This window comes from Lepus europaeus, chromosome 7, assembly GCF_033115175.1.
Source record: "Lepus europaeus isolate LE1 chromosome 7, mLepTim1.pri, whole genome shotgun sequence".
NCBI classification, from domain to species: Eukaryota; Metazoa; Chordata; class Mammalia; order Lagomorpha; family Leporidae; genus Lepus; species Lepus europaeus.
In genome coordinates this window covers 118,065,583-118,329,072 of record NC_084833.1, presented here as the reverse complement: position 1 = coordinate 118,329,072, position 263,490 = coordinate 118,065,583, and the positions used below count along the sequence as shown (strand labels likewise).

Genomic DNA, 263,490 nt, shown 5'->3' with positions numbered 1-263,490 from the left:
GTTGCCCCTCTTCCAGGCCAGCTCTCTGCTATGGCCCAGGAAGGCAGTGGAGGATGGCCCAGGTCCTTGGGCCCTGCACCTGCATGGGAGACCAGGAGAAGCACCTGGCTCCTGGCTTCAGATCAGCGCGATGCGCCGGCCACAGCGGCCATTGGAAGCGGCAAAAAGGAAGACCTTTCCCTCTGTCTCTCTCTCTCATTATCCACTCTGCCTGTCAAAATAAATAAATAAATAAATAAATGTGGGTTCCCATACCAGTTCTGCCTCCGGGGAGCACTGGAACCCCTCTCGGCTTCAGTTCCTTCTCTTATAAAGCGGGGTCGTCATCCCTCCATCAGGAAGTCCCTATCAGGATGCCGTGAAGTAATTTCTGCTAGGCTCCTACCACAGTTTTCTGTACAGGATGGACGGTCGGAAAGCGTGTGTGCCCTTCTGCTACTGTAATTTCTTTTTTAAAAGACTTATTTTATTGGGACTGGCACCGTGGCATAGAAGATTAAGCCTCTGCCTGCAGTGCTGGCTTCCCATATGGGCACCAGTTCAAGTCCTGGCTGCTCACTTCTGATCCAGCTCCCTGCTAATGTTCCTGGGAAAGCAGCAGAAGATGGCCCAAGTTCTTGGACACCTGTACCCATGTGAGAGACACAGAAGAAGCTCCAGGCTCCTGGATTCAGTCTGGCCTGGCCCTGGACATTGTGGCCATTTCGGGGAGTGAACCAGCAGATGGAAGATTATTTCTGTCCCTCCCTCCCTCCCTCCCTCCCTCCCTCCCTCCCTCCTTCCTTTCTTTTCTTTCTTTCTTTCTTTCTTTCTTTCTTTCTTTCTTTCTTTCTTCCTTTCTTTCTTCCTTTCTGTCTCTCTCTGTGTCTCTGCCTTTCAAATAAATAAACAAATAAAGCTTTATAAAAAGTTTTTTAAAATTAATTTGAAAGGCAGCATGAATAGAGAGATGAACAGAGAGAGAGAGAGATCTTCCATCCATTGGTTCACTCCCCCAAATGACCACAATGGCCAGGGCTGGACCAGGAGTCCAGTACCCCATCCAAATCTCTTACGTGGGTGGCAGGAGCTCAAGCACTTAGCCCACATCTGCTGCTTTGCTGGAGCATGCACTGTAGCCAAGAGGACAGAGGAAATATGCAAACACAAGGTCAGTAGGGAAACACACAAGCAAAATGACACCCGGCAGTGACAAGGGGCAGGAAGAGCTAAGCCCGGATGGAGGCAGATAGGATGTTTAGCGGCTCTCAGAGAGTGACACTGGACCTGAGTCCCCAGAGACACAAAGGTGGCAGCCATAGGAAGAAGCCCCAACCGAGCGGTGCCAAAGACTGAGGCAGGCAGAGTGTAGTGTGTTTGCAGGGCAGGCGGTGGGAGCGCCATGAGCTGCGGAGTGTGATGGAGTGGGGCTGCTAGGGGCCTTGAGGTTGTGAGGCAAGGGGAAGCTGAGAGGGGCCTGGGCAAGGCAGCATGGGATGTGGCTACAAGGCTTCAGCCTCGTGGTGGTGGCGGGGAATACAGCACAGGGTGAGGGTGAGCAGCAGCCACATCAACGGGCGGGCGATTCCTGGCACCCAACCAAGAAACCACACTGGCTTGGCCATGGCGGCTGCAGAGGGCATGCAGGGGACGGAGGGGTCCTGAATCTGCAGACATTTGTTAAAGATCATGGAAAAAATGGAAGTAAAAGGTGTATGTGTCAGCGCAAACAATGTTGAATCTTGTACATAGCTTTGTCATAATGTGCAGTTACCATGAATTTTTTGAAGATCTCGAGTGCATCTTGTAGAAAGAGCAGTCAGTGTGTTGATGCCCCGGGTGTGGGGGTGAAGAGAAAGGTAAGCATTCAGAATGCGTTGAGATTTCCCTTGAACTAGGAGTGGCGATGCCATTTCCAGAACCAGGGAGGGCCAAACTGAACAAAATCGACATGAAGTCAATTTTATTTTTCTTGGTGAATACCGAGTTGTCCACCAAGTAAGTGTCATCTCATATATTCCTCATAGCACTCCCCTTAGGTATTATTTCACAGACGAAGACACCAATGCTCATAGAGACCAAATGATTTTCTCCAGGTCAGGTCAGTGATTGCTATTTCTGAATTATTGCCAAAGATCACCTGCTGCCTCCATCTACAGCTATGTTGGCAATTCCCTCTCTGTTCAGTGTGAATGCACTCGGCAGGGGGAACTACACACTGCATCTTGTACTGCAGGCTACTTTAATTGCTCAGACTCTTTGCTGAAAGAAGGAGTCCAAGGGAGTCCTAGGGATTTGTTTTATCTTGGTTTTTATGAAAAATTTTACTGGGGCTTGCACTGTGGCATAGTGGGTAAAGCCTCTGTCTGCAGTGCCGGCATCCCATACGAGCGCCAATTTGAGTCCCGGCAGCTCCATTTCCAATCCAGCTCTCTGCTATGGCCTGGGAAAGCAGTAGAAGATGGCCCAAGTCCTTAGGCCCCTGCACTCGTGTGGGAGACCCAGAGGAAGTTCCTGGCTCCCGGCTTCGGATCAGCACAGCTCCAGCCCTTGTGGCCAACTGGGGAGTGAACCAGCAGATGGAAGACCTCTCTCTCTCTCTGCCTCTCCTTCTCTCTCTGTGTAACTCTGACTTTCAAATAAATAAATAAATCTTTTTAAAAAGTTTTATTTATTTATTTGAAAGGCTGAATGACAGAGAGAGAGACAGAGACCTTCGTTCTGCTGGTTCACACTTCAAATGCCCGTAACAGCTGGGTTTGGGTCAGGCCAAAGCCAGGAGTCAGACCTGTATCCAGGTCTCCCATGTGGGTGGCAGGGACCCAAGCACTGGGGCCATCGATTGTTGTCTTCTTAGGGGCATTACCAGGGAGCTGGATCCAAAATGGAGTAGCTGGGACTCAAACCAGCACTCCAGTAATGGGATGAGGGCATCCAAAGCTAGGATGCTCGTACCAGGCAAATTGTTTGAAATTACAACCTAAGGTGCCTGGTCCCAGAAGTGCTGGCCCTCCCCCGTGCCCTTTCCTCCTGCCCCTGCTGGGTGGAGTTGCACGTCCCGCCCCAGCCCCCTGGGCCGCAGGACCCACACCTGGCAAAGTGCTTTCAGAGAAGGCACAGTGGCAGGCGTCAGTCGCCAAGCCCCGTGCACAGGCTGCCACGGGGCCTGGAAGGCGGTGACACTGACGTTAGAGGAAATGCAGTTGGTCTGGCACAATCGCATCTTCCTGGTCTAATCTAATCTCAGCATTTTGTGGGCAATCTTTTCTCTCTGATCCTCAGCCTGCTCTCCCTTACCCGTTGTGTTCATTTGTCCCTAGCAGCCACATAAACAGAGTCTTTGCCATCAGGGGCTTTGTGTGTGTAAAGATGGTCCGTATGGACTCTCTTGAAAGCAGGCAGACCCCTAAGCCTTCTCGCTCCCAGAACTCCAGGGGGCAGAGCCTTCGTGAGCTAGGAGGACAGAGGCGAGCGAGGGAGAAGGCCGTCCAAGACCTGGCAAGCCACAGGCGCCATTGTCCGGGCTTCTGGCGTTTGCCCTCGGGTCTGGCAGGACAGCCAGCTGCCTGCTCAAAACCAGACCCTGGAGTTAAAATTATTCCACGGACGCCATCTCAACCTTTGATAGTCTCTGGCCCTGATCTCTTTCTTGGTCCAGGCTCCAGAGCCCTGCAGAGCAAGGGTGGACTGCCAACCCTGCCCCCGCCACGCCCCCATTTCCTGGGGCTTTCCCAGCACTGGGCATTGTCACCTTCATCCTGTCTGGTACTGTGAGACAGTATTCCTATTTCCTCTTTCAAGGAGACAGCACTCAGGTTCAGAGAAGTGAAGTAACTTACCCTGTTAGTGTCTGGAGAAGATGGGCTGACACGAGGTCTGCAGTTCTGGCCAGTCTTCCCCACCTTTTTAAAGATTTATTTATTTATTTGAAAGTCAGACTTACACAGAGAGAGGAGAGGCAGAGAGAGAGAGAGAGAGAGAGAGAGAGAGAGAGAGGCCTTCCATCCGCTGGTTCACTCCCCAGATGGCTGCAGTGGCTGGAGCTGCACCAATCTGAAGCCAGGAGCCAGGAACTTCCTCCCAGTCTCCCACACAGGTGCAGGGCCCAAGGACTTGGGCCATCTTCCACGGCTTTCCCGTGCCATAGCAGAGAGCTGGATAGGAAGTGGAGCAGCCGGGACTCGAACAGGCACCCATATGGGATGCTGGCACTGCAGGCCCCCAGGGTTCCCTACCTTGGAGGCACCTGCTGAACTTCAGCTTTGCTTTGCCAACTCCATTTATGGTCCATTTGCAGCCTCACTGCTGACCATAGCTAGGTCCTCACACCTTCCAGGTGACAGGGAGCCAGCGTTTTCATGAAGGATTGCCCAGGAGTCAATGTCTTCACAATCCCAAGAGGTCTTCCCGCTGTCCTCTCTTCTCTCATTGCCCCGGAGCAGCTCAGAGGAGCCTTAGCAAATGGGACAGGTCAGGACTCAGACGGTGTCGGAGAAAAACCCACCTTGGAAAACAAAGATGAGTGCAGATGTTTGGAATGCAGGACAAGGAAAGTGAATCGGGGAGCAGCAGATTGGGCAGGAGAGTATGGAATTTAGGGCCCGGAAGCTGGACAGATGTGTCAGAAGCAGAGGGAAAAGAAGGAAGAAAGGAAGGGGAGGGGAGAGGAGAGGAGAGGAGGTGAGGGGAGGGGAGGGGAGAGGAGAGGAGAGGAGAGGAGGTGAGGGGAAGGGAGGGGAGAGGAGAGGAGAGGAGAGGAGAGGAGAGGAGAGAGGAGAGGAGGTGAGGGGAAGGGAGGGGAGGGAGAAAGACAACTCAAATTCTGGACTGCAGGTTCCTTTTTGCTGCTTAGGTTCCCTAGCAACGTTTGGTGTTTTGTATTTATTTGTTTGTTTCCCACTTGAATTGATTACACCGGAAAAGTACCTCTGTAAAACCCCAAGGGCTTCTCAGTCATGCACCAGTGAGTGGCAGAGCCGGAATTCAAGCCAGAGCTCTGTGGGGAGCCTGCACGTGTTCCCCAGGTACAGGGGCCACCTCTCTTTCCCCTGGGGGAATGAGCGCTTGTAACACACGGAGGCTTTCCAGGAGTTTCTTACCCCAAACCCATCACGTGTATGCCCTGCTTTAATAGGTCTGCTCTGGCCCTGACGATGTGTCCTTGGTCAGACCACTGCGATTTGTGTTCATCCAGGTGAGCGTTGCTTCAAGACAGACGATCAATATAGAGACCCGCAGCCTGGTTCATTCTGGCCTGGGGAGCGGCCCTTGCTGAGAAAGCCGGCAAGGAGTGTCCAGTCCTGCCGTTGAAGTAGGGCCAACCTTGACCTGCACACAGGATGGGTTTCTGTGGTTCTCCTGGGGTCCCTGAATGTGGGTTCCATGATGGCAGCAGGACCTGCCCTGGGCCAGGCCTGCCTCCCGCCCCCATGTTTCTCTCTCCTGGGTGTGTGGGAGCTGAAGGGTGGGAGGGTGGCTGTGCTGCAGACTCCCCAACCTCCACCTGGGAAGAACTTCTACAAATCCCAGGAGAAGAGATGTCTCCCATGGGGCCGGTGCTGTGGCACAGGGACATAAGCCGCTACTTGATATCCCAGCATCCCATATCAGGGAGCTGGCTCCAGTCCCGGGTGCTCTGCTTCTGATCCAGCTTCCTGCTAATGTGCTTGGGAAAGCAGTGGGAGATGGCTCAAGTGCTTGGGTCCCTGCCACCCACGTGGGAGACCTGGGTGGAACTCCTGGCTCCTGGCTTCAGCCTGACCCTGCCCTGGCTGTTGGAGCGGCCAAGTTCAGCTGAGATCCCAACAAAGGAACGGGGACAAGAGATGAGGGTGGGAGACGACGCTGGTTGAGTCCCAGCAGTGTGGCAGGCCATTTGTGTGTGTATTTTGAACATACCTGTAGTGAGATATAATTCTCGTAACCTACAATCCCCCCATTTGTAGTACAGAAGCAGTGTTGTTACATTCCATGTATTGCACAGCCACAGCACGGTCAGTACTGGGACGTTATCCATCACCTCCAAACGAGCCTGAGACCCCCTAGTAGACATGCTTGTCCACTCCAACCCCACGCCCGGCAACCCCCAGCTCAGCTCAGTCTACAGAGTTGCCGGCGCTGTAACCGCTCACTGAAGTGGATGCACACCCTCCCGGGCCTCTTCCAAGGGCATAACCCTTGGACGTTGCATCCAGGTTGTGGCATTGCCAGAACTGCATGACTTCTGAGGCCCAACCATGCACCCATCCGTCACCGGCTATGTGTGGCCTTGCCTGTTGATGGGCAGGTGGCTGATTTCCGCTTGTTGGCTCTGGTGAATAATGCTGCCACAAGCGTTCAGGCACACGTGTTTGGGTGGAGACGTGGCGTTTTTCCTGTCGTCCCCTCAACAACCTCTGCACCGTAGGCCCTCATGTTTAATGCAAAGCTGCGGCCCAGAGGGTTTGAGTAAGTTTCCGAGATGGAAAAGCTTCCTTTGCTTTGGTTTGAATATGATTGAAGAGTAACTAAGAGGAAATAAAGTGGAATTTCATCTCACTTTTTCCAGGTCATTGTACATACCCGTGGGTAGAGAATCCTGCGTCATCAGGCCTGCTGGAGGCTCTGCTGGCCTCTCTTGGGAGGAGGGTCTTGGGAGGGGCCCGTGTTTGCCCTGCACTGCCCGGGATCTGAGGTTGGGGGGTGTCCCCGACAACACCATCCTGCTCACCATCCTTGTTCCGATGGCAAACACGAAAATTGGGCAAGAGCAGGTCAAGACAACTGCTGGAACAGCCCTGGAAGGAGGCAGAGGGGGCATCTCTGTGGCAGTGTCTTGGTTCTGAGATGGCTCCCTAGGGAGGGGACTGCCTGGCGACAGGGAGGAGGATTTGCCCTAGGGGGAGGAGCCCATCCAGTGTCCCAGGACAGCTGTACCGCACGGCAGGCAACCCACAGGGTCGCCATGGCTGGTGACTTTCCTTTGGCTCCAGGGCTTTCCCAGACAGCACCTGGATGTGGGAGGGTGATTGACGTGCCTCCCCATTAATGGAAGTGCGGTGGCTCGGCAGAACCCGGGCCAAGGGCAGGAACCACTGACCCTGAAAGACTTCCCGGGGGCACAGCTGCGCCATCAACAGGAGCACTGGCACTCCAGCGCATGTCCTGCCCATGGCTTGTCCTCAAATCTTACCCTTCTCATCACCTTTCTTTTTTTTAATTTATTGGAAAGGCAGAGTTCCAGAGAGGCAGAAGAAGAGGCAGAGGGAGAGAGGGAGAGAGGGGGAGAGAGAGGGAGAGAAGGAGAGAGGGCAGTCTTCCATCTGCTGGTTCACTCCCCAATTGGCCACAATGGCTGGAGCTGCACTGATCCAAAACCAGGAGCCAGGAGCTTCTTTCATGTTTCCCATGCGGGTTCAGGGGCCCAAGGACTTGGGTCATCTTCCACTGCTTTCCCAGGCCATAGCAGAGAGCTAGACTGGAAGTGGAGCAGCCAGGACTAGAACCGATGCCCATATGGGATGCCTGCACTGCAGGTGGCAGCTTTACCTGCTATGCCACAGTGCCGGCCCCTCATTAGCTTTCTGGGATGCATGGGGTCCATGCAGCTGGCACACCACAATGGGGAAGCCCAGCACTGAAGCCCTCACCTATGGTGCTGTGGCTGGAACCTTCCCTTGGATGTGTCGCCAGTACTCAAAGGAGGCCTAGAAGCTGGAGGTGGTGCTCCTGAAGGTGTCAGTGGCTCCATCGCTCTCTGTGTCCCAGTGCTGCTAAGTGCTTTCTGTCCCACTGTGAGATTGACAGGCACGTACTCATCTTCATGGGAGGGGCCAAGAGGCCGGGGGGTTATGGAGTACTCCATGTCAGCACCACAAATGACTAACTTCACATTTGCACTCTGCCATCCCGCTTCTTACATGGCTGGCCACTTACTGGGGCTGTGATAAAAAAACTTGAAATTGAAGTTAGAAGGTGGGACAAGAAGGCTTCCAGAACCCTGGAACTGGTGTCCTGAGTGTCTGATGTTGCTTCTATTGGAGCTGGGTTATGCCAACACCGCCTGTGGGTGGTGCCTCATGGAATACTGGTCCCCAAGTCCCTGTACTCAAGGTATTGGCTAAATTTTTCCTCTTTTTATAAATTGTCAAAGTTAGGAAATCTGTGTGTTTTCTTGTTTTTTTTTTTTTAAAGATTTATTTGTTTGAAAGGCAGAGTTACAGGAGGCCTGGGGGAGACATACACACACACACACACACAGAAAGAGAGAGAGAGACAAAGAGAGAGAGAGAGAGAGAGAGAGAGAGAGATCTTCCATCCCCTGGTTCACTCGCCAAATCAACAGCTAGGCCTTGCCCAGAGTGAAGCCAGCAGCTAGGATCTTCCTCTGACTCTCTGATGTGGGTGCAGGGGCCCAAACATGTGGGCCATCTTCCGCTGCTTTTGCATTGGTAGGGAACTGGATCGCAAGCGGAGCAGCCAAGACACAAGACACAAACCATGGGATGCCATTTTGGCTTGCAGGCAACAGCTTTGCCCACTACTCCACAGTGCTGGCCCTGAAATCTATGTTTTCTTTAAAACAAGGTGTGCGTTCTTGTTGTAGACACACAGAGCCGTACGTCCAGGTCTCTGGTCCACATGGCATTGATGGATGTCTGGGTTGGAAAGGCAGCTAACGTAACACCAACCCAAAGCACAGGGAATGAGAGGGGTCAGACTAATAACAGGGGCCGGCTCTGTGGCACAGCGGCTAAAGCCACCTCCTGCAGTGCTGGCGTCCCATATGGGCGTTGGTTCTAGTCCCAGGTGTTCCACTTCTGATCCAGCTCTGCTATGGCCTGGGAAAGCAATAGAAGATGGCACAAGTCCTTGGGCCTTTGCACCTGTGTGGGAGATCTGGAAGAAGCTCCTGGCTCCTGGCTTCAGATCAGCACAGCTCCCACTGTTGTGGCCATCTGGGGAGTGAACCAGCGGATGGGAGATCTCTCTCTCTCTCTCTCTCTCTCTCTCTGCCTCTCCTCTCTCTGTGTAAGTCTGACTTTCAAATAAATAAATAAATCTAAAAAAAAGAATAATAACAGGGTCCCTGCACACACAATCAATGCAACTTTTTATAAACATTTAAATACCTTCATCAAGCTCCAATGCCATCTGAGGTAGGTGGCTTAGTGTGTGAAATTTCAGAATAGTTTCATTACAAATGGGTCCAGTTTTCAGAACAACAACTCCCTCTCCCAACGTCCTCACGTTTACAAGACAAACAAGTGGGAGGATGATTATTTGATTTGCAAAGAGTATTCTTCCTGGTATAGCAGGTTAAGGCACTGCCTGCAACACCAATATCCCACACAGCTGCTCCACTTCTGATCCAGTTCCCTGCTAATGGCCTGGGAAAGCAGTGGAAAATGGCACAAATGCATGGGCCCCTGCACCACGTGAGAGACCCGGAAGAAGCTCCTGGCTTTGGCCTGGCCCAGACCCGGCCATTGTAGCCATTTAGGGAGTGAACCAGAAGATGGAAGATATCTCTCTGTCTCCCCCCCTCTCTCTATAACTCTGCCTTTCAAATAAATAAATGAAGCTTTTAAAAAGTACTTCCTCTCATTATAAAATAAACCACTATTTGATTCCTTTATATTCTAACAAGAATGTGATATGACTCACTACATAAAATTTTTGCTTACATACCATCTTTTGAGAACATACAATTGATTTCAATAGATTCTGTACTAGACATGTAGGATGGTATTTCCAGTGTCATGGAATTCCTTTCCATAGTAATGAGAGTAAAAAAGCCACGCGACTAGCACAGCCTTTAAATCACTGTGTTAATTTAATTTTCATTTTTAAAAAGATTTTATTTATTTATTTGAAAGTCAAAAATATATGGATAGAGAAGGGGGAGGAGAGAAGGAGACAGAAAGAAAGAGCTATCTTACATCTGCTGGTTTACTTCCCAAATGGCCACAATGGCCAGGGCTGGGCCAGGCCAAAGCCAAGAGCCAGGAGCTTCTTCTGGGCCTTGCACATGGGTGCAGAGGCCCAAGTACTTGGGCCATCTTCCACTGCTTTTCCCAGGCACATTAGCAGGGAGCTGGATTGGAAGTGGAGCAGCCAGGACTTGAACCAGTGCCTATATGGGATGCCAGCTGTGCAGGTGGCAGCTTTACCCACTATGCCCCAGCGCCAGTGCCCCAGAAGCTAGAATTTACCTGTTAGCACAGAGTATCTCAAGCAGGTCTGGACTGAGTGCCAGGTTGGGGTCTGAGCCTATGAATTAAAGTCAAGTCATACTTGAGAGCGTCAATTAATGTCCAGGGTGACTAGCTGAGAAGTCCTGGGCGGGGTGCAGTGGCCAGCCTCATGTGCAGCAGGTTAAGTGGCCAACTGCGACAGTGGCATCCTATATGGGAGTACCAGCTCAAGTTTTGGTTGCTCTGCCTTTAATCTAGCTCTCCGCTAACGCGCCTGGGAAGGCAGTGGAAGACGGTCCAAGTATCTGGGCCCCTGTCACTCATGTAGGAGACCCAGATGGAGTTCTTGGCTCCTGGCTTTGGCCTGGGCAACCCTGACTGTTGAAGGCATTTGGAGAGTGGAAGATCCCCCCCCCCACACACCCACCACTTTTATCTTACTCTACCTTTCGTATAAATAGACTAAATATATTTTTTAAATGTCCCTGAGGATTCTATGGGGCCGTGTTCTCTCCCTTCAGATAGTAACTGAGTTTGTTGTATTTCACTAGGTGCTTTCCGTACTGTGTCCTCACCCCAATCCTGGGTCCCGACAGAGACAATGTGGTAAAATCTGAGCCCAACCTCTGGAATCCCAAAGCCAGCAGGTCCTGCTCCCCACCACGAGGCTCACGCTTACATGAAGCTTTGAGAAGCTCCTGCACCTCTTCGGACAGAGGCATGTGGATTGATTTTCACCTTAACGTCTTAGTAAGCAAGCCATTGAACCCTGCAGGCTGCCAGAAGGTCCACTAAGTGATTAGCTATGAGAAACCACTCAGGCAAATCTTGTGCAACCCCATCATCTGCCCTGTCCAGAGCCTGCAGAGACAGAGTCCCCAGAGGGTGATGCGGGGCTGACACTGCCCACTCCACGTCTTCCCTTTGAAAAACAAGCACTTTGAGTCATTCCCAGTTTATTTCCTTGACAAATATTTATCAAGCCTCTGTTCTCTGCCCAGCTCTGGGGTAGGCAGGCTGGGGGCACAAGAGTGGAAGACAAAGTTGGGGTCACTGCCCCAGATCAGCTCATAAGTAAATATCTAAGCTAAATTACTGCTCATGTTGCAAATACAAAGCAAAGAACACAATGCATTGCTGTAAGGGGAGGGACCCTGCTCCCAATGGGGGTGGTCAGGAAACTCCTTTTTCTTTGAGAATCTGACATCTGAGTGTCTCACCGATGACGCTGGCGCCGGAGCTGAGCAGCCAGCTGGGAGGAGGAGAGAGCAGAGTGCCAGGTGTTCTCAGCTGGGGAACCAGTACAAGAGACAGGCTCAGAGAAGCAGAGGTTTCCACACCAGCACAAGCAGGGCTAGGCCTCCGGTGTGTGCCTTCTCTTTGCGTGCCCGGTCTGCCACTTAGGCGTGATCTCAGCTCTGCCTCCAAGGCCACCCAGCTGTGGGTGCACAGGGCGTGGCTCACATCCCCACTGGGCAGGGGTGCTCCTCCTCTCCCCACGCTAGCCATCGCCATCAAAACAATCTTCTGGATCTAACAGATGCAGTGACTGCACCCCGCAGAGATCTAGAGCCATCTCTCCACATGGAAGATATTCCCACGACTTGAGGCTGCTGTCCACGAATGGCCGAAGCCAGGGTCACCTGTCAGTTTCCACAGCAAGCACGGTGCTGGATAGCACCGTATCTGCAGCTGCTTCCACAGTTGCCGCTTAATTCCCTTAGCGTCACCACCCTCTCTGAACTCCCCTGGCATTCATTCAAGGCTTCTTGTGACATCAGGGCCTGTGGTCTTCTCCGACACACATGCTGGGATCCAATCCAGTGTGCCCTGCACCCTCTCCCTTGGACCCGCGTCCTCTTCCTTGTCTTCCTGTCCTGCTAGGCTCAGTGTCTAAAAAAGCTCTGATCCTTGCCAGCTCTTACGCTGCGATGTGCTTTCTTACACGATGCAAGGAATTGTATGAAAAAAAAAAAAAACTACCATTCCTGGTGCATAGTAAGTAGATGCTGAATAAATGTTTGCCTGCCCGCTACAGTGTGTACCAACTATTTTGACTTCACCCTAGGGCTTACAAGCAAGCCATCAAATATGAGATGTAGAGTGTGGACTGTGTGGAAGCTCTGCTCACTACTTCATGGTTTTTGTTTTGTAAATTTAAAACCATTCCAAAATAAAAGGCTTATTTAGAAAAGAAAAGAGAAGAGAAGAGAAGAGAGAGGAGAGAGGAGAGAGGAGAGAGGAGAGGAGAGGAGAGGAGAGGAGAGGAGAAGAGAAGAGAAGAGAAGAGAAGAGAAGAGAAGAGAAGAGAAGAGAAGAGAACAAGACGAGACGTCTCAGGCAGCCAGATCTAAATTCTTTGCTGTTTTGACATTCTACTTTGTGACCTTGGGGTAGTAGCTTACCTTTTCTGAGCCTCAGTTCCTTACTTTCTATCGTTATTAAGATATTTCATTATAATAATGCGTGTAAGAGATTTCACACTTGTGCCCGGCCAACGCCAGGCTTTCTGGGCCCTAGAACGTCGCTACTGCGGACCGGCACGGCCTCATTGTGCGCTAGGGGGCGCTGTTCACACAGAATGCGGCAGTGGGTCTCTCCTGGGGCTGGCTGCAGGGCAAGGAGGTCGTGGTGACCAACATAGACTTTTCCAGAGATTCTCCCAGCCCTGGTCTTTCACTGTGTTCATTTGCACTGTGTTTTTGCCTTGCTTTACCCTGTTAACTCTTGGCTCAATCCATTTGCACCCGAAAAAGCAATGCTTTTCTTTGGAAAAGTTCGATAACCCCTGGAATATGGAAGGGTTAGAGCAATCTCTGGATTGGGAGCTAAGTACGCCAGCTATGTGGCTGTGAGTTTCTTCTGTCTCCTCGAATTCTTGCTCCCCCGTCACCACTCCTCACAGCCCCTTGGGATGTGCTGTTCTCTCGCTCTCTGTTCAAAGCTCAGAGCCAGGTGGAGGTGAAGTGCCCTCTTTGGTTCTTTGCATGGCTGAGCATGCTGGCATGTCCAAAATGTCTTAAGAAACAGGTATGAAGAATGGCAGGTGACACTCTTGAAAACACACACCGCATTCAAAGCCTTGGCTTCTGACTTCAAATCGGATATTTGTAAGAGATTTGTAAGAGCTTGTGCACACCTTGCCTGGGTCTAGCGTTGCTACCTCCTAAGTTGGCTGTGCTAACAGAACATCACAGCTCCCAAAGCTTCCGATGAGGAGTCATGAAGTACAGGTCTTTGTGGTGAGCTGTACTTAGCTCAGGATGACCAATGATCCTGATAAACAAGGTAGCTAGACAGAATGTAGAGCCTGAACTTCGAAGCTTTAACTCCTATTGCTGGCTCTTCTTATTCGTTTATTTCCTTAACCCTCCCTCCAGGACACAGATGCACAGTGTATGTTTGTGTGAGCTCCACTTGAGATTTCTGAGGCTGTGAAGGCCGTTGGTGCTCACCAATAGTCTTGTAAAATGGCTTTCATCCCTCCCAGCTCCACTTGCTGTCTGCCATGCCACCAGGCAGCACCAGGATCGCCCCTCTACTGGAGCAAGTTGGCTTTTTGTAACTCAGGAGAACACACACTGTGGGAAGCCATGGGCAGTCTCACTGGGAGGGTGTTAGGGGGACCTGAATCAGATGTGGGCTTGTTTAGGGGCCATGGGGACCATCCAGGAAAGGACTACTTTGTCTGAATTAAGTGTTATTGGCAAGTAGAGGCAATTCTCTGTGTGAATAAGTTGTACCTTCTAGAAGGAGAGAGGGCTGGCATGAGGCTAAGGAAGTTACTGGTAAGGAAGCAGCAGTCACTCTTCCCAGCCGGGGTCAGGCCATTTGGCCATTTTGTGGTTTAGACCGTGCACTTGCTTTTGTCTGCATTCAGACAAGAGTTTGGCCTTGTTTTCATCTTGATCCATCCACGATCAGAGTGGTCCTGTCTGATGCTGTTGTGGTGCGAAATTGTATTCAGTAGAACAATGGCAAGGTCTCCCTGTGAGCACGAGGCCAGCTCCCAGATGCCACGGCTGCTTCTCTGTGGTCAGAGGACACACACGTAGGGCAGTGGCACCGAGCAGGCTTTGGGTAGTGCCTGTGGAGAGAGAACAGCATCCCGCTGGCTGCCACACCCCCGTTCAGCCTTGCCAAGGGTCACGCTCTCCCTCCATCCCATCTCCATCTCGGCAAGACAAGGCTCTGCCCTGACTTGACCCCAGTCCATTATAAAAAGCTGTTTGCATCTTGTGCATGTTCTGTCCCACATGAAGATGACAGACTGTGAAGCCAGCACAGTTCTAAGACATGCGGTGTTGTCACAACCTTTGTCACTTCCCCAGGAAGCAATGTCCTCCCGGGGAGCCCACTGAGCTTTGCTCATAGACCCAAAGAGGCCTGGGTCAGTGACAGATGCCTGGTGGAGGTGCCGCACTAGCTGAAGTAGGTGAATCAGAGACACCTATCACTACTAATTATGGCATCATTGTATGTCCCAGGAATTTTACATGTTCCACTGTGTCTAAATCATACCTCACCCTTTGGCTGTATGTTAATTGTAATCATTTCACTAAGTAGCTTTGCTTAGGTTACTTGGCCATGAAATAACAGCGGGGGTTCAAGTCCACGTCCATGCTTACCCAAGCCGGAACCCCTTGCACTCTGCCATGACACCTCTGGTTGTTACCTGCTCTGGGAGCATTCTGAGCCCGGGCCACCTACCTTCTCTGAGTGCCGCCATGCAGAATACTCCAAGTTATTCAGAGAAGTGCATGCTGGCCGGCTGTCCCCAGAGACGCCCACAGGACACGCGCTCCTCTGACATCACCAGCATGGTCAGACCTTCTGATTCCTAGACACCTGTTCCACGCTCTTTGCTCTAGAAGCAGCCAGGGGCTTGAGGAACCTGTGCTGTATCCCCATCCTGGCTACAAGCACACCGGGACATACACTCCCTGCAAGGAAACGTGGGACGTTCCTGCAAAACCAGCTCAGAAGAGGCTTAAATTCAGATGCCTTTTATGTGCCCATGAAGCCAGGAGAGCAATGTTTCCAGCAGCCTTGCCAAGTTCTATCTCAACAGAGCCCCTGCTGACCCACGTGGGCTGTCTGATAAAGCTAACGGCATCAAGATAAGCCGCTGGCATTATCAAGCGACAGGGAAATGCCTCCCTCCGTCCACTCCGATTTCTGGTCCTGGTAGGGGTATCCAGGAGCTGCCCCTCAGAGCTCTGTAGCTTTGCAAATCCAGCTGGGTTGTTAATAGCTGGGTTCGATAGCTTGAGCTGATTTTCATAAAAAACAGGAAGTGCAATTTTTTTTTTAGCTCTTTAGTAAAGGTAGACTGAGGAGTGCAAGTTTGACTCACAGCCTTAATCCTTTCAGGGTAGCAAACCTGCCGCACTGCAGTTATTAAATCATTTTCCAGGAAACAACTTGAACAGGGACTGTCACCTAGTTTGTTGTTCAGCATAGCACCTGGTACATAGTAGATGTTCAATAAACAGAATGTTCATTGAATTACATTAAGAAGGCAGAGACCGGGGCCAGCACCGTGGCTCACTTAGTTAATCCTCCGCCTGCGGTGCCGGCATCCCATATGGGCACCGGTTCTAGTCCCAGTTGCTCCTCTTCCAGTCCAGCTCTCTGCCGTGGCCCGGGAGTGCAGTGGAGGATGGTCCAAGTGCTTGGGCCCCTGCACCCGCATGGGAGACCAGGAAGAAACACCTGGCTTCGGATTGGCATGGCGCTGGCCGTGGCTGCCGTTTGGGGAGTGAATCAGCGGAGGGAGGAGCTTTCTCTCTGTCTCTCTCTCTCACTGTCTATGACTCTACCTGTCAAATAGAAAAAAAAATTAAAAATAAAAAAGAAGAAGGCAGAGACCATGCCCGCTGCAATGCCATTCAGTGAATTGCTGTTGGAAAGTCCTTAAGAAATCTTTGCTGATGCAATTGACTCTTGGCCTGAAACAAAATAGTAAATTTTCATGGAAACTTGAATTTTTTTTCTTCAGTACACTTGTCGGGGGACTGGAGAAAAATCATTTGGCTTCTGCTTTCAGGCCACATAGCTTATATTTCCTACCTCACACATAAAATCTTGATTCTCCACATTTCCTGAAGTTAACTGAGGCTACACAGGAGCTGAGAGAGGTCTCACGAAAAGGCAGAGCGTAGTCAGTGGTTTTATTTATGTCTAAAGAAATATTAGCTGCTCCAGTTCTAACGTGGGGACAATGAAAGCAAGGCCTGTTTGCTCCTCCGTCTGATACAGGGGCTGCTAAGCTCAGGAAGAGGCGGAGTGGTGAGCGCTTAAAGACTTCCCAAGTGCAGGGTGGGCGTTTAGCCTAATGGTTAAGATGCTGCTGTCCCACATCACGGTACTTAGGTTCAAGTCCCAGCTCTACTTCCTGTGCTGACTTCCTGCTCATGCAGACTGGAAAGCAATGCGTGGTAGCTCAAGTAATCGGGTTCCTATCACTCAACATGGGAGACCCACATGGGTCCCAGCGTCAGCCCCTCAGCCAGTGTGGACATTTGTGGAGTGGAGCAGGGGACGGGAGCTCTGTCTGTCTGTCCCTGCTAGCTTGCATGTGGATGCCTGCAAAAGAACAGCCTCTGGACTTAGTTAAGGCTCCTCCAATATCAGCAATGGGCACCAACTGTTGGTGGCCCATTTAAAATGAAGGTTTGATTGAAGTGGGTTGCGTCCAAACAAAGCATGCACTTTTACAGTGAAAGGAGATTCAAGAGGACAATAAGCTTATTTTTCATAATTTGAAGGAAAGAGACTACAGACAGATTTAGAATGATAATGGGGTGTCCCTGAAACACAGCTCGATGTGTGTTTTTCGTACCAGTCTCCCCTTTAAGTCTGCAACAAAAATATCTCCAAAGGCTACGGAGCATGTGGTGTGATTTGGCCCTTGCTTGTCTTTGCAGCCCAGTGTCTCTCCCAGGGTCCCTAACACTGCCTTATTTGTTTGCCTAGACCTTCTCTCTCTCTCTCTCTCTCTTTAAAGATTTTATTTTGTTTATTTGAGAAAGTTACAGAAAGAGATAGAGCCAGAGAGAGAGAGAGAGAGAGAGAGAGAGGTCTTCCATTCCATTGATTCACTCCCCAAATGACTAAGACTGCCAGAGCTGAGCCAATCTGAAGCCAGGAGCCAGGAGCTTCCTCCAGGTCTCCCATGTGGATGCAGGAGCCCAAGGACTTGGGCCATCTTCTACTGCTTTCCCAGGCCATAGCAGAGAGCTGGATTGGAAGTGGAGCAGCCAGGATTTGAACCATGGGATGCTGCACTGCAGGCTGGGGCTTTAACCCATTGCACCACAGCGCTGACCCCCAGACCTTCTCCTAACATGCAGTATGGCCGTTACTACACGTGCAGGCACGTCTCTTACACATTATCTCTACTAGAGGGGGAGCCACTGGCTGCTGAGGAGTGTGACCACAGACTCTTCACGGTTGTGTGTGCATTGATTAACATATTTATCATCATTCAAAAAACTTGTATAGCATTTCTACTGTGTGTGTTCCTAACTCGGCATCAGGTCTTGGCCTCCGTGTCTCTCAAACAGATGCTCTCTGACTGCTCCCACTGTTTCCTATCATGGCACATGTCACTCTGCATCTTAGCTTTTTATTTTTTAAGATTTTTTTTTTTTAGTTTGTTTATGGCTGGGCGGGGGTGCTCCTGTCTGCAGATTTACCTCCCAAATGCCTGCAATGATTGGGACTGGGCTGGACCAGAGCTGAGAACTGGGAACTCAATCCAGGTCTTCCACATGAGTGACTGGCACCCAATTACTTGAACTATCATCACTGTCTCCCAGAATCTACAGTGGCAGGAAACTGTAATTGGGAACTGGAGCCAGGCTTTGAACACAGGTACCCCAATGTGGAATGTGGTTTTCTTCACCAGCGTCTGAACAGTGAGGCCAAATGCCATATCTGTCCCTCTTCTTTCCTAATTGATTGGTTGCTGAAGAATGACAAGGACTGTGTTCCTTTGGTCACCCACTGCTGTCCAGGTGTTGAGCACAACAGCCAGCACACATGGTGGCATCAGTGCTATGACACATCAACAAATTAGTGTGCACATAATATATATGTTTCTGTGTGCATCGATGGGTATATTTATGTGTACATTATTGGATTTTCTGCAAATTGAAGTGTGTCTGGTGGATCCCCCGCTGATGGAATCTTGTGGAAGAGTTGTTCCTTTAGGCATCATACAGACCATGCTGTGTTGCAGATGCCAATCTCCTTAGCTCCTTGCTCCTTTAGATGGAGGGCTCCTTGAGAGCAGGAAGAGTTCTTCTGGCCTTTGGAATCCTACAGAACAAGAACTCAGTATGGGGAAAGTGTACCAAGGCTGTCTTCTACAAGCGGACTATTTACAGAACAGGAATGCCAGAGCACCAAAGAAGGAGCACCAATAATGTAATCCGCTTGCCTTGTCAGGCCGCTAAGAATGCCTTGGTAAATATTAGCTAATGTGCAGACTTTTGCTTGCTATTAAGATTTGCTGGTTTCAGTAGAAAGGAACCTACAAAGTGGTTGTTATACTCACATAACTCAGACACCAGGGACAATCCCTAATCACCCCAAGGCTCATAAAATACACATTGGCTCTTTCAGTGGCTAGATTAAGTGCCATTGTCTCAGTAGAGAAGGCTACGTGCGACAATACCCAGATCTGCCTTGTGAATGACAGGTTTGCTTAATGGATGAATTTATCCCATATCCTTGTATTTTCTAAGTAGAATTCTCACTCACTGAACAAATAAATCAGCAGCAAAGGTTAGCCCAGTACATGTAAAAAGTGCCTTCAGTTAATGCCAGATTTTCCTCAATAAATCCAACAAGAAAGGCATCTTTTCCATCTCAGTTTCTTACGTAACAATACTGTTGAATAGAGAGATTAATGTGGTATCTTGTTTCTTCCTGGTATGATCTTGCGTTCGTCTTACAAATATGTACTTGTCAACGTCTATATATCCACCTGTAATTTGTGAACCCTTTGAAAACTCAGTGTGTTGCAGAAAATAGATGGAGAGATTGATGATAACTAATTGTTTCTGCCCAAAAGTTATTTGGCATGACTTAGGAGAAACAGCAGGTGAGCTGTGGAGTGTAGCAAAGGAGAAGAGGGCCATGCTGGAACTCAGTCTGCACCTGCAGCTGGGGACCTCAGCTGCTGATTTGTCATGTCTTAGCATGACGGTATTCAAGCCATGTGAGGTCAGAAAAAAAAAAATATATATATATATATATACCCAGCTCTGGGCTTGGTCTGAGGACAACCAGTTGTCTTGGTTTAAAATCACACAACTCTGTTATCAGATCATTTTCCAACAAATAGAAATTAGTATCAGTCCATTGACTGAAGCCCAAAATAACTTAGGCTGGGTTGAAGGGAAATCAGCCTGCTTGCAGAGACCAACAGCCAACAGCACTTCCTTGCTTTTCCCAGCCATGGATGCTTCAGGCCAAGGTGTGTTTAAGCAGCTGGTAAGTGTGGACCGTCTGGGGACAGCATTATGGGCTGCTGGTTGTGTTATGAGGCCAAGCAGATGATGTTTTATTTTGCATGAAGTCATGGAAGCCCAAACTTCTCCAAGACATACTCAAGGGGTACTTTTTTCACTCCACAGAATGTCCTTTACTTTCAAACGTGCAGTGAGTTCCAGAGAGGCTGGAAGAAAAGAGTGATGGGGAAGAAAATCTCAGAAGTTGGTGCATTAGGAAGCCACCCCTGGAATCCTAAAATATGGCCAAGAGAATGTGGGTTCAGTTGATAACTGCTGGTTTTAGGGTTTATTATTTAAGGTGGAATCTACTCTATGAAGAGCTTTGATTACAATATGAGCTTCCATGCACCTGGGAAGTGTTAGCGGGTGCAGATCAGGTGAGAGGGTGAGTGTGCAAGCAAGGGGGAGAGACTGGGGAAGAAGAGGCATATTCCCTCCTCTGTGTGCCCCCCTTGGGATCATCCGCTCCTTTTCTCTGATGACCGGACATCAGTGAAGGTTGGGTGGGGTGAGGTTCAAGCCACCGGGGAGTGTGCATTGCTTTTTTGTTTTGTGTTTGCTGGTACTTTTTGAAAATACATTTAGATCCTGTCCTCAACATTTCAAGTCACCAGAACTGTGGTTTTCTTTTCACTTCTACTTGGTGTTGGCTTTTTGTGTTTTCATAAGGGTTAAGGCCACAAACAAGACAATGTGGAATATCACTTTTGTTTAAACTAAGTTGGTTTCGCTTCCTAGTTTTTATGAATAAACACATTCTTGAAGGGGGATTTTGAAATCTATTTTAAAACTAGATTTGCATTTAATGAAAAAATACCACAAAGGCATTGCTAACCATGGTGGGCACACCTTGATTTTCTTAGGTGTAGTCTAGTGTTTGTGAATCCCAGGTTTCACTTTTGTTGGCTTCTTTAGGGGAAAGTCCCTTCATTATTTTGGTGTAAAATGGAAGTTACAGCAATGTTGTCAGAAGAAACTATTGAGCAGACAGTACCGAAGAGCTTGATTCATTCATTTAAATCTTCCATTCGTGTTGATTGAATGAATAAGTACCCAAAGACTGTGTAACCAGCTGTGACAGAGGAATGACTAAAACATGGTTCTACTGGTATAGTGTAGCATTGCAATCAGTGTCCACCATTCATTTACTTCAGGAGCAGGGAAGGAAGTAAAAGTCTCTGATGGAGATCCTAATGTTAATCCTTTTGGGAATCTTGGAAAGCCATGTAGAGAGAGTAGGAATCAGCTCAAGAGTTCATTGAGAAAGTCTTAGAGATCATCTGGTAGGAATTAGGCTTTGTTCTAAATACTGTTGAGTAGTAAGAAGAAAAGAAGCCTTGCTAAGCACTGTACTAGTCTTAAAATCTATAGGGAACTTTGTATAGAGAGCTTGATAACCGAGTCACTGTGTGGCAGAAGTTTCCTTGGACAGGAGGGAGTTTGGGCTTCCAGTTGTCATTTGCCATTCAGTAGGTACAAGACTTTGGCTAACTCACTGAAATTTTCCAAGTCTCAGTTCCCTCATTTGATAAATAAGAGTATTGAATCAGATCAGGATTTCTATTGGCCCATGAATATAAATAGCAGTACACAGGATGATTTAGGAAGTATCCTACAGAGAGTTTCTTTTTTTGTCAGTTCTTTATTTTTATATATTACAAAACCGTAAGTAGTGCTTTCAGGCTGTGATTTCACAGAAATGATTGCTTAGCATAAGTTGAAGTTTATTGAAGAAAAAATGGAGGTGGTTTGAAGAATCATATCAAATAAATGAAAGTACAGGTCATAATTGGTTATCACCGGCATTTTTAAGGTTGTGTGTTGGCTGATTGGGGTCAGGAAAAGCTGAACATTGGGATGTCTTAGTTCCCTCCCATTTCTATTGCTCTGTAATCATCTGGTCTCTTGGTATTTAAGTCCTGTGGTCTTCAGTGGGAAGTTTCTATTGGAAAGAGCATGTGGTCCCCAGAGTAAACTTGTCTGTTTGCCCAAATGATCAGAAACCCAGATAGAGCTGAGTGATCTTTTTGTATATTGTCAGGTCTCTATATGAGTCACCTTGTTGACTGCTGCTATAAGCTCAATCTTTTCCCCTTTTGGTGTGTTTTCAGACCAGGGTGTTGACTGAAAGGATGCTCAAACACCTTCGGAAATGGTTTGTCATGCACCTTTTCCAGCAGTCTCGGCAAAGGGCAAGGCTGGTCTCCAAGGATGGACGGTGCAACATAGAGTTTGGCAATGTGGAGGCACAGTCAAGGCTCATATTCTTCGTGGACATCTGGACAACAGTGCTTGACCTCAAATGGAGATATAAAATGACAATTTTCATCACAGCCTTCTTGGGGAGTTGGTTCCTTTTTGGTCTTCTCTGGTACGTGGTGGCCTATGTGCACAAGGACCTCCCAGAATTCCATCCGTCTGTAAACCACACTCCCTGTGTGGAGAACATCAATGGCATGACCTCAGCATTTCTGTTTTCCCTGGAAACCCAAGTGACCATTGGATATGGATTCAGGTGTGTGACAGAAAAATGTGCCACGGCCATTTTTCTGCTTATCTCCCAGTCTATACTTGGGGTTATCATCAACTCTTTCATGTGTGGCGCCATCTTAGCCAAGATCTCCCGGCCCAAAAAACGTGCCAAGACCATTACATTCAGCAAGAACGCCGTGATCAGCAAGCGGGGTGGGAAGCTGTGCCTCTTAATCCGAGTAGCTAATCTGAGGAAGAGCCTGCTCATCAGCAGTCACATCTATGGGAAGCTTCTGAAGACCACAGTGACACCTGAAGGGGAGACCATCATTTTGGATCAGACCAATATCAACTTTGTAGTCGATGCCGGGAACGAGAATTTATTCTTCATCTCCCCACTGACAGTTTACCACATCATTGATCACAACAGCCCCTTCTTCCACATGGCTGCAGAAACCCTCCCCCAACAGGACTTTGAATTAGTGGTGTTTTTAGATGGCACGGTGGAATCCACCAGTGCTACCTGCCAGGTCCGGACATCCTATGTCCCAGAGGAGGTGCTTTGGGGATACCGTTTCCTTCCCATAGTGTCCAAGACCAAAGAGGGGAAATACCGAGTGGATTTCCATAACTTCAGCAAGACAGTGGAAGTGGAGACCCCTCACTGTGCCATGTGCCTTTATAATGAGAAAGACACGAGAGCTAGGATCAAGAGAGGTTATGACAATCCCAACTTTATCTTGTCAGAAGTCAATGAAACAGACGACACCAAAATGTAGCAGTGGCTTTTCAACCTGAGTAAAACTAGATCTTTAGAGTAGCTAGTGACTAGAAGTATTAGGAAGTAATCAACCATTTAGGGGTAAGAAAGTAGGATGAAAGTCTTCAAATTCTACCAGCACGATGACCCCTGGACCCTATAAATGTGATCCAACAAGACTCGTGGCTCCCAAGGCTGCTGGATTGGAACATGCAATGCATTTATATGAAACTGGCTTATGGAAGCCACGGACACTCACTTTGACCATGATTAGGATTGTTTGAGATCACGTAGTATTGGTGGGAATGGAAAAAAAATCATTAAAAGTTTCATGGACAGGTCAGATAAGATAGGTATTGAAGTTTCCTTGAAGTTCTGAACATTGGGTAGGATCAGGGAGTGCTATATTCTCCATTTGATTCTATTGACAAGAAAGACACCACTTTTATTTTAACCTTGACTTCTCTCAATGGGGAAATTGCCTCCTGCATTGGGGGAGATGAACTACCTGATCACAAGAAAAGACTGCTACACAAAGCACAACTTGAGACTCTAACCTTTCTGAGCCCTGGTCTTTGGAGGCTTTGTCTTGGTCTGTAACATGGGTGTTTCAGGAGGGGCAAGGCACAAGCCAGGGACTCTGCCCCTCCCCCTACCTGAGTTGGAGAGGAGCGCTCAGGAGCAGCACCTGCTTTATGATAGCCAGGTGCTGTGGCCCCTGCTGGGCTTTGGCCCAAATGATCTCATGTGGAACATTTAGACAGAGGTTACATCCGCATTCTAGAATGTTGATGAACACTTTCCTGCAAGCCAGAATGCTTGAGTTGAGAGTGGAGGCAATGCCTCTTCAATCTGTTACGGATGGTTCAGGAGTTACACGTCTGTTAAAAGAGCATTTCTTGCTCTTCCAAGATGGCAATGAGGACTTTGAAGGTGCAATGTCAGCCTGAGAAAAAAATATTTCTGAGAAAAAAAGTCCCTTGTGTTCTCTCCCCAATGTTTGTCCAGAAATGCAATTTCTGAAAGAGAAATGGGAAAGAGCAAGGACGTGGGTGTGGTCTCACACTCAGGACATCTCTGGGTCTTCTTTTCTCTGACAACCCATGCCACATCTTCCTAAGAGCCATCAATTTAATGTAAAGATTGCCCTTTGGGGAAGGTTTTACTGTGAATGTCTTGTTCAGTTCCCCCCTTGCCTTATTTTGTATGTATCCTGGGGAAAAAATGGTACTGAAAGCTGCTTGAGAATCAAAATGTTTTTAGTGGATCGATTAACATTAAATTTCTGAAACTGTGCATACCCTTTCCAAGAGCATCATTTATTGTGCATCAACAGCAACAGACAACTGGGCATAATCCTCTTGCTGAGGGAGGACTTTCTCCTGGATGGGGCAGGGGTGAGAAGGTGGACTGCCCAGGAGGAAATGACCTCAGCGGTGGACACGCCTCTTCCTGTACATCCCCATGAAATCTCTCCAGGGTGAGTCTGGGTATATCCAGTGGCAGCAACCAGCAGTTGTCTGTAGGGTTGAGTTTGTTTTCCTGGGCCTGAGAGTTGAGTTTGCACAGATGCACACACACTGGTAGTTCTGATCAAGACCAGTTGGAAGACTGATGGGTTTAGGGTTATACACTCTGTTAGCTGCTTTAACAATGGGCACAACTGGCTCCATGGGAGATTGCTCTGTAAGGGCTTTGGCACCATAATTTAATTTGCTGACAAAGCTAAAAGAAATCAGGTTCTTCAAACTTGAGGGATCTGGAATTCCCTGCTGGCCTACTGTCCTGAGGTCTGATGAGTACATAGCTCTTTTTGAACTGAGGGGAGATAGATGTATTGACTTAAGTCATTCATGTCACCCCACAATCCTTTTGGTCTGTTCTCTCTCTGTGCAACTCCTTTTGGTTGGCAGTATGCTTGCGGGTTGCTGGAAGTGGAATACTCATACGCAATTCATGCCCTTTGATTGTGAAGAGAGCAGTCACTGGAATCCTTCTGATTGGTATTTATTTCTGAGTTATTTAATGGAAGTTTACTTCCAAATATTCCTTTATTAGGATCAAGGCACTCTTGTACTTGGAGTCTCCCTTTTAAGCAAATTCTCACTGAACTTCTAGCAACCATTAACATGCATCAAGTGAAGCTTCTGGGAAATGGGGCTTGGGACAGGTAACTGGATATTCTATGGGGTGGCTGGACCACAAAAGTGGCCTTAGGATCCTAAGCCTTTGGTGAGGAGGGGATGCAAGAACAGGGCTCAGTGGTAAGAAAGTGGATATTAGAGCCCCAGAAAGCTAGCTTGCCTGTGGGTTAAGGTTGTTAAAGGCAGGCTCATCCCAAGGTGGGAACATTCTCCCAGCAGCACCTGACTATGTATGTAGGTACTGCTGTTGCTACAGGTAGACCATACTATCATGTTGACTGATTGAGCCATTTTCAAAGAAATTAGATATTTCCTATTCCCCTTTAGAAAAAAAAGATCACCTGATGATGGCTTATTATATTCATAATTTTCCCTGGTACTGATTCCTTTTGATTTCTTTCTGTTGCTATGCAGATTTTGACTTGGTTTAACTGTCCTGGACTTAGGTTGGCTTAAGCTCCAGTGGTAGAATTAAGATCTGGGAGATGGTCATTAATAGAAGGGGCTCACTGCCTTCAGATTATTGCTTCCTCAGGGGACACAGGGTAGAAGGGAGAGGACCTCTCTCAGTGGCCAGCTCCAAGGAGCGTGGTGATGAGAGGGGCCATGTCCATCGCTGAGCACTTTCCTTGGACATGTGTCATTGAATGGGAGCTGGGTCCTCAAGGGGCTCACATCCGGGGCCAGAACACAGGTTACAGAAACCTCTGGTGGCAAGAATGCAAATGAGGGCCCGCCCCAGTCCTGGGCCGTTGTTGTCTGCCATTACAGGAAGTGTGTGTCAATCAAAGCACGACCAGGGAGATAGAGCACTTTATTTTGGAAGCCAGAAGTTTGAGAACAATGACTGGAATTTCCTTTCTGTCCAGCAAGGGCTGTTTGTCACTGTGGAGATAAAAGTCCAGGGGTAGGGAATAAAGGTTATCGGGAACTGTGCGAGGCAGCAGAGCCGCGGGGGGCGCAGCGGGAGGAGGGGGTACAGAGGAAATCTATTTCAATGCCTGTCATTAAGTTTCCATTAAAAGAACATTCAGTTAGGAATTCAAAAATAATTTAATCTCCCCAACCAGATGCACCCAGCTGGACTCCTTGGAGCTGAGCCCTGCTGGGAGGGAGATTCAGCCACCACCGTGGGGTGGAGGCTGCTGGGTCCCCCTCCACCCAGCACGTCCTTGAGGGCGCTGATGTTCTAGAAGACTTGAGTATGGGTCAGGCAAGTGGGAAACCCCAAGACTTGTGCTGGAAAGAAGAAACTTAGTAGATGGGCTGCTTACTAGGTTTTTTGTATGTCCTGGGCTCTGTTGTAGGCCTTTTATATGTATGGCCTCATTTAACATTTTTAAAAAATATTTATTTATAATATTTATTTATTATACAGAGAGCAGAAGCAGAAAGAGAGAGAGAGAGAGAGAGAGGTCTTCCATCCACTGGTTCACTCCCCAGATGGCTGCAATGGCGGGAGCTGTGCCGATCCAAAGCCAGCAGCCAGGAGCTTCTTCTCGATCTCCCACGTGGGTGCAGAGGCACAAGGACTTGGGCCATCTTCTCCTGCTTTCCTAGGTCATAGCAGAGAGCTGGATCAGAAGTAGAGCAGTTGGAACTCGAACCAGCGCCCGTATGGGATGCCAGTACCGTAGGTGGCGGCTTTACCTGCTACACCACAGCACCAGCCTCGGACCTCATTTAAGTTTTCCCAGCAATGCTATGATGTCAGTGCTAGTGCTACACTTACTCTTCAGTTGAGGCAACGGAGCTGAGGGATGGTCCACAGTCTTTAGTAAATGGCAGGGTTGTGACTCAAACCCAGGTCAGTCAGCCTTGAGAGCCCCCGAATAAAATCACAGAAATCTACATCCAGTATGGGTCACCCTCTGAGAGAACCCCCGAGGCCATCAGACTCACCTGGAACCCATGGACGGCTGGCACACACTCTTGGCCCCGTCTCACACTTTGGGAGACATTGCTCATGGCTTAGCATGGGGCAGAACCCTTGGCCAGGGCTGACTAAGCATTGCTTGGGGTAGGCTTTTGGCACAGAGATTAAGACACTACTTGGGATGCCCACACTCAGTATCTGAGTTCCTGGGTTCAAGTCCTGGTTCCACATCTGAATCCAGCTTCCTGCTAATGCACACCCTGGGAGGTGGTGGGTGATGGCCAAGTACTTCTGTCCCTTCCGCCCATGTGGGAAACCTGAGTTGAGTCCCAGGCTCCTGGCTTTGGCTATTGCATTTGAGGACTGAACCAGTAGATGGGAGATCTCTCTCTGTCTCTCTAGTACCTCTGGACTTCTAGGCTCTGGAATGGGGCAGTGTATTCCCAGAGGCTCTGGATAATCTGCCTGGTGGGACTCTGGAAGTACCTTGGACTTCCTAGAGATACGCTTAGTGTGTTGATGTAAAACATCCTCCTAAGACACATGTTGTATATGAGGCTATATGTATCATATCACATACGAGGGTACTTTAAAAGTTAGTGGGAAATAGAATTAAAAGATAAGTTGTCAGCACTGTGGCACAGCAGGGTAAAGTCACTGCCTGCAGTGCCAGTATCACGTATAGGCACCTGTTTGAGTCCCAGTTGCTCCATTTCAGATCCAACTCCATGCTAATGGTCTGAGAAAAGCAGTGGAATATGGTTTGAGTCCTTGGGTCCCTCCCACCCACGTGGAAGATCTGGATGGAGTTCTGGCTCCTGGCTTTGGGCTGGCCTGGCCTTTGCTGTTGCAGCCATTTGGGAAGTGAACCAATGGATGGAACACCTCTCTGTCTCTCCCTTTCTCTCTGTAATTCTGCCTTTCAAATAAATACATACATAAATCTGTAGGAAATACATAGAGCCTAAAATTAAAAAAATTTTTTTGAAATATAGGTATGGTGGGAAGTCTTCAAAAGGTCCATGAAAAATGTGTATTATGTACTAAGTACATGTGTTAATCAAACATTGACAAGTTTTTAAGATGTATGCTATGGGAAAAACTATGCATGGGTTTCAAAATTCTTTTGCACCAAAATGAACTTCTTTTTCTCATTTTTAAAAGATTTATTTATTTATTTGAAAGGCAGAGTTACAGAGAGGCAGAGAGAGAGAGAGAGAGAGAGAGAGAATCTTCCACCTGCTGGTTCTATCCCCAAACGGTGGCAATGACTGGAGCTGCACCTATCCGAAGCCAGGAGCCAGGAACTTCTTCCAGGTCTCCCACATGGGTACAGGGACCCAAGGACTTGGGTCATCCTCCACTGTTCTCACAGGCCATAGCAGAGAGCCGGATCAAAAGTGGAGCTGCCGGAACTCGAACCAGAGCCCATATGGGATTCTGGCACTGCAGGCAGTGGTTTTACCCACTACACCACAGTGCTGGCCCCGAACTTATCTTTTAATTACATTTTTCCATGAACTTTTTGAGGTATCTTCACATGTGTGTGTATGTGCAGTATTCTCCCAGTAAACACACACTAAACACAGTCACTAATTGTATGCGGTTAAATAGTTTCATACATATATATGTATCATATGGACACACGTGTAGATGTAACTACAATAGTCTCACGCATATATATGTGTCCTATGGACACACGTGTAGATGTAACTACAACAGTCTCACGCATATATATGTGTCCTATGGACACACGTGTAGACGTAACTACAACAGTCTCACGCATATATATGTGTCCTATGGACACACGTGTAGACGTAACTACAACAGTCTCACGCATATATATGTGTCCTATGGACACACGTGTGGACGTAACTACAACAGTCTCACGCATATATATGTGTCCTATGGGCACACGTGTGGACGTAACTACAACAGTCTCACGCATATATATGTGTCCTATGGGCACACGTGTGGACGTAACTACAACAGTCTCACGCATATATATGTGTCCTATGGACACACGTGTAGACGTAACTACAACAGTCTCACGCATATATATGTGTCCTATGGACACACGTGTAGACGTAACTACAACAGTCTCACGCATATATATGTGTCCTATGGACACACGTGTAGACGTAACTACAACAGTCTCACGCATATATATGTGTCCTATGGACACACGTGTAGACGTAACTACAACAGTCTCACGCATATATATGTGTCCTATGGACACACGTGTAGATGTAACTACAATCATTACCTTACTGCACAGGAGCAGGATTCAGCACAGCGTTTGGACTGAGCAGGGGTGGAAAGCCCAGGAAAGTCTAACACAGGAGAAGGGCACTGAGCACTCGGGGGGCTGGAGCGCTGTGTGATCCAGGAAGAAGGCATGCCACCAAGTCCTTTTGTGTGGAATGGAGCCTGGATTTTAGCTGAGAGGTCAGGTAAGCGCACCACTACAGCGAACACGGAGAAGAGACCTGTGTCAGCATTGCTATGGCGGCAGCGCTTGTGCCCAGACCACAGGAAAACACACAAACAGTGCCGCAGGGGAGCTCACCACCGGATGTGCACGAAGAACCTACGAAGCCAGTCTTTGGAACAACGGCAGAGCTCATTCACATGGTCCCCCAGCATAGCACCAGGAGGCACGGCTCAAATCTGGCTCCTCACCAGGGATCCGAGGAAAGGCACGTGGAAGGCGCGTGATGTGTTTTCTAGCTCTCTGAGGAAGGGGCAGCTACCATTCCTGTTTTGAGAAATGAGGAAGCAGAGCCTGAGATCCCTCCCCCCGCCCCCAGAAAGCAGGGCCCGCGTTCTCTACTCACCCCTGCATTCTGAGCAGCCACACAATCGCTCACACAGGCAATCTGAATGAATGGATGAATGAATGAATGCCTGGCTGAAGGTCTGTCTGGTGTACAGTGGATTTGAACACAGGGATGCACCTGTCCATTGAACTGTGGACCAAGTGACATCACTCACAAGCTGAGGGGCCTGGACAAATGATCTTGCTGAGCCTCAGTTTCCCTATTGTGAAGGGGAGCACAGACGCACGGATCCCTCTGCGGGGGCAAAGAGCTGCGTTCCTGCAGCTGCCGGGGGCGCGGATCTGCACGGCAGGTCCTGCGGCGCTGTTACTTCCGGGGAGAAGGAAGCAGAGCACCCCTGGGGACTGTGATGGAGCAGAGGGGCCTAGGGGTGACCGCCCACTCCCCAGAGGCCCATCTGAGATGGGGTGGGCTACGAGTTGGGGAAACTGGAGCGGAATCCCGGTGCTTTGGACTTCATTTCAGCTCAACAATCGCTCAGTTTGGGCTGAGCATGAGCCAGGCACTGGGGCTGCAAAAATGAGAAAGCAGGGGTCCCGGCCAATGTGCTAAGGGATTCAGGGGCTTCAGCCAGCCTCATGGGCCAGAGCTACCCTGGATAGTGCTGATTGCACAGAAAGTCTTTTTGTTTTTACCTTATGCCACATACTCATGGCGGTTTCCAAAACATGATATTGACCTTAACATTAGCAATAATAAGACTACTTGTCTTTAATTGATTTTTTTTTCATTTTTTATTTGAAAAATAGAGAGAGACAGAGATATCCCATCTGCCGATTCTCTCCCCAAATGCCCACAATAGCCAGAGCTGGACCAGGCTAAAACCAGGAGCCTGGAACTCAATTCCGGTTTCCCGTGTGGGTGGCAGGGATCCAACTGCTTGGACCACCATCTGCTGCCTCACAGGGTGTGCATTAGTGGGCAGCTGGAATCCAGAGGGGAGCTGGGGCTCGAACCCAGGAACTCCAGTAAGGGCTGAGGGGTCCTAAGTGGTGCATTAGCCACTGTGCCAAATGCCTGCCTCACCACTGACTGCAGTTTTAAAATTGATTAGGCTTAAAAGAAAAACAGCATCGCTACAATCTATTTTGCTAGGGATGTAATTGAACAAACTGTTTTTTTTTTTAATTAATTAATTTATTTGAAAGGTAGAGTTGAGGGGGGAGAGAGGGAGAGGGAGAGGGAGAGGGGGAGGGGGAGAGAGAGAGGGAGAGGGGGAGAGAGAGAGAGAGAGAGAGAGGGGGAGAGAGAGAGAGAGAGAGAGACTCTTTTATCCGCTGGTTCACTCCTCAAATGGCTGCAACAACCAGGCCAGGTTGAAGCCAGCAGCCAGGAGCTCCATCCATCCAGGTCTCCCACATGGGGGCAGGGGCACAAGCCCTTGGGCCATCTTCTGCTGCTTTCCTGGGTACATTAGTAGGGAACTGGATTGGATATGGAGTGGCCAGGACTAGGACCAGCACCCACACTGGATGCCAGTGTCACAAGTGGCAGCTTAACCCTCTGTACCACAACGCCAGCCCCACACTCTTCTAAAAATCACTTGAGATAGTTCTTTCCCCTTCGTGGTCATTTGTTTCAGTTTATTTTCAGTTTTCATTTGTTTCAGTTTACTTCCGCTAGTTAGAACTTGCTTAGTGTCCTTTTTTTTTTTTTTAAAGTTGTCTTCTTGTATTATTCATGCAAATAACTTATGTAATTTCAAAATCACAGAAGAGGATTTAGAAAACTCACTTTCATCCCTGTGCCTTCCCCTTCTGGAAACATAGCCATGCTCATAATTTACCCTGTTGCTGTTTTTCTTTTCTTTTCTTTTTTAGTTAGACAGTGAGAGAGAGAGAGAGAGACAGAGAGAAAGGTCTTCCATCCATTGGTTCACCCTCCAAATGACTGCTATGGCCGGCACACTGCGCCTATCCGAAGCCAGGAGCCAGGTGCTTCTCCTGGTCTCCCATGCAGGTTCAGGGCCCAAGCACTTGGGCCATCCTCCACTGCACTCCTGGGCCACAGCAAAGAGCTGGACTGGAAGAGGAGCAACTGGGACAGAATCCGGCGCCCTGACCAGGACTAGAACCCGGTGTGCCGGCGCCGCATGCGGAGGATTAGCCAAGTGAGCCACGGTGCCGCCCCCTTTTGTGGTTTTTCAAAAACATAAGCAATGCCTGTGAACGAACCATTCCTGCTCCTGTGGAGTAGGCAGCATTCTAGAAGCACCGCTCTGCAGTATTTCTTCCTCCGCTTAACACTACACCCTGCAGATCATGATGCAGGGATAACTACTGAGAGTGGAGGTGACGCCTTGACAGTAGGGACTCCATTTTAGGGCACCCAAGACTCCATCTTGAGAAAGCACCGTGAGACTCTGGTCTGAAACTACGACCTAAAACTCAGACAATAACAGTCCACTGCATCCCACTCCGCAGAACATAGAAACTCCCTGGCATGGTCCTCAAGCTTAAAACAGATGGGCTGCATCTGGATTAATGCTAAGGTTGTAATTTGTCTATGTCCCACATAAGATTCGGGTCGATACCTGGACTAATGTCAAGATTATAATTGGTACTGGGATGATTCTAATTGGTATTAAGATTCTAACTGGTATTGTCAAGATTGTAATTGATACAGGTTTCAGGCCTTGATACAGGCCTTAGGTCAGCTTGATTTTAGCAACCACGTATTCCCCCTCCCCTCCTGCGGTTTTGCCTTTATAAACCCTGTTGCTTTGAGCTTCAGGGTGGACGTTCTTTAGGGCATAAATCCACCCTCGACTGCTGGCAGTAAAGGACTCCAAAATTTATCAGTGAGTGGCACTCCTCCCTGAGCGCTTGCTCAGGCAATGTCTCCTTTTTCCCCCCACACAGGTGGTTCTGCAGAAGTTGCTGGGATCTGCTCCCGAGGCCCCTGTCCGGCTGTCTTCAGCCTGGGCGATGGTGCCTGTGCCTGCTTTGCATTCCTGGGCGCCTGCAGGGAACCAAAAGCCCAGTGTGGGGAGATAACCTGCCCAGATTCTTCAAGGATCAGATGTCCCCAGAGTTCTGCTGCCGGCTAGAAAGCCAGAAAGGGGTCCTGAAGAGAAGCCTCCCACCCACCACACGGTTGGCGGTTGTGGCTGGGGAGAGGCAGCCTCCGTTCCCCGGGAATTCTGGGTAAACATCCTCTGCTTGGGGTTTGGGGTCACAGAGCCCAACACTGTGTGCAAAATGTCACACACAAGCACATTTAAAATAAGGAATTAGTGAAAGTGCTAAGTGCCACAAATGAAATAAGAAAAAGTGGTGAGGTAGCAGGATAATTATGGTTGATAGTTAAATGAATATTTCCATGTGGCTCCCATAGAAGATTTTAAAACCTCCCAACACTGGGGCGGGCATGGTGGCATAGTCAGTTAAGCTGCTACCTGCAGTGCCAGCATCCCCTGTGGGCGCCGGTTCGTGTCCCAGCTAGAAGCTCCTGGCTCCTGGCTTCGGATCGGCCCAGCTCCAGCCACTGAGGCCATTTGGGGAGTGAACCAGTGGATAGAAGACTTCTCTATCTCTCTCTCTCTCCCTCTCCCTGTAACTCTTTCAAATATATAAAATAAATATTTAAATAAAAAAGGAAAGCTCTCAGCACAAAGAAGTGATATACGTGTAGGGCTGAGGTGATGAATAGATCAATTACCCTGATCTGATCCTTATGCACTGTGTACAGGTACTGAAATGTTATCCTGTATGCCACCAATATGTCCAATTATTCCATGTCAGTTAAAAAGTAATTTTCCCACAAATATTTTATTTATTTATTTGAAAGAGTTACAGAGAGATGGAGGGAGATGGACAGGGAGAGATGTTCCACCTGCTGGTTCACTCCCCAGATGGCTGCAGTGGCCAAGGCTGGACCAGGCCGAAGCCAGGAGCCAGGAGCTTCTTCCAGGTCTCCCACATGGGTACAGGGGCCCAAGCACTTGGGCCGTCTTCCACTGCTTTCCCAGGCCATAAGCAGGGAGCTGGATGAGAAGTGAGGCAGCCGGGACTTGAACCGGCACCCATATGGGATGCTGGCATTTCAGGGGGTGGCTTCTACCTGCTATACCACAACACTGTCCACCCCCTAGATGATTTTTTTTTTAATTTAAAGCTTAAAACAGACATGCCAAGGGAGGAGCAAACAAGGGGGAGATTTCTTGGAGGAGATGGCAGCTGACCTGAAATTAGTGGGAGGTTAAGATCCAAAACAGGACAGAAAGGCAGAGCGGCAGGTGACCCAGTGAGTCCACGTCCAGGCTAAGCAAACAACAGCTGTGCAGGTCTGCTGGGTTCTGGAAAGAGACACGAAGGTTCCTGTGCCCTCAGGTGGGCTGGAGTTGGACGTTTGCTATCATTCGCACCTGAGCGGGAGTCCTGGCTCACTCAGTCAATTGTCGCAGGTTTTGAAGGGGCGACCACAGGGCTATGCAGGTATTTTAGGAGCACACCTCTGGCCTTGGCGAGCCAGATGGCTTGGAGAAGAGAAGCAGAGAAGCTTGGAAAGTGTGGCCGTTCGCATCTCTCAGGAGGGGAACCTGAGCAGATGACTGGCCCAGCTCGAGTCGCTAGGGGGTGGGGAGGCAGCAGCCAGAGGCACGGCTTCTGCCTCCCAGGTAGCTCAGCACTCTTTCCTGGGGTGCTTCTGCCCTTCCTGGGGACACCCATGAACTTCATGCATGGCCCACTGTTCCTGGAGGAAAGGCTACTTAGAAGGTGGCAGCCTAGACTTGAGGGCAGTTGAGTCTGAGGAATGGAAATGTGCCTGGAACTGTTTCCGGGGTGGGGGTGGGGGTGCAGAGGCCACGTGCGTGCACGTGCCCCCGAGGAAGCTGGGAGGCCCTCGCCGCCATCCGGGAGCGCAGCTGTCCGGACGGCCACCTGCCTTCCCCACATCACTGTCCACGGTCAGACGCAAGCCGGGCCTGTGGAGGACTTTGAAGATCACATCCTGATGACGGCACGGGAGAAATGAAGACAGGAAGGCAGGACAAGCAGTGTGGGGTGCAGGGACTGCGAGGACAGGTGGACGCGGGGCAAAACCTGGCTTTCCCGTTCCCTGGCTGCACCATCTCTAGTAAGTTCTTAGCGTTTCCAAATCTTCATTTCCGGCTGTGAACAGCGGTGCCACCGTGTGAAACAAGTCGATAGCACACCCAGCACCATGTCTTCCAATCACAGTAGTTCCAGGGGTGGGTGCTGTGGGGCAGTGGGTTAAGCCACCGCTTGTTAACTTTCAGTCCTAACTGCTCTGCTTCTTATCCAACTCCTGCTAATGCACCTGGGTGGTGGGTCCTAGTAACAGGGCCCCTGCCATCCCACGTGGGAGACCTGGCTCCTGGCTTCAGCCTGGCCCAGCCCCAGCTGTTGTGGGCATTTAGGAAGTGAACCAGCAGATGGAAGATACCTCTCTCTGCATTTCAAATAAAATGAGTTTTTTTTTCAATAGTAGTTTGAGAGACAATGATGAAGCTGAGGATTTCGGTGATGAAGGCAAAGAGGAGGCGGGATAGGTTCTGACCCATGTGGTGGATCCTTCTCTGTGCCTAAATTCTACTCTCAGCTTTGATCTGAACCTGGGATGAAACAGCTCGCCTTTCTACCATCAGGCTGCACTACAGATGCACAGACACACACACACACACAGACACCGAGCTCAGCGGGAAAGAGACCTTAGGCAAAGCCTGATGCAGCAGTCACTTGACAGTTAGAGAAGCTACAGTCCCCAGCAGCAGCAGTACCTTTCCCAGTGTGTCCTCATGGGCTTTGGCAAAGGCCTACTGCTGATCCACCCTGTGCTCTAGACACTGCACCTGCTGTCCAGGAGGGCAGAGACAGGCAATACTATTCAACTAACCAGAGGGGAAGGCAAAGGGAGGGAGTCTATCCAGGGCGGTCACCATAGGCAAGCCCATACTCTGTTGACGAGGTGTGCTTTTCGCCAGCAGGTGGCGCCATACACTTCCAGATCCCTGCAGCGAACCTGACCAACTTGAAGTTGTCCATCTCCCTTGGTTAAGAAGGATTAACCATACCCAGTAAGCCCTTTAACAGCCAGTATATTGCTTTGAATATTTAACAGACAGATGTGAAATATTTGGGTCCACTAATCATTGCTGGCTTGGTAAAATGATGGTGAAAGACTTTAAAAAACTGAATTATGTGTATAAATTTAATTGAAAATAGATCTTAGTAAAAAACAAGAATGGGAATACGAAAGGGGAGAGGAAGAAGGGTGGGAGTGTGGGTGGGAGGGAGGCAGGATAAGAATCACTATGTTCCTAAATTTGTTTACATAAAATGCATTAAGTTTGTATACCTTAAATAAAAGATGTCTAGGTTAAAATAAAGAAACTGAATTTTGATATAAATATAGAAGTCTGTAATTTGAGATTAGAGTAACTGAAGACAAAGTTGTTTCCATGTATTAGGGTTCTATGAGATTCCACATTAAAAAAAAAACACTTCCCTAAATGAAAACTAAAATACTATTTTTTTTTTAATTTATTTTTTATTTTTATTTGAGGGGCAAAGAGAGAGACAGACAGAGATCCACCATCTGCTGGTTTGTTCCTCAAATTCTCACAATGGCCAGGGCTGGGTCTGGGCCAAAGCTGGGGTGGGAACTGCACCCGGGCCTCCCACACAGTGGCAGGGACCCAACTACTTGAGCCATCATCTGTTGCTTCCCAACATGCACTAGCAGGGAGCTGGAGTCAGGAGTTAGAGGGGGGTATCCACCTGATATGGGATGCGAGGGTCTTAACTGAGATCTTCACCATTGGTCAACTGCCTCACCCCGAAGCAGTATTATTATCCCCATCTTATAGGCTAGAAGGCTGAGGCCCAGTACATGGATGGTTGGGGCAGAGCTGGAACATATCTATGTACTAAACACTTCTCAGAGTTTATTATGGGCTAGCACTGTAGTAAGTGCTTCACAAATATTTATTCATTCAATCCTCATAACAACTTGAAGAGGCAGAACCAGCCCTGATGCAAGCCCAGGGCAGAATCCATGGACTCTCCTCCCTACCAGGACACTCCTGGCTCCTAGAGACCCAAGTTCAAATCCTGACTTTTCCAGTTGCTCCCATACGAACTTGGCAAGTCCTTTAAGCTCCCTGAGTTGAGACCTTTTCTTTGTCAGATGAAAATGAGACCAGCCATGCACCGTTGTTGAGATGAATAACCAGGAAAACATACAAGAAAACACTGCTAATCACAAAGCAAGATTCTGTGCGAAGGGATTATGTCGACCACAGGCACGTAGTAGTTTAATTCACAGGGAGATGTACACAAGGATGTTTGCTCCAGGATTAGCTGTGGTGATGAAAACCCTGAGCGGACCACAAGAGGGAAATGAGCTGCTGCAGTGTGGACCAGCAGAGGATGAGACACTGAGCCACTTTGTGCAAAGCTCTGGGCCTGGAGCAAAGTCCTGGAGATGGGTAAGGAAGCAACATGTACCAGGATCCTCCATCCTCGCGGCAGCTGACGGCAATACAGCTGTCCAAGGGGGGACTCGGTGCAAGGGACCCTCCCCTAGTCTGGGGCACAAAACAGCTGCGGAAAAGACATCCTAGGGAGGGAACAGGAGGCCTGGGAAGAGGAAGCTGGGTCCACAGCCCAGGCTGTGAGAGCACCACACTGCAAACTCAGGTCCAAGCACGTGGAACAATTTCAGACGGGGCCTTGGAATGTCACATGGCAGCAGTGTGAACCAAAACTTATAAGGACTTTCTAACTCACACATTTTTTAAAAATTTGCTTGGGATATTTTTCAAAAGGTGCAATTTTGTTGCATCTGCATGTGTGTATCTCCATACATGAGGGGCTTTAGAAAATTCATGGCAAGTGTGTACTATGGAAAAAACTGTGCATGGATTTTAAAATATTTGGCAGCAAAATAAATGTACTGTTTAATTACATTTTCCATGGACTTTTTGAATTGTCTTTGCATGTAGACACACAGGAGGACCCAGAAGTAACCACAGAGGCATTCATTCATTCATCCATCCATCCATCCATCACCTGTGTTCTGAGCGCCTACTGCTCTGGGGATTGCTAAAGCCAGCAGGATACAGGTAGGAAAAAACAGACAAGGCCCCCACCTTCATGCATGGACCTCCTAGAGGGGCGAGACAGAAAAGAAGCCACCATGGGCAGGGGGCCTACAGGTAGGACCATTCCAAATGGTGATAGAGGCCACAAGGAAATGTCAAAAGGGTGACAAGGTAGAGAGGGATGGGGAGGCAAATGGGGGGCTCTGCACAGCGTGGCCCCTGACACCTGAGCAGCAGGAACGAGGTAGCTATGGGAGATTTGAAGAGAAGAGTGTTCCAGGCTGGTGACGCTCAGCCTTGGCACATGCTGTCCTGGGAGCTTCAGAAATTGAGGGTGCTTGCCAGCCCCCAGCTCCCCGGTTCTGGTTTCTCTGTGTGAAGGCTGGGGACTGGGATCTTGAGAATGACTTTGGTGAGCTCTCCTGGCCACTCATATCCAGCGAGCCTGGGAGCCAGTGGTGTTGGGGGCAGTTGCTGCCTGGAGTCAGTGACCACCCCAGCAGCTTTGGAGGGTGGCGGCGTTGTCATTTTCTAAAAGTTCTGTTTTACAGGTGTTCTGTCCTGGCCATCAATTGCTATGCCAGAACTTTTTTTTTTTTTTACAGGCAGAGTGGACAGTAGAGGGAGACAGAGAGAAAGGTCTTCCTTTTTGCCGTTGGTTCACCCTCCAATGGCCGCTGCAGTAGGCGCGCTGCGGCCAGCGCACCGCGCCGTTCCGATGGCAGGAGCCAGGTGCTTCTCCTGGTCTCCCATGGGGTGCAGGGCCCAAGGACTTGGGCCATCCTCCACTGCCTTCCCGGGCCATAGCAGAGAGCTGGCCCGGAAGAGGGGCAACCGGGACAGGATCGGTGCCCCGACCGGGACTAGAACCCGGTGTGCCGGCGCTGCAAGGCGGAGGATTAGCCTGTTAAGCCACGGAGCCGGCCTATGCCAGAACTTTTAACAACAGAGGATTTAGGGACAGCTCCCTGGGGCAGCCAGGGGTCTAGATTAAGAACTAGGCCCACGCTACATCTAGGAAATCTGAATTTCAGCCTCCTCTGAACTCAGAAATAGCGGTGCAGTGCTAGGCAGATCAGGTTTCCTCCCTGGGTCTAAAATGAGTGTGTGGAGGAGGAGCCCAGGGCAGCCTAGGTAATTAGCAACCGGACTCCATGCAAGGGATCGTCGCCAAATGACAGCCCTCTCTAAACCTGCAGAGTTAGGGGAGATCTTATCTCCTGTTTCTCAACCAATTTTCAGGTGAACTTAGTTTCTGTGGTTTTCTTAGGCAGGTGCTGAACAGAACACAGAAGGTGAATCCTAGGACCAGCGCTGCGTTGTAAAGTCACTGCCTGCTTCACCAGCACCCCATATGGGCACGGGCTTGTGTCCTGGCTGCTCCACTTCCGACCCAGCTCCCTGCTAATGCACCTGGGAAGGCAGCGGAAGATGGGCCAAGTGCTTGGGACCCTGCATCCACGTGGGAGACTGGATGAAACTCCTGGCTCCTGGCTTCGGCCTGGCCCAGCCCTGGCTATTGCAGCCACTTGGGGAGTGAACCAGCAAATGGAGGATCTCTCGCTCTCGCTCTCGCTCTCTTGCTCTCACTCTTGCTCTTGCTCTCCCTTTCTCTCTCTCTGTAAATAAATCTTAACAATGGTGACTCCCACCCGTCTCTTTGTTCCAATCCTCCCCACAGGACTCTGTTCTGCTTCTCACATCATCACAACACTGTCAGTGTTGCCAAGGCCCTGGCTCCCACCATCCAAGACCAGGTGCACGAATGCTGTGGATTTGGCCTCTGGGTTTGCCACCATTCTACCCATATCTCTCAGAAGCATTCTCTGGCCTCCTCTACTCTTCCCTCACAGTGACAAGCCCAGGACAGGCATTGCTGTCCCTCTGTTACTCAGATGCTAGGGATTGCAAGGGGAAGACAGACATGGAGATACTGCTCTGGTCTTGGTCAAAGCAGAGCCACCCATGGATGCCTTGGTCACGATGTCTGCAGAACAAGGGGACGGCGACTAACTAAGAAGCCGTGGGGTGCAGTGTAGCAGAGCATTAAGCCCCACTCCTTTCCTGCCTCTGTCCCTAAAGAGCTACGCCGCTCCATAGTCGTGGGTCTCTGAGGAGGGGCAGCAGGTGCATATGAGCTCGTGGGGAGCGTCTTTTTTCCCAGCTCTGCAGTCTGAGTTGTCACACTGGCAGCCTGACATGGCTCCTGGTGCTTTTGTACTCTGGCAATCAGCCAGTAATACCAATCCAGGCTGCTACATCGACCCCACCCAGTGTGCACCCACCAACTGAGGGTGTCTGTCGAGCCCAGTGGTGGCCAGGGCCATGGGAGAGTTTGAGGTGTTTTAGGGAACTCCAGAGGTCAGTGCCCAGCTCCACTAACAAGTGGTGATCATTTCTAGTTCTGAAAATATCTGCCTGCGGTTGCCACCACCCGATGTGTGCACAGATTGGTGACAGGGGGTGCAAGCAGCTGTGATCAGCTACAGAGCCCTCTCTTCCTTGCTAGTCTGGGCTCCTCTTTGCCGAGTGAGTGGCTGAGCCTGCTGACCCGTGGACACCCTGGGATGGGAGAGCCCTGTGATGAGGCTGTGGGAGGAGACCGAGGCAACGTGGCTAGGTTTTCCCTCTGTAACAGGCTTTCCAGGGGAAGGCTGGAGAGCCGACAGCATCAGGAGGCGCCTGCTGGCATCTTTCCCTGCCTTGGGTTGCCCCAGGCTGCTGGTAGATGGTCCGGGCTCTGCCTGCACAGACACCAGGTCAACACCATGAGCGTCTTCTGCAGCCACACAGGAGGATGCCTGGCTTGGGTGTGTGTGTGTGTGTGTGTGTGACCATGATGGCAGATGCACAGGGAAGCACCAGGTCTGCAGTGTGCGGGCTCCGTGACTGTGGCATCCCTTCTCCATCCACCCCCTGCACCCCCCCCCCCCCGCCTCTGCCAGCCTCCTCGCTCAGCTCTCCTGGGATCCAGATCAACAATGGCTCTCTCCATCTCTCTTCCTGCTGACCCCAGCTTCTCCTGTCTGCCTGCCAGCACCTCTCTGAATTAGGCCTCTCTGTTCCCTCTCTCTGTCTTGTACCTGTTGCAGCCTCCGGCTCCCGCCCTGGGCACTGGACAGGAGGCCCCTACCCAGGTCCCCTCCATGGTAGAAGAAGGGAGAGCCCTCCTTTCTCTGCACAGATTCCGGCCGCCTGCCCACCCAGCAGCTGCTATGGGGAAGTCAGCTTGAGAGACCAAGAGTGGACTTCTCAGAGCCCAATGGGAGGAGGCCCCTGGGGGCCTGGGCAGAAGGCAGGGAGCGCACTGCGGGGTGGAATGGGCACCCCAGCGAGGGTCCACGTTGCAGCTTCCTCCTCCATCGACTCTCACATCCCACCCCACGTTGCTACCCTCTGTTCAAGAAAACCGCATTATTCCTGCTAGGTCCTCCACTCCCCGCACTGGGGAGGAACCCACTATCCAGCTGGGCTCCCGTTCTCCGGATCAGACCGGGGCAAAGCGCGAGGCGCCCCCTGTCCCCGAGACCCCCACCGCCGCCGCCGCCGCCGCCAGCGCCCCAGGCTGCGCCCCCCTCCCCAGCCCCGAGCCCCCTAGTGCGTGCCGCGGGGCAGTGTCGGAGCCGGCTCCGGCCGTCTGCGCGCCGCGCTCCAAGGCAGCGGGGTGAATGGACGGCATCCAGCCAGGCCGGCAACTTGAAAATAAAAATAAAACAGAGGGAAAAGAAATAAATAATAAGGAGCGCGCCCGAAAGCCAAAGAAAATACAATTCCCAGCCCGGAGCAGGCTGCGAGCCTGCAGCCGGCCGCGGGCCGCGGGCCTTTGGCAGCGCCGCCAGCGGGGCCTTTGTGCCGCCCCCGCCGCCCCCCGCGCGTTTCTGTCCTAATTGAAGAAACACAATCCCGGGGTTGCGCCGCGCCGCGCCCCGGCCGCCGGGGCCCCCGAGGCCGCTGGCTGCCGCCGCCGCGGCCGCCCCCGCCCGCAACAGGGCCGGGCTTGTTCTTTGTGCGGGCAAATATTTATTTTGGTTCAAGTGGACCCCTTCCACAAAGCCCACCTGGTTGTAATCAATAACACCTATTTTCAGATAATCTGCCGCACTCTAGGCAGAGCGCACGGAACTCGCCCAAACAGAGACCTTTTCAAAGGCATGTTTCAATGGGCTGGATTCACAGAGGGCTGGGGGAGGGAGCCGGGTGGGGTCGGGGCTGGGGGGCCGCGACGAGGGCCTGGGTGGTCAGGCGCTGCCAGGTGGACCGCGCCTACGCCCCGGGTTGGGGGCGGGGCTGCTGTCTGGGGGAGGGGCCCGGAGCCTTGCCCCAGAGCAGACGAATTCAGGGCCTTTCTGGGGTGAGCCAGATGTTGCAGCCGAGGTCCACTTTGGAAACCCCAGAGCAGCGTCCGGTGGCCCTCTGAGAGCGTGTGCTGGCAGATCGGGGGTAGGGGGTTGGCAGTGCACCTGACCCTGAGACCCTGCCCTTTGCGGGACATCGCCCAGTGGCCATCTCCCAAGCTGCCCCTTACTTCCAGACTGAGCACCTGCGGTGGGAGGGCATTGAGGGAGAGGCTGGGAAGAGGCCGGGAAGGAAGCAGGATTCCTGGAGGAAGCATGGAGAGCAAAAAAGTGCTGGTAGCTGGAGCTCGGGATGCTGCCAGGGCCATCGCACACGTGGCGCTCTTCTGACAGTCGGGATGGCCCGGGCTGGCCAGCTAGGGTGCTGGCTATGCTCACAGCCCCATCCCCGGGCCCCAAACAGCCAGTCCGTAGATTTCGTATAAAGCCTGGGTTGCTCAGAGAGACTGACAGTAGTTAGTCTGACAAGGGTGACTCACTAGGTTGGAACAGCAGATCTTTTCTTGGATATTTTAACTGGGGAGTATGGAGAGACCGAGGCAAGTGGTAGTGGAACAAATGACCAACGGCAAGGTAGGAGGCGGGGGTCTCAGACATGAGAAGGTAGGAACACCTCCCTGGGACCCCACCCCACCCCAACCCAGGCTCAAAGAGGCTGCCTCTGTGAGCCGTCCTGGTCCTGTTCTCTCAGGTTTCCCAGCTCCCTCGTTGCCCTGGGTGTGGCAGTAAGTGCCCAGAATGCAGACAGCCTGAATGTGCACCTGCCCTTTACACCCCAAGAACCCTCCCCCCCTCCTCCTCATCCTTCTTCTTCTCTCAAAAGAGTTACGAAGAGAGAGGGAGAGACAGAGAGGTCTTCTATCAGTTGCTTCAACTCCCCAAGTGGCCGCGACAGCCAGGGCTGAGCCAGGCAGAAGCCAGGAGCCTGGAGCTTCTTCCGGGTCTCCCACGCAAAGAACTCACCTTCTAGGAAGTCTTTGTAGATAATGGAGGGGTGTTCTTTTTGAAAAAAGATTTATTTATTTATTTGAAAGGCTGAGTTACAGAGAGGCAGAGAGAGAGAGGGAGAGAAAGAGAGAGAGAGGTCGGTCTTCCATCTGCTGGTTCACTCCCCAGATGACCGCTGGAGCTGCGCCAAGCTGAAACCAGGAGCCAGGATTTTCTTCTGGGTCTCCTATGTGGGTGCAGGGGCCCAAGGACTTGCACATCTTCCAATGCTTTACCAGGCCATAGCAAAGAGCTGGATCAGAAGTGGAGCAGCCGGGACTCGAACCGGTACCCACATGGGATGCCGGCACTGCAGGCAGCAGCTTTACCTGCTATGCCACAGCACTGGCCCCAGGAGGGGTGTTCTGTAACCGTCTGTGGCCCATTGGATGAAGATAGGGCAGACCAATGATTGGTGTGCGGTATGCGCAGTGGTGGCTAAAACCTCGGCAGGTGAAACAGTTGCTGGCATTTCCTTTTATTCCCAGGAAGGGTCTCCACACTATTAGAAAAACAACTTCCCATCTCCTCAAGCTATTTAATTTGTCCTTGGAGATGGCGAGAAAGAGGGGACAGGACTGATTTACTTGCCTTTGTGTGGGTCAGGCCAGCTAGGGCTGGATTTATGTCACTGCTCTCCATCAAGAATGTGCCTTTTTCCCCTCTGATGAGATGCCTCCAGCATTGATGCTCAGCTCTGAGCTTGCTGAAAGATTAAATGTGGGCTCAGACAGCCCAGTGGGGGGCTGAGGGCCCAGGGAATATTGTGATAAGACAGGGGCCGAGAGACAGGAAGAAGGGTGGTGTGCTGGAATTTAGAATAATTGAATTTGCTGTGCAGCCAGCGGTTATATCTTGGGTCATCCACTGGATCTTCGGTCGTAAATCCACCAGGATGAAGAAATTCCACGGTTGGGCCAATCTTTCCATTTTTCTCAGAGGCGGGGATGATTGGGGAATAATGAGGGGATGGTCTTCACCCTGGGGAATACAGTAACTCCCAGCAGGCTACATGTTTGCATTGAGGTCCTTAAACTTACGTCTTGGAACCCCAGTGTCAGTCCCCCATCTTTTTGTCTTACATTTTTCTGCTGGGAAAATCAGTAAGTCCTCATGCATGACAGATGCTTTTCCATCTGCTCTGAGTACCCAAAATACTGGAGATAAAAGAGGGGCCATCCAGAGATGCTGGGAGTGACCAGGCAGGGGTCTGAATGCCAGTTTTCTCTTCATGGCCTTTGGGCCATTTCTAATGAACTTTCAACCGACTGAATAACTGTTCTCTTGAATGCTTGACATTTCTTGTAAAGTAAGATTTAACCTAAGTGCACATGTACACATGCTGTGCACGTGTGAGTGTTGTGGGGCTTTGGAGTTTTCTGGAAGCTCTACAGATGCTCAGGATATCCTTCCTGGACTTAGCCCGGCTTTCCCAGAGGGCAGGGCTTGCATTGTCTAGCAATGCAAATCTCCCAAGACAGCCAGGCAGCTTAGAGGATGACTGTGTCTTTGACAATGTAGTTCACTGGAGAGATGGAAATTCTTGCTTTTCTCTCCTTCTCACTGTTTCCACCCATGTACCCCCAAGCCTTCAGAACTTGGCTTTGAGCACAAATGACGATCCTAGGATTTGGTTGCTGGGTTGAAGGCATTTGAGGAATTGGGTCTGTTGGAGTTGTGTATCTTGGATTCCGATCAGGGGATCACTGAACTTTGTGATGGTTCAGTGTGAAAGGAACAGGCTGGGAGTCATCAGAAATACTCTTGTGAAGGCAGAGCTAAGATACAATCCAACTAACTCTGCCATTCAGAAATTAATGGCAGGAGCTGGCGTTGTGGTGCATCGGTTCAGCTGCTGCTGTGATGCTGGCATCCCAGATGAGTGCTGGTTCGAGTCCTGGCTGCTCCACTTCTAGTCCAGCTCCTGGCTATTGTACCTGGGAAAGCAGAAGAACATGGTCTAAGTACTTGGGTCCCTGACACCCACATGAGAAACCTGGATGGAGTTCCCAGTTGCTGGATTCAGCCTGGATCAGCTCCAGCCATTGCAGCCATTTGGGGAGTGAAAGAGCAGATGGAAGATCTCTCTCTCTCTCTCTCTCTCTCTCTCTCTCTCGTGTGTATGCCACTCCATCAATATAACTTCCTTTCAAATAAATAATTAAATAAATCTCTTAAAAATTAATGGCAAGCTTCTATTTGTCCTCAATGATTAAGTGCCTATGGCTAGTGTCCATACTTTAAAGTTCTCAGATGCATGTTGAAGCAGACTGGTTTCCTAGTGGGCATAGTTTCTGTTATGAGGTTTCTTTCTAAATGACAAGACTGAATTATGCAGAAAAATGGCTGGATAAGTAGATGTTGCTGAAAAAGACAGAGAAAGAGCAAAGGAAGTGAAGCTGTCAAGGAAAGTTGAGGTGTCTGGAAAGTGTTGCTAAAATATATGTGATGCCTGATGAAGCAGCTCTGAGAGCCAGGGGCTCTGCACAGTATAATAATCGGCAGGGAAGGAAATACTGCATCTTCTGGGGGAAATCAGCCAACACCAAACACGGACTTGGCAAAAATGGCCCCAGATGGTCACAGTGGCCGGTCGTGGCTTTCCCTGCATCTTCCATGAGTTTTATTTTCTCTGTGTATCTCTGGAGTTCACAGTGACTGAGCGGAGCAGGTCCCTCACACTGCCTCTTAGAGTTGCCGGCCATTCTATGGGCTTCGGACGCTTGGAATCCAGCAGGTGCAGTTGGACAAAAAGCAGACATAGGTTGAGGCCTTCTCTAAGCCAGGTACTGGCTTACTAAGAAGGAGTCAAACACTGTTCTTGCCCTTTGTTTTCTTACTGTCTGATGGTGGAGTTAGACCTTCCAATGGGTCTTGTGTTGCTGTCTTCACACTGTCCAACAGCCAAAGGTAATGAGGAAGCTGTGCTCTCTTCACCCCAGCCGCTATTAAAGCATTAACCTCATGACACCAAGCGTTTTTCCCGTCACCAGCCTCTCTAGTTAACTTCTACGCTCATCCCTTTCTGTCTTTTCTCTATTTCCCAGATTATGTATCTCAAAAAGAGTGTGTGTCTGTGTGTGTGTGCAGAAACAGGCAAAAATCACAAAGTAATGATTCTGTGGTCCCTCGCCCCCACACTGCCAACAAATACACACACAATGCGATGTGTGCGGTTGTTAATGAGCATTCCTGGATCTTCCTTCCTTCCTTCCTTTTCCTCATTTTCCCTGCTCTTCCTGAAGTATTTATTCCTTAAGCTTCAGGTGAAGCTGGGCAAGGCCAGTGCTAGGGTGCAGTGGTGTCAGAGCCTGGACAGGTATCTAGCAAATTCAACATCATTTATATAACAGATCTGAGCAGCCTGCATTTTGGTGTCCTCGGGGGGGGGGGGGGGGAGGGGGGTCCCAGAACCAATCACCTGCAGATACCCAGAGACAGCTGTATACATGTGAGATTGCCCAGCTTGGTTCACTGTCAGAGCCTGGGAGCAGCAATACCACCCCAACAATGGGCACACCTAGCACCCAGAGACTGGCGTCTAGATTTCATTTTCCAATAAAATGAACAAGGAATCCATGGAAAAACTGACATCAGGTCTGGGACAGGGACCCTAAACTAGGTTGTTAAGGGAGGAAGTAAGGAGTACTCAAAGATTGATGGACATGTCAAAGGAGACACAGCCCGCTTGGGGGGCCTCCCACTGTGACAGTGCAATCAATCAACATAGCTAATGACAAGAACATACTCTAACCTCTCAGGGAAAAGGGAAACCACGAACCTAGATATAAATGAATGAATGCATCGAAATCTGATGACAAATGGGATGTTTATATAATTTCAAAATAAATCGCAGAAAACTTAAGGAATCGCAATGAGGAATGGAGTAACTTCACCACCAGTCATCAGAATGAGATCCAGCAAAAGTGGGGTATGCTGAGACGAGGCCTCCCATTTGGCTGGGAGGAGGGGGTGAAACGTTGTCTGCTGTGCTATGCCTCTCAGAGAAGCCTAGGTTGAGGGACACTCTATCAAATAACTGTCCAGTCCTATTCCAAATCCTAAGTCCTGCAGGTTGAGGAGAGACTGGGGAAGTGCGGCAGACTGCCAGGACATGACAGCTCAAGGCAGTCTGTGGTTCTGCACATAAGACTTTGGCTACACAAGACCCCAGCAGGGGCAATTAGCATACAGGGAAAGGCACCTGGAAATTAGGTGCTGGTCAACCCACCCTGATTCTCTGATTCTCACCCTTGCACTGGATACTGCACAAGAAAATATTGTTTGGAGGAAACACACAGTCAAGAGTTTGGGAGCAGTGGAACATCAGGTTGGCCACTTTACCTCCAATGCATCCATAAGAAATATTCTTTGTGGGGATGACATTGTGGTGCAGTGGGTTGAGCCGCTGCCTGCGATGCCATCATCTTAAATGAGAGCTGAGTTCAAGTCATCAGCTCCACTTCTAATCCAGCGCTCTACTAATGCACCTGGGGAAGCAATGAACGATGGCCCAAGTCCTTGGGTCCCGACCACCCATATGGGAGACCGAGATGGAGTTCTAGCCAACTGGCTTCAGTCTGGCACAGTCCCGGCTAATGTGGTAGTTTGGGGAGTGAACCAGGAAGACTTCTAAGTCTCCCTCTCTTAGTGCTGCCTTTTAAATAAAGAATATTTTTTAAATGTCCTTTGTACCATTCCTACTTTTATGTAAGTTTGTGACTGTTTCAAGTGTTAACATATTTTTAATTTAAAAAATGTGTATTCACATTGTGCAGAATAGTGTGATTTAGCTCTACCTCACGGTAGACATCTGTCCAGGGTTTTGAGGGACAGAGTGGGGCTGTCCATGGACCAGGACAATGCCCTCTTGCATTTCTGCTGGCCTTTCCAACGTACAGAGCATTTTCCCAACTGCTGTTTGACGTAACGCCCCTGAGCATCTTCTGTGGTCGTTACTGTCCCCCTTGTTTCACAGACAGGGAGTGGAGCTCCGAGGCAGTAAGTGGGAATGCGGGCAGTGGAACTGTTGGGATCCTAACCGTGTCTTGCTCACCGTGGACCTGTTCTTTACGCAGTCACTCGTCATCTGCTTACCGACCGGTAGACGTCAGCCCCTCCCAGAGGGCTATCAGGAGGCTTTAGTTCTGCGGCAAATCTGGATCCAAACAGCCCCATCTCCCAACCTACCTACTGATTGAAAAATCCATCCCTCCGTGTCTGACAAAGTGCGTGTTTGGCATTCCTCTGTAGTCATCTCATTTCTTTGCAGCCTCCATGCGTGGCCACATGCTCTCCTGACTGTGGGTGTGCACACAGAGCCCGTGAGGGCCCAAGGCCCACTTGGGGCACCCAGAGGGGCCTAGCTGGGGAAGACACAAACACTCTCTGGAAAATCCAATTTGCTCTCAGTTTTCACTCATTTAGAACATGAGCCAACTGCCTTGCGGACCTCAAAATAAAATCTACACTGCACTGAGCCCTACAGAGGGCTCCCCAGCTACCAAAGACTTCACAAACGTTCTTGGAAAAAACTCGCCGAGACTAGCAGATAGCAGGGACTACAAACATGCGCTTGACAACGGGTTTTCCATACTGTCATCGAACACCTCCCAGAAACCTGCAGGAGATATTACTCAGCTGCCCAGCTAATAGGTGTGGACAAGTTATGCAGTAGGTGGGAAGGCCAGCATTTGAACCCAGGGCCCCTGACACTGTATCCGTGCTCATTTATCTATCCAAAACACCTCTCTTGTCCCACTAAGAAAACACATGAGTTAACTCAGTTAAAATCCAGCAGGTTAATCCAGCAATTGTAGGTAAGTTGAGTGGTCTCCCTGGAAACTTTTTGTTTCCCCCTAGAGCTTTTAAGCTAAGTGTAAATTGACTATGTGCTTAGGAATTTACCAGCTCAGACAGACTGAAACAATTAGACAGGAGGCCAAGTATGAGCGAGAGAGCGAGACAGACCCCAGGCATGGGAGCTGACATTCCTTCTAAAAGCTTCCCTGTGTATCCTTTCTCAATAGGCTGAAACCCCAGAGGTTTGCCTTGGCTAAACCACTTCCTCTCAGAAGTGTCTGCCCCCCCCGAGGGAGCCTGGGATTTGTAGTCTTGAAATCCGATGGCCTTTCATAATCTTTCACCAGACTCCTGGCGGAAGGCATGCAGTGTCAATTTCAGTAGCTTTCTACATGATGAAATACCCAGTGTGCTTTTTTTTCCTTTTTTTTTTTTTTTCCAAATTCTTCCTGGCTGAAAGTAAAGCTGTGTATATTCACCAGAATCAGCTGCCCGTCCAGTTGTCTCTTGTCCACCTCTCCCTGGCCCCGTGGCTACTAAACACCTTTGCACACAGCTGGCTGTCTCTGGAGGGTCTTCTGGATCCAAGCCCAGTGTTGCTATGAATGCTGGGGGAGCTTCCAAGAGACAGAGCCCCAGCCAGGTGTGGGAGCAGAGCTGGGCAGCGGGGAGCCAGGCTCGAGGCTGCTTCCACCCAGCATGTTCTCCCTAGGGTGCTTTCTCCGCTGGTTTTGAGGCAGCATGTTTACATGATGGTTGCTAATGAGTGGGTCTGCGAGGGAGTGGGGTGGGAAACCAGTCCACAGCTGTCTCACAGTGGATTGCATCTTGTTCTGTTTAGTTATTTCCCCACCGATAAATGCCATGCCTTGGCTTGGGCGGATGCCCCCTGTCCCCCTTTCCACCCTGGCGTTCTAGAAACTCCTGATCTCATGGGTCTAAACTGGTGATGGCCCATGTGAGAACGCACTCTTTTGTGTTACCCAAGCACTCAGTGAATAGCCACATTTACACTTCAATGGCAGCTGATACTGTTGGTTATGTAAAACACTGACCATTCTAAGTGTTCTCCAATTTTTTTTTAAAGATATTTTTATTTATTTTGGAAGTAGAGTTACAGACAGTGAGAGGGGGAGACAGAGAGAAAGGTCTTCCATTCTGTTGGTTCACTCCCTAAATGGCCATAATGGCCGGAGCTGCTTCAGATCACCAAAGCCAGGAGCCAGGAGCTTCTTCCAGGTCTCCCACGTGGGTGCAGGGGCCCAAGGACTTGGGCCATCTTCTACTGTTTTCCCAGGCCATAGCAGGGAGCTGGATTGGAAGAGGAGCAGCCAGGACAAGAACTGGCACCCATATGGGATGCCGGCGCTGCAGAGAGAGGATTAACCTACTGCACCATGGCGCCGGCCCCAGTATTCCTTAAATTTATAGCTATTGTTGGCCATGAAAACTGTTTCCAGACAGTAAATCTTGAAAATTCCTTTGCTTCCTTCTTGGGAAACCAACAAAATTTTCACACACACACACACACACCTCCCCTAAAGACTGAACTTTGGTTCATCTACTGAAGTCTAACCCACAGTGTGAAGGTATTGGGGTGCAGGGGCTTTGGGAGGTGACTAGGTCCTGAGAGTAGGGCCTTCATGAATGGGATTATAGTCCTTCTCTAAGAGGCCCCAGAGGGGCAGGTGCTATGGCGTAGCAGGTAAAGCCACCGCTTGCATTGCCAGCATCCCATATGGGCGCCAGTTCTAGTCCCAGCAGCTCCACTTGTGATCCAGCTCTCTGCTGTGGCCTGAAAAAGCAGTGGAAGATGGCCCGGGTCCTTGGACCCCTGCACCCACATGGGAGACCTGGAAGAAGCTCCTGGCTCCTGGCATCAGATGGGCACAGCGCCGGCTGTTGCAGCCTATTGGGAAGTGAACCAGCGGATGGAAGACCTCTCTCTCTCTCTCTCTGCCTCTCCTTCTCTCTCTGTGTAACTCTGACTTTGAAATAAATAAATACATCTCTAAAAAAAAGAGGCCCCAGAGAGCAGCCCTGCCCTTTCCAACCTGGGAGGACAGTGAGAAGCTGCCATCTATGAACAAGGAAGCAGGTCCTCACCAAATCTGCTGTTGCCTCCATCATAGACTCCCAACTTCTACAGCCGTGAGCAATCCATCTCTGGTGTTGATAAGCCACCCAATCTATCAGAGTTTGTTAGAGCAGCCTGAATGGGCCAAGGTGACCTCCTATTCAAAAGCGCTGTTCGGAGCTGGCTCTGTGGCACAGCAGCTCAGGCTGTCACCATATGGGCGCCGGACTGAGTCCCAGCTGCTCTGCTAATGAGCCTGGGAAAGCAGAGGAGGATGGCCCAAATGTTTGGGTCCCTGCACTCCTGTGGGAGATCCTGAAGAAGCTCCTGGCTCCTGGCTTCAGCCTGGCTCAGCCCCAGCCATTGTGGCCATTTGGGGAGTGAACCAGCAGATGGAAGATGTCTCTCTCTCTTTGTCTTTCCTCTCTCTCTCGGTAACTCTGCCTTTCAAATAAATACATAAAAATCTAAACACAAAAAAAGTGCTGTTGGCCTGTGTCCTAACCTGCAGGGAGAAGTCAAGACTTCCATGAGAACTGTTCACAGCCTTGCTGTACCCCTCTGCTGGGCTTGGATGCACTGTCTGTTAGACCCTGTAAGCTTCAAGATGCAGGACAGCATGGGTGAGTGGGGAAAATACTGGACTGTCAGCCAGAAGGGAGTCTAGACCGGACACAGGAGGCAGACCCCGTGCATTCTCTGTGACTCGTCACTGGGTGTCTTGGAGCTGGCTAACACACTTTAAATGTGACGTTACAGCGGGCTAAACACCAGTCCTCCCTCCAAAGTGTATGAGGGGAACATGGTGTCCCCGATCCTGTCTGGGCATGGACCAGCTTCTGAAAAGTGGAATAAATCACTGTGACACACATTCTGGGGACAAGATGTGGGTCAAGTTCCTAAACGTTACAGAGGTGATGCACCGAAGCCAGGGTTTGAATAGGGCAAGCAAAGGAAACCTGGTAAAGTGGTGAGCTCCTAATAACGTGAGCATCCCATTCCCACAGCAGGTGGAAATACATGCCTTCCTCCCCCCTAAGGCTGTTTTGCAGATTTCAAGGTGGATTGAAAATTGCCTGGAATAGAGATTTGCAGAAGAATCCCAGCTAGATTTTGTTCTTTTTTTAAAGATTTATTTATTTATTTGAAAGGCAGAGTTACAGAGAGGCAGAAAGAGAGAGAGAGAGAGAGGGGGGGGGGGTCTTCCATCTGCTGGCTCACTCCCCAGATGGCAACAGCCCGAGCCATGCTGATCTGCAGCCATGAGCCAGGAGCTTCTTCCAGGTCTCCCACATGGGTGCAGGGGCCCAAGGACTCGGGCCATCTTCCACTGCTGTCCCAGGCCATAGCAGAGAGCTGAATCAGAAGTGGAGCAGCCAGGACTAGAACCGATGCCCACATGGGATGCCAGCACTGCAGGCGGTGGTTTTACCTGCTATGTCACAGCGCCGGCCCTCAGACTATTCTGAAACACACCTGTATCCCATATCAGAGTGCTTGGTTCAAGTCTCAGTTCCTCCATTTCCAATCCAGCTTCCTTCTAATGCACACCTGGGGAGGCTGCTGGGGATGGTGCAATTACTTGGCTCCCTGCTATTGACATGGGAGACCTGGAATGAGATCTAGGCTTGTGGCTTTGGTCTGGCCCAGACCTGGATGTTGCAGGCATTTAGGAAGTAAAACAACAGGTGAATATCTCTCTTTGTCTCTCTGTTTCTCTGCCTTTCAAATAAGGATGAAAATAAGTAGCTATAAATTAAAATAAAATCATCAACAACAATGAAAAGCCACAGTGATTCTGCCCCTTCTGTTGTACCGCAGTGTGTGCATTTGAAAGATTCGTGATGATCCAAGAGGCAAATAGAAAACTTTCCTTGGGAAAACCCATTGACCTAACCAGGAGATCAGTAAGAAAATGGAGTCCTTGGTTCTGATAGAAGAAGGCACAATTTATTTAGTGAATTATTTTACAACATAGTCTTCATTGACAGTTGTCAGCTTAACACTTAATATAGTTTAAAAAAAGTCATTGATTACCTGCAAAATTATATATATTTTAATGTCTAAAAATATATTGCATATATAGAGCAGGAAGATCCCTCGTCTCCACAAGGGAAAGTTTGGTTGTTCTTTTCAGAGTTGTGATTATTGCAGTATTGTTATTTACAAACATCTCCAAAGCATTAATGATTGAAATAATTGCCTTCCATTGCTTGTACATGCTTGTTAAATAACCAGTGCTTCTTTTCCTAGGGAGTCAGTGACTTGAACGCCCTGTTTTCTTTTCAGCAATAGTCACATTATGCTTTTTTTAAAAAAAAAAAACAAAACCAGCTATAAAAACGTACAAACAGCCCAAATGTACAGATTGACAAAAGATGTACAAATTACATTTAAAAAAATAACAACGACTGATTTGATAGTAAAATTGCATTTGTGACCGAGGTCAACTCGTTTATTTATTCTTTTTAATTTTTTAATTATTTACTTTTAATACTGTGAGATATAGGAAAATAACTCTGCATAATTTATACAGTAAGTTGCCTTCTGATTGGTTGACCCTGGTCGTATGGTCTGACAAACGCACAGCGCTTGCGAATCTGTTTGAGTTTAGAAATCCCTATGACTTTTCCAAGTTCTGGGACCCACTGTCATCATAAAAAAAATAGTTATTTCTCTTTCAGAAATGTCTGGATTTGCATTAAAATTTCTTAGTTCATATCTTGACTATTTCTAGAGAGAGTGGTCAGCCGAGTGCATGTTGCCCACCGAGGGGAATTTTGCAATGCCCATGGCTTCTTAAATACACACACAAACACACACACGCACAGGTGTTCTTTCTTTTCAAATTCCAGTTGGGTGAAAACTTCACTGGCCTAACAACCAATGTTCCAGTTACCATCCACTGAATTAGGTCCCCCTAAAATAAGACGATCAGCTTCTTACCTCTGTTTTCATAAGTCTCAAACCAGAACGTACTGGCTAAGTTCCCGACTCCTTGTTTGTACTGAATCTTACAATGACGAGACCCGTGTGCTGATAAGAAACTGCTTTGGTCATAAAAATAGAAAGAAAACTGACAGCTGCTTTCTCAGAACCATGCTCTTAACCATTCCAGTGGTCAAATAGTCAACTCCTACGATGAGAGGCAACTGAGAATGCAAACTGGCATACTGGCCCATGGAATGACTCATTTCTTTGTTGTTCAGGTAGAGGAAGCAAAAGTTACCAACATCAAAAAAGAATTGTTTTTAAAGAACAAATACAAAGGTTCTATCCAACAAGAAAGAACATCCAGTTTTGTTTTCCCTTCAAGGTCACGCATGTCCTTTGAAGTCCAAAGCATCCAGGAAGTGTGAGGGTGTGGGGACTGCGGCTGGAGGACCACGGGGCACTCAGCTGCTAGTAGTAGGTGCCTAGGTGTGAGGGCACGTGGGTGTTGGGATGGCGGGGCACATTGGGGCTGGGGTAGAGTCCCCCCGTGGGGGAGGTCCAGTATTGTGACGCGGCTCCGAAGAAGCTGGAGGAAGTGACGGGCATGGAGGTTGGGTGGGGAGGGACAAAGTTCACCTTCTGTTGGTGGGCGTGGTAGGAAGGCATGTAGGAGATGTCAGAAGGGTACTTGTACATGGACGACTCGGTCGGGTGCGGCTGCAGAGCCTGGGCGATGCCGTGGAAGTCAAATTTGTAGGCATACCTCTTGCCGTGCACTTTGGTCATAATGTTCTTATCGTAGTAGTATCGGAGGGCCCGGCTCAGCTTGTCGTAATTCATGTTGGGCTTGCTTTTCCGCTCCCCCCAGCGCCTGGCCACCTCATCGGGGTCCGTCATTTTGAACTCCCCGTTGGTCCCCTCCCAGGTGATGCAGCTGGCATTGGCGCTGTCGGAGAGGAGCTCCAAGAGGAACTGCCACAGCTGGATCTGCCCGCTCCCTGCAGGTGGTGGGGCAGACGGGAAGAAAGCGAAGTCAGAGCTCTGAGACACCCTTTGCTTCCTCTTACATGCAGAATCGACTTAACCCCTTCTCATCATTTATTTAAAACTGAGATGTAACGGTAGGACATATCTATGGAGTACAGAACAACCATATTAGAATAACTGGCTTATCCATCAGCTTGAACATGTATGGTTTCCTTGTGGTGAGAACATTTGAAACCCTTTCTTCTAGCTATCTTGAAATATACAATCAGTTTTTGAACATAATGCTTGCCACGGAGATGAGCACCCTAAGCAAGGTCAGACCTTAAGATGATTTGCTCCAAGCCCTGATCCAGGGAACGTGGGTGCTGGCTCTGGCTGTGTGATCTTGGGTAAGCCACCCCCCCACATCTCTTTGGCAAGACTTTGGACTCTCACCTTCTAGAAAGACCTAAATCACTGTCCAATCTTCGGTTAGCAATGGAGCCCTCTAATGTCAGCATTAGAGTCAGGGCCAAGAAAAGACGTCAGAGCCACAGGAAGGAGGTGCCTCATGGCTTCAGGTGGACAGGACCTGGATTGTTCCCTAGCAGAGTTCTGATGCTTGGCTGTCAGCTCTAAGTTCTACAGAGAGCTTGGGCAAGGAGAGGAAGGAGAGGAGAAGGTGGTGGGTGGCTTCTTTCCCCTTGGGTACAAGCACTTAAGAACCTGCAGGGCAACAGTGGCAGTACCCCCTTCCTGGGGGCAGGAAGCTATGTGGGCTTCCTGGCAGCCAAGGGCCTATTGGCTCACAGTCTCAGCGGTCATGAATTAGAAGAAATCATCTGAAAGTTGCTCTGATAACAGACTCTTCAAAGACATAGCCAAACTTATTTTATCTGAACTCTGCAACGCCTTCTCAAATCAGCAGTTTTCCACTGGCCTCATGGGGAAGAGGTAGCCCACGGATTGTTTCCTTCCTTTTTCCCTCCATCTTTCCCTCCTGAAACTTCTACCATGCCACTGGTTACTAAGCTAAACCTCAGTGCAAATGTGCAGCACTCCTGTGTTTGCATTCCAGAAGCTTCTCCAGCTAACGGACACTGCCCACATGATAACCGGCCCTGACCTCTCCTTTGTACACTACACAAACAGGTGTCAACTACTTCAAGGAAAGAAAGAAGCGTTACTCGCCAGTCAGGTGTGTGGACTTAGAGCGGAAGCCTCACAGAGCTATAGAACATTCCAGAAGCAAACGCTTTACACTTACCAGGGTTGGCTAGACGGCTGCTGGTTGGGCCCAGGATCTGATAGGGATCTAAGGAAGCAAAAAAGGAAATTTGCTTTGCTGTTATCAAAACTCTAACAACAGCATCAACAATAACAAAACCTCAAGGGTTTATGCTTTTATTTCAGGAAACTCCACAGCTTTTATTTGCAGAGCTCAAAGATCTTTGCAGTTATGGTCTTCATCTCAATAATTACAGAAACAGAAACTGTTTTCATAGTTCAAGTCTACAATTTGTATATGTTGCAGTCATTATCTAAAACAAAATGATAAAAATGCTTGGAAAGGAACCACTAATGACTGGCACAGCCAGGGGCTGGCGTTGTGGCACAGTGTGTTAATCTGCAGCCTGCGATGTCAGCATTCCACATCAGAGCGCGGGTTCAAGTCCCAGCTGCTCTACTTCCGGTCCAGCTCTCTGCTAATGTGCCTGGAAAAGCAGCAGACGATTACCCACGGGTCTGAGTCCCTAACCCCCACGTGGGAGACCCAGATGGAGTTCCAAGCTCCTGGCTTCACCTGGCCCAGCTCCGGCTATTGTCTCCATTTGGGGAGTGAACCAGCAGATGGAAGACCTCTCTGTCTCTGTCTGTGTCACTCTGCCTTACAAATAAACTAAAAATAAATCTTTAAAAACTAGTTGCTCCGTCAATAAGCTGAAGAACAGCTTATTGAATGGGTTTGAAGACAGTCTCATGATTACAGGTCTTTAATAGCTCTACATAATACTAACATTACAAATCTCTGTTTTTCTGATGTAGCACAAAAACACATGCCTGGAAACCAAGCAGCCTGGGTCGCAGTCCCAGCCATGTTATAAACTAAATAATCGTTGGGCGATCTCGGTATCAGCTTTCTCATCTGTGGAATGAGTGGGTTGAGCTACTGGATTCCTCAGTTCCTTTCTAGGGCAACGCTCTGTGATTTTGAGCTTGGAAATGTCAACATCAACCAGAATTTGTAGTATAGCTGTAAAATCACTATTCTTAAGAAGTCAGTTTGCTTAAAATTTATATGATTATTTAGCCATAAAAAATGTCTTGGCAATATTGGTTTAGGTGAGGTCTGTCTCTTTTTGATGGAGAAAATCATGGTAGAGAGCTGGATCGCAATATGGCCAACGTTTTGTACAATTTAACTTTTTACAATTATGACTTTTTTTAAAAAAAGTCAATATAATTTTTGGGTTTCTACTTGGAGCCATGAATGAACTTGAAGAGTCCTTAAGGCCATTTATTTCATCCTTACTTTTCATACAATAGTTAAAATATTCTTGGCAGGTGACACCTGATTTTGTGGCTGTTGGGGCTTCTAGAAAGCACTCCACACCTGACTCGTGTCTCTCCATCAGCAAGCGTTTTCCTCACCTTCCTGTGTGGCTGCCCTTGGTGGATACAGAGAACAATGCCCCAGCCCAAAGCAGACGGCTTGTTCAGAGCTTAATCTCAACTGCAACACATACAGAAGACAGAGCCAAGATGGAGCTTGGCTTCCAGCACAACAGCCGTCTTCAGATTCATGGAAGGGAGACTTGCCCAGGGGGCCAACCAGGAAGCTGCAGTACATATTGCAGGGAGGGGAGCTTTGGCTCAGAGGGTGGAATTGAGCCCAGCTAGGCAGTAAAAAGCCTGATCATTTTATTTTTATTTACTTATTTGTGAGGCTGACAGAGAGAGAGAGAGACAGACAGACAGACAGAGAGACTGAATGCCAGGCAGAGAGCTCGCTCCTATCTGCTGGTTTATGCCCCCAAATACCCACAACAGCTGGGGCTTGCAAAGGCTGAAGCTGGGAGCGGGAAACACAATCCAGGTCTCCCGTGTGGTTGGGAGGAACCCAATTACTGGAGCCATCATCTGCTGCCTCCCAGGGTCTGCATGAGCAGGGAGCTGGAACGAGCAGTGGAACTGGGACTCAAAACCAGACACTCAGAGATGGGACGCAGGCACTGTAACTCTAGACCCAACGCCCACCCTGTGGACTCCCAGGCAATCAAGTAGAGAAGAGGTGAGCACAGGACTGAGCTGTTATAGAGGGTGTTATAGACATAGAGGTCGTGCAGTTCCACTCTAACACTAAGAGTTTCCAGGTCCATGGCTTACAAAGCTCTTCTGTCTTAACTGTTAAGTAGATGCATCATAGGATGCAGGTTGTTCCTAAAGCAAGAAACATTGAAGATTAAAAGGTTGGCAGGAACCTCATAAACCAGCCGTGTGGCTTCTGGCAAATCACTTTATCTCTCGGGCCTCAGCTTCTCTCTCACAAAGTAAGGCATTGGGACATTTAAACTTTAAATTTCCTTCACCCCTGATATTTAGTGCCTGCACCTGATTTTAGTTCCTATCCATTCATTCACAGATGAGTGGATATCCATTTAGTTCCTATCCATTCATTCACAGTCTATATTACAGAGATGAACATAGACTCCCTTTAAAATAAAAAAAAGATGGGTCCGACGTCATGGCCTATCAGGTTAAGCCACTGCTTGCGATGCCAGCAACCCACATCAGAGAGTGCTGGTTCAAGTTCCTGCTGCCCTCCTGCTGATCCAGCTTCCTACTAATGCACTTGGGAAGGCAGCAGATGGTGGCCTGAGTACTTGGATCCCTGATACCCATGTGGGAGACCAGGATAGAGTTCCTGGCTCCTGGCTTCGGCCTGGCCCGGTTCCGGCTGTTGTGGCTATTTGGGGAGTGAACCAGCAAATGGAAGATATCTCTCTCTCTCTCTCTCTCTCTCTCTCTCTCTCTCTCTCTCTCTTTCTCTCTCTCCTCCCCCTCCTTCATCACTCTGCCTTTCAAATAAATAACTAAAGTAAGTCTTTAAGGAAAGAAAAAAAGAGATGATGTATGCAACACAGTGTTTAAAATCTCCATTAGTTCACTATGCAGAATCAACAGGTGCACGAGAAGCAAAGGAGAGATGACACCTCCTGGCCAGGTACCTGGTTGGGGCCGTTGCTCGGCGTTCTTACTCATTGTCTGCGCTCCTCCGAGGGGAGGACCTGTGATGGGAGGAAGCGGAGCACAGTCAGTATCTGGGCAGAGAAACAGCTGTCAAACGCCCTCCAGAGGGACGACAGATGCGCTCTCATCCATTCTCACATCCACTTCCCGCTGACTCGTTTATTCCTTTTATTTCATAAACACTTTTGTAGAATCTGCTGTGTGCTAGCTCTCTGCTGGAGATTCAGCAATGAACAGGAAGGTTCTTGGTAGAACTGACACTTTTATGGAGAGACAATGATAAACAGATTTCTAAAAAGTAAACCAACATGCAGCACGTCTGCTGGATCTCATTTTTAGACAGGACATTTGCAGAGCTTCTTAATGAGACGGTGACATCTGAGCAAAGACCACCTGCTTCCCGTGTTTCTGGTTTTTGAGTTCCCCGCCCCGCATCCCATACGTTTTCCATCCCTGTCACTACTTTGGCACTTTAGAAGTGTGTGCTGTTTCTCACATGAGGCTTAATCTCAACTCTCCCCATTGCCCATCAGACACTCCCCCACTCAAAACCTGTGTGGGTGACTCCTGGGTGTCTCAGGAAGTGAGAGCCAGTGCGGGCATTTGGCACAGTGGTAAAAGCACCGCTTGAGACACCCACAGCCCATGTTGGAGGGCCTGGCTTCAGTTCCTGGCCCTGCTCCCAAGTCCAGCTTCCCGCTAATGTGCACTCTGGAGGCAGCCTCAATGGCTCAAGGAGCTGCGTCTGTGCCACCCACATGGGAGACCCAGACTGAGTTCCCAGCTCCCAGCTTCAGGATGGCCCAGGCCCCACCACTGCAGGTGCCTGGGGAGGGAATGAAGAGATGGGAGCTCTTTGTTTCTCAAATTATAAAAAAGGGGTGGGGCAATGCTGTGGTGCAGTGGGTTAAAGCCCCATCCTAACAGCGCCAGCATCCCATATGGACACCGGTTTGAGTCCCAGCTGCTACACTTCCAATCCAGCTCTCCACTATGGCCTGGGAAACCAGTGGAAGATGGCCCAAGTGCTTGGGCCCCTGCACCTGCAGGGGAGACCCAGAAGAAGCTCCTGGCTCCTGGCTTTGGATCGGTGCAGCTCTGGACGTTGATGCCATCTGGGGAGTGAACCAGAAGATGGAAGACCTCTCTCTCTCTCACTTTCTCTCTCTCTCTGTGACTCTGACTCTCTGTGACTCTGCCTTCAAAAAAGTAAATAAATCTTTTTTTAAAAAAAGACTTAAGGATTATCTTCATAGCATCATTCACACCCCCTGTCTTGCCTTTCTCGACACATTTTTTGCCACACATGCTAGATGCCAGGGACCTGTGATCCTCACTGACTGCCAGCCATGAGTGTCTTCCCTGGCCCCACCTCTAGTAGGGTGCCTGCCCTCCCCATCTTACCTGGCCCAAATCCTGCCTATCTTCCCAGAGCTAACTCCAATGGTAGCTGTGCACAGCTGCCCAACCTTGATGACAAGAGGTGTGTGTGTGTGCAGGTTTCTGTCCCTTGCCTAAGGGAATAGCCCGTGTCTGAATCATCTTTGTGAGTCTCTTAGTGCCAAGTGTTGTGTGTGGAGTAAACAAATATTACGCACAATTGAAAACGGTCCAGGTTAATGCTTGGATGTTAATTTGTAATCCCAACCTCATTCTTGAAAGTGTTCTCTTTCTACTCATTCATGTGCTTGGCCTTTCGCTTCCCAGAGGCAGCAAGACTGATACATTCTGGTTCAGGAAGATCATGAATCGCCCTCTTTCCTTCTCTCTCCATGGAAGATACTGAGTAGATTTCTGTGGGTGGGCACCTTCCCACCTGGTTGGCTCTGGCTCCTACCACCCCCCTCCCACCAGGTTCTCTTCCTCCACCTCATTCTCTCAGGAAATGGACACAGCGATACTGGCATGACCAGGCCTTGGCCACTGAAGGAGCAAAGTCACGAGTCATTACCCTGACTTACAGAACGGAACCCAAACCCAGTGACCTGTCATTCATACGGAACTTCGTCCCAAGAAACCCTCCAACTTGAAACATTCCAACCGCAAGCGGGGTGAAAGCAGACCCAGGGGTCTAAAAGAAAACCCCCTACCCTCTTGTAAGGTGTAGGGATTCAGGACAAGTCCTCAACAGCAATGAATTTTGATGTCTACTTAAAAGGCCTGGAAGCAGATGCCCACTCCTATCTTCCTCTTCCTCCTGGCCCTGATGTCCACCCTGCCCTCAGGAAAAATGGTCCCGCCCCAACACGGGGCATGAAGTTCACTTACTTTTGTTGAGGCCAGAATTCATGTTATTGCCCCATCCTCCTCTCCTGACCGAGTCGTACGAAGGATCTGACGGAAAACGACAAATAGGGGTGCGTTAGCCTCACACACGTCACAAGAAAGCTGCCTGAAGACGATCTCTTGGTGATTGGGAGACATTAAGTGTATTCGTTATTGCTTTTGTAAGTGTCCCTAAATTGCCAAAATACATGCTTCCCCTGGGAGCTGGGGGTGGGGCGGTGGGAGGAGCAGAGCAATCTGATTGTGAGAAGACGTCAGTCTTTTCTGGAGCCGGAGCAACAGGAAGAACCTCGGATCTGAATCAGGGGCTTGGTTTGACTTCTGGCACTGATGCTGTTAGGTGCGACACCTTGGATGAATCCTAAAAATCTACACAATTTATTCACATTATGGGGCTGTGGAGTGATCAAATGAGAAAACCCATGTGCAGTACCTTATGAACAATAAAAATTAGCGCAAGCTTATAAAGGAAAACACGTTATCTGTGTGGGAAACTCCTCCAAGCAGTTCAGAGGAACCAGGAGATGTGTGAATGAAATGTCTGTGGGAGAGGATCTCGAAGCTCGGGCCTCTGATGTCCCTGGGCAGCTGTCCGCAGGCCCTCTCCCCTCCCTCCTGACTCTGCGCCGTATCAGCACTCCACGCTGTGGAGATGGGCTCACACCCCAGGCTGTGTCAGGTTGCCCAGGACTTCCTATGGATGGGCCTGACAGCCACGGAGAAGGGAACAGAGCCAGAGGTGGAGCTGGGCAGGATCGGGCAGTGCATGGGGGAAGAGCTGGAAGAGACCAAGCCTTGCTTCTTGGCTGTCTTGGAGAATACACCACAGAACCCGAACGCCCGCAATCCCAACCGCTCTCTTGAAAGAGTCCACACGCATCCATAGCTATGCTGGGCAACTCTTTAACCAACTGGCTAGGAACGTCCTTTCTCCTGCTGTGAGTCCCATGGAGACCCAGAGCAGGAATAGCAGAAGGGCTTCAGGATACAGAATTATGACTTTCAAAGTCTTTCCGTGAACAACAAAGAAACCATAAAAACCATCCTGACAAATGGAGCGCAAACCTCATCAAACAGTCTCTGATGGGCTGAAACACAAACCATCCCCTTCGCCCCCTTCTGAGCCTCACAAACAAATTAGAAGAAGCCTGGGAAGAAGGTGGATTCAGCCCACAGCCTCACTGTTTCTGGCTCACAAGAACCAAAAGACAGGGACTGTTTTCTTGTGGAAAAATCCACGTGCAGATGCACATTCCTCATGGCTCTGGAAAAGCCAGTTCAGTTTTAAAATTACAGTCTTTAGCCTTGGCATGAGAAGCAAAACAGAATGGGGATGGGGGGATGGAGATGGGGAGGCAGGGCCGGGGAGGGGACAAGAGGGAGAAGACAGAGTTGTCTGCTTTTATTTTTCCTTGACTTTTTTTTTTTTCCTTTCACAATTCCTTCTGCGAATAGATTCTGCTGCTTGCTTAACAACGAACCAAGCAAAAATGGAAGACCAACTTGTTTACAAGCTTGCAAGGAGGTAGCAGGCACCCAGGGGCACTTTCTGAGCGGTGTGGTGGAGAAGGTGTGCCGAGTGTGTGCCAGGCTGGACAAGCACCTGGAATCGGTGAGAGGGTTTTCCCTGGACAGGAGCAGGCTGCATTTAGACCTCCAGTCATTTATCTGGGACAAATATCGGCATTGTATTGTGTACTTTGGTCTCCAAAGAGTTCCTGGTAAATGCATATTTTATGAAAAAAAAAAAAAACGCATTGGCTTCAAGTCTTTTTTTGTTCACGCAGATAAGCTCGCCTTTTCATTCCCTTTCTCCAGGGACTTTGGGAAGTGGATGTGAAGTGCTATGAAATAAGCATCTCATCGCTGCATGTGAACGCAGGAAGATCACCGAGATAGTGAGGAAATCAGGGTCACGTGCCAAAGGCCCTGTAGAAGCCAGTAGACAGGCTTTGTGGCCTTGGTGACGCAAACGGGTGGGGGGGGTGGTGTGAGGGAGGTTTGGGGCATGCAGCGGCACCAGGTGACAAGGCCAGGGGGAGAATGAGCTCACAGGGTATGTGGGACACATCAGAGCGCCTGAGTGACAGAGGCCATCCTAGCTGAAACAGAACAGAAAGTGGAATGAAAACCCACAAACTCAAGTGAAAGAAAAGAAAAAGTGGCCGGCGCCGTGGCTCAACAGGCTAATCTTCCACCTTGCGGCACCGGCACCCCGGGTTCTAGTCCCAGTCGGGGCGCCGGATTCTGTCCCGGTTGCTCCTCTTCCAGCCAGCTCTCTGCTATGGCCCGGGAGTGCAGTGGAGGATGGGCCCAAGTGCTTGGGCCCTGCACCCGCATGGGAGACCAGGAGAAGCACCTGGCTCCTGGCTTTGGATCGGCACGGTGCGCCAGCCGCAGTGCACAGGCTACAGCGGCCATTGGAGGGTGAACCAACGGCAAAGGAAGACCTTTCTCTGTCTCTCTCTCTCACTGTCCACTCTGCCTGTCAAAAAAATAAATAAAAAATAAAAATAAATTTTAAAAATGTAAAAAAAGAAAAAAGTTACTAAATTCCAGGAATCAACGTGTGCCACCTGAAGCCTACCTTGACTTCTGGCTTTCTGTGCTGATGAATCTCTGTCTCCAATCCATCGTTCCACTCCACCATTAGTCTACTGAGGGCTTCAGTCCTGCCTGAAAGCTGTGTTCGAACCATTCCGAAGAATCATTGATTCTAAAACCCACAGGACAGCTCTGGCTTTAGTGACCGGTGACTTCATAACAGTTCCTCCTAGCCTCTGGTTGTAGCTCCAGGGACACAGCATGCTTGCAAAAGTTACAGAACGCAGGAGCGAATTCCCTCTGCCTACAGAGGCTGGGTGATCCCTGGCTTTCCTGGAACTGTGAGTGAGCCATCATGGTTTGAGCGTTGTAGCCCCACGTTTGCCGCAGCGCCTTGGGGGCCTGCACAGGGATGTGGAGCTCTATCCGGGAATAGTCCAAGGCCTATGTCAGGGCAAGCCTTTGGCTGAGACAGCTGACTTGAGAAGTCCCAATCAACCTAACAGTCCTGCTGTCAGTGAAAAGGAAGTGACAGAATCAGGGAGGCCACCCAGCAACCAGTCCGAACTGTGTGCTCACTGTGAAGTTAATAGAGCAATAAACAGCCCACGGGCCATGCCGTAAGCGGGCGTCCTCGGCTGGCAGGGGGAGCAGTGGATGCTGTCAGAGCGGCAGCGACCACAAACACTCCTCTCATGTGCCTTCTAATTCCCATCGACGCGCATGGAAAATCCTACCCCTGGCACCGGAATCCACACACGACAGCCTGGGCCCATTCTCTATGGAGCTGCACAAGCACACTCTGTAGGCGCTGGGGTTGCCTATGTCAGAGCCCAGTGAAAACCAAGTGTGAAGACGGAGCAGGCCAAGGCCAAGAGCTAATGTCTGGCATTCACCTTAGAGGGCAGCCTGGCAGATGAGCGGAGGCACCCACGTCGACACCCAGCATGGTGCCTGGCACAGAACTGGCTTCTACATGTGTCAGCAGTGAGTGTAAGAATTGGCATCAAAAAACACGGAGACCCAGAAGCAAGCTGGCCAGCCCACCACACACCCATTCACCCCCCCCACCCCCTCCTCCTCACTCTGCTCTACTTCTTGCCTAACTTAATCAATAGTTCTTTCATGGGTGCTGCTTATTGTTAGGGTCCCTGCACCTGAACATCAGATTTACAAGGCCAGGGATCTAGATCACACTCTCCCATCTGTCTAAGCCCCAAGACGAGTGTCCAAATATCCAACCAATATTTGTGGAACAAGTGACTAAGCCAGATCAGTGTTCTCTTTCTTGCTAAGTGTACACAGTGCCGCCCATTGTCCAGTCTATCACCAGTTGAGCAGGATCTGGGGCTCCTACCCTGGCTTCTCCCCCACTGAACCAAGCCTCCAGTTGAGTTGAGCCCGGGGTGATGGGCACATGACCACATCCATAGCCACCCTGAGTGCTCTGGACAACAAACCACCCATGTGGGGATGTCAAAAAGGGTTTGGAAAATGGAATTAAAAGATATGTTTATTTTGCTGCAAAAAGGTTTGAAATCCATGCACAGATTTTCCATAGCACTCATATTTTCAGGAACTTTTTAACAATCCCTCCTGTGCATGGATTTCACATTTTCTTTTTCCTTTTTCTTTTTTGCACCAAAATAAGCTTATCCGTTTCCACAAACTTTTCTAAAGTACCCTTGTATTTCCCAGACAGAAACTGAAAGCTTATCCCCACAGGGAAGCCAAGGACTGGATACCACTCCCTGGAGTGGCCTGTGTCTTTTTGTAATTTTAACCAGATCATTGTTGCAATGGGTGTTCGTTTATTTTCCTACTAAAAGTCACGCAAGTAAGAATTTAGCAGCATGGTCAAGTCCAGTCCCAAACACACAAACAGAAATATGTCTACAACCAACATGGAGAAGCTGGACTGGGAGCTAACCTAGGGCTCACCTTCAGGCAAAACAGTATCCCTCCAGGAGCCTCATGCTGGCTGGGTCAGCCTCTCAGCCTGGCAGAAAAAGACAAGCTCCAGGCAGTAGCCAAGGGCACTACGTACAACAGGGTGCATCCATTTTGGGGGCCAATTCATAAGTCGACTGTCCCAGAACTCCCCCGGGGTGGCAGATGGCTCTGTCTACAGGACTCACAGCCTGACTGTGACAAACTCACTTTTCACTTGAGCAGAGTGACACCCCACCCCACCCCACCCCCGCGCCACCTCGGCTTTCCAGAACACCAGGTGACAAAGTCTCTCTATGATTCCTTTTCAGAAGAGTCACCAAAGGGTTTTCCCTGGAGTTTCTGGCTGCAGGAAGTCCAGAGCCCAGCTTTTGCCAAAGCAAAGAGACTTGAGCCTCGTTGTGGACACCCGTGACATTGCCAGCTATTGTGGATAACTCGGCCTCATGTATCTGATGGCCCCAACAGTGTCTCCGTTATGCAATATTCAGTGTGGCTGAATTTGACCCTAACCCGCCTCTTGGATTCTAGGAGAGCGGCCCGGGGTAAGGAAATGGGAACATGGAGAAGTTTTTCTGAAAAGTCTCTGTTGGAAGGGGCAAGCTTTCCCTGGACACGACCCTGGCCTTGCAGGGTCATGTCACCCCATGACCAGTGCTCACCCAGTTCGTGACGCTTCAGGCTGGTCCTGGAAATAGGGCCAGGGGCTCAGGGAAGACCTCTCTGTCGCTCTGCTGCCTCCTGGTAGCTGTGTGAGGCACACAGCAGCCAACATGCAGCTCTCCATTTTGCCTTGACCTCACCCAGAGGCCAATGCATCAGTGACATTGCACACAGAAGCCTCTCTCTTCGTCCCCTACCACATTCGGCCTCCCTTGCAATGACTTAGTGGAAAAAGATGAATTTTCCCTGAAACCTCTCCTTGCATTTCTGGTGACTACTGAGAAGGCTGGCAGAGCGCACCCTGTTTATCCTCGGGAAGCCCTGCTTCTGAACACGGAGCTCTCGCTCCAGCGTGGGCGAGGCTGGCCCTGCTCAGAGCAGAGCGACTGCCCTAGTCGTCAGCTTCAGACCTCTTTCTGGAAAGAGTGAGGATGCCAAGGGAGAGATGCTCAAATAAACGGGAGCCCTCTGACCTCACGCCCTTGACCTCCAAGAAAAAGTCAGGTTCCATCAGGCAGCCAAGGGGAGAACGCAACGGACTGCGGTGGCCTTTGTTTGGGGGCTGTCGGACAGGCTACAGCTCAAACCACACTGGCTTAAGAAACACTCTGAAATCCTCGTGTCCTGCTTTTCAGCGGCTTCCTCCCTGAAGGGGAGCAGGCTTTGCTGGCCTTCAGCCATGCTTGGCTGCTTCCTTCTGGGCTCTGCTTCATGCTGTGCCCTCTCCTGAGTGCACCTGCTGTGCCTCCTGAGCCTTCCAACCCACAACCCAGCCCAGCTCCCCATCATTCACCATGTCTATGCAATCCCTGCCCTGGCCCTGCCCGGGGCTGCGTGAGCCTTGATCCCCTCTTGCCTGGAATCCCAAAGAGAAATTTGGGACCTGAAGCAAGTGAAGTTTATGTGGGGTTTGGGATGTCTTTGATGGGTCTTGGTGGTTGCATATGACCCGGTACTTGGGATCACATAGCCCTGGATTCTAATTCTAGCTCTGCCCTTTACATTTGGTCACATTCCTTAGTCTTTCTGAACCTCATGGTTCTGCTGCTCTAAACAAAAGCATTAATGGGGCTGGTGCTGCAGCCACCATCTGCAATCCCGGCATCCCATGTGGCTGCCCCACATGGGATGTTCCACTTCCGATCCAGCTCCATGCTAATGTGCCTGAGAAAGTGATGGAAGATGGCCCATAAATTAGTTCACATACATACATCCAACTGATTTTTGACAAAAGTGTCTGGACCATACGTGGAGTAAGAATAATCTCTTCAATAAATTGGTGCTGGTAAAACTGGATGTATATATGTGGAAGAATGAAATTGGGTTCATACCTCTCACAATATACAAAACTCAATGCAAATGAGTCAAAGATCTAAATTTAAGGCCTGAGACTCTGAAGTTGCTGGAAGAAAATGTAGAGGAAACCTTGCACAACACTGGTGTAGGTGACAACTTCTCGGACAAGACCCCCAAAGCACAGGTAACAAAAGCAAGACTATACAAATGAGATGTCGAACTCAGAAGCTTCAGCACAGCAAAGGAAATGATCAATAGAGTGAAAAGACAGCCTACAGAATGGAAAAAATATTTGTGAGCTACCCATCTGATAAAAGACTAATATCCAGGATATGTCAGCAACTTCAACTCAGTAGCAAAAAAAAAAAAAAATCAATCCAATTAAGAAATGGGCAAAGGGCCTCAATAGACAGTTCTCAAAATAAGAAAATAAAAATGTCCAGCAAATAAATGGGAAAACACTCAACATCACTAGCCATTGGGAAATGCAAGTCAAATCACAATACCATACACCTCACCCCTGTCGGAATATCTAATCCAAAGGATGGAGAGCAACAAATGCTGGCGGGGATGTGAACAAAGGGGAACACTTATACACTGTTGTTGGGAATGTAAATTAGTGCAGCTACTATGGCAAATGGTGTGGAGGTCTTTTTTTTTTTTTTTTTGACAGACAGAGTTAGACAGTGAGAGAGAGAGAGAGACAGAATCTGGCGCCCCAACCAGGACTAGAACCCGGGGTGCCGGCGCTGCAAGCGGAGGATTAGCCTAGTGAGCTGCGTTGCCGGCCGATTTCTTTAAAAACTAGAAATAGAGTCGCCATATGATCCAGCAATCCTGCTACTGGGTATATACACAAAAGACATGGACATGTTGTACCAAAGAGATACCTGCACCACCGAGCTCATAGCAGCACTGGTCACAATTGCCAAAATATAGAACCAACAAAGGTGTCCTCCATCAGATGAATGGTTAAAGAAAATGTGGTATATATACAGTGGATATCATTCAGCAGTTTGCACATGCTACCGGAGGACATCAGGTTGAGTGAAATAAGCCAGCTCAGAAAGACAGACAGTGCATCTTCTCCCTTACATGTGAGGGCTCAAATTAGAAAGAAAAAGAAATGTCTGTGTCTATCAGTATCACTGCAAATATAGTTTTTCAAAATTTTGTTTTTTATACCTTTGTGAAACCAGTGGTTAGGAAGATTATGTAACAATAGTTTTAATGATCTGTGGTTACTTTAAACTTTACTGTATGTGGGTGAAATGGTCGTTTTTCTATTCAATTATTGTTTACAGCCACTGTCTATATTAATACTAAAGAAGGGACTTTTTGCTTCTTTCTTGTTAGATTTCTTATTCAGTGAAGTAGTAGGCCTTTTTACTGGAAATTTAAAATATGTTATATCTTAAAAACTAAAAACACACACAGAAATAAATGGAGGAGGAGGAGGAAGGGAAGAAGAAAGGGAATATAACTACGTCCTTAGAATTGTATCTGCAAATCACATTGAATCTGTTAAAAACTAATTAAAAATTAAAGTTAAAAAATCAGAAAACACACACACGCAAGCGTGTGCACACACACATACATCCTGGATCACATTTCCTGTGCTCAGGGACCTTGTCCTGGACTCCAAACACAACCTGCCCTGCTGTGTGGAGCATAATGGAGGCACTGTGTAAGATATTATATGCGCAAGAGGGAAAGAAGCCATGGGAGCAAAACACTTGAAAGAAACGGATGGTTTTTTAAAATATGAAAGGCACGGAGCGTTAAGTGGCACCTTCGCCCGGCACGGCCCTGCCACAGTCACGCGAGCCTCGCTGACTTCTTTCCTCGTTCTCCTGCGGGCTCCGAGTCCAAATGACGCAGATGTCTAAAGGACCTATTTATTTTGATAAGGCCTCAAAGTGGGATTTCTGAGCCAGCCGTATGTGGAAAAGCAATTCATACTGACTAGATTAATTGGGTATTTGCCAAAGCCCCCCTCCACGTTGGCCCTCATAGATGCAACTAAATTGCATACTTCTTGGGTTAAATCTGCCTCAGGTTTAAAAGGATTCCAGGTAGGAAAAAGAAAACATAACAATCCACTTAGGTAACCAGACTTGAGGATAAATGAGAGGCAGTCTTTGCTCAACCCCCTCCACCCTGTGGAGAGCCCTGGTCTGACCCTCTGGTGCTGAAATGTTCACAGGAGGTAGCCACCCCTCTCTTGTCCATGCTGTGTATGCCTAACAATTCAGTATTTGCAACCTTTGCTTGCAAAGTTCTGCAGGCCTCAGCTCTCTGGTGCATTGTCCCCTGTGTGCTACCCTTGACTTCTCATCTTCTAGTGTAACTCACTGTGCAGATACTTCCCGTGCTGGAAAATAGTCTTTTAGAAGAAAAAGACTGTATCTTCATCTCCTTTGTTTCTCCTCCAGAACTAGTTCTTGACCTCGTCCCGGCCGACACCAGCTTGTCTGACGTTGTCTTCCCACAATGTCATTCTTTCAACAAAGTTTTATTGAATGTCTACTGTTGTGCAAGACACGTTGAGAATACGGTGATGACCAGATAAACACCTTTTCTCTGTGGGGCGTACTTTCAAAACCATAGTAAACCACATTGTATGCTGCGTGGTGATGAATGCTAAGGAGGAAAGGAAACCAGGGGAGGCAAGTGGGCAGTGCTGGGCTGGGACGGCCCCACTGAAAACACAAAATTTGTGCATATACTTTTTCGGTCTACCAGTATGAAAACAGAGCTCAGTGTAGCTCCATAGTGTTCTCTTGAGAAGTGACTGAAACACCCAACATTGTTCTCAAAGCCTGTAGGGAAAGTCAATTCCTTTTGATAAGTTCTTCATGTAGAGCGAACTGCTTTATCTTGGAGTACAGAACAAATAGCTAAAACAAACAAACAAACAAACAAAAACCCTGATTAGCATCTCTTTAATGCTAAGCTAAGGAATAGTGAAAGGTAAGACAGAACCCCAGTCCATCACAGTCAGTCTTGGATGAGTGTTGTGGTGCAGTGGGCTAAGCTCCCACTTGGGATGCCTGCATCTCGTATTGGAGTGCCTGGGATACAGTCTCACCTTTGCTTGCTATCCAGCTTCCTGCCAGTGTGTACCTTAGGAGGCAGTAGATGACGGCTCAAGTGTTGGCACCCACATGGGAGACCCAATAGGATTCTAGGCTCCTGGCCCCAGCCTGACCTAGTACCAGCTGTTGCAAACATTTTGAAGAGGGGAACCAGCAGATAACATCTCTCTCTCTCTCTCTCTCTCTCTCTCCTTTTCAAATAAATAATTAAATAAATAAACTGTTAAAAAGAAAAACAGAGAATCAACCCGTCTTTGCCTATTTAGAATCAGGGGGTTGTCCAGTCTACAATCTTAGACTCACACTGATTTAGGATTGACATTCCAATCACAAAATTCAAAATCGCCACATTCACTATGACTCGCATGTCGCCCTGTGGCTGAAGCGGCCCTGTAGGAAAGGACGAGTCTTGAGTCAGAGACGGAGAGAAGTGGACATGCGAGCTCATCCCGAAGGAAAATGTGTCTGCGGCGGCACAGCAGGTGAGCATAAAGTACTTCAACCCCTGAGCTCTACATCCACACAGTGGTTAAGAGAAAAAGAACCGCCAGCCTCTGGGAGGCAGAATGTGGTCTCACTTGTACCACAGAGACTCCTTTTCAGACCGGAAAGGACCCCCAGCATTATCTAAACCAGACATGCAAATCAGCACACACTTGGAGGCCGAAAGCCTCGGTGACAGCATCAGGTGGCCATGTAAGGATCTTACAGACACTGGAACCATGACTCACAGCCTCAAAACTGCCTTCCCCTAAACTCTTCTAGGACTCCGAGCAGGGCTGATCATTATTTTGCAGGCAGGCCAAAGACTTTTTAAGACCAAAGATTTTTTCAAAATTATACCCAGAGTACTGTTCATGTCTTTGGAACAGTGTTTCATACATCTTATTAAGCATAGGACTGCGGTGTTATTAGAGCTCTTAAAGATCTCCATGGAAAGAGATTCCATAGTTTCTCTTTAGTCTATTCCACACAGAGAAGCAGCTCATTGCGAAGGAAAAAACTCTGTATCGGAGGCCAGAACGCCTTGGTTTCCCTCCCGTCTCTGCCAGGGGTGAGTGGTGTGAACTTAGGCAAGTGACTTAATGTCTCTGCATCTGAATTTGTAAAAGGCTGACATTGGAGAGAAAATAATTATTCCTAAATTTAAGAGTCTGGAAAACTAAACAGTGCATTAAATCCTCACTGGGATCGTTAGAGAATAAATGAGATCGTGTGTGTGAAAATGTTTTCTATACACCAAAGTATCCCACAGAACCATAGCTGCAAATCTCTCAGAAGTTTAATTCATGAGAAATAAGAACTTAGTCATTCTTGTGTCAACCAAAGCTAATTTCTTCTGGTTCTTTCTTCAGTGGAGCAGAAGGACTGAATAAATAATGATTTTCTATAATGACCTATTTATTATTTATTTGGAAGGCAGAGTCACAGAGAGAGAGAAAGAGAGAACTCTTCCATATCCTGGTTCATTCCCCAAGTAGATACAATGGCTCATGGCTGTAGCATGCCAAAGCCAGGAGCCCAAAGATTCTTCCAAGTCTCCCATGTGGGTGCAGGGGCCTAAACACATGGGCCATCTTCCTTGGCTCTCTCAGGCACATTAATAGGGAGCTGGGTCAGAAGTGGAACAGCCAGGACTCAAACCAGCAGCCAGTATGGATGCTGGTGTTGCAAGTGGTGGCTTAACCCACTACACCACAATGCAAGGCCCCCTGAATAAATAATTAAGTAGGTTGACAAAAACTAAATTTTCCTTCCTGGTGAATCCATCAGCTGTCAAAGGAAGGAAAAATATTCGGGGCAGGAAAGACTTGAGTCAGGCTTTAAGAGCGTGCTGGATTTTAACAGATAAAAGAATTGTCCTGCTTAATTTCATCCTTTTCTCTTTGGAAGAGGCATGTTCAAATTCTTGATCCTTGATGTGGGAGCCCACAGATCCCCGAAACCAGAGCAGAGAGAGCCACTCACAGGCTGGTGAGTGCTGTTGGCCCCAGCATCACTTCCTCAAAGACCCTTTCCTCCCACAAGGGTTGTTTCATGAACAATAAGCTCTTAATTGTCTCAGGGGCTTCTCTGCACAAGGGAATGGTTACATCCATAGAAAAAGCTTGGGAAAAGTTTTCGTGTTAAAATAATGCATGATGCTACTGATACCTGGCCTTCCCAGGAGGGTGCCCCATATCCCTACATCTACATCAGGCAGGAAGACAGCCTTCTTTGTCTCCCTGTCCCAGTGGAGACATAGACAGACAGAGAGACAGGAGGACAGAACTTGGTGGATGAGCATTAGACTAAACAAATTTCCTTTAAATATTGTAAAGCATGTACAGTCCCCCAAATAATCCCCTATCAAGGAATTTGCAAATCAATGTATTAGGCAAAACAAATGCATTTGGAGTACCCTGGGTTGAGAAGGCCACCTGTGGGTCATCCTGAGCACTCATGGACCCATTCTTGTCCTCTCTACACCAGCCACGAGGGTCCCTTTTCGTTTCTGGATTAGACCACAAGCCATAATGAGCCACCCCGAGGCCACTTTCATTTTGAATCTTAACTCTGCTCCCTGGAGTGGGGTGAATGCCCAAGTCAGAGTGAAACCTGGCAGACCTGCAACAGTAACAACACAGAATCTGGAGATGAATTCGAAAGGTGAGGCTGAGTGGCCACTGAGAAGTCAGCTCAAGCACACTGGAGTCTGCTCATGGCGAGCTCCCAGGGACGCCTCCCTAGCAGTGCAGCGGCACAATCGAGAGAGGCTGAGCCCAAGGGAAGGGTGCTCGGGGCGGCCAAGCGGTCCGCAACTACATGCCCGCAGCCTCGTGCTTCTTCCTTCCCCTTCGAGATTACTCAGCTTCATTTTCCTTTATTAAAACGCGGGGGGGCTCACGTATTCCTTGTCCCCACCACGAACGTACAGAGCGGGTGGGTGACCACGTGTCCCTTTCTCGGGGGAGCATCTAAGAGCAACCCTGAGATGCGTGAGCCACAGACGTGCCGAGCAAGGGCAGGGCAGCCAGCATCGGAGTACGTGAGCAGCCAGGAACGGCACCCTGGGGCCCTCCTGGCTCCAGGAAGAGAAAGGACCAGCTGAGTGGTGGCCCCGAAAGGAAGCTGGTGCCAAGTGAGGGAATTGCATTTCCCCACCCCTCCGCCACCTCCAGAGTGTTGGGTCTCAGTAGAGCGGAGTGGGAGGGGAGGAGCCTGTTAGAACCAGTGGGAGGAGCTCTATCTGAGCACATGGAGGCCCAGCTCCCTCCTGTTCCTTCCCTTGCAGGGGCACAGGCAGACTTCAGAGGTGGGAGCAGTGGCTGGACCACCCTGGAAGGTGTCTTGAAGATGCTTCTCTGGTAGTTCTGACATCCCTGCCTTTTTTTTTAAAAAAAAATTTCTTTCTTTCTTTCTTTATTTGAGAGGAGAGAGAGACATACACAGAGATAAACAGAGCTCCTGTCTCTAGGTTCATTCTGCAAATACCTAGAGCAGCCAGGGCTGGACCAGATAGAGGTCAGGAGCCCAGAACTCAGTGTCCCACGTGGGTGGCAGAGACTCAAGTGCTGACTCCTCACCTGCTGCCTCTCAGGGTGGGCATTAGCAGGAAGCTGGAACCTGCAGCAGAGCTGAGACCTGCACCAGGCACTGCACTATGGGATGTGGGGGTCCCAACCCAGAACGTTAAGCACCAGACCAAACACTTTGCCACTCGCCATCCTCTCTCTCTCCTGCTGGAGAACCACACGGCTGTGAGCGTGAGTCAAAACGTTCATGGAAAATGGAATTAAAAGATAGGTTTATTTTGTTGCAAAAGAATTGGAGACTCGTGCCTCGTTTGTTACACCACTCATTTTCCCCTGTGTGCTGCTCCCAGGGCCAGTGGCTGCTTCCCTGGAATCTGGGGGAAACTTCACAGCTCGATTTATTGGCCCACCATCCAACCCCTGTCCTCATATTTAAATTTAAATTTATTGCAACCCTTATTGACGGTGCTGCTTCCTTAGACACTTCCTTTTCTAAATCTCTTCTATTTTTCCCTTCATCCTTTTGAATGCAGTATTAAACCCAAGAGGAAACATTGTGTAATATATGTCCATCACAAAGCATGACAGCGAGAACAATGCAGAGAAACCACCCAGTCTTCCCCTTGAAATGGCATCATGCTGAACACACCTTGAGTCAGGCTCTTGGTGTTTGGGACATTGTGGGAACCAGTGAATCTACCTCCGTGGTCCCAACCACCAGATGATGTCAGCGACCTAGAGGCAATGGGCGTTTGGAGGGAGCGATGGATGCGGCGGGAAAGGTCATTTTTGGAGCCGTGTCACTGCCTGGCTGGGAAGAAGCTGCAGGAAGCCACTGTCCTGCCTCCTGCCAGCTTTGAGATTTGGGCTTACCTGATCTGTGCCTGGATTCTCAGAGCGAAGGAGAATGACACAAGTACTGCTGAAGTGAATAGCAAAGTTCTTGGCACAGAGTAGGTGCTCGGTACGGCTTACTTGTCACAACGGTGCATAAGATAGGTGAGGAAAGGAGGTGGAAGGGAATAGGAGGGCCACGTCCCAGGATTCCCTGTCGGGGCTCGGCTCTGCCTCGGCCTCTGCGGATGGTATGGAGGGTCCACACGGGTAGGCTATGAAACCCAGCTTGCAGTAAGCAGGTCAGTGGCTGGAGGAGATTTAATGCCACCGTGGGATTGCAATCCGCTCTCTGGGACTCCCTGTATTCCTCAGGGCTAGGGATAATCAGAGCTGCAGAGGAATCTCCGGGGGCCGCAGGGAGTGCACATTTAAGGCAAGGCAGAGGGGAGAGGCCACACCATGCCAGGGCCTGCGGTGGATGAAGCCCAGTTCCCTGCTCTCAACATGAGCGCTGGATTTACACTGAATACTTGGGAGTGGTTTAAGGCATGTGGCTTGTGATTTTCATGCAGGCACCCACCCAGAAGTCTCCACCTCTGGGTCACCATGAGTCCTGCAAGGTAAAAGGCTGTTGTGCTAGTATATGTGGAATGCTAACTCGGAGAAACAGTGGGTGCAGCACACCCAGGGTGTTGGAGACCTTCGCACCCAGGCCTTGAATGGTGAACACGGTTTCCTAGAACAGGGAGCTGCAGGGGTGGGTGGTGAGATATGGGAGGGAGGGTCCACCAGGCAAAGGGAGAATTGCAGATTGAGTTGGAAGAGAGACCAGACAGGAAACCATTCACATCTGAAGGACAGAGCCTTTGGTCAGAACCCAAACAGGCAAAGCTGTCATACATCTGAACTATAAAGTTCTCAAGATGGTTCTAGAACAAGTGCCTCTAGCCATCCCTCTGTAGCCTTCAAATAGGAGCCCATTGGAAGGCTGGGTGTGTCCCTCACAGTCCTCACAACGCGGCATCCAAATCAATAGGGCCCACCCAGTGTGGCCCCGCTCCCAGGCATAGCAGCATGCCCTTGAACCATACGTGGTCATTCACAGTGGCACCTGCTCCCCCACACAACCGCCCCTCCACAGGAGGCTGCCGGCACATGCCTTGCTTGGATGTTTACAAGCATCTGGGTTCCCTCCATGCTGAAATGCGCGGTGCTGCATTTCTTTAAAACCATCAGTCAGTCAATCAACAATCAACACAGAAGCTAAGGAGAATGATGGATCGTTGGGAGGTATTTTTATTCATGTACCTTTTCAGGGAATTCTCAAAGGAATACAGCATGTACACACAACACCTCAACCCTCCTCTGAGGCGTCTAATGAAGCAGAGGCATTCTATTAGAGTCATTTGCCTCATTATCCTGCAACACATTTGCACTTGTCTTAGGAAACAGGCTAACTGTTTCCAATAATTTAGAGAAAGTGTGTCTTCGTAGCTGTGTAACCCACACGTGTGCAGTAACAGCGCATGCAACATACCCGCAGAAAGAAATAACAGTTCTTTTACTTAGAGAAAGGAAGGATAATGGTTACTTAGAAAGTGTCCCAGACAAGCTGTCAAATTGAATTCAGAGAGCTGGAGTTTGACTCCGGGACAGGGCTGGCTGGCTAAATTCCCTGGGGGCTGGGGTTTCCTGCCTGCTACAGCTTAGAGACAAGGATTCTTTGTTTCCAGCTCCCTCACTCTTCTCTCTCTCTCTCTCTCTCCCTCCCTGCCCCCCCCATTCCCTCTCTCTTTTTCTGTCTCTCTGTCTCTCCTAATCTCTCTTTGGTGGAAAAAAATGCAACTCTCCAAAGAGGGTCAGATAGAAAGCAGAGAAAACATTAACTCTGGAATTTCAAAGAAAAACAATTAAAAAAAAATAAAATGGAGAGTGTAAGCTACCGTCTATTCTATAGCCATAAATCTTGCTTTTGGACCTCAGAAACAGCACGCACACCCAGATGCACGCATCCGGCAATCCTCCTCGTTTTTGCTAAAAATGGACCAGGGGTATTTCATCATGGAGGGAAAACACATAACGACACACACTCTTCTTAACAGGCTCTCCTGGGGGCCTCAATCCCCTCACATTTTAAGTGCATGTTCGTTGACACAGACAGAGCCCGTGGAGCCTCACAACCTGCTCCATAAGAGATGTTATTTACTCCCTATAAATAACAGAGATTACCTCACTGTATTACCGGCCTTTTCCTTTGGGTACACGTGTTCCAGACCAGCCCCCACAGCAGCTACCCCATATGAGGTGAGGCACAGCCTGAGCTCCAGACTCACCCGCCCTCGCACACATGCACACACACATACACACACATACACACACATACACACTCACACGTATACACACACACGCACATACACACACATATATACATACGTGCACACACATGCATACACATACGTGCACATACACACATGCACACACATACACACTCACACGCATACACACATATACATACATGCACACACACATGCATACATATGCGCACATACACACACACACATATACACACTCACACACATACACACACGTGCACATACACACACATACACACATATACATACGTGCACGCACACATGCATACACATATGTGCACATACACACATATATACACACTCACATGCATGCACACATATACATACATGTACTTGCACACATAAACACACACACATATGCACACAGGATGCTCCCAAAAGCCCACCCTCCCAAAGTGCTGCAAAGTCTGGCTCTCGTTCACTGCACAGTACAGAGGGTGCACAGCTAGGACCCAAGAGTCACTGTTCTCCTGCAGCTCTGCCACCAATACACAGCTTCTGGGGCATCCCTTATGCTATGGAAAATTTCAAAGATATGTAGAAGTTGAGAGAAAAGGCTACTGGAGCCCCAGAGGGCCTATTATCCTATGCTAACAACTCGGCAGTCTTAGCTCAGTCCACCCACACCCACCCTGCTCACCCAGCCCTGGTGCTTTTTCAGCAATCCCTCGCTCCTGGCTCTGCCTGCCGAGTGTCCTGCCACACACTGAAGTGTCCCACCCGAGGCTCTGCCCCTCCCACCCACATCACACACGGAAGCCATGGCTGCTCCCACGGGGGCTCGCCTGGTCCCACCCCAACACTGGACCTGGAAACTGCCCCCAGATCTGCACACTGGTTTCCTTGGTATCCACACCCTCCCCACTTCTCAATGTCCACTGCTGGCTCTGTCTTTCCAGAGGCCTCTGTCTCTCACTCTGACCCCTAAAATAAAATCATGAACAACTTGGGGAGGTATCACCCACACCCTACTACTCAGACTTCCTCACCTGTCTGCCTGTCTGACTGGGGACCCCTGGAGGTCCCAGCCTGGAGCTCTGCACAGAGTAGCTTCTTAACAAATAAAGGGGTGATGGCATGGAGGAGTGAATGAATTCAGGGCATGAATCAGAATTTAGACTGCAGTACGGTGTGTCTGCAACGTTCGGCAATATGTAAGTGCCTCCGAATAGGGGCCAGCGCTCTGGTGTCGTAGGCTAAGCGTCCACCTTCAGCACCAGCATCCCATATGGGCCCCGTTCATGTCCCGGCTGCTCCTCCTCTGATCCAGCTCTCTGCTATGGCCTGGGACAGCAGTGGAAGATGGCCCAAGTGCTTGGGCCCCTGTACCCGCATGGGAGACCCGGAGGAAGCTCCTGGCTCCTGGCTTTGGATCAGCACAGCTCCGGCTGTTGCAGCCATTTGAGGAAAGAAGCAGCAGATGGAAGACCTCTCTCTCTATCTTTTTCTCTCTCTGTCTGTGACTCTGCCTCTCAAATAAATAAATAAATCTTAAAAAAAATGTAGTTATGTCCAGTGACGATGCTAACTACTACTATAATTCAGTTGTAATACAGTAGGACATTTTACTGTTCTCATTATTATTACTATTACTAAACTTTCATTCAGCACTTGGTGTCTCATTTATGTTGTACTGATTTGTGAGTATTACACCATTCCTGAAGGGACACTATAATTATTCTGCTTTTATGAGGGGATTTCAGAAAGTTTGCGGAAAAATGGAATTAAAAGATGAGTTTATTTAGGTGCAACATTCTTTTGCAATCCATGAGTAGGAGGTCTTCAAAACGTCCCTGGGAAATGCATACTATGAGAAAACAACTGTGCGTGAAGTTCAAAGTTTTTTTGCACCAAGATAAATTCATCTTTTAATTCCATTTTATGTGAGCTTTCTGAAATACCCGCCTGCAAGAGGAAGACACAAGTGCCTTATCCAGGGTCACAGTCTGAGCCCAGAGCCCCAGTTCTATCAATCAGCTCTAATCAATAATAATTCAATTTCTATCAATAAGTTCACTCATTAAGTTCTAATGCTTAAAGACAAGGTCAAGGTCTGCTTGGGAAAACAGAGTACTTACTAAAGCACGGTCCAGACATTGTCAGATGCTTGCATTAATTGGCTTGTGCTTATGATGTGGGAAGAAGCCTGGGGCAGGGCCAGGATGGAGAAGGAAGAGAGAGACTTGGATTTGAGTCCTGCTCTGTTCCAAGCCCTGGCTGACCTCAAATGAACCCTGTAACCTCTCTGTGCCTGGTTTCTGAGCATGGAGATGACGAGGATACCGGCATTACCATCTCGTGGTGATGCCAGGAGATGCAAAGGAGATCATGGGTGGGAAAACGCTTGGCAGATAACACAGGCCTGCAGGAAAGGGTTGTTCCTGTGTGCACTGCCGCGGGAGCCGGACCCTGGTCAGCAGGGGCTCCGGTGCCTGTGAAAGACACAGAGAGGTGGCCTCTCTCCCTCGCCTTCCCACACTGAGCCAGAAAGCAGACAGACTTTTTATCCATTAGCCAAGCGGCTGCTGGAGATGGGATTCCACAGGCAGACACGAGCTGCGCTGGGGCTGGGGCTGGGGCTTAGGGTTTTCCCATTCAGCAGCAGGCCCTAGGAGGCTCCCGGCTGGGGCTAGAAGCTCAGTGCTCCATGGGCCCTGGGCGGCTTTATGAGTTCCAGGAGTTAATAAACAAGGAGCTCAATATCCTCTGTCTTTTGAACAGTCAGAGGTATTTAAACAGATTCAGCATGAGCAGCTAAGGAAATGAGGGCTCAGGCATGCAAAACAGCTCTGAAGGAGAGATCTGCTGATTCTTGCAGACTCCCAGTCCCACGGAGCACCTCGGGAAGGCCCCAGGGCAGGATCTGCCCAGGAAAACAAAGCGAAGCTCTGACCTGTGACCAGGGCAGCCGGAGCTTCTGCAGCCCAGGGTGTGGAGAGGAGGGGTGGAGATCCAGTAGTGTGGCTCCTTGAAACAGCCACTTCACTTCTAGAACCCCACTGTAGGGTCCATGTACTAATACCGTACTCGCTTTGTAGAGGACTGGATGAAGACAGACACAACAAGAGTTTCTGGAGCCAGCATTGTGTGCAGCAGGGTAAACCATCACCCCATATCTTAGCACCAGTTCGAGTCCTGGCTGCTCCACTTCTGACCCAGCTCTTGCTAATGGGCCTGGGAAAGCAAAGATGATGACCCAAGTGCCTGGGTCTCTGCCATCCGCATAGTTGACCTGGAGGAAGTCCCAGGCTCCTGCCTTCCGTCTGGCCTAGCCTCAGCCATTGTAGCCGTTAGGGGAATGAAACCAGTGAATGGAAGGCTTCTCTCTGTCTCTCCCTCTACCTCTCTGTTGCCTTTCAAATAAACATAAATCTTAACAAAAAAGAGAGGCAATGCTGAGATGTCAAGTTGTCAAAATCAATAGAACAAGACCAATGACACTGATGAAATGAACTAATTGCCATCATACGGTCCCATCGCTCACCTATACCCTCATCAATTTACCCACAGCTCTTTCTCTCCCTTGTCTAGGATGATAAAAGGGCGGGCAAGGTCAAGCTCAAGTGCTCAGCATGTGACAAAGCAAACCTGGACCAGCTTTTGCTGCACCTCTTTTCTGTCTTTGTGGTTTGTGCTGGGAAGTAGGGCTTCTCCAGGCCGGCTGCAGCCTGGAGAGGGTGAGGAACAAGTTCAGCTGGGGCGGGGGGGGGGGGGGTGTTCACCTGGAGATGCTGAATTCATTGATCACATTTGGGCCTGGGCATTTGTATTTCCTAATTGATACGTTTGCATTTTTGTTTTAGTAAAATATACACAGAATGGACCATTTTAGCCATTTTAAGTGTACATCTCTGTGGCCTCAAGTGCATTCACACTGCTGTACAACCAGCACCACTAGCCACTTCTAGAAATTTCTCAAATTCCTGTACTGGAAATCTGGCCCCATTAAACAGTAACCCCCCACTCTGCTTCCCCAAGGCCCTGGTACCCAGCATCCTGCTTTCTGTCTCCCTGAATTTGACTAGTGACCGACCTTGTACAAGTGGAGTCACACATTGTCCTGGGCCATCAGTGTTTCCCCAGCCCTTCCGGTGATTCCCTGTGCAGTCAGTACTAGGGAGCAGTGCCAAGCACAGGTTGTGCACGAGGTCATCTTTGTGCAAAGAGAACAGTTAGGGATACTGATGGAATGACAATGGGAAAAGTGCAAGGACAGAGAAAAAGAATGCAAAAAATTCCAATTTCTGGCCAAGTCACATTTAGGCTATGTATTGTTTTTGTGAAAAAGCAGCCAGGAAGGAAAGGCTGTATTCTTCAGGAAGACAGTCCACAAGGGAGGTATTTTAAAAATATATCTGAGAGGAAAAAAGGTGCGGGGAGAGTGAGAGAGAGAGAGCAAGAGAGAGAAAGAGAGAGTGAGAGAGCACGCAGCTAGCTCTCATCTGCTGATTCACTCCCAAATGTGAATAACTGGTAGGATGGGGCCAGGCTGAAGCTGGAACTCAATCCAGGCTCTTACATGGGTTGCGAGGACCCAACTACCCAAGCCATCACCTGCTGCCTCCCAGGGTCTGCATCAGCAGGAACCTGCAGCCAGGAGCCAGAGCTGGGACTCAAATACCAGGCACTCTGCTGTGGAGTGCAGTGTTTTAAGGGTGTCTGAACTGCTCTGTCAAATGTCTGCTCCTGAACTGGGGATTCTGAATCTGTAATGTGAGTCTGGGTTCTTGCTCTACTGCTGAATAGCTGTGCGCCCTTCCATGGGTGCACACTCACTACTACAGAACCTCCGTCTCTGCACAACGGAGATACAATGCCTGCCTCACAAAGACGCTGCAAGGCACAAAAGCAAAGCGCGTGGCAGTGTCCAATGTACTCACAAATGACAGTTGTGGCTGCAGCCTCCACTTTGTTTTTTCAGTGCACCAACTTTGATAATGAAAGCAAGCGAGAGAGCATTACTCCGGTTGGGTCCAATCCACATCCATAGAACACGTAAAGAGCTTGGTGATTGTTGTAAATTAATTTTTAAAACCCAGCCTTACTTCCCTTAGAGGTTGCAACCATTTTCAAGAGAAGCTGGAAGAGTAATTATACCATTTTAGAGTAAAAAGGCATTCTAATTTGATAAGTGCTTCGAAGACACATTAATAGACATCCTCACTTCAACGTCTCTCCTTTGTGCCTGATGCCAGCACCTGCCCTCGCTGGGACACACATACACACACACACATATGCGCACACACACAGCTCTAGTGCTCTCGATGAACCCTGGGTTTGTTTGGGGCTGTGTGTGCATCTCATTCAAAGAAGACGGAGCCAAGGCTGCAGGATGTCTTCTTTTTCTTTTGCCATTTAATATTTAAAAAAATAAAGATAGCTATTAGAGCACAGCAGATGAGAGAGAGGCGGGGAGGGCAGAGGGGAGGGAGAGAGAAGCCGGTTAGCTTTGTCTTGCTAATGTGCTTTGTTGTGTTGCACACTGGGTCCCTGGGTCATTCAGACAGATTCAGACCACCTCATAAGGAGGGAGATGACAGAGGAGCAAGACAGCTCAAGTGGAGAGCTTTATTGGGGACAAAAGGTGCACCTGCAAAGCGCAGATTTAATCAGCTCTAAGGCCAGGGCCGATGCTGAGAGATAAGTGCCCGGCACCACCTGAATGAGGCCCTGGCCACGTGCGTTTGCCTGGATACTACAGTTAATTCATTTCAGAGAGCGGTTGCTACCCACCAAGAGCGAGCTGCTCTGGCAATCAGCCCGAGTAAGCCAGCGGTGTTACAAATGTGCTGCTCAAACACAGTAGAGCCCAAGGAAGGAAACAGAATCGCAGGTAGAGGAGGGCGCTCAGTGCTGAGACCCTCGTTGACGAAGGAGTTGTTTAACAACACACTGCCACTTAACTAAGCTGGTTTCTAAACTAAAACTTGTATTTTAAGTCCAGTATCAGAGAAAATCCCCATTGGCTCTGCCTCAGAGATTCACTGGCTCATTCTGATGTTGTTTATGGCCCCTCCATTCTTTCTTCCCTCCCTTCCCCTCCAGTGGTTCCTCTCTCTCTCTCTCTCTCTCAATTTCTCTCTCAATTTCTCTCTCTCTCCCTTCCTCCCTTCCAAGAAGTAGATCCCTAACTGTAAATGAAATGAAAATCAATTTGCTGGGGCTGGTGCTGTGGCTCACTTTGTTAATCCTCCGCCTGCGGCACTGGCATCCCATATGGTCGCTGGGTTGCTCCTCTTCCAGTCCAGCTCTCTGATGTGGCCCGGGAGGGCAGTGGAGGATGGCCCAAGTCCTTGGGCTCCTGCACTAGCTGGGAGACCAGGAAGAAGTGCCTGGCTCCTGGCTTTGGATTGGCGCAGCGTTGGCCATAGCGGCCATTAGGGGAGTGAACCAATGGAAGGAAGACCTTTCTCTCTCTCTCTCTCACTGTCTATAACTCTACCTGTCAAATAAAAAAAAGTCAATTTGCGGGGCTAGTGTTGTACAGAAGGTTAAAGCCTTAGCCTGAAGCACTGGCATCCCATATGGGCGCCGGTTCTAGTCCCACCTGCTCCACTTCTGATCCAGGTCTCTGCTATGGCCTGGGAAAGCAGTAGAAGATGGCCCAAGTCCTTGGGCCCCTGCACCCAAGTGGGAGACCCAAAAGAAGCTCCTGGCTCCTGGCTTCGGATCAGCCCAGCTCCGGCCGTTGCGGCCATCTGGGGAGTGAACCAGCGGATGAAAGACCTCTCTCTCTGTCTCTACCTCTCTCTGTAACTCTGTATTTCAAATAAATAAAATAAACCTTAAAAAAAAAGTTACCACCTGATAAGAGGATGAACTCTGATGATCTATTACACAGTAAGGCGGCAATAGTCAATCATAATGTGACGTGTATTTCAAAATACTAGGCAGAGGGGATTCTGAGTGACTGTACTACACAGAAATGAAAGTTTAAACACATAGATATGCTAATTGCACCGCACACATATGCATTGAAATGCCACACTTTACCCATAAATGTGTACAATTAGTATACCCTTTAAAAAGTCATTACTAAAATACGAAAAGCAAATCAAAGCAGAGGGATGCCTGTGGTGCCCTCACGCTGGGTTCCTGGCGCATCTCCCTAGACACCAAGAGCTGCAGAGCAGAACCGGACTCTGGCAGGAAACCCAGGCTCACGGGACGAGGTGATTTCCCAAAGTAAGCAAACGACGCCCTGACCTCCGGTCTCACGTGTTTGTCACTGAAACACATTTTCTCTCTTTTAGACAGCGTGCAGTCTGTTCAGATAAATCATCAAGTAAAATGTGATGCCGACTGTAGGATGGATCAACAGACCTTCGAAGTTTTCACAGCAAAATCCAAGAAATCTGATTTGGGAAGGACAAACAATAGCAGAAACAGAACTGGCCCAGGGAAGGGCAGGAGAGAAAGAGGCAAACGAAAAGCAGAAATGTTTACAATCAGGCTTGTTATGCTGTATATTTCCCCACTAGAGGTTCTGGTGATTATCAAGCTGGAAGTTGTTAGCAGGAAACACAAAGAAACTCCTAGGCACCCAAAGGGGTAACCTTGGGCAAGACACATGGGAATCGTTGGGTCTCTGTCTCTTCTGTACTCCAGGAGGAACTGAACCTGTCTGTCTCTTCCCTTACAGTGTGCTGTGCTACACGATATACAACCTGTACGCAAAACTGCAGCTTTCATTCCACACAAGGACAGGTGTCAGTTAAAGGAAACACAGGGAGGGAGAAAGGGGTGAGGAGGGACGCGTGCCCCCTCGGTTCTTCCAATGCCAACAGCAGTCCCCGCCTCTGCTGGATTTTTCTTTTACCACAGAAAGACATTTTTCACTCCCTCTCTGGTTTGTAATTATTCGTTCACATGTTTTTTTTTTTTTTTTCTCCTTTAGCCTAGGAACTATGCATTATTAACTCACTTAAATGCCTAAAACCCAACACAGTATCCGGACTGATCTCCACGGTATTATTTTATAAAGAAAGATGCTGAGCAATGGCATTGTGGTCTCTGTTAAGACCCTCATTGATGGGGCTGGCACTGTGGTGTAGCAGGTAAAGCCACTGCCTGCAATGCTGGCATCCCATATGGTCACCGGTCTAGTCCCGGCTGCTCTACTTTCGATCCAGCTGTCTGCTATGGCCTGGGAAAGCAGTAGAAGATGGCCCAAGTCCTTGGACCCCTGCACCCGTGTGGGAGACCCAGAGGAAGCTACTGGCTCCTGACTTTGGATTGGCACAGCTCTGGCTGTTGCTGACAACTGGGGAGTGAACCAGCGGATAGAAGACCTCTCTCTCTCTCTCTCTCTCTCTCTCTCTCTCTCTCTCTCTGCCTCTCCTTCTCTCTGTGTAATTCCGATTTTCAAATAAATAAATCTTAAAAAAAAAGACTCTCGGTCAGCGCCGTGGCTTAACAGGCTAATCCTCCGTCTTGAGGCGCCGGCACACCGGGTTCTAGTCCCGGTTGGGGCGCCGAATTCTATCTTGGTGGCCCCTCTTCCAGTCCAGCTCTCTGCTGTAGCCCGGGAAGGCAGTGGAGGATGGCCCAAGTTCTTGGGCCCTGCACCCGCATGGGAGACCAGGAGAAGCACCTGGCTCCTGGCTTCGGATCAGCACGAAACGCCGGCTGCAGCGGCCATTGGAGGGTGAACCAACGACAAAAAGGAAGACCTTTCTCTCTGTCTCTCTCTCTCACTATCCACTCTGCCTGTCAAAGAAAAAAAAAAAAGACTTAAAAAAAAAAAAAAAGACTCTCACCAACAACAACCCTTGCCTGGTTTTCCTTCTTTCTCAACCAAACCAACTTGTAAAATGATCACTTACTCATGAATCCACTCGATAACATCTGTTGGGAAAGAAAGCTCAAGAGATGGACGTGAGAAAACCCCTGGCATGCTCCTTCACTGTCTCCAGCACAGAACAGTCCAGAATTTCAGCCTCGAAAGGAAACAGCATCCAATCCAGTTCAAGAACAACCCATTTTCATTCGTGGAGCAACAACTTCAGGTTCTATCTTTGTGATATTACTATGAGACATTTTAAAACCTTCTTGTGTTTTTGCAACTTGCGGCACAGGTGGGAAACACTTTGCGTTCCTGGCTCATGTGCTAGGGAAAAAGTGAGTGGAAGAAGGAAGTTGCTGCACAGACCTGAGGTTTTGCACCCTGAACCTAACTGCGGTGTCATGGCTTGTTACTGGAGAAAACAATAATCCCGGGGGGAAGAAGCTCACCTTCCTTGACACTCAGCCGGGAGGACTGGTCTGTGTGGGAGGTCGTATTGTAGGCCAGCAGTGAACCTGGAAGGCAAAGCAAAAACAGGTTATAAGCCAGGCATTTGGCCTGATGGTTAAGACGCCAGTTAAGATACCTGCATCCCGGAGTGCGTGGTTCTAGAGCGGGATGCCCTAGGGTAGGATGCCCGGCGCTGTCTCCTGGTTCCAGCTTCCTGCTAACGCTCACTGCCCTGGGGGCAGCTGTGACGGCTCACGTGATCGGGTTCCTCCCATCTAAGTGGGAGACCCAGGTTGAATTCTCAGCTCCTGGCTTCAGCTCTGGTCCTAATCTAGCTGTTGAAGACATCTGGGGAGTGAACCAGCAGATGGGAGTTTCTCTCTCTCTCTCCCCCCTCCAAATAATAATAAAAAAAAACCACTTTAAAATATATGCCAAAAAGCCCCAAACAGATTATAAGCCCAAACCTGCTGAGATCAACAGCAGACGAGAGCAGAGGAAGGGAGCGGAAGAGATAGGAGTGGGAAGAGGGACAGAGGATTCCTGGAGAATAAGGAATCAGCTGGCGTGATCTATCGCTGGGAGCCAGGCATGCCGGACTACCACAGCTGCCTGGAATTAGAGTAATTACGTTCCACAGGCAGCTTGCCTGTGTGTGTGTGTGTGTGTGTCAAGAGCACACCCTTCTGAGCACCGTGCCGCAGTTCTGAAGTGCACACAGGACTGGCAGGCAGTCATCTGAGCCTATCCTTCTCCCACTTACTCACCGGGTGACGGGGCAAATGACTTTGCACGTCCAGGCGGGGCTTTCTTCATCAGAAAAATGAAAGGGGCGAGCCAGAGCCGAGGTTGCCAGACTGCTTCTCTCAAGGCCAGATAGTAAATAGTTTAGGTTTTATCTCCCGGATACAGGGACAGTTGTGCAGTCTGCTTAGTTTTTGTTTCATTTTGCCTGTGGCTCAGATTTGGTCTGCAATGACATCCTTTGGGTTTGTGCACGTGCAGGTCCTCCGACAGGGTATTTGTTACTAGGGTGTTTGGAGTTGGGAGGGAACTGTGCAAACAGGAGTGTTTGTATCCCCCTTGCCTATGCCCAAGAGGGTAGAGCTGAACATCAGGAATAAAGTACTACCGTGAGCATATCTGCAAGGGGATTCGGTCCAGGAAGCCACACGGATACCAAAAGCCACAGATCCTGGAGTTCCTGACGGAGAATGACAGATCTGCACAGAGCCTGTGTGCATCCCGCCCTGTACTTGAAATCATCTCTAGGGGTCGGCTCTGTGGCACAGCAGGTGAAGTCACCACCTGCAACAGCAGCATCCCATACGGGCGCCCGTTCGTGTCCCAGCTGCTCCGCTTCCCATCCAGCTCCCTTCTAAAGGTCCGGGAAAAGCACTGGAGGATGGCCCAAGTGTCTGAGCTCCTTGCCACCCACATGGGATACCTGGATGAAGCTCCTGGCTTCTGGCTTTGGCCTAGCCCAGTGCTGGCCGTTGCGGCCATCTGGGGAGTGAACCAGTGGAGGGAAGATCAATCTCTCTCTCTCTCTCTTTCTCTGTCGCTCCCTGTCTCTGTGTAACTCTGCCTTTCAAAATAAATCAATAAATCTCTAAAACAAAACAAAACCAAAGGAAATCATCTCTGGATTACTTACTAGACCCCAGACAACCTAAGCGTTCTGTAAACAGTTGTCACGCTCCATTGTTTAGAGAATAATGTCACGGATAAACAAGGCTGCACGTGTTCAGTACCGACGCGGTGTTCTGTCCTATGTTAAATCTGAGATCGGCTGACTCTCTGGATGTGAAATGCAGATGTGGAGAGCCGGCTACATAATCTCTAATCTTTTAACATTAAATGTTCAGTGCCTACCTATGCGGGGCCAGGCGTAAGTCAAAGGCATTTGAAGGGCTGGTGTTTTTGTTGTTGTTGCATGCAAAACACATTTTCCCCTCTTTTAAAACAGGGTTTGTTCCTTTGCTTCACGTTAAGTCAAGAGCTTTATTTGGTAATAGGCATTTTTGCCATTCTCCTGGGGAAATCGTCAAGGGCCACCGGACTCAGGCTGGGGTCCGCTTTGACCAAGGATGCCATGAGCTCCCACACATGTGTTCAGGCAGGGATGCATTTTCTCAACAACCCTGCTTCCCGCGGCCAAGGGCGCTGACGGGGTGCCAGGCTGGGGACGGGCTGTCAGACGCTCCTATTTTTAGTCTGCAGTCATGACAGGGACACAGCAGTGGAGCTGCGGCCTCACCCAGCTGTGGGCGTTGGGTTGTGCTTCTCACAGGGAATGTGTGCCTGAGCAGGCCAGACCGTGCGGGCAGGGTTTTATAAGAAACCTCCAGCCGCCTAGACCATCGGACTTCTGGCTCAGGCAGCAGTACCAGAGGAAAACCGGGGGGGGGGGGGGGTGAGGGGGGCTCCTGGCTGCCAAGTACGGCTGTGTGGGTACCATTTTAGAAATGAGACAGTCACGCGAATGCAGGGTCCAAGAACAAGCTATGTTTGGTTCTTCCATTCTCAAGAATATCAACGACAAAGTGAGGCTGGGACAACTTCCTTTTTTAATATGAGAGTTTAAAAAGAGACCTGCCTTTTACTGCCGACTGGCTTTGGGACCTCCATCCAATTATCTCCTCTGAGCCACAGGTAAAATGGGCCAATACGTGGTAGCTGTAAGCATGGATTAAAACACGGTACGTTGGAGTGGGTGTCTGACACATGATTAAGACATCGCTTGGGACACTGTCACCCCACACCAGAGTGCCTGGGTTCAAGTCCAGGTTCTGCTTCGGGTTCTAGCTTCCTGCTACTGCACATGCTGGGAAGCAGCAGTAACAGCTCAAGAACGTGGGTTCTTGCCACCCACATGAGAGACCCGGATGGAGTTCCCACTTCCTGGCTTTAGCCTGGCCCAGTGCCGGCTGTTGTGGGTATCTGGCAAGTCAACAAATGGATGGGAGATGTCTCTCTGTGTGTCTGTTTTCTCTTTCAAATTAAAAAAAAAAAATTCTAGCAACAACATTTGTTGTCTTTATGTCCATTTCCCACAGACACCAGAGTTATATACAAGAAAATCCTTTATGCAGGGGCTAGCTGGGCACCAACTTCCTCCTTTAGAATTGGAGTTATGGGGCTGGCGCTGTGGTGCAGTGGGTTAACGCCCTAGCCTGAAGCGCTGGCATCCCATATGGGCACCAGTTTGAGACCCGGCTGCTCCACTTCCAATCCAGCTCTCTGCTGTGGCCTGGAAAAGCAGTGGAAGATGGCCCAAGTCCTTAGGCCCCTGCAGCACCCACATGGGAGACCCAGAAAAAGCTCCTGGCTCCTGGCTTCGGATCGGCATAGCTCTGGCCATTGCGGCCATCTGGGGAATGAACCATCGGATGGAAGACCTCTCTCTCTCTCTCTCTCTCTCTCTCTCTCTTTCTCTCTCTCTGCCTCTCCTTCTCTCTCTGTGTAACTCTGACTTTCAAATAAATAAATAAGTCTTTTTTTAAAAAAAGAATTGGAGTTACAAGTGAGTCCTGCTACAATAGGAAATAATTCTCCATGACTGTATTCCAAGAGAATACAGCCAAATCTCAAGAGTAAGATCCTCCGTGCCTGACACTCCGCCTAGGGCTGCAATCTCACTGCAGGGACAAATAAAGGAAAACGCTGGGCTCGGAGGTGCACAGGGCCCGAGTTCTTAGTGCAGAGTTAGCCGAGAGCACGCAGCGTAGATAAAGCACATTCATTCTACTTTCTTCCACGGGCACACGTGACTTCCACAGGAAACTCCCAGAAAGCCAAGAGAAGGGGTCGCTGGACCTCTGCAAAGCCTGCATGAAATGTGTATTTCATGGTAACCTTGGAGAAGGATTTTGCCCTGCAGACTGTTGCTGGTTCAAGTTTCACTCCTAGAAGGAGAGGCCGCCTCCCCCACGCAGGGGCTGGCAGGGGGCTGCTGGCCTCTCTCCCAAGGGACCCACATTCCCTTCTTTTTTCGGGATCTTTTTTTAACCAGGGCCTCGGGCTGTCGAGGGTGGCACAGCACTCACTTTTTTTTTTTTTTTTTTATGGGAACTTGTTCTGGTGCAGAAGGGTCCTCCCCTGAGCCTGGCCTTTGCATTTCTTTCTCCTGCTCTGAGGTTCTTTCTGGGCTAAGCCTGAGCGGCTCTGAGCTGCCAGACTTTCCTGCAGAGTGAACAGGCCAGGATGGGGAGGGGGCACGCCTGACTTCTCCTCTTGCCTCTCACTGAGTCCTGGCAGGAGCCATGCAGAGCCAGGATCGCATCGTGCCCCTTCCACGGATGACATCAGCATTCAGCAAGGTCAAGTCCTTTGTCCAGCAAGGTGCAGGAGGCAGGACCCACTTCTGTCCCCAGCCCAGCAGCTGGGTGTACTTCAATGAAAAAATATGGTTCCTGGGACATGTGTTCTGGTGGAGCAGGTTAGGCCTCTGCCTATGACATAGGCATCCCATATGGGCACTGGTTTGAGTCTCAGCTGCTTCATTTTTTTCTTTTTAAATTAATTTATTTATTTGAAAGTTAGAGTTACACAGAGAGAGGAGAGGTAGAGAGAGAGGTCTTCCATCTGTTGGTTCACTCGCAAAGTGGCCTTAACGGCTGGAGCTGAGCTGATCCGAAGCCAGGAGCCAGGAGCTTCTTCCGGGTCTCCCATGTGGGTGCAGGGGCCCAAGCACTTGGGCCATCTTCCACTGCTTTCCTAGGCCATAGCAGAGAGCTGGGTTGGAAGTGGAGCAGACAGGACTAGAACCGGCGTCCATATGGCATGCCGGCACTGCAGGCGGCAGCTTTACCCGCTTCACCACAGCACTGGCCCTGAGCCCTTCACTTCTGGTATAGCTCCCTGCTGATGCACCTAGCAAAGCAGAAGAGGTTGGGAGACCTGGATGGAGTTTCAGGTTCCTGGCTTTGGCCTGGCCAACCCCTGGTGTTTGCAGCCACTTGTGAAGTGAGGCAGAGATGGAAGATCTCTCTCTCTCTCTCCCCCTCTTCCTCACCCCCCTCTCTGTAACTCAGCCTTTCAAATAAATAAATAAATCTTAAAAAACAAAATATTTCCTGGCTTATTTGTTTGTTTACATACATACTAGGGTACTTCAAAAAGTTCATGGAAAATAAAATTCAAAAGATAGGTTTAGGGGCCTGTGCTGTGGCCTAGGAGGTTAAGCCTCTGCCTGTAGTACCAGCATCCCATATGGGCACCAGTTCAAGTCCTAGATGCTCTACTTCCGATCCAGCTCCCTGCCAATGTGCCTGGGAAAAGCAGTGGAAGATGGCCCAAGTCCTTGGGCCCCTGTACCCAGGTTAGAGACCCGGAAGAAGTTCCTGGCTCCTGGCTTTGGCTTGGCTCAGCCCTGGCCATTATGGCTATTTGGAGAGTGAACCAGCAAATGGAAGACTTCACTCTCTCTCTCCCCCCTGTTTTCTCTCTGTATCTCTGCTTTTCAAATAAATAAATCTTTGAGAGAGACAGACAGACAGACAGAGAGGTTTATTTTTGTGTAAAATATTTTTGAAATCCATGTTTTTTTAAAAATAACACGCATTTTCCAGGAACTTTTTGAAGGAGCCTGGTAGTTCGGGTATAGGCGTATATGCAGGCATAATTGTATTTCTATTTATTTGTTGCACTCTTTGCTCTAAAAAGCTTGAAGCGACTTCCGCCGAGAACGGAAAGGCCTTCCGGAAGTCACAGCACAAGCAAAGCAGGCTATCCTGCTTGTCAGTCCGTCTGTCGCCAGACCCTCGATTCGGGGTCTGAATGAAGGTGGAAGCAGGCAGAGGGAGGCCAGGCAGGTGTGGGCTAGGGGGCTGCTCAGGGCTTTCTGCAGCTCCGCGTGCCCCCTACCCCTGCTGCTTTGCGTCTGGGACACCTGGAGCAGGCGCCCAGGGCCCCCGTGCCAAGGCCTTTGTCTCAGCCTCACTGTTACCATGGAACTGGCCGGTGCCCGCTCACGGCAGCCTGTCCAAGGCGGTCTCCCTTTCTCTGCGCTGGCTCTATCTCTGCACTCTTTCAACAACAGGCCTGGCCGGCTTCGGAGCCCAGGGCAATCGGGCCCTTTGTTCTGTTGGAATCCTGGACTCCTTTCCCAGTCAGCCCCGGGCCTGGAAGGGATAAGACTTCACCCCAGCTTAATTGCCAGACCCGTCACCTTTGCCCGGCCAGCTGAGGCTGCAGGTGGGAAGAGCGCAACACGCAAAATGTGTTTTCCATTAAGTTTAAATTAAAAATGGGAATCAAGATAGATACCTTTTCGGTGGGCTCCCTGTCACGCAATATATTTCACTCTCTTGAGCTGCCACTGTTTGAACACACAGTTCCTCAGTATTTTTACCCAGGTCAGACCCCATAGACCTACAAACCCAACTCATTTATAAAATGAAACATGGCTCTTCCTCCCTCTGCCTCTGGCCCCCACCCCCGGAGTCCTAGGTTCCCAGATGTCCCCAACTCCCCCCAGTGGCCCCGAGTCTGAACTGCCAGGTGAGGACCTCTGGGGTCTGTCCCAGTCTCCCCTCCCCCAGACACACAGGGTATGCCCATTGGGCCCCCACTCTGGGGAGCTGCCGGGGACAGAGGACAAGGTCAGTCGGGGGATAGATTTGACTTACTCTGCCTCATTCCAGGAGCCACAGGAAAGTTTTTGGAGAGCACTTATCTCTCAGTGCAAATAAAAGCAGACGAGTGGCCTGGATTCCCACATGGGACCTGGAGAAGTGAGGCCAACTCAGAAGGGGAGATGTGTGGGATCTTTCGCTGCTGTCTGGGTTCAGACGACTCCTGCCACGGTGGGCACGTCTACAGCCCAGGCTGGGCCTGGCTGCAGGCTCAGGGTGGCTGAAGTGCCAGGTCTCAGTTGCCTTGCCTTTATTATTTTTTAAATAAAGTAATTTATGTATCTGAAAGGCAGAGAGAAGGAAGAGAGAGAGACAGAAACAGAGATAGGGCATGGGTAAAGCCGCTGCCTACGGTGCTGGCATATCATATGGGTGCCGGTTTGAGTCCCAGCTGCTCCACTTCCAATCTAGCTCTCTGTTATGGTCTGGGAATGCAGTAGAAGATGGCCCAGGTCTTTGAGACCTGGAAGAAGCTCCTGGCTCCTAGCTTCAGATTAGTACAACTCCGGCTGTTTTGGCCATCTGGGGAGTGAACCAGCGGATGGAAGACTGCTCTCTCTCTCTCTCTCTCTGTCTTTGCCTCTCTCTCTCTCTTTCTCTCTGCCTCTCTGCAACTCTGCCTTCCAAACAAATACATATTTTTTAAAAAAAGAAAAGAAACAGAGACAGAGATACCCCATCCCATGCCTGGTTCACTCCCCCATTGCCCACAACAGCCAGGGCATGGCCAGATGGCAGCCAGGAGACAGGAGCTCAGTCTGAGCTTCCCATGTAGGTGACAGGGACCCAAGCGTCTGAGCCATCGCTGCTGCCTGCCGGGAGCACACCAGCAGGAAGCTGGAATCAGGAGTGGAGCTGGGACTTCAATCCAGGTCCTCTGATACAGGACGCGGATGTCCCAAGTGGCACATCAACTGCTGTGCCACACGTCCTCCCTGGCTTTATTGTTTCATTACAAAAAATATCTGAGAAGCAGAGACAGACAAAAAGAACCCCTACTTGCAGGTTCATCCCCCCAAACAGGCAAGACTGTGCCAGACTGAAGCAGGGGCTGGGAACTCAACACAGATCTCCTACTTGGGTGGCAGGGATGCAAATACTTGAGCTATCACCTGCTATCCCCCAGGGTCTGCATTACTAAGAAGCTGCAATTGGGAGCTGGAGCCAGGACTTGAACCCCAGTACTCTGTGAAGGGACCCTACCATCTTAACTGTGAGTTTAAACACCCATCCTTGCTTTAGCTTTAAAATGGGGCTTATAAATAGTTGTCCATGTGGTTGCCACATGGGGGCATCCTATCTATGCAAAGTGAGTGACATCCGGGCAGATGCCTGCCCAAGCCCTGTGCTCTCCAGGAAGCCGGACAGCCCCATGTTCTGTGGGCAGCTTTTCTAGAGCCAGCCCACTGGATCCTGGAATTTCAGGTGTGGATGACGTCACACAGCTGCTGTCTGGGCAGCTAACGTACCAGGTAGGAAGAGCAAGCCCCTCCGGCCAGGCCAGGCAGGCTCCAGCCTGCCAGACCCTCTGGCAGAGTACACGGGGGTTGAAGATATGGCTATTTCTTCTCTGCTTTGGAAAATATATCTTTAAGCTTAAAAATTGGCATTTAAAATTTAAAAGCATAGCTCCCTCTTAGACAACCAGAACATATGATCAAATTCCAGTTGTGAAAGTGTAAATCTGATACCAGAACTTCTAATCCTACAAAACGTCTCATTTTCTACTAAGGTGCAGGAAGACTAGATCCGAGAAGGGCCCCTTCTCACTTAACCAGTCCATGGGAGGCTGGCACTGTGGCTTAGACAGTTAAGCCTCCATCTGCAGCACTGGCACCCAGTTCGAGTCCCAGCTGTTCAACTTCCAATCCAGCTCCCTGCCTATGCACCTGGGAAAGCAGCAGAGGGTTTCCCAAGTGCTTGGGCCCCTGCACCTATGTGGAAGATCTGGAAGACGCTCCTGGCTCCTGGTTTTGGCCTGGCCCAGCCTCAACTGCTGCAGCCATTTATGGAGTAAACCAGCAGATGGCAGATCTCTGTCTGTCTGTCTGTCTCTCTCTCTCTCTGCATCTCTGCCTTTCAAATAAATAAATATTTTTAAAAACACAACAACAACAACAACAACAACAACAAAAAACCCTTGTGATAGGATTAGTGCCATTATAAGAGATGGGAGAGGGCTTGTTCCCTCTCTTTACAACAACAGCAGAATCCATGGGCTCTCGGACCTGTTTCTCCTCTACTGAATTTGCCCACAAATCCCTCCATCTGTGTTGAAAACCTCAGCTATTTTCCTTCACCGCTTGTCAAAGTGGGAGCCCCACTCCCTCTCTCCCCAACTAAAGGGCATAATAAAAAAACACAAGCTCCCCTTCTTCTTGACTGGACTCCGTCACCTCCAACCCCTGTCCCCAAACACTGACCTCCTTCTTAAACAGAAAACATCCACTGGAAGTCAGTCTGGAAAATCAACAAAGGATCTGAAAGATGAGTTGGTCTGCACAGGGCAGTCCTCAGCCATCCTGGGAGCCAAGAGTCACTGGCCCATGCCCTCCTGCAGGCATCCTAGCAACCAACCATCACCCAGCACCAGCGGGACCCAGAGGCTGGGACTGCAAGGTCAAGGCCCATGAAAAAGAAGCAGGAATCAAAGCATTTTTTCCTGACAGTGGATCATTTTAAGTCTAGGTTCTTCAAAAGACGATCCCCATATTATGTTGGGGCACTTCGCTTTTTCAGACTTCGTTCAACTATTTTAACTTTTGTTCGTACACAGTCTGTAGAGCAATGCACAGCCCACTCAGCATTGTGAGTCTTTGCACGCAACGTGGTACCATGAGCACATCTCACAGTTTTTCACAGGACTCGTTTGTGTGCTGAACAGTGGTCCCATCTTGAAATCTCCTGCTGCTCACCCACCATGCCTCTAGTTCTGGGACTGCGTCCTACATTTGCAAATGTCCTCTGTGCATGTGCTGGAGATCTGCTGGCTAATAAGCCTCCTTCCAGAATCTTCATATTCTGTTGGCTTTGGGGGCATGTTCCTTAGTAGCCACAGATGTTCTCAGGAAAAAAAAAAAAAAAAAAAGAAGAAGAAGCCATCCACCTTTTTTCTTGCCAGGCTACCTCTCTCAAGTATCAGACTCTCCATCCCCTTTCTCTTTCACCTGCACACTGCTTTGCCCCCTGCTCTGCCCCCTGCTCTCTGTGTTCTTCCAATAGAAGAAATGTCAGGTACGTGATTTGACATGAGCCACAGGGCAGGGGCCACAAAAACCCTCTCCCATGGGAGGGACCAGCGACCCTGCCCAAGACCGCCCACTCTACAGTTTCACTTGTGGTTAATGCAGGTGTCCATCACAACGCCAGTCTTGAGCATCATGGCCACATCACCAGCCAATGCCCCTCATACCTTCGGGGTAAAAAGGTTCCAAACCAGGAACACAGGTTACCATGATTTCCCCTCCGCTGGCCTGCTCCTCCCTTGGAAGGTACTTCAGCCAACTTTTGCTTTAGTATCCTCACTTTCATCTCTCTAAACTACGATTTCTTTCTCCATTGGTGACAAGGAACTGAGACAAGCCAGATGCCGCCGGGGACAAACCATCTCCTAAGGTTACCACTGACCGCCTTCTCACTCTGCTGGGCCTTTTGAGCGCCAGGTCTTTGTCTCACCTCAGGGTCTGTGGCTTGGCTTCTTGGTAACAGGAAGTCCTAGCAGGGGCTTGGGTTGTTGATGGGGCAGTCAGAAAGCAGGGCCTGCGGTCACATGGCCTGCACGGGCTTTCCCCACGTGCAGTTAGAATGCACTTGAACATCCCCCCAGCAAGGCCCTCTTCCTTGGAACCCCCAGTTCCTGGGCCCTCTGCGCATGTACAGCATCTCTCCACACGGCTGCTGTCACCTCTCGTCCCACCAAGGAAGCAACAGAGTGAGGGCCCATCAGTCTTCTCCTGCAGCGGACTCCAGAGAAGCAGATGAGGAAGAATGGTCCCTGCTTCACTGTGCTGGCCTCTCCTTCCCCTGCCCAGCCTCTGCCCACTCACTTCCACCCCTCCTCTGTCTGGCTTATTGCAGAATCCTGTTCAAAGAGCCTATTCTGTTTACTCTACAAGTAGTAAAGGGCCTAGAGATATAGATCATTAGAAAATGTGAATTATTCAAGCTCAGAAAACCTGGCTGGAAAATTGTCTATGTTTTTGGACTTCTTGTTTCTGGGCCAACCTCATGTTACAGCACCACTCAGACATGGGGTCACTACCCTGGTGCTAGCACTGCACCATCCACTGGCTCCCATAGGTTAGCCAACACCTCTAAGATGTGACCCGAGAGCCTGGGGGAGCATCCAGCCCCATTCCAGACCATGGACACACTACTGCAGGAACACTGGATTATGACGATGGTGAGTTAAACATCCACAGAGCAATGGAGAACTAAGGAGGAGCCAGGAATAGCACTGGGCCTCAGAGGAGCTGTCCAAGAGCTCAGCTTTGAAGGGGGCTTAACATTACGACACATTTTTCTGAAGCGGAACTCCAGCGAGACTCCCAACAGCCTGGGCATGTGCAGCCAGCACATCACCCGCAGGCTGCCCAGTTGATCTTTGGACATAGCTGCCGGTCAGCAAGGCCCTGGGTTGAGTGAGCCCACGTCTTGTGCTCCCAGACCCTAGTACCTTCTCTCCAGGCCACAGACCTAGCCTTCAATCCTTGGGTATAGCACATGTGCCACCCGGCCTGCACCTCTTTGAGCTAAGCCGGAGGTCCTCAAGAATCCCCATCCTGTGCTCTGTGACATTTCTTAGTTTTTCTTTCTCTCTTTTAAGGATTAGCTAATTTATTTATTTATTTAATTTTTTTTTTTTTTTTGGACAGACAGAGTGGACAGTGAGAGAGAGACAGAGAGAAAGGTCTTCCTTTTGCCATTGGTTCACCCTCCAATGGCCGGCGTGGTAGGCGCGCTGCGGCCGGTGCACTGCGCTGATCTGATGGCAGGAGCCAGGTGCTTCTCCTGGTCTCCCATGGGGTACAGGGCCCAAGGACTTGGGCCATCCTCCACTGCACTCCCTGGCCACAGTAGAGAGCTGGCCTGGAAGAGGGGCAACCGGGACAGGATCGGTGCCCCGACCAGGACTAGAACCCGGTGTGCCGGCGCCGCAAGGCGGAGGATTAGCCTAGTGAGCCGCGGCGCTGGCCTAGCTAATTTATTTTGAAAGGCAGAAATAGAAAGAGAGAGATCCTCCATCTGCTGGTTCACTCTCCAAATGGCTGCTGCAACAACCAGATCTGGGCCAGGCTGAATCCAGGAGCCAGGAACTCCATCCTGGTTTCCCACATGGTGGCAGGGGCCCAAGCATTGGGCCACCACCTGCTGCCTTCACAGGAGCACTAGCAGGAAGCTGGGTGGGAAGCAGAGCAGAGGGGACTTGAGCTATCACTCCAATACGGGATGCAGGCACTGTAAGTTTCAGCTTAACTTGCTGTGCCATAATGCCAGCCCCTTTGTGACCTTGCATATCAAATGAAATTCACACCACATTGATGAGTTCTTGGTGCTAGGAACTCAGCCTTATATTAGATAAACCCTTAAGCACTCTCTCTTAAGCACTTCCTCTCTAAACATCTTTCCATTCTCCTGGCTGAACCAGGAGAAATCTACCAACACCTGTAGCATTGGTGACTCCCTATTAAGTGAAGTGTGCAGGTAGTGCAGGGTTATGGGGTGCCCAGGTGATGCAAGGATAAGACGAAGTTAATCTGAGGGTACTTCAGAAAGCTCAGGGGGAAGTGATGTGAAAAGATGTTTATTTTGGTGCAAGAATTTTTGAAATCTGTGTATACAAGGGATCTTGGAAAGGTTCATAGAAAATCCGGACAGGCAATGGGTGCGGCAACTAAGGCGCTGCTGGAGATGCCCTCGTCCCTTATCAGGCACTTGGGTTTGGTTCCCCAGCTCTGCTCCTGACTCCAGTTTCCTGGTAACACCCACCCAGGGAGGCACACGTGATGGCTCAAGTTCTTGGGTCCCTGCCACCCAGGAGGGAAACCTGAATTGAGTCCTGTCCTGGGTTCCTATCGTTGGTCCAGCCCAGCCCTGACTGTTATAGATATATGGGCAAGAGCAAGCAGATGGAAGACCTCTCTCTCTCTCTCTCTCTCTCTCTCTCTCTCTCTCTTTCTCTCTCCATCCTCCATGTCTGCCTTTCAAATTAATAATATTTTTTAAAAAAATATTCATGGAAAACCATATGATGAAAAAACTGCACAAGTTTCAAAAATTTGTCGCATCTAAATAAACTTACCTTTTCATTTTATTTTCCACTAATTTTTTGTAAATTTCCAAAACCTTAAATCCCAAGGCCCGGAACTCAGAGATTCCTGCAGGAACTTCACACCATTGCTTAGGAAAATACCAGCCAGGGCATCTCTATGGAGTTACAGGTGGAAGAAGCTTCTAGAAAGGAGTTCTCAAGGGAAGAGCGTAACTGGCCTCTGGCAGAACCGCCAGATCACAGAGCCCCACCTTTCCTCCATTCCTCTTTTACCATCCTTGGCCCTTGAGGTTAGGGCCGGCTGGCTGCCTGGGAGCCCAGCCCCTGCCGCCCGCCCTGGCCCTGGGCTACACTTACTTTCCCTGAGGTAACTGAGGTGTGACAACAACACTTCTGTGTTATAGAGGGAGGTGGCGCGGAGGAAGTCCTCCTTGTTCATTTTGCACAGTTCCTTGCCGTCCATGTTCTGGAAGAAGGACGTGTCGATCTCCATCAAGCCATACTCCTTTATCGCCCACTCCAGCCACTGCCGCACGTGCTCCTGTGTCCACAGCGTGGGGTCTGCAGGGGAGACGATGGTTAGCAGGGGTGGCCTGGGAGCCGCTCTCCTCTGTCCCTGGGCCTCTGTCTCGCTGCCCCTCCCCTCTGTCCTGCCATCTCTCCACCTCTCTCCTCTGCTTCTGTCTCCTCTCTCTCATCATCTCCCTCTCCCCCACTCTCCTATCTCTCCTCTCTGTTTCTCCCATTCCCTCTCTCCCCTTCCTCATTCTACCTCAGTCTCTACCTCCTCTGCCTCTCTCTCATCATCTCCCTCTTTCCTTCTCTCCTTTCTCCCACTCTCCTCTCTCTCCCCTCTTTCTCCCATTTTCTCTCTCCCCTTCCTCATTCTATCTCAGTCTCTCCCTTCTCTGCTTTCTCTCTCTCTCTTTGTCCTCCCCTCTCTCTGTTCTCTTTGCCTCCCTCCAGCTCTTCTCTCTCTCTCTCTCTCTCTCTCTCTCTCTCTCTCTCTCTCAGCTGGTTCCCTTCTAGATGTCCCCACAGAGCAGTCCATTGGGCTCCATGGGGACATCAACGTGAAAACACACAGCTCCACGGCCCCCAAAGACCACTGCCTCTGGAAAAGGAACTCTTTGCATTTTAAGAATATGACTGATCCTAGGATAGAACCCGACCCCTCTGATGGCTGTAGAAATGGACACATCACACTCCTACTGCCATTCCACCTGTGCAGCCAGGAGACCCACCAGGGCTCACTTTTGGTGTAAACCCAGTCTGGGTGTTCTCCCCCTTGCTGGCACCTGTGTCACAGTCTCTACCAGATCACCTCCTCCCCTCAGCCTTCAAACACCCAAAGGTGAGAAGTGGTGTGAGAGAGAGAACCTTTTGGCCCTGGAGTGAAATGTGAGTAATAGAAAGGCTGAGCCTCTCCCAGCCCCCGGCTACCTGATCCCTCCTCGGCTAGGGGAGATGTGTGTGTGTTGGGGCGGGGGTGCTGTGTGCTCTCCGAGTCCATGATGGGTTCCTGCAGGTGGCCCAGGAGGGACACACTCAGGTCTTCACTGGACAGCTGAATTCTACTGTGCCTCTCATTCTAGACAAACTCCGATCCCTGTGAGTCGGGGAAGGCACAGACTAACAATGGGTTCCCGGGTAGAAGTTCAAGGTCTCACTCAGCCTCCAGCTTCCACTGGGCCTATTTTACGTAGCAGGTTGATTTTGCAGGAATGTCTGCTACCTTTCAACCAACTCATGCTTGTATCCTACAGAGTTTCTTGGTGAAAATGAGAACCAGGTTTGAAGCCTAAGAGTGGACGTGGGGAGGATGTGGTCTCGCTCACACCAGCAGCTGCAAAACACATCCCCCAGCACTTTCACCCTGAGCTCCTGCCGACCTTCCTTGTGTACCCCAGGTTCTCCCATTCACCTAGGGTTTCACAGGTGAGAACCTGGGTGGCAGGGGCTGGGGCTACTCTGCCAGGTGCCCAGCACCAGGTCATCCATGCATGTGGGTGGTTGCTGAAATGGTGCTCGAGGAGGAGGGGCTATTTGGGGTCCCAAGTCCCAGGCTGCTGCCTAGGGTCAGCAATAGTGCAGTGCCCTTGGGCAGCGACAGCTCATGCTGTCAGGGCTTGCTTTGTGCCAGCTGCTCCTTACATCTCATCTTTACTTATCAAGGAAATCCTGCAAAAGGGGTCTTATCGTTTCCATGTTACAGAAGGAAAGTGGAGTCTTGGAAGGTTCAGTTCCTTGCCCCCCAAATCCCACTGCTGGTGAGCATCTGGGCAGTCTTCCAAGAATTCACTTCGAGAGGCAGGGCCCCCTTCTACCGTCTCGCCCCTGCCTCAACTTACCTGTGCGACTCCCCAAACCAGAGCCCCTCTAACGTGATCGTGCAAGTATGTACACGGGCCTCTGTCTCAGATAAATTCCCGGCTTTGTGTGACTCTTTGACTCTCCAGAAGCAGTCAGGCATGGGCCATGGTAAATGGCAATAATTTTGCAACATTTTACAATTCTGGAGAAAAACATCCCGGGGGGACTCAGATTATGCAGCATATTATTTCATGCTTCCCTTCTCTTAATTCCTCACTTTTAGCCTCAAATTCAATTTTACACCGTATATTTTATTTATTTTATTATTTCCTCCCTTGCTTCAGGCTTTATCACAATATTATTTCTCTCCCTCTACTGCACAATGAGTTATAAATCTTCCACTCCGGATCATGCTAAACTCTTCCAAATGTATTTCCTGGATGATTTAGCCCTAGTTTCTTCCCATCCGAACGTGGAGCTGGTGATTAACCAGGGCCCTCGTTTATACTTGTCTTAAAATCCCGTCATAAATTCAATCGGTTGTTCCACTAATGTTTTATTGCTTTGATTTGTGGACAGGCTCATTTGAGCCTTTCCCTCGTGTCCAGGAGGCTGACCCGGGGAAGCCAAAATGTTGGAGGAGAACAAGCCGAGATCTAGCCAGCGGTAAGATCCTGAAGTAAATCTATAGCTTGTGGATTTATTATGCATAGTGCTTTGAAGACTGTTTATGTGAATTTATGCTATTTTCATTATCGTGGTTATAGCTAACTTGGCCCACTGAGGCCTGACATGTTGTTAGCCCTTTTGAAAGCATTTCAACACTCATTAAGGGTTGGAGGGTCAACCAAGCAATCTGGCCACTTCTGCCCTCTCCCCAAAATGACTACCAGAATGAGATGTGCCAACAGTTGCTTCAGGGCCATCTCAGAGTCCCTGACACGTTGGTCCCCCAAGGCTTCCTCCTATGCTGGTAGCCATGTGGCTGGAGCAGAAGAAGAGTTTGTTGATACCATTGGAGCAAAGGCCTGGTGAGGCTCAGTTTTGGCTGGGAGAGGGAGACAGAGAGGTTCCCACCTGGTTTGTTTTATGGTGGGTTCATTGTCTGCTTTCTTTGGGTGAGGAGGGAGAAGGTGCACTGGGGTTAACCTTTGCCAGCTGGTCCCTAAGGGAGCTGGGTATTGCGATATAGACAATGCAGTATTCATGGTGCCTGGCATTGGGAAAGACCTCCATCAGTGGGCACTCTTCTTCCTCTTCCTTTGTTAGCAACTCGGAAAGGCTTCCTCTTGGGTAAAGAAGCCCCAACCCCCACACAAGCTCTCCTCTCCTGCCTCACTCGTCCCCTCACCTTCCATCTCCTGCCACACTGATTTTGGCCCAAAACACCACCATGGATGCAGCCATAGTCCCAGGAGATGGTGAGATGGAGCTTCCCACAGAAAATAAACACAAAGGGTCTGGGAAGGGGGCCCATGGCACAGTCACACCTTTGGGCCAACTCACAAATTCCTTGTCATTGCCACTTGCACTTTTACAAGTGAAAGGGTTTTGCTCTGGGTTAAGTGGCTTTGGTCAAGATCATTTAAAAACTTTTTGGTAAAGTTTTAATCTCTGCCCTGGCACTGCCTTTGCTTACAAGGTGGATACTCTCGCTCCTTCACCCTGGCACTGGCTCCACACATGGCCATTTTCAAATCCCCTCCTGTGCCTGGGCAGCTGAGCTTGCTAGTGCCGGCCCAGGCAGAGAGCCCGGCTGATGGACTGGGGGAATTGAACAACGATTGTATTTTCTCTAACCAAGAGCGCCAATACCTAGGAAAAAGAGGCTATTTTTACATAATGACATAACTCGTGGCACACATGGGAAGGCACTCCGTTGGTTAAATATAGCTGTTCCTATTTTAAAACTGAAAAGCTGGCTGTAATTTTGGAAAGGTGGAACCCAGCCGGTGCCAGGAAGTCCGTGCCTAAAGGAAAGGACAGACCTCGGTGGCCGCCCTCCTCCTGAAAGGCCACGTCGGAGAGTCCACGGGACTCCTTGGGAGCCGTGGCCTCCCTCCCTCTGCAGGCTCCCTCCTAAGGCACCATGCCGCTGAGGTAGAGTCTGAGGCGTGGTCTGTTTGAGGTGGGACTTTGGGAATTGGCAATTCAGGGTGCCCCTTGTGTGTGTGTGTGTGTGTGTGTGTTGGGGGGGGGGTCAGTCTTGGAGGGCGGCTAGGGAGAAGGCAGGATCTGTAGAATTTTGAGTTTTCCATTTCCATAGAGGATAGGGAGGTGGGACCAGGCAAAGGTTTCCTGCATGCCCATGGCGGAAGCCCGCGCTGCCCTGTGGGCCTGCAGGGAGCTCCCGGCAGCCTGGTCCCAGAGGTACCTGCGGGGACGATGACTCTTCTCTCGTTGGTGGTCATGTTGGGAGGAGGGGGCCCATTCTTCTCGTCCATGTAGTTGTTGTAGCTCATGGGGTTGGCCTCGCCTCCGCCCACCAGCTTGCCGCACTTGCTGATGCTGCAGTCCACCGGCGACTCCCTAGAGCCAGAGGAGACAGAGCCCAGGAAGTCATCGCTGATGGGACAGCCGGCCCCTGCCTCAGAGCCGGGGCCCCAGTGGCTCAGACACGTGCCCAGCTGATTCCCAGTCCCAGGCGGCGTAACGACCCTGTCTCCAGCACTCTGCAGAGTGCCTGACACGGGAGGTGAGTGACAGATGTGTTTTCAGCAAGTTGTTTCTATTGCACTGTAGCACACTTCTTATATACGCTGTTGCATTTGAACTTCCCAGGCACCTTCCAAGATAGGCATGGCAAGGCTTCCATCTCCTTTTCACCAAGAAGGAAACCGAAGCGGGTAGTGCCTAGCCTGGGTATGCACAGCTAGTGATGGTGCAAGCAGGACTTAGGGCTTTCCTGTCACAGCCCACATGCAAAAGAGACCTGGAACCCAGGAACATGCATGTGGTACAGACATCGTGGCCCGTGGCCGTGTCAGCTCTGGCTACCAAGCTCACAGGGAAACCCATACGGAAATTCACAAAAGAGAAAGCGAATCATCCAACTCAGCCTTGTGTCACGCAGCTCAATTAGCACCTGGTGTTTTGCCACAGAGGGGACAGAGCACCTGTCTGGAGACCTGCGATGACACCCACCTGTGGCCACCTGGCACCCTAGAGGGGGTGGGGGTGGGGAACACATCTTCCTGTCCTAGCCCTGCTCCTACTCAGCCCCGCCAGCAACAGCAGCAGCGGGACCGAAGGAGAGGACAGGCAGGCCCAGCAGAGGCTGCCGCCGCAGTCAGCCAGAGCAGGAAGCGTCGGTTCTGGCAGCCTGGGAGACAGCCAGTTCCCTCAAGAGCTCCAAACCCGGCCTTCATACCCGGGTCAGATAAGGTTCAGATTACAGCCTCCCAAACCCAGGCCGCAGAGCCTCTCCAGACGTTCCTGGCCGCTGCCCTCTGTCACTCTGCCGTGGGCACGAAGGACCACCAGGAGGCTCCAGGCAGCAGGGCCGTGCCCAAGAGGGACCCACCCAGCCCCACAGGCGGGGACGAGTTGGGAGGAGGGAGACCAGCCCAGGGCTTCTAGACTCTGGCGGGGTGGGGGGCGGCCTGAGCACACTCAATAAAGAAAATTAAATGAATTTGTTTCTTAATCTGAAAGGAAAAAAATATTGAAGATCACTTATCATAGCTGGGAGATAAATGCTCCACTGAGATATTAGAAGTCAGACGGTAATTTTTTCCTGATGTCTTACAGAGGAGAACATGGGCTGAAAATGAAAATAAGATGTATAACTTACACATGTTAGAATTTAAGGTTTTACTATTCGCCTACTGTTTTTCCAGGCAGAGAACCAAGAACCAGCCGTCAGAGTCCCAGATTGTTGAAGGTTTAATGTCCCCATGGCAGGCGGAGGGGAGGCAGTAGCACATCAGGGCTTTTCACCAGCGCCGGGCCCTTTGGCTTCTGCCGTTGAAGGACTTGGCCTGAGATGAAGCGGCTCCAGGCAGACTGCGGGCCTGCGTCTGAGCAGAGCTTTGGCCTGGCTGCCCTGGGTCCCCTCACCCAGCCTATGACTGACTGCATGGGTGCACATAGCCATACACAGGCACACACACACGCACCACCACATACAGACACACACACACAACACACATACACTGCCACAGACACTCATGTGCACATACACACTTCACCACAGACCCACATACATACACACGTCACCATACACAGACACGTGCACACATACTCCACCACCTACACACACAGAGAGAACACATACACACTGTCACAGACACTCATGTGCACATACACACTTCACCACAGACACACACACATACACACGTCACCACATACACATACACCATCACACACACACAAAACACACACTGCCACAGACATGCATGCATACATACACTTCACCACACACACACACACACACTCTGACACAGACACACATGCATACATACTTTACCATACACACACATGGGCACACACACACACTCCACCACATAGACACAACACACACACTCTACTACATAGACACACCATCATACACACATAGAACACACCATCACAGACACACATGTATACACACTTCACCACACATAGACGTGCACATACTCTACTATATACAGACACACACACACCATCGCACTCACAACACACACACTGCCACAGACACACATGCATACATACTTCAACATACACACACATGCCCACACACACTCCCCACCACAGACACACATGCATACATACTTCACCATACACACACATATGTGCACACACACACTCCACCACATAGACACAACACACACACTCTACTACATAGACACACCATCATACACACACAGAACACACCACCATAGACACACATGTATACACACTTCACCACACACACACACTCTACTACATACACACACACCCCATCACACACATAACACACTCTGCCAGACACACATGCATACATACTTCACCATAGATACACACATGCACACACACTCCACCACACACACACACACACACACACTCTGCCACAGACACACATGCAAACACACTTCACCACACACAGACACATGCACACACGCACTCCACCACATACCAACACAAATACCCTATCACATACACATACAATTCACACTCTGCCAGACACACATGCATACACAAACATTTCACCATACACAGACACACACATGCACACACACACACTCCACCATACACAAATGCACACACTGACACTCCATCATGCATAGACACACACTTTACTGCATACAGACATTCAACAGATATTCCACCCCAGACATGCATGTACACACACACTCCACCATACAGACACACATATGCACATGTACTCTAACACATATAGGCACACACACAACACATACTCTTCCACATACAGACATGCATGCCCACACATACACTCTGCTACATGCACACACACTCCACCAGATACACATGTGCACACACATTTCACCATGTTCATAGATACAATGATCACATGCACTCCACTCCACTAAACACAATGTATATATATATATATATATATACATATACTCTGCTACATACACACCCATGTACACATATGCACACACACTCCACCACACATATAATGCATGTATAAATACACACATGCACTCCATCATACACAGATGATTCACACCCGCACAAACCCATCACACCCAATACACATACACATAATCACACACATTCATACACTACCACATATATATGTAGATACACACACATGCACTCACACTCCACCACATAGACACATATGCATACATGTGTATGTACATACACTCATAAAAACAAAACACTCACACTGTATCACATACACACAATGTACATATTCACACAGTTCACCACATGCATATACATATACCCACACATCCACATAGACACACGATACTACACCACCTACATACCCATAGGCACACACACACGTGCATGCTCGCACATGCACACACGCTCACACCGCCACCACAACAGTCTGGCTATCTTTCCCGGCACCCTTGTCAATTGTAAAACACCCCAAGTGCAGCAGAAGTTTGGAGGATTAAGTTGGCTGGCAGCCAAGAGAACAAGGTTTCTTTGGTTGGGGACAAGAGTGGGAGAGGATGCAAGTGAACATGGCACATACACATGTCCCCTGGAGGATGCCCAGGGCGAGAAGTCCCTGGGAACAGCTGGGATGGGTGGGGGAGGTGCGCACCCCGTGGGCTTCTTATGAACCTCGGGGAGACCACTTTTGAAAAATCATTTTCCACATCAGCCAGGTGCCTGGGGATTTCTGAGTTTACAACTGACCTGCCACTGGCGCCATGGCTCAATAGACTAATCCTCCACCTGCAGCACTGGCACTCCAGGTTCTAGTCCCGGTCGGGGCACTGGATTCTGTCCCGGTTGCTCCTCTTCCTGTCCAGCTCTCTGCTATGGCCCGGGAGTGCAGTGGAGGATGGCCCAAGTGCTTGGGGCCTGCACCCGCAAGGGAGACCAGGAGAAACACCTGGCTCCTGGCTACGGACCAGCACGGCGCGCCAGCCACAGCAGCCATTGGGGGGTGAACCAACGGAAAAAGGAAGACCTTTCTCTCTGTCTCTCTCACTGTCCACTCTACCTGTCAAAAAAAAAAAAAAACACAAAACTGACCTGCCATGCAAAGACGACAGAACCTCAAGAACCACGGAAATGAAGTGACCCTTCATGGTTTATGGCCGTGTGAGGTAGGCACAGGTGACAGGATTGGTCCCTGACTCCAGGAGGGAAGAATAAACTTGAAAAAACCCAAAGCCCTGGTAAAACCTGCCTAACTGGGAGATGGGCCGATAAGCGCTGTCTGGGAAGTGGGTGCAGAATGGGAGCAGGCTTTCCTGCCGTGGTGGCCGCTGGAACTGCTCAGTAGGTGGAAGTTCTTTGTCCGTGAATCTGAAGAAGTTCACTGACTTTTCTCTACCTTCTCTGTTCCTGCACACACACCTGCTTCCCCAGCTAGGCAGTTGAGCTGTGTGGCTCAGCTTGCCCCCCAGTTCTCTGGAGCAAGGCCCTGTCCTGGATCCCAGGCCTCTGTGCTAGAACCTGCAAAGGGGCACCCTTAGAAAGAAGCCCTGCCCCCACTCCCTGGACCCCCTCACTCGCCTGGGACCAACCCTCCTCCATCTGCTCAGGGAGACAAAGGAGGAAGCCATACCTCTCCGCGGCTCACCTGCCAGCCTGCCCTCTATTCTCCGAGCTCTGGGGCGCTGTGCCTCCACCAGCCGGCATGAGCCTTGCACACGCGGCCATTGGGCGGCATGCTACTGCTGAGGGTGGGTACAGGTGAAGCCCAGCACACAGGCTGCTCTTTAATGAGGCAGCTGGCGCCTGTGAAGAGGGCTCAATGAAAACAAGAGGGAGGGAGGGAGGGAGGCCAGCTCACAGGGGAGAGGTTTGCCATTCAGCTGCCCGCGACTCTGCTGCTCATTTGTATTGAGACCTGCACTTACAGCTAGCATGGGGTTGGGGCCCACAGGCAGCTGACAGCACTGGGACAGGTGACAAGAAGGCCTGGGGCTGCCACAATGGAGCAGGGAGGAAGTGGCAGCTCCAAGAGTTATGAACTCAGAGCAGCTCCATCTCCAGGCACCGGAACAACACCGCCCCAGCAAGGCTGACCAGGGCCCTGCAGGTCCTGTCCTTTCCTGTCACCATTGGATGTAAGCTCTTTGTGCCTCTGATTCTATTTGTGTATGTTTAATCAAAATTGCTTTGAAAGGACTGCTAGGGTTTAAATAAAAGGAGATTTCAGACTTCTTCCCAAAGATTACGCTTTTACACTAAGCATATTTTTTTTTGAACAGGCAGAGTTAGACAGTGAGAGAGAGAGACAGAGAGAAAGGTCTTCCTTTTTCCGTTGGTTCACCCCCCAAAATGGCCGCCACAGCCGGTGTGCTGTGCCTATCTGAAGCCAGGAACCAGGTGCTACCTCCTGGTCTCCCATGTGGGTGCAGGGCCCAAGCACCTGGTCCATCCTCCACTGCACTCCCGGGCCACAGCAGAGAGCTGGACTGGAAGAGGAGCAACCAGGACTAGTACCCGGCACCCCAGTCGGGACTAGAACTCAGGGTGCCGGCACCGCAGGTGGAGGATTAGCCTAGTGAGCTGCAGCGCCAGTCCAGCAAATATTTTCTACCTTCCCATTCAACTCAGAGCAACTGAATTCATGGTGGATCATCAGATCTGCCAGCCTGCAGCCCCAGCATACTGTCAAGGGATCCTGGTATGCACACAGCAAATGTGATGACTCCAGGGCCACCCAAGACACAATTGCATGACGACAACCCGTCAATGTGTGTCTTCTATGTTGCACGCACATTTTACATGAATTAAGCTGTGTGCATTACCTTTAGGATTTCTGCAAGTCACATGCATAGATGTGATGAAATAATTTTAAAGCAAATTCAAGAGGAAAAAAAATCTTCACATAATAAAGCCATCACAGTAAACCTAGAGTTACTTTCATGTCCACACACAGTTAGATGCTGATAACTTTTCCAGATTCCTCAGTAGGACTTCCCACTCAAGCTACGTGTGGCATGTCTTTGATTATAAGGCTCAGAACACAGCAATTTTGGAAGGTGTGTTGCAGTCAGAGAGGCACAAGCGACAGAGTAAGTGAGGCTGGCCTTGCTGAGCGCGGAATGGGAGACCCTCGGTGTCCAGTGCATGCAGCTGCATTTGGCCAGTCTAGGGAATGCCAGTGCAGGCTAACCCTGAACTCAGGGCCCGAACCCCAGCCACACAGTGAGTCCTTGCATCTCCCTGCCTTAAACTCATGTTCTTTCCTTCGTGGGATATTTTCCCCAATTCCCGTGGTTAGATAGGATGCAGCCAAGAGGTCTTTGCAGACCACAACTTGGATTAAATTGCTGACGTCTACATCCAACACAGGACCAAGGGCCAATGCCACTTCAAAGGCAACCCAGCCTAGCAGACTCAAGCATGGCAGGAAGGTGTCAAGGAAAGAGCACAAGCCTCTCTCAATGCCAACAGCCCATACCCTCTCTGAGTCCCTCAGGCCCCAAGCCCTCTGCTTGACCCTTTGCCCTGGGCCCAGAGGGCATGATAAAAAGCAAGGAGACACCGTACCTTCAGGCACACTGAATACCCTCTGCCCACCAGACACAGCTGCTGTGGGGTCTCCAGGAAGCAAAGAGGGAGTCTCTCAGGGACCCCTGTGAATGGATGAGCCATTGGGACATCCAGAGCACTCCCGCCCAGTGCTGTCCCACTGAAGCAGAATGGGCACTACACAGGCCATGCCATGCTTTCTAGCAGCCACATTTTTACAAAAAAAATGTGAAATGAATTTTAATATTTAAAATGCATTAACTCAATATAGTCCAGAGATGATAATTTCAAGATAATAATCAAAGACATATGTTATAGTTTTTTCTCCATACTAAGTCTTCTAAATCCAGTGCTTATATTATGTTTTAAATTTTTACTTTTTATCTATTTAACTGAGAGACAGAGAGACAAGGAGAGATTGGGAGAGAGGAAGGGAGGGAGGGAGATAAAGAGAGAGAGACAGAGACAAAGAGATAGAGAGAGTCCCTATCCACCAGTTCACTCCCCAAATGCCCACGTGGGCTATTAGGGTCTGGCCAAAACCAGGAGCCAGGAACTCAATCCAGGCCTCCCATGTGGGTGGTGGGGACCCAATCGCTCAAATGCTCACTGCTGCCTCCCAGGGTCTGCACTAGCAGGGAGTTGTAGTGAGGAACAGGAGTTAGGTGTCAAACCCAGACATTTTGATATGGGATGCAGTGTCTTAACCACCAGACTGAACGCCTGCATTCCCTTTCCTATTTTCCATGTAGAGTACATATCAGGTTGGCCTGGCTCGCATTTCCAGTGTTCAGCAGCCACTCAGGGCTAATGGCTCCAGCATGGGACAGCACAGGTCTAGTCCAAAGCCAAGAGAGCCAAGTTGTGGGCTCCACTTTGGTTTTCACATCTGAGAGTAGGAACCATTACAATAACCTCGCCTATCTTCTGTGGTGTGATGACTTAGCCACGCCACCTCACATATAAGTTACAAAGCACCATTATCAACAATACCCAGCAGAGCCAAGAACCGTGTTCAGGACGAGATGGCCTCGGATCCATTTCATCACATCATTTATTTTTGCATCATCAAAAACAGGATCTGACACGGTTCCACCTTAAGCAAGGACATGTTTCTAAAAGCCCTTGCTCCTCGCTCTATACCCATCCAGCGTACACGTGAGCACTTGGAGGATACTTATGAAGTGAGGGTGAAGGCTGTGCTCTGAGAGCCCCCGAGATCATCTTTGCTTCTTCTATAGTAGATAAAACGCATTGGCCCTTCTAAACCTCCTTTTTCTAAGGTCTGGGTCAAGACAGGCAAGTCAAAAGCAAAGGCTTCTTTGTGCGACCAAAGCCAGGTAAATATCCCGTCTGCTCATGGAGAAAATCGTACACCCTCCTTAAGCTGGCTCTGGTGAGACCCTCGTTGGCAACGGGCTCTGAAAGTTGATTTCTATGGGAGACCCTCTTTGCCTAGAGTGATGCCCTGGGAGCAGGTGGAGCAGAGGAGCAGTGAGCTCACAGATACAGCCTCACTCAGCATCCACACAGGCTGAGTCAGCGGACCTGCATTTCTGTGCTGCTTATTCATTCGTGACAGGCGGAGCATCCCTAATCGGAAAGTCTGAAATCACAAAGGCTCCAAAAGCCAGAACTTCTAAAGCACCACGACGCCACAAGTGGCCCGTTCCACACTTGACCTGGTAGGACGGGGTGCAGCCCAAATACTGGGCCAAGTGCACCAAATATTCTATAATGTTATCTTCAGACTATGTATATAAGGCACACATGCAACATAAATGAAATTCGTGTTTACAAGCTTGGGTTCCATCCCCAAGATATTTCATTAAGTATGTGTGAATTTCCCAATACCTGGGAAAAAAAATTCCCAAACTGAGACACTTCTGGTACCCCACTTTGGAGAAGGAATACTCCATGTGTACTTGCAAACCCCCCCCCCCCCGAATCTGGTTAGCCAGGCTTGCGTGCAGTTATTTAACAGCTATTTACGGACCACCTATCCAGTGCTGGCCACTGCCCACATGTTAATGATGGAGGAGACGAGAACAAGAAGAGCAATGGAAGCAGGGTGAGGAGTGACAGCAGGTGCCTCTGTAGACCCCATGATCAAGGAGGGCCTCTGAGAAGGTGACACACAGGCAGAGACCTGAACTCCTGGGGGTGACATCTGCATGGCTGGAAGGAGTAGGGTTGTTCCAGAAAGCAGCAGCCTGAGCAGGCATGTGCCTGGGGACCTGGGAGCTGCTGGAGTCTTATGTGGAGGGGGTTAGTGAGACGGAGAGCAAGAAGAGAGGCTGTGGGAAGCTGTGGGGCCACGCTAAGGACCTTGGCTTTGTCATTAACCACGAGAGGGTTTTGAGCAAGGGTTCCCTATCTTGAAAAGATGACTCTGGCTGTTTACTGTCTGTGCAACAAACCTCAGGAAGGCAAAGAGGAGGAGGGGTTGGGGGAGGTGACTGCAGCAGTCCCTGAGGGCTGCCCTTGGCTGGGATGCAGTGATGGGATTGAGGTTGCACAGAACAAAGACTCTGCAGTGGCAGAGCCTGGGTTTGCAGCAGGTGTCAGGAACTCCTGGTGGGCACAACAGCCCTTCGTGGGCAGACCAGTTTGGAAGGCACTGCTGAGCAGCCCTCTTGCTCTCTAGGCGTTGGCAGCTCTGGGACCATGGTGCACAGGCATGACATACAGGCAGACAGGGGCCTAACCCTAATGAATGACACGCAGGGCCTGGAATCAGGAAGTTGATGTTCTGGCACTAGCTTTGCCTCCTCCGAATCCTTAGAGAAAGCATTTACCCCACCAAAGCCCAACTTGCCTTTCTATGAAGAATCACTACGTCTACCTCCTAGGATGGAGGTGGGGAGAGTGAGATGATGTGGAGAAAGGTTGCACAAAGCATGCCCTGCAACTGTGAGGAACTACAGCATCGGCCTGATGATGAGAAACCCATCTGAGGGGCCCTGGCTTGGAAACGCTAAGCCTTGCTAAGTCTGGGAAGGTGGCTGCGATCCCAGTGGCTGGTTCTGCTTAGAGGGCCTGAAATGTGGTAGGGCTGGAAGTTCCCACGGGCAGGTCTGAGAGCGGCTGCTTGGGGCCCTCGCCCTCCCAGCCCCTCCTCTCCCCTCTCTCTAGACCTGGGTCCTCCCTGACTTACCCGCTTGCCCAGCTAAAACTGCTTAGAGAAGATGCCCAAAGCTAAATGCCACCCCTGCAACGATGACCTGAGCATCATTTCCCAAGGCCCCACAGTCATGTTTATCTGGTGTCCCGCTGATGGCCCAAGGAATCGCGAAGGGAACGCACGTTCCACTCCCCAAAGCTTTCCTCTTCCCAGCTTCCAGCGGCTGCCAACGGCACCGACCTTCTGCAAAACACCCAAGCTTCTGTCACCTTTGATTCTCTCTTCTCGTCTACACCTCCTGTCAATATTTGTTCACCTAAGCGCTGTTGGCAATCTCTCTCCATGTGACACGTCCTATAGAGCTAACTTCTACAGTTTCCATCAGCGTGGTTTAGAACTTCATTATTTCTTGTCTGGGATATTGCACTCCCTTCTAAGTTTATCTTCCTGACTCTGCCACCCACTGAGCGCACCGTTGCCAGCCCACTAGCCGTCAATCACAGCTCTGAGGGGGTTCGGTGTCACGTCCCGCGTCCCGCAGTCGGTCTCTGCCTGTGAGATGAATGGTGCATTCTCTTAGCTTGCTATTCAGGGCCTTCTCTTCCTGTTCATTTCTATCTCCCTGTGCCTTACGAAGGAAGGCCCTGCAGATTACCTGAGAATCCATGGGAATTATCGAGTCAGACATGAAGCTTAGGCTTTCTGCTGTGCAAACCTGCAAACCTCCTGAGGAGCACTGTCACTATCAAGGGCTGTCCGAGTCCTAGAGGCTCTGCCAGCCCGTGTCCCTGCAGCAGCTGAGTGAAGGAGCCTGGGAAAGAGGTGAATATTCCAGCCCTGCTTCAGAGAGGGGGCAGCGGCAGGCCCTGAAATGCAGGTTGCCTGCCTATGCGCTGGGCTCTCCCTTGCCCCTGAGCTGTCGCCTTTCCTGCCCTCTCCTCTCCCCATGTCTGCTCCAGATCCTTCCTCCTCCATGCACACTTCCCAGGTACATGCAGTGTCTCTGTGCTGGGACAGGGACCCTTCTCTGTGCCCACCTCTCTCCCCAGATTTTCACTTCTACTGTAACCGGGTCACCTCCGCCCTACTGAGACTGCTCCAGAGGTTACGTGTCTTTAGAAGGACCGAGAAGAGTGTCTTACACCCGCTTGAGGGCTGCAGGGGCCCAGAGAACAGGGCTCCCCGCCCTGTTCCTCCGCCAGCCTCCAGTTCTGTAGCCCTCGCTTGCTTCAACTCCCTAAGGACTGATGCAGCTCCCTGGCCCGGCACCAGACTCCCATCTGCTGAGGTGCCAGCAGCCACTGGGTGTAGATCTGCCTGACTTGGACCCCTGGAGAGCAGGCAAGCCCGAGCTGTCTGTCCCCTAGCCCCACAGGAGCCTGGCGGGCTTACCTGGACCCGTTCATGTGGTCATACTCCCGCTTGACGCTGACCCTCACCGGCTGGTTGATCCACTCCTGCTGCGGCGGGAGGGGGTTGATTTTGTGGGGCTGCCCGTAGTCAGGACTCCCCGAGGCAGTCATGTCGGCCTTGGGGAGATGGGCTGCTGCTCCGTACGCTGAGTCGAAGAGGGACTGGTCGTCGCTCACCACCGACAGAGCCTCCTGCAGAGCCCGAGAAGAGACAGAGAGCCCATGTCACTCTTCACCCAGGCAAGTGGCACTCTTGCTTTGAGTTGGCAGGGTGGCCCAGGGCTGCCCCGGGACAGCTTGCCCGGAAGTCCCAACTGTACCAATGGTTGACTGACTCACACTCCTGGGGCAGGTTTAACCTTATGCAAACTTGGTGGGGTCTTTGTAGGTCTCCCTAGGGGAAGAGGGACTTTGGGCAGTGGAGCAAGGATAGGGGACCCATGGAAGTGGTTTGTTTATTTGTTGGATCTGTGGGCTGGGATCTTCAGAAAGGAACTGGGTATGGGAAAGCCTCAAGAATTGTGGGTTAGTGAGGTGGGTTGCAGGAGTGTTGGGGTGGGGCTTGATGAACTTTTTAAAACAAACATTTATTTACTTATCTATTTGAAAAGCAAAGTGCGTGTGTGTGGGGGGGGGGGGGACAGAAAGAGAGCGAGAGAGAGAGAGAGAGAAATCTTCCATTTGCTGGCACACTCCCCCAGATGGCCACAATAGCCAGGGCTGGATCAGGCCAAAGCCAAGAACTTCATCCTCATCTTCCACATCAGTGGTAGAGGCCCAAGCACTTGGGTCATCATCTACTGTCTTCCTAGATGCATAACCAGGGAAGCTGTATTGGAAGTGGAGTAGCTGGGACTTGAGCGAGCACTCTGATTTGGGATGTGGGCATCACAAGATGCACTCAACCTACTGCAGCACCAAGCCAGCCACTGAACGCTAAACTCTTCAGACCTAAGCAGAAACGCCCGTTCTTGGCTGTGTGGAGCTGCCAAGCACGGAGAGGAAATGAGGAGGGGCATTTATTTCATAGGTGAGGCCAGAGAGAGCCGCCTAGAGAGGGTAAGTGTGTCGCTGACGGTCACACAGGCAAGGGTGGGGCTCAGCGCTGTGGCCAGGTCAATTTCGGTTTCCTTATCTGTAAACAGGAATAAGAAAAACATTTTCACAGTTGATGATAGATTAAACGAGAAGATCTACAGCAGGTGCCTGGCTTAGAGGAAGTGCTTGGCACTTTGCCAGTGAGCTCTCCACGATGTGCCAGTGCAGCTCACAGACCTTAATTCTGATGGCTCCACCTGCCAAAGCAGAGACTCGAGTGTGTGTGTGTTGGGTGTTTGGTTGTCAGGAAAAGCCCCCTGGGAGAGGCTCTGGGGTCCTCTCCCAGGTGCCAGCCCATTGCCCGACTCAGGTGTGACTCCTAGAGACCACAGGCTGAGAAAGGAAGTGTTGTGCTTTCCAGAAATCTTCCACCAATCAAGGCACCATGGTAAGAGTCTCCCCTTATCCCAAAACACATTAAATTACAGCAGTTCAAGGTCACGGGCTGCAGTGCAGGGTTCATCGTGGTCACATAATTACACCAAGTTAAGTTTACCAATTTCAGAAAAGAGGGTAGTGATCTGTATTCCCTACAATTATAACACACATATTTGTGAAGAAGAGGTGGCATGACATAAGAAAAGGCCCTGCACCTGCATGGGAGACCAGGAGAAGCACCTGGCTCCTGGCTTCGGCTCAGAGCAGTGCGCCAGCCGCAGCCCGCCGGCCACAGTGGCCATTGGAGGGTGAACCAACAGAAAAAAGAAGACCTTTCTCTCTGTCTCTCTCTCTCACTGTCCACTCTGCCTGTCCAAAAAAAAAAAAAAAAGCAAAAAAAAAAAAAAAAAGGTGCTTAGAACCATTTCCAGTTCATAGCAACACTCAATGAGTATCAGCTACGATGACCACCGATGTTCAGGCTAAGATCTCCCAGGCTGTCTGTTACATGCCAGCCCCTCCAAATTTATAGGATGAAGTCCTCACCCCTGGCACCTCAGAACATGACCTGTTTGGAGTTAGGGCTTTTAAAGACATGAGCAGATTGAAATCTGGCCACGAGGGTGGGCCCTAATCCAGTCTGACTGGTGTTGTAACAGAAGCTGGGATACACACGGAGACATCAGGGTTGTGTGTCCAGCAGGGCAGCCATGCGGAGACTCAGGGAGGGATGGTTATCAGCAAGCTAGGGACAGAGGCCTCCAGGAAGCAAGTGCTGCCTGACCCCTAACCTGGACATCCAGATTCCAAGCCATGAGCACACAGCTGTCTGTTGCTGTTGCCCTGGCCTGGGGGGTGCGCCGCTGCGGAAGGAAGACACTGCCTTTGCCTAACACAATAATAAGTGAACAGCATTGCTCAAACCTGGGATGTGTCTACCTTCCTTGTGCAATTCACATTCCTGGCTTGAATGTCTCCTCCCATACAGAAACTTGCTTGCACAAGTGTGATCTGTTCCACCAGCTAGCTCTCAGCCCCTCTCCACGGCCACCCTCCACCCTACAGGACAGCCGTGCTTCAAGGAGAATGGCTTTTCTGTGGCTGCTTGTGGCTGGGCTCAGGGGAGAAGGACTGGATCATACTCCAGGAATTCGGCTCTGGCACGCATCCAAAGCTGAGCTGCCCACACGGCATTAAAAGGCTCACTTCCCTGAGCTAAGTCCATAGCCCTTGATTCACACCTTTAAATCTTCTGGGATCTTTCTTCATTTTCCACCTGTTGCCTTTGTGTAATGCTCAAAGAAAAGCCATGCTTCTCGGAGCCATTCATCTTTTGGTTATCTTGTCCACTCTACATGTTGGTTAGGGCTGAGCCCTGGCTCAGTATCTCAAACAAATTTCAAACTGCTAACTCGGACACAAAATGTTATGGATCCAAGTGGCAGAGGGTGATGCTGTGACCTTGCAGAAGGCTGATCCTCAGTCCCTTAGATTCTTTGGGCTCCACATTAGGGGAAGAGGATACTTTAAGACCTGGGACCCACAAGTGTCCTTTGGAGGTAAAGTTGAAGACTTGTTCTGCTACAAGAAGAGATTACAGGCCAAGTATTGTGGTGCAGAGGGTTCAGGCACCACTTGAAGATGCCTGTATGCCATAACAGTGCAGGCTCAAGTACTGGCTCCTTTGCGTCCAAGGCAGCTTCCTGCTAAAGTGCCTGGGAAGGCAACAGATATGACTCAAGTGTCTGGACCCCTGCTACCCACATTTTAGAATCATATAGGGTTCCTGGCTCTTGGCTTCTGGCTCAATCCTGTCTATTGCGTGCATATGGAGAATGAACCAGTGTATAGAAAAACTCTCTCTCTCTCTCTCTCTTCTCTCTCTCTGTCTCTTTCTCTCTCTCTCCCTCCCTCCCTCCGTCCCTCCCTGACTTTCAAATACATTCCAAAAAAAAGGAAATCATTTTAAAACGAAGAGGTTACATTTAAGGAGTCAGGCATCCACTCTGCTGTGGAGAATGGCTACGTTCTGGTTAATTATACACGAGTCTTGTAGTTTTCAGTAAAGTAATTTCTTCTACCTCCTCCTTCCAGGTTAGAGGAGAGAAGATGATGGAATAGCAGAGAGGCAGCACTGGCATAGGAATACTCTGCTGTAGGGCAAAGGTCTCGCCATCCTTATCCAAAAGAGGACTGGCCAGAAAGCAGGATTGGCAAATCCAAGGGCAAAATCAAGATCCACAGCAAAGAGGTGGCAATGAAAAACAGATAGGACGAAGCTGGGATTCTGGAGGCGGATCTTGGCGATCTTGCAATGGATGACAACAATGAGGGAAAATGCATTATAGGACAGGGTTTACGTGTTGCATGGATATCAGACTGGTTTGAGCTGATTTTGGAATAGAAGCTTCCTTTAGAATACAGCTGCCAATCAAAGGGAACTTCATCAAGCGGGATGCTTCAGGAAGAGAGCACGGGATTCACTCTGGAACATCTCACACTTCCGTCCAGCCAATGGCCCTGGACCCAGTCACGTGTGCCCCCTGCTTGTATCCGTATCAGACTCTTTCCTCCTTGGCTACAAGCTTCCATGTTCCTCCTTTTTCATTCCACCTTGCAAGCTCCCTGCTCAGACCTTGAAAGTTGTGAATCCACCACAACCCTGCTCAAGAACCTCCAAGAGCCTGCTAGGGATACACTGTAGCAAATCCACTCGAAGCCACCTCTCCTGCAAGAGTTCCACTTCACTCAGCCAGTTTGCCTTCTGCTCCATGACTTCCCCTTACTAGGACGTCTGCCCAGTCTCATTAGTTTCACTGCTGCACAAAACACGGCCCATTCACATAACCTGCTCTGTGTTCCATGTTGTTGGTCCTTTTTTTGTGAGTATCCTTGCTTTGCCCTTTCACATGGATGCACAATCTTTGTCATTTTGTAAGGTATGGAAGAACTTCTTACCCATGAGATTCTCCCTGCTTAATGACTGCTTGGGTACACACACATACACACACACACACTTTCTGTTGGTAATCATTGATAGACAAATGGCATTTTATTTCCTATTACCGTGTAGAGAAAAGGATTTTGGAAGATGAGAGAAAAGGGTTCTCTGGTTGGACTGAATGGGGGAACTCTACATGGGCAGGAGGAGGAAAGTGAGGATGATTAAGTGGGAATAAAAGATTTGGGGAGATGAGGTCCCAAATAAGCTGATATGAGACCCAAAATGAGAGTTGATTCCCGCTGCCTTTGCAAAGAAATAGCACACCTCCTGCCACTCAAAGGCAAGACCAGGCCCTTGGCAAGCACACTGTGGGTTTTAGGATGAGAAGTGGCAGTGAGGAGCCTTCTCCAAACAGCTGTGTGGGTAGCAGGCATCAACCAGGAAGAGAGGAGTAGAGCAGGAGAAGGCCAGTGAAAGGGCGGGCACTGGCTGATGGTGGCTGACCACCATGTCCCTGCTGCAGACCTGCTGAGGTCACTGGGGGGTAATCTGATGTGGCTACAGGCCCATGGCCCTGCTGTCATCAGGTGAGGAGCTATCGGGATGGCAGACGTTTTAATTACCCACTCTCAGCTACACATTGTTACACATATATAGCTATTCCTATTTTAGGTGTCTTATAAAGCTCTTAGGCTCTTTTAAAATTCAACTTTCCAACTCTTAGTGTACTTAAAGCTCTTTATAGAAATGAACACATTGCTGGCGTTCCACAACATTCCACCAGTGAGTTGTTGACGAGTGTTTAACTGTGGGATGATAGACTGGATACAGAAAGGACCCAGCATAAAAATCCACCAGCTGATCTCCTTCTGTTTCTCATAACCTTGCTTCTCCTGTTGACTAGACATTGGTGAGTTCATTCGGGGAAGACAAGTTACTCTTGGAAAGACTCAATGAATGGAGCTGCTTTAGATCATGCTCCATAAAGATAACTTCCAAGAGAGAAGGACGGAAGGCTTGGACTCCCTAGCCCAGGGCTCAGCTCTGGGATCTCTCCTTTCCCTAACTATGTCACTATGAAAGGAACCCCAGAACTGGCTATGTAAAGTGTAAAAATTTTTCATTAATCTATTTGAAAGGAAAAGGGAGAGAGAAAGTGTGTGTGTGTGTGTGTGTGTGTGTGTGAGAGAGAGAGAGAGAGAGAGAGACAGAAACAGAGATTGTCCATCCACTGTTTTACTCCTCAAATGCCCACAATAGGTGGGGCTGGGCCAAGATGAAACCAGGAGCCAGGAACTCATTCCAGGTCTCCCATGTGGATGGTAGGGACCTAAATACCCAAGCCATCACCTACTGCATCCCATGGTGCACATCAGCAGGAAGCTGGAATTGGGATTGGAGCCAGGACAAAACCAAGGCACTCTGATATAGGATGTGGGCATCCCACGTAGTGTCCAAGCCACAGTGCAAAACATCTGCCCTGCTAACTGGGTTCTTAAAATCACCTTTTCTTTGCTGAATACAGGGAAACACAGGTCTGGAGGTCAGAATGTCCTGGTCTCTTAGTCACTGAGCACTAGACCCCGGGGGTGGTGTGTACTCCCTTGCTCCAAGGAGGGAAGTGTCCTATCACATTAGTACCCCGAGTTGTTTCTTTATCCTAGAGTTCCAGCAAGGGGACCCACTTAGGGTGTCAGCTCAAGTTCTGAGACAAAGCACATGGCCAATATTTGACCATGGAAATGCTTCCTTCCTGCACCCCCTGCTGGTCCAGGGACTCAGGGGAGGTGTACCACAGGGGATGCCTGTGTCCTGGTGGGAACTCTCCTTTCTACTCAATGTGGGAAAGTGCCTATATCACATCACTTCTCATATACTCTGTACTATCATTACCGAAAACAGAAGTAGAAGACAATTAATAAGGCACGTATAAATGCAAAACATAACTTTACATGCCTAACTTATTCATCCTATTGCAACTTATGAAGGCTGATATTAATACACCTATTATTCATGAGAACATGATGATAAGTAAAAGAATTTGCTGAGTTACACACTGAAGAAATGTGATCTGCTGCCAGGGATGTAACTATTCTACTCTCATTCATCAGTACCTTCTTGTGAATTTTCTATCCTATCATTAAGACTATAAGCTCTTTGAGGGTAAGTCTGTGATTCTGAGAGTACAATCTTAGTCAGAGATATCTGAACTCTAACCCAAGCTCCATCAGTTGCTCATTAGGTACCAAGTGCAATTTATGTATATCTAGAACTTCATTTCCTCGTCTGTAAATGAGGACAGTAACAGCACTTAACCTGGCAGATCTTGAATAAAGATAAAAGCAAGACAATAAAAGTAAGACATCTAAATCAGTACCTAAAGTTCTAGAACATGAAACACTTTAAATGTAGGACAATGCCAAGCAATGGTCTAGAAGCCATTGGGCTAGAGATGCGTAGGGAGGGAGTTCAGCCCTAGAGATATCTCCTGCCCCTGCACTGGGTTAAAACAGTTTCTTGGAGAAAGGAATTTGCCTCTCTCTTCTGGAGCTGGGCCACCCAGCTTCTGCTCTTGGGCGTCAGACTCCAGGTTCTCCTGTCCCCGGGTTCTGGGGCTTGCAACAGTGTGTCTCTACATTCTCAAGCCTTGGGCTTTGACCTGATGCTACGTCACTGACTTCCCTGGCTCTCAAGCCTTCGTGCTTGGAATGAGCAGTCTTGGTTCAGCCTATCTCTGCTTCCAAAATTGCATGAGCCATCCCCTTTCAGGGATCTCTTACCTGTCTGTCTGTTTGCCCATCTATCTGTCTACTCATCTACCTAACTATCTCCTTTAGGTTCTGTTTCTCTGGAAAATCCTGGCTCACGAGGGCCAGTCAGAACTTTTCCTCCCAAGAATGTGAAATCAGGTCTAAAGTAAATTAATCATTTTCTATTGGTTGCTTGACTCAAGATGAATGAGCTCAGGAGCCATGGGTGGGTCTTCCTCCTCCACACGGATAGAGAGGTCCGCAAGTCTGGTCTACAGAAGGGGAGAGGCAGGAAGCAGACATGCATAGAGGAGAGACATCTCACAGCCTTGATGGGTCCAATGAGATCTCTGCCTTCTTCCCAGAGCCTGTCCTGCCCCTGGCTCCTTGAATAGGAAACTCTATCGTGTGGCTCCAGGAAAGCCCCTGGATGCTCCCTCACAACTCCCCCTTTGTTCTTAAGCTGTCTCCAGCTTGACTGAGCTCCCACACTACCCCTCCTAGATGCCAAGTGTGTCCTACAAGACTGATGCAATGTCGCATGCTTGGACAAACCCTCCCTAACTCCTTCAAGCAAAGTGAATCATTTCCTGCCCAGGATTCCTCTACTACCACAGTCACCCCATGTGACCACATCACACAACCACAGTCACCCTGTAGCACTACTTCCACTGCATACCACACTACCAGCCATGTTGCCATCACTGCCCCTGAGACCATGAGCATTGCTTGTTCTCTCCTTTATTACACTTGAGCCTTCAGATCACACGACAATGTCCCATTCAAGCCTCTTCTAATGCCTACATTATCACCTGGTAACTACTAGGTGCTAAATTTCTGAATGAATGAGTCTGTGAGACAATGAATGAGTGAATGAATGGGGAGATCACTTGACCTTTCCTCAGGGACTGTTATTCAACAGTTGCAGCTTGGAATTTTTTTCAACTGCTATGAGAATCAGAATGCAAGGCTACAAGAAAGGGTGTCCCTTATCTTGTCACCAGCACCCAGCACAGTGACTAGTGTATCAGACAACAGAGTTCATTGGAGGAATGAATTAGTAGGTATTTGAGGAAAGAGAAGCAGGAGGTGTTTGGACTGCAAAGAACTAAATCCTACCTTCCTGTAACTCCTTGCCCACAGATGGTAGTTTTCTGAACACCATCCATAACTTTTAAGCTACTTATTTGCATTCCAATTTTAAGAAAATGTAGGGAAGGAAATTAAGTGGTTATTCAGAAAGTGTCGAGGGCCCTCGCGGTGTCTTCCTCCTGCGCCATCAGTGCGCCCTGAGCAAGGCGGACAGTTCCCAGCGCTGCTTCTGTTTGTCCTCGCTCTCTCTGTGGTCGTTTTGGGAAAGACTTTGTTTTTCTGACGGCACTTTGTCTTTGCCGTGGCATTGTTCAGGAAGGGGCCTCTCTGTCCCTCTGGGTCCCTTTCTGTCACCCTGTGCTTCCTTCTGGGTCAGTCTGGGTCCTGCCATTCCCTTTCCCTCCCTCACATCAACCATTCTGAACAGGAACCCCTGGAGAAGGCTTTAGCTTGGCTCTGGCCGAGGCAGAAGGAAGAGTAAGGTATGATTCTACTAATTTCTGTAACTGATGCTTATTGAATTCTCACTATGTCTCACATATTCAGGAGCCACTGGAAATATAGACTTGGATTCTTGGATTCCACGGTTAAAAAATTTAAAAACAATCTGTTAACTAAAATTCAAAGTTAGCAGGCTTGGAGATAATAGATTCTGAAATGTGAATTCCTTGGGCTCCTAGGGGCTGGCGCCTTTATCGCTAATCTGTTTTTCCATTCTTCCTTTCAAACCTTGATCACTGTTCCCTTGCAGGCTCTGCCTTCTCCATCTCTCTGGTTTCTGAATCCAGACCTCTAGATAAGGCTCTGTTAACAGTCATACAAAGGAGAGGGTAGGTATCTGTTGCCAAGGTAATGAAAATAGTAAGTGATTAACAACTGCTTTTATAGGGTACTTACATAGGCATTGGGCACAATGGCTGCGTAGGATGCCCTGCTCTGCACCCGATTCCAGCAACCTGCTAGTATACATCTTGGGGGGCAGCAGGTGATAGTTAAAGTAGTTGGGTCCCTACCACCCACACTCAAGGTCTGGATGGAGGTCTGGGCTCCTGGCTTTGAACTGGGCCAGCCCCAGATACAGTGAGCATTTGGGGAGTGAACCAGCAGATGGGAGATTATCTCTATATATCTCTGTATATATTTCTATCTTCCTCTCTCTCCATCTCTATCTCTGTCAAAAAAAAAAAAGTTTGTGGAAATTGAATTAGACGATGTTTATTTTGGTGCAAGATTTTTTGAAGTCCACACATATGAGGAATTTTCAAAAACTTCATGGAAATATCTATTATCAAAAAGAAACCTAGACATTGACTTAAAAATGTTTTGCACCAAAGTAAACTTGCCTTTTAATTATTCCACGAACTTTTTGAGATACTCCCACACCCCATATCGCTATGCATCTACCACACACTCAGTATCAGAAGAGTGCCACATGTCTGTGTGTGAGCTCACTAATAACAAAGCTTCACTTACTTTAGACTCTGTGACTTCTGTGTAGTACCCAGCCCTTCTTTGTACACCCATCCCCAGGCGAGAACACATTTGTGTCCCTTAGGTTTACTCCAATGTGACTGTCAGCGCGCCTGTCGGTTGGGTGAGGGGATGTGGTCACAGCATTGCCACATTGCGGCCTGGCTGATGTGAGTGATGAACAAGCCACTGCGTCTCCAAACAGCCTTGCTAGAGCAGACGGGTGCCCTGAGGAGCTCCCCATTCTATTGAGGAAGTCGTGAAAGAAACTTCCTGCATTGTCCTCTGTGTCCCTGTGTGACAGGAGTCCCAGTGAGGATTCAAGGGGGTCCCGGGCCCTGTCGCGGAGGGGAGACCCTAGGACTGTGTCAGCCTTCACACTGGAGCCGTGTTTCTATTTCCAACACAGGGATGACTCAGGGCAGGGGCCTGCGCAGCACTCCCTTCCCCTTGTGTTCTGCCCTGAATCACTTAAGGACGGTGTTCTCTCTGTGGCTGATGAGCTGCGCTGGAGGTGGCGGGAGAAAGGAATGCCAAAGGCAACCAGACCGAGTTCCCTGCTGCTGCCCCTGCTCAAGGGGTCCACGGAGCTGCTCCCAGAAGAGGGCTCTGGAAAGCTAATCTCTGGCATATCCGTTACCCAGGGTCACCACAGGGCGCACACAAGCTTTGGCTTTTGGTTACATTCTTTGCATAATGACACCAAGTCCCTTCACTCGCCTGCCTGCCAGGGAGCACACAGAATGCAGACAAGGTTCCTGGGAGCTAAGCCCTCTCTCTTTCTCTCTCTCTCTCTCCCTCTCCCTCTCTCTCTCTCTCTCTCTCTTCTCTGCTCTGGGGACCAAGCAGGCTGTGCACAGGGCGGGATTCTCCCGGGATCACTCCAGGTCATATCTGAAGTATCAAGCTGAAGCCAGGTCCAGCTTTTACTTCTCCCACCCTGAGTTACCGGCCATGTGCCCATTTCTTGCTCATCGCTTCCATCCCCAGGGGGCAAGGGGAGAAAGGAGAGAGAGGGTAAATTTGATGGAAAAGTGGATAAGGAAGAAGATGGGAAACACCAGTCAGTACTAACTGAAAGTCCCTTTGTATAGGGCACAGCTGTGTTTCACAACATTTCTAATCTATTTCTCTCCCCATTAAAAGGCAAGAGTTTATTTCCCTCCTTCCTGAACCCAGATGGAAAATTTACAGTGTCCTCAACCAATGCAAAGTGGCAGCACTGGCCTTGAATGGCTTCCAAGCCTGGGTGATACAAGGCATCACACCTTTCACCTGCTTCTGGTTCTCCCCTGGGCCTCTAGCACGTGGAAATCAGCACCATGTTGTGAGGACCCTGGACAGGCCCAAGCACAGAAACTTGATACACTGGCCAGCATCAGCCAGGGGTGCTGTGTGATGGGCCGTGGCACTCACTGCCTGACAGTGATCAAAACTGGGAACGTCCTGCAGCTGGAGGCTGGCGCACAGCACAACCACACCGTGGGCCCTGCAAGGGTGGCCACAGCAGATGCCCCAGCAGTTCTGCACCCTGAGGGCCTGCCTGAGCCCACAGCTATACAGTCCACACCCTACAGCTGGGCAAGCCCCCAGTCTTGGGCCTATTGTGACTGCATGAGGAAGCTAGTGGTGAACTTGTCCCTTGTCTCTGTGACTCACTCAGCAGGTGTCCAAAGGGAGTGGGGTCCACATAAACCAGCTCCTGAGGCTGGCGCTGTGGCGTAGTGGGTAAAGCCGCCATCTGAAGCGCCAGCATTCCATATGGATGCCGGTTCAAGTCTCAGCAGCTCCTCTTCTGATTCAGCTCTCTGCTGTGGCCTGGGAAGGCAGTGGAGGATGGCCCAAGTCCTTGGGCCCCTGCACCCACATGGGAGACCCGGAAAAAACTTTTTGGTTTCTGGCTTTGCATCGTAGCAACTCCAGCCATTGCAGCCAATGGGAGTGAACCATCACATGGACGACCTCTCTCTCTCTCTCTCTGCCTCTTCTTCTCTCTCTCTGTAACTCTTTCAAATAAATAAATAAGTCTTTAAAAAAAAAAAAAAAACCCTGCTCCCATCTGGGGGCCTGGCTGCGGGCTGGGCTCACTTCTCAGGAGCCCAAAGCTGGACCAGGCCAGGGGTGGCAGGGAGGTGGCCTGGGGCCAGCCATTGGAAGCCCTAGCCCCTCTCTGCACTTGCAAATTAAATGGTTTTCATAGACCGTGTGTGCAGGCATTGATCTAGATTTCAGGTTCTATGGGTGACAGATCTCATTTCTGGAAATGGTTTGTTATATTTCTTACATGAAAAGGTAAATAACTATCAAGTTGGATTTTTAGACTTGTTATCTCCTTTCTAGCAATTTTTAATAATACGAGGGATCTTTAAACCAGTAGTTTCTTCTTAAAGCAAAAATTTAAAAATAACTTCCAGGGGCCAGCACTGAGGCATAGTGGGTAAAGCTGCCACCTGTGATACTGGCATCCCATATGGGCTCCGGTTCGAGTCCTGGATGCTCCACTTCCAATCCAGCTCCCTGCTAATGGCCTGGAAAAAAGTGGTGGAAGATGGCCCAAGTACTTGGGCCCATGCCACCCATGTGGGAGACCCTGGCTTCAGCCTGGCTCAGCCCTGGCTGTTGTAGTCACCTGGGGAATGAACCAGTGGATGGAAGATTCTCTCTCTCTCTCTCTCTCCTCCTCTCTCAGTAACTCTTTCAAATAAACAAATAATTTTAAAAAATAAAATAAAAACAAACCTTCACACTTGCGAGTGATGAACTGTCAGATGGAGGTTGACAGAGCTCAAGAGCACACTATCTGGTTTATGCCATCAGGCTTCTCATCAGCCAGAGTAACTGGAACATCGCCTATCACTGTAGCCGCAACAAGAGAACCCACTCTGAAGTATACGGAGGGGCTGTGTGCCTGTCCCCCACTGTGGTTATTCACACCAGCTGGAAGCGATCGGCGCCTGGCCTCACTAGATAAGGAAACTGAGGCACGAAGCATTGCCCTTCTAGATTCTTACAGGGAGAGGGATTCAGTCTCAGCCTTAAGGCCTCCATCCTCTGGTAACCACGTTCTGGAATTACCCCCCAACAACAACAAACAGGAGAACAAGTAGAGTAGATATTACTTGATGATAAGAAGTTTCTATAGAACTTTCACAATCATTGCCTCACTGGTGAGTCACTGCGCTGGTTTCCTGATGGCAAACCTGGCTCTCCTCCTCTGTGCCATTTCCAATTGGCCATCTCTAACCCCAGGCCGTGCTGCCCAGCCAAAGTGGCCACACAGCCACAGGGTCATTGCACTGAGTTGCATTCCCTCTCTCAAGGGCCCTCTCCCTCTTAACGATGGTTTGAATGTGTCTCACACAGTTCCCTGGGGATGTAGTCCCCAATGCAACAGCTCCATTCAGGGCTCTGGCTTCCTGAATGGATGGACGTCATTGTTCAGGGAATTAACTGGCTTGTAATAAAAGCAAGTTTGCTTCCCTCTTGCGTGCTGTCTCTGCCTCTTGTGCACCAGCTCTCCTGCCTTACCACCTTCTACCATGGGGTGATGCAACCAGGAGGCCCTCACCAGATGCAGCCCCTTGGTCTCTGACTTTCCCCCCTGTAGAACCATGAGCCTAATCCATTTCTATGCATTATAAATGCGACAGCCTGTGGTAGTCTGTTGTGGCACACAAAATGGTCTTAGATACCCTGCTCATCCCTTAAATCTGCACTTACTGAGGAGGGGCCTTCTGCTGTGCATGGCTCAGAGGAGCTCCTGCAAGACGGAGCCGGAATCCTCTGCTGGTGAAAGCACTTCATTTCGGGGGTGTAATAAGTTATTGGGCGGAGCTTAAGCGAGTTCAGCAGGGATGATCTCAGAGTTCTCTAAGGACCTGCCGGGTAACCAAGTCTAGAACCCAGGACTTCTCTTACTTGCCAGCCTCCCGTGGCATACCGCCCCGGGTCTCCCGTGGGCACGCACCTTCGCCTGTTGACTTTGAGTTTCCACAGTCACTTTTGACCATAACCACATTTAAAGGGCATCTCTCAAGATCAAAGTGAGATTGTCCTCCCACAGAGAATGATCTCAGTGCTGAAAAGAATAAAGTGCTGAATATGGAAACTCACAGGAAGGGGGAAAGGAGGTTCGTCGGAGCCCCACGCAGAGGATTTTACGGTGTGTTTTACTTTCTGTTTCCTTGCAATGGGTCTGCTCGCTCTGCAGGCTGCTTTTTCTCAATGACAGTGGGAACAGCCAGAGGTAAGCTGTTCTCTGGTTATGCACGGTTCATCCCATGAGGCCACCTGGGGGCCGAGCTCCTGTCTGATAACAGAGGTGGACCCGTGTGGCCAGGACAGGTGGGAGGGTGGGCTCGCTGTGGCTACAAAGCTCAGATGCATTCTCCTGTCCATCCTGGTGGGGGGGAAAATTTCAGCAATCCCAGGGGTGATGACAAACCAGGGGCTGCCAAACATCAGAACCAAACCCGGACGCCCTGGGGAGAACAAGGCAGGGAGGGCCACAGTGCAGGGTGGCCACCAGGGCAGGCCAGCAGAAGGGCTCCCCTGGATATTTTGTCTTGTGTGCTGACTCTGCCCAATGGCACCAAAGTGGCTACATCAGCCATCTGCCTGTTGTGGTCTGGGTGTTTGTTCCCCAAAGTCATAAATTCAGAGTATTTGGAAGTGGGGCCATGGGGAGGTAACAGGATTTCAATGAGGTCATACGGGTGGGGCCCCAACAATTGCATTCGTGGCTTTATAGGAAGGGGAAAAGACACCCAAGTTAGCAAGCTTGGTCTGCCTACTCACATGCTGCGCCGTCCTGCCCTGGGCTCTGCAGAGAATGGCCACCAGCAAGAAAAGCCTCACTAGATGTGGAACAGATGCTGGTACGGTGCTGCTGGACTTCAGAACTCTGACCTAGTAAAGCCCTCTTCTCGGCAAGAGAGCCAGACAGATGGACTGAGATGCTGCCCACAGCTGGCTGTGTTGCTGCTGCTCTGAGCACCCTCCTCACCCCCTCTTCTCTCCTGGGACAATGAAAGGATCAGGGATGGGCACGGGGGCCCTCCAAGACCCTGTTCCAAGACAAGGGGTTGGTACCCTGGGGCTCGTACAATACAGGTTGTTATAGTTGTTATAGACTTGCACTGCCCCTGGCACAGACAACGGTTTTCAGATGCCAGGGATGGGGCTGCAGGAGGCCGGGGGGCAGATCTGGCCTCAGCTGGGAGCGATCCCTTTCCTGACCAGGAACCCTGGCTATATTGGCTGCAGGTGGAGGGAAAAGGCCAAGGGTGAAGGAAGCAAACCACTCCGATGCTCTCCTGCCTGCACAGGTTAATGCTTTGAAATCCACCTTAACCAAAGGCCCTGGCTACCTGCTGGGTCAAGTCAGAGCTTGGCTGGCTGTGTGATGTGGGGCAAGCTACCCAGCCTATTGGTTCCAGGACACTTTCACTGCCTTCCACGGAAGCTTTCCTTGATGAATGGCCAGACTTCCTCAACCCCAGAGAGAGCTAAACACATGGGGAAAGTGTCCTCTGTGAGGAGTGCCCTCAGTGCTCCTCTTCAGGGACAAAGAACAGCCTGGAAGCCAGGACACAGCTCCCAACCTTTCCTGTAGCTTAGAGAGGGCTGTAGGGCTTCCCCCTGAAACCTGGTCTTTTTTGGCAGCTGGGCCAACAGGCTCTCAAGCTAGGCCTGCACGGACAAGAGAGGTCTCTGAGAGACAAGAGAAGGGTGGGAGTGAGGCCCTTTAGATGTGGGCTCCCCCGAGGGCAACAGACACTTGTGCCCAAGGGTGGAGAGTCAGAAAGCACAGAGGAGAGAAGGAAGTGACAAGGGCAAGTGCCCTCATGTGTGGGTCACCCAGGAACACTCCAATCCTTTTTCCGAAGGACCTATTTGACACCCTAGGCACCCTGAAAAGGGGAGCCGCATCCATCTTATGTTGTTCCTGGCACCTAGCAAGGGTATGATATGATACTTCAGTGGATGAAAACCACAGAGCATGATGGAAAAGGCAGAGGCCCTTCCTCCCCTGGCAACACCTCCCACCACCATCCAGATGTCCCATGCCATCTCTGTGCTTTGGGGCAATTTCAGCAAAGCCTTGCCCCTCGGGCTGATCCAAAGCCACCTGCAGAGACCATGTCTTGTTCCAATTTGAACAGGCAGCCAGAAACTGCTCCCCACAATAGCCACTTGAGGTCCTGTTTCTTGAACCGCGCTCTCATCTGACAAGGTCCATGTGTGATAGTTTCCATGGTAACTGGGGCCCTGAGAGTCACGGGATGCCCACAAGGAAACAAGCTTGGGGTGGTGGGAGGGGGAACCTTTGGTCCCACCTGTCCAGCCACACGGGAGGACCCCCTAGACTCACAGAGCAGCCATTTGGTGGGGCTGCCACCTGCTAGGGACAACACCCCTTCAGCACAGCACAATTTTGGTCTGTGTCCTTATGGGGCAGAGGGGGAAGAGGGAGGCCTGGAATCCGGTTCCCAGCTCCCGTGGCTGCTTCCTTTTGGTGATGCACGGCCGCGGAGCCCACTTGGTGACCTCATGTCCACCGAGTTGGGAGGCTGTGCAGCCTCGAGTCCTGTGGGTACTGTATTTCCAAGGCACACATCTGGATGGCCGTTCTACCCAGGGTGTGTTTAGCTGTTTTGTGGCCCTGGGGCATATGGTTACCATCTTGTTGTAGTGGCTGGAGCCCTGGAAGGAGGTGGCGACTGAGGAGGTCCGTTTCGGGGCTGGCTGAAAAGGCCTGGGTCCTGTCCCTGCCTAACCCCTCTGTTCTGTTCTGGTCTTGCTTCCTCCTGCCCTCTGTTCATTCTCTCTGCTGTCCTCTTCCCTTGTTCCTGCCTCCTGTTCCAGTGCTTCTCCTGCCGAACGCTATTGTATCAGACCTGCCATCCCTCCTCTCACCGCTTTCTGACCAGCACTCCCGACCTGTTCATGCATATTTAATATCTCACACGTGTCTTGGTTGCTCTATGGGTGTCTGAGTGCTGATGAGAAATTCAACTTCCCTCCCCCTTTCCACAGTCAGCCTGCCCCACACAGGACTGCCTTCGCCATCCCCTCTGCCTCATCAAATCTCCTTCCATCATCACACTGGTGCACACCTCCAGTTCGGCCACCTCTTCCAGGAAGTCTCCCTGCCCACTCCAGCCCACCACAGTAACTCTGCTGTAAGCTGTCAAATGCTCAGCCTTCACCTCCCATTTGCCATTTTATCTCAGATCGCTTTGTCACAGGGGCTCTTATTTCTATTTAACTCTTGCCTTACATCACCTCCACCTAGATCGTAAATCACTCAGGACAGATTCTCTCCAGCTTTTCTGTACACTTATTATCCGAGTCCCTTGATCCCTCCCCCCCCCCCCATCTGTAAAACAGGCATAATGACAGAACTTATTCCAGGGGCTGAAATGGGGGTTGAGTGAGTTGACACTCGTAGGGAGGTCTCCACTGGGAGACATTGAAAAAGCTGTCGTCTTGGAGGCACTGCTCAAGGAACCAGAATGTAGGGATCTGAATTCAGCATCTACCACCTGCTGGTCGGGAGAACTTAGGCAAGTTCTTTCATCTCTGTATGCCTCTATTTCCTTTTTGGTAAAATGAGGGCATTCACACATTCCAAGCCTATCACATAGTAAGCACTCCCTAAAAGTCATCTCATTACAGCTCACAAGTTCTAATGTAGGAAGAGCACTCCATCCCTCTGGGCTTATTTCTTTACTTATCACATAAAAGGACTGAACTGGACAGTCTGCAAGATCCCTTCCAGGGCTACAACCCTAAGATTTAGTAGCGGAGTGACGCTGCAAGCCCGTTTGTCTGGAAGAGTCCCATAGTATGACTGTTGTTCCAGAAAATGCTTGTTGGTGCCTCTTTTCGCTTTCAAAATTATCCCAGTTTGGATGATGCATTACGTGGCTACTGTATGAGTAAACTCGTGGTATCTCTGTGTGCACTGGCTTCATGGGCTACTGCTTGTCATCCTTTCTGTCTTTCAGAGAAGAGCTAAGGGGAACTGAGGACAGCCTGCTCCAACTCGAGAGGCCAAGTGTCCACCCCTCACGGGCCTCCGACTCCATCTCCGGTGCACAGCTGGTCTCTCCATTGGCAGCCACACTCAGAGCAGTCACCCACTGGGTTGGCCTTCATCCTTGTTGGGCTTGAGTGCCAAACCTAGGCAGTCTGGCACGGAGGCCTCCTGTCTCTCGACATCCATCCAGAGGAGAGGCAGATATTTTGTGAACAAGTCCTGCCATAGCCCTCCAATGAAAACACCTCGGTGGGATTACATGGAGATATTTTCTTTGTCAATCTCAATAAAGCTGTTTGAGCAGAAAACCCAGCTGAAACCCACTGACAGTTCCTAGGGGCTTAGAGCTGGTTTCATTAGTTACTCTACAAAGGGGACTCAGTGTTCTGCTCTTGGAAGCTTCTGGGGGTACTGGCCTTGCCCAGTGGGAGCCATGCCTGTACGTCTCAAGGCCATGTGTGTCGTGGTGGCAGAGAGGCTCAACCCATGACATTCCAAAAGCTTATGGGAAATAGGAAAGTAACCTACCAGATGGAGATGCCCCAACCCTCAGCAAAAAGTTCCCTTGCCCTCTTCTCTTGCTCAGTTTCGTTTATTTTGGGCTCTGTTGTCAAAGGCTGCCAAGTTCTTAAACTGATATTTCTGCCTGGTTTTCGGTATGATTCAGAAAGCCCCTTGGCATTATAGAGTTGGTGATCTTCATGAGAAGGTCAATGTCAATGATACCAACCTTCCGGGCCCTTCTCCTCCCAGGAAACTGGGAGCAAAGTGCCTGTCAGGAATCTGTGCTCTCCTTGCTTCTTCTAATCCTGAACCAAGAAAAGTGTTTGGTTTAACATCAGCCAAAATGGCTCGCAAAATTGTATTGACTGTTCCTGAAAAGATCAACAAACGCATACTCTTCAGTGTCCATCTTATAATAAAAACAGAACTAGGAGGCAGAAAATGCTACCTTTTACACAGAAAGAAGCTGAACTCTTTAATTGGTCCTTGAGACCAGCACTGGCCAGTGGAAATTTCTGTATTGATTGAACTGTGTCATGCACAAGGCAGTAACATGTGCAGCTGTTGAGCATTTGAAATGTGGCTGGTATGAGCAGTGACCTAATTCCTAATTTAATTTAGTTTTAATTTAATTTATTTATTTGTTACTTTATTTTGAGTTTATTTAACTGTAAGTTACTCTAAACAGCCAATGTTATGAGCAGCTACCATATTGGACAGCACAGGCTCTAGACCCGACCCTTGTGCTTGGTGAACAGACTACATCCCATACAAAACACCCAAAACTCAAGCTGGCGTCCTGACTCAGCAGGTTAAGCCTCCCCCTGCAATACACGGCATCCCATGCAGGCACCACTTCGAATCCTGGTTGTTCCACTTCTGATCCAGCTCCCTGCTAATGCGCCTGGGAAAGCAGTGGAAAATGACCCCCCTGCCCTGATGTGGGAGACCCAGGTGGAGTTCTAGGCTCCTGGCTTCAGCCTGCCCCAGTCCTCTCCATTGCAGCCATTTGGGGAGTGACCCAGAGGATGGAAAGCCTCTCTCTCTCTCTCTCTCTCTCTATCTCTATCTCTCTATCTTTCTGTAACTCTGCCATTCAAAAAATTAAATAAATAAATAAATCTTAAAAAATTGCAAAAGTCACTCTGGATATTTCTTTAATGCAGCCCGTCTGCATTAAATTTGATGCAACTTTCTTGTTTCACACACACAAAAATATTCACCCACTGATGCATTCAACCATTCCACAAATATTTATTGAATATCTGCTGTGTGCTGAGCATGGTGATTAAAGTTAAGGATATGTCAGTGGAAAAGGGGCACCACAGAGCTTTGAGGGCATTTTTTTTAAAGGAGGCATGACCTTGCTGAGGTTGTGGTAATCAGCGGTGTGCCTCTTTTTTTTTTTTTTTTTTTACAGGCAGAGTTAATGAGAAGAGAGGCAGAGAGAAAGGTCTTCCTTCTGTTGGTTCACCCCGCAAATGGCTGCTATGGCCAGCGCTGTGCCGATCTGAAGCCAGGAGCTGGGTACTTCTTCCTGGTCTCCCATGCGGGTGCAGGGCCCAAGCACTTGGGCCATCCTCCACTGCCCTCCCAGGCCACAGCAGAGAGCTGGACTGGAAGAGGAGCAACCGGGACAGAACCGGCACTCCAACCGGGACTAGAACCCAGAGTGCCGGTGCCACAGGTGGAGGATTAGCCTAGTGAGCCGCGGCGCCAGCCTTGAGGGCATTTTTAAACTACAGTTTGTCTTCCATGTCTGTGAGTTCTCCACCTGCGGGTTTCACCAACCTTGGATTGAAAATATTCATAAAAGAAAGCATTACATCTGTACTGGACGTGTACAGGTGTTTTTCCTTGTCTCAATTCCCTCTGCAACTACTTACAGGGCATTTACATGGCATTCGGTATCAATAGTCACCTAGAGGTGAGTTACAGGATAAGGGAGGAGGCATACAAGTTGCATGCCCATTCTGCACCCTTTTATGTAAGGCACTTGAGCATCCACAGATTTGCTTTCTGTGGGGGACCCTGGATATTGAGCAAGGCACAAATGCACTGTGAAATCAGGAGAACTGTAGCCACTTTCCCACCACTGATCTAGCTATGTCTCTGTAGTAAACTAAATATGTGACAGCCAGGTATGTAGATGTTCTTAGGGATAAGCCACCCCAGCCAAGTAAGTAGCTGGGTAGACGCAGGCTTTGCTCACAGCTCAGAAGGTGACGATGGGAAAGGGAGAAAGAGCCTGCACTCCACATGGTGGGAATTATGGATCATATGGGCATTAAATTAAATATGAGCGAGCTCTTCAGAAGCATTCTGGAAAGTATAAGGCATTTATCAATCAGAGCAGGACACTGTTAATGATGCCAGGAGCTCTTGAAACAGACTGAAGCAAGGGCTTGTTGAGTCATCGTAACCAGCACCCCAACCAATGTGGTGTCCCAGAACGCAACCCCATGGCAGACCCGTGGCCCCATACAGAGACGGCAGGACGTGAAGTCAAGAGAGATGGCGTAGTCCACTGCCGAGAGGGGATTTCAGAGGAGGGAGAAGCAGTGAGCTGAGCAGGAATGTGGCTGATGGCTGGGCGTTAACACTTCACTGACTAAGGGACTTTCCTGGTCACAAATAGCTCACAGTGGCCTCAGGTGAACACTGGGTCCCGACCCTTACAGAGCGGGAGCAAGGAGGGGACTGTGATGGTTTCAAGGCAGCCTCCCAAAGCTCATGTGTTGGAAACTTGACCCCAGAATTCATGCTCATGATATCTGGAGGAAGACCTGTGGGAGGTCGTTAGGATTAGATGAGGTTATGAGGGTGGGGCCCCCACAATGGCGTTCGTGGCTGTGTAAGAAGAAGAGAGACCAGAGCTGGCACTCTCGCTGCGTCTTGCCATGGGACACCCTCTGCCGTGCCATGACACAGCACAAACACCCGCATCAGGTGCCAGTGCCATGCCCTTGGATGTGCCAGCCCCGAGACTCAAGTATTCAGTTATAGCAACAGAACACAGACCCAGACAGGGACTGGGACCCACCTCTGCCCAAAGCACATTCCTAAGGCACCATCTCCAAGGACAGAAATGCTGTGGCTTTCACTCCAGGGCCCCACACGAGTACTTGGATCTGTAGGAAGAGCAGTGGGACTCTTCTAGTAAGGAGAGCCTGCTCTGAGGTTGCTGGTGACTCCTTCCCTCAAGAGTCCTGAGTCTAAGGGGGGCACAGTGACTGCAGACTTGGGGCCCTCGGTCCCCTAACGCATCACTGGTGCTGTCTACACCCTCAGGAGAGCAGCCACCTGGACCCACACAGCCTGAGGACTCTGCATGCCAACTCTGCCTGTAGCCCTTTCCTTTTTCCTTTGGGTTAACAACAACATTTGCACGAAAAAGGACCTCTGATCTCCGCCTTGTTCCCCTCCTCTCTCTCTAGCCAGGTCCCTCCTTCCCAGGCCACGGCCCCAAACATCAGCTAAGCAACCCCTTAGCACCCCAACTCTAAGAAGTAGCTGCTCACTGTTAGGACACGTCAGTCTGCCCCCAGCCCTCTGAAGGAAGAGCTGACCACATAATACCGGCCCAAGCCAAGTCCCAGCTGTCATTGCCAGACCTAATCGAGAAAGATTGGATCTCAAACATTTACTCTTCTAACCCAAACGGGCAATGGCACTTTAGTCCTGGAAGGGCTTTTCTTTCCCACTCAGCAGATTAACTCTCCTATTTGCTTTAAATTTAGGATAATGTTAAAATATTTACAGAAATCCACCTGAGGCAAGCAGGGGAAGAAGAAGGGGATCAAAGGTATATTAGAACCACAGTCAGGCCAGCCTAGGAGAGACGAGGTTGACTGCATTGATGGGCTCTTGCTCTTTGATCCCATGATGGGCTCTTGCTCTTTGATCCCATGTAGTTTGTTCTGTGACGTCTCTAATTTCATTTCAGAGCCCACAGCCTCTGTAAGTGCCAAAGGGAGGCAAGCGGAGTCAGGAAAGGTGCTCTCTTTAGACATTATTACTTGTTGTGACAATGGATTGGCTCTTTCAGGCCTACATTGGTCCCTTGAGAGCTTTGGGGAGTGCACCATTCAGTTTGGAGACAGATTGTTGTTGCTCAGAGTGCACACACACACACATACACACATACATGCCCCAGTACGGTCAACTTGGCGATATTAGAAAACAAAGCGTTAGAGATTCAGCAGAAACCACACTGCAGATTTTGAGTTTTGATCTTCTCCTGAGCTATGGATACGTGCTTCAACCTCTCTCGCTATGCTGGAAAGGCCGCGGTAGCAAGTGCAGCTCCCGTGCCATCTGCGCCACGCTGGGATATGAGGCTCGTTAGTTGGAGATATGCATCTCCAACTCATTGTGTTTTCAACTTGCGATGGGTTTATCGGGAGGTGAGCCCACTGCAAGCGGAGGGTCATCTATATCCAGAGCTGGCTTCTCCACAAAGCCCATTATGGGCCAGAGAGTTTCTGGGACGACTGCTCTGTGCACTGATGAGGCACAGACCAGGGCAGAAGTTGGTGACAAGGAGGCATCTATTTCCTTCTAATATTAGGGCAACTGAAGCAAGGCACATGTGTCCTAAACACGTGGGGACGAGAGGCCCAGCCGGAGGGCCTGGCCAGGCCTGATGCAGCTCAGACGTGGCCCTTTGCTCCTGCAGCAAGAGGAAAATCCTGTCAAAATGGCTTAACGATCTTCTAATATTTCCATGCAATTAAGGCCACATCTGTCTCCCAGGCCCCGCACTCCTTTGCTAGTGCACAGACATGAACCAAACAGTCTGTCTTGCCGATCTGGAAGGTAACAAAGGGCTCCATTCATAACTGGAGGCACTTTCACCATTTTTTTTTTCAAAGTAAAATAGAGTTTTCACTTTGAGAATAACCTGTGTGGCAAGCGAGCGAAGGATTTTTTCCCCCCTAATAAATCAAATTCAACAGCCTAATAAAATGCTGGCTTCCCTCCCCCACCCCCTCCCCTCCCTTCCCCCCAGCCCCCTCTGCCAACAATTGTAGAGAGTGGAGAGCAATAGGCCAACCCAAAGGAGGTGGAGGCAGGGTAAGGTGAGTTGGGAGTAGAAGACAGGAATTAAAATGCCTTTCAAAGGCTCCATGGGCCCTTCGGGCAGATTAAGGAGTGGTATGGGTGGGTGGAGAGCTGGGGAGAGAGGGGTGGTAGTCAGTCCGCCTTGCCCTCCCCGTCTTCACCCACTTTCTCAGTCTTTCTAGGCTTGTTTCAAAATATTCCTGTTCTCCTTCTCTCCTGATCCCACAGCTCACTCCTAAATAGTCAGAAAAACCTCCTGCTTCCTTCTGCTGTGTGCAGAGGAACGATAGACCCGAGTTCCTAAGCAGTAGCAAGGGCTCTTGGGTCACACCTGCAGCTGAAGCCCAGCCCGGGTGCTTGCCTCTCCCAGCAGCAAGGCAAAGAGGTCTCCCCAGGCTTTGAAGCCTCCAGAGAGTGAATGTGCAGGAGATAAGTGCTGATAACCATCAGGTTTGGTGCTTATCCGCAGCAAACACAGTCTGTTGAGGTTCTCTCTGCACTCACGGGCAATCAGGCTCTCATCAGAAAACAGAAGGGAAAAATGCAAAACCAAGCAGTATTCGCTGCTGCGTTTTCTTCTTCTTTTTTGTTTTGTTTCAGTTTACATGCCCAACATGGCCCCGCAATACAGGGGGCCCCAGAGCAAGAGGCCCGGGGCTCATGTTTGTTTCACTTTTTTGTTCTGCCATCATTGGAGGAAACTGTTCAGTTCGCAAGGCCGAGCCAGACCTTGATAGTCCCAATCTGCATACTGTAGCTTCTTCTCCACAGTCATTGCCTGACGTGGCCCTCCTGAGCACTCTATAAGGGAGGACCAGGTGGTGGAAAGGAAAGAAACAGTGCCTGAGCGAGGATGTGTGGTTTGTCCACTGTCACACAGCTTGAAGTGGGACGCCAGGGGCAAAAAGCAGACCCTTCTAATGACAAAGCTGGGTTCTGCTCACTCTGTCTGACATAGAGGCTCAGTAGCCAAAAGCTAACCAGAAATGAGAATGGCCTTGAATTCGGGCATCGCACCTGGAAGCATCTGGAAAGCTTGGACAGCAGTGGGTGAGGTTAGGGGGAGGGGGCGCTCTGAGCTAGGCAGCACTTGGGCTGCCAGGGAAAGGGGGTGCTTCGGCTGTTCTGTTTTCATTGTCCATTGGCTCTTTCTTATTTGTTAGCCGAGGATTATCAGCAAGAAGCAGGTACGGAAGGCGTAAGATGGAATGGAAGAAGCACTGGGCACAGTGTAGGCTGTGCGGTCTCTTCTCCACCCCCTGAGCAGCGATGGGGTCTTGAGCGAGGATTCCTTCTCTGAGTTTCAGTTTTCCCCTTTGCAAAATGAGGAAGAGGGTTCCTGAGGCACGAGGGTAGGGGGAAGATGAGGGTAGCAGGGACAGTGTTTGCTCCCTGCGGGCACATTCGCCAAATGGTCTGAGGCTACATCAAAAAGTTCACTGGCAATGGGATTCAAAGATTACTTTATTTGTGCGCAAAAACTTCTGAAACTCATGCCTAGAAGAATCTTCCAAAAGTTCATGGAAAACACATATAATGAAAAAAGTGCACGGGCTTCAAATGAAAGAAAATAATAATGGTTTCCGTAGTCCAGATAAAGGTATAGCTTTTAAAAATTTTCAGTTAATTAATTTTTTAATTTATTTGAGTAGGAGGGAGGAAGCAAGGGAGGTAGGAAGAGTGCTCTCATCCACTGGTTCACTCCACAAATGCCCAGTACAGCCCAGGCTGATCCAGGCTGAAGCCAGGAGCAGGGAACTCCATCCAGGTCTCCTGTGTTGGGGCAGGAACTCAGTTGCCTAAGCCTTCACCACTGCCTCCTGGCATGCACCTTCGCCGGAAGCTAAAATCGAGTATCCCAGAGACTCTGATACAGGATGTGGGTGGGTATCCACACAGGCACCACTAGGCCAAGCACCTGCCCCGGATTCCAGTTTCCACTTTTCACCATAATAAACTTATCTTTTAATTCAATTTACTTCATGAACTTCTGGAAGAGCCTGGTACTGCAATACTGACAATATTCAGTGAGGCATTGCCGTGACTCGCTGGTAGAACTTAGACCCGCTCACCCTTCCCAGCCCCAAAGCCCAACCATGCGAGGTGGGGTCTTTGCTGGCCCTTTACATCCATAAAGATATGACGCTGCTTCCACCCAAGTTCAATTAAGCAGTCCTGCTCCCGACTGCTAACCCTCAATGTTACATATCTATTAAGCCCCAAGTGCGCATCTCCAGTTGAGTAGGAAACAAACCTGCCACAAAACTTCGCAAGTAATGTCCTAGCAAAAGGAACTAGAGCTCAGCCTGAAGTTTCCAGAGGGCAAAGGTGATTTATCATTCAGATGATATCTTAGGAACCTCAGCACACTCTCCACGAGCTGTTTCCAGGGTTGGAGACTGTGGGATGCAGTGAGGCCAGGGAGCTTTTACGTGATGGCTCTTTGAGGAAGGTATTCACTGGTGGTTTCATTGCAAATCAATTTTAAAAGCTGGGGGAGAAGGAACATCTTGTTCACGGATGAGTTCATGGCTTGCACACAGGGCTGTACTAGATTCTCATGAAAGCTTCATTCAAATTCTAGAACTCGCTGACCTTGAAGACAGCATTATGCCACCAAGACCTTGAACTCTATACAGAAGAGGCAGCCTAAACCAAGGGGAGCTGTGCCCCCTGCATGCTGTCATACAAGTGTCGGTCACGGAAACCTAACTTTGTGCTTCACCTTTTGTGTTTCCAGCTCCCACTGAAGTGGCTCTGACGGTACTGCTAGTGGGGGTGCTCAGCGAGTGAACCCATTTCACAGATGAGGGGTTGGAGCCGAGCTGGCACACAGGCCTCTCTGCTCCTTTCCTTGTTCTCTCACTGACAGCCCACGCTCTCAGCTCCAGGTAGCCAGCTGATGCAACAGATCAGTGTGAAAGTGGCCTTCAGACACCCCTGCCCGCTTAAGAGTTACATGTCCTGCAGAAATAAGCCTCTGCACTCTGTGACATATTCAGACACATCCTTTAGAAAGTGGGGAGTGAGGCTTGGCATTGCCATTTGGTTGGTAGTGTTGTCCCTTCGGGATGCAGACTGGGGCTGTCCTGGGGTATGGAGTCAGCCTGTACCTCCAGGGACAGGGGGTCCTTCTCCTTGTTCATGGTACCCTACACACCTGTGCACGCACAGATACCCACAAATTACAATGCCTTTTGAAAACGACTAAATATTACTCTATAAATACCTAACTTATGCAAATACTGTTATAGTAGAAAGAACGCACAAAGACAAAGCAGCAACTAGCTATTTTTTTCTAGAATTTAAAAAACAGTTTTCAATTGATCACATTTATAGGATTTGCTGAACATTTATTAGCCTTGGGGAACCACTAAACAACATTACTCTCAGCTCTAGTCTTCTGTTTTGAGAGGTGTTAGCCAGAGTGGACATTTTTATCCCTACCTGAGCCTGTTTCAGGGTGTGTCTGAAATGGGTGTGTCGCAAGAAATCTCTCTGAGTTCCTACATTCTCAAACCAAAGTTGCTCAAGTGACAAACTGACTCAGGACATCAAGCCACCAACTAGAACTTCAAGTATGACAAGCCTGCTGCAGGTATATCTCTTATTTGTGGCCTCAAAGGTTTCAGAAGCTGGGGTGCTCAATCTGTCACCAGAAGTGATAGCTTCAACGCATTGAGACTCTTTCATTGAATGCTTCCTAAGTGTAAGATTCTGGAGTCAAGGATTACTAACAGTTCTTCTTTTTGGTATGATTCCTGATGACCCTGCAAATATGAGGATTCAATGAATGTGCACCGCTCACCAGAATGAGAAACAAAGCATAATATACTTACATTGCATGGGGTGGGGGATGGGCACCTGGGGGACCGGTTGCAGGTTCAGCTCTAGTAGCTTGCATTTCCTGTGTTGTGGGGTTGGCTAAAGAGTTGAAACAGGAAAGTCTCAAAGCTGGCCCCACGGGTGGCCTCACTGGTGACGCCCAAGCAAACCTTTGCCCAAGGAAGATTGGTTTGGCCTCTGGGTACCACGTGGAGGTTGAACATTAGGAAACACAGGCTCCACAGCATCCTAGTCCCAGCTGCTTGTTTCCATTGTCCTCTGTCCTGCTCTTTCAAAGTCCCCTTCAAATTGAATTAACTAGCCTCTCACACCAGCCTCTGAGGCTCTTGAAGGACCATTTGAAAAGCCTCTTATTATTCTTTACACTGGTTTCTGTTCGTGGCCATCACAGGGACATCCAAAGATGAGCAAAGACTCTCAAAGGCCCGGGAAGTTCGTAGGAACTTCAGAACTGATTTTGCAAATTCAGACCCCGGGCTCATTTGGCTGCCTAGGAAGGTGACAATCACACAGGTATGATCCAGCTACCACGAGTCTGCTCATCTTCTCTAGCGACCGCAAAATTCTAATAACCCTGGCAAGTGTTTCTACATCGATCTGATCTCCTAAGGAGTGTCGGCAACCACACAGCCACAAAGTTCTCCTAAACTGGGGGGCGACTCCTTTGACATTTCAACCAAATGCTGTCATAGAGAGATGCTTCCAATCCCTCAGTTGTTGAATACAAATGAAAACCGCTGTTCCTCCATGCTATTATAGAGGAATTTAAAGAGACAGGAAGGGGCCACAACAAAGTCCTGGGCTCTGAGCAGTCAGATTTCTGCCTTTCTCTCTCTCTCTCTCTCTCTCTCTCTCTCTCTCTCTGCAATGGAAATGACAGAGAACATATTTTTTTAGATTTATTTCCTCCCATACTGCTAAGACAGCCATGATAACACGTGAAATTTCTAGGCTGTTTGACAGTTTAAGACATTGACCTTACCTAGGGACCCCTCACATCCATAATCCTATTTCATCACCCTAACAAACTAGAGATATAGGTGAGATTAGTCCCCTCCTCCACTTTCCTGATGAAGAATAAACGGTTTGGAAAGGCTAAGGACCTACCCCACGGCCCTGGTAGGCAGGATGGTGTGAGTCCAGCTCTTTGGACTCCTTTCCATGGGGCCATACTTTCTCTGGTGCATTCTTGGCGTGCAAACACATTTATTTTTCCATAGTGATGTAATTTTTCTGTCCCTTTTGATCTTTGGTTAGATGGTAGGCGGTTTTAAGGTGAGATCTTTATCTGTCCGTTACTTACCGTTTCAACTTGCAGTGGGCTCTTTACGGGTCTAGGGACTTCTGCTGATGGCTAGCATGCACTGGATGTGGGCCTGCTGGCTTTGACATTTTCAAATGGCACACTTCCTTCAATGACAGCATGCCCAAGCAACATGGGCCTCACTGCCGTTTTCTCAAAACCAGGAAACGAAACTGGCCACCAAGAGCAAGTGACCGCCAGGCAGGGCATTGGTGCAAACCAAGCAAAACACACCGCGGCAAGGCAGCCTGGGTCACAAGGGTGAACACGTTCCATCTGCACTTATCCTTGAAGAAATAGAGCACGACCCGTCCTCTCACCCTGCTTTCAGTCACAATACCCCTCCACTCCTAAACAGTCAACGGTGTAGCCGTGCACACATTCCTACACAAACCTTGGCCTTGCTCCTGTCTTTCAGCGTCATCTTGGCCTCAGCACGTACAAGGGCAGCCTTCTCTAAATAACCGGGCCAGATGTTCAGAGGAAGACAGACAGGGCTGTCTAATGTGCAGGAGACCACTTTTTTTCTCACGTCTCCCTTTCTATATCTTCTCCCTCCCCCACCTCTCTCTAGCTCAAGTCTCTCTTTGAACCAAGTCGATGGTTGTCAGAGCTTTTGCTGTGTGTCGCTGCACAAGTATTTTGTGCCTGTGGCTGTGGAGTTTTTTGAGCTCTGGGGAGCCTGCTGGCCCAGGTACCGTAATCTGAACCTTGCATCTCAGCAGCAAACCTGTGGCTGTCAAGTGCTGTCACTTCCCTCCGCACTGTGCAGATTTCTAGAGGAGAGAGAGGGGTGGGGCACTCCTTTGCATACGAATGCAACAAGATGTGTCTTTCTGGGTGTCTTAGTCCACTTGAGAGGAAGGGAGTTGGCCAAAGAGACATGGCTGATTAGACACAGACAGAAGGGCACATGAGAAAAAAAAAAAAAAGGCTCTTCTGGATCCTGTGTTTATGCATTCAGGAATCTTCAGGGCAGAGCATTTTACACCACACACGGTGCTCCTGCCAACCAAGTCCAAATGATAAATGCGGTCTTTGGAGCTCAATGCAGGACACGACACCCATCAGATTCTAGCCCAGGATCCGATTTGCTGTCCGTGACTCACTTTCAATTATTATTATTATTTTCTTAATCTATTCTGGTTCAACTGCTTGACAGTGGTCACTCAGCATAAAGCAGGCCAGAAGGAACCAAAGAAAGCCAAGAAAGCTTGATGGATGGAAATATAAAGAGCTTCTCAGGTGCTCCTTGGAACCCTAGTCCTACTAGATCTTCTCCAACTTCATTCCTGGGCTTGCTGCATAAAAAGCACTTGAAGTGCTGATTAAAAGTAAAAAAATCTTGGAATGGGCATTTAGCCTAGCGGTTCAGATACCTGTATCCCACACTGGAGTGCCTGCTTCAATGCCCTGCTCCAGTTCTTGAATGAGCTTCCCAGTAACGCACACCCTGGAAGGCAGCAGTGACGACTCAAGCCCTCACATCCCTGCCACCCACGTGGGAGACCTGGATTGAGTTCCCTGATTCTGGCTTCTGCCCAGCCCAGTCCTGCTTGTTATGGGCATTTGAGGAATGAGGCTGGTGAATAGGAGCGCGCTCTCTCTCTCTCTGCCTCTCAAATAAGTAAATAATTAAAAAGAGTGAAGATTCCCGTGACCATTCCAGATGGAGTGAATTAGAATCTCTGGAGCGGGAGTGATGAGTCAGCATTCTTTACCCTCCCCCGAGTCAGCCTTGTGCAGATGCAAGTTTCAGAACCACTGGTTGAGCTGCTCCGTGAAAAATCTGTTTCACCATTGCATTTGCTTGGAAAATGCTACAGACCGTACCACCCTGCCATGTCCCTTGGAGCTTCAGGATACCCCTGGGTATGTTCACAGCTCTGATAAATCCAGAGGCAAAGAACCTGTGTAAATTTCCCGTGCTCATTCGAACACAGAATCCTGCTTTTCTTAATGCACCTTTGAACACCCCTCAGACACATCTGGAAGCAATGAAAGCCTTTGATAGAACCATTACTGCCAGGCATCCCAGCGCTCTACCTTCCTCAGGCTGACTTCTCTTCTCTGCCTGCCACCAACCTCCCAAACTCTTGTGAGAAGGATGTGTGGCTCCCTGGACAAAGCAAAGGCTTCATAAGCCCAGGACAGAGTTCCCTTTCTCTCTCTCTTTTTTTTCATCTTCGGTTGTGAGCTGCTTCTCAGATCATAACTTGCTTTGGTTATGTGTTGGAGGCAATGAAGCATGGTCCCTCCTCCCATTTCCATCACTGGCGTGTGAAAGTCCAATGTCCAGAGGGGCTTTCCTTGAATCCTCCAGCCTCGAGTTCGTTCTCTGAGCACCCTTCATTTGCTTAGTACATATCACACTTAGAATGAATGAGGTGTCCATTTGTGCACAAGTGATGAGTGGCTCTCTCCCATTAGGCTAAACTCTATGGAAGCAGGGTCTTCGTATTTTTGTTCACCTGTGTACCCAGGGATTTACACAATGCCTGGTGGACAGGAGCTCTCCGTAATGACTTGTCCCATGAACAGATGGCAAAGCTTTTATTTAGGAGTGAGCACTGTGGCACAGTGGTGAACACGCCTCTTGGGATGCCCGCATTCCACATCCACGTGCCTTGTTCAAGTACCAGCTACTCTGCTTCCTGTCCAGTTTTTCACTAATGTGCATCCTGGGAGGCAGCAAGTACTTGGGTCCCTGCCACCCACATAGGAGACCCGGTTGGAGTTTCAAGCTTCTGGCTTTGTCCCAACACAGCCTTGGCTGTTATGGAATTTGAGGAATGTACCAGCAGTTAGAAGATCTCTCTCTCTCTCTCTCTCTTTTGAGTAAAAATACATAAATACATAATATTTTTATTAATCACATCAAAAAAGAATTTGAGAGTTGAAATGATTTGGATTCACAATTTGGTTCTGTCTGCACACCAGAATTTGTTGAAAACTTTGGGGGAAAAATGCATGGTTAGAAGAAGGTAGAAGGAAGAGAAGAAGGGTAAGTGAGTTCAGGAAGAATCTGGCAATCACTGGCTGAGTGGATGCGGGAATGAGAGGACAGGTGAATTTTATTCTAGTCCTTCCTACTGACTTGGACGAGGCTGTACATATTCTGGTGCCCTAACTGCACTGTTCAGTAGAGTGGGAGTCCCCTTTACCACCTGTCTCTTTTACTGCAACAGTACACTGTGAGCTGTCCACCTAAGCATTTTGAAATCCTAAAATGAGCAATGATGCTGAAGTTCAAGTCACAACTACCACCGCCAGCGCCACGGGTCTCCAGCACGTGGCTGTGAGCTTTGGATTTTGTCAAATGATGTTTTCACACAATGGCACTTAGAAAATGATTAGTTATTTATTTATTTTTACAGACATGGCCCCTTTAACAAAAAAAAAGGCGGGGGGGGGAGACTGCTCAGTTTGTTAACCACCTTTCACACAAGGCCTTGTGTCTTGTGGTGCAAAAGTGACACACAAAGACCGTTAGACATGCATGCTGGATCACGGGTGCCTTTCGCACCATCTATCTGCAGCCCAGCAACCTGTACCCAGAGAAGGTGAACACACTCGGTGACCCCACAGTCAGTCCTCCAGGGTTCCTTCTCTCTGGGCAGTGTCAGGGTGAGTCCTACCCAGGCCATAAGCAGTACAGGAAACTGAAGGCACGGCCAATGTACATGTCACCATGTGGCTTATGGTCACAGCTTCACCCTACCTTCAAGCCTGCACAAGCTGCAAGAGCAACAGGAAACAGCCGAGGGTATATATATAGCCACATTGTGTTTATCCAAAGATGCTGTTTCGCACGGATTACCATGAACTTTTTCATAGGGAGAGGGCATGTGCATTCCCTCAGAGCCTCCCGGGGTGCTGCTCACCCTAATCACTCCACCTGAGGAGGAAAAGGGACTTTATGTCTTTTGGGGTCTCTTCATTTTCCAGGTGAACAGACCAGGGCAGCTTCTTTTCCAAAGGATTTCCGGATTCCTTCCACAAAGGCTCAGAAAGGATGGAAAATGGCAATGGAAAATCGCAGGATTTCCATGAGCCTCTAAACACAGCCCATCTGGGAAAGTCATTCATTCCATAGATTGAGTTTCCTCTGAAACTCATTAATTAGGCTTTGCTTCCCCAGATACATTCCCTCGGCAAATGAGTACATACCTCCCTTCATGGTGAATCCATCACATGGCCTTGGGCTAGCTCTCCCCAGACCGCCCCGGAGGCAGAAGCAACAGAAAAGTTGCAGGAGGCAGGATTTGAAGGGTCCCACATCGTAGACCCCTCTGTTCTTCAACAGGAAAGGAAAACAGGTCTACTGAAGAATAGAGCCCTTCTGCATTGCTTTGGAAGCAATTTTCTTAGCGTGCCAGCTCATTTATCAGCATTCTAGAAGAGAATGCATATTCTCGATGTTGGGCCATGGCCATAGCGGGGCTGGTTTGCTCTTTACCCAACTCCTTTTGCTGCTGAATAAGCATAAAAATGAATACTATGAATAGTGGGATTATGGAAATACTGGCCCCGCAACAGTGGACGTAAGTGGGCTTGGATCTACACAAGCAGCTGGAAAACTAGGAATCTCTTGGAGATTCATTAAAATGGGAGAAATGAAGTTTTGAGGATTAAATAAGCGAACATAAGTAACGTTTTTAGTGCGCTATCCACATAACAAACGCACAACACACAGTATTCATAACTGAGGCAGGAACACAGAAATCGGGATGGGACTTTAGAGCAGAAATAATCCTGTTCATACAGACTCTGACTTCAAGATTTTTCCTTCTCTCTGTCCTGAAATTTCTCATGATAACTCAAGTTGGCTGGCTCATGCCACACGGGTAAACCCTGAATTCTGCCATTTGAAAGCGTACCAGGTCAGGCATTGGGCTAACACAGCTCCTCTAGAGCAGTCTCTAACACAGGGACATTTCTGTGGTGCCCCAAATTCTTGTTTCTTCCTATTCCAAAAAGACTTTAAAGCTGTGGACTGCATTAAGGTTAACAGGTGTGCCTTTAGCACAAACATCCTGCAGAACACCCATGGAAGCTTTCCCTCCTCATTATCCCAGGAGCCAAGCCCCAGCACACGTTCTTCCAAGGCCAGTCCCCAGGAATCTGGCTCAAGAAGCACAGGTGATGCTTTCCATTGGTCCGAGAAGGCCAAAGGGAGTAGCAGCAGACAGCAGACACACGTTGTGCTGAGCCTTGTGTGCACCTTGGAGCCTGCCTGCTGGACCTGCACATCCCATGGGAAGCCCTGTGGACCACACAGCCCTCATCCCTGAGCCTTCTCTTCTCCCTGCCCCATAACTGCACTGAGTCCCAAACCATTGTTCAGTCTCATTACTGAAAGCCGAGCACACAGTGGCGGGGCTGAAGCCTGCAGTGTGTGTGCCCGAGATCAAGGCTTTTATCTGATCTTCGACAACTCGCAGAGGAAATCCTGTTCCAACACCCAGAGCCGAAGGGAGCTGCCGGCACTTCTTCCCTCCCACCTGCGAGATAAATCAGGACACCTGAAATGCAAACTTGGGCTCACTGTTTATAAACCTAATAAGCTCACTTCCGGTGCCGCTATTCATCCCTCCCTCTACCATTCCCCTTCGAGCATGGCAACCTCACGGCAGAGACCGGCTGCAAGTCCTCCGTGTTCTCCCTGCAGATGAGACTCAAGCCGTGGTTGAGCCTTTCGGCTTCACAAGGGGAGCTTGGCGAGCTCTGTGTGAGCTGGGCCAGGCACAGGCAGCTGTGTCGTCACTGTGTGAACCCAAAGTGCTTCTCAGCTCTCTTAAAGGAAATTCGGGCAGAAAGGTGTTTTCTGTGGCGGCTGGAGTGAGGACCGCGGGGAGTCGCAGGCGCCTCTCATTTCTCCCACCCCACACCCTCGCTCCGAGCTAATGGAATGTGCTTAGCATCAGAAAGTTCACCGTGTCCCCTGGCAAGATGGGCAATGCAGGTCTACCAGATATTCCTATGAAGTTGGTGATGCCCTCTAGGGGAGATGGAGAGCAGACACAAGACAGTCCCTGCACCTGAAGGAAGGGATCCTAATACCTTGGACTCTGTTCCTCGCATCACTTCCTTTACCGCAAAACAGGAGCAGATCCGCTTCAGCAGCTGGTCCACAAATATGTCCAGGACTGTGCTGGGCGCCCGTGGGAACAGTCAAAAAGCAAAGGCATAGACCTCGCCCAGGGCCACAGAGTCAGCGTGTCAGCGTGCCTGCTCACGGGAGTGCTCCCAGCAGCCACAGCAAGGGAAAGAGATGTGGCTCTGACGTGGCACCACGGAGAACCTGGACTGCTGGACCAGCAGCCTCCCCTGTGCAGCAAGGGGACACACAGACCACGGCCAACATCTTTTTGTGTCTAATATTGCACGGCTCTGGGACAGCCTTCCCCTCGCCTCCGGCCCCCAGCCAGATAATTCTGTAAGGGTGAACTCAGACCTACCCTGCTGCTACCCTGAAGGGAACTGGAAGTGCACCACCTGGGTCCCTCGTGTGTGCGAGGCACGGTCCGGATGCAGCCCAGTCGCGGCCGCTCGGCTGGCACGGGTGAGTGGGCTGGCGGGGAGGGTGACCCTCCGTGCCACTGGGGACACACATCCCACTCCTCTTGGAACAGCTACTCTGTGGAAGGCCCACAGGACGTGGCCACTTCGTTGTGCTCTGTTCTGTTGGCACTTGGAAGGAAAATGGAGTTGCTCGTCTATACGGAACTGGCCTGAGAGGAAGTGGAGCCTGGGAGGGGAGCGGAGCCAGTGCAGGAGAGCAGGGAGCAGGAATGCCTGGTCTCCCCTCCTCTTCACCTCCTCATGTCTGGCTAAACACTGAGGCAAGTGGAGCCAGGCCAGGCGCAGGGGAGGGGGCACATTCTGCATGGAGATGGGCAGCAGTCGGCCTGAGGCTGGGGTGGCGGGATACCGGGCAGTGGGAGCTAAGTGCTGGCTGGGTGCTCAGAGACGGCACCTGGGTAGCTGGACAGCACCAGGGAGATTTGTTCCATGGGAACAGGTGAGCATTACCTAAACCCAGAGCTGACTGTTCAACCTCTATCCACTGATGCGGCTGGAGGTACCCATCTCTCCACCAAACAGGATTAAGATTTGCCTATGAGTCTCAGGCTACAGCAGGCGAGCTTTGGAAGCTGAGGCAGCCACTCCGCTCACCACCACTACTACCGACCCTGAACTTGAGCTCTATCCAGGTCTTGGCTTTCTTCATCCCACAGACAGGCTGCAACTGGGCGGCGTGCAGGCATCCCACCCACTCAGTCTCCCTCTTGAGGATGTAAGGTGGTTTTCTAGGGCTGCTTTTCTAATCCCCGAGCTGTAAAACACCTAATACCCGCTACTATGGATTTAGGAGCCACCGCTGGCCAGGTCCGGAACTAGGTACTTTGCGTAAGTTATCTCATCTGATTTCATTCTCACCATAGCCTTAGGAAATAATTTCCTCATTTTACAGCTCCGGAAGGTGAGACTTGGGAGCTTATAGGTGGCAGAACTAAGACCGCAAGTCAGATCTGGGTCCAAAATATGGTCCTTCTAAAATCTCTGTTCTTTGCACTGCTTCGTACGCCTATTGCTAACACGTAACGCACCTCTTCCTCCTTGGAATACACCCCAGTGGTATCAACTCTAGGGGGGACTTTCAAGCGTGGCCCTGCTCCTAAGGACACCCTGCGATCTGCATAACCCTTCCCAGAGGCAAACCGCCCTCCCCCACAGAACACACTTCCTCTTCCCCCTCTGCCCCAGCCATTGTCCCTCCCCTCCTTCAACCTCTGCTAGGCGCTCACTTCCTCCTTGAAGCTTTCTCTCATTAACCCCACCCACTTGTGATCACTTCACCAACTTCTTCTCCCCAACTGCTACTGCTGAAAGTCACACTGGAGGCCTTGTGCCCTGGGGGCCCAGCGGGAGTCCATCTGCATGTGTTGTCTTCATCAGACGGTATCTACGTGCCACGTGTCCCTAGGGGCACTAGGCACAGTGGCCTCTTGGAGCTGGCCTCCCTTGTTCTTGTTGCTGGGCCTGCCACTCTATCCAGAAAAGGGCCGTCTCCTAACCCTTGGGCCAAATGACTCATGGAGCCAGCGTGCTCCAGACAAAGCTTGCTTTGGTGCAGAGCTCGGTGGGAGGACATGGAAACAGCCCCTGCCGGGCAGTGTCCCTCCTGTCTACCTCCACATCTGATGACACCTCTGAGGGCTTCCTTCATCCAGTCATGGGCTGGACAAGGACCTAATTTTCTCTAAGGGGCTTCACTTAGGTTCACCCCTCCCGCGCCCCCTATTCCCTACTCCTTTAGATTGAGCTGGAGGGTGAAGCCGGCAATGGAGGTTGGGGCTGCATTTGGGGAGGCCTGTTTTCTGGGCATTCAGAGGAGTTCTGAAGATGTGAAGACATAGGTAAGTATGGGCACTTGATAGGCCAAAGACATGGCAGGCACAGGGGTTGGGAGAGGACCACATGTGTTAGCCATGCTCCAACAGCTTCTGAGTAGCTTAGCATGGAGACCAGGCCTTGGGTCTGTTGCAAGAAGCGATGTGACAGTCACAGCCGGTCTGCTTTGCAGGTGGAAAGCTGCTGGTTGCACGGAGCCCTTCCTGGCCAGTTAGGACTCTGCCCTCCTCCTGGTCCCGACTCCTTCCTTGTCCCTGTGCCCTACTAGTCCATACCCGGGACACTGGAGTCCCTCTCCACTGTAGAGGCCCAGCTGTGTTCACACACGGGCTGCCCCTGTCATCCGGAACGTTAGCAGGATCTCCTGCACGACAGCCACTTTTAGACTGGCACACGGTTTTCACAAGATGGGGTTTTGTGGTTTGGGTTTTTTTCCTTCATAAGTTTGCAGCTGCTAGTTTTGAAACCACCAGCCCTGAGGCAACTCAGAGAGAGAGAGAGAGAGAGAGAGAGAGAATATAAAAGAAAGCAATGACAAGATGCCTTTCCGACCCTCATTTGTCACATCCAGAGGCTCGGAGACAGCCTCTCCTTGCCGTGCCTGGGCTGCAGGATTTGGTTGGGGAAATGACTCCTAGACACACTGAAGGCTCTGTGGGCCTTTGCATCAGGGTGGCTGTGATGGAGTCAGGCTGACATGGCTGCACACCTGCTGCCTGAGGGTGACAGGTGAGTCGTGAGGGGCCAAGACTTTCGGTTCTGGTCTGAAGTGGACTTGTAGCTCCCCATGTCCCGCTTGAATGCGTGTGTGTGTGTGTGCGCACGTATATGCTTGCGTGAATATCCACCAATGTGTGTACAAGGAGACTTCCAATCCTTCATGGAAAAGGGGATTAAAAGATGTTTATTTTGTGCAAAACAAATGTGAAATCCACACATGGTAGGGGTCTTCGGGAAGTTCATGCAAAACGCACAACATGAAAATAAAGATGCGGATTTCAAAATCCCTTTGCACCAAAGTAAACTTTTCTTCATTCTATTTTTCCACGGACTTTTTGAAGTCCGCTTGTATGCCGAAGACAGAGGAAAAGGGAGGAGAGGAGACCCACAGGAAGATCCTGATTGCATTTCTGAGGGTTAGGTAGGAACCACTTCCAGGCCCATCTAGTGCCCTCCACCCCTGCACAGAGGCAGCCATGGGTGTTTTGCTGAATACAGTCTGCAGGCAAGAACAGGAGCCAGAAATAAACTGAATCCAGAAAAGTCTGCTCACATTCAAGCCTTCCCTTCCCCCTCCCACAGCCCCTGGCATTGGCGGTGGTTAATTACAGTTTTTATCTAACCCAGGAGAACACTCGGAGTGGCGAGTGGCGGCCCTGTCCCAGTCTGAGGCAGAGCGTGGAGGACCGACAGGAGGAAGAACTGGCAAGCCCATACCCGCTGGCTTTTGTGTGTCATCTACTTGCTGATATTCTGACTTGGACCCCAGGTTCTCTGGGAGCCTAATAAGAGCACTTTTGCAATTACTAAGGAACAGACATGAGAAATGACTGGGCCTCCAACCCAAGTCTGCTTTTTCCTGGGAGGGCTGGGACAAATCTGGGCTGTTGGGAATTTCTGCTCCATAAACTTTGCACCTCCCTCAGAACCAGAAGGCCACTCTGCTCTGGTATCAAAGTCATCTGTGCTCATGTTTCTCCTCACCCTTTCCCTCTGAAACTCCACTCATCCCCAAATTTACTGGAAGTCCCTCAAAGGCCTGAGATAGGTTTTTCTTTGCTTGAAACATGAAACTACCCAACAGATTGAGCGCTCTGCCTGTAGGGGGCGCTCTACAAGAGCCTGTTTAATGGAATTAAATGGCATGTTGGTTGCCATACTGTCTTGCAAAAACACGCACTGATTTTCACGTCATCCACAACAGGAAATTCAAAATCTACAGCCTGGTACAAAGGTTCTTGGGGGTCAGGCTCTAACCTGTTTTCCCACCTCCGTGCCGGATGTGACACACTCCCGACGCTCTTAGTGGCCCCATTCACTCTTTCCCATGTTCGTATTTCTGTCCAGTTCCCTCCCAGGAATATACCCTGTCTGGTAAATTTCAAGTCATTGCAGAAATCAATCCCACTGTTGGCTCATCTGCAAGCCCACCTCTGACTCCCTCGGTCCGTTCCAGTACAGTCTATTGTCCGCTCAGTTGGCCTCTTGTGAAGCTTTGCACACACTCTTGTGAAAGCACTCACTGTTTCTAATGTGCGTATTGATTTATGCCTGTTTTCTGAAGGGGTCTTCCCAGTTCATCAAGGACAAGGTTCACATCTCATGCCTAATTGCACTCTCGATGCCACGTACTGGATAGGTGCTCAGTAAGTGCTTGGTGATTCAGTTAATGAGAGAATGAAAGGGTCCATTGACTTATTCCTGGAATCTTGAGCGGGTTCTTCCTAACCTCTGCTCCTTTTTTCCCTCTCTTTCCCACACATGGCTACCTCCTGGGGAGTTCTGCACACATATGGCACCAGGAATGCATTTTTTTAAAGTTTCTTTTCTCAAATGTCTTTATCCTTTACATAAGGCCTGTGGGATCACCCATAGCCATTCCTGCTACCCATGTTCTTGCCATCTAATGCCTGCAAAGATACTGATTCATACCTGGAGATACAGACACCTCTGAAGCTGAGCCTTCCTGGATTGTAAGGTACCTTCTTCATGTAGCCTTCTCACATGAACCCAAGCCCACAAGCGTCTTCCTTTTTCTCTGAATGTCTTCAGCTAATTACACTGCCTGAGCCCCTACCTGCCCCTGTGTTCTCTTTCATCCCTCCAGTACTATCCTGAAGAAGAACACAGTGGTCATGATATTATGGAGCTAACGTTTTGTGCCTCTCCCCATTATACAAGTCCTAACCCGCAGTGTGACAGTATTAGCAAGTGGGATCTTTGGTAGATCATTTGGCAATGGAGCTGGAACCCCCATAAATGGGATTAATGCCCTTATAAAAGGGACCCTAAAGAGCTGGCTTCTCCTTTTTCTTCTACATGAGACACGGTGAGAAATTGGCTGTCCACAGGCCAAAAGACAGACCTCACCAGAACCCAGCCATGCTGCTTCAGCCTCCAAAATTGCAAGAAATAAACTTTCATTGCTTATGAGCCACTGGACCTGTGGTGTTTTGGCAGAGCAGCTCAGATGGACTAAGACATGGGTATTTCCCCCTCCTGAGTCTCTGTAGATTCTCCCAGTCTACATTTCCCAGTGCTTAATATGAGATCAGAACGCAAAATGCCTTAGGTGTGCCTTCATTGCTTTTCTTTTCTTTTTCTTGTAATTTTTTTTCCAGGCAGAGTTAGACAGTGAGAGAGAGACAGAGAGAAAGGTCTTCCATCCATTGGTTCACTCCCCTAATGGCTGTCACGGCCAGCGCTGCGCCAACCCGAAGCCAGGAGCCGGGTACTTCTTCCCGGTCTCCCATGCAGGTGCAGGGACCCAAGCACTTGGGCCGTCCTCCACTGCCCTCCCGGGCCACAGCAGAGAGCTGGACTGGAAGAGGAGCAACTGGGACTAGTACCCGGCGCCCCAACCGGGACTAGAACCCTGGGTGCCAGCGCCACAGGCGGAGGATTAGCCTAGTGAGCCACGGCGCCGGCACCTTCATTGCTTTTCTACACTGACATCCTCCCCTCACGCCCAGGCTATCCCAACAGAACTTCACCACATCTGACCACTCCTGGTCTAGCAATGTTCATTAGTGGTGTCTCACTGACTGTAATCCCTGTTATGGAATAAATGTCTGATCACTGACGACTTTTCGACCACATAGTTGCACATTCCCGTGGAAGCTATACATATCCCTTGGTTCGAATATTGTTAAAACAGTTAACATCTCCCCTGGAGCCAGAGCAGGCACATCCCTGCAGCGCCGGCTGGCACTGTGGCAACAGACAGTGAGTAAGTGAATGGGCAACGTGGGAACTGACTCTGGCTAAGTAGGTCAGAGGGTTTTGTGGTGTCACAATCACTGATCGATGTCACCAGGCAGCTCTGCTCCTTGTCTGCTCCTCTTCCTCCTGCCTTCCTCCCCTCTCAGGATCTGACCTCTCCCAGAAGCGCCCTTTGACCTAGTCAGCTTCGCTTCAGCCTTCTCTCCATCACCCCTGACCACACCTTGCCAACATTTGCCAGGTTTCCCACATTCCCAGGACGGTGCTAGGTTAAGCTCACACAGCAAGTGTAGTGCTGTCCTGTGCCATGCGTAACACAGCCAAGTCCCACTGAGGGTAACTTCCCCCCTTGGCATCAGCACCCTGCAGGTGCAAAGGACTGAACTCAGGCAGATAGAGACTGGCAATGGAGACTGCTGGGGGTGGTGATGCTTTCGCGGCATCCCATCACAGCGTCAGTATCCGGCATGCCAACATCTGAGGACACCCGTGGAGTGGGTGACTCCAGGAGGAGGGAGCCTTCGGCCCTAGAGCCGCTTTGCGGAGTGACCTTGTCCTTGAGCAGGTAAAGGAGGGGGCTCAGATCTCCCAAATGAACACCTGACCGGAATCTGGCTTGGAATTCAGAGCTTGGAAAGTGACCCGAGTGCCTTCATTCCCAGACCCAATCTTCACGGGAGCCTGGAGCTGGCAAGTTTCAGATTCGTTTGCGTCAACATGTTGTTTGGTTCATGCAGCTGAGCATCTAAGCCCATTTTCTTAGAAACAGGAAATCCCAGTGTGCCAAAAGTAAACAGATCCCAGCCCCCAAAGGTTTGAGTTCAGTTAGGAACTCCCCGACCACAAGGGTCTGTGGGGCCATGTGCTTAAGCCAGGCATTCTCTCCTGCCCATAATTGATCCTGGATAAAGAGACGGTCTCCCTGCTGCTCGGCGGCTGCACTGTGAGCCCAACCTGGGCCCAAGGCTGGTGTGGGGTAGGCTACGGTGAGGCCACAGTGGCAAACATAAAGAAAAAGAGTACCAAGGGCCTTTGGAACTTGGCAGGTGTTTCCTGAGCTGTGCCCATCCCAGACTCTTGAATTCTTGTTGCTTCTCTTGCTCGTCTTTCTATCTTCCAGGCGAGCAGGACCTTGTCTGTCTCACCCTCCATTCCAACCCTCCTTTCTAGCACAGAGCCCAGCACAGCAGGTACCAAGAACCCATGCGTGGAATAGGGGATTGAATCCACAGCTCTGTGAGTGAAGGCGGTGGACGAAGCGTGCGGAATGAAGAGCTTGACTGTTCTGCTTGCTGCAGGCCCCGTGCAGGGGTGAGCCCCGGGGAGCCGCTGGTCTCAAGGGGCTCCCAGGCCTGTCAGCCCGGCTGGGCAAGGACACAGGCTCTACAGAAGCTGCCAGGAGGCTCCAGTGTCTCAAGGTCAATTGCATGAGCTCAGGTGAGTGGGGGCTGGAGGCAGAGAATCCATGGCTGTGCGGGACTCGCCTTGGGGGAGGGCACGGGCAGCGGGTGGTGGCCAGAGAAGGCTTCGGCTGCACTGAGGTCCAGCTCCCTCAGAACCTGCCCTTCCCACCTCCGCCACACACAGAGAAGGCGGAGAGGGCCTGGCCTCTCTCTGACAACAGCTGCCTGGAGCCGGCCAGGGCAGAGCAGCGACTGCGGAGCCCCCAGGGGCAGCCAAGTCGGGGCAGCTCTTTTCCTAGGAGCTGCCTTCCACGCACATGCACAGCCAATAGCCTGTGCAAAAAGTGGCTTCCTAGTAGCAGGAAATTCAGACGTGGGTGTCTTGCTATCGGATCGGATCCCGGGCTGGCCTGTGAGCCCGTGTCAGACAGGCTTCCATCTGGGCTACATTAAGAGGCACGGGGACGGGGATGAAGGCCAGCCCTGCCTCCCCCAGAGTTCTGGTTTTATGACTCGAAGGGGACTTTGTGACTTCTTTAACATTGCCTTTTCAGTATTTCATGTGGGCTCCTTTCTAAAGCCTATGCCGAGTATTTTATTAAAATTAAAAAAAAAAAAAAGACATCAGCTCTGTTGCAAAATGCCATCCCCGATCCAGGGGTTTGGGGATAACCTAGACGACACACACTGCTCACATGCCTGGAAGTCATCACCCAGTACCCCATAAAGATGGGCAATTTTTAAATGTCTAATAATACAAAAAAAATGAAATTATTTTTTAAAAGCTCAGAACTCAGCTTACGGATTTAACAGTTTACTGTACAAGCATTAGAAGTTGGAAGACATGAAGTAGAATAATACTGGATGATACAGGAGAAAAGGAGGTTACAAAATACCACCATCCTGTGTATAGTAAAAGAAGGGTGCACACACGTCTCTGTATTCGCGTTCCAGAGACTGGAAGGAAAGCCATCAACACCCTCACAGGTTGTTTTCTGCCTTGTGAGCCGCTGGGAGCTTTTACATTTTTCTTCTATACTTTATTTTCCAAATTGTATGCAAAATATATTAAATAAGGATGAGTTATTACTTTGGAAATCATTATTTTTAAAGAAAACTTTTAAAAATAAACAATACATGCTAGGAGCTAAAAAACAAAGAAGTGAGCCCTAAAACAGAACTGGTACAGGGTAGGCTGACCAAGGGCACTGCTCTCAGCAGCCCGGGGTGGGCATTTCCTGGACATGGCTCTCTCTGTCCCCGACTCTGTCTTTCTCTCTCTCTTTCCCCCGCCCCTTCTCAGTCTGCACAAGCTCTAATTCACGTCACTGATGAACTGTGCAAGGCTCTGTCAGAGCACCTTGCTTCGCGTCGGCGCTTGCAGCCCCAGCAATACTCCCTAGAAACATGAGCAGGCGTAATGAGTGTAATTCGGCTTCTAGAATTTACTGTGTGTCTCCCTTGTCCCTCAGGACCGCGGTCCCCCAGAGCTCACCCTTTCTGAGTGTATTCACTGTCTTTGTGTAAAGAACCATCTGACAGCTAATTAGGTAGATTTCAGGGACTTCCAAATGCTACATCAAGAGGAAGCTGCCTAAGACGGGCAGGGAACTTATTCAAATGATACATAAATAATATACATACGCACACATGTGCAGCTATGTTTGCACATAGGTAAAAGGAACGTCAAAATGTTCACGGAAAATGGAATTAAAAGATGGTTATTTTGATGTAAAATATTTTTGAAACCTGTGCATACTTTTTCCATTAAATTGGGAAGGTTTCTCTTATCCATGGACTTAAAAGAATGGCACCAATATGAACTCCTTTCTAAAAACTATTATTCACAATAAGTGTACATGTTTGTGGGCTACTGTGACATTTCAGTACATGCATATAACGTATGCTGATCAGAACAGGATAATCAACATTTCCCCTTTTCTGACATTATTTGAAGTGGGCAAGGGACTTCAATAAAGTTCTTTTCATTCCATTTTCCATGAGTTTTTTGAAGTCCCCCTGAAGAATTCACCCCAGGCACACGTCCGAGGGAGAGGAAGCAGACACACAGAGATCATCTGGCCTCACAACACCACCACCCAGTACACTTTCTTCATCAACTGATGAGGAAACTGACAGTCTTAACTCCCGGGTAAGCCACGCAGCCAGGAGTGGCAGGGCTAGAGTGAGAGCCATCCTGCCTATCTCTTTCCCCTTCTCCCACCCAGGCTGCCGTCCAGGCTGGCTGGTGTGGCCGCAGTGAGTCCCAGAGCTCCGGTGATGACTGGGTTCGACTTGGCTTCGAGAATCGCCGTGACAAAACTTGTGGAAATGTTCACAACAGCTCTGTACTTCCAGGTTCTGAGATCAGAAACGGAAGTTTCAAAATACCGAAAGTTCGTTTATGTTGAACATACTGCTTAGGCTAAAAGCAGGAAGTCCAAGAAAGCCTGATCTCATGAGATTTTTCAGCCCAATTTGGATCCACATCTGCACTTCTGGATTTTCCACTGAGTCCAACCTCAGCTGTTCTGCTGGGGCTCACCGAGCCTCCACCTCCAGCCTGGGTTACAGAGAAATAATGTAGCCTGTAGCTGTTCACTAAGGCTTGCCCAGGGACTGGCCAGTTGCAAGGCAGTGACCAAGAATAGGCAGCGGAGAGGAACAATTGAAAGTTGAAAAATATGGAAGTTTCTTTCCGTGAAGTCAAAAACAAAACAAAACAAAAAAATGAATACAAACTCTAAACAATAAGTCATCCGAATAATGGCCTCTGTTCTTGTCTCCAGGTGCAGGAACCACACGGAAAGGGATCTAGCCACCTACTCCTTCCTGCCACCCGCCTGCCCTCCGCACTGGTCAGTCCTGGGCCAGCAGCAGGGAGGGGCAGAGAGTGGCCTCCCCCTACCAGTGCACTCTGGGCTGCCAGCTCTGGGGGATCAGAGGCTGGGGAGAGCCGAAGTCCCACAGTGGAAGGGACTTCTCAAAGCAAGTGACTCCTGTTGTAGATGAGGGGACAGAGGCTGGGAGAAGCTGAGGGATTTTTGCCCAGCCACACATCTCTGGAAGGCAGAAGTTGAGGTGATAACACAAATCCACACGAGATGTGGCCTCTCTCGTCAGACAAGATAGCTGCCCACCCCCCTCTGTGCCTTCAGAGGAGTTAAATGACAGTGGGTAAAGTCAGAGTTGGTTGCTGTATTTTTACATGTTCTAGTTAATGGTCTAGTCAGGATAGGATTGGGGTCCATTTGCATTGCAGCAGTAGAGTTTTCTGTGGATGCCAGCTCATGGCTCTCAGAAACAACCCCCATACCCGTCACCCCCAGTGCCAAGGTCCCCACCAGGAACATCTGGAAGACTTCTGGACAACAAGTGTCCACAGCCCATTGTGGTCGGGCTGCTTTACTCATTCCTTTGAAGTGCAATTTCACATCAGCCACACCCAGCTGAAACAGCCAGCCGGGGAGAGGTGACAGACCCATCCCAGGGCCAGCCCCTTCTCAGGAGCTCAGACACGCATGGGTTACTGCATTGCCTTGCACAGCTTGTCCTCTGCAGCCCCACACTGCCCTTTGGGGTATACCCCGGGGGCCCAAATGCCTTACAAGCAGCATCTCTGAGTTCTGGAAGAGTTTCAGGAGGGCCAATGCTCTGGTGTAGCTGGTAAAGCCTCTGCCTGCAGTGCCAGCATCCCATATGGGCGCTGGTTCCAGTCCCCGCTGCTCCACTTCCAATCCTGCTCTCTGCTATGCCCTGGGAAAGCAGTAGAAGATGGCCCAAGTCCTTGGGCCCCTGCACCTGCATGGGAGACCTGGAAGAAGCTCCTGGCTCCTGGCTTCGGATCAGCCCAGCTCTGGCCATTGTGGCCATTTGGGGAGTGAACCAGCAGATGGAAGACCTCTCTCTCTCTCTCTCTCTCTCTCTTCTTCTGCAACTCTGCCTTTCAAATAGAGAAATAAATCTTCTTAAAGGGCAGAGTTTCAGAAAGTGCAAAATGTCCTTAAGTTTTTCAGTACACTATCACTACTGCTACTACTAATTATTATTATTATCATCATCATTATTATTATCATTTCTGACCATTAGCAATCATTCAATGCATTCTACCTTATAGCAAAACGGGCATGACCTGCTATCCCGTCAAGCAGGCCCTTCTGGGAGTGCCCTCCCTCCTCAGGCTGGTCCGGGAAGGCTTCCTCAGCCCTGTCGCGGGTCGCAGGTGTACCTTCTTTGCCGGGCACTCTAGCTTGGGGTGTGTGTGAAGCAGGGGTGAAGAGGGTAATCTTCCCCAGCGCTCAGAGCCCGAGTGGAGGAAACGGGGCCTTTCATGTGGCGGATCGGGCATCTCCGCAGAGCAGTTTGTTCCCCCGGAAGCCAAGCCGATGGGCAGAGGCTGAAGCCGCCGCTGCTTCCTCCCCACCTTGGAAAATTACACAGAGCAACGCCGGGTTCGCTGGCTGCCAGGCAGATGCCCTGCTGCCTACCCGAGGCAGTCCGGCCTCCTTAGAATGAAAAACAACAGTGTGCCCACGGCCGCAGCGAGCACTTACCCTTCCCTCTTCCTCCTCCCAGCCCTGGAAAAAGTACAGGATCTGTAAACAAGTCATTAGATCCCAGATCCTGCCCAATTTAGACTCTTTGTCTCAGTTTTCTCCCGAGTAAATTCGTGGTCACACCCACCCAAACCCAGCAGAGCCCACAAGGAATGCAAGGCTCTGTGGCCAGGCTAACCACAGCTGACCCCGGGGTGCCCAGGGCTCCGCGCCCACAGGGGGCTGCAGCCCCAGAGCCGCCAGTGCTGGGCAGTGCCAACAGCGGCCATCTCCAGCCGTCTCTGGTTCAATTCCCCCCAGCAGCTTTTCGTTTTGGAAATGCCTCCCCAAACTCTCCAAAGTCAGAAATCCACGTCTTTGAAGTCTGGCAAGAAAACCCCAAGATCAGCTTCTCTTTTATTCCTGTACTTCCCGAACAGGCAGGCTTCTAGCAAACGGGGGAAGCTGGAGAGAATGGAAGTCAATGCCAAATACTAACCAGACAGAAGAATAACTGCTTTTCCCCACGGCCCCCGCCCCCCGGCTCTGGCAGTATGGGCTGGGGAAGCGGGCCCCTGTCTTGCTGCTGGAGATCTGTTTATGTTGCACTCCATAAAGGGAAACCAGGCCTTCTTCTGACATTTTGGCGTGGAGGGGGTGGGGAGAGGAGGTCCAGAATTTAAACTCAAAACCAGATCAACTTCTCTAAATCTCCTGGTGCTTTGGCTTTCGCTCCTAAATGGGCCACATTGTATGAATCAGGCTCTCTGCTCTCCCACCCCAGTGCCTCTGTTTCCAACAGTCTGGCTCCTCACCCGGACCAGCGCCATAAACTGCAATGACCCCTTATTGACTTCCCACTAGGCAAAGGCTCCCCAGACAAAACCAGGGGCAGACACACTCCTAGGCAGCCTGGCGGGGAGCCCCCCCAACTCAGTTCCCCCCACTGAGCCACCAGCCAGTGCCGCCCCTCCATCCTACAAGCAGGAAAATCCGTGCCTCTGCTCCAGGCCTAGCTCTCCTGAGTGGCCGGTGGCTTCCTTTCAACAATAAAACAGGGAATCGCCTTTGTCCTGGAAATGTTGCCCTTGTCATGGATGTTGTCCTTATCAGCAGGGCACAGGAGAGCCCCCCCCAACACCTCCCACCGCGTGCTCAGGACTCAGGGTGGCGGGGAACATTGCAAAATGTTTCCTTCATTTTTTCCCTCTGCCTTGAACTCAAAGTCTGACCTTTCTGGGTGGAATTCGGTCAGGTCATCTCTCAGATCCCCCAGTGGGGAAATAAAGGTGGCACCGGCAACATCTATTGTTTCCACTGCAAGAAGGTAGAAATGTTTTCTCCCCACATCGTCCAACTAAGTGAAGTGGAATAGGGGGGAGGGGAGGTAACAACAACAACAAAAAAAACATGGTTTAGCATCATGTTATTAAAACATAGCCCAGGTCCTGGCAGGCCCTCGGCATTTGCATAGAGAGTTCTTACCCAGTGTCATCGGCTCTCAACTTCCTCAGCCCTGCCTTACATAGGGCTTTTAACATGACTCTTTGTCTATTTGGATGGCTTCGAAAATAGGTATGTTTTACTCTCTAGACAACAGAAGAGCAACACTCTTAGGAAAAGGGATGGAGGTCTGCAGGAACTCCAGAGGGCTGAAGGAACTGTGCACACAGACTTCTGATCATGTTAACTCTCCTGCCTTTGGAGGCGAATTTACTAAACTGCGTGTCCTTAGTCAGCTAGTAACCCCGAGCTCTTAGGCTGAAAGGCTCAAAATATTTCACACACATCGTGAGCAAAGTGTTTGCTACCAGACGGACCCTGCTAGCTGCCTGGCTTTTGGTAAGACACTTGAGTTTGGCCTGCCTCTGTCCCTCTCACCTGGGTATGATGATGGCTGTATTCTGTGGGGTTGTGGCAGGAAGGAACTACAATGCACAGGGCTGGCCAGGCTCAGCAGTAACCACTCAATAGACATCTTCATCTTCTTCCTCCTTCTCATGAGTATTACAGATCCCTCTTGCCAAAATTGTTTTAAAAACATGGATGAGGTAGTGGCAAGAATTTGGCGTAGCCATAAAGATAGCACTTGAGCTGCCTGGGTTTGAGCGTCCATCAGAGTAGAGTGCTTGGGTTTGAGTCCCAGCTCCGCTCCTGATTCCAGCTTCCTACTAATGTGCACCCTGGGAGACAGCAGGTGATGGCTCAAGAAGTTGGGTCCCTGTCACCCACATGGAAGACCCGGATTGAGTTCCTGGCTCCTGCTTGTGGCCTGGTACAACCCTGACCCTTGGCAGATGGGAGTAAACCAGCAGTTGGGAGATTCGACTGTCTATCTCTGCTTCTGAAATAAATAAGTACATACAATTTTAAAAATAACATGAGGTAGATGGCACAGTGATTCCAGAAAGGATCTTAAAAGCTGATCCAAGTTCTAACCCCTCTCTAGAGTCTTATATCAGGGAGTTTCCTCTGAAATTCAAAAAAAAAAAAAAAAGATATAGATAGGATGTCTGTTCAGTAGGCTCTTTTTTTTTTTTAATCTTGCAAAATGCTTTTTACCACCATCTTTATTACAACATCACTTTGAGGTAAAATTATCATTGGCAGAATCTCCCTGATCTGCAGTAGAGGAAACTGAATCATGGGAGATCCAGGCCCTGGCTGGGGGTCAGAGGGCGTTCACATCAAAGGCAGCACCAACACCTTTCTAGAGCTCTCGCTGTCAAGAGCTGCACCACGTTGCCCAAGGAGGGTGATACCAAGCTGAAACCAACTGACTTCATAGGCTGGGGTACTTGAAGGTGGAAGTCAGCCTTCCAGAAACTTCTTGCCCTTAAAACTTTTGGTTGCATTGCATGTTAAAGGCATATGGACTGAGACATGTACACTCTATCTACTCACTGATAGTGCCTTCAAAGGTAATTCTTCTCTTATAGTAGTCTTCATCACCTTCGGTTAGCCTTTACTGAAAGTGAGAGCAGCCAAGAAAATGGCTATGCCCACACAGATAATGCCTGGAGGGACTATGGTTGAATGACTAAGCCCGTGAGATCTTACTTTAGCAGGACCAGGGAGCAGCCATGTATGAAAGCAGCCATTTCATGCACTGGTTCAGTCACTCATGCATTCATTTATCCAAAGACTTGTTGACGGCCTCTTCTCTTCCACACTTGACTCCTGCTTACCACTCGGGGAAGCCTTTGACCTCTGAGACTAGGTTAGGCCCCTGTGTTATACCCTCCTGAGGCACCTCATACTTCCCCTTCCGCAGAACTTCTGCACCTGGCAGCAGTGGGCTGAATACCTGTTTTCTCCACTTGACCATAATGTCCGTCAGAGCAGAGAGCACACCTGTCTTTTTTCTTTTTTGCTAGTGTATCTCAACACCAGACACCTAGAAGCTGCTCTGTCAATACACACGTGTGTGTCAGACACGGGGACTCAGAGCCAGACTGGCAGGGTCTCTGTGCAGACCTCAGGGAGCTTGCAGCAACATTAGAAACCAACACTTCAAGGCTGCAGCGAGCGAGGCAGCGGGAGCAATGCAATGACCTCATTTGCTGACTCGCATTCTACCCCGCTCTTCACCTGACCCCAGATGCAACCTGAAAAGAACAAAGGGGCCGCATTTCAAACTGAACAGATATTTTTCTGAAGATGCGTGAGCCACCTAACTGCCAAACTAATGAATATGTTGTCAGCATAAGACTATTCAAGCCTCTGATTGGGCTTTTGCTGGGGGCTGTGGGTGGCTCTGTATTTTATCCTTTGTGGTGAGCAGGTATAAGTGAGAGGCAGGGCCACAGTGGTTTATCACTCCTGAAACTGTGATGCAGAGGGAACTTTGCCTCATTTCCTCTAAGAAGTCTGTGCATATTGGTTTTAAACGATTCAACTCACAAGTTCACACCTTATGTTCAGAGATAGATACAGGATGGACCTTCACATGGTGTGGAGACTTCCGAAGCCAAAGCTACCAACCAGGAGTAAGGACTCAGGTACATATTTCTTATCAGAATTCTAAACCCAGCACGTCATCTATTTCTATTATCCACACGGCACGGATGAAAGAGATACACTGCTTTTTGTCTTGCGATACCAAGAATACGGGTCTTCAAAACTCTGAAAGTACCACAGAACAGTCCAAACCTAGGGAACACACACTAGAGGGAATTTGTGCTTCAAAGGCCATCATGCTGGCGGGTAATTTGCTAAATCAAGCTGCTTTGTTCACGTATATACTTCAGGAGAAATTTTCTTACAAAGAGTTATGGGATCTGGGAACTAGGAGAAGCAAGCCATCTGTTAATGTACAGAGCTCTATGCACTAGGAAATCATATTTTCTCGGTGGCATAAAGTATTAGAGCTGAAAATGACCTTAAAAATAATTTAGCACACGTCAGTGTTTTACAAATGAGGAGACTGAACGCACCATGTTGTGTAGGGGTTTTCTCTGGCCAAGGTCGTTTTTCAGTGAAAAGGCATATAGAAAAGCCTATACCTTACTGTGACCAACATTCATCACGATTTGTGAATATCCCTTTGATAAATCCCAAATGCTTCATTTTATAGAGGGAAATAAAGTATTCTATTCTTAAAGGTCAGCATAGAGTTGGTGATGAAGCCAGGAGACTAGCTGTGAACCTCCGCTCCGGCCCCTGGCCAGGTGGGGAGTCACTTGGTGAGGCTGAGCATTTACTTCTCACTTTGCTTTGCTTTAAAGTTACTCCCAAGAGTACATGTATGTGCTCATCTCCATGTGCACTACGCATTGCTGACTCGGATAAAAATAATCCATATCAATGATACCCTTCTGACTGCATTCAGATTTTAAGTTGATGTTTTTGATGTGAGTTATACAGATCTGATTGCCCAATATGGCTACTAGCCACATGAGGCTATTTAAACTTAGATTAATTAAAACTATATTACATTTTAAATTTACTTCCATTTTGTCATACACATATTTAAGGTCCCTTGAATAGTTAGACCACAGCGACTACTCTATTGGACAGTGTAGAATAGGACATTTGTATCTTTCCAGTAGGTTCTGTAGGTCATCCTTGATAAAGATAATTTTCTCTATCTTCCTCTGATACAGTTAAGAATGTTGAGAACTGATGAAGTTTCCCAAATGTCTCCCCCTAAAAAAGCATGCAAGAGCTGTGTCTTTTGTGAATCTTCTTATTCATGAATTCCTTTAGAAGAAGCATGTTTGAGACTTCTGCAGCCCAAGAAAATATTATTACTCCCTGCTATACAAATAAAATTGAAAATCATAAGTTTAGTTACATGAAAAGATTATACAGTGTTTCATCAGCCATTTGCAGACCTGTTAATGCCTGGTCAAGACATATGCCACAAATGAGGTAGCAAAACAATGAATTTTTCGAGGATGAACATAGATACCTCTATCAAAGGACTTTCCTGCAAGGTGAGCCACTATGTGAGGTGGTCTTTATAATTTGAAATATAAATTTAAGATGTTCTGTAACATGCTTGCCTTCATTCTGTAGTTTTCACGTGGGAAAACAGACTACTCCTTCCCTGATTATCTAGGTTTTGTGGAGGATTAGTTTTCATGGAGAAAGAAGCATCAGGGCTAACCTTGGCCAGATCCTGGTCCCTGAGAACTGTGGGTAGGCATCTGAGTACCACCATGTCCAGTTCCTCGGACTTTGAAATCACAACTCTGTTGACCAGGAATAAAACGCTGACACATGATTCAACACTTGCAGGAAAATGATTCCAGGAGACGTTCTTCATCCTCAGTGCCTACATGAGCACTTAAAAGGCAAATGTCCAACTTCATTTTCCTGTCCTTTCTTCCTGATCCAACTACTTCAGTGTGGGTAGATTATGGGCAAACATCCTCTTTCACTGCACTTCTACTCACGTAATCCTATTTGGCTGCTTAGCGTATCATTGAAGGTGGAGATACAGCCTTTCTTAAAGTCTTGATGTCTTGATGTAGGAGGAGACTCAAACAGAGCTTGTCTTGCCTGGACTCATTAAGCGGGAGAGAAGTCACCATTATTCCTGAATTCAGCGCCAACAGAGCACCATCTTCAAGGCCAGTTTCCTCTTCTGTTCTGTTGTCCCTTCATTGACAAGTAAATCTGCTGCTAAGGTCTGCACTTAAGAACAGATCATCACAACGCAAACAAATTCGTGTCCCTTGATCAGGCAGCTCCGTTCTCCTATCCCTCCTCATTTGGAAAACTCTCCTTTCTGGGAGAGGATGGCCAAGCAGGGAGTGTAGAAGGACTGAAATTTTAGCTGTCAACTGAACTGATCAGTTTCTGGCCTGGACTGTATTCCCTTAACCCACTGCCTCAAGGACATTGGGCAAATGGTAGAACAGGTGGATAAGGGTGGCAACTAATGAGCATCTGGGAAGCCAAATAGGCATTTTCTTTTATTTTTAAAAAATGTTTATTTGAGAGACAGAGCAACAGATAGGGAGAGACAGAGAGAGATCCTCTATTCACTGGTTCACTCCCCAACTGACCACAACAGCTAGGACTGGGCTAGGCTGAAACCAGAAGCCAGGAACTCCATCTTGGTCTCCTACGTGGGTGGCAAGGTTCCAAGTACTTGATCCAACCTCCACTGCCTTCCAAAGCACATTAGCAGGAAGCTGGATCCAAAGCTGAGCAGCTGGGACTCAAACCAGTGCCCTGATATGGGATACCACTGTATCAGGGGGTGGCTTAACCCACTGTACCACATTGCCAGCCCCTAGATAGGCATTTTAAATTATTCACAAGGGAAATTGCAAATGATAATGCATTTCATAGTCTAGGATGCTCTTGACTACTTTGAAGGCAGAGACAAATCTAAAGGAAGATACAGAGCTCAGGAACATAGGTTGGACAGGAGAATTTATTTCTCTGGTGTTTTATGTTTGACACAACTCTCTTTATCAGCAACACAAGCCTGGAATTCCTGAGGCCGCACTCATATCCTGCCATCGGTTTTTACGTAAAACCTCCACCGATTGGGATGGGAGTTTCAGGACTAGAACAATGGCCGGATATGAGGGAGGGAAAGCAGGAGTAGGGGATGTTTGATCTGTACTGGTGCATTTGTAGGGACAGTGCCTGTATGGACAAAGGCATATGAGTAAGTAGCCAATGGATGAATTTAACCAATTTAATCAAATGCACGCAAGCCTTTGGAATTATGAAGGCCAGAAAAAATGTAACCCGATGGGTTCAATTGAAGCAACATTTGTTGTCTGCTAATTTCAAGCACTATGCTGAATGAAAAAGAATAACTAAGATAATAATAATTAGCATTTGTATAACTTGCCAAGTACAAAGCACTTTTACTTACACTCTCCTTTTGACTCTTATGAGTAAGGCAGGTAGAAAACTTAAAATACGCATTGTGTTGATCACTACCATTCTTACTTTGCAGATAGGTGAGGAGATTAGAAAAGCTGATATCTGGCCTAGGATCACACAGCTATAAAATGGGATTGAGTTTGGCTTTTCAAACTTCAAATTACTTGTGACCTTCATGGACTCATTCTGCCAGCATCACATTAATCTGGCAAAACACTCCAGCATCTCACAGCCAACCTTACTAAGATTTTGTATCAGCTTTCTTAGACAAGAAGCATCCTATGGGACACAGCATTCTCATACTCCACGGTCTGCACTCACAGTTAGTTACATGCTGTAGCTTGATTGACTGTATATGGCTAAGCAGCCCCTGACGAAAGAGAGAGAGAATGAGAGAGAGAGAGAAAGGGTAGGTGTTCCCCCTTTAGTAAAAAGCCCAAACAAGCCTCAGATTCTGATATGCTCTGTAGGTTACAATTGGCAAGAACAACCATATAAAAATCCACCCAATCTTCAATTTGTAGCAATTAATGACAGCTTTTCTTTAAGAAACTCAAAGCCACTAGTTATTCCAGATTTTACCAATTCATGGAAGAAGAAGGTTGCACTACTAATCTTAATCCTCTTGGGTAGATGGAGAAGCTGAGGTTAAGAAAGGGAGAGTAATCTCCCAATGTCACCCAGCCAGCCCGAGGCAAAACCAGGTGCAGAACTCCAGGTCCCCAGACCCAGAGCCAACTTGCGCACCTTAGAGGGACCGGTACATAGGATGTGGCACTCCCCCCAGGGAGCTGGTACCACTGTGTGCCCAGATAGGTCTGCCATGAATATCTTTCAAGGGTGATGAGCAAGAAGTATAGACTGGGGCTTGCTGTAATTACAGTCAGTGAATCTTCTCTGGTTAGAAGGGACTGGAAGCAGAAATTGCAAGCCACCTGTTCCACTTCAGATGAGGCTGACCACTTAATTGACTGCTTGTCGGTGCAGGCTGTCTGCACTAAGAGGCACACTCCTCTCCCCTTTCTAGAGGATCTGAGTTCAGACTCCCATTCACTAGTAAAGGGCATACCAAGGCACCCCTACTTCAGTGACCCTGCTATTTTCCTACAATAGTTTTACCTTCACTGAGGCGTCTGTCTTTGTCCTTGTAAGTGTGCTGGTGTTGCGCCCACTGATAAAACATTCTCTCCTGGTTCCAATTATTTTTAAAAATTAAGCATGCAAATGTCTGAACAACATTTATTAAACTTCTAGGACATTTAGGAGGAAAGAAAAGATGACCCAACAAGAATCCAAATCATCAAAGAGCTCTTACAAAACCAGTATTTTGAGTCTTTAATTGGAAGTGAATCAGAAACAGGCGTGTGAAATTTCCCATAAAATACACACAGGGTTTAAAAAGTTTTAAAAAGGATTCTTTGGGCAGAGAAAAGTCTGGGTCATATCCAGTCCACACTGATGGGAAGAAATGATTAATGTCATGAGCTTCAGACCCAGCCCGCTGCTGAACTGTGGCTTGTCCACGAAATCTTCTGGAGGTAACCCCCAGCACAGCAGAGGGGAAGAGCCTGGTGATCCTCCACCATACTCCAGACCCAGGAAGTGCAGGTGGAGATCCACGGATCTCCAGAAGGAACAGCTTAGAAACCCAGAGCAGCAAATCCATGTAGCTAGGTGCCCTGGAGAAACTGTCCTCATGTCCTGAAACGACACTTCTAGAAAAGTCAACTTTCTTTCTCCTTTCTGGAGAAGTAAAGAGAGCACAGGTCCCCCAGCCCCTGACCTCCAGCGAAGTTCCTGTTTTTCCCTAAAGAACCTAGTTGAGCAACATTGCTTGTACCCTTTAATCCTATGTGCTCTTTAATGCAGAAGGCCAAGGTCAGATCAGCAGAGTTCTCTACAGTGGGGAGTTGCATGAGCTGATGCAAGGGTCTCTGCTCTGGGGTTCCTGAATGGTCACTGACCTGGTACAGAGCTGGTGGCAGAGCACAGTGCCAGGAAAAGAGAATCCTCCCACTTCGACATCTTGGTGCACTCGAGCACTTTCCATTTGACATGGCCAAAGCAGGTGAAGGGACCCCGGCACACCAGTCATACTCAGAACCTCCCTCATCTACTCTCCTCGAGGCTTATACTTTCCAAATCATTTTTCTCATTGAGAACACCCGCTGAATGCATTTTCATCTGGACATGGTACCATGGAGAATGGAGTTAGGAGAAACTAGTGTGAATTAACCATGGCAAAGTAACCCTCCCAGAGGCACCTCTCATCCGGGGGATCTACATTTCAGTTTTATTTTTTTCCCATTCCAATTCAGTGAGGTGTATAAAGAGAAGACCCTACATTAGTTACCTGCCCAGTTCCCTAGGAGTATTCTGATGATGGTGAGGAAATAGAACCGGTTAACAAAGAGAAGCATGAGTTCTCTCGGGTTCAATGAGCCCTGATATCTCTGCTCCAGAAAACTCGCCTACTGTGGAATGTGATGTTTGGGAGCATGAACCCCCAACTGCTGCTCCCAGTGTCTCCTGCCTCATTATCATCTTTAGAAGGACTGCATCCTGAAACTTCTCTTCTTCTGGGCGATGGCCAGCAAGTGTTGGGGGTAGGTAGTGTGTGTGTGACAGCTGCTTTGGGATATATGACCAAGATACCAACAGTTCTCTTAATAGTGCTCCCTTCTTAGGCTGAGTTATACCTAAAGGCCTTACTGTGTAAGGTGCAGAGCAGACAGTTGTGGTAAGGAATGATATGGCATACTCCAAGCAAAATTTCCTAATTTCTTCTTCAACCAACTTTGACGGCCCTATAGATACACTCTGAAGCGTTGTGCCTGTGTGTATGTTTCTAGAGTTAAAATGCCAAACATAGAGAGGCTGAAATCTCTAATAAGAGGGTTTCCTTGCAGACCAGTCATGTTGAATTAGGGTAACAAATGATTTAATCCTGGAGCGATGCTTCATACAACTCTAGACAGTGAATGTAATGGGGCTGTACATGCATAGTTAATGGGGAGAGTGGGTTAGTTTTCCCTCTTTGAATGAAATGAAACTATAACTAGGATGGGTTCAAGCAGCTCGTTCACCATGTGGGGTGGCACGTGGTGTTCGGCGGGATGTGCACAGAATGCCGAAAAGAAAGGCAAAGGCAGGCTCTTGGCTGTCGGCATGGAGCATGGAAATTCTAAAATAATACGTTCTTCAGTGCTAAATTATGTTTGCTCCCAAGGATCCTTGGAGCTATGGTGTTCTTTGTTCTGCCAAAGGAAAAAGGAAATATATCAGGAAGCTGGGCCAGTCCACAGGAAGTCTCACTTGGGCTGATAAAAGGAACTGATGTGAGGTGGCTTTGGATGCAGTTATAAGTCAATCAGCCTTGAAATAACAAGAAATGCTATTCAGGAGAAACTGGAGCCTGAAGTCAGCCTTGCTCAGTGATTTCCTTTAACCTTGCAAAACATTCCCTTCTTTGTGTTTCTTATAACCTCCCAAATCTGTTATTTTTTAAAAAATTGTACATCACTGAACTAAAGAGAATGAAAAAAGAGAACACGAGAGACTAAGAGAGAGGGAAAAGGTAGGAGGGTAGAGGGGGAAGCATTGTTCTAGAATATACTATTCTCTATTGAGCTACAAAACACCTCAGCAATCACCTCTCCAGCTCATACTGAACCTGTTGCTTTCACCATCTCTCGCTTGCTCACCAGTCCACCTGCTAACAAAGCCAGGCAGGTTCCCCCACCTGGGACATACGGAACTTAGGCCTTCCTGAGTAAAGAGTGGACAACTGAGAAATTAATGAATCTGCCCAGTGTAGAGTGTAGATGGGGTGGGGGGAGTCCCTTGGACAAAAAGACGAAACAACCACGTATATGGTCCACTATATGGTCTCCAGTAGAGGGCTTAGGTTTGGAACTGAAACTGCATGGAAGCTCATCGGTCCACCTGGCTGAGTCCTGTGAACTCCGAGATAATCAAAATTAGGTTCAAATCATTGTCTTTGCACTTTCTACCTGTGCATAGGACCCTGGCTAAGTTACCCAACCTCTCCAAAATGGAAATGACACTACGTTACAGGGTTGTAATGAGGGTCAAGTGTATGTCTTAAAGATTGGAATAGGTATTGGCATCTGGGGTGGGATAACTGATTCGTTCTTTTGCTTCTTATGATTCTGAATGCTCTTCCTCATTTTCATCCCTCCTTAATGGAGTGAAACTTCTTTCTTTTAGATGAGTGCTGGGAAAAGAAAGGCCTATGCCAGGACCATTTGGGTCCATGTGAAATGCTGGGTGACACAGTTTCAAACTGAGGTGGGGTCTCTGGGGGTAGGCTATGTATGCCCATAGCACAGCACCACCTCCTGCTTTAAAAAGAAAAGGAGCCTTCCAGAAAACTCATTAAGAGGCTCAAAATTCCTCTTGGACATCAAATAAGTCCTCCAAATTTTGTTTTTTTAAAAGTTAAGTGTAAATGAATCAAAACCAGACAAATTCAATTTCCCTTCAATTAAACAGGATTTTTTTTTTTTTTTTTAAGTCAGGGGAAAGGCGCTTGGGGCCAAATGTGTTTTGGGTTTTAAAAGAGACCAAATTTTGGAAAAGAACCCAAGACCCCAGAGCAGAGAGAGTCAGGCCTTATTCTTAGTTTGCATTAACGCAAAGGGGAGAGCAGAGCTCCAGGGTCACTCAACAATAAACTCACAGCTCACAGAAACTCACAAAACATCCCCTAAGAGCCTCCTATGGCCCTGGCCTTGATGGTCACTCCACGGTGAAACCTGGCCCTGAGATTGTGCGAGAAGAGCCATGTGGAACCAGATAAAATACCTAGGAGACCTTTAGATCGTCACACAGCAAGTAAGATGCAGTCGTATAAACATGAGAATTGAAAGAGAACTTTGAAGTTGTGCTGCAGTTCATACATGAGAAAAACCCTTGCCCTGAGAACTTTCACGTGAATGGTAAGGAAGTGAGGAGCTTCCCAAGAGCCAGATCACAGGCAGTGTGCAACAGAGCAGGAGTGAAATCCAGGCCTGTGGAATAGGTTGGACTGTTTCTCCCTGCACTACTACAAAGTGGGATCCCAAAGTCCCTGGCTCAGGAATAGAATGCTTTTCACAAGTCTGTTTCTAATGATCCCTCTTTATTTCTTACATCAGTTTTTTTCAACCATAAAAGTAATATACTAATGATGTTTACAAACATACTACACAAATGCGTAGCCTGAAAAGTAAAAGTTGATTTCCCTGGGTCCAGAGGCAGCCACTGTCAATAGGTTCCCATATGCCCTTCTAGAAATTCTCTATATATAAACAATCATACATATGTGTGTTTTTAATTTTTTTACATAAATGAGATTATGCATTTTGGCTTTTATCCATGTAATAATATACCATAGAGAACTTTCTAAATCAGTATATGACAATTTATTTTATTTCATTTAATAGTTGTATTCACATATTTTCTTATGTGAATCTCTTCTAACTAATTTGTCTAGTCCCCTGTGGATGTATATTTAGATTATTACCATTTTTTCCATTACAAACAATGCTACAAACATTTTGTACATACATATGTCTTTAGTACATTATCTGTAAGATATATCTGTAAAATTAGAATTGCTATCCAACTGTACAAATACTTAACTCCTCAAATAGATGTTACCCTCTAGAAAGATTGTACCAAGTTACATTCCTACCAAGAGGGTACGACAGTGACATTTCCCCTGCCTCTTTCTGCAGTGGGCACGGCTGTGCTGTTTTAATCTTTATTGTCCTCCATGGTCACAGACGTTGGAATTCCTTTATTTTCATTGGGATATCTTAATCAAAATATTTTAGATTCTTTTCATATGTCCATTCTATTTCTTTTTCTAGCATCTTCTATTCATAGCACCTTTGCCTCTTTTCTGTTGAGCCATTCTTTTTTCACTGATTTAAAAGTAGTCTTTGTACAATAAAACATTTTCCCTTTGTCTTATGTATGAGAAGTATTCTTTCTCAGTTTCTCACTATCTTTCTGCTTTACTTATGGTATTTTTCCCTACGATAATTTATAAATAGAAGAACCAACACTGGGAAAAGGAGAAAAATACAAAGGGGTCTCCTTGGCCAAAGTCCTGGCTTTCCAAAAATATCCGTATAACAGACTAACATCACCAGGGGTGACGAGGAGATGGAGACTAGAAAGGAGTTGTCATTTTCAGGAAAACATACCAAGCCATCCCTATAATAAGAAGTCACAAAGAGAGATTCTCCCAGTAGGTAGTGCCTCTTTTGGAAACTCTAATAGCCAAAGCTTAAAAGTCAGCAAGCTAAGAAGCCTCCACTCTCTTAAAAACCTGGAAGAAACAGTACAGACATTTGTTATTAGTCACCTATGTGGATGCTCTGTTGGGTGCTCTTCCTGGTGACAGGTGGACAAATAAAGGGATGAGTATGAATTAAATGGTAAATGTCAAAAGGAAAACTGACTCGGCAGACTTAAACGTTTCAACCTGAATGGATACTTGTCCATAGATTCTCACAGCATTAATGGCCACTCAGAAGCTTAGTAAGAATGATAGACTTCACACTTCTGCTACACAGATGGTACTGCAACCTAGTTCACTCTCGGAGTTCTTCCTAGGCAAAATCAATGAATACACACATATGTAAGCCCCAAAATTCTGCGACTAGAATGTTAGATCCCCGTAGACATGCAAATCCCACATATGTCTAGAATGCAGGGTGAAAGCTTCCAGGGCACCTGTAATTGTGTGTGTGCACTGAGATAGGACACAAGGTCTTTGATTACTTTAGACACACAGCACTGGCTGGACCAATGAGCCCTGATCTTGAGAAAGCATCTCAGTGTTCAACTTTGCCTTCCCTTCCAGGTGCTTTGAGAAAATGGCATACATTGAGATTTTCATCACTAACGAAAGGGCAGGTGCACTGTTTCCCTGAAGATGAGCACTCTTAAGTACTTCAGTGTTTTGGTTCATTTCTGGAGCTATGGGCAATTTTGAAGCTGCCAAAAAGTGGACTGGAAGTATTTGGAGGTGCATCTGAACACGCTGTCTCTGCTCTTTCTTGAGCCTATGGATTGCTTGGGTGAAAAATCAGCAAGTCATCGGCCCAGTCGACCCGTGACAGAATGTCAGACCCGTCTGAATTTCTATAGAAATCTGATTTGAGTTTCAGGGAAACAACCTTTTCCTTTGCTGACTCATTCTCAAAGAACTGGTGGGGTAGCCCAGCATGGACAGACCCAGTGAAGAGACAGCACAGGGTGGGATCCCCGGAACATTGACCAACAGGGCACAAGTGAAGGGGTGAAAAGAAGAATTGTGTTTTTATGAGGTCCAGTGAAATAGGGGATCTCCTCCCTCCTCGCTGTCATATTTAATAAGCCAGTTGTCTGGTCCTGACTGCTGCAAACTTCTTGTGTGGCCTCTGAAACGTGGTGTAGTCACTCCCATCTCCATGTCCTAGAGACTTCAACGCAGGAAGGACTCAGCCCCTAGGAGATTTGGACAGCTCTGTAGATCATCCCTCTATTCCAAATGTTGGGTCCCTCCTTTCTATATATTTTACAAGACCCAAACTCTTAGTGATGGTTTTTATGGCCCGTCATCATTTAATTCCACTCAGTCTTTCCATTCTCACCCTTGAGCTCACATTCACCCCCCCCCCCCCCACCACCACCAAGTATCCCACTCCTGACGTTTGGTCCTGTGCAACTGCTACCTGTCCTTCAAGGCCAAGTTTCAGATGAGCTATGCCAAGAGGCAGGTGGCTGGGGCCGGCACTGTGACATAACGGGTAAAGCTGCTGCCTGCAGTGCCAGCATCCCATATGGGCGCCGGTTCGAGTCCTGGCTGTTCCACTTCCAATCAAGCTCTCTGCTATGGCCTGGGAAAGCAGTAGAATATGGAAGATGACTCAGGTCCTTGGGCCCCTGCACCCACGTGGGAGACCCAGAAGAAGCTCCTGACTCCTGGTTTCAGATTGGCGCAGCTCCTCCAACTGGGGCGTGAACCATTGGATGCAAGATCTCTCTCTCTCTCTCTCTCTCTCTCTCTCTCTCTGCCTCTATTTCTCTCTCTATGTAACTCTGTCTTTCAAATAAATAAATAAATCTTTTTTTAAAAAAAAAGATGCAGGTGGCTAGCATATATAGAAAAAGCAGGTATTCTGGAATCAGAAATGCCAGGCTTGAAATTTGGCTTTGTCACCTCTTAGCTCTAATCTTGGACAAGGTGCCTGACCTTTGATTTCTTTTTTGTCATAGAAGCTGGAGATGTGATGGCATTGCTTCTCAGAGGACTGTTGCGAGGAGGATATGCAAACATATATGTCAGAGTGCTTGGCAAACAGCAGAGGGGCTAATAAATATGACTATCAGGTCTTTGTCTGTCTTTCCAGTTCAAAGTGCCCTCTGCTTTCTCGGGGCTATTGTTAACACCTACTGCGTGCTGCTGGCACAGAGACATGGCTTATCCTTGGCTGGCTCTGCCAGGCAGCAGCCCTTCTGGCATGGGTGGTGGTCCATCTTCACAGAACTTAGAGGCCTAATTCAGCTCCTACGTAACAGTTGTGGGATTACACTAATGTAGCCAGTCAGTTTGTGATGCCCATGAGGCTGAGGTTCTAGATCCTCCGTAAGGCCACCTCGCTTGCACAGTAGAGCATCACTCCACTAGTTACATAATTCTGCCAACTTATGAGGCAGTAGCCCTACGAGTGACAGTGTAGGGACAGATACCCCTATCCTCTGCCTCTGGAGCAACATCTCAAAATGCATAGGCACTCTACCAGCTCAGCAGCAGAACTGCAATACCAAGAAGGACATCACCTAGTAACACCATCCACTGACGAACTAACACATGAATGGGACGAACACTACCGATACGAACTCACTCGTGCAACAGAAAATGAAACAAGGTGTAGTCTGTTGCAGAGGAAAAGACACCTGCCTAGCTCCAAGATTACTAAAAACGCTATTATGGTTGGTTGAAGGTTTTGAGGGTGTGTGTATGTGTGCACGTGTGTGTGCGTACACACGTGTTTGTGTCTCTGTGTGTGTATACACATTTTTGTCCTTTGGCTTATTCAATTTGTTACAAAACAATAAACAAAAGGTAGATTGTTTTAACTGCAGGGCAAAGAAAGTCACGCTATTCAAAACAAAACAAAAACATTATTCTATATCTACACTATGCAGCAAGTTGTCAAAAATGAAAGAAAATAGTACATTTTCCATTTAACTCAAAATAATTGATCTCTAATCTGAAAACCTCTGTATCAAGCTTCAGTGGAATGAGATTTTTTTTTTCCCAGAGAAAACTAGGAGTTTGCCAATGACTGAAATACTGACTTACAATTTGGGGGAATTTTCTGGAGTTTGAGGTAAGATAGAGATCTCAGTCTACTAGAAACCTTGCCTGGTGGCTCATCACCATAAAATTGTTTCCTCACTCCCTCCTCTCTTCCTCCATTCTTTCCTTTTTCTGCTCCCCGCCCGCCTCTCTGTCTTTTCTTGCTGACAGCAGCTAAACATTGCGGCATTAGACCAGTGCTAGATTTCTAGTAAAATAGGCTTAGCATAAATAAACAATGTCCAATGTTAACTAGGTAACCCCAGACAAAGAGAGACATCAAAATCCTAAATTACCTGTTATGCAGTTGTTATTAAAGACCAAATTACTAAAGTGGGTGTTTGGGATGGCTGCACCTCCTATTGGAGTGCCTGGGTTCAAGTTGCAGTTCGGCTTCTAATTCCAGCTTCGTGCTAATGCCCCTTCTGGGAAGAGAACGGTGATGGCCCAAGTGGTTGAGTCCCTGCAACTCACATGGGAGACTCGGACCGAGTTCCTAACTGCTGGCTTTGGCCTGCCCAGCCTTGCAGGTTATGGGCATTTGGGTGATGAACCAATAGATGGAAAATCTCTCTCTCTCTCACTAATGAGGATGATGATGATGATGATGATAATAATAAATAATAATAATAATAAGCACAACTAAAAAAAATTTTCAAAGACCTACTTACTGCACAATCTGGAAAATGAACCCACAAGATATATTCTAATACATCTAATACATTAAATAAAATACATTTATTTAAATAGTCAAATATTCAATTATTAAAATAGTTGAAATAAGAACTCAGTCCACCTGCCCATAACCTTTGGAGGGAATTGGTCATTTAATAAAATAATACACTTTTGGTTGCTTCTCAATAATGGTGACTTTCTTCACTTTGTCTACAGGAAAAGGATTCATTTTGGCAAACAGTTGTGTAAAAATCCTACCTGAAAACTGGGATTTTGTGTTTTCTTTAAGTAAGGAAATAATTCAAGATGATGCTAATATATCATTCACTAAATAACAGAAGAGTCTTTAGTTCAAAGTGCCAGATGCTTCATGATTTTTCTTTTAAAGACTTCTCTTTCTGTCTCTGTCTTTCTCTCACACACATACACATGCACACTGCTTCCAGGAGTCTACGATTCATAACGACATAACAAAAGCAAGTGACATGTTCTGGGAATAATGGAAAGAACAAGAGGCCTATGGGTTCAGAACCCTGAACTGTCATCCTGACTCAGAAAGCAATCAGCGTTGTAATCTCGGACAATTCATTTAACCCCTGGGCGCACCCTCTAAGTGAGAATGTCAAGCTACGAGCTCGAAGGCTCTAAAACGGCAAGCCTACTGTCAGTTCGAATTTGAGCAGGAGCCGAAGGGAGCATTCTTTTGTAGGAACTGTTCGCACACAAACCAGGGACCCGATCAACTGACTGGTAGAGCCCGCCTTGCCCGGATCCTCCTGAGTGTGGGCCATGTGAAGAGGCTGAAGGCAGTCTGAGGACAGCAGCACAGTCTCTGGTCTCCTGTGCCTCTTCCCCAGGTCTCGGTCACAGCTTCCCTGCCCTGGCCGTCACTGTCTCCCAGGCCTGCATGCTCCTTCATACTCCACTGGCTCCCAGAGCCGCAGTCACCCCAGCCTTTCTTCCCCTTTTGCACTGCCATCATTTGTTGGTTGTGTCATGTTTTACTTTTCCAACGTAAAGGATAAGAGTGGCTGGTAGCTTGGCTCAACTGTGACCACGAGGCGCTTTCCTTGACCATCCTGACTGGCCCAGCCGCATCGCTCTCCACCCTCCTCTGCTTTGCTGCTCTTCACGTATCAGCACTGGGTGTAGACGACATTCTCCTTTGCTGAATGTGTCTGCCACCTCCACTACAGTGATGTGCCCTGTTCTATCCTCAATACACAAGGCAAAGCTTTGGAATACACCAGGCAGGGTACTTCAAAAACTTCATGGGAAATGGCATTAAAACATAAGTTTATTTTGATACAAAAATGTGAAACCCATGTATAGTTTTTCATTAAATGCATTTCCAAGTACTGTTGAAAGACCTCTCCTGTGCATGGATTTCAACATGTTTTGCACTCTAATAAACTTACCTTTTAATTCTATTTTTCATGAACTTTTTTTGAAGGACACTTATAATAGACACCTCATAAATACCTTTTGGAACTAATAGACTATGTGTTATGATAAATCCAGACCTGTGATCCAATTTTCTGACCGATCAGTCCTCACAAGCCTTATCCCAAAGGAGTTCAACTAATGAGTATCTGGCTGAGTAGCAGACTCTATTCAGTCCTTACTGGGACTTGTAGCAAGGAAGTGCCTTGGCCTCCTTTTAAACGTGAAGAAATTGAGGCTCAAGGCTCTAAAGCACCAGCAAGTAAACAGCAGAGCTGAGAATGAACCCATGTCTTCTGACTCCAGGTTTGCTGTTCAGTTCCCATTTCCCAATCTCATTCCCCACATCTGCATGATGATTCACTGATGATTCTCCATTAAGGCACCACAGGCTGTGGACCAAGCTTCCATACAGCACATTGATTGGGTTCGATGGAAGCAGGTCTAGCACTGAGATGTGTTTTTTGAAACCAGGTCATTTCTTAAAGCAGCAAGCAGTACCACGTGTTTTTCAACACTGATAGTATCACTGTGGGGAGCAGGGGTGGGGCACACTGTTGTTCAATATTGCAGCTATCTTGTATGTGGCAAAAGAAGAGCAGCATGGCTCCTGCAAAAGGGAGAGGGTGCTCAGAGCCTCCCCAGGGGACATTCTTGGAAGAGAGAAGAGGACACAGCTCGGGAGGACTTATTATACCAAAGACAACAAGTAAGGGTTTCATTATCACATGGAGTTGCTCAAATGATGCACCGAAATAAAGGGCCTCTGTGAAGAAACCCAGACTTCTGAGATCCTGCACCAGATACCTTCTGAGCACTAAGACCGGCAGGCATTTTTAAATACAGAAATGCCTGTATTTGAGGAAGAAATATGCAGGTGCATCAAATCTCATGCTAGAATCATTCAAAACTGATTTTGTCTTAGGGTGTTCAAACCGGAAGTGCACACTCTGGATTTGTGTCTACACGTTAAACCTGACCTCTAGTCTCCAGGCCTCTACCAGTATAGCACCGCATTTTGTGCCCACGTAGGCGAGAGCACTTGATCATGATATGTTAGGCATACGTAAGACTGGAAATACACAACTGTAGAGGTAACTTAGTCCCACCGTTGTGTTTACAGAGATTAGGAAGCTTAGACATGCACACTGGACTGTGCGTTTTCTACAAGGACAGCAGAAGTCAGCTGGCCACACTCCTGATCCACTCTCTTCTCCAAGCACAGTACTTAAACCATTGTGGGAATGGGATCTGGAAACCCCAAGATCCGAAGGTCACACATGAACAGGAAACTGTGGCTTCCACACAATTTAAATACCCAAGGATAAGCTAGAGACTGATGCCTTCTGAACTTCGGGGTGTGCAAAGCCACTGCTCTGGGAGCACCTCTGTGTCGCCACGGAACTCAGGTGACAGACTAGAGTGCTCATGGGAAGGTCTGGGAGAGGCTCCCAGGCTCCCACCACCCACACGAGAAAGGCGGACCTTTGCTCTCCTCCTTGGCATGAAGAGCAGTTGGTCTGAGGCTTCCTCGCCGCTTGCCCTGCCAATCCCTGTGTGCATCTGAAGAGTTAGCACATCCTGGGTACACAGACCACAGCTTCCTCCCTCTCTGCTCAGGGCCTATGCATAGAGGTCTGAGCAGTGTGGAGCTATTGCTTCACTTCTCCTTAGGGTGTCCACATCAAGATCCTGGAACTCTCTTACCACCCTCCCCCATCAGAAGGGGCAAGGGGGTAGGGGGGTAAGTGCCAAGGATCCTGAATGGAGCCAGGGCCAGCTTTCTGGAGCGGAACCTGTCGCTTTGAAGCCTGGGGATCCAGCGCCACCTGCGTGCACACACCACCAGGAAGCAGAGAAACAGGCAGAGGTGGCCCAGGGACCCCTCCTTGCAGGTCTACAGAGGCATCCTCTCTCACCCACTCCCTTTAAGATTGAGGAACCCCGGCTCTTACTCCCCGTTACAATCAGTCATCTATCTCATCTCCAGATTTTCAAGTCGCTTTGGTTGGTGCCTTCCACCCAAGTCAGCATATTTCAAACTTTCAGACACACACACACACACACACCTTAGAAAATAAAAACCACCACCCCACCCAGTCGATAAAAATCTCTCGAATCCTCTGAGCCCGTCATCTACCTCAACCTCCTCTCACTCAGCTCTGAATGGGGAGTTAGCTCGTTTGGGTTCCGGGGAATGGCGCGCCCTGCCAGTCCCCACCTCACCAGCCTAATAGTTTTTCCAGACAAGCCCTTGCTTGGCGAGGCGCGGCGGCCTCCCGGTTAACTCGGGTCCCATTCATTCCCCCAGGTCCTCTAAGGCCAGTCCTATTAGGGGGTGTCCCTCCTCTCTGCTCCTCGCTCCCACTTCCCCCTTTCAGAGGGAGCAGCAGTCACCCTTCCCAAGCGCGACTCGGAACCCACAGCCTCCCCGGCCCTCCCGGCTGCACTTTGCAAACGCAGCCTCCGGCGTGGCGGCGGGGCTGGGAGGACAGGCGAGGCAGCCCGAGCGGCTCCGAAGGGCTCGGGCCCCTCTCTGAAACGCGGAGGGCCGGGGCGCCCCGGAGCTGCGCGGATCGAGGCTGGGAAGCAGATTCTAAGCCGGAGAAACAACGAGGCCGGCCGATTAGCACCGAGGAGCCGGCCACAGAAGGACCGAGAGGGAAGGGAAACCAGGCTGCGCTGATACGTAAACAGGGGCTTCCATCTGGACGAGCCCGCTCAAACAGACCCCGGACGCACTCCCTCGCACCCCTGTCCTCGCGCAGCCAATCCGCGTACCCGCGCCAGGGCCCACCGGGCAGGGACCCCAGCTCGGTCCTGCAGCCCCCGCCCCCACCGCGTTCGGCCTCTGGCGAGACAGAGCCGGCCGCCAGGCGAGTGCCCAGCGCCGAGGCCGGGGCGCCCTGGTGGCCCGGTGGGAGCGGTGGCCCCGGACCCAGGGCTCCAGCCCCAGACTCCGATACGCGCCCCACCGGATTTCACGCCGCCCCCCTGCCACAGCCCAGGCGGCAGCACGGTGGGAGGGGGTCGGGTTCCACCTCGGGGGCAGGGGGTGCGAGGAAGATCGCCCTCGCTGGGGAGCCCGGCCGGTCTCCCCGAGAGTCCGACCCGCCACCCCTACTAGCGCCGAACGAGACGGCGCGAAGCCGGGGGCACGGAAGGAAGGGAAAGCCGCCACGTCTTCCGGGACCCCGGCACCCCGCGCCCCGCGCCCCCGCCGCCCCGCCGCCCAGTGCCCCGCCGCTTACCTTAATAGTCCCGTCCATTTGGCCAAGTCTGCAGCCGAGCCCCCCAATATTCCACACATTGACCCGGTTACAGCCTGACCTCGCAGCCCCTTCGGATTAGCCCGGCGCGGCCTCCCTGGCGCCCTGGGCCCTCCCCGAGTGCCCCCTGCGAGCGCCCTGCCCTCGCTCCCCTGTGCACGTTTGTTGTTGTAGCGGAGCGAAAAAGAGACAGTTAACCGGATGAAACTTTTTTTCAGCTAATTTTGGGAAGTGACTTCACTTTGCGAATCGGGGAGGAAGTCCTATCTCTCTCTCTCTCTCTCTCTCTCTCTCTCTCTCTCTCTCTCTCCTCGCACTCTCTTCTCTTCTCTGCTCGCCTTCGTCTTCCCACCCCCACACCCCCTCTTCCTCCCCTCGCCGCCCGGTCCTGCTTTTCGCATCACACACTATATAAATATAGCGGAGATGCCCAACACTTTCACACACTGCGCACACAGGATACTTGCTCCTGAGAGATAAGAGCTGGCCGGGAACAATGACGGGGTCCACGCCCCGCGCCCGCGCGCTGATTCCTGCCGTCTGCAACCCCCCGCCCCATCACCTTCCCCCCCAAATCCAAGGCCAAATGCCTTTTGGCCTCTTTCCTTTCCCGGGGCCGTTGGCCGAAGGTGGCTCTCTTGACTCATTCACTTTCCGTTTCTTCCCACAGATACGTTCATTAATGCTTTTTCCAGCCGGAGGCAAACTTTGGGGAAGGTTGGGGGTGGGGGGGTGGGGGGAGTCGGCAGAGGGTTTACCCGGACTGGGGATAACCTGGCGCCTGCTGCCTGGGAAGAGCCGGACGCAGACCGAGGCAAAACAACCGCTGGAAAGTGCACCCAGTGGAACTTTTTCCACTCGGGCCCTCGTCTGCGGAGATGCAGCGGATTCGCCGAGAAGCTCAACCACTCTTCGGCGCGGATTCGGGGTTGCCCCGCGCCGTCGGGGGCGCGGCTCCACTCGCAGCGCATTGTGAGCGGAGGGGCACCCTCCGGGCGCCGCCGCGCCTCGGTGCTGGGCTCCCGGCGCCCGCCGAGAGAGCGGACGCACGGCACCCTCTGTCGCCTATCGGCAGCTTTTGGGGGTGGGAGGGTCAAACCCCTCGCGCTTACCCGGACTTGACGGCCCAAGCCCTGACTCCCGGGTCACAGCGTCCTTCCGATTCCACCCCGGCCCCCCAAGGAGCTGACGCTACGGCTGGCCAGCCGGTCCCCGTAGCGCACCCCGCCACGGCGCGGCACCGACCCAGACTGCACGCTCCGCTCTGGCATCCACACCCGGCCGCGAGATCGGCCTCCCCTCGGCCCTGCAGTCGGTCCGGCCCACCCGGAGCCTCCCTGTCCCGCCGCTGTGCCGCCGCGCGCCTCAACTCGGGCAGCCTCAGGGGTCCTGGCGCTCTCGGCCTGACACCGATCTCCCCGATCTCCACGACAGGTTACCTTGTCCACGCTCTCCAGACCACGCTTTGGACTTTCCCACTTTTATTTAAGAGTCCGCACGGGAAAAAAAGGAAAAAAAAATTCCAGAGGAGATCCGAATGAATTGGAAAGAAAAAAAAAAAAATTCAACAGGGTGTCCACGGCGGCGAAAAAGGTGACTTATTAATTCTTTATTTCTTCAGGAGCAATTGAGCCCAGAGAGCTCGCTCGCCTCCCTCCATCCCTCCCTCCTCCCCCTCTCGAAATTAGTCTCATCAATTCAGCTCCAATTTGGGGTTTGACTATAGACACGGGTCTGAACGTGACTAGACCTGGAGTAGCGGGTGCAGCCTGCCAGCAATTGAGACTCAATGTGGGAGTGGGGGGTGGTGGATGGTGGGATGGGGGCTGGCCGACTCCCCCCCTCTCCTGTCTGCTTCTCAATCCAGGGGTCTGCTACGGGGCTCCCCTGGGACCGCCACATCTGGTTACCGCTAGCGGGGTCAGTCCTCCCCCCCCCCCCCCTTTGCCTGGGGCCACCAGTTCTGGAGCTCAATTAAAAGAAATCAGGCTTAACCCTTTCTTCCCCGCAGCCGGCCTCCCGCCCTCCTGCTCTTCCCTTCAGCATTTCCACATGCTTTCCAGAGAGGAAAGAGGTTAAAGGGAAAGGAAGAATGAATTACATCCTTTCAAACCCCAAATTGTTTCCTTTTCAGCCCAGACTCCACCGACCTTCAAACGACAACTGGGTGTTCAGGAGGGTGTGGGGAGACCTGGCACCCTTAGCCACATTGCTCCTCTTTCACAGTCAACAAGGACAACAGCTCCAGCAGAAAGAGGCCCCCTTCCTGGTGCTAGGCAGTCACAGAGGCGCATTACAGGCCCCCCAACAAGTGGGAGCTACCCCCTCCCCCCCACACACACACACCCTCCTAGCTCTTTAGAAAGCACCTCTGTGGCAAACGCGATTGCTAGGTTGCTTTTTCTAACTCCTGTTGGCCCCACAAATGACCGATCGGTAGTCACGCCGACAGCCCTGGACATGCCCCCCACCCCCAACTCCTCTTGGCACTCTATGCCTCTCCCACTGGAGGTGCTCTGGTATGAAACTGGATTGAAATGAGACTTGCTCTGCTGTGCTAGCTGTTGGAACTCTATAGCACTTTCTGTTTCAGCGTGTAAAACCAAAGCCAGGGCAATTTCACAATGGGGAGGGTGACGACATAGACACCATTGCTTAAATCTTTGTGACTCTCAGCTGACACTGCCATGGAGCGGTCCTGCCTCTGCACAGGGGTCTCCACCCAGAAAGAAACCAGAAGCCACCCCCGTACACACCCCCAACATCAAGCTCTGTGCTTCCCTCAATTTGACTGTCAGACTCTCTCTGCCCGGTGCTGACATGCTGGTGGGCAAGTGTGCCCCATCTAATGTAACTTGGGTTTGGTGTTCAACTTCGCTGCTGCTGCTTTTTGAAATCCTGAACCGGGGAACAGCCCTAAGCAAACACAACAGTCAACAAGCCGGTCCTGTTTCATGTGGTTACCACCGGACAGCTGGAAAGATGGTTTGATCCTGGCAGCTCACAATGTTTTCAGGAGCAGCCAAAGAGAATATTTCGAATGTTTGCATTGAGACAAATTGATACAGAGCCTGCGGTGAGGCCCTCTGCAAAGGAAGCTGTCTTGTCCTGGAGGAGGGGGGGGGGGCTTTCCTTTTCCTCCTCGCGCCCTTCTTTCCTCTCCCCTGCATCCCTTTCTCTCTCTCCATGCTGCCCCTCCCTGGTCTCCAGGCCTAGCCCGAGCCCACACATTGGCACACACCCTCTTTCCTGGCTCACCCTTCTCTTTCCCAGACTGGGCAGGGCTGGTGCCCAGGAGCTGCTAAGGGTACCATCGGGCCCCATTCCATCCGCCCAGCTCTGGCTTTCAACTCAGGGGAAATACAGCCAAGGAAGCTCTGGCTGAACATTTAAAACAAAAACTACCAACTCCTTTTAAAAAAAAAAATACTCCTACAACAAAACAGTACATGGCACATTTCTAAAGCGCGCACGCGGGGCGGATATTCAGGGAAGAATTGGATTTGGAGCACTTTCATTGGAAAGCAGCGAGCTGTCTTGCCTCGCACCGTTCGCACTTGACAGTATTTTCAAAGATGCGGAAGTGCTGCTTCCCCCGGGAGGGGAGCGGCGGGGCGAAACGTGTCTTGGCTCGCTCAATGTCAGCCCTTTTGACCGGGTCAAGACTTTGCAGGCGCGGCTTTCCCGGGCTGCTTTGGTCCTTGCCCGGGTTGGGGGTGGGAGGGCGCGACAGCGGGAGCCGGGTCCCTGGGGTGTCTCGGGACCCCGGGGCGCTTCGGTCACTTGAAACTCCGAGGGATGCCAGGCCTGGCACAGCGTCTCGGGCGGATCCCTCCCGCTCCGGCCCCCTCTCCCTCGTCGGCCCAGCACGGCTGCCCAGGGTATCCGAGCTGGCGGCGAGGGGGGAGAGGGGGAGGGGAGAGGAGGGCGGGGAGGGCGGGAGGAGCGGGGGCGGGCGAACGAGCGGCAAAACTCCAGACTGCACAACTGCAGCTTCAAGTGTCTGGCCTCTCGCTCGAGGCCATAATTAATTTGAGATTTATTTTTATTGGAGAACCCGAGTCTCGTCTGACCTTAGCCAAACAAGGCAGCTCGGGCCGCCCCTGGATGCGCTTGAATGCCGGGGAGTATTTCTGCAGGAAGGCTCTGCAGGCGCGCCTGCTTTGAATTTGTTTCTCAGACTTCATCCACTCACAGATTGAAGGAAGATTTAGAGCCTCTGCTCGCCCTGCGCGCTCCCCACGCTCCTTCTTGCCTTAGCGCCCAGCGGGTTCAGAACGCTACGTGGGAGGCCTCGGCGGCGGGAGGGCCCCGCGAGGGGGAGGGTCTCCGCGCCCCCAGCCTCAGGCGCTCTCGGGCCGGGCCCCCAGACCACGCGGCGTCGATGGGGAAACCCCAAGGGAGCCCGAGGCTGACCAGAGAGCGCAGGCTGACAAGAGGCGGAGACCGGCCAGGTGTCCGGACCCTCACCGGGTGGCGGCGCCGAGAAAGGGACGTTGGGGGAGGCGGGGGCGTCCAGCTTCTTCAGCCTCCGTCAGCTCCCTCCTCCCAGCCGTCCCAGACAATCTGCATGCCAAGTACAGACCTGGGTCCTTGAAAAATGGCTTCAGGACCGGCTGGCGAGATACTGGCTCTGGGCCCGGTCGCTGTGCGAGCTCCGGGTTTAGCAGGCACCTTTCTTCCGGGGGCGGACGTCTGCCCTAGGATGCAGCATGGGCCGAATCCGCAGGATGGTAGGTGGGCGAGCGAGCGCGATTCGGAGTCTGGGGAGACGCCCACAAAGGGAAATGGGAGGACCCTACCAGCTACGCTTGGGGCAGACGAGGAGCTTCCAGGGATGCGCCCGCGAGCGCCGCACACCTTGCCTCTTGGCACACGGCACCGACCGGTCGGCATTACCCCGCTTGGGTTCCCTCGCCTCTCAGTTCCCATGCGGAATGTAGCGTTTGAACTTCCTGGTTGGGGATCAGACTCCCCAGGTTTCATGCTAGCTCTGCACTCAACCCCCCCGCTGCGGCTCCCTCTGCACCGTCGCAAGATGTGTCCGACGCACGGCTGCAGGGAGGCGTGTCTAGAACTTGCCGTGTTGGTCAGCAGAACTTGGGCCTCATTAGTCGCCTCCTGACTCTGCCCCTTACTAGCTCTGTCACTTGACCTGTCAATGCCTCTTTCTCGTCTTCCACAAGCACTGCCTTCTAGAATCTTCATTTGTATTAAGGACTCCGGCCACCACCCTGGCCAGGATTAGGGCTGCCTGTTAATGGCATAGCTTCCTTTCCCACCTCATCCTCTCCCTGGGCTCCCCCACAACCCCTGAGTTCTCTGTGGGCCCGATTCAGACCCCGAGGCTGTGGAATGGGCACCCTTGATTCCTCAGAGCCCGCTGTGTTTGTCAACAACCCCAGAGCTGCATGCCCGACAGGGAATGGCTGAGGCTTGGCAGTCAGTGTGTGCCCCTCTGGCAAATGGTCGGCGGAACAGACCCAAGATTGTCCCTGCCATGCAGACCTTTTGCCTCATCAATGCACCCCTTTGTGCAACAATACAAACTTTGTGGCTGCTGAAAAATCCATTTTTTCCCCCTTGAAAGAGCTCCTGCGGCGAGGGCTGCTCTGGCAGCCTCCTGCACCCCAGGCTGGTCCCTTCTGCTCTCCGGGACTGGTTTGTTTTCTCCCTGACCCTTGGCCTGCCTCCAGCTCCTGGGCTCCCACTTGCCACTCCCAGGTTCCTCATCCTAGACCTGAGCTCTGGGTCTCTGGAGTGAGTGCCCTCTGGGGTCTATGTGAGTAGGAGGCACCCAAGCTCGCCGCCCAGGGGCCAATGACAGTCCTTAGGGCAGAGCTGGGAAGTGGGAGCTGTGGTGGCAGCGGGAGGGGTTGTAGCTTCTCCAGCATCTCAGGAGAACGGGACAGCGAACCCGACCCCGTGCGTGTTGTCCTTTCTGCGCGGGCTCTGGAACCTCCCCGGGAGCCAGGGGTGACTTCGTCCACCCACTGATTACTGATGCATTGATTCACCCGTTTCTATGCATTCATTCATTCCTTCACTCACTGAATCGTCGTCCATTAAACATCTCTCCGGGGCCAAGCCAGCAGGATGCGGCCTCCCCAGCCCTGAAGTGCCAACCACAGACTCCTTCAGAACTCAGGGAGGGGTTGGGAAGGTCCGTCCGCGCGCCAGGTTACTCTTCAGAGCGATCTGAGTAGGGTTGCACGCAGAGTTGGCGCTCACGGAAAAAGCCCCCAGCATGCGCACCCCATCCAGGTGAGATGGAGAGACCCAGGCGCCGCCTTGGCATTCCTCGGACCCCTAGGGCGCAAGGGGCGGGGTCCTGGTGGAGGCGGGGCTCCAGGGCCGAGCCACAACCCCGGGATTGGCAGGCTGTCGGGGTTTCTTTGCAGCACCGCCGCGAGCACTTCCTCCTCCCTGGGCGGCTCGGGCAGCGCGGCGCAGGGACCTCGCCGCCGTCTCCACCCCGGGCAGAGTCGCCCGGTGCGCACTCCCTGCCCTGCCCCGCCCCGCCCAGCCCCGCCCCGCCAGCGGATTTTCATTAAACGTGTAACCCAGATGTCCCAGCCTCGGTTTGTTTACATTCTTGGGAACTGTTGTGGAAAAGAAAAAAAAAAAAAACTCTCCGGTGTGGGGTCAAATACAGCAATCCGCTTTTTCGGGGGGCGGGCGGGACGTGGAACGCGAGCTTGGGGGCTGAGGCAGTGAGTGTCCAGACCGTGGGAGGAGCGCGTGGAGCCCGCGCCTCTCTCACAACCGCACGCGCATTGGTGCACACGCGCACACCCTGAGCGCTGGGGACCCCGCTGTGCGCCAGCCGCGCGGAGCGCTGCGCCCGTGGCTACCCTTCGCCGGCGCGCGTCTGGGCCCTCCTCGCACAGCCTTGCCCAAAGTCGCCCACTTCCAGTCTCCGCCACAGAAAGGGCCAGAAAGATACTCCTCAAACCACGACCTTTCCGCGGCTGAACCGCCAGCCTCCCGCCCGGAGCGCGGCGCGCTTCCTCCTCTCCCCCCTCTCCCGGGGAACGGGGGGCGGGGGTAGGGGTCACAGGCCCTGGGTGCGAGTGAGAGGGGCTGGAGGTCATTACCTGTTGAAAGACGCTGTCAGGTCTTACCTTGACGTAAGACGACGTGTCGGGGACCGTCTGAAACATCCTGAGTTGGTGAGGAAGGGTCGGGAAGGCCCGCGAACCAGCCTGGATGGGAGAAACCTCGGTCACTCGGTGGTGAAGACGCGGGAGAAGGCTGCGGACGTTGGGGAGCTACGATGCCCCCACACCCACCCCCGGTCGGGCGAAGAAAGGTCCGACTGGTGAGGTCCCGAGCGCCCTCCCCCTCCTCGGCCGCCTCTGCCCGAACTTCGGGCTGGGCGCTGGTGAGGACTGAGCTCCGGCTCACATCCTTGGTCTCCTCCCGCAGTCGGTCTCGTTACCCTCGCCTGCTCGCCATCGGAGACGCCCACCTTTCCCGTGATCTGGGGAGTCTCGCACCTGCAGACGCCCAGTGCTGGTCCCCGGCCCGGTGGCGGAAGAGCGGGGGTGGACCGCTGGGGGGGCCCCAGCCCTCAGACCCTTGGGGACTTGACCCCACCCACATCCCCACCACAACTCGGCCGGCGCCCAGAGGCGCACTCTCCGGTTAGGGTGAGAGACTCAGCACTCCGGAGGTCTTAGAGCCCCCACCCTTCGAAGGAAAACGGATTTGGAGGCTCGGACGCCCGAAAATATATACCCGGTCCTCAGTTTTTAGTGGCAGGGGTAGGTGGTGTCGTAGGTCTGAATCCTGCCAGGTGCCTTTGCCTGAACGCGTCTCTGCCCTGCCTTAGCCAAGCCCAGGGTCTCTGTTCCTTCTTTTCCTTCTTTGAAACCATCTTTACCGGCAGCGCGCAGCTTCTCCTGCAGCCAATGTGTTTCTGATAAAGCACTTTTCTCCTCACTAACAGATTCCAGCTTTTTTGGCTCCTGAAGCCGCAACACACAGAAGTTCAGGGACGAGGTAGGTTTCTCCCGCTCAGAGATTTCCCCTTGCAGCTCTTTCTCTCCGGAGTCCTCCCCACCAACACCAGTGTCTTTGAAATTTGGAGAGCAATTTGCAAGAAATGCAAGAGGCAGGAAAGAAAGAGGAGAAAAAAAAAATAACGGAGAGAAGAGAAGGAGAGGAAGAAGCCCCCCATGCGTTTCCCAGATCCTAACCAGAGCGGGCAGCCGGGCAGCAGGGCGGAAGGAGGCGCCGGACCCTGCTGAAGGCAGACAAACGGACACTCACCTTGGACACCCTTTCCTGCTAAGCCGGGCACCTCCAGGATGATCTGTAGTTCTTGGTGCGGATCGTTGTGCCCAGAGCTCCGGGAGTCTTGGTGGTGTGGGGGACTAAGCCTGCTAGCCACCTGGAGCCAAAGTTTGCCTTTCTCTCCCTCTTGGGCTTGCAAACCAGCGGCCTCAGCTCCGGCACATCCTGGGGTGGGGGTGGGGGGGCTGCTGCAGGCGTGGAGCTGGTGTGTGCGCCACAGCCTCCCACCAGCCCTCTCTGGCCCACTCCCTCTTCCTCTCTCTTTTCCCTTCTTGTAATTTGATTTCCGTTTTCTTATCAATATTTCAACTGCTGTCTGATGAATTGTTCTAATGGGACAGCCACCCATCTGCCCACAGCTGCTTTTCCAGATACCTCCCCGTGTTACTGGGAAACGCCAAGGCCCCCCAGAAACCGCACGCACATATCACACAGACACGCAGCTCTGTGGAGCCCGCAGGAGGCTGCAGACCCTGGCCTGGGGGAAGCTGCTGCTTAGCCTTTGAAAGTTCCAAGTCATTGCTGAATGGAGTCCCCGTTTGCTTTGTAAGCCCTTTGGTTTTCCAACTGAACACTTCCTCCTTTGCCTCACTTGATCCCCAAGAATATTCCTCCTTGGAATCCACCATTTTTCTAGGCAGCTCTGCAAGAGCAAAGTGGATTGCAAATGTCACAGAAATAGCCTCATTATGGTGCCCTAATAACAGTTTTTAAATATCCACACAAACCTTTGAAAACATTGCTAAGGAGCTGTCACTGGAGCCTCAAATTTGAGTTTGCTGGAAATTTGGAATTTCTTCATTTCAAATGGACTTTTCTCATTTCTTCAATGCTGGCCTTGGATGAGGCTCTGAGTCCAGCTCATATTTGCCCTTTGCACAGCCCAATCCCAGGGCCATTCTCCATCCTGCAGACCTGCTCAGCTTGGCTCAGGAGCTCTGTGCCCGTGCCCTGGGGCAGGCCAGGCCAGTGGCGTTCACACCTTGCATTCTCCGCTCTACGTCTCCTCTAACGGGAACAGCTCAGCAAGGCCCCCAGCAGGAACACCCTGCAGGGACCCAGCAGTAGGACTTGGAAGGTTGCCTCTTAGGTAACAGGTAGCAGTAGACCTGGGAATGCCTCCATTTATTTGTAAAACCAAACGGGGACAGCTTCCAGGCCAAGGTTTCTCAAGCTTTCCATTCGTGGGTACCCAGAGCCCGGACTGTTTTGATTCTGGATTCTTAGAGAAAGTGTGTTTAGTAACTTCTCCCATCCCCTCCCCCCTTCCCCATCGGGCTGTAGAAATTTCTGACGAAAAGGCAATTGCCAGGATTCCATTTCAGGAGAAAGCGCACTTATCACCCACATCTCCCCACGTGGGGGGTACCAGGGCTGGCGGGCGGCAGGGTTATTCACTATTTCCTTCTCAACAATATCCCGATTTTTCTCTCCCGTCCCTCCCCCAAAGCTGCACATATTGAAACATTTTGCTGCTTAATAAGAGCAGCCGGGAGAGCTGTGGGGTGAAAGGCCAGCCCGGGACCGTGACTGGGGCTGCCTGGGCTCGGCGCTGACGGCCAGGCTGCCCCCGCCCTGCACATTCCTGACCACTGCTTAGGAAAACAAGCCAGGCCTTGCGGAGGGGAGGGGGCTGAAGGATGGAGACACCGCCCTGGAGTGTCTGCTTTGGGGTTCTCGGGGAGGCTGTTTTTCCTCCCGAAGGAGCAGTTCTGAGGATTCCCAAGCACCGCTAATAAAACAGCAGGTGTTCCCATGGCAGATACCAGGTCCCCCGCACAATGTTGAGGTCACGCATTTTAGAAACAGCTTCTCTAGGAAAGTTGGAGATTGGGAAATAAGGATTTCTGTTGTATCAGAGGAACAGAGAGCTAAAATTGTCTCACATCTTCCATCTCTTTCCTTCCTTCCTTCCTCCTTTCCTGCTTTATTCTCTTCCTCCCCTCCTTCCTTCCCTCCCTCCCTCCCTCTCTCTCTTCCCTCCCTCCCTCCCTCCCTCCCTCCCTCCCTCCCTCCCTTCCTTCCTCCTATCTTCCTTGGTTTTTTGAGTGATGTTTCTAAGAGATCACCTGGGTAGCTCCCTCTAGACTGTTTAGACTGTTTTAGACTGTTTAGACTGTTTAGACCTTTTAGACTGTTCTTTAGTTTTTTTTTTTTCTTTTTCCAAGAATTGTTATTACATTGCTATTTGCCATTGTATCTGTTTGGTGTGTTTTCCTCTCTCCATCCATCCCTTTGTAAACGCTTTGAAGGTAGAAGTTGAGTTCATTCTGTTCACATATATATATATTATATATATATATTACATATATATATTGACAGGCAGAGTTAGACAGTGAGAAGAGAGACAGAGAGAAAGGTCTTCCTTTTTCCGTTGGCTCACCCCCCAAATGGCCGCTACGGCCCACGCAATGCCGATCCAAAGCCAGGAGCCAGGTGCTTCCTCCTGGTCTCCCATGCAGGTGCAGGAGCCACTGGGACAGAATCCGTTGCCCCAACCGGGACTAGAACCCAGGGTGCCGGCACCACAGGCGGAGGATAAGCCTAGTGAGCCACGACGCTGGCCACAGATAGATATATATTGGTATACGCATACATAAATGTATCTAGCTGTGAACAACTTACATAAATCACAATGTGATATATATATATATACATGCACACACATATATCACTGAAATACAATCATGTATATATATTCAATGTTTATTTACTTATTTTTTTAAAGATTTACTTGTTTATTTGAAAGGCAGAGTTACAGAGAGGCAGAGGCAGAGAGAAACAGAAAAAGGGGTCTTCCATCTGCTTATTCATTCCCCAAATGGCCACAACAGCCAGAGCTGGGCTGATACAAAGCCAGGAGCCAGGAGCTTCTTCTGGGTCTCCCACATGGATGCAGGGACCCAAGGACTTGGGCCATCTCTACTGCTTTCCCAGGCCATAGCAGGGAACTGGATCAGAAGTGGAGCAGCCAGGACTTGAAGCAGAGCCCTTATGGGATGCTGGCACTGCAGGAGGCGGCTTTACCTGCTAAGCCACATGGCCCACCCCTATGTTGAATGTTTAAACCTCACATCTTAATTAACTGCTTCAGCAAAAAGCACTTTCCTGGGTGTACAAAACAAAATCCCTAACCTTAAGTTTGCAGTCAAGTTGGGGAGACAGAGACATGTGAACAGTCCTAAGATATGAAGCCCAGTGAAGGCAATAAAGGAAGAACTGGAGGAATTGAAATAAGAATCGTGGGTGGGACCTCCTGCTCGGATTCAGGGCTTAGAGAAGTTCCCACTGGTAAAGCTGGTGCGACCTCAGTGCCCATGCACGCTGATGCTGATGCAGACATGGGCTAAGTATTTGATGCTGTCCCACCTTTCCGCCTATTGGCTAAAGAAGAGAATACAGAACAAGGTCTTTCCATTGTTATTAAGAAAAAACTAGTGGGGAAGCTTCCCTTGAGTGTCCTGATGTACACTCTGCTTTGCACGGAGGCTCACATGAAGTCAGTGTCTGTGTATTTGCATCACTTGTGCATCAGGGGTTTAGCTAGAGAAACTGAGGGTCCCTCTCCCCAAGCTCTCTGGATGTGATCCACTGACAGAGGCACCCAAAGTCCCAGGCTCTGCAGTAAGCTCTTCGTGTGTGTGTGTGTGTGTGTGTCCTATTTCCGACTCTTCCTGGGATTTTAGGAGTCAGAATTGGTACTCAATCTAAGGGTGATAGGCAAGTAATAAAAGAAAAGCAGATGAGGGGCTGGCGTTGTGGTGTATCGCCTGTAATGCTGGCATCCCATATGGGCACCAGTTTGTGTCCCAGCTGTTCCACTTCTGATCCAACTCCCTGTTAAATGACCTGGGAAAGCAGCAGAGGATGGTCCGAGTGCTTGGGTCCCTGCACTCACATGGAAGACCTGGATGAAGCTCCTGACTCCTTCACCTTGGCCCAGCCCAGGCTGCTGTTGCCATATGGAGAGTGAACCAGTGGATGGAGGATCTCTCTCTTTGTCTCTCTCCCTCCCGCTGTGACTCTGACTTTTAAATACATACATACATGCATACATACATCTTAAAAGAAAAGAAAGAAAAGCAGATGAACTGAAAGTGAAAGAAGGAACAATATGGAGTCCTTTCCACATAGGGTTTCAGAGATGGACATTGACCTGGAGCCTGCTTGTGTGTTGCATGTGTGTACATGTATGTGGCTGGGGAGAGTTGTGGTATGGCCCCTGGGGAAGTGCCCAGAGCCCTAACCACCAACGTCTGATTCTCCAGGGGGATGTGGCCAAATCTTATCTCCTGGGGACTTCAATTTGCCAGAGGAAAAATTGCTGAAATGGTAAGCAGCTGCCGTAAGCTGGAGAGAGAGAGAGAGAGAGAGAGAGAGAGAGAGAGAGAGAGAGAGAGAAAGAGAGAGATTCCTGAAAACCAGCACATCCCTGCAGCCTTTCCAAAGGGAGAATGGTGGGGGTTGCTCCCCAGCAATGCTACCTCCCTTGCCTGGACCAAGCCTCTATCCTGGGCCCTACAGTTACAACCCAGTTCCCCTGGTAGTGAGTGACCCTGGTGTGCAAATTAGGAAGGCAGGAGATTGGAAGTAAGGGGTCTCCTGGACCCTCTGACTCTGAGCAAGACAAATAGGACTCTGCACCCTTGTTTGGCAATAGATGCTTATAGGACACCTGCCAACTTGGACATGCTCTGCTTCTATGAGGTAACTTAGCCTGGAAGGGAAGTGAGGGGAAGGCAACTTAATGTTCTAAGGTTAGGAACTTGGGTTCCAATCTTGATCTTGCTCCGGATGACTGTTGTGATGGAGGGAATAGTGTTACCTTAAAGCCCCTGCATTGAAGCCTAAACCTCCAGCGCTTCAGAATGTAACAGTATCTGGAGACAAGGCCTTTCAGAAGGAAACAAAGCAAAACGAGGCTCTAGCCCAACAGGGCTGTGTCCTTACAGGAAGGGGAGCCCAGGCAAAGATCCTGTGAGCTAAGTAGGGAGGCTTCAAGACAAACCAGACCCGGGGACACCTTGATCTGGGATTCCAACTGCCCAAACTGTGATCAAATAAAAGTCAATGGTTCAAGTTCCCAGTCGGCGGCATTTTCTATGGCAACCCTAGCAAACTAATACAACCGGGGACATAGTCATCAGGAGCATGACTATGATATGATTTCTGCAAGCAAGTAAAAGAGAACTGACAATGTGGACTTACTTAGCCTTTCTAGAACTTTCAGGGATGATCAATCTCTGTTTCTTATGTGTCCACAGTGCTTTTGGTTGTTGTTTGCTTGACCATCTGTGGCTTTTGTGCATGTTTCTGTCCTTGGACTTCTTTGTGCCCCCAATAAAATGTAGAGCCTGATGAATGTCAGCCCCTCCTGTGGATTCTTCTATTCTGTTTGATTTTCATGATGGGGAAGGAAGGAAGTCACTTCCTGCTCTTCGAATAAGCAATTTCAGATTGTAAAGGGTGGCCAACAAGGAGTCCCGTTCCTTATCTCTCATTATCTGTGTCCTCTTGTAGCCCTTGACAGGCTGCAAACCTAGATTGAGCTCTTGGACATTTCAAGGAGAGAGAAGGGGCGGGAAATGTGGTGAGGGAGATAAGTGCAGGAAATAGAGGCAGTGACTAGGACGGGACTCGTGGAAAGAACAATCAGATGGGGGTCTCTGGATTCCAGGGTGGGCATGACTTGGTCAGACCTTTGATTTCCACCATGTGTCAACACACACACACACACACTCACTCAGTATGCAGGAGGATCTTAGGGTGGGTACTTAGCGGTGCAAAATAAGGAGTTGCTGGAATGAGATCTGCCCATCCAAACAGGTGCCACCGAAAGGTCTCCCTTCAGGCTAATAGATTTATCTTGTACCCCTGCCTATAAGTCAGACAAATATCCAGTGTCCTAGTGTTGGGGATGAGTAGTGTCCTAATGTTGGGGTTGTATTTTTCAGGGCATCAGGAGATACTGTCTAATGATGCTCCTGTTTAAAAACTATGGGGTCAGGACCTGCTTTGTGGTGCAGTGGGTTAAGCTGTTGCTTGGGATGCCAGCATCCTGTACTGGAGTGCTGGAGTCCTGGTGCTCTGCTTCTGATTCAGCTTCCTGCTAATGCATCCTGGAAGGCAGCAGATAAAGTGCAAAATTGCCTGAGCCCATGTCAGCCATGTGGGAGACTGAGAGAGACTTCTGGCTCCTGGCTTTGGCTTGGTTCAGCCCTGGTTTTTACAACCATTTGGGGAGGGAACCAGCATATGCAAGATCTCTCTCTCTCTCTCTCTCTCTCTCTCTCTCAAGCCCTGCCTTCCAGGTGAATAAGAGTGATTTTATTTTTTTTTTTGAGCATAGTCTTTCATTCATTCATTCATTTGTGTGTGGGGGAAGGGTAGTAAAAAGGACCAGTAATGTCTCTTTGCTCACTCTGAGAGGGTCAAGAACTCTCATCTCTGGTCTATTGATCTGGCCTTACTCAACCCTGAGAAGGAGGAAAGAGAACAAAATTAAAAGAAAGCATCAGGACTCCTTATAGAAAAAAATTACCATCATGGTTTCAGGGGAAATGAATTAGTGACTTTAAATTTCTGCTTATTTATCTGAAAGGCAGGGAGACAGACAGACAGACACACACACACACACACAGAGAGATAGAGAGATAGAGAGATAGAGAGAGAGATCTTCCACTCACTGGTTTATTTTCCTAAAGCTGACAATAGTCAGGACTGGGCCAGGCTGAAGCCAGGAGCCCAGAACTCAATCCAATTCTCCCCCATGGGTGGCAGGGACCCAAATTTCTTGAACCCTCATTTGCTGACTCCCAGAGGATGCATTATTAGCATGAAGTTAGAATTGGGAGCAGAGTGGCAGCTGAAATTCAGGTGCACTTCATTATGGGATGTGGGTGTCTCAAGCAGTGACCTAACTACTGTGGCAAATGCCTACACCAATCAGTGCCGTAAAGCAAGCGTGGGGAGCATCTTCCTGCCAAGGGCCATTTGGATATTTACCCCATCATTCGTGGCCATACAAAATTATCAATTTAAACATTAGGCTCTACGGATTTACTGAATTTCAAGTCCCACCTGCAGTTGACTTGGTAGGGCTGGATCAAATGATTTCATGGCCCTTATATGGTCCATGGGCCAGTCGATCCCTACTCCTACTTTAAAGGATTCAAAGCATGATTGCATAGAGTGAGACAACTAATTGCTCATTGTAAGATGATTATATTAGTTGCGAAAAATGCTGCAGGGATACACGGCATCATTACTGTAGCCACTGAAGATAATAGCAATGTTGTCTGAAGCAAAGATGTTGTTGTATTTTTTGCCTGGTTCCTTCCACCCTGACCCTACTTTTTTTTTTTTTTTTTAAGAAAAACCCTAGACATGTCAAACTGAGCTGATGCTGCTTATACTGGCTATGTGTTTTTTAATGGAGCTGGTAGAAGTGGGGTGAGGTCTGGGTAGCTATTTGAATGAGAAGAAGGTATGTGTGGGATCTGTACTGCTAATGTTTAAGGATGTACTTTGGAGAACTGAGATGTGTTTGGCCAAGTGCTTCCAACCCTAGAGGGAAAAGATGCCAAGTAAATACTTGTCTGATCAAATACCAGTCCACATGTGTCATTGTTATTATTATTTGGCGACCCTAACTTTGACAGGCAGGGGACAGTAGGGTCCCAGAGAGAGTCTGGGACTGCGCATCACTTCAAGGCATTTCACAGCTGAACACAACACAATGTGCTCCACTTAACACAATAAACACTGAGACTGGCAGCCTTGAGAATCCCTCTGAGGGACCCTGGCTTCTCTAGATAAGAGATCAAACGCGGAGGGTGTGTTTGCATTTTCTTGGTGTGTGTTTTTAAATCAGACTTTGTGAACTAAGGTGTCTCTTGAATTTTTTTTTTATATAAATCCTGTTTTCAGTTTCTGAAAGATCAGGCCTGTGATGACGCACAGACACATGGAGTGTCTGACTCTGAGATTCTTGTTGCATCTCAGTGATCGGGAATGCAGAGAGGGAAGGGGGAATCGGACTTCACTCCCTGCACAGCCTGCAGGCTGCTCCTTTGCATGATGAATTTCTAGATTTATTATGTATGTATGTATTTGAAAGGCAGAGTGACAGGGAGAGAGAAGGACATACCTCTCCCCCTACACACATACACACACTCAGATCTTCTGTCCTCTGGCTCACTCCCCAAATGCCCACAACAGCCTGGACTGGACTGGGCCAAAGCCAGAAGCCAAGAGGCCAGAACCCTACCCTTATCTCCTACATGGGTGTTGGAAGCTCAGGCACTTGGGGCATTCTCTGACGCCTTCCCAGGAACATTAACAAGAAGTTGGAGGGCAAGTGGAGCAGCTGGGACTCTAACTGGCACCTGCTATGGGATTCCAGCATTGTAAGTCACAGATTAAGTGGCTGTGCCATGACACTGGCCCCGTGGGCAATGATTTTTTATTTTATTTGACAGGTAGAGTTACAGACAGTGAGAGAAAGAGACAGAGAGAAAGGCCTTCCTTTCGTTGGTTCATCCCTCAAATGGCCGCTACAGCTGGCGCTGTGCCGATCTGAAGCCAGGAGCCAGGTGCTTCCTCCTGGTCTCCCATGCAAGTGCAGAGGCCGAAGCACTTGGGCCATCCTCCACTGCCCTCCCGGACCACAGCAGAGAGCTGGACTGGAAGAGGAGCAGCCGGGACTAGAACCTGGTGCCCATATGGGATGCCAGTGCTGCAGGTGGAGGATTAACCAAGTGAGCCACGGCACCGGCCCCAGCAATGATTTTTTTAAAGGATTTTATTTTGCAGTAATTAGCTAGAGGAGAGGTAGGCATCATGGTGCTCTGAGTTAAGCCGCTGCTTGGGTGCCTGATCCCATATTGGAGTGCTTTATTCAAGTCTTGGTTACTCCATGCTTCTGATACAGCTTCCTGCTAATGCACTTGAAAAGGCAGTGAATGACTGCACATGTTCTTGGAATGCCGCCACCCACATGGGAGACCTGGATGAAGCCCCTGGCTCCTGGCTTTGGCCTGGCCCAGCCCTGGCTGTTGAGGCCATTTGGGGAGTGAACCAGTGGATGGAAGATGCTTCTCACTTTCTGTTTCCTTCTCTCAGTCATTATACCTTTCAAATAGATAAGAAGAATTTTTTTTAACTGACTATCAGTGATTGGATGGAATAGGGTGGACCTTAAAGAACTAGTGTCCTTCAATAATGTCACGTTTCTCTCATTTTTTTTTTTTTTTTGACAGATAGAGATATACAGTGAGAGAGAGAGACAGAGAGAAAGGTCTTCCTTCCGTTGGTTCAGCCTCCAAATGGCCGCTATGGCCGGTGCGCTGCGCCGATCCGAAGCCAGGAGCCAGGCGCTTCTTCCTGGTCTCTCACGTGGGTGCAGGCGCCCAAGCACTTGGGCCATCCTCCAGTGCCCTCCTGGGCCACAGCAGAAAGCTGGACTGGAAGAGAAGCAGCTGGGACTAGCACCCGGCACCCATATGGGATGCCAGCGCCACAGGCGGAAGATTAGCCAAGTGAGCCACGGTTCTGGCCCCGAAGTTTCTCTCATTTCTTGTCACTGTCCCCCACCAAGCTCTAGCCAGAGAGTGTGTGGCTTGTGTGGCTACAATAGTACACCTGGTTTAATTCCATTTATTTTAAACATTATTTATATTTACATGAGAGAGAGAGAGAGAGAGCACTCTAATTTCAGGCATGGAAAGCCAAGACACTGTGGCAAACATATCCTACATGAAGGATCTCTGCGAGTGAGATCCCAGTGGAAAGAAGGGGCCATCAAAGAAGGAGATACCTTTCTCTGAAGGGAGGAGAGAACTTCCACTTTGCTTATGGCCCTGTCTAAATACTGATGGAGTTTGTGGACTCAAAAGGCTTCCATAGCCTTGGTGGCTCATGACAAGAGCCTCAGGTGATTAGTGACATCATAAATAAGAGTGTTAATTGTTAAATCAACAACAGGAGTCACTGTGCACCTGCTCTCCATGTAGGACCTCTGTCCTTAATGAGTTGCACTATAAGAATTAATGGTGGCCGGCGCCGTGGCTTAACAGGCTAATCCTCTGCCTTGCAGCACCGGCACACTGGGTTCTAGTCCCAGTTAGGGAGCCGGATTCTATCCCGGTTGCCCCTCTTCCAGGCCAGCTCTCTGCTATGGCCCGGGAAGGCAGTGGAGGATGACCCAGGTGCTTGGGCCCTGCACCCGCATGGGAGACCAGGAGAAGCACCTGGCTCCTGGCTTCGGATCAGCGAGATGCACCGGCTGCAGCGGCCATTGGAGGGGGAACCAACGGCAAAAAGGAAGACCTTTCTCTCTGTCTCTCTCACTATCCACTCTGTCTATCAAAAAAAAAAAAAAAAGAATTAATGGTAAAACTTGTCTTCAAACAATACTTTATAATTTGTGTGTCTGTGTGGGTGCAAACTGTTGAAATCTTTACTTAGTATAGAGTTGGTCTTCTGTATATAAGGATAACTAAAAATAAATCTTAATAAAGAGTGGGATGGGAGAGGGAATGGGAGGTAGGACGGGAGAGGGAATGGAGCTCCAAATGCCTGCAACAGCTAGAGGCTAGTCTGAGGCCGAAGCCAGGAGCCAAGAACTCCATCCAGGGCCCCTACATGGTGGCAGGAACTGAACTATTTGTGCCATCTACCTGTTATCCCCCATGGTCTGCATTCGCAGAAGCTGGAATCAAGACCTCGAACTGGACATTGAATCCCAAAACTCCGATATGGGAATTGGACATTTTAACTGATGTCTTAGCTACTAGGCAAAATGCTCACCCCACATGCCTGATTTTAAACTGAGCTCATTCCACTTGTCCTTTACCAACCCAGCCAACCATCCCTGGTGGTTCCTGTCATTGGAGTGCCGTATCCTCTTCCTTCTATGAAGCATTTTATCTAAGTAGCCCTGGCAGTGAAACATCAGAGCAAGGTAGGAGTGTTCCAGCTAGAGGCTTGCTCAGGCAACAGAGACAAGAGTCAGGTAGGTACCATGACTTTAACGACCAGTTTGGGGAACCAGATGTCCCAATCTCTGTTCCACATCCTCCCTCCCCAGCCCCAGGTGACTCCAATGTGCAGTCAAGGTGGAGATCAAGGCTGCATTCATTGGCTAAGGACAGCACACTCCCAGGTGAAGTCGTTTGAGTTTCTTCAAGAGGCCTGGAAAAGGTGGATGGTGATCACATTTTTCAGTTGAGCAATCCTTTCTTTTTGGAACCAAACTGAAATTTGGCCTGTGTCTCTAGAAGAGAAGCTGGTCCTGGCTGTGGGGCCCAGAACCCAGCGCGATGATAAGCACTTGCAATCTTGTGCACTTATCTCCTCCTGTATCTGGTGTTCTTGCATTTATAAAGTAAATCGGGAAATCTCACCACAACAGGCTTTCCTGTGAGGAGGCTGGCATTTCCTGCCTGCCCCAGTGGGGCAGGAATGGAGTAACACAGTGCTGGTGCTTAAGCCCTCTCATTTCAGCTCCCTTGTGGCAGCTGGGGTAGGCGGAATGGAACCCGCCAAGTTCAGTGATGGTGTGAGTTAGAGTTAAGGAGCTGATTATACTTATAGAGCATGTCAACATGTAAAATAAAAACAAAACAAACCACATGGTAACTTGTTTGAACATACACACACACACAGAGACATGCACTGTACATATATACTCCATTAGCATATCTGTGCTACATGGGTATGCGGCTAACATGAAGGGGTGCAACTGATTCACTTCTAGAAAACTATTAACTTGGTTATACTACTATTGTGATATTAATGCACTGGGGAAACTAACATACATTCAATGGTTCTGCATTTGAAAAGTTTTGTAAATAAGAAACGCTTGTATGAGGGAAAGTGCCCCCTTCCACCTCCCACATTTGTCCTTGGGGTAAATATTATTTAATCTTTTATACACACACTCTTGAAAAGGTCCCCCATGCCTTTATAAGAGCTCACATAGTACTTCTGCCCAAGAGAGATATGTACATGTTTGGAGAAAATCTGACTTTGTTCAACTCTTCCGGAATTGATGGGATATATTTTTGTAGCAATTAAAATCATAGGTAACTGGAAAGCACCCAAGAGAAACTTCTGCTCAACTTTCAGATGAAGAAACAGAATCTCAAATAGCAATTACTTTTTTCATGGCAAAATTTAAATGTGTCTAGAGACCTGAATATTATCGCCATCTTTAACTTGGTGAAAACCGGGTCTCCAGTGAGAAACCTGAGTGTCAGCACCACTGATAATCTGTTGCATCTCGAAGGGGGAGTCACAGGGCTGGACTCAGAACCCTCTCCAGTGGCTCACATTCTAATTTTTGTGTTTTCCGGTTGGATTTTGCTGAGAATATCCTACAAAATGGATGAACTTTTCGTCTTCTTTCCCTGGGGGTGGGGTGGCCACCTCAGAGCCAGTTTTCCTAACTCTCTTCTCTTTCTGTGTTCCAGACATCCAGTCCAGGACCTCACATTGTCTTTAATTGTCACAGTCCTTAGTCAAGATCTAGGACAGGTCCTCAACCCTTTCTCTTCCGTGATGTCGCCTTCTTTGAAGAGCCTTGGTGAGGGAGTACGTGGAACGTCTCACACAGCTGACAGACCGTCCTGTAGGGTATGGGGGCTTTCCTGAAGGTTTCTCATGACTGGAATGAGGTGCAGAAGTGATGTGGCTTTTGCAACACTTGTGCCAGACTGTGGTCTGTCTTATTGCTGGGGATGTTGACCTTGATGGTTGGGTCAAAGTGGTACCAGCCAGGATTCTCCAATGTAAAGTTACTATTTTCTCCTCTTTACAGGAGATACTTTCCAATCAACAAGTATTTTGGGGGCAGATACTTTGAGGCTATACCAATATCCCATTTCTTCTTTGCTCAGATTATCCTGACCTTGACCTCTGGAAGCTCTTTCAGGTTGATGCCTACACACTTTTAGTGTGTTCCTATCCTTTTTGGAGAGCTTTCCTAGCATCTCTTTATCACCACACGGTGCTCTGGGGTCTTCTTATATGATGGGACTACAATAAGTCCCCAGAAAAATTGAATTAAAGGGGGCCAGTGCTATAGCGCCGTTTGAATCCCAGTGTCTCCTTTTCCAATCCAGCTCTCTGATTTGGCCTGGGAAAGCAGTAGAAGATGGCCCACATCCTTGGGCTCCTGTACCTATGTGGGAGACTGGGAAGAAGATCCTGGCTCCTGGCTTTGGATCTGCCCAGGTCCGGCCATTGAGGAGTGAACCAGTGGATAGAAGATCTTTCTGTCTTTCCCGCTCTCTGTAACTACCTCTGAAATTAATAATTAAATATTTTAAAAATTGAATTAAAGGTAAGTAAATTTATTTTGGTGCAAACATTTTGAAATTGGTGTATAACATCTTTGTAATACCCATTTTCCATGAACTTTGTGAAGACTCCTAATATTTTCCCTGCACCAGCCCTAGAATCAGCTGCTTCTGCAAGAATCTTTGGTTCCTTTCCATTGGAAAGTGGTATTTAAAAAATATATATTTATTTACTTATTCATTCTTTCTTTCATTCATTCAAAAGACAGATTGACAGAGAAAGGGGGACACATCACTCTCTCTCTCTCCCTCCCTCACTCTGTCTCTCTCTCTCCCACACACATACACACACACACACAGAGACAGAGAAAGAGAGACAGAGAGAAAGAGACAGAGAGAACTCTTCCATCCACAGGTTCATGCCTCAAATGTCCACGTCAGCCACGGCTGGACCAGGCAGAAGCCAGGAACCAGGAATTTCATCTTGGTCTACCACATGGGTGGCATGAGTTCAAGTACTTACACCATTTTCCACTGCCTTCCCAGGTGCATAAGCAAAAAGATGGATAGAAAGAGAGCAGCTGGAACTTGAACTATTGCTTCTGTATGAGATGGTGGTGTTACAACTTCAGATTAACTACTGTGCCACCTAGAGAATAGCATTTAAAAACCAAGATTTGGGAATTAGGTCTGCTCATTCTTACACTGAGTTAACTTTCTAGACTTTCATGGACAAAAAAGCAAGATAATAAGATGAAAGATCTTCAAAAATTCATGGAAAATATGTGTTACCAAAAACTACGCATGGATTTGGACTTTTTTCTTTTTTTTTTTGCACAAAAATAAACTTATCATCTTCCAATTGTAGTTTTCCATGAGTTTTTTGATGTGCACTAACCTAACACACAAATATCTTTGTTTATTTTTGTGTCTCTCCATTTGTGTCCTTTTTTAAAAGATTTATTTATTTATTTGAAAGTCACAGTTACACAGAGAGAGGAGAGGCAGAGAAGAGAGACAGAGAGGTCCTCCATCTGTTGGTTCACTCTCCAATTGGCCGCAATGGCTGGAGTTGCGCTGATCCAAAGCCAGAAACCAGGAGCTTCTTTCGGGTCTTCCATGTGGGTGCAGGGGCCCAAGGACTTGGGCCATCTTCTACTGCTTCCCCAGGCCATAGCAGAGAGCTGGATTGGAAGTAGAGCAGCCGGGTTTCAAACTGGCGCCTATATGGGATGCCAGCACTGCAGGTGTAGGCTTTACCCGCTATGCCACAATGCCGGCCCCCATTTGTGTCTTCACGAAGATTCTCACACTGGGCTGCTTACACAACAGACATTTGTTTCTCACAGCTCTAGAGGCTGGAAGTCTAGGCCTCAGGGGTTGGCAGGTTTGGCTGCTCCTGTGACCTCTCTCCGCTTGCAGACAGCTGTCTCCTTGCTGCATCCTCTGTGTCCTCAAGTTCCTGTGTCCCTTCCTCTTCTTGCAGGACACCTGTTCTGCTGGGTTAGGGACTACCCTGAAGATCTCACTTTCCTCACTCACCTCCTTAACTCCAACTGCACTGGTGATTAGAGCTTCAACACAAGAAATCAGGTGGGTTACCGTCAGAACACATCAGTCTATCTACGTATTTTTAAATGAATCAACGCTGATATCTCTGATGTCCACCCAGTACTACATCCTAGAATTTCCTCTTTGCTTATTTGTATGCTATTTCCCCGATAACAAGAAATCCAGCATTTAGTATATACGGTATATCTTATTTGCTTGACCATAGCATACTTGTAAAAAAGTCTCAAAATTGCTAATCCATACTCTTGGGAGAAACAAATTTGCCCAACTGAAGTACATGTAATGTTCTATTTCTTCTTAGAAAATTACATTACAGTATCTGTCAACGTACTGTTTTATAAAGTTATTAGGTCCTCACCTTTCTTCCTAAATCCTTTGCTGTGTTTCTTTATTCACTTGTAGTATTATTAGACTCAGTTGCCATAGTCTTCTCGAGTTCTCTTGAAATTGGGGCTGATTTTTAAACTTGACATAGAGGAGAGCTCATTCTTGTTTGTTGTACAGTTGTACAGGTTTTGACAAAATGTGGCACCTCCAACATATTGTACAACACTTCATCATTTCCACATTTCCCTTCTGCTGCCCCTCTGTTCCATCCCCCAATCACTGAAAATCATTCATTTTGATTTCTATCTCCAAAATTTTGCCTGTTTCATATTGCAATACAAATGGAATTGTGCAATATACAGCCCTTGGAGTCTAGTTTCTTTCACAAAGGAAAACATATTTCAGACTCATTTGTGGGGCCGGCTCTGTGACAGAGCAGGTTGGGCCAGCGTTTGCAGTGCTGGCATCCCATATAGGCAGCTGGTTTGCGACCCAGCTGATCCATTTCCGATCCAGCTCCCCGATGATATGCCTAGGAAAGCAGTGGAGGATGGCCCAACTGCTTGGGCCCCAGCACCCACATGGGAGACCCAGAAGCAGCTCTCAGCTCCTGGCTTAGACCTGGCCCTGCCCGGGCTGTTGTGGCTATTTGGGGAGTGAACCAGCAGATGGAAGTGCTCTCTGTCTTCTCTCTCTCTCTCTCTCTCTCTCTCTCTCTCTGTAACTTTGACTATCAAATAAATAAATAAATATTTTTGAGTCTTTTTTTTTTTTTGACAGGCAGAGTGGACAGTGAGAGAGAGAGACAGAGAGAAAGGTCTTCCTTTTCCATTGGTTCACCCTCCAATGGCTGCCATGGATGGCGCGCTGCGTCGATCTGAAGCCAGGAGCCTGGTGCTTCTCCTGGTCTCCCATGCGGGTGCAGGGCCCAAGGACTTGAGCCATCCTCCACTGCCTTCCCGTGCCACAGCAGAGAGCTGGACTGGAAGAGGAGCAACTGGGACAGAATCTGGTGCCCCCACCGGGACTAGAACCCGGGGTGCCGGCGCCACAGGCAAAGGATTAGCCTAGTGAGCTGCGGCGCCGGCCATAAATAAATATTTTTAAAAAGATTCATTCATGGGCCGGCGCCACGGCTCACTAGGCTAATCCTCTGCCTGCGGCGCCGGTACCCCGGTTTCTAGTCCCAGTGGGGGCGCCAGATTCTGTCCCGGTTTCTCCTCTTCCAGTCCAGCTCTCTGCTGTGGCCCGGGAAGGCAGTAGAGGATGGCCCAAGTGTTTGGGCCCTGCACCCGCATGGGAGACCAGGAGGAAGCACCTGGCCCTGCACCCGCATGGGAGACCAGGAGGAAGCACCTGGCTCCTGGCTTCGGTTCGGCGCAGCGCGCCGGCCGTAGCGGCCATTTGGGGGGTGAACCAACGGATAGAAGACCTTTCTCTCTGTCTCTCTCTGTCTAACTCTGCCTGTCCAAAAAAAAAAAAAAAAGATTCATTAATGTTGTTGTATGAATTAATAACTTGTATATTTTCCTTGCTAAGTAGTATTCGATATTATTGATGTGTTACATTTTGTTTATCCATTCATGGATATATAGGCTATTTCTACTTTTTGGCGAGAATGCATCAAATTATAAATATTTGGTACAAGCTTTTAGTAGTATGTGCATTTTCAGTTTACTTGAATAAATACCGAGGAATGAGACTTATGGCTTTATGGCAAGTAAGTGCCTATAAGGAATTACCAACCTGTTTTCTGAAGTGAGATGTTATCTGAAGTAATTCTGCCTTCTCACCTGCAGTTCTGAGGGTTCCTGCTGCTCTTAATGGTCACCTGAGTGCTGGAGTTTGCCTCTTCCTAAATGACTAATGATGCTGAACACCTTCTGATGTATACTCACCACCCGTGAACCATCTCTGGTGTTTGTTCCAGACTTTTGTACAGTATTTTATTTTGTATTATTGAGTTTTGACAGTTTCCTTATATGCTCTGTAAATAAATCCTTTATCTGATCTGTGTTTGAAGATATTTTCTATCATTTTGTGGCTTGTCTTGCAATTTTATCATGTTTTCCTCAGTCCGAACAAAAATGTTAAATTTTGGTAAAGTCCAATTCATATATTTTTATTTCATTCATCATGCCTTTATTGGCATATCTGAACATGGTTTGCTGTATACAAAATTATGCAATCATTCTCCAACATATTCTTGTAATAGTTTTGTGATTTTAAGTTTTACATTTAAGCCTGTAAGGTATTTAATATTAGTTTTTGTTTAAGGTGCAGTTTATTAATTATTCAGTTTGCTTTGCATATCAATATCTAAATGTTCAAGCACCATTTGTTGAAAAGATTTTTTTTTCTGCTGAATTGCATTTGTAGTGTTGTCAACAATTAATTGACCTTATTTGTGTGGGTTTCTATTGTGGGTTCTGTATTCTGTTCCATTGATCCGTGTGTTTATCCTTTTGCCAAGACCGCAGTCTTGCTTATGGTAACTTTATAGCAATTCTCAGTCACAGTGCCAATGGATAGCATATGTTTCCTAACTTTGTTTTTTTGAAAAATTGCTTTAACAAATCAAGTACCTATGCCTTTCTGAATAAAACTTGGAATCACCTGTTGACATCTCAGAAAGTCGACTGTGATGAGGGTTGTGTTGAATTCATAAAGCAAAGCAGAAAACATCTCAACAATATTTAGAAACACAGAAATTCGAGGGCATCTTTTTTTTTAAAAGATTTATTTATTTATTTGAAAGTCAGAGTTACACACACACACACACACAGAGAGAGAGAGAGAGAGAGAGAGAGAGAGAGAGAGAGAGGTCTTCCATCTGCCGGTTCGCTCCCCAATTGGCCGCAACAGCCAGAGCTGCGCAGATCTGAAGCCAGGATCCAGGAGCCTCTTCCAGGTCTCCCATATGGGTGCAGGGGCCCAAGCACCTGGACCATCTTCTACTGCTTTCCCAGGCCATAGCAGAGAGCTGGATTGGAAGTGGAGCAGCCAGGACTAGAAGGCGCCATTAAGGGATGTCGGTGCTTCAGGCCAGGGCATTAACCCGCTGCACCACAGTGCCAGCCCCTCGAGGGCATCTTTTAAAGAATGTATAATACTGCTATTTATTTCATATTTGCATCATATTCTTCTCAATTGTGTTACTAGTGGATAAATTGAGTTGCCAATAACAAAATTTAACATCAATAACTTATCGAATACTAAGATAAAAATGTAAGCATAAATGCCTTCTGTATTAAGGGATTGTGCATATAGTGTCCCTAAAATGAGGTTGGAATGATGCACTGCTGTGCATACAGAGACTTGCTTCTGCCTATATTTGCATTTTTTTTTTTGACAGGCAGAGTGGACAGTGAGAGAGAGAGAGAGAGACAGAGAGAAAGGTCTTCCTTTGCTGTTGGTTCACCCTCCAATGGCTGCCACAGCCGGTGCGCTGTGGCCGGCGCACTGCGCTGATCCGAAGGCAGGAACCAGGTGCTTATCCTGGTCTCCCATGGGGTGCAGGGCCCAAGCACTTGGGCCATCCTCCACTGCACTCCCTGGCCACAGCAGAGAGCTGGACTGGAAGAGGGGCAACCAGGACAGAATCCAGTGCCCCAACTGGGACTAGAACCCGGTGTGCCGGCGCCGCAGTCAGAGGATTAGCCTATTGAGCCGTGGCACTGGCCGATTACATTTGCATTTTAAAAATTCCCTGGGGCCGGTGCTGTGGCACAGCTGGTTAAAGCCCTGGCTTGAAGAGCTGGCATCCCACATGGGCACCAGTTCTAGTCCCGGCTGCTGTTCTTCCTATCCAGCTCTCTGCTATGGCCTGGGAAAGCAGTAGAAGATGGTCCAGGTGCTTGGGCCTCTGCACCCACATGAGAGACCTGGAAGAAGCTCCTGGCTCCTGATTTTGGATTGTTGCAGCTCTGGCCATTGCGGCCATCTGGGGGGTATCCAGCGAAAGGAAGCCCTCTCTCTCTCTGTCTCTACCTCTCTCTGTAACTCTGTCTTTCAAATAAATAAAATAAATCTTTGAAAAAAAATTTCCTGGGGCAGGCATTTGTCCTAGCAGTTTAGGACACCAGTTAAGATCCCATGTCCCATATCAGAGTGCCTGGATTCAATACCTGACGCTAACTCCTGACTTCGACTTCCTGCTGTCATGTACTCTGCAAGACAGCAGGTGATAGCTCAAGTGGTTGGGTCCCTGCTACCCAATTGGAAGACGTGGGTTGTGTTCCTGGCTCTTGGCTTCAGCTTGGCCCAGCCTTGGCCATTGAAAACATCTAGGTGGCGAACCAGTGGATGGGGGAACTTTTCAGTCTCTCAAATTAAAAAGAAGTAACTCACTTTCTTCCACTAGAAAACTTCCAAATTTGATAGACTAATAGTGCTGTCAAGAATTATTCAGTAATTACTATTAGATGGACATCATTAAAATTCCAGCTTTGGGTCAAAGAGCTCCACATCTGGGGCCTGGTTCTGCTCCCTGCTATCTGGAGTACCCTGGCCAGTTACTTACTGTTCCCCATACTCAGTTTCCCCATGATTAAATTAAGGTAACAACAGTAATCGTCTCAAAGCGCTCTAAAAAGATAAAATTATGTATTAAAGCACTAAGTGTGGTGCATAAAACTTAATTTTAATTCATATTAGCTTTATTGATAAATACATTTTATCTCTGTTTTTACTTAATTGATGAAATACGGTTACATGAAACTATAAAATGATCAGCAGTTACAGTTACTAAAATGTAGCTATTTTGAAATGAGATATTGCCCGAAAAACTTCTAACTGCAAATATTGCTAAGTTATTTGCATTGAAATGTGTTTATATATAAGGGATGCATTTATAAATTGGCATTTATTTAAAAAACAACCCGGAAGTAGAAGTGATTGATTGCAGAGCTAGGCAACATGATGATCTAATAGTATCCTTGAGCTACTTACTAATGCAAGGACGTGTTCAGGCTCCAGGCACACCCACACCCACACAGCACACACATTTTGGTGCATTGAAAAGTGAGCAGTGTTTGGCTGTAGGATTTCACCTAGTCCAGTTTACAAACAATTCTATTTACTTACTTTTAAAAATCTTCTGCTCTCTCGTTACTCCTGCACAGAGGTAGGAAAAGTTGCCTCTACTGAACCCCAAAACGTCATCATTTAGATTCTAGTGTCACCTCTGCAGCTTCCTCACTCATTCGTGCACGAGTAGATCAAAGGCCACCCTGGAGTAGCAGGTGCTGGCAAAAGATGTCGCTACCAGCAGGTCCTCAGGGCTTGGTCCTACCTTCAGAACCATGATATGGCAGAGATGAGGAAAGCTAAGAATAATAAAAAAGTAATTTGCGTTCATGTTTGTCCAAGCAGTTAGGAACAAGGCAGGACCACATGGTCTCTTTCTCCAGCAGGTTTGGTGCACGACTTGGCCCCGTGGAGTCAGTTTTGCAGGAGCCCAGGACAGCTCCTGGAAGGTAGCTGGGCAGCCCCAGCCATCAGGGATGCAGGCCTAGGTTCAAAGGGAGTTCAGGAAATGCAATGGGCCATCACAGCCCCAGAGGCCATGCACAGGTGCAAACCCCTGGGGGCGGTGGGCCTGGAAGAGCCCGAAGCACCCTGGGCTTTTTATGGTGGGTAAGTCTGAATCTCTCCTCTCTGATTCCATTTCCTGCCTCTAACTGCCACAGCTTGATCGTTGGGATTTAGCCACCCGTGACTGGTGAGGGAAATGGAGGGAAAATTGAGCCTCCGCATTCATCTCCTCTCCTGGCAGGGGCAGAAGATAAATGAGCCCCGACCGGACTGGAGCCGTCACTCACCGCCACCCTCGGTTCTAAAACCCTGCTGTTGGGACGCAGGGACAGAGGTGTGGGATCTTACGAGAGTGCTCTGTCTGCGTTGAATTTCTGTTCTCTGTGATGGAGAAAGACAGAAGGGACACGTTTAAGTTCTAAGGAGGAAGTCCCCAATAGATGGATGCTGAGAAATGGGGATCAGGGTTGATGGGAGTTCGATCTCTGTGGGGTGTGGGTGCCCAGGCGCTGTCTCCTGTAGATATCCACTCAGCTGTCCAATCACTGGGAACTTCTACAATTCATTCTGCCCCTAGCTGGGCCTTTCTTTTCCTACTCTTTTAAATGGGGATACAGGGCTCGTGCTGTGGCTCAGTGGGTTAATGCCCTGGCCTGAAGCGCCGGCATCCCATATGGGCACTGGTTCTAGTCCCGGCTGCTCCACTTCCGATCCAGCTCTCTGCTATGGCCTGGGATAGCAGTAGATAGCAGAAGAAGATGGCCCAAGTCCTTGGCCTCCTGCACCCACGTGGGAGACCTGGAAGAATCTCCTGGCTCCTGGCTTCAGATCGGCGCAGCTCTGGCTGTTGCAGCCATCTGGGGAGTGAAGCAGCAGATGCAAGACCTCTCTCTGTTTCTACGTCTCTCTGTAACTCTGTCTTTCAAATAAATAAAATAAATGTTTTTTAAAAAATTAAATGAGGATAAAATCCAGCGTGAAAAATGAGGCCAGAGAGCCATGGATGGCATAGACCCTGAACAGCATAATCCAGGTCGGCGTGCAGAAAATTGTGTCTGAAAATTTGATTCTGGGAATCCACTGATGGCTAAAAGTACCCTGTTGACACGGGCCTGTCTGCACCCTCTGATTTTTTCATTTTACGTGCAAAAATTTATGTTTTTCCGTTTTCCTTGGCTGGAGTTCTGTTATTTGAAGGTAAGGTGTGGGAAGCCCTTCAGAGGTTCAGTGAGAGACAAGGAGTCGGATATAGCTTTTCTCTCTGGAAGCAACTTTCATCGCGAGTTTTTTCTTTTCTTTCTTTTTTTTTTTTTTGTTAAAGATGTTTAGGCGCTGCTTGCTACTGTAACCTCTAGTCTTTTGCCAGATGGCAACACAACAAAGCGAGCCTCCTTTTCAAGTTCCTGGTTAATAAAACAACACAACGCAAGACAAATAAACAGAACCAGAAGGCTCGGGCTCACCAGCCTTGGTGTGCACATGTGTGCAGCGAGGAGGAGCCCCTGTACACGGGTGTCTCCCGTTGACAACCCTCCCCAGGACACACACCCTCCCAGGCAAGACTCGAGACCCACTGCCAAGGTCTCCTAGGAAATAAAAATCTCACCCACAAGCGGCCTCCTCTTCTTGCTTTTATGGTTGTTTATTTCCCCCTGCCTCCTAACTTTGGAACTGGGGCTCGTGGAGGTTTGGGTAGGTGCATGAATTTGTAGAGGCTTTGGCTACAGAAGCGCCAGTCGATGGAGCCCGTGGGTGTGACTGGGGCAGAGGGTAAGGACAAGTCATTTGGGAGAGCTTGGGTCGGGGCAGGGGGTGGGGCTTATCAGCGGACTTCTTTGAATGTTATGGTTGCCATCATCTTTCTTGGCGATAACCATTCTTCAGATTTACCTGTGGGAAGGGCGGAGGCCGGGTTTTGTGCTGACATCCAGCAGGGAGGTGGCTGGGGCCGAGCAGCGGGCTGTGTGCTGGCTGTGGGAGTGGGGTCCGCCTGGGGAGTTGGGCACACTCTGGAAGAAGTGAGGCAGCAATGTGCCATCCACGCATTCCACACTTTCCTCTCCTTCTGTCTTGTGTGCTGCGGGTGTAACGACTCCCTGGGGGCTGGCATTGGGGCGCAGGGGTTAAACTGGTGCTTTTGACACCAGCATCGCATCCCAGAGCACCAGTCTGAGTCCTGGCTGCTCTGCTTCCGGATCAGCTCCCTGCGAAGGCAGCAGGTGACGGCAAGTACTTGGACCCCTGCCACCCATGTGGGACACCATGATGCAGTTCCTGGATTCAGCTTGGCCCAGCTGTTGGCGCTGCCATTTGGGGAGTAAGTCCCAGCGGATGGAAGATCTCTTTCTCTCTGTCTCTTCTTCTGCCTCGGCCACTCTTTCTTCCTTTCTTTCTTCCTTTCTTTTTCTTTCTTTCTTTCTCTTTCTTTCTTTCTTTTTCTTTTTCTTTCTTTCTCTCTTTCTTTCCTTCCTTCCTTCTCTCTCTCTCTCTCTCTCTCTCTCTCTCTCTCTCTCTCTCTCTCTTTCTTTTATTAAGTTTTTATGTAATGAATGCATTTTTTCATGGGTACAACTTTAGGAATACAGTGGTTCTTTCCCCTATAGCCACCCTCCTCCCACCCCAATCCCCATCCCCCCTCCCTCTACCGTTCATATAAATAACATAATTCTAATTGAATATCTGGACTCCCCTGGCTCACTCTCTCCACCTTCCCCCAGGACACACAGAGGAGTCTAGCACAGGTTGACGTGAGCAGGCAGGGAAGGACTGTCTCAGCGCCTCACGCCTGTCCTCAGGGGACGGCTTCAGGCCATTATGAGGTGCTGTCTGCCAGTCAGCGGCTCTGAAGCCTGGAAACAGAGTAAAGCCACCGCTGGAAGAACTGCAGACTTAGAGCGCTTCGCGGGAGACACGGCTCGGGAGGAGCTGACGCGCCCACGGCCCTGCACCCCGTGTGTTATATCACACGCGGTGGGGAGGGACGGGGCTGCTCCCCATTACGTGGAGCGAATGGAAGGAAGCGCCGGGAAGACCGTGAAGCCGTCGCTGGGATGCCCGTCTGTGGAATTCAGCTGTGTGCGATCTCCGTATTTCTGACGAGTCTGCTGTTCGCGTCTCTTCGTGCAGCCCTCCTGCTTCTCCTGTTTTGGATCAGTTTCTCTAAGCTCTCTTCTTGGGGGACGGTTCTCCCAAGTCTCCCTGAGAGCTCCTCAAATCCTATTTATTGAGGGCTTTATCAGACTCACAAAATACCTCTTGTTTCGGGATGGTTACATCAAAGAGAGTAGAAGCTGGCCAGTGGCCCCAGTAAGAAGTTTTTGAGTATTTAAAAAAAAAAAAAAAACCTTTTTTCAAAAAAAATTTTTTTGAAAGAATTACAGAGAGAGAGAGAGAGATCTTTGCTGATTCACTCCCCAGATGGCCACAATGACCTGGCCAGGCTGGCCAGGCCAAAGCCAGGAGCCAGGAGCTTCCTCTGGGTCTCCCACACTTGGGCCATGGTTCATTTTCCAAGGAGATTTAGCAGGAAGCTGGATTGAAAGTGGAGCAGCAGGGACTCCACCTGGCACCCACCTGGGATGCCGGCACTGCGGGGGGCAGCCTAACCTGCTGCGCTACAGTGGGAACCCAGCTTCTGAGTCTTGAACACCATGAAGAATTGCTGCTGCCCATCGGCTCTCGTGCCCTCTTCCTTCCAGAGAGATCCTTGGCTTGGGGTGTGTCTCTCCATAGGCACAGTGCAGCCGCTTAGCTCACAAAAATGAGTTCAGATTTGCTTGCATAATCAGAGCAAGCTCATCCTTAAAGACACTTGATTCTGCAGGGGAAACGCGACCGTGTTCTGTTCGGGGCACGGATTGCAGACTATTCTGCAAAAGTTCTTTTTCGCTTGCAGTAGGAGCAATAAATAGTCGTTCTCTCTCTCTCTCTGCTTGGTTTCTTCTGGTGTCCAACTAGGGGAATCTCATATGGGTGCTGGTTTGAGTCCCCACTGCTCCACTTTCAATCCAGTTCCCTGCTGATGCTCCTGGGAAAGCAACTGAAGATGTTCTAAGTACTTGGGTCCCTTCTACCCTCATGGAAGACCTGGATGGAGCTCCAAGCTCCTGGTTTCTGCCTGACCCAACTCAGCCATTGTGGCCATTTTAGGAGTGAACTAGTAGATGGAAGAACTCCCTCACTGTCTCTCCCTCTTTTTCTCTGTAACTCTGCCTTTCAAAAAATTAATCTTTAAATAATAAAAAAAATTTAAAAAAGAATAAAGCTAGGGCCAGCACCATGGTGTAGTGGGTAAAGGGCCAGCACCATGGCGTAGTGGGTAAAGCTGTTGCCTGCAGTGCCAGCATCACCTATGGGCATCAGTTTGAGTCCTGGCCGCTCCACTTCTGATCCAGTTCTCTGCTTTGGACTGAGAAAGCAGTAGAAGATGGCCCAAGTCCTTGGGCCCCTGCAACCGAGTTGGAGACCTGGAAGAAGCTCTTGGCTCCTGGCTTTGAATCGGTGAGCAGCCAACTGGAGAGTGAACCAGCATATGGAAGACCTCTCTCTCTCTCCCCCGCCCCCCTCTCTGCCTCTCCTTTTCTGTCTCTGTAACTCTGACTTTCAAACAAATAAATAAATCTTTTAAAAAAAGAATAAAAAGAGCTAAGGCCCAGAGGAAGGCACATTGAAAGCATCTCAGTAAAATAGAGTCCCCGTTGTATGGTCTTGGAACTTGTCCAACTTCTAGACGTTCAGTTATATGAGCAAATAAAATTCCTTTGAGTTTAAGCCACCTGAGTTAGCTGAAGTCATCGTAACTGACTGAAGGGCAGCATGGTATAAAGCAGGCCTGGGGGAAGAGAACTCTTGGAGGAACCTGGGGACCAGCCTAGAGTCTTAGTGTTAGGCTACTGGGTACTAAGTATGTGGCCTCAGCAATTGTGCTTGATTCCTGAGATCAGGGGCTGTAATGATCACTGTGTTGTGTTCTAACACCTCAGAAAGGTCAGAGAAGTCAAAGCTTCAGAACATGCCGTGCAGAGTGGGTGTTTGCCCCAGCTGTGGCACTCGTATCCCATTTCAGAATGCCTAGCTTTGAGTCCTGGCTCCACTCCCCATTCCAGCTTTGGGCTAGTACGCACCCTGGGAGCCAGCGGTAATGGCTCAAGTAGTTGGGTTCCTGCCACTTGTGTGTGTTTCTGGGTTAAGTTCCCAGCTCTTGGCTTCAGCAAACTCAAGACCTGAGCCCAGCTCAGTCTTGGCTACTGTGGGCATTTAGGGAGTGAGCCAATGGATGGAATAATTCTCTTTATCTCTCTCTCTTTCTCTCAGATAATAATTTTTTTAAGATTTATTTTTTATTTATTTGAAAGGCAGAGTTGCAGAGAGAGGAGGAAAGACAGAAAAAGCTTCTATCCACAGGTTTACTCCCTAAATGGCCATAACAGCCCAGGCAGGGCCACGCTGAAGCTAGGAGCCAAGATCTTCTTCCTAGTCTCCCACGTGATGCAGGGGCCCATACACTTGGGTCTCCTTCCACTGCTTTCCCAGGTGCATTAGCAGGGAGCTGAATTGGAAGAGGAGCAGCCAGGTCTCGAACTGGTGCCCATATGGAATGTCAGCATCATAGGTGGAGTAGAGACTTAACCTTCTATACCACAACACCAGCTCAAATAATAATATTTTTAAAAATTTATTTATTTATTTGAAAGGCAGAGTTACAGAGAGGCAGAGAGAGAGAAAGAGAGAGGTCTTCCATCTACTAATTCACTCCCCCAGGTGGCCACAATGGCCGGATATGTGCTGATCAGAAGCCAGAAGCCAAGAGTTTCTTCTGGGCCTCCCACACAGGTGCAGGGGACTAAGGACTTGGGCCATCTTCTACTGCTTTCCCAGGCCATAGCAGAGAGCTGCTTCTGAAGTGGAGCAGCCGGGACTCAAATTGGCACTCATATGGGATACCGGCACTGCAGGTGGTGGCTTTATCTGCTAAGCCACAGCGCTGGCTCTTCAAATAATAACTTTTAAAAATGTTTTCATGACTATCATTTGTTGGCTCAATTCATTAACCCACGATAATGAAAATAACTGTCATAGCTGATTTTAGTGATATATTATTATGCATCTGTGCCCAAGCTAAATGCTTGGATGGCTTAGTTCATTTCATCTGCATTGCTATCCCATAATACATGCTATTGTATACCCATTGTGCAGTTAAAAATCATTAGAGCAATTAATAAATGTTTTCAATGTTATACAATAGTAAGTTGTGAAGCTTGCTAATAAATATTTCAGGATGATGATAATTGTGGAAACACATGCTCTAGAAACTGTCAGTTTCACAAAAATCACCACCAGTCTCAATTCTCACAGATCAGCTTTGACTTTCAGTATTTCAGACCTCATTATCTAGCTCCGCTTCCTGCTCCCTAAGTCCTGAAGCTAAAGCAAATTTTCCTTCATACTTAACTACTGTATTATTTACTGCATGGGAAAAGAAAAAAATGGTGCAGGGGATGGCTTAGACCATACTCCCAGAGGCATGTGTGCATGTATGTGTGTGTATGTGTCGGGGCATTAGTAGAAGTCGTGGGTGTTTCACACATTTTGAGGCTGTTGAGATAAAAGTGCTTATGGGGATAATGTCTGAGGTCGTGGCTTACTGGCTACACATTGCGGCTGGAAGGGAACACCGAAGGCCCCTCCTTGGTTTGTCCAACCCGGAGATGGTGGTGTGCTGTTGGCATCTAGTGGGCAGAGACCAGAAGTGATGCTAAACATCCTCCAATGCACAGGACAGCCCCTGACTACACAGACGCCTCCAGCCTCACATGTCAGTGGTGCTGAGGTTAAGAAATATCCCCAGGGAGTCTTGCCCAGCCTTCTTTTTGGTCTGTCACTGCCTGGTTACTGAGAGGGCAGCTGCTGTGGTTTGAATGTGATTTCTCCCTCTGAAACTTGTGTTGGGAGATGTGAGGTGGTGGGCCAGGTAGGACTTCTAAGAGGATTTTAGAGGGATGGGCATTGTGGTGCAGTGAGTTAAGCCGCCACTTGGGACACCTGCGTCAAATATTTGAGTGCGTGGTTTGAGTCCTGGCAACTGTCTGCTTCTAATCCAGCTTCCTGCTAATGTGCCTGGGAAGCAGCAGATGATGGCCCAAGTACTTGGGTTCCTGCCACCCATGTGGGAGACCTAGATGGAGCTCCTGGCTCCTGGCTCTGGCCTGGTGCCTCCCTGGCTGTTGTGGGCATTTAGGGAATGAACCAGGACACAGAGGATCTCTCTCTCCATCTGGCCCCCCCATCACTCTGCCTTTCAAATAAGTGAATAAATAGTTTTTTTCAGAAGAGGTCATTAGGACTTTACTCTCATGAATGGCTGAATTCATTCTTTTTTTTTTTAGTATTTATTTATTCAAAATACAGAGTTATACAGAGAGAGAGGAGAGAGAGACAGAGAGAGAGAGAGAGAGAGAGAGAGGTCTTCCTTCCGCTGCTTCACTCCCCAATTAGCTGCAACGGCCAGAGCTGCACTGATCTGAAGCCAGCAGCCAGGAACTTGCCCTGGGTCTCCCATGTGGGTGCAAGGGCCCAAGGATTTGGACCATCTTCTACTGCCTTCCCAGGCCATAGCAGAGAGCTGGATCAGAAGTGGAGCAGCCAGGTCTCGAACCGGTGCCCATATGGGATGCTGGCACTTCAGGCCAGGGCGTTAACCTGCTGTGCCATAGCACCTGCCCCAAGGCTGAATCCATTCTTGCAATTAATGGGTTTATCTTAAGAGTAGGCCTGCTCTAAAAGCCTGCTTGGCTAAATCTCTTGCATGCTGCCTGTCTCTTGTATGTGATGCCCTGTGTTGCCTCAGGACTCTGCCAGCAAGCACACCGTCACCACATGAGACTGTTCAACCTTGGACCAGAATCATGAATCAAAATAAACGTCTCTTTACAATGCACCGCCTCCGTGGGATTGTGTTACTAGTAACAGAAAACAGTCTAAGAAAGACCCATCCTGCTCTGGGGCTTTGTAGGACTCTCCCGGAACATTCAAAATTGGTGGCCACCCTGGGGCTCAGCCACATCTTGGGGCCTGGCTGTGTGGCTTTCCACTGGAGGAGCACAGGCCTTGTGGAAGAAGCTGCTGTTCCACCTGGGAGAGTTGGATTCAGCTCCCCTTGAATGGTGCAGATGGTCTTTTTCCCCTGGGACCCTAGGGCAATCACTGCTGCCGGAGACTGTCTGTTCCCATGCACAAAGCTCCTTATCTTCCTTATCCCTCACGTTCACTTCTGTTGTCTCAGCCCCTGAGCCTTCCTGGGTCCTGGCCTCAGGACCTTTGCTCCTCTGTGGCCAGCCCAGGTTCCTGGTACCATGTCTCTGTAAGGTAGGAGGTGCCTGGTGTTCCTATATTCTAATTCTTTCTCACACCTGGGCTCCCACAAGTACGTTATATCCTGTTGCACCACGCACCTTCCCTTTTGAGCTTAGGTTGGGACTTCTAAAAGAATAGAGTATTAACATTTTTTCTCTCTTAATCTTCTTTCTATAGAAGGAAAAAATTTTCCTTACAGCCCATGTGGATGCCTCTGAATGATGAATCAAGACTCGTACTACAAAGAAAGCAAAGAGTCCCAGAGAAGACTGTGCAAGATCTTATTTCCTTACATCAGAGGTTTCTTAAGTTCCCTCCCCGCTCTACTCTGGAGTCAGGACGAGGTAGAGCTGGCACAGGGTAGTTTTATGGGCTTAGCCAGATGTGAGGGACATCTGGTGGCTGGATGTTGGCTTTTTAAGCCTTTCTGATGGTTATGCTCATAGGATGGCATGTGGGATTTGAAAGGTGGCGTCCAGATTAGGGGCAGGGGTCGGGAGAGGACTTAGCCCAAGGGAAGACCATCTTTTCCTCTCTGTGCCTCCATGTCTTTCTCTGGCGATGAGAATCTACCCCTCCCTGAGATGGTGATCACACTGATTCTCATTATAATATCAGGGTGGAGATTAAGCGATTAAGCGGGACAGAGGCCCTGAGTAGGCTCTTTGTTTATCTTTTTTTTTTTTTTTTTTTACTTCAATTCACTTAGAATCTGTGATGCTCTGAAGAGACCTCTCCTAACTCTTCTGGAATGAATGGCATTCTTTTCCTCGATTATCTGCATGGATGTTATATTTTTCTTTATTTTTTTTAAAGTGATGATGGTTAATAAGGCTGATATGGGCACTAGTTACTTTTTTTTTTAAGATTTATTCATTTATTTGAAAAGCAGAGTTAGAACACTTGCTGTTTCACTCCCCAAATGGCTGCAATGGCCAGAGCTGGGGGGATCCAAAGCCAGGATCCAGGAGTTTCTTCTGGGTCTCCCATGTGTGTGCAGGGTTGTTGCAGTTGATTTCTCAACAATGCTGCAGTTGGATTCGTTTCTGAGAGGAGGAGCGTGGTGGGGGCAAGAGGCGTGGAGTCACCACACAGACCCCGGGAGTCGGGTGAAAGTGGGCTTGAGGTAAGCACCCCGCAGACTCGTTTATTTCAGTTAGTACAACAGCTTATATAGCCAAGACCAGCCAATCTGGTCAAGGGGTGGTCTATGCCCCAACCAATCACAGCCTGTTGCCAGTCAGGCTCTTGTTGCCAGGCAGTTTCTGAAACCATCCAATCACGGCGTGCTATCAGTCAGGCTCTGTTGTCATGTGGTTTCCTCTGTTGTCATGTGGTTTCTGAAGCCATCCAATCACGGCCTGTTGCCAGGCAGTTTCTGTTGTCAGCGGCCATCTTGGCATGACCTTTTCACCTCATTCCACCACACAGGGCCCCAAGCACTTGGGCCATCTTCCACTGCTTTCCCAGGTGCATTAACAGGGAGCTGGATTGGAAGTTGAGCAGCCAGGTCTCCAAGCAGCACCCATATGCCATACAGCAGGTGCTGTAGGTAGCAGCTTTACCCACAACACCACAACACTGGCCCCAGATGTCATGTTTTAGACTTATGCATACTATGGTCACTCTTGGGAGAGTTATTGTGACCAACCCCAGAGCAACTCTTTGTTTGCTTGTTTTCCACGTGGTGCTGATGGGTTATCCATACCTATTAGTCCAGTTTTCTTGGAGAGGCTACTAGGTCAATGGTATTATTTGTGACTGTGGCAGCCTTTAAAAAAAAAAGATTTATTTATTTGAAAGTCAGAGTTACACAGAGAGAGGCGAGGCAGAGAGAGAGAGAAAGGTCTTCCATCTGTTGGTTCACTTCCCAAATGGCCATAGCGGCTGGAGCTGAGCCAATCAGAAGCCAGGAGCCAGGAGCTTCCTCCGGGTCTCCCACATTGGTGCAGGGGCCCAAGGACTTGGGCCATCTTCTACTGCTTTCCCAGGCCATAGCAAAGAGCTGGATTGGAAGTGGGACTAGAACCGGTGCCCCTATGGAATGCTGGCTTCAGGTCAGGACGTTAACCCGCTGTGCCACAGTACCAGCCTTTGTGGCCACCGTTAAATAAAACGAACTTTTCTAGCCCAAAATCACAATGTGGGAGCTTTGTTCCATAAGTTCCACTGATATCTTTGAAGAAAGGTTAAATCTTAGGGAAGAAACAGCTCTCGAACTTGAGTCTTTGTTCCAGCAAAGGCAACCTGATAAAATAAAGGGCTGCATTTGGAGCCCAAAATTCACACTTCAGAAAATGAAATTGCTCCATGAGGATCACTGACTACGTGGATTTGAAGACCGGTGGAAGGAGATTGGGAATAGAATTCTGCCTCTTCCAAAACACTGGAGCCAGAGATGGTGCTGTGGCACAGCAGGTGAAGCCGCCTCCTGTGGCACCGGCATCCCATGTGGGCAATGGTTCAAGTCCCGGCTTCTCCACTTCCAATCCAGCTCTCTGCTATGGCCTGGGAAAAGCAGCAGAAGATGGCCAAAGTCCTTGGGCCCCTGCACCCACGTGGGAGACTGAGAAGAAGCTCCTGGCTCCTGACTGGCCTAGCTCTGGCTGTTGCAGTCATTTGGGGGAGTGAACCAGCAGATAGAAGACCTTTCTCTCTATCTCTCCCTCTCTGTGTCTATAACTCTACCTTTAAATAAATAAATAAATCTTTAAAAAAAATGGCACCCAGGAGTCTGATCATTGTGAAGACGTTCCTTGTAGCTTCTGAGGTCCCAGTGACCAGCAGGTTGGTGGCTCCTAATTTTGGGAGATTTTCTAGGGTTTGGTAGAGGTTGTCCATGGCAGTAAGGAAAAGATTCTGAGGTCAGCAGGAAATAAGCGAAGATGGAAGACATATACTGAGGGAGAGAAATCCTGAGTCTTTCAAAGAAATCAGTAGTGGGTAGGATATACTAGAAAGGGGGGGAAATCAAAGGTTGAGGAGATAGGAAAATCTTGCCATAGGATTCATAGACTGGCAGCCTTTCCAGGGTCTAGAAGAATCTTGGAGGCACAGATCCAAAAGAAAATCCTGATTAGTTGTCCAGAGCTTGCTGGCCTTCCAGGTGCCCGTCCTGGCATATCCAGCAGCTGCAGGAGTGGCCTTGGACTTGCTCATTGCAGAATCTGCTAGCATCAGAGGGAAAGGAATGGGGAATTGGTGACACCAGTGACCAAGCTTGTGTCCTGCAGATTGTCTGACCCCGGCTGCTCCCAGAAGGTCGGTCCCATTATTTGAACCTGAGAGATGTGTTTATCACAGTTGAAAGCATTTAGAAGGGAGTCAGCTGCTGCTTTGGAGCGAGCAGGCTTACTGTGTTCAGACGGGCACCAGCAGAACGCAGCATCGTCTTCCCTGAAAGGTGGGAGAGATTGAGTTTGTCAGAAGGACCCTCAGCTTCATAGACTGGGGAGGATCAGAGGGTATGCTGGGCAGGAATAAGACACAGCCTGGAAGACACAATGTATTTCACAAGTTTTCCTGTGTGTACCTCCTCTGCTTTTATGTATTTATTTATCTATTTATTTATTTTGAAAGTCAGAGTTACAGAGAGAGACAGACAGACAGACACAGAGACACACATCCTCCATCTGCTGGTTCACTCTGCAGATGGCCACAACAGCCAGTGGTGGGCCTGGCCAAAGCTAGGATCCAGGAGTTTCAGCAGGATCTCCCACGTGGGTGCAGGGTCACCCATACTTGGGCCATCTTCTGCTGCTTTTCCCAGGCCATTAGCAGGGAGCTGGATCAAAAGGGCCACAGCCAGGACATGAACTGGTGCCCATACTGGATGCTGGCATTGCAGACAGCAGCTTCACTGACTATGCCACAATGCCAGACCCGTTTGCTTTTAAGGAAGGAAATACATCTTAAAAAAAAAAATTCAGGCTGGCGTCGCGGCTCACTTGGCTAATCTTCCACCTGCGGCGCCGGCACCCCGGGTTCTAGTCCCGGTCGGGGAGCCGGATTCTGTCCTGGTTGCTCCTCTTCCAGTCCAGCTCTCTGCTGTGGCCCAGGAGAGCACTGGAGGATGGCCCAAGTGCTTGGGCCCTGCACCCGCATGGAGACCAGGAGAAGCACCTGGCTCCTGGCTTTGGATCTGCGCAGCGCTGGCCGTGGCGGCCATTTGTGGGATGAACCAACAGAAGGAAGACCTTTCTCTCTGTCTCTCTCTCTCACTGTCTAACTCTGCTTGTCAAAAAAAAAAAAAAAAAAAAAAAAAAAAAAAAAAAAAAAAGAGTCCACCTGCAGCACCGGCATCCCAGATCGGTGCCAATTTATAATTTAAAAAAAAATCCAAAACTCTAACATAGAGGGTTTTGAAAAAAATTATCAAGTACTCCAGAAGAACAAAGAGACCCTCCCCACCAAAGTGTCACACCTCCTGTCTTTCAGTGACCCTTTGTGTGTTTGAGTAGCAAGAGACACCAAGGACTGGCTGTAACCCGGGACCTCTCTCTTTTTGTCACATCCTATAAAGAGGAAAGCTTGTATAAAATTTGGAAATCCTAAAAAAAAAAAAAAAAAACAAAACCGTATTTTGTGAATGGATCCTTACAACAGGCAAAGAAAACAGACGGATTACCTTCTGTGCTATCAACTTTCACATACAGTTTAGGTATCACTACCACTTGGGATCAACCAAATACTTTCAACTCTATAAAGTTTCCATTATTTCATTTAACCAGAGAAATCTGCCAGCTAATATTTTACTAAGCCTGAAAACATTTTAACTAGCCTTTCCATATCTATCAAGTTCAAAGAGATGATATAGTTCATGTATCAAGGCTCCATAAAGTTTAGTCCTAGAAACGTGGATTATATTTCCAATATTTATTAAAAATTTTTTCTTTGTCTATTGGCTGGCTTCTTTTAGGCCCATGGGCATACACTTTTATTGTAGGGCTGGCTTAATTCATTGGCTCCGTCTCGAGGACGCTAGCATCTTTCTGTTCACGAAGACCACTGAAGATGAAAGGCATTAAGCTAAGGTGGACTCTGGGTATCTACGCATGTGTTTAATTCAGCCCCTCTCTGTAATACTTATTTCTGGTGCTGAGCATCAAAGAAAAAAAAATGAAAAGTCGGCACTGTTCTCTTAAAAATATGTCAAGGGCCCCCAACTCTTTAACAACACAGGAAATGTCAAATATTATATGGATATAAATAACTCAGTAAAACAGGGTTACAAGAACATCTGGCTTTGCACAGTTCCACACACTCGGCTGGCCCAAAGATATTTCAGTAATACTATCCAGTCGTTGGGTTGTGTGAGACGGTGGGGCACAGAAGGGAGTTTGAGTGTCGAGTGAAAAATGTGCTTGTAAAAGGGTCTGAGTTGTTCTCTGTCTAATCCGTCCTAATCTGTTCAGTCATTTGCTCTGGGGGCTCTTAAGAGAGGAATACTGACCCACTCTGGAAGCCAGTCTCTTAGACGGATACCCCCGGGACCCCAGGGTTAGGGAAGGAGGGCAGTAGGTTAACGACACTTGAGGAGCAGGCTGCCCCAGTGATAACTGGACAGATCATTTTTAAAAGGAACATCTCAATTTTCCACCTACCTTGTAGTTCTATTTCAGTTCTAACATTATGGAGACACCCCAATGGGACCATGGTGATAACCCTCTCTGTCCTTGCCCATTTTGCCACTTGCCCATTCAGTTCCCTTCTTTGGTTCCCTCCTCTCTTGACTGTGTCACATCTGTGTGCTTGGGCTTGGGTTTGCGTTGTAAGATCTGACTTTCCTTGGGTTTGGGAAAAGCCGCCATTTGCAATAGGCAGTTTGTGACATTTAGACAGTTTATTTTTCACTCATCCGCACTTTAAAGGAGAAAGTAAAACCTCCAAACAAACATACACAAAAAATTCACATAAGGCATATGGTTTTGCCCAGTGCCAAAGTTACAATGTCTAGCATTATTAAGAATAATCAAGAGCAACATCATTCATGTCAACGGAAAGCAAAGCCAAATAGAAATGATCGTCTATTTTAGATCTTTTGGGGCTTATTCCCAAGTGACTTGATTTATGTAGGCTGTGAATATTGAGTAACCACTACAAGCTGAGCACTGTGGTTCACAAAAACACAAGGTCCTTCCTTGCCTTCAAGGAGCTCACCTTCCAGTGGAGGAGGCAACAGATTTTGGAAAAGAAAAGCTACAGTGTGATGCAGTGCCATCCAATCTGGTCTAAATACAGCGAATCACTGAGCACACGGACTTCCCTAAATATTCCATTCTGACCTTTGGACTATCTTGTCTATTTGTACCTTTCTATCCTTTCAACACGTCTCCTGGAGATCATCTGATGCTTGGGTAAGAATCAAGGCTGGGTGAGGAAGAACAGGTAGTCTGACAGCTGAGTGGCAACGGGCTCCAGCGCCAGAGTAGGGAGTGGAGTTGAAATGGAGCAATTGGGAAAATGGCATTGAGCTGAACAACAACAAAAAATTAGCGTGTGCCTGGTAAACCAGCATGCTACCCTGGTTCTGCAGCTCATCTCTAAAGTGCTCCTCTTTAAAGCATGTCCTTTTGTTTTCTTTCTCAACTGACTTTGTCCTGTGCACTCATTTCTATTGGTTAATCCAGCTACTGTGCCTCCAAAGGGTTCCTCCTAGGTGTTGAGGTCTGCAGTACGTGCCAATCCCTGCTTTCAAGGGGCTCAACGAGGCGCGGGAAGCCAAGCCAACAAATGAAACAGGGTGATGAGCGTTAGGTATCTGTGGTGGAGAACAGAGGGAGAGCTGGCTGGAGCGCAGAAAACCCAGGTGAGTGTAGCAGCATTGGGTGGATCATTGTCCTTCTCACACGGAATCTTCAGAGGTTAATGGCATTTTTTATGCAAAGTTATTCTGATTGGCTACATACCTTGGATACCTTAAGTGAATAATTTTCCAATTCCCTTCCACTGTAGACTTGACTTAAAAGAAAAGGCCAATGAGTCAGCCTCACTCAGGACTCCGCCCAGACTAGGCGATTGGCTCCCAGAGACTGGAAAAGGTTTCTCAGGTGGTGGGGTTGCAGATCCCAGCCCCCATGGCCAGCTCCCCCCCAGACTGGCTCAGACTGTCACCGGCCGACCTGCTCTCACCCCGGTTCTTGCATTCACTCTCCCCTTTCCCTTCCAGGGATCTGAGGGGAAAGTCTGCCCCCAGATGCCATTCGGATTGTGACACAGGCCAGTACACTTCGGGAAATTCAAAGTGACAGAATCTCCTGCCTCTGCTATGGCAGAAAGAGCCTGGTGTAGCAAGACGCCAGCTCAGAGCCGGGGGCCGCAGCCAGGGGTCCCTGACCCTCTCTGCAGAGCAGGGACTGCCTGGGGTGGGGGTGGGGGTGGCGGGAGGCCTGGGCAGGGTTGAGATAAACACTCAGGTTGAGGCATTTTTCATGTTTAACCAGATCTCATTATATTGTCAAGCAACACTGCAGTGCTCACGAGAAACAGCCATGACATTCTTGTCTAGGCTTGGACAGGAGGTAAGAATTTGTGTTTTTCCACTGAGGTGAATTTCCTTGATGCTGGGATGCCAGGCAAAGTTGTCATGGGGATGGATGCGTGGGTAGGGAGGGCAGCTCACAGAGCCTCTCACTCCAAGCCTGACGGCTCCCCCTGTAGCCCAGCCCTGCCTGCAGTGAGGAGGCCAGAGGACCTGGGTAACCAGATCACTCACAGCTGGGCTGAGGCCGCCCTTCTCTGGCCAGTGCAGAACAAGACCCCCAGTCCTGTGCTCCCTGGCTCTGTCCCACTCTCAAGTCAAGGTCAAGTAGCAGCATTTGAACTCCGGTCTCTGATTTTCAATTCCTATGCCATTTTTTAAGCAGTTTTTTAAAAGAGATTTATTTTTGTTTCTTTGAAATATAGTTACACAGAGAGAGGTAGAGACAGAGAGAGAGGTCGTCCATCCGCAGGTTCACTCCCCAGATGGCCACAACAGCTGGAGCTGTACCGATCTGAAGCCAGGAGCCAGGAGCTTCTTCTGGGTCTCCCAAATGGGTGCAGGGGCCCAAGGACTTGGGCCATCTTCTACTGCTATCCCAGGCCATAGCAGAGAGCTGGATTGGAAGAAGAGCAGCCGGGACTAGAACCAGCACCCATATGGGATGCCGGCGCTTCAGGCCAGGCTTTAACCCACTGTGCCACGGCGTGGGCCCCAATTCCCATGCCATTTTCACTGCATCATAGTGCCTTTTGATTTTTTTAATTAGGTAAGCAGTAGTTTTAATTTAAAATGTCTGTAGCAGACATATCTGTAACATAGCCACACCCCCTGCACCCAATTGCAACAGCCCTGGGTTTCTGCTTGGCAGTCCATGTGGTTCTAGGGTAGCCAATCACACTGTCAGTTTCAGCTGTGGGGAAACAACCCAGCAATGGCCCCCAGACACAGCTCAGTGGTTCCAACCTGGGCCGGTGTCCTAAACTGGTCCAATCAGGGTGGTACAAAGGTGATTTCTCACCCTCTGTGTGGTTTCAGTGCAGGGATGAAGAGGTTGGAACCACTGCAGCTATTTTGCCACTGTGAGGGACTTCACCCTGGGGATGAAATTAAACAGAAATAGACCAAAAACAAGAGGTTTACAGGAAATGAAGCAAAGACCCTGATTAAATGCAACCTTCTCAGTTATATTAACCACACATTCCTGATATTAAGTCTCTTTGACATTGATTTTCTGTATCCTATAAGAGAAAGCATAACTGATATAACTTTTTTATTAAAATATTAATATATTTTTTCTTATAAATAGCTTACAACATTCCAGAAAATGTAAAGCAGAGAATAAAACTCATCGACTAGCCAGAGTAACTGCTGTTAACTTTTTGAGCTTCCTTTCTAGTTTTTCTGGGGGCCAAGGTAGAAATTAAGATTTTATTATAAAAAGCTCTATTTTGGTTTTTTTTTTTTTTTTACTGAACATCGTATTATATAAAAATTTTATATGTCCCTGTGTAATCATTGGAAAAAGCTTTTCAAGTGGTAGCGTGTTCAAACCATTTGTATTGCCTTTCAAAGCTGTTACGGTTAAACTTTGCATTATTTAGCTTTATGCTTGTGTATTCCTTTGTAACTTCTTACAGTCTCATTCTTTGACCCTTGCACCCATAAAAGGCTTTTTTAGGTTTAATTTTCATGAAGCATTCATCGAACGCTTGCACATGCAAGGGATAGTTTCTGGGGACAAAGTCCCCTGCCTTGTGGGGCCCTACGGCCTGGGTGAGAAGACGGGCTGTTTAGTCAGAAACCCACAAAGCGTGCATTATTACAAAAGGGATGTTTGTTTTTGAGGGGATGAAAAGTGTCTGAGGTTAGGACGGGGCAGGATTATTCCCGGACCTGTGGGGGCCGGAGGTGCAGGGAAGGGTTTGGGCAGAAAATGAAGCTTGCATGGGTCAGGGCACAAGGAGATGCAGGGGGGAGAGGGTGGGGCACGGGGACCCTTCCTCTTGCACAGGGAAAAGCCTGGGCTGGGCGTGTGCCAGGGGCAGCTGGGTGCATCTGAGGGCCTGCAAGGCCAGCCTGTTAGGACGGCAAAGAGTGAGGGGAGCAGAGGGTGAGGCTGGGGAGCCAGGACCCAACCAGGAGAGGCCAGGGAGTTCACACCTGGACTTCCTCTCGGGTGACATTGGAAGGCGGCCTAGGTCTGTGGCTGGAGACGCTCACCAGGGACTGAGGTAGCCAGGGATGTGCTGGCGGCAGTGAAGGGAGGGGAAGCGACAACGGGGAGGCCTGGGGAAGGTGCTGGGGATGGGACTTGGCGTTGGATGGTGGGGTGCCAACGGTGGGAATGAAGGTACTGTCAAGGAGGCATCCCAGGCTCCGGCTCTGGGTGAACGGGTGGGCAGAGGTGTGCTGGGGGGGGCAGGGAGGGCAGCCTCCGAGGACTGGAGTCATGGCTTCAGGCTTGGCAGGCGTGGCCTGGAGCTCACAGGAGAGCCTGAGCTGGGAAACCACAGGTGGAGACTATGGGGTGGCTTGGAGAAGAATGTCGGCCCGAGGGAGAAGAAGGGTGCACCGCCCACTCACAGGAGGCCTCCGAGGCCAGGAATTCAGGAGCACTGACTTCTAAGGACCCCACCTGAGGTCCCCGGGGGAGGAGAGAAAGCTGAGCCACAATCGCAACCTGCATAGGAGGAGGTGGGCCCGGAAACCAAGGGTCACCACGCACGTCAGCCAAGATGAGGGCTGAAGACTGGGGGACTTCGGGGTGTTGGGTCTTCGGTTTAGCCAGAACTGCTTCAGAGGCATGATGGGGGCGGGCCCCAACTGTTGTGGTCTGAGGACGGATTAGGACAATGGGCACCAGAGACAGGCTTTGTTAAACCTTCTAGGAAGTGTTGCAGAGAAAAGGATCGAAAGTTAGGGCTAACTGTGGGTCTCACCTTTGCACCCTACAATCACATCAGGTGCTTTGAAAGCATCTCAATGCCAATGCCACTCTCCAGACCAACTCCATCAGAACCTGGGAGGTAAACCCAAGCACTGAGATACTTTATAAAGCTCCTGGGTGATTCTGATAACCCAGCCAAGATGGACCATCACTGGGTTGGAGGGAGAGGTGGGGTTGAAAATTAACGCAAGCATATGTTAAGGCCGGCCAACAGTTAAACAAGCTTAATCACTGATGAGAGGGATCAATCTAGGTGGGGACAGATGGGGTAGTTCATTCTGCAAAATCTTTTTTTTTTTTTAAAGATTTATTTTATTTATTTGAAAGACAGAGTCACAGAGAGAGGTAGAGACAGAGAGAGAGGTCTTCCATCTGCTGGTTCACTCCCCAGATGGCCACAACGGCCGGAGCTGTGCTGATCCGAAGCCAGGAGCCAGGAGCTTCTTTCAGGTCTCCCATGTAGGTGTAGGGGCCCAAGGACTTCTACTGCTTTCTCAGGCCATAGCAGAGAGCTGGATGGGAAGAGGAGCAGCCGGGACTAGAACCAGTGCCGATATGGGATACCAGCACTTCAGGCCAGGACTTTAACCTGCTGTGCCACAGTGCTGGCCCCAATTCTGCAAAATCATAAGAAAAAGGAGTTTCAGGCTGCAGTGGAGAGAGGGACCTTAGACAAGAGTAGTTTGGAAGGAACACATTGGGCTATTAACTGTTCCATGGGTTACCTCACCGGTTCTCAATGACTTAAAGTTATATTTCTTTAACAACCCAAAGTGAAGAGTGAAGTTGCTTTTTGAAGCCTTCCCTACAGAAGATAATGCATTGAAACCATTTTTACTTTACCACACGCCCCTTCCTTTTCCTGAGCTTTTAATCTACAGAATGGCTGCAACATGCTTATTTTACACACTCTGTATTATCTCTTTTAAAACCACTTCGGACATTTGCAGTTAATTTTGCAGCCATGGCATGAAACGATTATGTAGGCATCATTCCATGTGCAGTTCCTTTAACTGCTGCACGCCTGTGTGACACCCTCACTGCTGGGTTCAGAAATTCCTCTCGTATGTGTTCAGAAGAGGTGCATGGGATCCTATGGTCTGAACTGACATGAAAGATGCTGTGGTCTGGTTGTAGTTATTTTCCCAAGAGTTCATATGTGAGAAGCTGGGTCCCTGGTGTGGGGGTGCTGGGAGGTGGTGTGGCCTTTAAGCAAGGGGCCTGCATGGAGGTGGTTACATCCCTGCGGTCATCGCCCTTGGGAAGGATGCATGCTGGCCTCACAGAGTCGTTAGCTCCCAGGAGCCAACTCCAGACGCCTCCTTGGTGTCTGACTTCCGGGTCCACCACATGAGCTCCCCTCTCACATGTGCACCCCTTGCCATGTGAGGGGCATCTGCCAGGGACCCTCCCCTGAGCCAGGCTGCTACTGGGCCACGCTCCTGAATCTCCAGGGCTGTAAGCTAACTGAACCTCTTCTTCATAAAGTGCCCAGTCTGGTGTACTCTAACACCATGGAGAACAGGCTAGGATGCAACACACCAATGAGCAGGTGTCTCAGTGACTCTTCTCTGTAAACACTCTGCGACTCTCATTTTCTTTTTTTTTTTTTCCCTATTCCAGGTAGCTGGTTTTCCTTCCAGTCAAAGGGTGTTTTCCCTTTGTCCTTACCTCTGTAGATTTCCATAATGTGGCCATGTATTGGTGACTGTGCCTGGGATATGGTGAATCCTTTTGGTTTCAAGGGCTAAAAAATGTGATATTTTTCCCTCCTCAAAAGAATGCTTCTCTGACGTGATTCAGATTATTTCTCTGGTCTAGGTATTTTTTTTTAAGATCTATTTATTCTTATTTGAAAGAGTTACACAGAGAGAGGAGAGGCAGAGAGAGAGAGAGAGAGAGAGAGAGATCTTCCGTCCGGTGGTTCACTCTCCAAATGGCTTCAACGGCCGGGGCTGCGCCAATCCAAAGCCAGGAGCCAGGAGCCTCCACTGGGTCTCCCACATGGGTGTAGGGTCCCAAGGACTTGGGCCATCTTCTACTGCTTTCCCAGGCCATAGCAGAGAGCTGGATCAGAAGTGGAGCAGCTGGGTCTCGAACTGGCACCCACATGGGATGCCGACGCTTCAGGCCAGGGCATTAACCCGCTGCGCCACAGTCCCGGCCCTTCTTGGTCATTTTTGCTCATTCTTCGGGGACACTTTTGTGCTCACGTTGGAGCTTTATTTGTCCTCCATGTCTAATGTCTTTTCTTGCTCTGTTTCCATTTTGACCCTTTTCTTTACATTCTGGAAAAACTTCTTAAGTTTATTCTCCGATTACCAATAGCTGCTTCTGCAATTTTCATTTCTACTTTTCCTTGCCTTCAATGAAATTGTGCTATTATCTTTTTCATTAGCATGAAATTGTCCTTATCTCCTTTTCACCTTTTCTTTTCTGTCTCTCTTTATCATATCCTGTTCTTTCCTTAGACTCTCTGTTATTATTTCAAACAGGCACCTCCTCTGGCATTCCACTGAAATGGCTGTTTTAGAGCTCTCATGTTTCTCAGGGCCTTTCACATGCTGTATCATTTCTCTTATTTGCAACCCCCAACCCCTCCTCCTTAAACCCCAGGACAACTGAGCAGAATATTTGCCAGTATACACACGGGTGGTTTGCCTGTGTGTACTCTCTGCGTCCCTGGGCATGGGTTCAATCCCTTTCTCATCTCAACAGGCATATGTCAGGTCGACACAGACTCAGGGCTGAGCTGAACTCCCAGCGTCTGGGAACTTCTCCCTTAGCTTGACCTGGTGGCATGAGGGAGTTTTATGCCCAATACCTACCTATACCTCCCAGCAGGCAAGGCACCACCTCTTCCTGTTTTATTCCCGGATTTGCAGTTTCTGATGTATTTATGGAAGCAGGTGTGGACGGGAATGTGAAGGCGGGAGGAGCGCTGGGGAAATGGCAAGTTAGGGCTGGAGCTGCCTGGGCTTCAGAGGGCTGGTGACTGTCACTCTCCACCACCACCCACCGTGTTGACTTCATGAAGCTGTAGCAGAGCAGAGGAAGAAACTGATGGGGACATCTGCTCTGCTCCCCACACCTTCGATTGCTTTTGTGAGTCAGGTGCCATCAGACGTGGAGTCCAGAGAGTCTTCTCGGAGGCTGGCAATACTCTTCATTGCTGTCACTGGGAATTTTGTCTTTTTCTACCTTAGTAAGAGTGTTCGTGAGAGTTGGACAGAGTCTTAAATGAGGAGCTAGATGGGAGCCAGAGGCTACTTCTTGCTTTTTATTTGAAAATGTGAGAGGTGCTATCATGGAAACAAATGGCGTCCATTAAAGTGACAGCTTTCGGGGAAGAGGAGGAGACGGTGAGAACCAGCCTCACCAGACACGGCAGGTGGTCTGTGGACAAGCGTCCTGCAGCAAGGAAGGAGCAGTCTTGCAGTCCTAGACTCCGTCACCCATAGATCCCAGCTTCCTTGGGCAATTCTGGGGGTTCTCACCAGACTCCATCTCGTAGGGCGTTTTACAGTGTGCTTACAGCTGAGTGCCACAGAGTCTTTGTGATATTGTGATGCAATAAGGAGTCCGTACAGTTACACATTGCGTAATGAGGTTTTGGTTAAGGACACACTGCCTACACGCCTTTGTTCTCGTAAGGTCATATCACCCAGTGACACTGCAGCCTTCCTGGTTTGGGTGAAGTACACGCTGTGACGTACAATGACAAAATTGCCCAACAGCTCATTTCTCGGCACCCATCATTGCATGATGCTCAGTTGTGTTAGAGCTTTGTCCCTAATTCCTGGCACAAAACTTCTAAAACCTTGGAAAATTCTGAGCTACAGGGGCAAAAAGAACATCCTTTTTTGTTGCCAATAGGCCATTCCTGAAGTGATGCTAAGAAGGTGACTCTTGGAGAACAGGGGCTGATTGCTAAGGGAACCCAACCTTGCAATTAGAGGGTAAGAACTCTGAGCCCCTCCCCTGACCTGGAGTGGAGACTGAGTTGAATCACACACCGCCAATGAGTTAGTTAATCATACCTGAGGCCGGCGCCATGGCTCACTAGGCTAATCCTCCACCTGCAGCGCCGGCACCCCGGGTTCTAGTCCCGGTCAGGGTGCCAGATTCTGTCCCGGTTGCCCCTCTTCCAGGCCAGCTCTCTGCTGTGGCCCGGGAGTGCACTGGAGGATGGCCCAAGTGCTTGGGCCCTGCACCCACATGGGAGACCAGGATAAGCACCTGGCTCCTGGCTTCAGATCAGCACAGTGCACTGGCCTCAGCAGCCACTGAGGGGTGAACCAATGGCAAAAGGAAGACCTTCCTCTCTGTCTCTCTCTCTCACTGTCCACTCTGCCTGTCAAAAAAAAATCATACCTGAGTAGTACAGCCCCACCTGAGTGGTGGGGCCTGGGGACATTGCAGGTTGGCAAACAAAAACAGCGTCTCCCTAACTCCACAGATCAGAATTGCCCGTGGCCAAGACCTCCCTCCTGTGTCTCTTCATTAAGCAGTTCATTTATATCTTGCAAAACAGTCTTTGTGATAAATTGGTAACAATGTTTTAATACCTAAAATTTCCCTGAGTTCTGTGAGCCATTCTGACAAGTGATCCAACCCAAGGAAAGGCTGTTGGGAGCCACTGGTTTAGAGCCTGGTTGGTCAGATGTGCAGGAGGCTTGTACTTAGACTTGGCATCTGAGGTGGGGACTGAGCCGATAACTTGTGGGATTTGACACTGACTCCAGGAAGAGATTTGACACTGACTCCAGGAAGACAGTGGGGAAGTTGGAATGAATTGGAGACCCAGTTGGTATTTAGACAGTGGGAAAAGACCCACATATCTGGCGTCAGAAGCGTTGGGAGTATAGGAAAACGGCATTTTCCTGTTAGCCTCATTGGCTGTGGGAAGTTAGAGGAGAGTGTGCCAGCAGAACGAGACTTTTGGATGTGACCCTGCAGGACAGGCAGATGTCAACCGGACGTTCAGACGTAACTGGCTCCCTGATAGAAAAATCCCGTTCAGAGAAGGGAAGAGAGTGAAGGATTTGCCAGAGTGTTTACCAGCATCACAGAGCGTGTTTGGAAGTCAGAGGAGTTTACAATAACCAGTACTTACTGAGCACCTACCACGCTACAATAACCGGTGCTTACTGAGCACCTACCACGCTACAATAACCGGTGCTTACTGAGCACCTACCACGCTACAATAACCGGTGCTTACTGAGCACCTACCACGCCACAATAACCGGTGCTTACTGAGCACCTAGCACGCCACAATAACCGGTGCTTACTGAGCACCTAGCACGCCACAATAGCCGGTGCTTACTGAGCACCTAGCACGCCACAATAACCAGTGCTTACTGAGCACCTAGCACGCCACAATAACCAGTGCTTACTGAGCACCTAGCACGCTACCGGGGATGCTGCAGTGAGCACGACATTCTCTGCCTGAGTAGTCTGTAGTTTATTTGTAGAGCTAGACAAGGAACCAGAAAATCACGTATACTTGGCCCTGAAATTGCAGGACGTTCATGGTATTGGGAGAGAGTGAAGGAGAGGACAATTAAACCAATCTCAGTGTGTCAAGAAAACTCCTAAAGAGTCTTTTTTTTTTCTTTTTAAAGATTTATTTATTTATTTGAAAGTAGAGTCATAGAGAGGTCTCCCACGTGGGTGCAGGGGCCCGAGGACTTGGGCCATCTTCTACTGCTTTCCCAGGCCACACAGAGAGCTGTATCAGAAGAGGAGCAGCTGGGACTCGAACCAGTGCCTGTATAGGATTTATTTATTTATTTTTTACTTGAAAGAGTTACAGAGAGGGGGAGAGACAGGGAGAGAGAAACAAGGGGTGGGGGGAGAGAGAGAGAGAGTCTTCCATCTGCTAGTCCACTCCGGAAATGGCCACATTGTCTGAGGCTGGGTCGGGCTGAAGCCAGGAGCTTCATCTGGGTCTCCCACATGGGTGGCAGGTGCCCAAGCACTTAGGCCATCTTCTGCTGCTTTTCCCAGGCCATCAGCAGGAAGCTGGATTGGAAGTAGAGCAGCCAGGATTTGAACTGGTAGCCATATGAGATGCCAGCTTCACAGGTGGTGTCTTTACCAGCTACACCACAACACCAACCAAAGTTCCATATTTTTTTTTAAAAAAAGATTTATTTATTTTATTTGAAAGCAGAATGATAGAGAGGGAGACAGACAGACAGACACACACACACACACACGCATGCACACAGAGGAAGAAACATCTTCCATCTCCTGGTTCACTCCCCAACTGACAGCAACAACCACTAGTAGGCCAGGTAGAAGCCAAGAGCCAGGAACCAGGAACTCCAGATGGGTCTCCCACGTGGGCCATCACTTACTGCCTCCCAGTTGCATTGGCAGGAAGCTGAACTAGAAGCAGAGTAGCTGAGACTTGAACTGGCTCTCCAACACAGGACATGCGTGTCTCCAGCAACGACTTAACCTGCTGTATCACAACAGATGACCCTAGTCCAGCTGTTGTGTTTTCAAATACACATGGTGAGCAATGAACAGCACAAACCCCAGAGACAGACCATTTGGACTTGAAGCCTCCATTATTCCCGTGACGGCAGTTGATTGAACTTGAGCCATGCACTTAATCTCTACACCTTAGTTTCTTCATCTATAAAATGGAAATAATAGTATTGAAAGTGTTTTTGTGAGAGTTAAATTGGTGCATGAACACTATTTAGAGTTGTACTCAGCACAGAGTAAGTAATAAATATTGGATGCTAGTAGGCACATCCTTATAAAATTATGAAATTCAAATTAAAGGGAAAAATTTGGGGCTCAGTGGGTATGCCCTGGCCAGAAGTGCCAGCATCCCATATGGGCACCTGTTTGAGACCCGGCTGCTCCACTCTAATCCAGCTCTCTGCTATGGCCTGGAAAGCAGTAGAAGATGGCCCAAGTCCTTGGGCCCCTGCACCCATGTGGGAGACCTGGAAGAAGCTCCTGGCTCCTGGCTTCGGATTGGCACAGTTCCGGCCATTGCAGCCAATTGGGGAGTGAACCACTGGATGGAAGACCTCTCTCTCTCTCTCTCTCTCTCTCTTTAACTCTGACTTTCAAATAAATAAATCTCTTTATTTTAAAAGAAAAATCTTTCAAATTTCTAGACAGAACAAGTTATAAACGAGAAGCAATCAGACATCTCACTTCTTATCTGGCCAACTATCTGAACAACCAATGACTATGCAGAAATCTAAGGCACTAAGGATGGACTGGAAATGCATGGTGAACGCTGCCCAGCAAATCTTGAAAATAAAGTTATAGACGATGCGAACTGCCAGGGGAATTCCAACACTGCCCCAGAACTGAGCAACCACAACCAAATGAGTGGGAGAGGAAGCTTTTGTGAAGATCACATTTTGGGTAAAGAGGAGCCGGGAGAAACATAATGTTCTAAATTTCTCACCACCAGGAATATGGAGGGCGTGGGGCAAAAGACATCTTGGCAGAAGACACGGCTGGCATTTTGTTTCCAGGCAACCGTACAGAAATATGTGACAGATTAAGGACACTTGGAGAGGAAAGGTGACCATTATGGGAGAGAAAATTCCATAGAACTCCAAATTCATAGAGAAGGCTAAAGGCACCGCGTAGCCACTTGATCCAAGCTAAAAAAAAAAAAATAGAGGAAAGGCGGGAACACGCCAAGTGGAGTCAACAGCAAGCAGATATTGGAGAACTCATTTGTCGCAGTGATCCATGGCACCGGAGGGCGTGAGGTGAGAGAGGTTGAAGTTAACACACAGGGAGCACTTCAGCCTTGGCAGTCTTAGGTGGCTAAGCCCGCACCCACCCCTGCTGCACTTTCTCCTCTCCCTCCTCCTCCTTGTTTGCATTCTTATCACGGCCATAAAAGTGTGTGAGCCGAAGTGTCTTATTAAAAACAGAGACTACCAGACTGGACTTTTTAAAAACATAATTTGGTTATATGTTGTCTTTTAGAAAATCACCCAAAGTGAAAATTATGACCTTAATATAAAGGGATAAGTAAGCATTACATCAGGTAAATGGTAATTAAAGAAAGTAGGAGTAAAAAATTACTCTTAGAAAAGCTTAAGTTTAAAAGCACTAAAAAGAATAAAAGAAGTTGAGTTACATAAACTTGGAAAAATAATTTATGCAAATATATACAGGCCGGTGCTGTGGTGTAGTGCGTAAAGTGTCTGCCTGCAGTTCTGGCATCCCATATGGGTGCTGGTTCAGGTCTTGGCTGCTCTACTTCCAGTCCAGCTCTCTGCTATGGCCTGGGAAAGCAGTGGAGGATGGCCCAAATCCTTGGACCCCTGCACTTGCATGGGAAACCGGGAAGAGGCTCCTGGCTTCTGGCTCCTGGCTTTGAATTGGCCATTTGGGGAGTGAAGCAGCAGATGATTGACCTTTCTCTCTCTCTGCTTCTCTCTCTGTGTAACTCTCTTTCTCTCTGTAACTCTGCCTTTCGAATAAATAAATAAATCTTAAAAAAAAAAAAAAGAACAGATCTGTCATTCAGAGCTTTAGAGCTTGGATCTCACAGTGCTTAGTGCAGGGCTGAAGGAACCACACTAAGGCAGACTTTTACTGAAAAATCGATTTGGGCTTTCTATATCAAATAATTATAACATGCATCTGCACTCCTGAACTGGTAGAACCATCTTGTTTCCACTGAGTATTTCTTAGCTGAAGTGCATTGATCCAGAAGTGTTTCAGATTCTGGATTTTTTTCCAGTATTGGGATATTTGCATATATGAATGAGATCTCTTATTTAGGGATGGAACTCAAAATCTAAACACAAAATTTATTTATGTTTTACATACACCTTGTCCACAGAGCCTGGAGGTGATTTCGTGCATTTTTAGTAATTCTGTGCATGAAGCAACGCTTTGTGATGTGATGCGCTGGTGTGGCGGCAACGCCCAGGAGGTTTCCTGATTGGGAGGATTTCAGACAAGGGATGCTCAGCCCATGTTTGTATTTGTCACGTGTGGTGAGAGAGGAGAGGTCGCCACAACACTGGGGCGATCAGAAGCTTAACTAGTGAGGAGACGAAATGATGAGGGATCTTGGCAGCCCTGGAAGCGCACAAGGCCTTTTAGCTGCTCCTTTGCATACTGCTCCTTCCTTTCCTTGGGGGTTGGTAGAGGTTCATGGTAGAGGTGCTCAGTGCATGACCGTCTTGGAGTAGCCCCGAGTTAGGCTAACGCAAGGTGTCCCTGTGAATTCCTGACAGCCATCATGGCTCACTCATCTTCCTGTATCTGCAGATCTGGAGTAGCTGATATAGGGTGAATGTCTGTTGAATTGCAAGTTTTTGAAAGTTATGAGAGGCAAGGTTGTACAGTGGTTAGAACAAGGGCTCTGCAGCCACAGTGCTGGGCCCAGAGCCTGTTTGTGCCTCTTATTTCCGGTGTGTCCTTGGGCAAGAGCTCCTTTCTCTGTGTCTCAGTTCCCACATCTGTGAGATAATAGCAATGCGGGGGCCAGCACTGCAGCACAGTGGGTTGAGCCTCCGCCTGTGACACTGGCATCCCCTCTAGGTGCACCAGTTCAAGTCCCAGCTGTTCCATTTGCAACCCAGCTCCATAATAGTGCGCCTGGGAAAGCATGGATATGGCTCATGTGCTTGAGCCCCTGCCACCCATGTGGGAGACCTGGATGGAGTTCCAGGTTCCTGGCTTTGGCCTGGCCTGTCCCTGATGTTGTCACCACTTGAGAAATGAACCAGCAGATGGAAGGCCTCTTTATCTCCCTCTCTCTTTGGTTCTCCCTCTCTCTCTGTAATGTTGCTTTTCAAATAAATAATTTTTTTTAGATTTTGTTTATTTATTTGAGAGGTAGAGTTACAGATAGAGAGATGGAGAGATACAGAGAGAGGGAGAGATGTCTTCCATCCACTGGTTCACTCTGCAAATGGCCACACTGGCTGGAGCTGAGCCGATCTGAAGCCAGGAGCCAGGAGCTTCCTCAGGGTCTCCCACATGGATGCAGGGGCCCAATACTTGAACCATCTTACATTGCTTTCCCAGGCCATAAGCAGAGAGCTGGATCAGAAGAGGAGCAGCTGAGACACGAACTGGCACCCATATAGGATATGGGCACCACACATAGAGGACTAGCCCCAAATAGATAAATCTTTAAAAAATAATAGTACATATCTCAGAGGGTTGTTGTAAAGATTGAAAAATAGTCAGATTGTGCGGCCTAGAGGTTAAAATGCATGTTAAGATGTCCACTCCCACACTGGGTACCTAAGTTTAATATCAGATTTCAGCTCTCAACTCCAACTGCCTGCTAATGTAGAATCTGGGAGGCAACAGTGATGGTTCCAGTGGTTGGGTCCTTGCCACTCATATGGGAGACTTCGATTCAGTTCCTGACTTCTGGCTTCATGCCCGGTCTAGCTCCAGTCTTTGCAGGTATTTGAGGAGTGAGCCAGTGAATGGACAATCGATCTTTGTCTCACTGCCTCTCAAATAAACGAATCAACAAAGTGCACAGATCAGTGTCTGGTGCACAGTAGGCACCATATACACATTTGCTCTTGGTGTTAAGTGAGGGCAACTCTGATTCAGTTCACTGAGTATTAACTGGATGTGTGTCTTGGTCTGGATTGCTAGAAGGCAAATGAATGGTGATCCCATGCCAGGCACTGTGCTTAGCTATGGTTATCAGAGACAGAGGCCTAGTCTGTAGTCTCTGTCTCAGGGTATTTATGGTAAGCGATCTTGGACAACAACTTGAATAACAACTCTGAGTTGTTGAAAGAGTGACAGAAACAGTGAGGAAGAGACACAAGACGTGATATATTCCATCCAGTCGTTCACTCCCCAAATGGCCACAACAGCCAGGGCTGGACCAGGCTGAAGCCAGGAGCCAGGAGCTCCATCTGGGTCTCCCAAGTGGGTGGCAGGGTCTCAAGTCCTTGTGTCCTCATTTGCTACTTTCCCAGGTGCATTAGCTGGAAGCTGGATGGGAAGTGGAGCAGTCTGGATTTAAACCAGCCCTCCAATGCAAAGCAAGTAGCGGCTTAACCCATTGTGTCACAGTACCATCCGCAACCATTTTGCTCTGTAACAGGGTCCTGGGAGCTGTGGGAGCACCTAAGAGGAGCCCTACCCTAGTATTGGGCAGTCAGGGGTTATTTTCTAGCAGACTGGAGCCGAAACAGTGATGGAGACTAAGCTAATCCAGCAAGGTGAGATTCATTTGTGTAATAACGACATTAGATGCTGTTTGCCTGAAATGCCAGGTATGTAAGAAAAAGTGATTGGAGAGAGGATTTGCACATCTAGACAATTATCACCATGCTCCTCTCGGGGACAGCAGAAAAGACCAGGGCATCGAGGGTCCGTCATGGTGGTCTCCTGCACGCTCATCCCAGAGAGCCACTGTGACCCTGTTTGTCCCAGCTTCGCCCTGGCCAAGCTCCACCCCTGGGCCTGCAAGTGTGGCTTTATCTTCTGAAACATTCCTTCCTCTCCTGCAGACTTCCGCACGTGTTTCCTGTTTCCATCGGAGCCAACACATCCTGTGAAGACTTTCTGCTCACGGACTGAGCATGTGCAAGAGAAGTGTCATATTGCACCCCACACTCCCCAAAGGATTTCTTTTTTCCTCCCTTTCTTTTCCTGCTGTTTCCTTCTTTTCCCTTATCTCTCAGCTCCATTCCCTACCCGTCCCAATTCTCAGATTTCCTCTTCTGATTCTAAACAAGGACTTCAGAGACCTTGAGCCTGCACAGGGCAGGGGCCTCGTGGGTCTACTTCAGCGCTGGATAAAGCAGCTATTCTGGTGCAATGATGCAGGCAGTATAAAATCCACGGGTAATTAAAGAGCTCTGAAATCGCCCTCCTAGGGTGGGCATTTGGCACAGCTGGGATGCCTGCATTCCTTATAAGAGTGCCTGGATTTGAGTCCCTGTTGGCTCCTGATTCCAGCTTCCTGTGCAGCCTGGGAAGCAGCAGGTGATGGCCCAAGTAGTTGGGTCCCTGCCATCCAATTGGCATACCCGGATTGAGTTCCTGGCTTTTGGCTTCAGCCTGGCCCAGCCTTGGTTACTGCAGGCATTTGGAGAGTAAATCAGTAGATAGATCTCTCTCTCTCTTTCTCTGTGTCTCTCTGTCTTTTAAATAAATATAAATATGCTAAATGCAGAAATCTCCTTCCTGTCCTACAAACATGTCCCCTGACAGAGAAACTGACATTTCACAACCCTCACTTGCTGGGGTGAAGGCAATCAATACTCTGCCGAAATTGTGGTTGTTAAACAAGGGCCTCAGGGCCAGCCACTGACACCACAGTGTGACACAGGCTCTCTGCCGCCTCTCCCTGCCTCCACCAAGGGCACTGCAGGCATGGGGTCCCAGGACATGGGAGTTTTATAGGAGCTAAGGGGTTTGAAGCAGAGGGGAACACTGCGGGGTAGAGACTGGTGATAACACAGGGAAGGAGCCCTGTTGGCACGAGCGCTGAGCCTCTGGAAATGAAGCGTAAGACACTAACAAAGAGGAGGTGGGTGCAGAAAAAGGACCTCTGTAGTTCTGCATAGAGAAAGGTTTGCAGCAGAACCCCATTTCCATCTCTCCTCTATCTCACGAGATCGAGCACGTTTAGGGCAGTGTGGCCGTAGACTATCATCTAGCTAGCTACATGCCTACTTTGAAAGATGCATGGAAAATGGAATTAAAAGATGCTTGTCGGGTGCAAAAAATTTTTGAAATCCACTGACACAGGGAGTTTTCAAAAAGTTCATGGAAAATGTGTATTATGAAATGTTTCAAGTTTTTCAGTAATTTTGTAGCAAAATAAACCTAATTTTAAATTCCATTTTATATAAACATGTTGACATGTCTGTCTATCTAGCTATCTATTTATCTATCTATCTCCATCTAATTTATCTATACCTATCTAATTTGTCCCTACCTACCTGTTTGTCCACCTATCTATCCATCTAGTGATTTAACAAGAATTTCGAGTGTTTGCTACTTCCAGGCAATGCTGTTTCTACATTCTGTACATCCAAGGATGAGCATGCATGGATCTTGCACACAAACAACCCAACAGAGTAGGAAGGAGCAAGCAAACGAATAATCTCCAGGTACAGTAGAAAATGCTTCGAGAGCTGGCGGCACAGCAAACCCTTCTTGGTGACATTCTCACGGAGCAGTTGAGCCGAGAAGGCGTCTGAAGTGTGAATCAACATTTCCAAGTAGAGCTGGTGGGGAAGGGATTCTGGCCAAAGCTGGGGGAGAGCGTGATTTGATCCAGGCAGGGAGAGCAGCTCCCTGTGTGTGGGTGTAGCACGTGTGAGGCATAGCATAAGAAGGCTTCTGTGTGTCCCGCCGGGAGATCTGGTCACTTTCCTTGGACAGCGGAGTTACTGAAGGGGTTGAAGCAGAAAGCACAGAGCAAAACTCTCAGAAAACATCTCCACTGGAAATTGGATCACAGTTTTCTCGTAAATGCATGTTTTAAGATTTACGGATGAAAAAATGAAAAGAAGCGTGTCAGAGCCCAGAGGACCGAGGAGGTGACAAGCAGGTCTTAAGGAAGTTTGGGATTTTCCTTTAGGCTGAGCATTCCAAGAGACGCGCGAAAGCCTGCTGAGACCCCCTGGTTCCAGCCTGCGGCTGTGTCTCCGCAGTTAATCAAACAGTGAACATCTAACAAATGGAGGACACAAATTCAGCAGGGTAGTGACAGCCAGCATCCAATAATTCACATTCTATTTGCCTTGGATTCCTCTGCTTACCTTTTGACAATGACTGAATTAAGTGCCACCTGCCAACACTGCTTTTCTCTCTGGACTGCTTGTACCGATCCTGGCCCCTTGGGATCCACCCTTTTGTAGGAGAGTGGATAACAGAGAAGGAAGCTTCCAGGCTCTCCCAGGCCAGAGACCAGGGCAAAGGAGGGACTCTGGAGGGGACGCGAAGCTGGTCTGTGGGTGGCCTGTTCTTATCAGTCCCACTTCCCTGAAAAAAATCATAGATTTTTTACAAGAGAACCCAGAATGGTCCTTTGTGGGCCCACATGAAGCGAGATTGAACACGGCCCAAGTGTGTCACTTGCCTGGGTTAGCAAGCTGGCCCCGCTCCCCGTGCGTCTTCCTGAATTCGCCTGTTAAGGCTGCAGGTAATGGAAAAATAATCCAGACAAGAGAGGAGAGGGGAAGCCACCGTATTTCTGGTCAGCGGCTCCTGTTGCTTTTGGCGCTGCAAGAGTGAGATTCCCTAGCTGCCTGCGGCTGCCGCGTGCACACACGGAGGCCAAGGGCAGGGACATTCAGAAGCCGTCTCAGGTTCTCCGGCCGTTCCTGCTAAGCTTTGTTAGTTATTTACCTTCACATGTCAGTGGCTTCTAACTCCTGGAGGCGGCTGGGGAGAAAGGGCAAGGCAGGGGCACAGGCTTCCATGTGGCCTCACCGCCTCTCAGGTGCCTCCCGGAGCAGGGAGAGCCTGGAGGTTGCAGTTGGAGCCCGCGGCCACTGGGCGGCGGAACCTCAAGAGCTCTGCAGGCAGCTGGCCTCCAACAAAGGAGGGAGTCTTCAGCTCCCAGAAACGAAGGTCCTTCGATTTATGGCAGCATCTGGCTGTCACTAGGCAGCCAGTACACGCTTGCTGCTGGTGTCAGGAGTACATTCTAGAACCCGTTGCTGGTGGGGGTTCAGGTTCTCACCGCGCTGATCACTTGCGGACAAGGAAAGCAGATAGGGAGAGACTTGTTTCAGAGCTCAGCTCCTGCACCAGCCAGACACGTTTGCATCACGCCCATTCTTGTGATCGTTCTAGAATCTGTTCAGGCTTTCTCATGCTCATTTCTAAAATATTTATCTGAAAGGCAAAGAGATGAAGACAGAGAGAGATGGATCTCCCCTCTGCTGGTTCACTCCCCCACTGGGGCGGGGCCGTGCTGAAGCCAGGAGCCCAGGGTATAATCCATTCTCCCATGTGGGTGGCAGGGGCCCAAGTCCTTGAGCGATCACCTGTGGCTTCCCAGATTGTGCAATTAGCAGAAAGCTGGAATCAGAAACAGAGCCAGGACTCGAACCCATGGCAGGTCCAGGGTGGTGTCGTAACCACCTCAGCAAATGTCTGTCACATTGCTTCTAAAATGCCACTGCAGTGTTAGCCTGAAGCTCCAAGAGCAAGTGGCAGGTTTGTTTTTCTCTTTTCTGTGGTGTGGGGGCTGCCAGTTTGAAGGACAGCTGGGAGAGGCAGGGATGCCTGGCCCGGCACAACACCGACAGTGAGTCCCTCCAAGCCACCTCACTTGTGTAGCTCACCTCTGCTCCCGACGGGGGGGCCACAGCTGCCGGAGCAGCCTCGGGACACAGAGGGTGTGGAGGGTGGAGGACGCCACCAGACAGAGGGCAGGGGCAGCCTTCTCATTTCCCCCAGGGTGGTCCCGATTCTGCCCCGAGTCCTGTGCCGATGCTGGGGATCTGGGGTCAGCCACGTCCAGCTGTATTGCTGGTGCTTGGGACCCTGCGACCACCGCCCAAGGGCGCCCCCTCCCTCCCTTCAGCCAATCTCCTCTTCCTGGGGCTCTCCCCACCTCGTGCTCCCCTCTGCTTCAACCCTGGATCCTCACGCTGCTGTCTCCGCCCAACTGTTGCCATTGTCAACTTAGCCTCAGCCCGGGTATCCATGATCCTCGGGCAGCTGTGAAGACGATCATGAATTGGCTGTGTTGACCTGGCTAGGCTGCAGTCTAGATGAAGCTCTGAGGGTGTTTTTCAGATGTGATTAATGTTTAAATCTTTATCTTTGATAAAGCAGATGACCCTCGCTGTGTGTGTGTGTGTGTGTGTGTGGCCCCTGAGGAGGAAGGAATCCTGCCCCATTTGCCCTATGCCTCGGCAACGCAGCCTCAACTCTCCCCTGGCCCCCAGCCTGCAGGCTGCTTGGAAGATGTTTGGCTAATCTCTGCCGGCATGACCCAGATCCCTAGACCCAAAGCCTCTCCTCCATCCAGTGAGACCTGTTTCCCTGGACATCCCCGCGTAACGCTCAGACACCACTCTCTGCACTTCAGCGTCCCCATGGAAACGTGTTTTCTCTGCAGCCCTTGTGGCTAGAGAGCCCTCTCTGATCTCACGCACTGGGACCCGGAAGGGTATGTCTTCCTCCATGCCGTCTTCCCTACCCTAACTCCTGCCATACTCCGGGCAGAGCTTTAGGAGGGTACTTCAGAAGATTTTTTGGAAAATGGAATTAAAAGATAAATTTATCTGAGGACCAAAACTGACAGTATGCGTTTTCCATGAACTTTCTGAAGACGCACAGGTCTAGGCACCTGGCCTGGCTCTGCAGTGTTGATCTGCTCTTATGGCTGGCATTTCCTTCCCTCCCCCAGCCCCAGCTGGACCCTGGCATCACCCCTGGCTAAGTCAACGCTCTTCTCTCGCACTGGCCTCTTGCTCTTATTATTCTTCTTAGGAGCTCTCCCCACCCTGCCTGGGATCTCAGGGCCACCTCTGGTCCCTCCACCTCGCCACACTCTCCTTGGCTGCCTGTCTTTGCTGAGGTCTCATGCCTCCCTCCCTGTGCCCGTGCTTATACCTGAGTTCATCGTCCTTGCCACACTCCCATCAACAGCACTCTTCCTTCCATGGTGCCACCGCCTTCTAGCCTAGATCATAGGCGTCGGAAGAGCAGAGTTCACATGGATTTCGGTCACTCCGCGTATTTAGCGTGGTGCATCACTAAAACAACAAATGTTTATTGAAGAAATTTCACGGGCGCCCAATCAATCCCCAAACCTAGCTCAGTGCCACAGTCTTTGCCTTTGATCTTTCACCTCGGGAAGCAGAGGAGTAAAAATCACAGATCACACAACCAGGCTGACATGTTTCTAACTGCGATTTTAATTTGGCAGCTACGCTGCACGGTCTCCTAGCATAGCTAGAATCAGAGCCTCTCATCAACTCTCTCGCTTGTTTTAGTGCAACCTCTTCTGCCACCATTCTCACTGCTCAGTTCAAAGTCCCTTCCTCTTAGCCTCCACCAAGCTTTCTTTTACTATTACAAGCCCTCATTCTTACAGCTCATTTGATTCCCATTTTATAGGGGAAAAAGTGAGGCTACCGGGTATCCCCTTTTCCATGTGTCCCTGGTTACCCACAGGCCTGTCTACTCCTCTCAGCATTTACACTTGCCTCCTCCCCACTCAATTCCTAAAAAGCGATTGTTCCGCCTGTTCCCAGCCTTGCAAGAACCAAAGAGGCTGAACCCCTTCCAGGATCTCAGGGAGCCCCAATTTCCTGCCTCTCCTAAGAAAAGAGCTTGTGAGTCTGTCTGCCCTGGGCAGCCAGGGTTAGGAGATGGCCAGGAATGAGGGCCTGGAGAGGGGTCACATTACCCCTGCCCGGTAAAAGGAACTCTGAGGTCATCACCTTTCCTGCAGAGCTCACGGGAGGGGCTGCCTGGGTGAGGCTCTGGGCTCTGGATCCATTCAGCAGCCGAGAGGTTTCAGGACAAGGATGCTGCTTCCGGGGCAAGCTGAGCAATCTCATTTGATCCTTTTTGCCAAATGGACTTTTTTTCTTAAATTGTGTTTATTTGAGAGGTTGAGTTACAGACAGTGAGAGGGAGAGAAAGAAAGGTCTTCCATCAGCTGGTTCACTCCCCCAGTGGCCGAAATGGCCAGAACTGCGCTGATCTGAAGCCAGGAACCAGCAGCTTCTTCCAGGTCTCCCATGAGGGTGCAGGGGCCTAAGCACTTGGGCCATCTTCCACTGCTTTCCCAAGCCATAGCAGAGAGCTGGATCAGAAGTGGAGCAGCCGGGACTCGAACCAGCGCCCATATGGGATGCCGGCACCACAGGCAGAGGCTTAACCTACTGTGCCGCAGCACTGGCCTGCCAAATGGGCTTTTCACTCCTCTCTGGGTCCAGGCTGTGCCAATGGCAGGAGGAGGCTGGGCTTGGAGCCAAGGGCAACCCAAGTATCCTTCCAGGACAGGGGATTTGCCAGAGTCCCCCTGAGCCAGGACTCGGGTTCCTGATTCTAGCTGGGTTTCTAGGGACCACTGTTTCTGTGGACGCTTCACAAATCACAGACGCACGGAAGGTCCGGGTGGCGCCGTTTCTGCCCTGGCCCAGCTGTCCCCTCCTCCATCACAGGGCTCGGGCTGTGTGGCTGGGTGGAAGCTGTACCTGCCTCACCCTTAGGTGCTCCCAGGGAATTAGCAGTTGTGTTGTAAGTGACTTTCTCCCCGGATGTCGGCGGCAGGTGGCGGCAGGTGGCAGTGGCTTTTCTCTGTGATGCCTCTGGACTTCCAATTAGAAATGGGCGCACAACCAGACCCTGTGGTCCCAAAGCCACCAGCTTATCCTCAAGCAAAGAGCTGATAAAAGGTGTTGAGCAGGAGAAATGGAGCCTGCGGAAATCCACACTTGCTCCTTGGGAGCCACCCGCTGTCCCTGTCACTTCAGCCCCAGCACAGGGGTGCACATCCAGGCGCCAACCTGCCTTCCTGCAGTGCCTCCTGTTCCTCTAAGATCCAGAGAGGGCGCGCAGGTCTGACAGGAGAAATTGTAGACCCTCAAGGGGACAGACAGGGCCCTTCCTAGCCGGACTCCCACCACTTCCCACTGCACGTGCCCCTCAGAAGCCCCGGCTCCCACTGCGTGGGCGTCCCTACTCCAAGCCTCTGCATGTTTCTCTCTCTCTCACTCCCACCCGGGCCCTTCTCTCTTTGCCTCTCCTCACTTGCCTCACTGCTCACACCAGCTCCCTGGCAAGCTCAGGGGGCTCTCTGGAGGGGGCGTCCCTGCGCAGCCGCGCGACCCTCCTCTGCCCATCCCGGCCCCGAGCTCCGGACTCGCTCCGGCCGCGGTGGGGCGCATCTCACGGAACAAGGACGACGCCGCCCGGGAGGGAAGTCTGCAGAACCCGCCCTCTGCCTTGCCCCTAGCCGCGGGATGCGTTTTGGTGTCCGCCCGGTTCCAGGCATCTCTGGGAGATGTCGCTGTTGACCGCGTTGCACCGCCGCGTCGGAAGAAGGGGTCTCCGCAGGCGCAGAGCGCAAGGGCTCGGGGCTGCAGCCGCGGGCTCACTCCCAGGGAAAGAAGTCTTGGAAATCCAGCTTGTGCTCATTCACTGCCACCCAGAGAGGCACTCTACCAAGACAACAAACCCTGAATTTGGCGGCTTTCCCCAAAGAAGTCAGCTTCTTGCCTCCCACCCCAAAACTCTCTTGTCCTTTTTTATAAAATACAGGAGGCGCAGAAGGGCTTTCCCGTGGCACTCACCTTGTGTGTATAGCAGATACAGCCGGGAACTGCTTCCTGAGCGGAGCTGTTCTCTCGCTGTCACCGGTTGTAACAGAACAGGCATTTAACAATTGTCTTGAGACTGAATGCGTTATTCTACTATTTGTTGATGCAGGGTAGCTGTTGTCCAAACCCTGCAAACTGGTGTCTGTACCCATCAGTATGACACTTCATTTTCATACATTTTCCCACCGTGTGAAGTCACTTCACACCTGTCAGGTGGCTATGACAACAGAAGACAGTCAGTTCTGGAACAGATTGGAATGCTATCCCGGTCAGTAGGAATGCTAAATAGTACAGCCAGTATGGAAAGCAGTCTGGGGTTTCCTCAAAAAATTAAAAATATGAAGGTCATGGAAAAAATGGAATTTATTTTGGTGCAAACATTTTTGAAATCCATGAACGAGTTTTCATTTTTTTAAACAGGCATTTTAGTGAACTTTTTGAAGATTCCTTGTAGATCAGCCATACCCTTCATTAATCCCACTTCTGAGTCATTGCTATGCAAATTTCCAATTTGTCTGTTTCTTGCATTTGAAATTCTCTTCGCTGACATCCTGGGCCTGAGATGCTTTGCCATAGTCATCAACCGTTACACAACAGCTACCCATCACTTTTGGTCCGTTTTACATGGGGGCCTCCCATTCTCCTGGTTTCTTTTGGTCGTCAGCCGTAATGAGGGGATTTGGAATTTCGGGCAAAGGACCCCCACCCACTTGATCCACAGGCTCACCCCAGCTGGAGGCAGGCACGCAGAAACAAGGGGCTCCTCCTGCAGGGCGGCAGTGGAGGGTTCCATCTCCAGCACCCCTTGTAGAGCAGTCTTCACCCCCGTCACCCCTCCAGCGGCAGCCCCTTCCTCTGCCCTTGCAGGAAGGAACATCCCACTTCTGAGGCTATCCAAAAGGACTGTAATCGGGATTTGGAAGACCTCTCGGCTCTCTCATGTTCGTTGCAGCACTACCAACAAGAGCTAAGAGGCGGATTTGACAGCTGACTGGATACAAGCAAATGGAGGGGTCTTCAAAACATTCATGACAAATGTGCATTATGAAAAATATCACACATGGATTTCAAACTTCTTTTTGAAAGATTTATTTGAAAGGCAAAGTTACAGAGAGAGAGAGGGAGAGAAAGAGAGAGAGAGAGATCTTCCATCTGCTGGTTCGCTCCCCAAATAGCCATACCTGGTGCTCAGCCAGGCTGAAGCTGGAAACCTGGGATTCTCTCTGGGTCTCCCATGTTGGTGGTAGGGGCTCAGGGACTTGGGCCATCTTGTGCTCCTTTTCTTTGGTTTTAGCAGGGAGCTGGATCAGAAGTGCAACAGCCAGGACTCCAACAGGTGCCGACCTCACAGGCGGCTGCTTAACCCACTGCATCACAATATCCACCCTGGATCTAAAAAATCTTTTAAACCAAAACAAACTTATGTTTTAATTCCATCTTCCACTACCTTTTAGAAATGTGCTTGCATACATGGCGTGGAATATTATTGAGCCTTCATAAGGTAGGGTGTCTTGCCACATGTAACAGAGTGGATGAACCTGAAGGGGACTGTGTTAAGTGGATGAGCCAGCCACACAGGGCTCACTGACCATTTTATAGGCAGTAGGTGGCCCCTGTCCCCTTAGTCATCTCTTTTTGCTGAGTCCCTGTGGTAACGTGTATGAAAGTGGCCATAAAAGATTGGGAACCTAGTTAACGCTACTCTTTACCAAGCACTTATTCAGTGCCAACCCCAGGGCTAGGCGCCGACTCCTCTCTGCCCAGGCCTCGCAGTGGCCCAGCCAGGTGAGCACAGGAAGCAGCATGATGTGCAATGGAATCCAGGCTCCAGGCAGGGGTCAAACCTGGTTTTTCCAACTACCAGTTGTGTAGGTTCCTAACTTAGTCCTGGCCTCAGTTTTCTCATTATAAATAGAAGATCAAGAAGCCGGCACTGTGGCTCAGTGGGTTAAAGCCACGGCCTGCTGTGCCACCATTCCGTATGGGTGCTGGCTCAAGTCCCAGCTGCTCTGCTTCTAACCCAGCTGCCTGCTAATGTGCCTGGAAGAGCAGCGGAGGATGGCCCAGGTGCTTGGGCCCCTGCACCCACGTGGGAGACCTGGAAGAAGCTCCTGGCTCCTGGCTTCAGCCTGGCCCAGTCCTGGTTGTTGTGACCATTTTTGGAGTGAACCAACGTTTGGAAAATATCTCTTTCTCTCTCCCTCTCTGTAACTCTGTCTTTCAAATAAATAAGTAAATCTTTAAAAACAAAAGTGGATCATGATAGTAAATAAACAAGATGAGCTGTTTGAGGATTAAAAGGACAACGCACACTGAGTACTTAGGACAGAGCCTGCCATGTGGTAAACAATGGAAACACTGTAATTAAGAAAGGAGACTTTGTGGCAAAGCAGGTTTAGCCACACCTTGCCACGCCCGCATCCCACATCAGAATGCTGGTTTGAATCCTGGCTGCTCTGCTTCCAATCCAGCTCCCTGCTAATGAACCTAGGAAAGCAGGGGATGATGGCCCAAGTACTTGGGCCCCTACCACCCATGTGGGAGACTGAGATGGAGTTCCTGGTTCCTGGCTTCCACCTGGTCCAGTCTTAACTGTTGTAGACATTTGGGGAATGAACCAAGGGATGAAAGATATCTCTCTCTCTCTCTCTCTCTCTCTCTCTCTCTCTCTCTCTCTGTCACTCTGCCTCTCAAATGATTAAATAAAAATTTTTTGATAATTACAGTTAGTCTTGTCTCCACTGGTCGGTACCTGTGGGCCCTGTAGTGTGTGGTCAGCCTACAATGGTCACATACATGCTGAACATGCCCGCACATTATTTTTTCTTTTCATTATTGCCTAAACAGCATAGCAGTGTCCACACAGTGTTGGTCGCTGTAAGTAATTTAGGGATGGACTGAAGTGTGCTGGAGGCTCTATGCCACCTCCTCAAGGGACTTGAGCACCTGCAGATGTCGGTGTCCAAAAGGAGTCCCATAATCGATCCTTTGCAGGTGCAGAATACGTCGCAGTCTATGGTATTCAGAAGGGAAAACTGAGTCAGAGAGGTTAAGAGAGACATCTGTGCTGGAATTCAGTACAAAAGCTGCCTGACACTCAAGCCTGGCCTTTTCCCAACACATGGCCACAGGTATAGCCAGCTCGGTGGTGTCAGAACCCGGTTGGTGGCACAGCTGCTGGCTGTTGCTACACGCTGACCCTGCCTTGGGGCCTGGTTGTTGATTTGTCTTGGCTGGGCAGGTGGGAACCCCAGGCAGACTCCTGGCTTTATCCTCTTTTATTGTATCCCTCCATGTTGGCCTTCAGGGGGCGCCATTGAGCTGTCTTCACCAAATTCGAAGCCAAGAGACTACAGCGCGATCTGAAATCACACACGAAGGAAAGAAAAACTTCAAGGCTGAAATCCAAGCTACTAGTAAGATTTTTGTATATATATGAGAAAACATCTCTTAAAAAACAAAATTGCTCCCTTGGAGGAGTGAAGGGACTTCTCAGAGTTGTTCCAACCTGTGTTAATTTTTTTCTTTGCCCAGTGTACTTGAAAAGGAAAATTGTAAAGCTACCTTAACACAAAACAAAACAACAACAAAGATGCTTACACGCCACCACTCTGGACTCGGGGTCAACATCAGAATCTGCAGCCTTAATCTTGTCAGGCAAGGGGTTTTCAGACCTGGCAGAATCAAACAAATGGTGAACTCTGGCTAACGCTGACAGGAACCTAACACGTCAGCGAGCATGGGAGCCTTGGAAAATAATTGGGACCAGTTTTCCCTTTGCTTATGTGCCAAACCTGAGGTTCCAAACTGGGCGGCTTCCCCAGGAAGCTTCCCACAGGAAAGTCCAAATGTCTCCCCATGCCAGCCTGTGCCCACCTGGGGTATTGTCACATCCACTTGGGGCCCTTGACCTAACCTGACTCGGGCCCTCACCGCCAGCCTCCTTGTGCTCCTCGGTTTGGCTTAAAATCACCTGAGCACTTGTTGAGTGATTAGAGGCCCCCACCATCACCCTTTAATCCAAGCAGGGTGCTCAAGATTAGGATCGCTAGGCTAATCCTCTGCCTGCGGCGCCGGCACCCCAGGGTTCTAGTCCCGGTTGGGGCGCTGGATTCTGTCCCAGTTGCTCCTCTTCCAGGCCAGCTCTCTGCTGTGGCCAGGGAGTGCAGTGGAGGATGGCCCAAGTGCTTGGGCCCTGCACCCACATGGGAGACCAGGAGAAACACCTGGTTCCTGCCTTCGGATCAGCACGGTGCACCGGCCGCAGCGGCTATTGGAGAGTGAACCAACAGCAAAGGAAGACTTTTCTCTCTGTCTCTCTCTCTCTCTCTCACTGTCCACTCTGCCTGTAATAAAATAATAATAATAATAATAAAAGATTAGGATCGCCATTTGTCTCTCTCCCCTCTTAGTCAGAAACTAAGTTCAGGAGAGAGCAACCCAGCTCCAAAGAGAATGCTTCCAACCGCCCCATTCTGGGCAATCATTTGGTGCATCTTTGAGCATCTCTCAACAAGGGTGCTTCAAGTGCCTCAGCCCAGTGCAGCTCCTACAATGTCTGGGGATCAGGCCAGATGACAGGGACTGGAGGGTTCAGGTGACCTCAGATCATCAGCCGACTCCATGTAGTAGCTGTGCCTCCCCAGGGGGTGCTGGAAAAGAGAAGCATGGTCCTTCCTACCTACCCTGCCGTGGCTCTTCTCACTTGGCCAAGTTCACCCTATCAAAGTGGTCTCCACTTTTGGCAGAATGACCAGAGCCAATGTGCTGGAAGAGGAGGTACACCCATAAAGCCCCGCAAATCTCTCCCAGCCCCCCCCCCCCATTCTCATCTTAGCTCTCTGTCCACCGTCCCATCTCCTGCAGCCTCCTCCTTCCTTGGGGTAGAATGCAGATGCCCGCTGCAGGGATGGCTACTCCAACGTCTTACAAGGCTCTGGTCCACAACTCCTTTTTTGTTGCAAAAATAATAATAATAATAATAATAATAAGGAGTAGACAGCCACAACAAGAGGGCCAGGGAGTAAAAAAAGGAAGGGATGAGAGACCGCCTTTCTGTTTAGGGCAGACCCTGGCCCTGAGTGAATGGGTTCTGAGACAACCTTCAGTGAGATCAAGTGTGCACCTGTTCAGGTTCCAGGACACCTGCCCCCTCCCCACCGACCCACTCAGGCTGGGTATTAATTAATTAATTAATTAATGCACCACATGCCCTTGGTGTGTGTGTCCAAGGGGGCCTTCTGTTGGCTGCCACGCAGTGGGAGTGATCACTCAGTACACCTGGGTGGTGCCAACGACCTCAGACTCTGCTACAGAAAGCACCCGGTTCTGTTCTCAGAGGTTCAATCGGGAACGTTCCTTAAAATAACAAAAAAAAAAAAAAAAAAGAAAGAAAGAAAAAAGAAAAAAAAACTTTAAGGGGAAAAAAAAAACCCTTTAACTTCTTTTTCAAAAAGTCAAGTTCATGTGCTTCTTTGGACTGAGGTATGGTGAACCATTTGCAGGCTGCTGGCTAGAGTTTTTCTTCTTTTGTGTTGCTCCTTTTATTTAAGGAGATGGTCACACCTCCCTCTCACTGTGCCATGACTTTGGAAGCGTGAGGCTTGAGAGACCTCTTGGGGACTGCTCAACAGATGCACCCTTGAGGACTTGAATCCTGGACGATCTTCAAGCAGGCAACACCTGCCTCCCCACCAGCCACCCTAGTTCACAGAAGGCCAGAGCGGGTGTCTATGTGGGAGACATCTGAATAGCCAAGGTCCCTGGGGTAATCCAAACACGTTCAGCCTGGCCAGCTGGCCTGGTGTCTTCCTTTTCCTCCAGGCGGGAGGCAGCTGGATTGTGAGTTACTACCAGCAGGTCACGTTCAGGGACTGGACGCCCAGCTGGGGCATGACAGTGTCCACGGTGCCTGTGCCTGTCACTGTCCTGATAGGAGCTGTGCAGCCAGCAGGGAGCCTCACGTTCAGCCACCTGCAGTGCTGGCTCCCGGGCTCCTCCGCGGGCACAGGCGTGCGGAGACAAGGAAGGAGGTGAACAGGTCCCCATACGCTAGGGGCCTCCCCGTCATCTCTTCCCAACCCCTTCCCTCCACTTTCTTTCCTACTGATTCCCTTGGAGGAGCTTTCTTGGTTTATCATCTTCTCCTGTCTCTTACAACGTCTCCAGGAAGGGTGCAGGAGGACGGGCATGCTCTTTTGGGTGGTCCTTGTTTCAATTTTTTAAAAAGTCCTCTTTATTTATTTGAGATTACACACACAGAGGCGGAGGCAGAGACAGAGAGAGCTCTCATCCACTGGTTCATTCCCCAAGGCTGGGCCTGGGCCTGGGCCAGGGCCAGGGCAGGAGACAGGACCTGGGAACTCAAGCCGGGCCTCCCGTGTGGGTGCAGGAACCCAGTTACCCACCGTCACCTGCTGTCTGCCCAGGTCTGCATTGGCAGGAAGCAGGGATTAGGAGCTGGACCCAGGAATCAAACTCAGGCACTGCAGTGTAGAATGTGGATGTTTTTTTTTTTTTTTTTTTGCCCCTCTTTTTAAAGATTGATTTATTTATTTACTTATTTATTTGAAAGGCAGGGTTACAGAGAGTAAGACTGATTTTCCATCCACTGGGTCATTCCCCAAATAGCCACAATGGTAGGGTCTGGGCCAGGCCAAAGCCTCCTGGAGCCTGAAATTCCATCCAGGTCTCGACATGGGTGGCAGGGGTCCAAGTACTTGGGCCATCTTCTGCTGCTTTCACAGGCACCTTGGCCGAGAGCTGGATTGGAAATGGAACAGCTGGGACTCAAACAAACAGGCACTCCTATGGGATGCCAGTGGTGCCGACGGTGGGTGCTGTGCCACAGTGCTGGCCCCAGGACGTGAGTGTCTTAACCGCTAGGTCAAACTTCACTCCCCGGGTGGTCATTCTTCACGGATCACTAGCGAGGACTGTCACCCACCTTAGCAAGAGTTCTTTTGCTCTCTGGGATGAGCCCACACTAAGCTGGTTGACCCACAAAAGCAGCCAAACCCCATGCTTCCTGGTGTGCCGGGCGCCTGGGTGGATCACCCAGCAGTAATCTCACTGTGGCACCCACAGCGTCAGCCAGGGTGGCCTCTGGGCAGAGGGTGAACCCAGGGCCCCCTGACTGAGTCTCTTCCGTCGCATCTGCTGGCTCAGAGCCGTGGCCTCTGACCCCACCCTCCGTACAACAATTCATGGCCTCTGATTGCTCTTTCCTTTTCATTTTATTTAGTAACTGGGTTCAGCCCAGGAAACGCTGGCTTCCAATCCTTGAGTGTTTTGACTCGGGGACCGTAAGCTGTCTGATTTCTTGGACAAACACAATCTTGAGGAATTTTTCCCTTTACACAATGGCTGGGCTCTGTGAATGTCATGGTTCCCCATTCAGGCCAGGGTAGGTTTTATTTTTTTTTTCCCTTCCTACAGACGTCAAACTCCTTAAAATAAATATTCCCTTTGGTTTTGGGGGCCCCTTCCTTTGGATTACTCACTTTATCTCTGGGATTAGAAGCAGCTGGGATACAGAGATAGGGCCTAGGGTGACCTGCATGGAGCCCCAGGGATAGATAGAGCCATGCAGCCCCACTTGTGTGTTCGGTTCCCCTTGGCTTGGAGATGTCACTCCTTTGCCAGACGGTACCCTCTGCCTGTGAGATTTTTCCCCTTTGCAATGATGCTGATCCTTCCCCTGTTCCAACTGCCCCTTGCTTCTAAATCCCCATGGGTTCTCTTTCTGAAGCAAATCTGGTCACACCCCCCCCAGCACCTCAAAAGGAAAGTCCCGTTACTCAGACAGGCAGACTGAGCCCTTGACATGGGACCCTCTCCTGTCTTGGTCTCCTTTCCCATGGCTTCCCCTTTGAGGGGCTTGTTGTAATGTACATCATTCCTTCTGCCTAAAATGCCTGTCCCCTTCCTTAGTGGATTCTTTTTTTTTTTCCTTAATATTTTATTTATTTATTTGAAAGAAATACAGAGAGAGAAGGAGAGAAACACATCTTCCATCTGCTGGTTCACAATCCCAAATGGCTGCAATGGCCAGGGCTGGGCCAGGCTGAAGCCAGGAGCCGACACCTTCTTCCAGGTCTCCCACATGGGTGCAAGGGCCCAAGCCTCTGGGTCATTTTCCGCTGCTTTCCTAGGCACATTAGCAGAGAGCTGAATCGGAAGTGGAGCAGCTGGGATTCACCCATATGGGATGTGGGCTCTGCAGGCAGAGGCTTAACCTTCTACGCCACAGCCCCATTGCCCCTTGTTGGATTCTTAGTCACCCAAAAAAGAGCTGTTCCCCACTTTACTGTTTGCAGCCTTCCTCTCCTTAAAGAGTTTCCTCCTCGTTTTCCCAGGCTGCTTATATCACTTGCTGCCTTCTACCTGGTTGACTGCTCTTCCATCGATCCAAAGAGTGGGGAGCTTAGTGTTCTCATTGCTATTTCAATCAAACAGGCTGCCAACTTCTTTTTCTTTTTCTTCTTCTTCTTATCCTCCTCCTTGTCTGTAGCCAATAATCCAATGTTTGACACTTTTGGTCCTGGTATGGTGCCTGTTATTTTAGGAACAAAAAGGTTTTATGGGCGGATTTTTGCATTATCAAATACCTGCACCGCCTAAACCTGCAAGGGGCACTTTGCCGTGTCATTTAACTGTTGCATACATCTGTGACTTGGATGTCATTTCTCATTTTCACATATGAAAGAGGAGGCTTAGTGAGTTTAACTAAGACGTTCAAGGTCACACTGTTAACGATGGCAGAATTCATGCTCAGGCCTCTTGAACCCCAAATCCCAGCTCTGCTGGGCCACCTCGGAGGAGTGCTTGGGGACTCCGCGTGTGGAAGCTGGGCCGAGAGGACTGGGAGACGACCTGAAAAACAAGCATCCGTTTGCAGTTGCTAAGAGCGACAGGTTCCTAAGAACCCACCTGCAGTTGTGCACATTCTGAAGAGGTAAGATCATGGGACTTTCAGATTCTTGTCCACTTTTATTCCCCATCCCTCTCTCACATTTATTGTGAGTTTATCATAAAAAAAAATGTATCTTTGGGAAAAGCCAGCTATAAGAGGGCCTGATAGACTCGGGTGTAGGAACATGCAGGAGCCGTGTGGGACCCAGGCAATACCAAGTGTTGGTTGGAAGAAGCTTCGTAAGCAGGGTGAGGAAACTGGAATTGGTAGAGAAGCGTAGGAACAGATGGACAGTGTAGCCTCCTGTGGGCTGAGAGCAGAGGGGTGCAGAGTGAGGACCCGCAGGGGTGCTCTGAGTGAATCCTGAGCATCACCCAGTGTGGGCCACCTGCCCTCTGGCCTCCTGTCCTTTATTCCTCTCCCTTCACCCAGGGCTAGAATCTCCGGAATCCGTCAGCCAGGGTGTGTCTATCAGAGCATCTGCTGTGTATGAGGCACAGGGGGTATAGAATTGTAAGACATGGGCCGGCGCCGCGGCTCACTAGGCTAATCCTCCACCTAGCAGCGCCGGCACACCGGGTTCTAGTCCCGGTCGGGGCACCGATCCTGTCCCGGTTGCCCCTCTTCCAGGCCAGCTCTCTGCTGTGGCCAGGGAGTGCAGTGGAGGATGGCCCAAGTCCTTGGGCCCTGCACCCCATGGGAGACCAGGAGAAGCACCTGGCTCCTGCCATTGCATCAGCGCAGTGCGCCAGCCGCAGCGCGCCAGCCACGGCGGCCATTGGAGGGTGAACCAACGGCAAAAGGAAGACCTTTCTCTCTGTCTCTCTCTCTCACTGTCCACTCTGCCTGTCAAAAAAAAAAAAAAAAAAAAAAAAAAAAGAATTGTAAGACATGGGCTCTGCTCCTAAGAAGCTAAATCCGCAAAGGCGTAAATGCAGACTGAGGAACCCTCATCCCGAATGCTTGGGACCAGTAGTGTTTGGAGATTTCTGAGCTTTTTTGTTTGGTTGGTTTTTCGGAATTTCAAATTACTTGAATACATATAATGAGATATCTTGGAGCAGGGACCCCAGTTTACACACAAAATTCGTTCATGGCTCAATACACACCTTCTCCATATAGCCTGAAGGTAGTTTATACAAAATTCTAAATAATTTGTGTATAAAATAAAGTTCTATGGTATAGAATTTTCCACTTGTGATGGCATGTTGGAACATTTTGGATTTCAAATATTCATTAAGATTTATTTTATTTATTTGAAAGGCATAGTTACAGAGAGAGAAGGAGAGACAGAGAGAGAGACAAAGAGACAGAGAGACAGAGCTCCTCCATCCACTGGTTTACTTCCTAAGTAGCCGTAATGGCCAGAGCTGGGCAAGACAGAAGCCAGGAGCCGGGAGTTTCCTCCATGTCGCCCACATGGGTACAGTGGCCCAAGCACTGGACCATCTTCTGCTGCTTTCTCAGGCCACTAGCAGGGAGCTGGATCAAAAGTGGAGCAGCCAGAACTCGAACCAGTGCCCATATGGGATGCTGGTGTTGCAGGCGGCTTTACCAGCTATACCACAGCACTGGGCCTTGGATTTCAGATATTCTAGTTGGGAGCGCTCCACTTAAAATAGACTCCTGCCCTGACTCACCCTTTCTCTTTTCTTTACTTGAGAGAGGAGAGCAAGAGCTCCCCTCTGCTGGCTTACTCTGTAAATGCCCACATGGCTGGGGCCCAAGCCACGAGCCAGGAGCTCAATCCGTGTCTTCAATGTGGGTGGCAGGGACCCAGTTAGTTTGAGCCATCACTGTGCCCCCCCCAGGGTCTGCACTGGCAGGAAGTTTGAGTCAGGAGCCGTAGCTGGCGCTACACCCCCCTCCCCCACCCCCCGAGTGAAACAGGGACATCTTCACTGCTAGGCCAAGTGCCTGCCCCTGACTCACTTTTTTTTTTAACAAAATATTTATTTATTTATTTTATTTATTTGACAGAGTTACAGAGAGAGGTAGACACACACACACACACACAGAGAGAGAGAGAGAGCGAGCTTCCATCTGTTGGTTCACTCCCGCAAATGGCTACAATGGCCGGAATTGAGCCAATGAAGCCAGGAGCCTGGAGCATTCCCTGGGTCTCCCAGGCAGGTGCAGGGGCCAAGGACTTGGGCCATCTTCTACTGCTGTCCCAGGCCACAGCAGAGAGCTGGATCAGAAGAGCAGCTGGGACTCAAACCAGTACCCATACAGGATTCCAGTGCCACAGGCCAGGGCTTTAACCTTCAGCATCACAGTGCCGGCCCCCGACTCAGTCTTTAAACACCGTTACTGAATGTTTTGCTATGTTTCAGAGAAAAGGGGAACACCAAGGTGCACGGAGCACATCCCGTGCAGGCAGTTGCTGCTGCTCAAAGAAGAGCCTGCAGGCTAAGGGCAAATCAAGAACCCGAGTCTGTACCTGTGCTGCTCTGTGCCGAGCAGTCGCTGAGTGGGTAAGGCCAGACCCAGGCTCACATCTCCATTGCTGGCCATGGTCGGGTGACCTCACTTCCACGGTCGTAGCAGGACGCATGGTCTAACGGCGAGCCGCTGTTTTTGGAGACATCTAAACTGACAAATTGGAAACCAAGTCTTTCTCAGAAATTCTATGTGGTTGGGGCCGGCGCTGTGGCGTAAAGGGTAAGGCTGCTGCCTACAGTGCTGGCATCTCATATAGGTGCCAGTTC

The 263,490-nt window shown here is 49.5% G+C and overlaps 2 protein-coding genes across 3 annotated transcripts; one reads left to right on the top strand and one right to left on the bottom strand.

Annotated features, from left to right (window-relative positions):
• Nucleotides 1-21,798: 21,798 nt before the first annotated feature.
• KCNJ1 (potassium inwardly rectifying channel subfamily J member 1) lies at nucleotides 21,799-22,929 on the top strand. The gene has a single exon (XM_062198462.1). The coding sequence runs from the start codon at nucleotides 21,811-21,813 to the stop codon at nucleotides 22,927-22,929; it is 1,119 nt and encodes a 372-aa protein (XP_062054446.1). The 5' UTR covers nucleotides 21,799-21,810.
• A 30,078-nt stretch (nucleotides 22,930-53,007) lies between these two features.
• On the bottom strand, nucleotides 53,008-185,575 carry FLI1 (Fli-1 proto-oncogene, ETS transcription factor). 2 transcript variants are annotated; one of them, XM_062197339.1, is made up of 9 exons: nucleotides 185,514-185,575; nucleotides 115,844-116,055; nucleotides 104,603-104,757; nucleotides 100,273-100,476; nucleotides 87,006-87,071; nucleotides 61,479-61,544; nucleotides 59,189-59,248; nucleotides 56,227-56,274; nucleotides 53,008-54,991 (listed from the first exon to the last, which is right to left on the bottom strand). In XM_062197339.1, the coding sequence occupies exons 2-9, from the start codon at nucleotides 115,972-115,974 to the stop codon at nucleotides 54,462-54,464; spliced, it is 1,260 nt and encodes a 419-aa protein (XP_062053323.1). In that variant the 5' UTR covers nucleotides 115,975-116,055; nucleotides 185,514-185,575; the 3' UTR covers nucleotides 53,008-54,461. The 2 variants fall into 2 exon arrangements, with proteins under 2 accessions (XP_062053323.1, XP_062053322.1); XM_062197338.1 differs by lacking the exon at nucleotides 185,514-185,575 and adding an exon at nucleotides 184,738-185,014.
• Between the last annotated feature and the right edge of the window lie 77,915 nt (nucleotides 185,576-263,490).

What these genes read in the sequence shown, in the direction of transcription:
- KCNJ1 (XM_062198462.1), top strand. Translation starts at nt 21,811, where the DNA reads ATGCTCAAACACCTTCGGAAATGGTTTGTCATGCACCTTTTCCAGCAG.
- FLI1 (XM_062197338.1), bottom strand. An exon ending in CCGGCTGAGTGTCAAGGAAG is followed by an intron (nt 61,545 to 87,005) that starts GTGAGCTTCTTC and finishes GTTTTCCGTCAG; the next exon opens with ATCCTTCGTACGACTCGGTC. An exon ending in CAGCCGTCTAGCCAACCCTG is followed by an intron (nt 54,992 to 56,226) that starts GTAAGTGTAAAG and finishes CACCACCTGCAG; the next exon opens with GGAGCGGGCAGATCCAGCTG.